The sequence below is a fragment of the Choloepus didactylus genome, chromosome 19 (assembly GCF_015220235.1).
Source record: "Choloepus didactylus isolate mChoDid1 chromosome 19, mChoDid1.pri, whole genome shotgun sequence".
Lineage (NCBI taxonomy): Eukaryota > Metazoa > Chordata > Mammalia > Pilosa > Megalonychidae > Choloepus > Choloepus didactylus.
In genome coordinates this window covers 57,254,811-57,543,168 of record NC_051325.1, presented here as the reverse complement: position 1 = coordinate 57,543,168, position 288,358 = coordinate 57,254,811, and the positions used below count along the sequence as shown (strand labels likewise).

Here is a 288,358-nt window from a genome sequence, read left to right as displayed (position 1 = left end):
GCTGGTTCAACACAAGAAAATCAATTAAGGTAATACACCACATCAATAAATCAAAGCAGAAGAACCACATGATCATCTCGATTGATGCAGAAAAGGCATTTCACAAAATTCAACATCTTTTCCTGATGAAAACATTTCAAAGGATTGGAATAGAAGGGAACTTTTTCAATATGATAAAGGCAATATATGAAAAACCCACAGCTAACATCACACTCAATGGGGAGAGACTGAAAGCTTTTCCTCTAAGATCAGGAACAAGACAGGGATGCCCACTATCACCATTGTTATTCAACATTGTGCTGGAAGTTCTAGCTAGAGAAATTAGGCAAGAAAAAGAAATAAAAGGCATCCAAATTGGAGAGGAAGAAGTAAAACCTTCACTATTTGCAGATGACATGATTCTATATGTAGGAAATCCAGAAAAATCTACAGCAAAGCTACTACAACTAGTCAATGAATACAACAAAGTGTCAGGCTACAAGATCAACACACAAAAATCTGTAGTGTTCCTATACACAAGTAATGTGCAAGAAGAGGTGGAAATCAAGAAAAAATCTCATTTACAATAGCAACCAAAAGAATCAAGTATTTAGGAATAAACTTAACCAAGGACACAAAAGACCTTTACATAGAAAACTGTAAGAAACTGCTAAAAGAAATTGAATAAGACCTAAAAAAATGGAAGAACATACCATGTTCATGGATTGGAAGACTAAATATAGTTAAGATGGCAATTTTACCTAAACTGATTTACAGATTCAATGCAATACCAATTCAAATCCCAAAAACTTACTTTACAGAAATAGAAAAACCAATAACTAAATTTATTTGAAAGGGTAAGGTGCCCTGAATAACCAAAAATATCTTGAGAAAGAGGAATGAAATGGGAGGTCTCAAACTACCTGACTTTGAAGCATATTACAAAGCTACAGTGCTCAAAACAGCATGGTACTGGCATAAGGACAGATATACTGATCAATGGAATGGAATTGAGTGTTCAGAAGTAGACCCTTGCATCTACGGACAACTGATCTTCGATAAGGCAGTGAAGCCAAAGCAACTGGGAAAGAGCAGCCTGTTCAATAAATGGTGTTTGGAGAACTGAATATCCATTTCCAAAAGAATTAAAGAGGATGTCGATCTCACACCTTATACCAAAATTAACTCAAAGTGGATCAAAGACCTAAACATTAGCAACAAGACCATAAAACTCTTAGAAGAAAATGTAGGGCAGTATCTTAAAGATCTTGTGATAGGAGGTGGTTTCTTAGACCTCACACCCAAGGTGCAAGTAACCAAAGAACAAATAGACAAATGGGATCTCCTCAAAATTAAACACTTTTGTACATCAAAGGACTTTGTCAGAAAAGTAAAAAGGCAACCTACACAATGGGAGATGATATTTGGAAACCACGTATCAGATAAGGGTTTAATATCCTGAATATATAAAGGAATCCTGCATCTCAATAACAGAAAGACAAACAATCCAACTAAAAAATGGGCAAAAGACATGAACAGACATTTTTCTGAAGAGGAAATACAAATGGCTCCAAAACATATGAAAAAATGCTCAACTTCACTGGCTATTAAGGAAATGCAAATCAAAACCACAATGAGATATCATCTCACCTACCAGAATGGCCATTATCCAAAAAACAGAAAATGACAAGTGCTGGAGAGGATGTGGAGAAAGAGGCACACTTATTCATTGTTGGTGGGAATGTAGAATGGTGCAACCACTCTGAAAGACAGTGTGGAGTTTCCTCAGGAAGCTAAATATAGATTTGCCATATGACCCAGCTATTCCATTGCTAGGTATATACTCAGAGGAACTGAAACTTAAGACACAAACAAACATTTGTAAACTGATATTTATTGCAGAATTATTCACAATTGCCAAGAGATGGAAACAGCCCAAATGTCCATCAAAGGACGAGTGGATAAACAAACTGTGGTACATACACATGATGGAATATTATGCAGCTGTAAGACAGAACAAAGACATGGACCATGTAATAATGTGGATGAACCTTGAGGACATTATGTTGAGTGAAGTTAGCCAGAAACAAAAGGACAGATTCTGTATGGTCTCACTAATATGAACAGACATTAATGAACAAACTTTGGGAGTTAAAAGCTGACAACACAGGCGACCAGGAGATAGAAAGAGGGCAGAGACCAGCCATTTGATGCTGAAGGACTACAGAACGTTTAGGATTCATTGCATAGATCCAGAAATAGATAGCATAATACTGTGTGATGGTAGCATGGTATTGTAAGTACACTGAACAAACATGTCTGTGAGTAAAGCTGAAAGAGGTGGGACAGGAGAATGTATGACACCAGAGGTAAAGATAGATGATAAAGACTGGGACTGTACAACGTGGCAAAAACTGGAGTGGCCAATGACTGTTACTAAATATACAAATATAAAAATGTTTTTGCATGTGGGAAAGCAAATGAATGTCAACCATGTAGAGAGTTGAAAAGGGGATGGTATTCAGGAAAAAACATAATCAAAGCAAACTGGAGTCTATGGTCAACAGTAACATTGTAATATACCTCCATTAAATGTAACAAAGGCAATACGCCAATGCTGAATGTATATGAGGGGGATATAGGGGAAGAATATGGGATTCTTGGTAGTGGTGTTATTTGCTGTCCTTACTAGTATATTGTATTGTATGACATGTTATTTTTCTTTTTATCATTTTTTTCTTATTGCTAAAAAAAAAAAATTTTTCTTGCAGTAATCAATATGTTCAAGTGCTGATTGTGGTCATAAATGTACAACTTTATTATGATACCATGAACAACTGACTGTACACTGTGGATAAATGTATGGTATGTGAATATAACTCTATAAAATTGTAGGAAAATATATATATAGGAGTAAAAGTGTTGGAGAAAACATGGTGAGAGGGATGATGCCTCACCAATATGGACTAACTACAATGTGTAAACTCAGAATTGAATCTTAGAACATAGCCTAATGTGGACACAATAATTGTAATAGTCCCTAGATTGTAAGCTCTTACAGCAGTTAACTCTATCCTTGAATTGTAATGCTTGTCTCTAAATTTTGAGATGCTGATCCCCTAGCGAATAACCTGATTGGTCTCTGGAACAATGCATATCTCTGAGACACATGAAACTCAGAGCTAGAGCTCGGCAGATATGAATGTCAGTATTAGTGCATACAGCCACTGTCAAAAAAAAAAAAAAAAAAACAGCTGAAAAAGAGCCCAGACTTCAATTAGTGATATGAATGAAGCAGGTCTAGTTAAGACCAGGGCAAGCCAGGCCAAAGGGTAAAGGTTGAAACTGATTGTGTTTTAAAACTTCAACTTCCATATGAGACCAAGGGAAGAGATATCTATTTGGTACAGGATCTAAATTTTCTAAACGGTACAACTCTGCAGTTGCTTTGTTCAAACACCACAATTGCATGGAACTTTGAATAGGAAGTGAGATACGGTAGGTTAGTATAGGCTGAAGTGAAATAGTGACACATCCCAGAGTAATTTGGGCAGATAATAAAAAATATATTTACAGCCTCCCCTCCCCAGCCCCGAGGTTCTGGGGGAAGGTGCAGATGTGATGGACATCCTCACCTGGACTGGTGTTGATGTTGTCACAAACATTGGGACTGGTGGTTTGATGTGCTGAGCCCTCGATCATGGGACTTGCCCTTATGAAGCTCGTTACTGCCAAGGGGAATCTAAACTTGCATGTAATTGTGCCTAAGAGTCTCCCCCTGAGTACCTCTTTGTTGCTCAGATGTGGCCCAATCTCTCTCTAACTGAGCCATCTCGACAGGTGAACTCGCTGCCCTCCCCTCTACGTGGGACCCGACTCCCAGGGTTGTAAATCTCCCTGGCAATGCAGAATATGACTCCCGGGGATGAATGTGGACCCAGTATTGTGGGACTGAGAGTATCTTCTTGACCAAAAGGGGGATGCAAAATGAGACGAAATAGTTTCAGTGGCTGAGAGATTTCAAATGGAGTCGAGAGGTCACTCTGGTGGACATTCTTAAGCACTATATAGATAACACGTCTTAGGTTTTAATGTATTGGAATAGCTAGAAGTAAATACCTGAAACTACCAAACTCCAACCCAGCACTCTGGACTCCTGAAGACAATTATATAATAATGTAGATTACAAGGGGTGACAGTGTGATTGTGAAGACCTTGTGGATCACACCCCCTTTATCTAGTGTATGGATGATTAGAAAAATGGGGATAAAAACTAAAGGACAAATGGGATGGGATGGGGGGATGATTTGGGTGTTCTTTTTTCACTTTTATTTTTTATTCTTGTTCTGGTTCTTTCTGATGTAAGGAAAATGTTCAGAGATAGATTGTGGTGATGAACACATAACTATGTTATCATACGGTGGACAGTGGATTGTATACCATGGATGATTGTATGGTGGGTGAATGTATTTCAATAAAACTGAATTTAATTAAAAAAAAAAAAAAAGAGGCATCTAGAAAATCCAGAGAACTCACCACTACGTTTTTCCTTGGTCTGGAGTTCCCCAGCATATCTGCTGTCTTCCCTCCACCTTTCAAAGTCAAAGTATGCAGTGTTAAACTAGTTACTGAACACATATTTTGTGTCACCTACTTTGGTAAGGATTACAGAGATGAAGTAAACACAACACTGTTACAAGGAAAGCAGCCATAAATAGTAACTATATCAAAGTATCCACTCCCTGTCTCATTATAGAATATGTAGTATTTATGTACACGTATTCCTGACTGAGTTAAAATGATTGCCCTACCAGTTAAAACCAGTTAAAATGTCAGCCTAAGTTGACCATAAGGAATATCATTAACAATAACTACTTGGGGTACTATTAAGCTAGTAGAGTGAAGACAGGTGTTTTCACTATAAGAGAATCCTGTGCTTCATTACACCAGAAGTCATTTTACTCTCTTATTATCTGCTTTTGAAAGTTTTTATAGCATGAAAAACATATTTCTCTCATCAAGATATTTAAATTAATTCCCCCAACATTTTTAGCTGTTGTTCCTCTGGATTATTTGTAAGCTTATCCTGAAAAAGAACAACTATCAGGAATGAATATCTGACCAATAAAAGTAAAAGTATATTTCAAGTCCAATTTATATATGTCTCTAGGGAGACAATTTTATTTAGTTTTTTAAAATGAATAACAAACTGAAGTTTCAAATACTTATTTTCAGAAAAGAATATGTATTTAAGGATTTGAACATTGAAATAATGGAAGGTAGGTGTTTTAAAAACATATTTAGAAAATTAGCCTTTAAAAATGTTCTTGCTTAAGGAGAATTGTCTTGAATTATCAATAAAGAAACAATACTGCAGCCTCTTTTTCTCTGTACTTGGGATTTCTAGGACTAAGCCAGTGTTATATCTATGTAAGGGTCATGAAAAGACAATAGTTAAGGAAGAAATTGGCTACCTGGAGGTGGTTTTAGCTTGAAAACATACCATGACCTAAAAATAACAATCAGTCTAGAATTCCACAGGGAAGCTGTTAAAATGAGCCCATCAATAATTCATACACTAAAATGTTCAGTGAAATATGTTATTTTAACAAAGAACATTTGGTGTGCATTGTTTTATTAGGAACAAGCACATTTGGATACATTATAAAATGTTCTTCTCCATTGCCCTGATTTTTCCCTCTTCAAATAGTTAATAAATTTTTGTACTCAGTTAAGCTGAACATTGGTACTTTATAAAGTACCAGTTATCAGGATAATAATTCTGGGATAATCCCTGAGCATTTTCTGATCTAGAGATTCAATATTTCTTCGGAAAGGCAAAGTTGGGTCCCCCACCCCTACCCCAGGATATGTCTTTTGAGCATCTAGATTTGAGGATGAATTATTGGAGCTCTTCCTCTGTCAATCATTTTTGGTGAATCTTTAACATTTCTTGTGAAGGATTAGTCCCGCTTGTCCCTTCTCACTCATGTACTCAAGAAATGCCTAAGCCACTGACTGTGAGCCTGGAGCTGTGCACACTGCTGGCCTGGTGGAGGACTGTGAGTGTATCGTGCCAAGCAGTATGTGTGCAGTCACACAGGAATGCCTTGTCTGTGTGCACAACAGCAACACCACAGTTAGGCCCTGTCCTTGACCTCATTTTACAGAGGAGGAAGCGGAAGCACAATGAGGATCAGTAGCCTCAAGGTCATAGGTGGTAAACAGTAGAGCTGGATACAAATAGAGACATTCTGTCTTTACAGCCCAACTCTTAACATCCCTGCTTTAGTCTGTTAAAATTTTAAGTGTCTTCAAAGCAAATGCAAGTCTACAATTCTTTATCTGAAATTGAGAGACAAAATTTGAGTCTGAATTGAGAACTTTTCAATTCTATAAAGTAATACAGTTGCCCCAGTAACCAAAAGCTTACAATTTCTGCAGCCAGATGTGTGAACAGGAGCTACTCCTTGTTTTGATTCAGTTTAGTTCATGTTTTACCATCACATTGATTTTGGTAACAATTTTTAAAGCATTTAATGTTTAGAATTTTTTGTATTTGAGAATTACAATTAAGCTATTTGTGGACCTTTCTTTCCCAAGGTAGAGCTAGTCTGAATTTAGAGTTGTATAGAGTGAATCTAGAAGCACAAGACACATTGTCTTGTCCCTTTCAACAGCCAGAGTTGACTCTTCTGAAAACCACAGGAGATTGCTGAAATATATATAAACCCAGGATCCAGGTTTCAGCAGCCTCTTGGAGAAGATGCCCTTGGTCTGTTATCCTCAGATTTGAAGCAGCTGCAGCAACATTAATTACGTGAAAGGAAATTTGATTTTAAAGTCAAGGCTTCACAATTTGTTAAAATTAGCCAAAACTTTGATTAGAAGTGAGGAAAGCAGTTTATGCTTTTATATATAAAGAATTGATCATTTCTATGTCTAAAAGTGTACTTAGTAAAACGAATGGCAGGAAATATATTAAATTGTTAGCAGAATGCTAATACAAATGATTTCCTTATTTCACATTACCACATACATTTTATTATTTTCCAACTTTCTACATAACATTTTCACTCATTTATTCAATAAACATTTTGTAAGCACCAATTCTGTGATGCTTTTTGCACAATGAATGAACAGAAGAATTGAATGTTGGGCACTTGGGATACAAGAAAAAATTTGATTTCCTAATGTCCACAGTCTCGTAGAAAACCAAGAGTGACATTTATTAAGATATATTAAAAAAAATGTAAACCATGTAAAATTGGATATATTAAAATCTCACAAAATTACTTAAGTTAGGAGGGAAGGAAAGTCAAATGGGAATTCATTTAAATTTATATATTTCTTAGAACTTGTAAGTTTTTATAATTTCATAGCTTAAGTGTCTCCTGTAATACTACCAAGGAAATAGGATAAAACAATAAAACATTTTAAGAAAACATTGTGAAAGTTTTATTATATTCCAGGAATATAAGGGTATTGATAGAAAATTTTATTAAAATTTCCTTTTAATTATTTTATGCATTTATCCCATTTCATTCTTAATTTCTTTAAAAAAAATTCCCCTTTTTAAGATTGCACAATGATATTTCACCACAAGAGGCCTGAAACATGGCAGTTTTCAAAAGAATGACATCGAAGTTAAGGTGGAACCCAATAACAATGACGCGTCTAACACCTAGTAAGCGATCGATACACTGAATAAATCATAATATAGCTATATTATACCATCTATACTCTATATAGTATTGCTACAGCATATATAGTATAGGATATATCCAACAGCAAGTGTACTATAATGTAACTACAAAACGGCATCTTGAACAAATTAATTCTCCTAACAGTCCTTTTGACCTAACTTAAATGCACTTTTCCTGATTAAAGTTTTATAATACCTGAAGGATAAATTCTGTCTAGTCAACATCTTTCCCATGATGGAAAAAAGAAAGTGCAACTAAAGAGACAACAATTAAATGCATTACATATCCTGGAAGGGGTCTAACAAAGGAGGAGAAAAGGCTCAAAAGGACATTATTGGGACATATGAAAAAATTAGAATATAGACTCTAAACTTTTTATTGATGTTAAATTTCTTAAACTTGATAGCTAGCTGCACTTAAAGTTGTTATATAAATGAACATTCTTGGACTTAGGAAATGTACATGGCAGTATTAATGTTCAAGGAGCATAATGTATACAACCTATACTCAATTATTCAGAAAATAGATTAATAAATAGGTAGACAGACAGATAGATGGGTAGACAGAATTGTAAGGCAAATGTGGCCAAATGTAAAAGTTGGTGGATCTGGGTATCTGGGGGCAGAGATATGTTGGAGTTCTGTGTATGGGAACTCTATATTATTTTTGCAACTGTCTGTAAGTTTGAAAGTATTTCAAAATAAAAAGTGAAAAATTATACCATCTTTGATCCCAAATTTAAAATCTTTAGAAATATTGGTAACTTTTCACTGAATTGATCATTTGCTTATCATTGTGGGAAATTCTACAATACACACCATTATCTCAAAAGAATGAACTGAAAAATGTGGTCACCATTTCTTTTTTTACAGGCATTTCTTAGATGGCAGGCATTTTTCTAACATTACATAGGATTATCTCAATTAACCTTCAGGGGCAGACACTATTATAAACCCTATTTATAACAAAGACAGAGAGAACTTAAGTAACTTGTCAAATTCTATGACTAATAAATTGTAGAGCTGGGATTAGACTCTAGACAGCCTTATTCCAAGTAAATTATTTGCTTCATTTGTAAATCATCCCCAGGATTCTCCTTCCTTGTGTCCAGAGATGGTCGGGCCTTGAGATACAGACTCAACTTAACTAAAATTCCCAAAAGGTTGTGGTAGATATCAAAAAGGCAATTTATTAACTTCAGAGGAAAAACCCAACTGTCAAACCATAATTACTTTGGTCAATACAACAAGAACATTTTCCCTTTGTTGTGCAAAAAGCAAAAGCTTCATGCAAAATCAAGTTGTAATCTGAAGATACTTTATGAATATACCATGAAAAAGGGCTCCTGTGTAGACTGGAGCCCATTTAATGAGTCTTTAAACAGACTACATAGGAATCATAAAATTGTTGATAAACAGGAAACACACAAGTAGATCTAGATGACCAAAAATGCCCTAGCATCAGCTAAGATTCATTTATTAAGTCAATAACATTGATTGAGCTCCAAAGAATACGCCAGAGACTGGTGATACAACAGTGAATAAGACATACTAAATCTGATAAAGATATAATCTGATGCCTGACAAAGACAAGGCTTGATGAGTTCTTTCACAATAGGGATTTTTAACTTGTTTAGTAAACACTGATGTAAATGATACTGTATTCAATGCTTTAAAAATGTTAACTTGCTTAATGCTCACACAACCCCATGAGGTAGGGATTACAATTATTCCCATTTTATAGATAGGAAAACCACCACAAAATTGTGCTTAAGTAACTCGCTTCACATCATGCCATGAGCACATAGTGAAGCCAGGAAAACAACACTGTATCTGCTACTCTAAGAATCAAATGTAAAGCCTCAGTTCCACCTGCCACCACACACACATGCCATCATCATCTTTATATAGACACATAAAGCACTCTGACTTAGATTTCCTCTCTCCAAAATAGTTCTCAGGTTGAGAACTGCCAACATTTGTCTCAAAGTTGTTTTTACCATGCTTCTTCTGTCCATTGGCATATTCTTTATTAAATAAAATTAATCAGGGATCTGCCATGAAATGACTAGGCTTTTTCTTCTGTCCTGACAAATGACATATCAATGTTATACGTTGAGTAGGCACTATTAGTTGTGCGTAAGTGTCCTTTCTCCACTTTTGTTCTAAGTAGCAGTATTCTCAGTTAAAAGGCTCACCTCCCCCCAGACTCCCTTGCAGTAAGGGGGTGGTGACCTTGATCTGGACTATAAGTGGAACTCTACTATGTGAGGCTTCAGGGAAAGCTATTACCTTCTGGATAAAAGCCAATAAACGATGCTGGCACTTGCCTTGGGCCTCTGCCCTTCCCCTTCTTCCTGGATCGCACGTAACAACCATGCTGACTCCTGACACCACTGGTACAAGCCACAGGCCTGAGGGTTGCAAAGCTGAAATATAGATGAACCTGGATCTAAGCCGGCATCACGGAGCTCTTGGATTTCATCTCCAGCCCACTTACTCTCCAAGAAAAATAAATGTCCATTTGGTTAATCCACGTCAGAAGAGTTTATGTCTTATGCGCCTGAAAACACACATAAGTGATAAACATACTTCCAACTGGGAATGATTGATGGTATGTCCTAATTCACTATGAACAGCTCATTGTAACTATTATGCATTTAAAGCAAATGGTATCACTGACAAAACTTTATTGAATAAAGCATCAAGTCCATATTTTAAACAATTACGTGCCATAAAAAGATTACTCAGACAATGCTTCCCCTATTATTTCTACTTTTCTTTCTTCTAGTTATTTTTCTACTTATTACATTTCACCAAATGACTGATAGAGAAATAAGAGTTTCATTTTGAGTTCAGGCAATTTTGCTATTAATCAGTCTCTGGGACAATGGTGAACCTAGAAATAAAAATGGAAGGTGTGGAAATTAGTATTTTGAAATATCCATGGAATAGTATGCAAATGGTGTAAACCAAAATCTCAGAAATAATCTGATTTGTATTCAAAGCGCTTGACATTGTACTCAAACACATTCTTTATAGAAGGAACATGAGGTTTTCAAAGGATAACACATTCAGTACATTCAGTTTTCTGAAAACCTGCTTATTTACTTTTCAAACATCTCTGGAACAAAAACAGCCATTTCCAAAAATTCCATCTCCATTTATACGTGGTTTTACAGCGATGCTCAAGAAAAGAAAAATCCAGATTATGAGGAGGGGAGGATGGGCATGAAAACTGGTCACTGGCATATAATTTCCTTTTGAGAAAAGGAAAACCTAGAGGGGAAAATACAGAAGCCAAGATTTCTAAACTGCCTCAGCAAGAGGAAAACAGTTGAGCTTGTTCTGCGGTGGTAACAAGCAGAAGAGTTTATTGTTTTGTTTGCAGGCTGAGGTCTGAAGAAAATAAATATCTGCAGCTGAGGGCATCTAGAGATAATGAACATCCAGAAGTACAACTACACCCCCAAGGTATTTTGGGAATCATCTTACTGAAAGTAAAGAAAGGAGAAAAAGTAACAAAAAATTTTAGCAAAGATAAGACAAAGAAGTAGAGGCTGCAAGAGCAAGCCTTTGAGTGGTAACGGGCAGAATTCCATCCCCAGTCAGCAGCTACACACTCTCTTATAAAAGGCTGAGATTCCCTTAAATTCTGCAGTATGGCTTTTAGCACCTGGAATGCTAATCAAAAAAAGAAACAATTACAATTTCACAAAGTTGAGCTGCATCCTCTTGCATTTTCTTCCACCAACTACATCTCATTGCAGAAAGCACAGCTGAGACAAACCCAGGAAGGTTTGGTTCACATTAACTTTAAGAAAACACTTCTAGTGATTGGCAGGGACAACCTGGTATCCCAAAACTCAGGACAGTTAACTAAGTTGCAGTTTTCTTTCTATAAATCATATATGTATCACTACCACAAAGTAAAAACTGATTTGTTCATTTCAGGTCTCAGATTTTCTCCAGTGCCTTGGAGGTTCACATGGAAAGAGCTGGCTTATTTGGTGTCCTAGAGAGCAAAATCTGAATGTTCCTGAAGGACACAGAGGCACTGCAAGATGGTGAAGTGCCAGCTGAATTAAGGAGTTAATCGATTGCATTTGTTCAACCATATGTACATTTATGAACTCCTCAAATATCTATTAAGTATCTCCTATACCTAAAGCCCCATGCCAGATGCTGGGCTATACACACAGTATACAAGACACAGGCACTGTCCTCGAGATGTGTAAGGTATAATCAGAGGGATACACACATATATTTATAAGGAAATATGAAAAATACGGGATGGCATAAATGTAGAAAATTCTCTGGGAAAATAGGGTAAGACTGTTTTCACCTCTGGAATAAGGAAAACTATGCAGTGGACAGTGTCATTTGATCTTTATGGCTGTTTAGGATTTAGTTATAATGACATAGAGATGTGGGTGAAGACAGTTAGACAAGGCATTGCATTTGGAAAGTATGTTGTCCCTCCAGAGGGCAGCATTCATCGAGTGGGAAGTGAAATCATGGCCCACGATTGGCTATGCCATGACCCCACCATCTGGGCACTGCTGTCCTGATGATTGCATATCAACCCACTTTCATCAGTTTAATATTTTTCTGTAAATTGACTCACTTTTGTTCTTAACAACTCATTACATTTTACCTAAAAAGTAATTCAAACAAACCTATCAAGTCAATATCAATTAGCATACACAGAAACTAGACATAAAATTAAACTGAAAACAAAACAATGCAGGTAAATTCTTCCTAGAATGTGTTGGCTGCATGAGGTTTGCCATCTCTGATAAAAATGGAGTTTAATGGGAGTTAGAGATGGATCAGCACTGACTGGATTCAAACTAGGAGTTTCTTTTTGACACAATCTAGGAAAATAAATAAGAAAAGAAATTTCTCATCATTTCTCATCATTGAATGTTGTTTAAAGTTATGTCTGAGTTCCATAAAAAGTGCATTTCATATTTACCAAAGTGACACAATTTGGGAATTCCCTACAGAGGCAGACAGACTTGGATTCAAATCCCAGCTCCATAATACAATAACTAAGCAACTATATGAGAAAGCTGTTAACTTCCCCATAAAAGAACTCTAGATAGTGTCTGTGCACATTTAGATACGTAGATGTCCCTCTCTGTATTTTTTACTTTCTTATATTAAATTTTTTACTTTATTTATACTTTAATATTATTCCACTCTCTGATCCTCTCTCTTGCATATGTGTGCTCACTCTGTCCCTCCCCCCCTTCATATATATATAAAATTTTGAAGTATTGTTATAGGTCATATAGTTTTCTTATCAAGTATGTGTTTAGAAATGTTAAGTAAAGCACTAAGATTTTCCCCCAGATGAAAAGATTTCACCTAAATAACCAACGTCCATATATGTACCTCATCAAGCAATAGTTTTGTCCTTTGGGGGCGGGAAGGGTTTCCCCAGAGACTTTTATTGATCTGTTTTGTTTGGTAAAAGTGGCTAAATATTGGGATATTCTGGCAAAAGAACATAAATGATACTTGCTTACAGTCAAGTCTCAGTTATCCATATGCAAATTATTTTCAATTTGTTACCCAACCTGCCATTATCCTTCTACCAAGCAGAGATTTCCAGGCCAATTTATCCCAGTCATGATTGGATACACTGGAAATTCAAACTTGTTTCTCTGTAAACCTCAGCAAACCATAATTCCTTGAATCTGCTGAAACAAAACAGTCAAATTTTATAATGCGTATAAATTAAAGTAGATGATTAAGACTCTAGGGTGCTGTCCCTTCACATCAATAAATGAAAAGTAGATTTTATCTTTATTTTATACTTGAATCTACAGGAAAATAGGCAAGTGAATAAAGCACCTGATTCTAATATCTGACATTCCCACTCTAAGTGTTCATGTTTAAAAAAAAAAAAAAGAGTAAAGCATTTGTATATCAAGAGAAGATGGAGATGATTCTGTCCATGGTGCTAATAAAACATTTGCATTCTTATCTGTATTTATCTTCTGATTATGGGAATCATGCCATTCCTGACTTCCATTCTCTTTTACCTCTTTCCAATGGGAAAGGAAAGCAAGAGAGAATGGCTGCACCCTACTGTCGTGTCATGAGTTTCTGGCTCACAGGATGATCAGTAGTTGGCTCACCCATCTAAAGATTTGAATTGGAGAGAGGTGATGATGCCCTTAATTGGAGGCAGCCCATAGTAATTTAATTACAACAAACTTGTTTTCTGAGCATTACTAACACCCACTTTGTTAAGCACTGGCAGAATGTATTATCTTATATGATACTTACAAAATCACTGTAAAGGAGAAACTATAGATAACCCCATTTTACAAATGAGAGTCTGTTGCCTAAAGACATAGTGAAAAAGTGGCAGAGACCTTATTTGAACCTTGGCATGCCTGACTCCAATGGCTATTCTCTTACCTACCTTGCTCCCTACATCATTTCCCATTTGCAGATCCATGGAAACACTAAACTACTCTTTAGTAACACTAAACTACTCTTGTTATCATAGGCCAGAAACATTCACTAAGACCAAAAATGGTTAATCTGAGAGGCTCATATCCACAAATGTAATTTAAACTTGGATCCCTCAAAAAGCAGAGAAACAGAAGCAGAAAATTATCTGGTGGCTGGAGGACAATGAGAAAAAAGCCAGAATCCTGAAGGTCATATAATCCTCCATGCAGATTTGTGTGCTGGCTGTCTCAAGGTTGCTGCTTAATTTTGCTGTCTTTTCTAATGGGTTTACTCAAAAAAAGGTCACTTCAAACTCTATGTCTGCTTGGTGGAGAGATACTAATTTTTATCAAAAATTTCCAACTGAAATGACTGAAGCTTGAGAAGGCCAATGACAATGATTCAAAGGCTCTGGTCTCACTGAACTCGAGAGTGCATTTGGCTATCACTGCTTTTTGAACTTTCATTAATCACTCCCACTATTTATTTAGCTTAATATTGTGGTTCATCAGACAAAATTCCTTATGTTAGCCAATGGACTACAAAAATCAACACCACTTTCTATCCAATTTCGGCTATGATCAAGTTTCAATTAAATAGAATTCCTTGGGAAGGCAGGAAATTGTGTTTTATTTAAGAGTAATTCCATGCATTAAATTCATTTTAAAATAATGTCATAGTATTTGTCAGGTAACATACAATAATGAACCAGAGAGACAAGTTTCCTGCTCACAGAGAGTTTGTGTTCTATAAGGCCTCTCTCCTTTTGTCTACCCAGCCCCACTTACTCTTTCTTTTGGTTACCGAAAAGTGATTTTCCTCTGAAGAACCACTACTCTGCCTCTCTGAGTCCATGTAGTCTACTTAGATCTGGCCCCAATATCGGATGCCAAAGTGGAAGACGTGACCCAGGCCTGGCCAATCAATGTATTTCATCCTATTAGTCCTACTGACTGGTTCAACATTGGGCATATGACCCAAGTGAGGCAAATGAGACTCAATTTTAGGACTTTTGACGGAAATTTAGGGAGAGTGACTGCTTGACTGGATGGTAGGATGCAATTCTGGAGCATCTGGTAACCATCTTGCCACCACTTGGATGGGACTCTTGAGAAAGAGTCTTAACAAATATACACAGCAAAGGAAAAAGCACTGGAGAAATTCCCTTGATATTTTTTGTGTCCACACACTCAGCTAAAGTTGTTTCTACACTTGACCTCAGGTTATGAGACAATGAATTTTACTTTTTTTTTCCTTATTCTTCTAAGGCTAAGTTAAAGAGGGATGCTGATTATTTTGAGAAGAATTAATAACTCCAAAAGTAAACTTAGCTTTTCTCTGTTTTGAAAGTATTTCTAGATGAACCATAATAAATACAGGTATTGTAAGCTTTCTTTACCAATATAGGGTCTTATGTAGGATATAAACTCTCAATCTTATCGATATAGGAGGAGTATGGCTTTAGTATTTGGAGCTGTGATGGAGCCCTGAATGTAAGGGATTTTGAAATAAATAGCTGATATCAATTTATTTCTAGTCATTTCCATTTTCTCTAAAAACCAAGGAAAGTCCAGAAATGTTTATATACATACATATAATTAATTGATGAATGTATTTTCTGGTTGTACATATATTAGGCAGAGGAGAAAAAGAACCAATAGAATATTAACCATCACAATAGAGATAGAGGTTATTTTGTCAATTGTTCTTAAAGCTTATCTTTCAGTCTGGAAAAGCTAGCCCATATCTAGCTTGATTGGTCCTCTGAGCCACACACCTCCTTCCATTCCTAAACTTCCTCAATCTAAGGAAGCCTGCACCCTGTCTTATTAGATCAAAAAGAAATCAGAAAGATACATAGCAAGAGCCAATACCCTGGGATTGAGGGGATTTTATACATGGGTCTGTATCTGCTTTCCTCTAGTCAGGCAAGCCAAAACTGCAAGTCAGATGGTCAAGGTGAAAAGAAGAAACCAGTGATCTGAGGCGATCACATAGAAGTGTGATCACATAAAGGTTACAGAATCAGACTCTCCAGGCATCACTGGTCTTGGAGACCAACTGGGCTCAATCCCTTCATTCTACTCTCCCTACAGTCCATTCTTTACTCAGTAGAAAAAATAATAAATTAAAGCACAAAGTAAAATAGAATACAAAACAAAACAAAGCATAAAATGAAACCAAGCCATCACCTATTCAGAAGCCTCCAATACTTTACCTCTACACATAGGATAAAATTTTAAAATCCTTAAATGGGCCTATTACATAATACATGCTCTGACTCATGCCAATCTCTCCTTCCCCTCTCTCCACCATCCCTACCGCCTTAAGCTATGGCCTTTCTCATTTCTGTTGACATCCGGAGTCTCTTCCAGCCTCAGGCCTTTGTCGCCCAGTTTCCTTTGTCTGCAGTCTCTTTCCTCCTCACCTGGGTAATTTCAACTCCTCTCACAAATTTCACCTTACCCTTCATTTACTTAAATATTTTCTTTGACCATGCTAACACAATTTAGTTCCCTCTCATATTTTAACGCTCCCTACATTTCTTCATAACATTTCACATTCTCTTTAATTACATATTTTAAAAAGTATATATTCTTTAAATATCCTTTTCCCACCAGTCTTTCAATCAGGGGGTCACAGGCTGTGTTTGTTTTACAACAAGCTGACAGTACAGACACTTTGTAGTTGTTCAACTAATTTGTTCTAAAGAATCAATAATTAATAAATAAATGAGAATGATTAGAAAAATGAAATAAACTGCCCTCAGAACTAAAAAAGTTTAGATATTTCCATATTTTTCTTCCATAGAATTCCAATAACACTTTAGCATTTGTTTACAACTGTAATGAGCTATGGGTATACATGTGTAAATCATGGTATTTATATTTACAGTAATTTGGTTTCATTTTGGGGCTACACTTAGTTTTCAACTGCAAGTTATAACATGCGCTGTGAAATGAAATACAAAAAAACAGAATTGAAAATATCAAAGTTTACACTATGTAGTAAGTTGGATGTGATTTCATGTCACTTTGTTCTCATTTTATATAGTCATACATATGCACATATTTACATACACACACATATATATACTCATATATACATCTTTACACATATGTATGGGTATGATGGGTGGCAGTGTAAAATGTATCTCTTGTGGAATACAATTGAAAATCACTGCATCAGGTAAGTCTTTCAATGACATGGCCTCATCAACTTCTAATTCTTCATTAGATCTATTTCGTTTCTCTACCCTACCATCTCACTTACCAAATATCACTGTTTGGCATCTTACCTTGTATTTTCTGTTGTTTATTGACCAAGATGTTAGAATGAACTTAGAACTCAAAGCTTCTAATTTTGGATTCAAAGCCCAACTCCACCACTTCACCAGCACTGGGACTGTAAATAATTAAAACTCTATGAACCTTAATTTCTTCATAGATTAAATAAGGATCATCATAGATTCCATAAAAGACTTTGTAAAACAAGATGATACGCTTTTTGAAGGCAAGGACCATATCTATTTTGTACTCTGTATTTTCAGCACCAAAGACTATGCCACTCACAAAACAAGCACTCGGTAAATACTGGGTGACTCAATGAACAGATAACGATAATACACACATGATCTGGCACAGTGCCTGACACACATTACTACCAAAAATATAAAGAATAGATTGCTAAACATTAACAGCAAGGGGAGTTAGTTTAAGAAAAGAATTGAACATAATACTGTGAAACGGGAATACTTATTTGAAAAAGAAGCCTCGCTTACATTCCATGTAAAATGTAATAACAGAAGGTATATGGTTTCAGGGAATAAACAGAGCACTCAAATCAGGACTTGGACTCTAGATACGGAAATTGTTTAAATAGATATATAGACAAATATAGAGTTATAGATATGAGAAATCTCTAGAAGGAATACCTAATTGTCTAAAAGCAAGATCCAAAACTCAAATCCCATATTCTGTATGTAGTCCAAAGGCTTAAAATTTATAACTTTTATAGTTACTTTCTAAAATATGTACGTGTGTCTCCCCTTCTCCTTCCATTCCCCCACCACCTCTCTCTCTCTCTCTCTCTCTCTCTCTCTCTCTCTCTCTCACACACACACACACACACACACACACACACACACACAATTTTTTTTATTTATTTCTCTCAAGCCCTCGGGGAAAGGCTTCCCATACAGAAGCTATTTCATTGCTTTGCAAAGATGTACATGAACACATAAATTCAAGAAACAAGTGCTTCTTCAGTGAGGTTTGGGGTAACTACCAAAGGAATTATAAATAAAAGAAGAACAAAACCCTATCCTTGAAAACCCTTTAGGCACCTGACTCCTGTTTCTGATCAGTTTTTAGTTTCTATGGTGTTCAAAAACCATGACTCCAGAATCTGTCAGCTCTTAGTTAATAAGTTTTAACAGGGCCCTTAGTAGAGGCAAATGTGTGATGGGAATGAAAGAAAATTAGCAAGTGGTGAAGATGGCACATTCTAAAACCAAGCTGTCTGGATTTAAATTCCTATTCTGTAACATCATAAATTAGATCTTGGGTTAAGTCCGTAAGCTCACCTGTTCTCAGCCATATTATCTGTAAGTGGAACAGTGCCAGTGCATTGCAATAAGGATGAGATGGGGGAATCCAAAGACTTATCAGCTTAGTGGCTGGCAGACAGGAAGACATAATTTGCATTTGCTACTGTTCTTACTGTTATAGTTATGGTTATCATTATGGACCATTCCCCCCATTATGGTTCATCTGAAATATTACAGTATTGGTTCAATATTTTCTAATGAGTAATGACATAAAAGGAGATTAACCCTTTAGTAATGTTGGCTGGGTCTGGCTCACATGTGTGAATGACCAAAAAAAATGATTATATAGAGAATAATTTTATCGTAGCAAACTGATGAAAATCATTCAAGGCTTTCTCTACATATAGTTTCTCTAAATTATATGGGCACTGCAGAATTTTCACCTTATTTTTTTCTTTTGGTCATACAGACCTGGATTTGAGTCTTGGTTCCACTAATCTCTGTGTATGTCAACTTCTCTAAGCTTCAAGGTCCTCAGCAGCAAAATTGGGATAATAGGAATGCTTTTCCTTTTACTATTAATCTCATCGACACACACTTCCTATCTACCAAACATACACTGTAATGTTTTCCTTTACATTCTCCCAGCAGCAGACCTTGAGACCCGGCTTTGAAGGTAGTTTATATGGAAGAGCCATGAACACATGTAGGGAAGTGGAAAGATAGTCCAGGGATGGAAGGTGGAGGGTAGATGACATGCTGTTAAACCTGCTACCACTCAATCCCACAGAGCTCAATCCCACAGAGGAGAAATGATGAAGGTGCAAAACATATACATCAGAATCACCCCACTCAAGGGGTGAGGGAGCTGGGACGTTTATAATAATAACTCATAAGAGTCATTGGCTAAGGGCTGCTATCACAGTGCTTTTAATTCCCAGCCACTCATGCTGTGTGCTCATGTGGGCAGCAAGGCTTTCTGCAACTGGGTATGTGAGGCAGAGAGGTTGGTGAAGAACTCTCAGGTATAGGAATGCAGATAATGACAATTTTAAATCTGCTGGAATGGAACAAAAGGCCCAAGAGATAAGGATGTGGAACCGAGAGCATGTACTACAAGGGGGACCACCTAAGAAGGCTGCAGGGAAAAATAAGTGAGATGATGCATATAAAATGTTTAAGATTGTAGGTAAGTGACGTGCCTGGGACACAGTAAGCACTCAACAAATGTCAGCTCCGTGAAGGTGGCGAAAAGAGGAATTTTTTGGTCTGATTTTGTACCCTTTTAACATGAGCCACATTGTTTCTCTTCCACATGCCCAGTGTGAAGTCATTCTCTTCTGGAAATCATGCCCAATGAAATCACTGAGAAAGTCTAAAGAATGCTCTAAACTTCGTCAATGATGATATCAATTTGGTCTCCCAATCCACCAAAGCATTTATGTTTTACATGGTACACAGTTTTTCCTGACTAAAATACTGCGCTCTAATTTTTCACTTTAAAAATTTAATTTTTCAGTTTCAGTGTATTAGAAGACGTATGTTCCAATTCCATTCAGTTCAACACTGTACATATTAGTTGAACACCTACTATGTGCCAGGCATCGTGCCAGGGATTAGGGATATAAACACGAAGAAGACAAGTTTCAGTGGCTGAGAGATTCCAAACAGAGTTGAGAAGTCACTCTGGTGGGCACTCTTACGCACTATATAGATAACTCTTTTTAGGTTTTAATGAATTGGAATAACCAGTAGTAAAACCTGAAACTATCAAACTACAACCCAGTAGCCTTGAAGCTTGAAGATGATTGTATAACAATGTAGCTTACAAGGGGTGACAATGTAACTGTGAAAACCTTGTGGATCATACTTCCCTTTATCCAGTGTATGGATGGATGAGGAGGAAAAATGGGAGCAAAAAACTAAAAGAAAAATAGGACGGGGGGAGGGACGATTTGGGTGTTCTTTTTTCACTCTTATTTTTTTATTCTTATTTTCACTTTTTCTGGTACAAGGAAAATGTTCAAAAAATAGATTGGGGTGATGAATGAACAACTATATGATGGTAATGTGAACAACTGATTGTATCCTTTGAATGACTGTATAGTGTGTGAATAAATCTTAAAAAAAAATATCTAAATTATATTAAAAAAAAGATGACACCATGCCTGTTTTCTTAAAAAGCATTATTTATATTTTTGGGGGTGAGAGGAATCAAAGATGGGAAGGCAGTCAATAGTTGCTCGCCCTTCCCATTTGAAATTAAGAGTTTTAAGAAAGCAAAACTAGTTTTCAAAACTGTGGACTTAAATATTTTATAGAATTAAATCTAGTAGAGATGTTGACCAGTTTCCAACTACTCATTCTTTTCCTGATTTTATAAAATATAGAGATAAAGATACATAGATATATATACACACACACTGTAGAAATTTTGCAAAACAGGAAACTATAATAAAGGTTAAAATCACCTGTTGTTAAATCATCCAGAGGTCAATGCTACTAACACTTTGATGTGCTTCCCTCCAAGCTTTCTATATATAAACACACTATATATTTCCTCCCCCTACCTGAAATTTTTCTATATATTTGTATCTTGGAATATTTTTAATGAAACCTTCATCACAAGCATGATCCCACAACATCAAACACTCATCACACAGTTTTTACAGCTGTTAAATATTTTCTTAGCTTTCTAAATAGCACTGATAAAAGTAGTGTTGTGATGTTCAACTTTACACATGAGTCTGTATTCCTTCTTTGGTATGAATCACCAATTGTAGAATTATTCACCAGACTAAAACATTCTGAAGGATCTTACACGTATTGATAAACACTCATCTTAATGTATCTGCCTTTTTTGCTTTCCAGAGAGGCTGAAAATTTTACTCTCCTCCCTTCACCATATGTGGTCCTCCACATCACACTGTTACTAGCCCTGTCAATTTCCAATCATTAAAAAAAAAAAAAAGTCCACTTTTCATTGGATGTAGACTGAAGTTTATTATTCATTGAAAAAGCATGATAAGGAAATTTAGATTCTGGTAATTATTTTTTGAGCACCTACATGTGCTGGGCACTGTACCAGATGCTTCTTTATTGATTGCTATTGACTACCCACCCTTAGAAGGTAGGTGACATCCTTTCCTTGTTCAAGTCCACGAGGCTATGTGTCAAGGCCTGCTGTGCGGCCAGACTGGTACCCAGTCTCTCGGCTCCAAACTGGGTACTTGTTTATTTGCTAATAGTAATATACTGTGCCTGCCTCAGATGGCCTAGACTAGGTTGATATACTCTGCACACACACACACAGAGGTTATGAGAGACTCTAAATATATTCACAGCTGTTCCATTTTTAAAGTTTGCAAGTAGAATAAAAAAAGCTAAACTATCAAGTCAATGAACACTCTGAAATTCTGCTATACCAGATGACATTTGTGGCCCTTGCTTTTTAAATTTTTCTTTAGTTTTATTTACCATCATTCTACACACACCAAGCAAAAACTTAAAGAGCATCTTTAACATGATAATTTTTTTTAAAGCATCCGGTACGCTGGGTGAGGATACATGCTATGTCCACACTTTCTTCTCCTTCAGAAGTACTGACTCTTGGTAAATACAGTGTAACATTTTAGCCCTATAACAACAGCATAACAATATTGAATAATTCAAGAGACCAAATGATTGCTTAGTTGCATTGTAAGCAAAGCTTTACCAAGCACAAAATTAAACATATTCTGTTATCAAAGATCATTTTCTCAACATCATTAAAGCCAAATGAGCAAAAACATTACTTACAGTGCTCATGTGTTTTGTTTATAACCAGATTTTTTAAAAGAATAAAACATGATACTTGAATCAAATTCTAATATTATAGAGGACATCTGTAGGTGATTTTGCCCATTTTTCTATTTCTCAGAAATACTTCAAAATTAATTCTTGCTCTGAGTTAAAAATGGAAAAAACAAACAAACAAAAAAGACATAAAAACAAAACCTACCCAAAGCTTTTTTTTTTTTGAAGTGAGTCATTTAGACTGACTGGGGGTTTTGATATCACAGTGGTGGACTCACAGCATTAAAAGAATAAAAATAACTAAGAAAGGCAAAAAGCATAGGTTAGATACCACACTTGCTGCCAGTAAGGACTGACAATCAGAACAGTTATCATTCAGAAATTCTGTTAAACCAGAGGGAGAAACACAGGATGGTATAGTCACATTCAGAACAGAGATGCTCTTATTTCAAACATCTCGCTTTTCTCCCAAGAGTGCATGTGGCTTAATGGGCCCCACGCTTTAAAGACACCTGCCGTGGACCAGGCTAGACAGCTATTATCTCACCTTATCAAAGGAACTGCTTGAAAGATAAATTGTGGCCACCTCTTTGTTTATAAAATGCCCAACACGTTTCACCTTCATTTTTATCTAAAGTGAACCATTGATATTACAGTAACCACAATTCAATTTTCCATACTCTCCTTGGCAGGATTGGCCCTCCCCAGGAGCTGACAAGAACAGGGAGAGTAAACTAAAGTAGATGTGGCAACAGTGCCAAGGGCTCAGGCCAACTTACAAAGCCACTAAGAGACCGAGGTAAGCCACCTTCCATTCCTGGATTTTTCTCCTAAGGCATGAAGTGCCCTGCCAGAACAAGTGAAAACAACACATCTCAAGAAACCCCCATATTTACAACTAAACCCATTCCCTCCCCATCTCATCCTGCATCCTTTACCCAATCTTCTTTCAAGCTTGCCCAACCTTCCCCAAGGCAGTGATAGCTAGAATTCCAGTTGCTTGGTCAAATTACAATTTACTTAAATTGCACATGGCTTTTCAAATGATCATATTAACATGAGGCATAGGGGAAGTCCATCCCATAACAGGGGCAAACATGGGGTGGGCTCACAGTTTACGCTTAACTGGACCCTTTGTTCCACTTGGTGGGATCACACTCATCATCGTGAGACTGTAGTCATTTTGAACCTCTTCTTCTTAATCATGTAGATCTATTCTACCTTCTTTCTAAATCACACATTCTCCTTAATCCCCTGAAATTTGACAGTTAATACACAAAAATCCCTAAACATATTTAACCTCATAATAATAAAGTCTCCTAATTTTCAAGATCTCTTATCAAACTACTCTAATATTTATTAAGAACCCTACATGATGGAAAGTGTTCTTTGAGCTCACATATATTCAAACAACTACTTCTCAAAAAATCCCATGAGGTAGCTATTATTCTTGTTTTATGGACTAAAACACAGAAGCACAAAGAAGTTGAGGTCTCACAGTTAGAAAGTTTGATGCTAGGATACAAACATAAGCATTCTGACTGTAGAAACCATGCCCTTAATTACTGATGTTTGCATCCCATATATTAAATTCTAACACTAAAGAAAACACTTTTGATTCCTACCAAACAGCATTATCCATCAACAGAGAGGTGTTTGGGAATGATGTGGAAGTACAGTTAGATGGCCCAAAACACAGTGCATGCCAGGTAGTGACTGGACAGGTAAGCCAGAGGCTGCCAGAGCCGCCGATTCTAATCACTGCCTCCCATACCCGCCCCGCTTTACTCCTGCCACGTAGAGAGGCTTTCCTATGCAACCCTCTCAAAGGTTTATTTCTGGCAGCCTCTATGAGGGGGCAGAAGCCGATCTAGCTTCACTTACCCAGGATCACCAAGGTTCTGAGTCAGGTTCATCAGATCCTCTATCCCAGAGATTCTGAAACTGGGTTTAAAAGACTCACATAGGCTCTGAACTTGAGAAGGCAGGTAGGGGCAGCCATTTTCTGCCACGTGCATAGAGAAACAGAAAAAGCCTAGCTGCAGAGACAGAAGAATAAATTAGATATTCAGAGGCAAAGCAGAAATGAGATCATATTAAGCCCTCGAGTGATGAAGAGCATAACTTTAGTTTTTAACTTTATAGTTTCTAGTTTCAGTTTCCAGACCTCTGTATTTTCCGCCCAAGTCCTTGAGACAATCTGGTCCTTCTAATATAGCAACCCCCCCCACCACCACCACGATGTGCACACTTTATTTAAGTCAAATTCCACTAAGTTTCTATTACTTGGAACCAAAAAAATACTGAAAACAAGAGTGGAAATTATTAAAACAAAAATAACAAAGCCAGTTTCTCAGTTGTGTCTACTTGTAACAAAATGCTAACATTCCTATGCTATTAATTCAGTCAACAAAGATGACATACAAAAATTCAGATACCTGTAATTTACTTTGGTACCCAGTTTGACCACACATCCTGTTGACCCTCATTTCATAAAATAGGTAAACGCTTGTCTTTTGCTTGCACTGGTGTCGTGGGGCAGAGGTCTTTTGAGTGGCTTCAGAATCACAGGATAGAACTAAGAGATGCTACCAGATCTAACAGAATACATAAGATTCATATATCAGTAGGAGCAATAGCCAATATGTCAGAAATCTGAAGTCAGGGGTCCAAGTCCGCCACAAAAGTCCTATGACCCAAAGCCTTATGAGACCCTGTAAATGTCTAGTTTATAAAAATGTTACATGCAGGTCAGCAAGAGATGTCTCAGGAGAGAGGCATGCTTTTCCTAGCTAAATCTGTAAACTTCTCTTAAGAAGTGTGTGTGCTTATTTCAGTCATTAAAATGTTCACATCAATGACTAAATAGTAATTTCCTCTCAGGTCAATGTGTTAATAAATCCAATGACTACGGTGTTGTAGAAACTTGTAGTTCTCTGGAATCAATGGACCAGTTAGTGAACTTGAAGTCTCTTAGCTGCGTGAACCTCAGCAAATTGCTTAAATCCTATGAGCCTCCTTCCCCTACCGGTCCAATGATTACCATTACAGCACCCCCTTTCAAAAGGCTGCTGTAAAGATCAAATGAGATGCCTTCAAATTTCCCAGAAAAGCTCCTAGCACAGAGTAAGCCCTCAATAAATGCAGGGCATCATCACCATTTGTCTAGTTTAGATGTCTCCACCACTTTTCATTGTACTTTGCTACATTTATGGAATTACAGGTGCCCTTCCAGCTGTTAATCAATTTATATCCACTTATCCATGCTGTTTGGTTTATTTATTGTCTTCTCTCAATCTAGTCATTTTAAGACCAAAGGCTTTTTTTTTTTTTAAAGTTCCCTTTTCACATTGATTCCATTCCTTATCCTCTCAAATCTTAAATTACCAGCAATATAGATCTGGCAAAATCAGGAAATCCTGGAGAACGGATGTGGAAGTAAGTGAGCTTTCTTGTTCTGTCTCCTTTTATCCCTCGTCAGTAGACTAATGGGACACAGCTCCTCTCATAAGCAAATGTTTGTTGTCTGATTAGATGAACACATTGACCTTATAAGGCAGGAGATTTGAGAACTGAAAACCATTTTGCTCCCTAAAAAGGCAATGTTGACCCTCAGTTCGTGTTGCCCTTAGGGCCTACAATTCTGATTCTGGGCAGGAAACTCTCAGAGGGGAGAAAATAAATAACTTTATAAAATGCAACTTCCGATGTTGATGATGACGTTCAAACTTAATGTTACAAAATAGCTCCTCTGCATTCCCCTATGTGATTCATTCATGTCCTGTGGTTAGGAATTCCATAGTTTCAATTGTTATTCTGAAAACCAGGTATGAGGTCGTGTGACAATTATACTGTGACCTTCTGATGCTTTAATATCCAGCATATTCTATAATTAATGTGAAATGTTTGTACATGAGAGGATATTTTCTAAACCAAACCAGTGATAGTCATTTCAGAGATCTGTTCTGAAACACGTTTGCCTCATCTCATTCAAATTAACTGTTTGCTTTTTCTTCCTACATTGTTTCAAAACAAAATCTATTTCTTGGGTTTGGCACAATTGAATACGTATTTTCAATGTGCGAGTCCTGTTTATAAGCCCCATAAATATTAATATCTCTTTGTAACCAGTTTCTGCCATTCAGCATTCATCTACCCACAATTGTTTAATCACAGGTGTCTTCTGAAAATGGGAAATTGTACAGGGGAACAAATGGACCAAACCAACAATAGTATAGAGTTCCAGTGGAAGTATTCCATTTCTGAAAAACAAATGACCAAACTATAACTTATCACATCCCTCACTTCTACTTCCATCTGGACATAAATAGAGAAGCTAAGTTTCTACCAGGTTCAGAAAAAATAAACAAATGGCAGAATCACATCCGGGAACCAGAATAGACAGCACTATTATCCTTGCTAAGGTACAGCTTTGAAAAATATTGGTAGGTTTGGTGTTTCGTCAGTTTAAATAGAACAAGTCCAATATTCTACTCAGAGGATTCACTGAAGGGCAGAATGAAAGGTTGCAGACAAGCTCCATGAAGAATGAAAGCTAGAAGCTGGGACTCACTCTTGCCTGGCAATGTAAAGTAGAATAGAAACTTTATCTCAGACATGAATAAAATGAAAGTATATAATAGAGGCACACCATTAGTTCTACAGCTGCTGATGTTGAACCCAATGGGCCAAGATTTTAACGTGACTTTAGCCATGGACCTTTGGTTATTTTACGGTTATTTTCAATTCCAAAGTGTCCCTTCATGGTTCTTGGAAGAAAAGAATTTGCAGCAGACCTGCAATTCTTTCTCCCTTTTATTGGAGACACCTCTAGAAAACAAAGAAAATGTGACCTGGTCAAATCTTTTAATAAGTTTAATAATTAGTGATTGGCAAAGTCACTAATGGCATTCTCTAGTGGGAGAAGCTTATCTATGGCATACTTTTTGTAGGACATACTGGGTCTGTCTAGGCTTACATGCAGTAAACAAACCTGGAATCCGTGAATTTATGAGATATGGCTCCCTGGAAAATGGAGATGTTTGTATGAGTGGTAGATCTGCATTTCTTAGATGTCCCACATGTTGAATTTGGTCAGAGCATGTCCAAATACGGCAAGAAAGGACAGAGAGAGCTGTACTGACAGTCTGGGACGTCTCCCTGCCTCACTTGTAGCTCACAATCACATGTATCCTTGAATTAATTAGGATAGTCTGGTACAGGGTAAAATCTTTGTTTCTTGTGAGTCTTCCTTCATAAGACAAAACAACCATGTAGAATTTTATTAGTGTAAATACAATTAATACACTTAAATTAGTTATGTGTTATTTTATATAAACTCAAAGTCAAACCCAGGATACAATTATCAATTTGCAGAATGGCCTATGTCCTAAAATGTTATTTGTTAAGAAGTACTCATACATGCTCACACATGCACACACACATGTAAATGCACAGGGAATAATCTGGATGATTACCTATAGCAAATTGTTAACAGTGGTTGTCTTTGTATATTAAAATTAACTGGAGAAGATTTAAGAGTCTTTCTCTTCTTCCTTTATACATTTTTAGAATGTAATCATGTACTATCAAATAAAAGTCTACTACAGACAATTTTAAAGTAAAAAAGTTAAGTGTGTTAACATGCAATGCAGGGGCTTTGAAGAGGACAGCATATTCACACTGGGGGTTTGAAATGGTGGCTGCAGAATCCTGTCACCCTCATTATCCAATTTATTTCTGTTTTTCGCTTTTCCTCCTTGCAGTAGTAAATCCTTGGTCACACTAATAAACAAATCCAAATGCTAGCTGTTTGTCAATTTTCCTTGCAACTCTAAATGGTTTCAATCAAACTCATCTAAAAACTTCAGTGAAGTCATTATAGTTATATCAAAATCAAAATGTTTAAAAATATATATAAATGCTTGATGTCGTTAAAATAAATATAGAAATAAGACTAGAAATTACAGCCTGCCAATTCAATTCTCTTATGTATGCCTTGGAGAAGTTCTCACGTATTTGCATGAGGAAACATGCACATGGATATACACTACACCATTCTTTATATAAATGAAAATCATAAACAACTTCCATATACATCAATTGAGAGATGGACAAATTCATTGTGGTATATCCCTAAAGTAGTATTACTACATGGCAATTAAACTTTTCAGCATGAATAGATCAAAAAATAGAGTGAATAGAGGAAGTTGCAAAAAGATTTTGTATAATGTTTATATTGATTTAACAAAAATAATTGGTTTGTGGAACATGCATTAAGATAATAAAATGTGTACGATACAGAGCAGCTTTAGAATAGCATTAACTGGAGATGGAGGAGGAGAGGCAGATAGGGAAGGTGTATTAGTTAGGGTTCTCTTGGGAAACAGAATCAATGAGAGATGTCTCTGATTATCAAACTGTAAAAATGACTCACGCAACTGTGGGTATGCACGAGTCCAAATTCTGCAGAGCCGTCAACAAACTGTCAACTCCAAGGAAGATGTCCGATGAACTCCTCGGGAAACGAACTGACAACTTCGACGAACTCTTCAGGAAAGGAACCGACAACTTCGACGAGCTCCCCAGGAAATGCTTCACTGAGCAGCCGAAGAAGAAGTGAAGGTTCTCTAACCTTCTGGCTTATAAGCCTCCAACTGATCACCCGGACCAAATCCAGCCAATTGCATTCTCTCATTGTGGAAGGCAAGCCCCTTGATGAGTCATCAGTCAGCTGCAGTCAATTGACTGATGATCCAACAAACCAGCCTGTTGGTTTATTAACCAGCCTCAAATATCCTCACAGCAATCGTCAGGCCAGTGCCCGCTTGACCAGACAGCTGGGCCACCTAGCCAAGTTGACACATGAACCCAACCATCACAGAAGGAAATGGAATAGAGAGAGGTAACTTTTGTTTTTCTTTTAAAAAGTAAGCAAAATTTAAAGGCTTATATCTATTATATCTGGATAACAGATACCTAACTGTTGATTATACTAATCTTTACATTTCTCTATCTTTGAAATATACATACAATATATGCATATAAAATATATTATATGATATATATGTATATAAAATACATACATATAGAGATATTTTATATATTTACATGAAAATACAAATATAAAATACATGTTTGTGTATAAACACATGTAAGATATATATACTATGGTATATGTTAATAAAAGGTATATATTTATAAAAGGGTATTCTATACAAAATATTTCAAAATATGGCATCTAACATCAAATATTAGATAATATCAAAATATTACATATATAAAAATTCAAAAATAGAAAAACTTACAGAATATAGTACATATATTCTTTATAAAAAGATGAGATACAAGAAGCACCCAGAATCGATAATAGCATCTCAGTGTAATGTTATGCATTTCCTTGTTATTGCTTGTCCTTACATCCAGCTAATCATTGGTGGCACACTAGAATTATCCTAGAGTTAGAATACATAAAACAGTTTATGTAATTGGGCATGCATAGCTTTATAAATACATGGGCCAGGGCAGAGCTGTAACCTTCCAAATCAGCAATGCCTTCCCAAGAAGTTCAAAGATGAATGAAATGACAGGAAAGGTTAATTCTGAGCTCCACACAACAGCACTAATGATAATAAATAAGAGCAGGCATTTATTTTGCATGTACTGTATGTCAAGTACTGTTCTGAATGCTTTATCTATTTTAAGTTCATTCACTTCTTACATAACTGTACACTTTAGGTATTATTGTTGCACCCATTTCACAAACGAGGAAGTGCATCACAGAGAATGTAAGCAACTTGCCAAGTCATACATCTTGGAAGTGCTGGAACTAGCATTTGAGCCAAAATATACATTCTTACCTGAAGAGTTACTTTGGCAGAAGCTAATATCTTGGTATTCTGCAATGGGTTTGATTTTGTCTAAAACACACTTGAGTATATTTGTTTTTATTGGTGTTTACAAAGTAGCTCATACACATTTTATAAATGAAATATAGTAAGTTTTCACAGTATACCTAAAGCAACTCTGAAGAACTCTAGGGTTCCACAGAAATATATCGCAACCCACTGCGGGACCCCTTTGATATCTGGGAGGTATAAATCCTGAGACCTTCATGAATCATATTTTCAAGCAAACCAATTCACTTATAACTACCCCCCCATAAAGCAAAAACAGTTGGAGCATTTGAGCAGCCCCTCGGTTTGAGCACTGGTTGGCCATTTTCCAGAAAGGAAAAGCTGTGGCGCAATCAGGCTGCTTTATGTAGGGTCGTACAAAGAGACCAACAAAGCCTTGTTAATACACAGATGCTCAGCAGGCAGCCGGGTTTGTTCACTTCCTTCTGCACTCCAAGCTCCCTGCCTCTCAAATTTCAAATTCCAGCTTCAGCAAAATAGCCGAGGGCTGCACATCAAGTCTCTCTGGGGGCAATTTTCTGCACCCATTACACTCTTTCAAGTCATAAGGGGAAGGGATGTGCTCAAGTAGTTCAGATACACTGGAGGGTGGAGGAGAGCAGCAAACTCTTTTAGCAGATAAGCAAAGCCCACGGACACCCAAACCACTGCGATTCAAAAGCCCTAAGAAGTTCTAGTGGCCCTAAAGCCACTCTCCCATCTTTGTGACTCAGTCCCCCTGGATGATTGGGTCAGCTTTTATGAGTACCCACTGCTGACACTCTGATCTTCTCCCAATCCCATGTCCCCTGCCTTCTTGCCATGTGCCTCGAGTTTTCTACCCCACTTTTATTCTATGTCCCTCTCAGTCATGCTAAACCTTCTGGGAGGTTGATAGGGCTGGACACTCACTCCCCAACACAGCCAGGCATCTCCATCCAAGCCATCCCAAAGGACACTGGCCTCTCTGACTCAGTCACTCCCTGAGTTTGTGAACTAAGAAGTTACTTGACTTCTTTTTGCCTCGATTCTCCTATATGTAAAAGGGGAGTCATCAGCATATTATTAAATGTAATGATGTGTGGGGAAGCCCTTAGAAGATTGTCCAGATGGCATTTACTGCTATTGTTCTATGGCCTGAACCCAGGATTGCCCCAGCTCATTCCTGCTATTATATCCCAGCACAATGATAATAGAATCCTTTTCCTTCTCAATAATGTCCTGGTTTTGACAATTTGTTATATGGACATCCTACCTACGTGGATATTAGAGGTGTTTGCTTCCAGATGAGACAACCTCTAATAACAAGTGAGGTCACTGGCTATCATGGCCCCATGGCTTGGAGTCTAGCTAGCTATGTCCAAGGAACCCTTCTGGCTGCCCTGGGATAAGAACTACACAGGTGTAACAGATGCTCAACACTTGAGACTCCTCTCCATGACAGCGTGAGACAAGCCACTAATGTCAGCCCTCAAAGGATAAGCAGTTACCGCATCCATTCAGTAGGATAAGGTAACTTGGGATCTTTTATTTTTCAATCCCTAAATTTTTTTTGTTTACACAAAACAATAGATTGCTTCCATTTCTCTCAGTTGGTCTGGACAAGGATTAACTGTGACTGGATTCTCAACCCTTTCTGATAGATTAGCTCCAGCTCTTCCCAAGGCAGAACTATGATCCAAATAGCCTTTCTCCTACCCCTGAGCCCTACATGTCAAGCATGTAAGAAATCAAAAGCAAAGAAGAAAATGTAACTAGACAGTTTTTATACACAGAATGCCAAGAGGTGACTGGGTCATTTTTCTATTCTTAAGGATTCCGGGATTCCAAATGGCCAGACTGCAAGGGAGTCTCACTCCTCACAGAGTTTGCCATAGTCCTCTGGGCCAAAGGAAGTTTCCAAAGAAAGATCACCAAAGTCAGCGCCTTCATGCCAAGATTCAAGATACCAGGGTAGAAAGTACCATCTGCAGTTCTTTATCGAACTGGGGAAAAGTGGCAGAAGGAAGTACTGGCAGCTACATCTGTTCTCTAGAATGTATTAAGCCGGCATACATATAGAGAGATCCTTGGGGTTTATTTTTCTCTTATGACTGACACATGCTATAATAATATCCTACATTTAACAGGACACAATAGCAGTGTTCACATACACCAGGAATGAATTTCATGTATCAGACAAATTTCCAAAAGCGGGATAAGAAGACAAGACCTAGAAGCAAGCTGTAACAGCTAAAAGAGCTGCTAAAATAATTGAAACAGGATAGTTTTATGTGTCTTGAAAGAAGTACTGAAAATACTACGCATTATTTATTTTTTAAATGCTGTGTTTTTATTGTGTCAGCTAAAAACGTTTTCTTTATACCACTGATAAAACAAGCACCACAACTAAAGCAATCCTTCACAGAATCAGAGACAGGAGGAATAAAGAAGCCTGATGATGGTGTCTAGCTTTCAACTTCTCGTCAAAAGACTGCACTCTGAGGTGCACTTGCATTATCTAAGTTCAAATGAACAGAAACTAAATATGAGGAACTGGAAAAACTGACTCTCAACCATTTGTTTTGTAACTTGGAGATTCCTTCCTTTTCAAAACTCCTTTCCTTTAAGCTGTCCCCCAAATGTTACAAGTATCACTTTTCTCTCAGGCCCCTGACTAGGGCTTCATCACATGGCTCTCCAAAGCTCCAAGGCAGGCCAAAAAAAGAAGTCTTAAACTGGTGGTCATAAGCCCAGCGAAAAATTGTATTAATACATACAAAATGGAAGAATGAATAGCAGAAAGCAATCAAAACTTTCCATCTCAATCATTCCAGTCATAATTGACAAGCCCTTGTCAGCCAAACAGCTTTGGTACCCACTGCTCATTCTGGCAGGAATGCTCTTTCCTTTTGTTCTTCTCACAACAAAACAGTCATTCCTTCTCCGGACAGCCTTCCAGACTAGGTGCCCCCTTCCTAACATGTGTCTGGGATGTACAAGCTATAAATTGGTTGCAAATCCTTCTCTCGCAGACCAAAACTCCATGAATGCAGGCACTACATCTTCTTTGTATTCACAGTACTTACTGTTCCACTCTGAAGGCATTTCATTAATGTTTGCTGCATACAAGAGCCACTTGCAACACTCTCTGGGATTCAGCTAATAAAAGGCATTGCTTCTTTTTTATTCATCATGTGCTTACCAAGCATAAGGCTAACCAAGCAACAGAAAGTTCCGGGCCCTGTCTTCCTCCAGCTCTCTTCCTCTGTTGGCTGCTATGTTGGCTGCTTTATGAAACAATTTGAAATGGTACTTTCACCTTGGTGCTAAATAACATTAAATCACATGGGAGAAAGATAATTGCTTTTTGTCTTAGTCTGTCTGAGCTGCTGTAACAAATACCACACAATGGGTTTGCAGAAAGAGCAGGAATGTATTGACTCACTGTTTGGAGGCTAGAAGGCTTACTTCCTCCCACAGCTGGTAGCATTCCGGCTGGCTGGCAATCCTTGGGATCCTTGACTTTCCTGTCACATGGAGATACATGTGGTGATGTCCTCTCCTTTCTCTCCTGGTTCTGTTGACTTCTGGCTCCTCCCCTGGCTTTCTCTCATCCTGGCTTCTGTTTTCTTCCTCTTTACATGGCCTCTTGGCTTTCTCTCACTGTTTTCTCTCTTTACATGGCCTCTGTCATTCCAGATTAAGACCCAACTTCATTCAGTTGGGCCATACCTTAACTTAGAAGCATCAAGAGATCCTATTTACAATGGGTTTACACCCACCGGGATGCAGATTAAGATGAAAACCTTGTCTAAACTGGGGTATAACACTCACACTTTTCAATTATCTTTTAATCTTTCTAATGATTCCAAGTAGAAAGTCTCAATGTGGTGCTGATAGGTCATTAACACATCTCTAACAGCTACAGTTACACTTTTTTCAACAAAGAATGGGCGCTGAGACTAAAGTCTTCTTTCAAAGCAACAGAATCTTGTAAGAATATGATACAATTATTTTGTTTTCATTGTAGTTAATTATGATAGTTGCCTTCTTTCAATGATGGCAGGATTGACACTTTCTTCCGTTTATAGTGTTGGTATAGTTTCCCTTTTGAATAAGTTTAAATTCTAGATTTAAATAAACATAGGAAACTTATTAGCAGAAATGGTGTGAGAATATGTCAAACACTGAAAAGATGTTGTATAAATGAAAGGAGTTATGGAAATGCAGGCTTACAGGGGTTGACTAAAAACACAACAGGGACATGGTCATCAGGAGTGTCCTCTTGAACGTGGTCTTTCTTCCAAACCAGCTCACCACTTACTTCGTGTGTCCTTGGGTGAAAAAAACAAGATTCCACCCAAGTACCTACATAGTTTGTTGGATATTTAAACAAGAAAATACAGATGAACCATTTAGCTGTTATTTAATATTTGTCAGGATAAGGGAAAATGGAAGTATAAATGCTTACATTTTTCTAGGGCATTTTGGCAGTTTCCAAATCTGTAAGCACAAATCTTTTTACACAGTCATTCCAGGAAATTGTCTTATAAAAATATTGACACAAGTAGAAAAAGTGTGAACAGGGATAGTCATTATGGTATTGTGGATAATGTATTAAGAATAAAATCATCCTAATTTTTTTTATTAATAAGGTATTGGTTAAATAAGTTTTGTCATAGCCATATAATGGTTTCCTATGTAGGTATTAAGAAGACTGAGCTCTAATTGTATTATAGACATGAAAAATTGTCCAGAAAGCATTGAGAAAGTAAGTTGTGATATTTTTAAGTTTTATATTGTCTTAGTTTGCTAGGGCAGCCGTAGTAAAGTGCCACCAACTGGGTGGCTGAAAACAGAAATTTATCAGCTCACAGTCTTGGAAGCCAGAAGTCTGAAATCAAGGCTTTGGCAGGGTCATGCTTCCTCGGAGGTCTAGAAGGGAGAAGCTGCTCCCCTCCTCTCTTCTGTCTTTTGGCATGGCTTGCCAACAATCCATGGCGTTCTCCTTTCTGTCTATGTCCAAATCTCCTCTTCTTAAAAGGACACCAGTTATATTGGATTCAGGGTCCACCTTACTTCAGTACTGACCTCATTTTAACTTGCCTAATTCCACCTGTAAAGATCCTATTTTGGAGATTAACATTTTGGGGATGCAAATCAATCCATAATGCATTGGTATATTGATAAAAATATGTATATATATACTTACATGAAATACAGAAAATAGAATATGGTTTTATAATACATGTACACAGTTTGAATGTAACTAGGAGTAATCCATAAAAATATTTTGGCCAACTATCTAAATACTGTTATTTTAGACCTCAGAGACAATTCCTACCATGGAAATGAAATGGGAAAACTGAAATAGATTAAGAGCTAGTTTCCAATTTTTTCTCCAAAACCATTTTGTGGATTATATTTTATTTGAGATCTGGCTGAATATTGAGTTAAGTTTAACTTGGTGAATCTCATTTTTCGGATGATATTTCCAAAGATGTTTTGCTTTTTTGGTTCTACTCTTTCTGATGAAAACATATTTCCTGAAATCAAGATCATGTGACTAGCTCCCAAAGAATTGCTGAACTGAAACAGGATGGTATTCTTTGAATCTCTTCATTGACACATACAAAAATCAACTACTGAATTTCAATGCAAAAGTTAAATAGCAATTCTTCTTCTGGCTTTCAGTTTGACTTTAGAAAAAAAATGCAAATCAACCACAATTTTGGCAATTGACATCCCTGGAAATCAAGATGGAAAACAAGATTGTCTAAAGTCATCACAGAAAACAAATGCACATATATTTAAGACACTCACCCCCAAACTATTAGAAGCAACTGCACACAGAAGAGGAGATGCGTTGTGTTGTAAAAGCACTAAACCTTACATTCTTCAGCAAGAGAATGGATTCTTGCCTGGAGTCTACTATTCACCACTCTAGGTCTGCATAGATGGAAGAAATGTCCAGCCCTAGCTTCAATGTGTCACGTTCTTCAGGCCACAGTAATGAGCTCAGTAATGAGGAATGAGCGTGAACTCCAAACCAGTCCAATCATTGCAGGCCTCAGGAATTCTGCAGCAATACATGGAAAGGGGCCTCTCTGTTGCAGGCTAAACCTTAACTGGTGAGGTTGTGAAAAGTTGCTGCACCCAACTTGCCATCACCAGGGGAGAGCCTGGGACGGGTTGGAGGGAGGATGGTACAACTACAAATACCTCACACACGGTGCAAATCCCACTGAAGGGAGCTACAAGGGTTGGAGAGAAAGCGTGTCCTACTGACATTATGTGAATCCCCATCCAGTCATATACCTGAAATCATGAGGAGCCTCAGAATTCTCAGCTATGTTTCTAAAGTGGATTAGCATTGGTTTCTTTCTTTTGTAGCTAACACGTCCTTACCAAGCTGAAGGACACCTGGCATTATGAAGAAGTTAAAACTTCTTGAATTGTCACACTGACATTTCCTTCCTTGAAAACAAGAGGAAAAAAAATAATGAACTGTCCGTGTCACAGAACAAGTCTAGGCATTAGAAATTCTGCTAAAAGGTCACTGTAAAAGTCACCTTGACCAACTTGAAATCACAGAGAACTAGATCGCCATCTTTCTAGTACGCACCCCAGTCACCCAATTTTAACACCTCCTTGTTATATGGACTGAAAACATTCTGAGGCCATTTGGCCTCCCCTAAAGTGTCAGCACTTCTGTAATCCTCCCCGAAGATTTCATGAGAAGCCACACAGCAGAGCATCATGGTATTCTCCCCATCACAGTCAAAGTTTGGGGCAAGGGGATTCACACACACTGAAGCTGCCATCCCAGAAACCTCTGAATCAATGATGCCCTCCTTAAAAAATGAATATTCAAGATTGTGCAGACATTCCTACCCTGTTGCCTTGGAAGCCTCAAGAAGATAAATGCCATTGGCCTGTCAGCGTTACACATAACCAGCAGGACAAGCCACTTTTTGTAAGCCAAGCTGCAAATATAGATTACGGGAGGATGTTTATTTATGATGTACTTCAACCAAGTCAGAAGCTAACCACGGCATTGCCAGAGTCTCTAGAGGGAGGAGATACCAAGGCTGTTGGACAGTATAGCCTTAAAAAAAAAATAAAATAATGAAATCCTAGAGTCTCTGCATAATGCATGTGTGTTAGAGAGAAAACACACCCATTAAACTGCAGCCTTTCAGAACATGATGTCACAAGTCAGACGCTATTAAAGGAAGCAAAAGATGAATGTTTGCTTCAGGCAGCTGGAAGGAGTCAAAAAGAAAATACATTGTAAATCTTTCCACTGCGTGCCTAAATTGTAAAGGATGACTTTCAGCATCACCCAGGCTTCTTCCAACAAATAACTTCTTCCCAACAAAGAAATTCCAAGCAGTTGTTTACCATAAAATTTGGGTAGTCTGACTAGCAGAGTAAGACGTGCATGTGATACAGTTTGTTCCCCTAAATTGAAGCCTGGCTGTATTTTAAGGAAGATCGCTGGGGATTGACCAGGGTGGCATCAGAATCCTCCCAGGCAAAGGGCAAGGGTGGGGAATTGGGAAATTGAGGAGAATAACTTGATTCACATGAGTATTCCAAGTGAGAATGTACTTGTGATACCCCCCCTCACCCCCCACCCACCAACTCAATTAGACTATTTGAATGATGGCTGCAGCTCTCTAATTCAAGGTTCTAAGTTCTAAGACTTAGAACCTTGGTTTCACTATCTCTAAGTGATGTTAATGGCCTTTTACCTTGATAAAATCTTAGAGTAAAACTGAGAACGACATTGGCCCTGCCTTCTAGCACAGAAAGAGAGGCCTGTGGGGGAGCAAGGAAGAGCCTCTGGTAGATATGTGGAGGAGGGAGACTCTTTTTGGAAAAGAGCCACCGACCAAAATTCAACACTAATTTAAAAATGCTGCTGTGTCTCCCATATTATCCACACAGACTTCTGCTTCCATCTGGGCAGAGAGCCACAGCATATGTCGTTACTTCCATGAGTGTGTCACAAAGACGTGCCTCAAAGCGGCTTAGGCTGATTGACCTAAACATCTTTTGGGAGGAGGAAATCTACATTATAGATTTTCATGTATCATTAATTATAACTTTCTAGAAACAAGTACTCAAATTTTGAGACTGAGAAGCTGAAGGTTCTGAAGGACTAGTTTTTACAAAACTCCCAAAATTTATCCTAGCAAGTCCAGGAGTACTTTTAAATAATAATGATAAACTAAGGATTTTCTATATAATATTTGACAAAAGAATAGCATACATAGGGAGATGTTTTCAGAAATGAAACTAGCAATGCTAAAATATTCAAACCCTAAAATTTGGAAATCAGTACTCTTATTTGGGGAAGAACTCTACAGATCCTGTCACCCAGGCATGACAAATGTTCTTCAAATCCCATGTCAAGGACACCTAATTCCTAGTCATCATCTGTGTTGAGAAGGATTCTGAGGCTGCCTGGGTTCAGGGGGAACAAGTCATGAATAGAGGTAAGGTTGACAACCCTGCCTCATGCCCAGTTACACACACACTTCTGTTAAAGAAACTGAAGCCCCCATCTTCAGGATGGTTAAGTAGTTTGCACAACATTACAAAGTAAATTACTAGAAACTTAACTCAAGATCCTAAGCCTCCTGATATTCTTACCATCCTCAAGAAAGTATTTGCTGCCAGGTTTTACTGCCTTCTACACTGTTCTGGTAGGTTTGATATATAGCTGGATCAAAAGTGAAGTCTACTAACCACTTGGACTGCAGAAGACCTGTTATGAGCACCCCATTAATTCATGAAAATTTGACCCAACCAAGCCATCTGAAAGACACCTCACAGGGCAGAATGGTAACCAAGAATATTTCCAAGTCATCATTGTGATAAGTAAAAGCCCCAAACCACAAATGACCCCAATTCTTCCTTTACTTCAAAATTTCCTAAATTGAAACACAAGGAGCTGGAAGGAGGAAAGTTAAAACCAAAAATATTTTTAAAGAAATGGGAAATCATTGGCTAATTGTGAGTCTGTGATTAACCAAAACCAATTTTTCGGGAGGGGGGGGTGGCGGAGGGGTGGACAACAACACAGAAGCAGTTATGCAAAACACTTTGAAGCTATACTTAATAAAGTGGTTTGTTTTAATCTAATTGAACTTTTGCCATTATATATTTTGTCTTTTTTGATTGGATCCATTATTTTGTAACCCGACTATTTTTCAGCTTGATTCCTTTGGAAGTCCTTGCTAAACTCGGTCATCTGAAGTTTGAGGGGCACAGCTTTAGTATTCAAGTTGACATTTAGGCAAAAAGCAATTTGGAAAGCTGAACTGGCATTTAGGCTTCCAATTTAGCATTTAGGATTATAAGAGAACAGGTTTATTTTAAACAGTCAGCCCATTGTGGACCCATTAATTAAAATACACATTGACCTCTTTGTTGCTCAGATGTGGCCCTCTCTCTCTAGCTAAGCCAACTTGAAAGGTGAAATCACTGCCCTCCCCTCTACGTGGGATCAGATACCCAGGGGAGTGAATCTCCCTGGCAACGTGGAATATGACTCCGGGGGAGGAATGTAGACCTGGCATCGTGGGATGGAGAACATCTTCTTGACCAAAAGGGGGATGTGAAAGGAAATGAAATAAGCTTCAGTGGCAGAGAGATTCCAAAAGGAGCCGAGAAGTCACTCTGGTGGGCACTCTTACGCACAATTTAGACAACCCTTTTTAGGTTCTAAAGAATTGGGGTAGCTGGTGGTGGATACCTGAAACTATCAAACTACAACCCGGAACCCATGAATCTCGAAGACAATTGTATAAAAATGTAGCTTATGAGGGGTGACAATGGGATTGGGAAAGCCATAATGACCACACTCCACTTTGTCTAGTTTATGGATGGATGAGTAGAAAAATAGGGGAAGGAAACAAACAAACAGACAAAGGTACCCAGTGTTCTTTTTTACTTCAATTGCTCTTTTTCACTTTAATTATTATTCTTGTTATTTTTGGGTGTGTGCTAATGAAGGTGTCAGGGATTGATTTAGGTGATGAAAGTACAACTATGTAATGGTACTGTGAACAATTGAATGTATGATTTGTTTTGTATGACTGCGTGGTATGTGAATATATCTCAATAAAATGAAGATTAAAAATAAAATAAAATAAAATAAAATACACATTGACCATTAAATAATTTCAACCTTATGTAACCATGTTATTAGTCAATTTCTTTCTTTATCCAGTAGTACATGTTGAAAAGATTTTTGCCAAACATTTTCCTGCAATCTCAGTATGCCCTGTGTCAATCATCTTTTTTAATAATCTTATCTGCCAATTTTTAAGGTTTGATATTTATTTTTGTTAACTTAAACCAGGAAGTAATCAATTCTTAGCACTCGTGGTTAATAATGTGTTCCAATATAGTCCCAGCGATTGATCTCAAACATTCTGGTCTGTAATTCCAAGAAGTGACACTTCACCACTTTTTGGAAAATGAGTGTATGTCCATCTCCAAATTTGTCCCTTCATTCAGCCAACACCATCTGTTACAGATTTCTGACAGTGGTTCCTCAGTCATGTCTGCAAGTTTTTTAGTATACCAGTGTACTGCATTTAAAAGTAGAAAATGTCATCACAGTTTTGGTAATTAAATGATCTCTTATGTCAGGGTTGGCAAACTATGGTCTACAGGCCAAACATGGTCCATCACACGCTTTTATAGAGATCAAGAACTAAAATTTTTTTTCACATTTTTAATCATTGAAAAATAAAAAGCGAACATTGTATAAAAAAAGTTGCATTAAATTCAAGATTAACTATTCAGAAGTTAAGTTTTATTTCGGCGAGCCAAACCCATTCATTTGTGTACCACCTATGGCTGCTTTCACAACAGCAGAGCTGGTAGTTGTGACAGAAATGGTAAAGCCCACAAAATCAAAGATGTAGCTATCTGGCCCTTAACAGACAACATTTGCCGACCCCTGGATTAGTGGGTTTTATATAAATCTTTAATTCCCTTTAATGATGCAATACAATACTTTCTAGCTTGAAGATCAGATTTCTTGTAGACTGAAACTAAAAATTGGGTGGCGGATCCATCTTTTAACTTCTTAATATGTTCCAAGTAGACGTGCCATTTCTTTCCAGTTTACCCTGTCTTGTCTATAACTATAAAGCATTTTGTCCTGTTTAGATATATCTGTGAACTTTAACACATCATGAACCTCTGACTTCCTAGAAGCCTTCTCAAAGGTCTGTGACACTTTCTTTTGTATTTGTCCTTTCTTATGCTCTTCTACATCCCACTTTGTTTCATGTTCTTGAATATATCAGAAATCTAAAGGCTCAAATACATTGGTTTCTTCAACTATTTCCTTTTCCACATGACTAGATAATCAGAGAGTTTAAATAACTGACCACCTTCTTTTAACCCAAGTATGGTTTAGAATTGCTTTAAGAGTTTTTCTATCTCTGCTATATATTTTTTTCTTAACCTGATTTTGTAAAAGCTAGTGTGGGGATCAAACCTGTGTGGTACCAGCCCTCTACTCTGCAAAGCCTCAGACACGGCAGACATTGCTAATAGATTACTGTGCTATTCACCCAGCCCCCAAACCAAATGCAATCAGTGACCTCTTGTGGAGTAGGATATTAAAAGACCAATCAGTTTGGAACCACTCTTGGGTTAGTCTTAGTCTGAGAAGCAGAAATCCCTCATTCAAAATGGAAATACATCCCCTTTTTTTCTGAGAAGGGAACAATATTATTAGAAGTTGCAAGATTTCTGAGTTATATTTCTGGTCTTTTCCCACAGGAGATGAGAATAAGGAAAATGCCGGCTCAGGGTTTGATATATAGTCAGTAAAAATTTCTAATTAAAAAAAAAAAAGTATTTTGTGAGAAATCTTTCCCAGTGTAAGAATATGAGAAAATGCATTCTGATGAGAGACTCCTCCCAGATGGCATACATCTCTTTTTACTGAAGAATACTGGAAACATACGAGGAGAAACTGATGCAGGTTCCCAAGTGTATTAGTCAGGGTTCTGTAGGGAAACAGAATCAACAAGAGATAACTATAAATATAAGTTCTATAAAAGTGTCTCATGCAACTGTGGGTATGCACAAGTCCAAATTCCGTAGGGCAGGCAGCAAACTGGCAACTCCAATGAAGATGTTTGATGAACTCCTCAGGAAACGAACTGGCAACTTCAACGAACTCCCCAGGAAATGCTTCAATGGTCAGCCAAAGAAGTGAAGGTCCTCTATCTCTCTGGCTTAAAAGTCTTCAACTGACTGGATTAAATCCAGCTGACTACATTCTCTCATTGTGGAAGACATGCCCTTCATTGACATCATCAGTCACAGCTGCAGCCAATTGACTAATGATTTAATAAACCAGCCTGTTGATTTATTAAGCAGCCACAAACATCCTTGCAGCAACAGTTAGGCCAGTGCTTGCTTGACCAAACACCTGGGTACCATCACCTGGACAAGTTGACACATGAACCTAACCATCACACCAAGTCATTCCAGAGAAGAGAAGTCATTAGCTGCCCATCTGGAAAGTGTAACCTCTGCCTTGTAAAACATTCCAGAAAGACTAAATGGTAGAACTGCCAATCATCTTTCCTGTTTTCTAAGATGCCTACTTTAAGTATATGTGTAATATAGCCACTAAAAGGTACAGGCATACCTCAAAGATATTGTAGGTTCTGTTTTAGACCACGGCAATAAAGTAAATATCGCAATAAAATGAGTCACATGAATTTTTTGGTTTCCCAGTACATATAAAAGTTATGTTTATACTATACGATAGTTTAAGTGTGCAATAACATTATGTCAAAAAAATGTACATACCTTAATTTAAAGAGACTATATTGCTAAAAAATACTAACCATCATCTGAGTCTTCAGAAAGTCATTATCTCTTTGCTGGTGGAGGGTCTTCTGACCATCCTGATCAATTTGTAAAAAACAAACAACAACAACAAAAAAAAACAAAAAACAGTATCTGCAAAGTGCCATAAAGTGAAGCACAATAAAACTAGGTATGCTTGTACTGTGTTAGGGTTCTCCAGAGCAATGGAATTAACAGTGTATGAGTGTGAGTATATGTGTGTATGTATGTACAAAAATTAAAAGACATTATAGGAATTGGCTCATGTGACAGTGGGATTTGCAAGTCCAAATTCTGCAGGGCAGGCCACAAGTTGGAAACTCCAAAGAAGGGGATGCTAAATTTCCCAGGAGAAGCTGGTTGGCTGAAACTGAGTTAGAAATGTCTTCTGACTTCTGAAATTTTCAGTTCTAGCTTTAAGACCTCCAACTGACTGAATGAGGAAACTCCCCTCATTGCTGAGGGCAATTTCCTTTGTTGATTGTAGATGCAATCAGCCATAGATGTAATCAACTGACTATATGTGAAAATCCATGTATGAAATACTCTCATAGTAACAACCAGGCCAGAGCTTGCTTGAGCAAACAACTGGACACTAGAACCTATCCCTGGTAAAACATGAACTTAGCCATGACAGGTATTCAAGCAAAAGTTAACCACATAATGAACGCATAACTATGTTATCATACTGTGGACAGTGGATTGTATATCATGGATGATTGTATGGTGTGTGAATGTATCTCAATAAAACTGAATTTAATAAAAAAAAAAAGTTAACCACATAAAATTGCCAATATTTAACTATTTTGACCATCACAGACTATAATTTCATGTTTCAACCTAATATTTTTGAATGATCCATGTTCAAAATAAAATCAAACCTAAAGTTATTATGAACTGAGCTCATGGTGAGAAATCCTGATGACAGCAATATTGAAATTGATTTTCTTAAACAAAAGAATAACTTTAGAAGCCCTGCTGACTGCCCATGAATTTTCAAGAAGCAGTTTTCATTAGTATTAAACAGTCCCCTTGACTCCGTCAGCTCAGTTATTCCATATGAGAGTTTAAAAATTACAAAGATTTCAGTTTATTTAGGGGTCTCTGTTTAGGTTCTTTGGAAGATATCCTAAAAAATAACAGGCCTTCAGATGAAAGCAGCAGCCTACCTTCTCTCAGAGCTCCACTGAAAAAATTTTAACCACAGTTTTGTTGAATTTAGAAGCAGATGGAGGCATGGAACAAAATATTGGCTACTGTAGAAAAATGAATTTGTGTGGTATGAGACAAACTCAAAGGCTTTACCCATAGGATTAAAAAAATGCATTAAAGGAAACAAGAGCATGAGATAAAGAAACTGAAAAACAGATTCATGAAATCAAACCCAAATATAATAGGAAATGCAGACATTAGAGCTGAATCAATAGCAATTGAATGGCTAAAATAGCCTTTTCTAACTGGATAACAGAACCGTAGCTGATCAAATGTCTTCCCAATTATCAAGTAACTTATTTAAAAGATTCTAAAATTCTAATAACTAGACACATACTTGTGACTTTAGTGATGAAGAAAAAAAGTACACAGAAGTGTGGATAAAATATAAGTAACCTAAGAGTTCCATTTCTAATACTAAGAGATACTCTTGTTGGGCCAAACTTCCTGTACATAACTACAACCCCTGGACAAAATATAAAACCAACTGTCCATCAAGCAGGCAGAAACTAGAAGGGAACTCATGCTTGCAGAGGAGAGGAATGGCGCTGGATAAATTTCTTTTTCTGTTCACCTGAGAGAAGACTCCAATTACTACCACAAAGGACAGAATGCTGGGAGAAACTTAGAGTTTCATTGGCTTGAAGAGTTCTAGGACCTAGTTTGGAGAGTCCACAGGAGGTGTAAAGTGAGGGGAGAAACCCTGAAGGGGAGACAGCCCAAAATGAGAGGGATGTGAACTCGGCCTGAATTTCTAAGTGACCCTGAGAGCACAGATGCACGTGGTAAACACAAAGGAACCCATGTAAGGCTACTAAGGCTAAAAAATCACTGAACAGAGATTTCAGCTTCCGCTCACAGCAGGAGAGAGAAAGTTTGGACTTTGAAGTTAGCCAAGTCCAGAGCCTGCTAAAACAAGTGAAAAAAAAAAAAAAGGTTGTTTTCCAAAGAAGAAAATTGATAAATTCTTCCCCAGACTTGTCAAGAAAGTGAGGGACATTCAAACTTACATATCAGAGATGAAATGAAAGAGGGGATATTAAAACAGATCCTACATACATTTTTAAAATAAGGAAACATTAGGAACATCATTATTACAATAAATTCAACAATTGAAATGAAACCTAAGCATTGTGTGACAAATGAAAGTTAAAAAAGATAAAAAGAGAAAATCTGAATAGTTCTGTGTCTACTAAAGACATAGTTATCAAAAACCTACACACACACACACACTCACTCAACTTCAGGACCAGTTGGTTTCCCTGGTGAATTTTAATCAAACTTTAGGGAAGAAATAGCACCAACCTTACACAAACTCTTTCAGAAAACAGAGGATGTGGGAAGTTCCCAACTGATTTTATGAGGCCAGCAAAACCCTTTACCAAGACTTAGCAAACACTTTACAAAAGAAAAGTATAGGCCAATAATCCCAATGAAGACAGACATGAAACTTCCAAAACACATTAGCAAAGCAAACCCAGGAGTAAATAAAAATGGCAATATACAAGACCAAACAGGGTTTCTCTCAGGAATGCAAGAGTGGTTTAAAATGTGAAAATCAATGTAATTCATCACGTAACAGAATAAAGGAGAAAAACCATATATCCATTTCAATAGATAAAGAAAAACATTGATAAAATTTAACATAATTCATGAAAAATTCTCAGCAATAATAAAAAACACACTACTGCTAACATTGTACTTAATGGTCAAATATAAAAGACTTTTCCCACATGATAAGTGTACTAGATGTTCTATTTAGTAAGTACAATGTAGTAAGTCGAAATAAGTAAATGAAAGGTATAAAAATAGGAAAAAGTAACCTACTCACAGATTATGATGGTTTATGTGGAATATTCAAAAAAAAAAAAAAAAGAAAACACCATTAAAGCTAATAAGTTAAACAAGATCTCAGGATAAATGATAAATATAGAATATTCAGTTGTATTTTTATATCTAGTAGCAAACAATGAGAAAAAGTTGGAATAAGATTAACCAAAGATGTACAGTGAAAAGTACAAAAAAGTGCTGAAAGAAATCAAAGAACGTCCAAATAAATGGAAAGATATACTATAAATATGGCTTGACTGACTCAATATTGTTACAACAATTCCTATCATAATCCTAACAGCCTTTTTAGTAAAAATTCAGAAGTGTGCCAGTTTGAGTGTATTGTGCCCCCCAAATGCCATTATCTTTGTGGTCTTGTGTGGGGCAAATGTTTTTGGTGCTGGTTGGATTTGCTTGGAATGTGCCCCACCCATCTGCGGGGGATGATTCTGATGAGATGTTCCCATGGAGGCGTGGCCCCGCCCATTCAGGGTGGGCCCTGATTGGTGGAGCTATATAAATGAGCTGACTCAAAGAGAGGAAACTGAGTGCAGCTGGGAGTGATGTTTTGAAGAGGAGCAAGCTTGCTGGAGAGGAACGTCCTGGGAGAAAGCTGTTTTGAGGCCAGAGCTTTGGAGCGGACGCAGGCTGCCTTCCTAGCTAGCAGAGGTTTTCGGGACGCCATTGGCCATCCTCCGGTGAAGGTACCCGATTGCTGGTGTGTTACCTTGGACGTTTTGTGGCCTTAAGACTGTAACTGTGTAGCAAAATAAACCCCCATTTTATAAAAGCCTATCCATCTCTGGTGTTTTGCATTCTGCAGCATTAGCAAACTAGAACACAAGATCTCAGGATAAATGATAAATATAGAATATTCAGTTGTATTTTTTTATCTAGTAGCAAACAATGAGAAAAAGTTGGAATAAGATTAGCCAAAGATGTACAGTGAAAAGTACAAAAAAGTGCTGAAAGAAATCAAAGAACGTCCAAATAAATGGAAAGATACACTATAAATATGGCTTGACTGACTCAATATTGTTACAACAATTCCTGTTATAATCCTAACAGCCTTTTTAGTAAAAATTCAGAAGTGGATTCTAAAATTTATTTGGAAATTTAAAGAACTTAGTATGCAAAGAAATCTTAAAAAATAAAGCTAGAGAACTTACATTACCTGATTAAGACTTACTGTAAAGTTAAAGTAATCAGGACAGTGTGGTACTGGCAAAAGGATAAACAAATAGATTAATGAAAAATAGTAAATAGCGTAAAAGTAAATTCACACTTATACAGTCATTTGATATTTGACCAAAAACACCAAAGGAAGTCAATGGGGAAAAGAAAGGCTTCAGCAGGTGCTGCTATAACAATTGTATATGAAGATGGGGGGAAATAATCTTGGTCCCCATTTCATACCATAAAAAATTCAAGGTGTGTTTTAGATCTAAATGTAAGAGCTAAAACAAAGTTTCTAGGAAAAAAAGACTTTCTTTGTGACTTAGTGGTAGGCAAAGTTCTTAGGACACAAATAATTATAAGAGAAAAAAGGATATCAGACTTAATATTAAAGCATCTTCTCAAATACACCCTTAAACAGAAGAATAGCTAAGTCAAATTCAGGGAAAAAATATTGGCAATACATATTTCTGGCATATGACTTATGACCAAAATAGATAAATATAAAAACTCAAGAGACACAACCTAATGACAAAAAGGGTTAAAATGTGAATGTTTTACAAAGGAAAATAAACTACCAACAAGCATGTGAAAAAGTGTTCAATATCATTGGTCAACAGGGAAATACAAAGTAAAACAAAGTGATGCCACTATACACCTGCCAGAATGGATAAAATTAAAATAAGATGGACAATTCCAATTCAATGATGAGGATGTGGAGCAATCAAAAGTGTTGTACATTCTTGTTGGGGGTACAAAATGGTGCAACTACTTTGTAAAATATTGCAAAATTTTTCTCCAAATATAAACATACATCTACTCTAATGCCCACTGATTCCACTTTCAGTAATTTATTCAGTTACTGAAAGTATCTCTCACCAGAAAGTTGCAAAATAATGTTCATAACAGCTCTATTCATAACAGCCAAAAACTGGCAACATCCTCGCATCCAACAGGGGACTAGTTTAACAAGCAGTGGCATACTCACGCAACGGAATAATACTCAGCAATAAACAGGAGTGAATTACTGATCTGTGCAACATGGATGAATCTCCAAAGAGCATTTGAGTGAAATACACCTTACACAAAAGAGTACACACTGTATGATTTCTTTTATATGAAGTTCTAGAATAAGCAAACTAATATATAACAAAAAAAGTCAGAAAATAGGTTGCCTTTGGGAGTAAAATGGAGCAGGCATTTACTGGAAAGGAACACAAGAAAACATTCTGTGGTGGCGGCAACGTGCTACATCTTAAAAGGGTGTTGGTTATTACTGCAATGTGTGCATTTGTCAGATCTCAGTGACTGATACAGTTAAGATTTGTGTACTTAATTGTATATAAATTTAACTAAAAAGTAAGACCGTGAACAAATATTGAATTTTGGTTAGATATACTTGGTGTAGCGTTTAGGAGGAAGTATAATGGTGTCTACATCTTATCTTTTTGAATTACATAAAAAGTAAGACATATTGTCTTAATTTTAGACAGACTGTCTAAGTTGGATGGATAGTTAGAAAAATATGACAAATCAAAGAAAAATGCTAATCATATAAACTAGTTGGTGGCTACATGGGTGTTCATAGTGCAATTCTTTTTTTTTTTATCTTCATTTTATTGAGATATATTCACATACCACGCAGTCATACAAAACAAATCGTACATTTGATTGTTCACAGTACCATTACATAGTTGTACTTTCATCACCTAAATCAATCCCTGACACCTTCATTAGCACAAACACAAAAATAACAAGAATAATAATTAAAGTGAAAAAGAGCAATTGAAGTAAAAAAGAACACTGGGTAACTTTGTCTGTTTGTTTGTTTCCTTCCCCTATTTTTCTACTCATCCATCCATAAACTAGACAAAGTGGAGTGTGGTCCTTATGGCTTTCCCAATCCCATTGTCACCCCTCATAAGCTACATTTTTATACAATTGTCTTCGAGATTCATGGGTTCCGGGTTGTAGTTTGATAGTTTCAGGTATCCACCACCAGCTACCCCAATTCTTTGGAATCTAAAAAGGGTTGTCTAAAGTGTGCGTAAGAGTGCCCACCAGAGTGACCTCTCGGCTCCTGTTGGAATCTCTCTGCCACTGAAGCTTATTTCATTTCCTTTCACATCCCCCTTTTGGTCAAGAAGATGTTCTCCGTCCCACGATGCCAGGTCTACATTCCTTCCCGGGAGTCATATTCCACGTTGCCAGGGAGATTCACTCCCCTGGGTGTCTGATCCCACGTAGGGGGGAGGGCAGTGATTTCACCTTTCAAGTTGGCTTAGCTAGAGAGAGAGGGCCACATCTGAGCAACAAAGAGGCATTCAGGGGGAGGCTCTTAGGCACAATTATAGGGAGGCCTAGCCTCTCCTATGCAGCAACTGTCTTCCCAAGGGTAAATCCTATGGTAGAGGGCTCAACCCATCAAACCACCAGTCCCCTATGTCTGTGGTCATGTTAGCAACCATCGAGGTGGGGTAGGCCAATACCCCTGCATTCCCCACAGGCTCCTCAAGGGGGCACTACATTTTTTTTTCTTGTTTTTTTTTTTTTAAACTTTTTTTTCTTTTTTAAATCAATTGTATGAAAAAAAAACATTAAAAAAAAAAAAAATACCATACAATAAAAGAACATTTCAAAGAGACCATAACAAGGGATTAAGAAAAAGACAACTAACCTAAGATAACTGCTTTAAATTTCTCTCTAGGTTTTAAAATTTAATAAAATACCTAGAAAAAATAAGTAATCTTAAAACAAAATGGCAGATTAGATTCTATTTTTGAAGATAATGAATTACAAGGCTCCTTTATTTAAAGGCAGATTCTTTATTTAAAGAGGAAGATTCCTCTTTAGCTACTCTGAATGTCATTTCCTATTGCACAAAGATATCCCTAACTATTTTCAAGTTTAAGAAACATTGCTGTCCTTCTGAATAATCCCAACACTGTAAACAGAGGGGAAACTCAGGACTGGTCTAGTAGAACAATCTTTCTGATAATATGAAGATGTCAGTACAATGTGGACTTTGGAGGCAAAAATACCTCAAGTTTAATCTTGATTCCCATTCCAATTGGCTCTGAGACAGTGGGAGAGCAGAGGAGTCTATGATTAGATGGAGAATGGATAAGCCTCCTGTTCTAGTTTGCTAATGCTGCCAGAATGCAAAACACCAGAAATGGATTGTTTTTTATAAAAGGGGGGTTTATTTGGTTACACAGTTACAGTCTTAAGCACATAAACGGTCCAACAACAGAGTACCTTCACTGGAGGATGGCCAATGGCATCCAGAAAACCTCTGTTAGCTGGGAAGGCATGTGGCTGGCGTCTTCTCTGGAGTTCTGCTTTCAAAATGGCTTTTTCCCAGGACGTTCCTCCCTAAGCTTCAGATTCTCAAAAATGTCACTCTTAGTTTCTCTTGGGGCATTTGTCCTCTCTTAGCTTCTCTGGAGCAAAAGTCTGCTTTCAAAGGCCATCTCCAAAACGTCTCTGTAAGCTGAAGCTCCTCTCTCAGTTCCTGTGCATTCTTCAAAGTGTCCCTCTTAGCTGTAGCAAGCTCGCTCCTTCTGTCTGAGCTTACACAGAGCTCTAGCAAACTAATCAAGGCCCATGCTGAATGGTTGAGGCCACATCTCCAAGGCAAGTATCCAATCAGAGTCATCACCCACAGTTGGGTGGGGTGCATCTCCATGGAAACAATCTAATCCAAATGTTCCAACTTAATCAACATTAATATGTCTGCCCTCAGAAGACTGCATCAAAGAACATAGCTTTTTCTGGGGGACATAATATATACAAACCAGTACATCTCCTAAAGATATACATATTGGGTGAACAAGGAAGATTGAAAACCTAAAATCCCTCCTGGCCAGCCTGGAGGTTCCAAGCCCACTGGGTTGCTGGCTGACTTACGCTTCCTTATTAAGCCTCCTACCACCTTGCAAACTCCCTGCTCCTGCTTCTTTTGCCTGGTTTCTCATTCTGCATGTCACAGTCCAGAAAGGGTCTGACCGAGAGATTCTCTTCTACATAAAAGGGGAAATATTGAAGGGGAAAAATTGAAGAGGAAAATGGTATTGTCTTTATTGAGCAGGGCATAGGGAAAGGCTAGGCACACATACTTTTTTAAACACTGTAACCTTCTCTTGATTATTCACTCATTTAATCTTCTTTCCTTCTTTGCTTCCTTCCATCCCTCTATTATTGTTTATTATAATCTATGCACAAGTGCACTGTTGGATATACAAAGATTAGGATGATGGTGTTTTGAACATGGTCAAATAATATACAAAGCTATATATTTATATATTCTATGCTGTTGGAATATAAAGGAAAGAAGAGAGGCATTTCAATAAAAGAATATCTCAAAAAAATGAGTAAAAATACAGGATAGGAGCAATAGAGAACAGGTACTGCTGAAAAAGGAATCAGCATGAGCAAAGCAACAGATATGAGACAGCCTGTATTCAGGGAACAATGACGAGTTTGAAAAACCAAAAGTGGGCCAAAAAGAGATCAAGTTGGTGGGTAAGATGGGGCTGGGATATCAAAGGTTGTGTAGACCCTTGAAGAAACTTCATGCCACAGTGATCCAATGACTTGCCTTGGATTGTTTCTCTAAGCAAGTGACATAATACAGTTGGCTTTGTACAAAGCTAACTTGGCTAGAAATAGGGAAGATGAATACACAAACTTGCATGCAATGGTTAAGAGAAGAAAATTAGTTAAGAAACCACTACCTGTTTCCATCTCATATATAAAAATATTCCCCAGATATTGGGGGGGATAACCAGTTAGAACTTGGGAAGGATTTTAATTTCCCTAAAATGTGCCTTTCCATCAGTAAATAGAATACTGAATGATTGATTATATATAGTCTGTCATTGTGTAGCTATCAGAAGACACTTTTGAAACATATTCCTGTTTGGTGGCTCATTGCAAGTTATTAATGTATCACCATGCCATGGTAACCACTTCGTCCCCAAACTCCAGCAAAATTCATCTGAGTAACATGTGCTTACTCTACCGTTCATGCCTGGAGACCAATACCAGGAAAGAAATACAGCACATAAATGTAAAACTCTTCAGAATTTCAAAGTAATTCAATTAACATTTCCTATTTGCCTTCTGTAACAAGATTAGTTTTTGATATGAAAGCTTGCTTATTTATATAAGCAATGAAAATATAAAATATGACTGGGAGCCATCAGTTCCCAAGGGCCACCCCAGTACTGCTGGCCTGCACCACCGCAGGCTGTGATATGGAAACAGAATACATGCTATGTCATGCAGTCAATCTTCAATTATCTGCTCTAGTGGAAGGAATAATCACCTTTCATATAAATTTATAAAGATAAGTTAGACTCTGTCCCAACTTGACTGTGGACAGCTCAGGATGGGGGAATAAAATCCTCATGAAGGAGAAAGAATATGGATTTTGAAGACAATATTTGAAGCCTTCCTTTATCATTATAAAGGGCATCTGTTGTTTGCATCTGCTAACCCCCATCACCCTTCTTCTGGTTATATCTCTCTGATTTTTCTTACTAAAGAAAAATCTCAGTCCCTACAAATGGCTCAAATCCATTCTCACGTTACACATCCCAACTCCAGTTCCATGGATAGTCACATGACTCAGTTATAATCAATGTTCCAGTTACTGTAGCTGCAATACAAATCTCCCCAAATCTTAGTGACTTAAAACAACAATTACATCCATTTTTGCTCACAAATACGTAACTTGGGAAGGGTTCACCTTTGGGTTCACCAGAGGTGACAGCTCACCTCTGCTCCACTCAACCTCAGCTGGGGTGGCTCAGAGTTGGGGAACTGGAATCATCCAATATCTCACTCATTCATGTCTAGTAGTTGACACTAGTTGTCAGCTGAAACCTTAGCTAAGATTTTTACCAGGGAAACCTATGTGTAGCCTTTCCAAACAGCCTAGACTTTCTCACAAGATGGTGGGAACTCCCAAGGTAAGTGTCTCAAGAGACAGAGAGCTCGGTGAAAGCAGAATTGCTTTTTCTGGTCAAGCCCCAGAAGTCAGAAGCATTACTTCCACCATATTTTATTCATTGAGGCAATCAGAAAATCCTATCTCATTTCAAGGAGAAGATACCTGGGCTCTACCTTTCAAAGGGGAGTAGCAAGGTTTTAGAAGAGCATGTTGGAGCAGAAATACTGCTGTGGCCATTTTTTGAAAATACTGCCTGGTATAATCAACATACTATATCCTCTGACCACATACTTTGAAATGCCACTCCAGCAAAACTGAATCTTTTCAAAGCAACATTGGAAAAGAGAAGGTCTTCCCCTTCTCTATATAGGCAGAAAGGCTGGGAGGACTACTGGAGCTCCTGAAGAAATGTGCATGCTGGATCACGCTAATCCAGAGGGACTGAGATTGGGACTGAGATCAGAGTTGGGGAACTGGAATCTATAAAGCTCTATAACAAGGTGACTGCGTCTATTCCTGAGCTTCTTGGGTTCACAACCCAACAAGTTCCCTTTTTTCCTCAAGTTATTTTTGTTCCCTCTTGTGACTAAAGCATCTTGATTAATAAAAACCATTTACTAGGTGAGTAACTCTGAATGAGATATTGAACTTGAGTTTTCATTAGCTTTTCTGTAAATTAGGGGTACAAATCCATAACTTACTGTGTTCTAATGAGGATATGGTAGGAAAACAAACAAAGCTTATGTGAAATAGTCATAGAAAATCATCCTTACAGGCAGATGCATCCACAATAACTGCCTTACCCCAGCTGGATACAGGGATATACATAGAAATCCTGAAGATATGACATTTAAGATGAGAACTTCCCCACACAACCATAAAACCACAAAGTCAAACCCAGGTGTAAGTTCCATTGTGATTTTGTAACTAGGTATGTTTCCTTCCCCTGCTAGACAGCCAACTCCCTGGACACTGGATTTGTCTTGTTCCTGCCTCTATCCACAGTGCTCACTGCATTACAGGCACTCACACGTCAATGGATGAACCAATGATGGAATAAACCCTCACTAAACTTAATTTTTGAAAAAATAATGTATTTTAGACAAATTAAGATAAACAAGAAAAATCAGGCTGGAGTTGGTGGTTTATTCAAAATGTAGCTTCCAAGGGAGCTACTGATGTCTGTACATCTTCAAAGTGTTTTCTGTCCTTTCCACCTATAATTCTGTTCAATGAAAGTTGCTCTCATTCACTTATTGGGATAAATATTATCGGATTTTTGCTATGAGTCAGACACTGAAAAGGACCCTGCCAAAGTAGCTTTCTTAAAAAGGCAGGTCAGCTGAAGTTTCACAAACTCATTGTTTGGCTGAATGGACCGAATCCATTATTTGGGTGTATCTTAAACTCAGTGACTACCCTGGCTACACTGGATCTTGGATCAAGAAAGATAAGTGTGCCAGAGGTTACAAACCAGTTGCCCTCAAGCCAGTGCCAACTCGAGTACATGTTTGTTTAACCTGCACTGTGATAGTTAATGGGTACCTCTACCGGGCTTTGACTGTAATCAGTAGCTTTTGATATTAGAAAATTCCACATGAAAATTCAGATTATCAGCTTCTCCTGGAAAATTAAAAGATAGGGAAACCTTGTTCCCAATCCTTGTTCGCATATTTGCAAGCAGAAATAACCAGCTGGATCTGATTGGGATGGGAACTCCCGTTTGTCGCCAGCTTGCTTCACTCATTTAGCTTAGCTGCCTAGCCCCTGTAGGTTTTTCAGTTCTCATCCTGTCCAAACAGGCATTAAATGTGGAGCAGTTAAGCTCCAGGCCCTATGGCTTCTGGGTTCACAGGGACCCACGTTTGCTTCCCGGCTCTGCATTGCACTAGCTAGCTATTGTTTTACCTCTTTTAGCCTCAGCTAACTGGTCTCCAAAATGGAAACAATAGTTTCCATTTCCTCCCAGTTGTTGTGGAGCTAATACATGGAATGTGCTTAAGGCAAAGTAACGGACACTACAAAGCTTAACCAAATTAACAACCTGAGAGGGTTTTGCTATCTGTTTTATACAAAAAGAAACCGAGGTAAGAGCAATTGTGTCGTTTGCAGCCAGTAAGTGGTGGAAATAGTAGCGTTCCAAACGCTGCTCTCCTTCCCCTCCGTGGAGCTGTCCAACTAGCTCTCTTCTCTGTATGTTCTATTTCTATTATCTCCATTTTTCTCTTCCTGCATTTACAGGGATCCTCAAACTTGGCTATAGCTACTATATGGAAAACAGAACAAAAAAGTTACTTTTAAAAAAAGAAAAAAGGACAAGGAAAAAAAAAAAAAGCAGCTCAGGCTAACCAAGATAAAGACCAGCATGGCCACTCTTAGACTGCGTTTTTCAGGCACCACTGGTTTAATTAAGCATGTAAGTAATTCCAGGTGGGAATGAGACTGTTGAAAGATGGAAGGAAACGTGTAAATATTCGAATCACCAAACAAGCCTGAAAGTGAAAGCAAGGGCCTCACTGCAGGCACATTTGGGGTAATTTTCCCTTTACATATAATATACAGAGCGAGTTGCTACAGCATGTATCTTGTTAACGCATGCTCAGGGACAACAGAAACTTTCAGCATATGGCCACTTTGTTACTTACACAACAACAAACATCCAAAAGAGCAAGACGAGAGCCCATCATAGCCGGTCCACCAGGGTCAGGGTTGGCAGCTCCAGACGCTCCACTTCCTGTCAGAGATGAGGAACACTTGTGTGGCCTGAGTGGTTGGGTTTTTATACACTACTGGGTGAGGCAGCCAGGCCGATGAGCAAAAAGCAGTCATCAAGCAATGCTTGCTCCCTGGCAAGGAGCAGGGGCTGGTTAAGATTTAACATCTCCCCCAGGTTGCCTGCTGGTGTCTTGCAAAATAGAAACGCACCAAACACCTGAATGAAAACTAGCAAAAATAGATACATAATGAACACCTGCATACAAACAAGCAAGCGAGGACAAGGAAATGGAAGTGGGTAGCAAGGGCTGATGGTGGCCATGTGGGCACCAGGAGTGTCTAAGACTTCCCCAGCAAGATACCCATGCTAATACCCATACCCTGTATTAGTTCCCCTATTGCCACCATAAAATATTAGCAAAAACTTGGAAGCTTAAAACAGCACCCCTTTACAATTTCATTGCTTTCTAGGTCAGAAATCCAGGTGGGCTCCATTGCATTCTCTGCTTAAGGTCTCAGAAGCTGAAGTCAAAGTGTCAGCCAGACTGTGCTCTTACCTGTAGGCTCTGGGGAGAATCCACACCCAAGCTGATTCACGTTGTTGACAAGATTCAGTTCCATGTGGTTTTAAGACTGATAGCCTCATTTCCTCACCAGCTGTGGGTAAAGAATCATTCTCTGCTTCTAGAGTCTACCAGCATTCCTTGATTCCTGGCCCTCTCCATCTTCAAAGCTAGCAAAAGTGCATCTAATCCTTCTCTTGCTTCCAACCTCTTTGATTTCTTCTTCTGCCCTCAGGCAGGAGAATGCTCTGCTTTTAAGGGCCCATTTGATTACATTGGGCTCCCCAAATGATCCAGGATGATCTCCCTATCTTAAGTGAACTGATTAGCAAACTTAATTACATCTGTGAAGTCCCTTTTATCATGCAATGAAACATATTCATGTGTATGAAACCAGCGGGTGGAGATTATCGGGGCTAAAATTCTGCCCACCACACCATCCCAACACCGAAACATACGTGAATATGTGTTTTCATTGGTCATCCAGGTTCTCAGCTCATTAAATTGATGCCAAACTTCTAAATGCATATAAAACTAGAGGGAATGCAGCACTTCCACTTCTCCTCTTTATGTTTAAAACAGGTATATGGGATCCGTTTTCTGGTATGAAGGGAAATGCAGGGGGAATGGGGAGGTATTGGGAAGACATACAGGGCAGGTGATCGGTAATCACCCACTCCACTAGGGAGGTAGGTGGACTTTGCAGGGACTGAAACCATCCACCAGAACCAAAGAGACTGCTGGGAGATTCAGAACAAGGTGAGAAGGATTTCCAAAAACCTCATGATTGTAAAAGATAGCTTTAAGAAGTCAGGAGAAAGGAATGATTTTTTTTTTTACTTTCTAGAGTGAGGTAAAAAAGAGAAATAAAAGAAAGAAGAGGTCACTGAAAGAGCTTTCTCTTTTCTATGGGGTCTCCACTGAATACTGATATGGTTTACCAGTGATACTAATAAGAGTTAGCATTTAACAAGCATCCGCTGCGTGGCAGAGCCATCTCATTCATTCCCTACAACTAACAGCTATAATTCTGTGGAGTCAGCTTTACCATCATCATTTAAAAGTAAAAAAGGAAGCATATGTATAGTTAAGACACTTGCCCAAAGTTGAACAGCTAAGTAAGGCCAGGACTAACATCCCAGTAGTCTAACTCCAGAACGTACCTTCTTAAGCATCTCCGTACTTTGGAGGAAAAATTCTCAGGATTCAGCATGGCCCTTCCTGCAGATGGAAACATTGTAGTAACAAGAGGCTGCAGATACATCAAAGTCAGTCATGGTCTCCTGAGCCAGAGATAGCCAGAAAATGGAGCAAAGAACTCGCAAAAGACAGCAGATTTATTTCTGCATTTAAGGCAAAAGAAAAGAAATGGAACAGTGAAGTGCCTATGGCAAAGCTGAATCTATACAAACCTAAGGTTTAGATGATGTATTTAATGCTAGGGATACCTGTTTATAATTTAAATCAGCTTTTTAAAAGGTGAGGTAGGAAAAAGGCTTAGAATCTGGACACATGAAAACTTTATACATTATGCAATAGAGAAAAATAAATCTTGTGACACAGACTTATTCTTGGTTTTAGAATCATCCTGCAAAGTTCTAGACATTTCACAGAATTTGTGGACCAATGACCCTTCTGCCTGGAGACACCCAGAAGGATAACGTGGGGTTTTTGTCTCATAACACTAAAAGCTGGGGCCCTGGTATGGTCAGCTGAATAATGTCCCCCAAATATGCCCAGGTCTCAGTCCTGGGAACCTGTAAATATGTTACCTCACATGGCAAGAGGAACTTTGTAGATGTGATTAAGGATGTTGAGATTATCCTGAATTATGTGTGGCCCAATGTAATCTCAAGAGGCCTTATAAGAGCAAGACAGGAAGGTCAGAATCAGAGAAGGAGATGTGACAAAGGAAGCAGAGATCAGAGAAAGAGAGATTTGAGGATGCTACCCTGCTGGCTCTGAAGATGGAGGAAGAGATCATTAGCCAATGAATGCAGGTGACCTCTAGAAGCTGGAAAAGTCAAGAAAACAGATTATTCCCTGGAGCCCCCTGAAGGCACATAAACATACCAAGACCTTGATTTTTTTTAGCCCAGTAAGACTCTTTTAGGACTCCTGGCCTCCATAATAAATGTGTGTGTTGTTTTAAGACGTTTGTGCTAATTTGTTGCAACAGCAAAAAGAAACTAATACACCTGATCACAACCAGATTCCTTCTGGTATGCCAGGTGTTGGCTGAGCAAGCTTCTCCCAGCCTCAGTTTCTTCCTGTGTTAAAATGGGGAAAATATCCTTAGCTGACAGGACAGTCATGAAGATTAAATATTATGGGTAAGCATGGGACACAGTTACTTCTCCTTCCTCGCTGTGACAGTCAGCACTCAATTAAAATGAGGCCTCCTGTTTCCCCAGCCAGCGAGCGTTTCTTTCTTTATACAACTGTGTTTCTCCTGAGGGTGTGAGGAATGAGAAGGGAGAGTACAGAGCTCTTCAATTGTCTCTTTCATTGCCACTGCTTTGATGGATTCTGCCCTTGTATTTCTTTGAGCAGCTCTAGATGGGGCATCAATATGAATAAAATGGAGGATAGGTTTCTGCAAATAAGACAGTGAGACTGTAAGATTTTAATACATATAAAAGCACACCAATGCTGCCTAAAAATGCCATCTGAGCATTAAATATCTGTACAAAGTCACATGACATAATTCAACAAGTGTACCCCACCCAGGCAACTTGCTTGGGAAGATAATTGCCAAGAATGCAAGCTGGAACTAGAGAAAAAAACTTTTGTCAACAGTTCTCCTATGCTTAAACATCTTCCCGAGCCCTCTGGCTTTAAAAAGTCTCTCCTCAATCTTGGGGATTCATTTAGATTTCATTGCTTTTTGTCCCTGCCTCCGATTTATGGTTTCCTCCTTAGGGGGGCGTTTACGTGACCAGCTCACCTTGAGCCAGAGCACTCTGGCATCTGATGACAGCAGACAAACAGCAGCTGAAACTTTCTTACCATGTAGTTTATCCTCCCTTGATGGCTCAGTTGTGTTTTAATGCATACCGAGCTAAAATTACGAATAGAAATGCAGCCCAGGTTCTGCAAAATGACATTTTATTCTTTGGCTCTTCTCTTTGATAACTGTTTTTGTTATCCTATTAGCCAGATGCAGACAGACTCCGAAGCCATTTACACAATGCTTATATTCTTGTATCTTCTTTTTATGAAAACTGTTTTACTCCCTTTCTTTGTGTAAGGAAAAATATATACTAACAATTTCAGACACCTCTGAAACAAAAATGCAAAGAAGCCACGATTAACTTCAGATGAGGATAATATTATAATCTGGATGTTGCAAATCAAAAGTAAAACACAACATCATGGATAAAGAACTGGGGTTGCAAATAATCTTCTGAAAGTTGCATTCTCAGTACTTGGACCAGGCCAAAGCTAATACTCAGTCCTCCTCATCTGGTGGCATTTCTTTTTGCTTTGATCTGGCTGTCTGGTTCACAGTTGTAGTGATAACAAAAGCCTTGCAATTTAAAAGCAATGAAATTCTCAGTTGATAGGGGCTGGGAAGCTATAGCCAGTGTATCTGATTCTGTTACAAACAGATTCGCTCTCAAAAGGCAGCAGGAAACCCACATGCTGCAGCTGCCCACCGACCAAGCAAATCACCACCGAGCTCCACATCTGCAAACATAATTAAACTGTAATTAAATGCCCTGTCCCACTCTAAGCAATGGATCACGCAATTTAAGCACTTTTCTGATGGGGTTGGACAGTCATGTGTCCTGAGGGGAGAAAAACATCTTTGGATTGATTTTGCTTCCCTGTGTAAACAAGTAAATGAAATAATCCATTTGAGAAGGAAAGGGCGTAAGTAACAGTTCTGCTCCGCCCCAAACAAGGTCTAAATGAAATTTGCATTGCATATGGATGCTTAGGATCTCTTGTAAAAATAAAGAATAGAGTATAGCGGATTAAAATGCCCACATCCAGTGCAGGGTTGAGCGGGCTGACCCTGAGAAAGGACTCTCAGTTTCTCAAGAAATTGATGGTGAAGGAAAGACTAGTGTAAATGTAAAGACAGGGCCATATCACCTTTCCCCTTTGCCAAAACACATATGGGTATACACGTGTTGACACACACACACATACACACACACACACACACACACACACACGACCATATGCCCAGTTATAGAAACAAGGACTATAATGGTTATAAATATTTCTTTGTTTTGTTATGAGTATGTTTGCTTATGTACATAAAACAAATATCTTTGTTTTCTTCCCTATCTTAATGCCTTATCCTATGACATAAGTTGTATTATTTTCATGTTGTAGTATTGAAGTCAGAGGATATCAAGTTTATGAGTGAATATTACTTAAGGATTTGCACCCTATTCTAGGGAGATTTAGTGTGTTTCCACTTGTACATAAGACAACTGAGTATAGTTAGGGGAAAATATGAATTATTGTTTTTTACTTAGGAATTAAGTATGGTTTGAAGTGATATGTATGGCTGCAAAGTTGACAAGGCGTGGACTGTCAATCCTTGGAAGCACTGGCCTGTTTGTTACTGAGAGGATATTTCATGGACTTAAATCATCAGTAAGTTGATTGCATCTATGACTGATTATATTTACAATCAACTGTGGAGATTGCCTTTGACAATGAGAGATGTCTCATCCAATCAGTTGAAGGCTTTAAAAGGAGAAGTGATGATTTCAGCAATCAGAAGAAGAATTTCCATCTCTACTTCAGCAAGCCAACTTCTCCAGTGTAATTCACCGAAAATCTTCATAGGAGTTCCCAGCTTGCAGTCTGCCCTATGGAATTTGGATTTCTGCATCCCCACAGTCAGATGAGACAATTTTTATAAAACCTCATAATCTTTGCAGATATCTATTGTCTGTTCTGTTTCCCTAAAGAACCATGATTAATACACCACACACAGAGACACACACACATCCTTTCCCTTTGATCCAAACGAGGATTGAAAGTTGCTGTGGCTTTGCCTACACTCTGCCCACTTACAGAATTCTAGGTTCCCATCCCCGATCTTTACATTTTGGCTCACACATTCATATTTCATTGTTCTTAAACCTCCTTCTTCTATCCCCCCAAATTCAATTATTTATTGAATGACTATATGAATGAATTTGTACCATTAATTATTAAAGATCACAAAATATCGGTGCTTATTCCTTAAGCATATATGTCTGGCTTTCTGCTAAAAGGTCTGTATGCTCAATTTATCCTTATAACAACCTTACAAAGCAGGTTCTGTGTCTGAGTTTTGTCTAAATGTAACTTCCTCAAAAGGCCTCCTCTAACCGTCCTCTCTAAAAGAGTCTACTCTTCTTCATGCTTTTCCTTCCCCCCACTGACCACTAATTGGCGCCATGTGACGTACGTGTTGACTATTTCTCCGTTGTCTCTCTCTGCCAGTGGCATGTAAGTTCCTTGAAGTCAAGGAATTACACTATTCTCTGAGTATTCCCAAATTTGGAAAAACACCTGGCACAGGGTGGGCGCTCGCTCAATCAATACTTGTTGCTTTTTCTAATGAATTATTACCCTGTGACCCAAAACTCAGGAGTCACTTACCAAAGGTAGCAGAGCTCACAGCAGACTTAGGTTCTAAATTTTGGTCTGAGTCAGGGCCTAAGTCTCTAAACAATGTTTTAAATGATAAACCAGACACAGACTTTCTCTCCTTAAATGGGCCTTCTAATGCTCCCCATAGATTTGCCTTTGAGAAATGGGATTTTTAAAACAAACAAGAAGAAAGATGGTGAAAGGCCAGAGACCCACATTCTCTTTCCAACTTGTGATTCTCTCTTTCACCTTCTCCTGTTCTATCTATCTATCTATCTATCTATCTATCTATCTATCTACCTACCTACCTACATATTTGGGGGATCTTCACCTGTCCATAAAAAAAAAAAAAAATCAGTGAATCATAAATTGCAGTAAACTGAAAAAGACCTCTCCAACTAAAATGGGTCTCTCTCTCTCTCCTTAGATTCAGTCTAGGACATTTATTCCAGATGATTAATAAGAAAGATGACTTCACAAAGTCACTGAATAATCCCTTCTGCTATTCTGCAAGAGTTTTCTGATAGAGGGGGAGAGTTGAGTGAAACAAAAGGGAGGGGATGAAAAATATTGCCTAATGTGAGCTGAGAAACTCAAAACCCTTTGAGGGAGAGATGAGCTTTTCCGTATCACTGAATACAAAAGCGTTTCAAAACCAGGCTTGCAAAGAGCACATAAGTCTTTCTCTGTACAGCTTATTTGTCAGGGAGATAAAATCACATAGATAGTGGTGTCTATTAGTGCACAGAATCCATGCTTAGATATGTGACACATAACGTTGATCAAGTAGGGCCCACACAAGTTTGTAATGAAGCTGAAGATACTGCTGCTGATGATGAGAAGGATGGGTGATGATCATAATAACACGCAGTTAATATAGAGGTATTTACCAGGCACTAGGCTAAACACTTTATATGCATTATTCCACTAAATACTCACAAGTCTGCAAAACAGGGGTTGTATTTTTATCCCCTTTTACAGAGAAGGAAACTCAGTCTTAGGGGGGTTGAGAAATTTCCCAAGTTCACATAACCAATAAGTTGTAGAGCTTCAAATCAAGCCAAGTCCACTCTTGATTTTCCAAGCACTCGCATATGCTATAAACCATTCACTTGTGACTTTTAAACACAGACATGATTCTGTATAAAACACGTAACATCCAACAATTAAAACCCTTCCTTTTCTCTAAACTATTGAGATAAATAAATTAGACAACAAGGAACCAGGGAAGTTGGGGAGCAGGTAGTCTCACACGCTGCTGGTAGGAATAGTTCACCCATAGCCTTATGTTATATAATTTGGCAACATCTAGTAATATTTAATTAGACTTATATTAGGCTCTCTGTGCCTCATTTCACCTAGCAACCCTGTGGCTGGTAAACTCTAAGGTGACCCCCAATGGGCCATGCCCTTGTATAATCCTCTCCTCTGGAGTTCAGGGAGGTATGTGACTTGCTTCTAATTACTAGAATATGGCAAAAGTGATGGGCTGTCACTCCCTTGATAAGGTTATTTTGTATAGCAGTATATATATAGAAGTATATGAGGACCTGTGCTCAAGGATATTTGTGGCTGCACAGTTGTAACGGAACAAAATAGAAATAATCTGAATACACATTGGGAGGGAAATGGTTGAATAACTTGTGGTTTATTACTCTTATAAATTATTATATAGGTTAAAATTAATAGGTTATCAATAGCTATTGACCAGGAGGAATGACTGATAAATTTCAAAAGGAAATTCAGAATAACATTTTGATAATATATCATACTGTTAAGAAAAAGTAAATGCATTTGTTTGCTATATCAAACAAAGGGAACTATTTGAAGAGGGTGATATAGTAAAACGGGATCAGGCAGTACTTTAGACTTGGTGTTCTCACTCATCCTACTGAATTCCCATTATTCCAGGACAACTTCAAAGCATCTTCTGGTGCTCAGCTTCCAATAGGGCTGCCATTGAGTTTTGTGCTTTCGAGTTCATTAGTTGTCCCCCTTGGAACAACGTACACAATTTAAGGAAGCCAGATTTGTAAACACGCCCCAGAGAATTGAAGACATAATTTCACGCTAGTCAAATGCTACCTGTGTATTTCCTGGCAGACACAAGGGATCCTTCAAATTTGAGTGGCAGTCATCTGCAGGAGTTCTGTGTCACCGGTTGTGATAAACGTGTTATTTGTATAATTTAAGGTAATGTCTTTAAATTAAAATTACGCACAGAAAAGTCAAGAAATAGCAACCTCCGGGAATGTCTAATGGGGCCTTTTCCTCACCCTCGGAGCTGGCCTGGCTGAGGGTGTAGCAGGTTCAGCAAGTGACGCGGGTGCTGCTCCAGCCTGCTGGTCATGTAGATGGTAAACTGTCCTTAATTAACCTCTCCATTTTTACTGGAAAGGACTCACAGAGCCCACCAGTGATGTTTCCTCACAAACACCTCTCTTTGACCCACATCTGTGAGTTATTCCTTCCTAAAGTTACCTATCCTTGGCTCACTGGTGAAATGCAGGCCTAGTATTCATGACACTGGGCTGTGGCATAGTTTCTGTCTAGAGATTTAAAGCCAGAAAGGACCTCAGAGATCATCACATACAAAGGTCTCATTCTGCAGGAGAAGAAAACAAGAGCTCAATAAGCAGGATCAATCAAAAACGAAATTCACATCCGAGTTGATCACCTGCTGCCTGTATGCCCTTGGGCATGTGATTCGGCACAGCTCTGTGACTCAGTTTCCTCATAAATACCATAAAGAGTCTTAGATCAACTCAAATCAACAAATATTTATTAAACACTTTGCTGGGATGGGGGTTGCACTAAAGATAAGACAAATGCACTCCTGCCCTTCATGGAGATTACAGTCTAGGGGGTGTAGTAGTACTTATATTGCAGGAAATTAAATGGGGAATATTAGTGCATACAGCAGCATATCACAGGTAATAACTGTGAGAATGAAATTAAGTTTAGCTTTCACACAGAATAGGTGTGCCTTGCAGGGTGGGGCAGTTAAGAAATTGGCAGAAGGTTAAAAAGACAAACTGTAATCCACAGTCAGTCCCCCTGCTTATCCGCCCATTATCTACTATCCTTGCAAGGTGGAGACTCAGGGTAGAGGTTCCCAAAATAGCCTCATAACTTGTTACCAAACTAGCCCAGACTGGCTCTAAAGAGGCCTGGGCATACCCATTATAGTCAGGGGTGGAGATTTGTTCCAAGGGTTCCTAATGTTGCAAATTTGCAGGGGAAACGTATTTTAAAGTGTTTCCAATTGGGCGGGCTGCATGTTTCATATTTGGGCGGGCTAGTTAGGCTTGTCGAATAGAATGTAACCTCTGGAGTATCCAGCCAATGGAGAAACAGGGGAGGGACTTGCGGTTAGGTTTAGGGGATAAATACTGCTGAACCTATTGTTCTGCGCGCCAACCCCCACATTTGGTTGGGAGCCCGTTCTTGCAAGACCGTGAATAAATTCTTTTCTTCTCCACAATCGTGTGAGCGTTTGTTCCTTTTTAGGAACTGTGCTTGTTTCTCACAATAACAGTGATAATAGTGACTTTGATTATGCAACAACAATGACAAAATGTTATTATAAGAATTACCTTTGTTTATTGTTATTACTATTATATAATAAAAAATATACAACTGCCATTCATGGAATTAGCTTGAAGATCAAAAGAATAAGTTATGTAAAATACTTAGTAAAAGACATATAGAAATTGTCCAATACATTCTATTACTACTACTACTACTGGATTAAATGATTTTACCAAAGCCACAGAGTAAGTTATTGGCAGATCTGAGTTGAGACTTTCTACCACATGCCTACAGCATTTTGCTCACCCAACAGGATATACCCCATTATCTGATTTCCTGACTGTCTCCCCTATTTGTCCATGAACCAAGCAGTCACACTCTCTCTGGCTCAGACTCAGCATGCCAGGCCCCAGCAAGGGACCTCTGCTTATCACTCATCATGGGAACCAACATGATAAGTTTATATACCATACAACACCTTTTGGGACACCTTATATCATCATTTATCAACATTCATTGAAAAAATATATTGCACCCTTAACAGGCAAAGCCTCCCCAGCTAAAGTAAACCCCTATCTACTATTCTTCACTTTCCCCCTTACTTGTTTCCGTTATGACGCTTACCACTCTGACCACCACTTACCACAATGCTTACCAAAACTTGCAATTAAGTGACTGTTTACTTGTCTGTTGTTGTCTTCCCAGTAGGAACATCTGACTCACGGCAGGGAAGGGTATTGCTTATTCGTGGCTGCAGCCCAGCCTCTGGCACGTACACTATAAATATTCATTAATCGGGTGAAAATGCCAGGTCCCTGCCCTCAATGAGGTTATATTCTAGTGAAGGACAAACTGCTGGTGCCTGCTACACCATGGGTGACCCTCAAAAGCATTACACTAAGTGAAAGAAACTAGAGGCAAGAGAAGGCACATTGTACGATTCCACTTACGTGAAATTCTCAGAAGGGGCAAACCCACAGTGACTGAAAATAGAATAGTGGTTGCCAGTGGCTAGGGGTGGGAAGAGGGATGCACGGCCAAGGGGCACAAGGGCTCTTTTAGGGATGATGGAGCTGTTCTAAAAATGGATTGTGGTGACGGCTCTACAACTCTATAAATTTACTAAAAATGGTTGAATTTTATACAAGTTATACCACAATAAGGCTATATTAAACAAAAATATTCTAGTGGAAGAAACAGACCTTAAATAATTAATCCCTCATTTGATTCCGGTTGTGCTAAGTTCCATGAAGGGAAAGACCAGGACACCAGCTATAAAGAAAGCGTCTCTAAGAATGGGAAGTATAACTGAGTTCAAACAAGGGCATTATTAGGATGAAAGACATCTCTGGAGGGGGCTCGGGGGTGAGAACAAGCATGGTGGGGGGACTGAGAGAGGATGAGGTCCCTCCATGTAGCTGGAACAGACACCACGGGGTGGGGGCTTGGGAGGAGGAAGGAGGGGTGGGGTGACAACCACACAGGGCCTTGTAAGGACTTCGTCATTTTAGACCTTCAGGAACACCGAATGGCATGGAATGGTGGACGGGAGAGGGAAGCTGGGCAAGAATCATCGAAGACCCATGAGGACATTGTCTTGAAGCCAACTTGAAGGTTGCCTTGCTTTTGGCCTTGTGGGCCAAAGGGATGGGTTTTTGCATAGTATCTCAACAGAGACTTTGCTTGATGGATTTCCTGATTCAAATCACATTAGGGAGAAATAAAAAATATGTTCTGCCATGGAAATTTGACATATAAAATGTTTGAATTCAGGTGAACTTGATGGGAGAATCCTTGGGTTCATTAAATGATAGAAAGATTTCAAAGAAAGGCTTCTAAAATTCTCACCACACCTATAAAAATACATTCGGGTGAATCCATATCACCTGTGAATTCTGATCAACTTTTAGCAGGCAGTCCATTAAAAGATAACAAAAGTAAGGTTTGCAGTCAAGCCTTGGAACTTTTGACCAAAGATATCTGGGCAGAGCCTTAACTTAAATAAAATTTGTTCCACGAACTCTCACTCAGAGTCAAAACCAGATTACTTCAGTCGTAGAAGAATCTGAAAATCTATTTTCAATGAGTTATTTTTTAACCATGCACACACACACACACACACACACACACACAAACTTTCTTACATCCTGCCGACTCATTGAAAATCACCTCTTTTATCTTTCTGCATTCTTCTAAAAATATACACAGTGCTTCATTAACACCAGAAGGTTCTCTCTTGATTCATTTTACATTTGTGAAGAAACGAACATTTTCTGTAATGATGAACACCAGTTTTCCACAATGCACTCTTGCAGAGTGACCTAGTTATCAAGGACACCTTATAAATCCCCTTGCTTGGCTCTCAGATTCCTTCTCCATCCTTTCCCCCACCTGCTCAAACATTTCTGCTTCTACCTACTATTTAGGAAAGCGGAGGAGGAGGGCACTTCTCTCCACTAACACCTGCCCTGCAAGCATATGGATTGTTTGAAACCCCAAGGGGCTTCTGAGCCCCCGTTCCTCCCCCTCCACTGTGAGTTCTCTATTTTCAGAAATAAATGAATTTAGGAACAGGGACCTATGTGATAGCATAGCTTCAGTGGAAAAGGGGTTCTTAGACATAGACCCCAATGATTTTCAGATTATAAACATGTACATAATATAGACATACAACTTTACACACACACATACACACTAACCTATTCATCTTTTGGAAAATGAGGGAAATGCTAAAGTAAGATTAGATAATTCCTCTTCTCTAAACCCTCCAGAAACCTTATATTTCACTCAGAATGGATTGAAAAGCCTCCCTGGGGTCTGCAAGGACCTTTATGAGCCTTGTGATCCTGACCCTTATCCCACCAACCTCCTTTTCCACCAGTTTCCTCCCTGCTCACTTCGCTAGAGCCACACTGGATTCCTGGCTGTGCTCCGCCTTCTCCTGCCTCAGGGCCTTAGCACTTGCTGTTTCTTCTGCCTGGAAGGCTCTTCCGCAGAGGACTGCTTAGCTGATCCCTAAGCTCTCTGTGCCTCACGCACTCCCTTCATTTTCCCTCATAGCTTACTGCTGCCCGACGGGTTGCTTATGAATCATTTATTGCCTGTGTCCACCCAACTCTAATGAACTTCCTCTGACAACAGGGACTTTGTCTTTCTCATCCTAGACCCCCAGTGCCCAGAACAGTATCCAGTGGGGGAGGCCCTCAAATACTTGTTGAATGAGGGACGCTTGGTCTGATCTCATTGGACTAGGTTGCTGCCAATCACAAAAGTTAGAGCTGGGAGGGATTTAGAAATGGCATCGCATCCATCCCTGTACCAAGAGGGCAAGATCACCCCAACACACCGCATGCAGGTGGACCCCTGCCCTGAGACCGAAGTCAAGAGAAACATCACACTCCAGCATAGGCAGCTCAGACAGCCAACCACTGGCAGAGTGCCCTTTGAGCACAGCCCATGGGGGAAGGTTCTAGATACCAGATTCTTGTCAGACAGGCTGGTCTTCGGGTTCTCAGCCCTGTGGGTGGGCTACGGTTCTTGCAGGGACCAGAAAGCAGGGCACCCTCACTCTGTGGTTGAGGGTTCCTTTGCAATGGTGCACTTCACCCTAGTTTTCAAGCTTGGTGTCCCTCCCTGGGCTGGTCGGCTAAAACCTCTAGAAGCTGGACCCACCAATAAAAACACTGAGAGCCAGAGGTGGAACGTCTCACTTCCTGGGCTGCCTGCAGACCCCTGGGGCTCTTTGGGTGGGTGGGTAGATGAGTGGGGGCAGGCAGGCCATGTGGGCTGCTTCCACTGAGCCAGAAGCTGAAGGCTGGTCTCCCAGTTTGTTTCTCCGTCTCTATCCCCCCATTCTTCTAACCTGCCCACCCTTAGCCATGGTCCAGCTGCCCTCAAAGAAATTTTATTTTGTGTAGAAAAGGTGCAGGCTTTAATCCCCAGTTTTCATAGTGGCTTGCAGGCAGAAAATGCACGCAGTATCTCCTTTCCAGGGGGTGGGGTGGGTGGGGACAGCATGGCAGAGAGACCCCAGACAGCAGGAGACCAGCGAGAAAGGGCAAGAGCTACTCCAAAAAAGAATGGAATGTTTAGTCTCACTGGTGGAAGAAGGGCAGATTCTGAATGTACAAGTATAAGAAACAGAATTGGGCAAAGGTGAGAAAAACTAGGAAGAAAGAAAGCAGAATTGGAGAAGAAGGAAGATCTCAGTAACCCCAGCTCCTAGCTCAATGCCTGGAAGCACGAGGTTAAGTGAGTAAACAATATGCTAATTAAATCAAATTCACGCCCATTCTACACATCAAAGGAGAAATCATGGCCGTTGTGCCTTGAGCATTTAGTACTGGCAGGTCTCAGGCGATGCGGTTCACAGGCCTCCCTTCTTCACTGCACTCGGGAACCTGAACCGGAACCAGAACAGGAACCGGCTGCTGTCATTGTTCCCATGTTAAGGGCGAGGACACAGAGTCAGAACCAGCCAGGCCAGAGCTGGTGGGCACCGATTTTATCCAAACCCCACTGTGTGGGGGCCTGGCTGCTATGACAACACGCCACACATAGATTGGCTTAAGCAACAGGAATGTATTGGCTCACATTTGTGGAGACTGGAAGGCTGACTCCCCCGAGGATGGGTAGCGTTCTGGCTGCTAGCAACCCTTCGGTTCCTTGGCTTCCGGGAAGCACATGGCGCTCCTCTCCTTTCTCTTCCGGTTCTTGCTGACTTCCGACTTCCGGCTCTAGGCTCCTCCCTGTGGCCTTTTCTATGTCTGAATTTCTTCTGCTCGTAAAAGACTCCAGTCATCAGGGTTAAGGCCCAACCTCATTCTGTTGGGCCACACCTTAACTAAAATAACATCCTCAAAAGGTCGTATTTACAATGTGCACGAAGACCAAGACTCTGTCTAAACTGGGGTCCATAGTTCAATCCACCACACCCACCCCAGGAGCTTAGGCCTGCTCCACCTCACTAGTCTGCCTCCAGTTACTGAGCTGAAGAAGCAAAGGAAAGATCTGCTTTTACCCCAGAAAAGCAAAATCTACACTCCACTGGGCAGGATGAAGGGGGAGAAGAAAGAAATTAGGCACAAAAAAGCACAGTCCTATTTCTCCTGAGGGGGAATATAAGGGACAGGATTAACTTTCCTTCAAGAGGGGACCAGACAGTGCCTGTGTGGGCAGAAGAATAAAAGGGAGAAAGAAAGAAAATGGTAATTTTTTGAAAACAGGAATATGGACCCTTCTCACTGGAACTTGCTTCTCGGGCTGACAAGACCCTCCTAATCAGCTGAAGCCATCTGTCCTGGTTTGACACTATCATTTGGAGTTGGGAAAATCTACATGGGAGAACCATATGTGGGGTCAAACAAATAAATGCAAATGAGAAATCCTGCCTTTTGGCTGCCTCTCTCCCTCACCGGGCACCTTCCCCAATCTCTTTGCAACTCTGGTCTTTGGTCCTTGCTTACTGTCAGATGAAGCAAACAGCCATTCACCTTTGGTTGGGTTCTTTTGCACTGAGTTCTGCAGATGGACAGGCTGAAAAAGAGATATTTTTAAAATGGCTTCATATTCTGTTTCTTATAAGCAGGACTTTCTGAAGCAGATATTCTGTCTAAATCCAAATATCCTGAGAAGCTAGAATGAAACATGCACCTTACTCTCTTCTCCCCTAGCCCTCCAGACAGTTCTTCAACCTCACATGAACATTTGCTTCTTTCCTGCTCCTTCTGGTATGCAGCTGTGCTTCTAAAGAGGAAGCCTAGAATAATACAGATGTTCTCTGTGTATACAGTTTGCATAGCAATTGCAGCCGAAATAGATATAACAGGCTTGGTGTGGCAGGAACTGTGGAAAGGGCCATGAGATAGATAAAGAAGGAGAAGTGTGTAAGCTATTTTTCTTTATTAGCTGTAAACCCAGGCTTAGGCTGAGATCAGAAAATCCAGCAGACATCATTAAACAAAGTTGCTCATTCCTTTGCACAGCTCATTTTTCTGAATGAGAACAGTGCCACCTGCTGGGAAGTGTCCTTAATAGCAATTTCTGGGACATGCCGGAGACAGAATTTAAACCAAAACCTGACCACAGGGGTCAGCACCCTGGCAGAGAGAAAGTACTACAGATAATAGAAGCAGCCCAGATTTCAAATTACTTGCTGACCTTTTAGAGTTCCTTATATATGGTTTGCTCCCAGGAGACCAAATCTCTTACAAATCCTCCTTGCTCATCTACAACTCTTGTCTTCTCCCTGGATATAGCTTTCCAGGAACAATTGCCCTCCTTGCTGCTACCTATTCAGAATATACCCATAATTTAATGTCTGCAGCAATGCCCACCTCCTCAGTGAGTTCACTGAGAACACTCCAACCATCTTGGATTTCTCTTCCCCCTCTCTGACCTTCCAAAGCATGGTATGTGCACAAGATATACAACTTGATAATATAATCTGCTAATTTCTCCTGAGGTCTGTGAACTTTCTCCCCAGCTAATGTATGAGTTCCTGGATCATCTGAAAGTCTCTGCCATGGTCTTGAACTGTGGGGGCTACAGGAGTGATCCAGCCTGCAGATAGGTTTGGTTTGGGCATGTACCTTGTAAAAACAAAACAGAACAAAAATATTCAGTGTTTGAAAATTGGGAGATTTACATTAAAAATTCAGATTTCCAGAAATTCTAAATAATCTTACTATCTGCCAAAGCTGAGTCCACATTCCTACAAGGTAACTCTCAATGACTGAACACTTTACATGAAACACACATGCTCCATTTTTCTATAGTCTTCACTGCTCCCTTTTGCATCATCAGTACTGGGAATGAATTTCAGTTGCCATTTATTGCTATGCTTACTCTGAATTGTTCTTATAGTTTAAAGCTTTTTTTTTTTGTACCCATGTCTCTGTTGAAAGTGCAGAAATAAATAATAGCCCAAGAGGAGCACATATTCAAAAAGAAATGGGAGGAAGCATATTTTTGGGGGATCTTACCCATATAATACACAAACTCCAGTTTACTTCATTTATTAGTATATGGCCTCTGTGAGCATTTGAGTTGCATCCCTGGTCTGCTGTAAACCTAAGATCTAGACATCCCACATGGTTTTTACTCAATCCAAAATACTTTTCCTGCCAAGCCCTACTAGGGCCCTCTCTCTCCATTTGCCTATAGAGTGAGGGCTGGTAAATCTTCTCTAAAGGACAAGATAGCAAATATTTTCAGCTTTGCATTCCATACAGTCTCTGTCTACTCTGTCTACGACTTAACTCTGCCATTATAGAACCCATGGAGCCATAAACAATATGCAAACAAGGAGGTGTGGCTGAGTTTCAATAAAACTTTATTTATAGCAGGCTGCCAATCCCTACAATAGAAAAACCAACCAGCATTTGACCCTCCCTTTTGACATCACTTCCTGCAACCTATGTCAGGCCCCTGTTCTTCTTCTTGATTGCACTTAACCCACATGTTAATGAAATAATAATTTGCTTCAAATATTTTCTTCCCTACTAGGCTGAAAGCACCAAACTCCAAAGGGAGGCGTCTGCTCTGTCCTTTTCACTCCTGTACCTCCAGCGCCTAACACAGCGTCATCTGCCAAGTCCCACAGTACAGCACAGTGGGTTAACAGAACAACGGGGCAGGAGAGCAGGTCACTGCAGTAACAAAGTTCCAAAGAGCATTGGCTTCAGTGAGGCTGACGTTTGCTTCTCCTTCTCATGGTGGGTCTGAGCAGAAGCATTCACCAGCTGATACATAGTCCACTGTGTCAGGGACCCAGGCAACTTCCAACTTGTCACTCTGTCATCCCTAATAAACAGCTCCCACACTATGGTCTGGGTGGCTGCACCAGTCCCACCACCGTATTTGCATGGATGAGCTTAAATTCTGGAGCAGTGTTTTTCAAAACATGAGTGAATGTCAAGGAAGTATCTGGAACAGATCATATCATGGGACTGCCATTTTAATTTTATTTGCCCATTTATTTATAAAGGAATTAATTCATATAAAGCACAGAAAATGGTCACACAGCAAGTACTCAAAAAGGATTAGCTATTGTCAAAATTCCAAGCATGCTCCCACTTTAGGGTCCCTGTGTTGTTTCTGCCTGGAATGTTCCTCTAGACTTCATATGACCCCCAAGAAAAGAAAGAGACTCCTCCTTCCTTCTCTATCAGCTTACTGTGCTATTTTTCATAGAACTTATTACAGTCTGATATTTCTCTTTGTTTACTTGCTTATTGTCTGTCTCCCTCACTAGAGTATAAGCTTCATGGGGACAGGAAAGGCACGGCATGTATAAGCCTTCAATAAATATTGGTGATTAAATGGATAAAAGGATCACTTTTTTTTTTTTCTATTCTTTCACAATAGGGAAGATAAGGAAAAAAGAAGTCTCATTTCTGAATAATTCACACAGAGAAGTTAATATCCCAAGCCCAAGTTCACACTGACAAGGCCGATTTGCTATGATTCTAGAAATAAGAGAAATATCCTTGTTCAAACCCATTGGCTGCCCACCTGTTACTGCCCACTGATCCTGCATTATAGCCCTGCTCATTATGACTGTCTCCTCTACGAAGGTGTGTGCAGCTGGAGGATAGATTGGACTTGGCATATGCTAGAGAACAAGAGCTCGACATTTAATGAAGATGAATGTATTCATTTATTTATATGCTGCCTTTCCAAAGAGGATATAAGCAGAATGTTTACTGAATGAAAGTATAAGTCAACAAAATTCTACAGTTAGAGATTAATTCCTTTGACTTAAAAGTATACCCCCTTCATAATGAATGCCACTTCCATGTCATCTGTCTCAAACAGGGAGTCCCAGCCTTGCCAAAATTTTCTATGCCCTAAATGTTGCTCAGAATCAGCAAAGCCTTTGGGCCTCAGAGGACAAAGAGGAGCAAGGCAGTAGGAAGCCCAGCAGTAACCAACAGTTCACTCTTACGCTTCAGCAAAAGATCACAGGAACTTTGCACAACCCAAGTGAAGCAGGAGTCCTGATATTACTGAGATAGATTTACCCACTAATCCAGGTGGATGGGGGCCCAGCAGGGGTTTTAGTTTCACTGGAAGGAAATCAAGAAATCTAACACTTCTGGCCTGCCTGAGTTTGTGCAAGATTCATTCTCGCTATACAACCTGACCAGGGAAGGAGCTGCATGGAAACCTATCCGAACCTAGTGCCAGGCAGATTTCTCTCTCATGCCAGAACAGGGCAAGGTGCCAACACCGGGAATACCTCCATCTCCCTTTGGGAGATATGACTTTCCCATGGAAACTGTATCCCATTCGGCAGGAGCCCAGCTGTGATGCTCGGCTGATTGGAAGACAGTGCCCAAGCAGCCACTGTCTCTCACCTGGAAGCCAGGGTCTCCTCATGGCTCTCCACGCGCCCAACCTTGCTCCCTAGAGGCTCTTCTCCACAAAAAAGCCATGGAACCACATTAAGATCATGCCACTTCATTCACTTGCTTAACCCTCCAATGGTTTCCCATCAAACTTGGGGGGAAAAATTAAATCCTTATGGTGACCTTCAAGGCCTTATGTCCGCTGACCTCTAGCTCCCTCCCCACCACCCACTCCTCTCCCACCACCCTGGCCTGCCTGCCTCAGGGTCTTTGTTCATGCTGTTCCTTCTACCTGGAGTGGCTGCTCCACCACAGGTTTCCATGGGTTTTCCCTTCACTCCAGTCACACTCTGTCACCGCCTCAGGAAGTCATCCTTGCCCAGCCTCTTTCAAGTAGCTTTCCCTCCCACCCCCCGCATTCTCTGCCTTTACTTTGCCTTGCTTCCTCCATTGAAAAAAATTACACGTGGCAGTAGATTAAATGTTTGTTTCTTTGAACATTGTCTGTTTTCTCCCTTAAAACATAAGCTCTAGGAGAGCAGGGACTTAGCTTTTCCCACCTTGTATCCCTGGAAAAGGACTTGACACAGAGACAGCTCCCCAAAATATCTACTCAATAAGTAAGTGCATCCATCCATCCATCCATCCCATCCAGCCATCCATCTATCTTCCAATGCTCTAAGTTGCTTCAACAGGGTATCCAATGAGACAGTGAGCCCACTGCCTCTGGAGGCAACCATATGGGGTCTCAATTTCCCTTGACAGAGTTTTGTAAGGGACAGTAAGGCGTTTGATATATTAGCAAGCCAAGAGGAGGTTTTTCTGCTGAGATCTGTGGACAACTTGCATGCTTGACCTTAGGAGATCTGTGATCTTTTAGACTATCTCAAAGTTTGTGTGGATGATTTCCAGAAAGAAAGTTCTAGAAATTTTATTGACTATTCATCAGACATGGTCAGAGATGCAGAGAATTCAGGAATGAACAAGGCAAAAAGGGCCCCTGTTCTTAGGAAGCTTCAGATCTAGTGGGGGCTAAAGGGAGTGACAGGTGTTGCTACCTGAGGAGCACAGGGGCCCTGGCAGAGACTCCAAACCCAGTCCTGGGAGGTGAGGAAGTGACTTGGGCTCAGCCACGTGATGTCGGGGACCAAAGAGTTTCAGCACCAATGACCTAGAAGGTAAGCAGAGGAGCGCACAAGGCATGGTGCATGCCCAGGCATAGCCCAGCTCAGCAGCCAACGCCCAAACCCTCAAGAGCCTTTTTCTTTGCCCTGAGAGACATGAACAATCGTTTTCCATAAGCCGGAGCTTGGCAACAGTCAGAACACCTTGTAGGGCTACAAGAGCACATCATTAGCATTAAGTGCTCCAAAGATCAGCCTGTCCTTGTGAGAGTTAATGAGGACATGGAAATATCTCAAAGAGACCCGAGCTCTTAGTGCCTGAAGCAGTCGCATTACTATGCACTGCTCAGAGCCTCAGAGAAACAAAGCTGAGACCCTTCTTTGCCATTCTGTGTGAGTACAGTGCTTCTCAAATTTTTATAAAGTCCCTAGATCGCTGGATTTGGAGAGATTCCTGTTTGCTTTCATGGACTCTCCAGCCCATAGGAAAGGCTTTTCACAGGAGGACCCCGTTCCACTGGGTTCCAGCGGAAAGGATCCCCTGGGGCGGAGTAGCTAATGCAGACCTGCCAAAAGCCACAGCCACTAAGAGTCTTCCATGAAGCACACCTAGAGTGCAGTCTAAGGTGGTGCCCAGTTCTCCCATTCACCAACTCAGTGATTCTGGAAAATTCAAATTGTCTCAAGGTTAGTATCACTAAAATGGATACGAGAGTGGTGCCTCTCCCACTGGCTTGTGGTGAGGAATAAATGAGGGTACATGTGAACTATTGGCAATTCTTCTTCCTCCTCCTCTTCCTCTAGTTCCCCCTTGCTCTCTTCCTTCCCCGCCCCCCATCCTCCTCCTCCTCCTCCTCAGCTTCAGAATGAGCTCCCACAGCATATCTGAGCTCTGCCTAAAATATGTTTAAGATATTAGGCACACCTTATACTGGAATCAGGGCCAGATACATAATTTGCAGGGCTGCGTGCAAAATGAAAATGCAGGATCCCTTGTTCAAGAATTATTGAGAACTCAAAACAGTGACAGCAGAGCTTTAAAGCAAGCGCGGGGCCCCAGATGAATGCCCAGATCACGTGCCCATGAAGCCAACCCTGACTGGAAGACCAGGTTAATAATATCAATGCAAATTTTTATAAAATAGACACAACTGCTGCTATCACTATTTATTCTCTTCTTAAATTGGGGTCAGACACTATGTCTTTGTGTCTGTTATCTCATTCTGTCCTAGTAATACCTAGGGGGTGGGCACTATTATCCTCTACTTTAAACATAAGGAAACCAGGTTTGGTGGAGTTGAGTTCAGTTGAGTGAGTTGCTTGAGATAACGATGAGGGATTGGGATCCAGTTATAAGGTTGGTGTCTAAGGCTGCAAGGCTACCAGGGATCATCTAACTAAATATTCAGATTCAACAGAATATCCTACGCAACACTTGGCACTCAGAAGGATACATACAGGCCTGGAAACGTAGAAGCCGGGGGGTCAGCACAAGGCATTTGTCTTCAGTGGAAGTAGAGGTCCCACACAAGGAACCTGCCTGGTGACAAGTCATCCCACGCAGGGAAGCCCACAGTTGTCTCCCATCATATCATATGGTTCTCTGTGACTGCTCCCAGGCCCGTGTAGTGTTCTGCTCAGTGGCCATTTTCAACCTGAGCCAAGTTTAGCAATGTTTCCTGGCTAGCATGCCCCTGTGTCAGGTTCCAGGCGAATAGAGGTAGAAAGTAAACCCCAGGCCAAACGTGTCCCTTAAAGAAGAAAGGGCTTCATTAACCCTTTGCCCACCAATGTTCTTTACCACTACAAAGCAATTCTTTAATATTAGAAAGTTATTCCAACTCCAGGACAGCAATAGAGTAAGTTCCGGGAGGGATACTGTATGGTATTTTCTGTTCTGTCCTTGTATCTCCAAGGAGGTGAGCCACCATTAAGCTCTTCAGCCAAAATGTTTAATTTTCTTAATGGTGATATTTATTCATAGCAAGGATATAGACAAAGCGGCATCACCAAAAACAGCTGAAAAGGATGTAAATTTGTTCAACCGTTTTTGTAAATGACCCGGGCAACCAGCCTTCTTTAACTTGGTGGAACCACAGCTCGGGTTCACAGCTGATGCTGCACATACATTCACGCCAACTGCAACATCATTTAGAAGATGAACATTTCTGGAAAAAGCCTAAATGTCCAGGTGTAGGCAATAATTATGGGAAATGCATATATTGGAATATTAAAAACATGTATTTTAAGAGTCTTTAAAATCTAAAAATTCTCACAATATAATTTTAAGTGAAAAAATAAATTATTTTATGCTATAGTTATAATTTTGTCAGTAAAAATGGGCTTTGCATATATGCATAGAAATGACAAAAGAAAGACATCAAAATGTTAAAAACAGTCGTGGCCAATAGGAAGGGTTACTGGTAATTTCATTTTCTTGTTTTCTTTTAAACATTTCTATATTTCAGCAGTGTGTATGTTTGAATTTTTAAATAAGAAAAAAAGAGAAGTCCATATGAGCAAAAAAATAAAGAAGAAGAAGAAAGAAAAAATATAAAGTCTAATAATTCCAGAAAAATTGAATTGTGGGGTTTTCAGCTGGAAAAAAAGTTAGGAACAAACTATAATCTAGTGTGGAGTTCACAGAGGTTCCACATGGGAAGGAGCTGCTGAATTCACCAATGTTGGTTAAAGGTGCAGATGTATCCTCCATGAGCAGAAGTACTTGGAACTGGAGGCTCTGATCTTGTGGACACCCAACAAAATACCAATTAACTGTCTCCAGAAAGCCAATTATATTTTCAGTTTCAACCACCCTGTTTGATAAAATCCAGTCAGAGTAAACACCCCAGAATACACCAAAAAAAAATATCCTGTTTTATGGATTTTATACTTTTCCTCCAGATTAGAAGTGTTATTTATTCCCTGAATAAATCATACAATATAGGCTAACATTCATAAAACATAAATTGAAATTTACTCCAAATCCCTCAAACCAGATAACAACACTGTTAAAAATAAGCTGTCTGCTAATGCTTACACAGTCTTTGAGATGTCTGTGTGTGTATGTGTACATACACTCATTACTCTCATACACACTACTCACACTCATATACACAGACATATATATGCAATTGTATGCACATATTTACATGTATTTAAGCACACAGTTTATTAAAAAAACGGTATTAACGTATATGATTCTCTATCTTGCACACAATAATACATCATTCATTCAGTAACTATTTATTGAGCACCTATAGGAGCCAGACACTCTCTGGGAGCTGAGATTAGATCCACGAACAAAACAAAGATCTTTGCTTTCATGGAACTTACATTCTACAGAGGGGAAACACAATAAACAAACAAACAGAGAAAAACATGAAAAGGAAGTTAATTTAATTTTACAGCAGGTTAGGAGGTGATAAGTGCTATAGGACAAAAGGCAGACAGAGCAGGGGAACAGGAGTCAGAAGTGAGGTGAGGGAGGGGGTATCATTTTCAATTCAAGAGGTCAGGTTTAACCTCAATGGAAATAATTTCATTTGAGCAAAGACGTTGAAAGAGGTGAGCAAAGCAGGGGTGCAAATTGCCGGTGGAAAAACAGAAAAGCAGGGAACACAGTGCAGAGGCCCTGGGGGTCACCTGGAATATTGAGGAAGAGCAGAGGGATGAAGGGAGAAGAAGGGGTGAGGACTTGAGAAATACAGTGTGGGGGGGGGGTGGCAGGTCACGCTGGATCCGTGAAGGCCACTGTCGGCGCTGGCAAGAAGGCTGGGGTTGATCGGCAACAGCTGCCACAGATACAGAAGTGAAGGCAGCCCCTGTGTATCAGTCTTTCCAACATGATCATGGCATCCTTGGGTATATCATCGAGTGACCACTGTTAGTGACTAATTTACAGAAAGAAAAACATGCTGGATGAGTTATGCAATATGCCCTTTATATTTCAAATCTGTAATGGGAATAGTGGGCAATCCAACACTTTATCCAAACATACCAATGAAAAACAGGTTGAACTATTTTCCTCCAGTGATGGAGTCACATACTTAAGCACACACACACACACACACACACACACACACACACACACACACATGCAAGGATGAGTGTGAGAAGGTTTCTCTGAATAGAGGCAAATGTTTGAGATGAGCTCATTGGTACAAATATTTTCACTGATGGGCATAAATTCTTCAGTAATTAGGGCACGGGAAATGGAGACCTTTCACTCATATAACTTCCACATCTGCCACCTGCTCTGCCATTCCAGATGTGGTCAAGGATGAGAAAGATGCTGTCTTGTACACTCCCTCCTCTAAATCCTTGCCTGTGCTATTCCCCAACCTGGATGGTCCTTTGCACCCTGATCTCATCTTCAGCAATTCCCTCCCAATTCACTCCTTCCAGCTCTACTGCCGGCTCCCTTTTTGCTCCTCAGATGCCCCAGCCTGGTGGCCTTTTCCCTCGTGGCTCCCCTTCCTGGCATGCTCTTTCTCCAGAAGTCTCCCAGACAGACCCACTTGAGGCCTGTGCCCAGCATCACCTTCTCACTGAGACCTTCCCTGACCACCATATCTGAAAGTACAGCCACCACCCAGGCCTCCATCACCTGGTCCTGCTTCGTTTTCTTGATAACACTTACCAAAATCAGGCATAACACACACATCGCTTCTTCCTTACTTCCCTCAACTAGAAAATAAGCACTGTGAGGGCAGGGAATTTGGTGAATTTATTCATTGCTGTATCTCTAGTAGCTAAAGTGCATAAACAGGTGCTCAATAAACATTTGCTGAATGAATGAATGGTTGTGTCATCTCCCTAAGGTCGCAGAAGGAAAGAGCCATGCCTTTACAACTTTGCATCTTCCCTGTCATGGTGCCCGCCTTCCAAGAGGAAATCTTGGAAACCTGTTGAACGGTTACTTAACGTGGGAGGGGAGTAAGAGAAGAGGCTGGCAGACTTCCGGAAGATCACTTCAGAGAAAGGGCATTTGGCACCAGGCACCAATTGCCTCTTCCATGCTAGGCTCTATGGGCCTCTGGCAAGTTGGCCAAATCTACCAAACTGTCTTTATTACCTCCCCTTACTCCCCTCCACCATTTTCCTTCCCTTCCACAGCGCCAAAATGCAAGCTCTCCCATGTAGTAAAGCTGCTTGAGAAAAGTGACTTAAATATATAGTTTTTAATACTCCTTGAACCTAATATAATGCTTTGGCATATAGCAAGGTTGTTAGTCAACATTTGAGAAATGAATGAAGGAATGGCTATTACTGTGGACACTTGTTTTGAGAGCACACCCTCACTCAATAGTGTTCCCTGATCCCCTGAGAAGTTTCAGCTTTGAACAGAAAAGTAAAAGGAGAAAAGGTAAGACAGAAGATACAGCTTGAGCATATTTGGGGGAATTAGGCCTTGTTAGCTCCCTGAATTGCTTGTATATGTAGTTAAATACTTTGTGGATCTTCAAACTATCAGATTTTTAAGAGCAAGTGCCCTGTCCACTGCTAGGCACATGGAAAGCATCCACTCACATGTTGAATAAGGACAGGAGAAGAGTATCCAGTCTCCAAAACAGTCTGATGACAATTAGTCCCAGAGTCACTGCCTCTCCAGCCACTCCTTGTCCCAACAGCAAGAGAGAAGAGATTTGGCAACTACTGAGTTAATTTGCTCCAGGTCAACAAAGTGTGGATAGCATTACTCTGGCCCCAGGCTGGAATACATTGGCCCACACCTTCTCCTGGGCTTCTCTTTGGAATTCCTGAACCCTGCAGGGGGCAAACAAGTTAAAAATAGCAGACTTGATGTCAAGGGAATGAGATGCGGAGTCCCTGTCTCCTTGAGAAAAGAGGCATGTTTCTTATGTAGAATTTGAATAAGCTGATACAAGGAAGATTCTGTTTCTTCTTCCCTACTGGCAACTTTGCATTAAGCTGTTTTCTTATCTCAGCAGGATCTATCATTGCGTTTGTCTCAAATTCACTTGGTATGTTTTTCTGCATTCGATAGAAAACAAAAGTAAAAGTAACCCTTGGACAGGATAGTTTCAAACAAATTATATTTGGCACTTTCATAACATACTACATTTTTTCCAATAACCAATTGCTTTTTATCACAGATGGATCTGTAAGGAAGGTATAATGAGGCAAATAAAATAACATAAAGCCCACAATGACAAAATAAACTAAGTCTGAAATTCTGACAGTTTCTTCCAATGGAAGTGGGTTAAATGGGTCTTTGAATTATCCGATCCTATGCCACTATCTTTTCTGATTGTTGTGCTAGGAGGATGAGTTTTACAGTTATACCGAACAAAATCATTAGAGAAGAGATGCAGGGACATCACGGTAATGATTGTGGAAAGGAACACCAGGCCTTAATTAAATGCAAGTGAAAAAGATTGCTCCTTTGCAAAAGGTAGAAGGTTCCATCCTGAGAAGAAACTACTACTGTAGTCCCAACTTTGCACATGACGAGATGGGAAAGACAAGCCTTCTGTCGCCTGTCATTGCTCAAAGCTAGGTCCAGTAGAGATCCCAGAGAATCCTCAAAGGTAAGAACTGCCAAGCAGAATCACTGCTTCCCAACAGAGCCGGGGTTGTTAGTAAGGAAAAAGGGTTTGTAAGGAAAACAAGGACATTGAGTAGGCATCGGCAGTGTCTGCTCCAACAGACACACTTTCAGGGAAACGATGCGTGACCCAATGCATGACAAAGGCTGTGGAAATACTACTCAGTTCAGACAAGTTTCAGCACAGCAGATAACTGGGAAAGTACTTAAGTTTCCACCAGCATGAGGTAATCCAGGCAACTCTGCCCTCCGTTAGCACCTGTGCAAACTGAGAAGCAGATGTAATTTCAGGCTCTTTCTCTCTTTGCTAACATGTTTGCAGTCTCTACTTTCCCAGGCTGTATTTATTTTTATAAATCACTTACCTCCTAGAACAAGACACTGGAGTTGTCTTTCTAGGTCAATAAATATAGCTGTGCCATTAGCATCTACTTTTCCCCGGTGAAATCTTATTTGCCGTCTACCTTTTACCGCAAGTGCCATTCTCTCCATAAAAGCTTTGCTGTCTACACTGCAGAGAGCCGAGTCCACCTCCCTGTGCTTGCCTGGCCTGACGATCTAAAACTTGGCTTCTTGGGGCCTTTCCCATAAATGGGGCGCTTCTTTGAGCCCACACTACTGAGCACGGTTCTTGGAAATGAAAGCACACAGTCAGCATTTGTGGTCTGAACTATGAACGTGACTTAACAAAATATTCAGCATGCTCTGCTGGGGTTTGATTAGGATGATCAACTGTCCTGGTTTGTATGGAACTTGGGCCTTGCAGGGCTAAAACTGGGAAAGTCCCGGGTAAGCTGGGATGGGTTGGTCATAATAGATATGATGCTCATACAGCCTTGGTGAGAGCCCATGATGAGCTATTAGCATTATTGACAACCAGCATTTATCTAGTGATGACTTCCTGCCAGGCACCATGTCATGCTCTTTTACATGCATTAGACTGTTTAGTCCTCCCAAGAACTCCACGAGAAAGGAAACATACTTATTCCACATGAGGAAACTCATGTGCAAGATGTTTAAGTTACCCAAGAATATACAGTTAGAAGAAGCAGAGTCTGGATTCCAACTCAGGGGGTCTGTCTTTAAAACCCAAACTCTTAACTATACTCAACACTGCCTCACTCAGGACCCCACTGAAGTCATTGGGGTGACTGAGCTGAGGCCCCCTCTCCTTGGGAAGATGGACCACTATCCCTTCTGTGACAGTTTGAATATATTGTGTCCCCCAAACGCCATTATCTTTGATGTAATCTTGTGTGGGCAGATGTTATCAGCATTGATTAGATTGAGATGTCATCAGTGTTGATTAGATTGAGTATTTCTGTGGAGATGCACCCTACCCAACTGTGGGTGATGACTCTAATTGGAAAATTTCCATGGAGTGTTGGCCCACCCATTGGGTGGGCCTTGATCAGTGGAGCCATATAAATGAGCTGACAAACAGAAGGAAGTCAGTGTAGCTGTGAGTGACGTTTTGAAGAGGAGCTACAGCCAAGAGGGAGACTTTGAAGAAAGCACAGGAACTGCAGATGAGAGACAGTTTGAAGATGGCCATTGAAAGCAGACTCTTGCTCTGGAGAAGCTGAGAGAGGACAAATACCCCAAGTGCAACTAAGAGTGACATTTTTGAGGAACTGCAGCCTAGGGAGGAACATCCTGGGAGAAAGCCATTTTGAAGCCAGAACTTTGGAGCAGACACCAGCCACATGCCTTCCCAGCTAACAGAGGTTTTCCAGACACCATTGGCCATCCTCCAGTGAAGGTACCCGGTTGCTGATGTGTTACTTGGACACTTTATGGCCTTAAGACTGTAACTGTGTAACCAAATAAACCTCTTTTTATAAATGCCAATCCATCTCTGGTGTTTTGCATTCTGGCAGCATTAGCAAACTAGAACACCCTCCAACTCTGGCGTCCACTGATCTGCATGGGGACTTGGGTATTATGACTCAGTGGAGAAGGGAATGTGTGGGCAGGGGCATTTTACCCACACTTTCTTTTATTGGTTCTCAGCCAGGCAAGATCTTAGTCAGGGTCATCTGGCAAGGACTAGAGATGTGTCTTACTGTCACAGCTAGAGGAGAAGGGGTGCTTGCTAGTGGCATCTGGTGGGTAGAGGTCAGAGATGCTGCTAAACATCCTACAAAGTGCAGCACAGCTCTCCACGACTGAGTATCAACCAGCCCCAAAGGTCAACAGTGCCAAGGGCAAGAATCCCTGCCTTATTTGCATCCTCACAAAATCCTGTGAAGTAGGAATTCTGATCAAAGGAGAAACCTGAACCCCAGAGAGTGTCTAGATAAGGGTCGAGGAGCCTTTAGTGGAGGAGCAGGACTGGAATCCAGGTCTGACCAAAGCCAGGTGCTCAGCTGCCCTATTTTGGACACCTTCTGTGTGGGCAGAAAATGCACATGCTTCCACCTGCTCTGACTTACAGCACCCTGCTAGGCACTTAGGAGGGTCCTAAGAAGTATCTGTCCATCATAAATTTGATAATCCAGTAACAGCCTGAAATGGGATTTGGGGGTATTATATTTTTTAGTCCTATTCTTCCCCTTCTCCAGTCCTGCCAGTGGTCTAATCACATGTCCAGACAGGTTCTAGCATTAATCTCCCATGGTTTGAATTTTAACTCTACCTCTCCCTAGCTGTGTGAACTTGAATTTAGCTTCTCTAAGCCTCAGCATCCTCATCTGTAAAAGGCAGTTTACACCCCCTCACAGCCTGCGGTAAGGATTAAATGACACAACACCTAAGCTCTCATCACTCCAATCTCTAGTGCTCTGGCCAAGAAATTGACTCAGATAATAAGTGAAATGGAAGGTATTTTCCTATATCAGTGACAGTTTGGGAACTATTAGAGGAGTGGGTTTTTCTCTCTTAACTTTCTTTCCTGTGAGGTACAATAAGAAATGTAGTATACATTATGATCCAGGATGTGTACACACACACACACACACACACACACACAGAGACACACACAGAAACCTAAAACAAAAATTTCATAAAGCATACTCACCTATAGTATGATTTTCTCTGGTGTTCTCTGTTTTGTTTCATTTTTAAAATTCTGGTTGCAAACCGTTAAATTTAATTCACACATAGTTTAAAAAACACTGGTCAAGAGTACATGCAATGGGCAAAGTAAACTATGTATGATTCCACTTACATGGAATTATAGAGAAGACGATTATAGAGAGAGAGAACAGAGAAGTGGTGAGTGGTTTCCCAGGTTGTGTGGTGGGGGGAGGTAACTGCAGAAGCGGCAGGATGGAACTTTTCGGGGTGTTGGGAATGCTCCATGTCTTGATTGTGGTGGTGCTTGTAAGACTGTGTTCATTTGTCAAAATGCATTGAACTCTACACTTAAAAAAGGATGATCATTATGTTAATTATAGCTCTATGAAGCTGATTGTTTAAAAGAGGAGTATTGTAATGGATGGTAAAATACCAGTGTTTTATCTTATCCCATCTGTAGTTTCCTGGCATCCAAATTGCATAGTAGAGGAATTCTCTGATTAACCATATAAGAGGCCAAGAACCACATCCCTTTATTGGCCAATCCTCAAAACAGATGACAAAACTGATAATACTCCGGATACTATATGCCAGGCCCTGTCCCAAGGCCTTATGATGTCACGCAGTGATCACAACCACACTCCAAGTTAGGTATTGTTTGAACCATGTTACAGATAAGGAAACCGAGGCATGGATAATTAAAGTTACTTGTCCCATATTACACAGCTAAGAAATGGCAAAAGACGAGGGTCAAACCCAGGGCACTCTCGTTCCATGACCTGTAGATTTATCCCTCAGGAAACAACCCCCCATCCTGGGAGGGTCTTTATTTCCTATTTCCCTTTTGGTTCTCCCCAAGTCATTTGGCTGAGTGACTATTTGTCCTTGCTTAAATGCTGGATCCAATCCACTGTAGCTCTTTGAAGAAACATTTCTTACATGTTTTGTCGGATATTAGGTGTTACGTATCAAACAGTACTAGAGCATGAAAGCAATATTACATCCGCTTGACTTTCTATAAGAAGACTGATAAATAGATTAAAAACAAAACTGACTTAAGGGATCTTTATGCAAAGACCAAGTTCACAGCCTTCTCAGTCTTTCCAGATTACTGTGGAGAACAGGCCCAAGCCAGGTTTTATCACCTCTATCAGTCCATTGATAACATCTGGACAAAAGTATTCACTTTCGTCACGCTGTCAGTACTAAAGAACTTCCCACGCTGTCAGTACTAAAGAACTTCCCACGCTGTCAGTACTAAAGAAGACAAATGAAGGGATTAGGACTTTAAAGTCTCTGAGAGGCTCAGGAAAAAATATGAGCAAAAAATATTAAATGATCAGAAGAGGAAATTAATGTGACCCCATCACCCTACCTGGGAGTCAGGTGACCAAGAGGGGACACTTCATTCTCCCCCACCAGCTTTGAGATCCTTGAATTACACATTTCATCACTTAGTTTCTCTTTCCCCATTTGCAAAGTCATAATATCATAAATAGCTGACATATAATTGATCTCAATAACAACCCAATTTGAGTTTTGGTATAAAGAAGAGTTTAAATGGAAGACTAGTGCTGATTTTGGTCCAAATTTTTTTTTAATCCTTTGACCTACCAGGATTTAACCAGCACAAAAGTCTTTTTAAATTATTTTCCAATATGTAAAAATTTCAGAAATCCAGAGTTCCAGCTTCTCATTAACCAAAACAAACAAACAAAAAACTGAAGGTTTAGCAACTCTTAGTCCCACATGCCGCACAGTGACAGAATTGAGTAGAGTTTCCCCACTGAAGAGAAACTATGTATTCCACTGACCACTGTCCCCAAGACTCGCCAAACCCAGCCCAACCTCACACTCCCTTACATTGTGTCCAACTCCTACAGACAGTTGAAATATGAGCATGACTGATTTTCTTAGTAAAACAAAACAAAAAACTAGTGTTGCCTCTTATTATTGCTGACTGACTTGCCTTAATACAACAGATGGACCAGAGTTCAGTGAACGGAAAGTCCACTTTTTTTAATTCTCACTGAATGCTCTGGATGGACAGCTGGCATAGGCCCATTGTACAGCAAGGAAAGCCAAGACCAATGAAGCAATTTGATCGCTCAGTATAGTGGAAATGGTGCCTGTTTTGGAATTCTGACTTGTTCAATTCAAGGCCATTCCTTCTTATTAGCTATGCAGTTTTGAGCAATTATTTCCCTTCTCTGCATCTAAGTTTCCTCCTCTGAAAATAAAGATAATACCCACTCATTTGCATGTGAAACAGTAAGTATTAATCTGCTTCCTCTCTCCTGCTGTGACAATGTGAAATTTATGGGTGCTTTTATTTATAAGGCCACAAGTGTCTTTCATACACCCTCTGTCATTTTAGTCTTCATGCCACCTTGTGGGTGGAGGGCACATTAATTGGGGCAAAATCTAAAAGCATTTTATATATGAATTGTGCCAGTTTGAATGTATTGTGTCCCCCCAAATACCATTATCTTTGTGGTCTTGTGGGACAGATGTTTTGGTGATGGTTGGATTTGCTTGGAATGTGCCCCACCCAGCTGTGGGAGATGATTCTGATGAGATGTTCCCATGGAGGTGTGGCCCCGCCCATTCAGGGTGGGCCTTGATTGGTGGAGCCATATAAATGAGCTGAATTGGGGGGAGGAAACGGAGTGCAGCTGGGAGTGACATTTTGAAGAGGAGCAAGCTTGCTAGAGAGGAACTTCCTGGGAGAAAGCCATTTTGAAACCAGAACTTTAGAGCAGACACCAGCTACGTGCCTTCCCAGCTAACAGAGGTTTTCCGGACGCCACTGGCCATCCTCCAGTGAAGGTACCCGATTACTGATGTGTTACCTTGGACACTTTATGGCCTTAAGACTGTAACTGTGTAGCCAAATAAACCCCCTTTTTATAAAAGCCAATCCATCTCTGGTGTTTTGCATTCTGTAGCATTAGCAAACTAAAACAATGAATCATTTTTACAATTGTCAGGGTTTTCACACATAGGACTTCATTTGGTCTTAACCAATGTTCAGAGTTCCCAGACTCCAAGATTGAGGGCACCGTCTTCCAGACTGACAAGTCTGCCTGAGACTTCTGACCCCTGCGCGGCTAGAGGGCAGGGTCCACACAAGACCACTCTTAATTCTGGCATCAATGCAAGTTCAGGAATTTGCCAAAACTACCCTCAGGTTAAATAATCCACTTGGAAGACTCACAAAACTCATTTAAACCTATTATACTCACAATTATGGTTTATTACAGAAAGGGTATAAATCAGAACCAGCTGAAGTAAGAGACACATAAGGTGAGATCTAGGAGGGTTCCAAATGTGACGCCGCTGCTGTTCTCAGGACAGGCCCCCCGACATGGATGTGTGGCAACATGCACAGAGTATTGCCAACCCAGCAGTTCTCTTGAGCTAACCCTCAGGGGTTATATGGAACCCTCAGGGAATATATGGAATGTCACTGGGACTGCATTACATAGGCATGCGATTGCCCACATGGTTGAATTCTGCCTCCACCATGCTCTTCTCACCCCAGAGGTCAGGCTGGTATCACAGGGTCGAGAGGCTCACTACCAATCACCACATGAAACTATCAGGTGTGGCCAAAGGGGCCCACAGTGAATAACAAAGACACTCATCATCAGGAAATTCCAAGGGGGTAGAGGTTGCCTCCCAGGATCTGGGGACAAAGACCTGACAAAGGCCAGGTCTTTACTCACAACCAGCCTCTGGGATATAAGAATCATTAGTGCTATTTTAGAGTTGGGGATACTGAATTAAGCACTCTGCATTCCAGCTGCCTCTGGAACTTTTCCTGTCCTTGCTCTTTCTTTTTTTAGTTCCTTGTGAGGTACTTTTTTCTTTTTTTTTTTAAATCTCTTCTCCATAAAGAGAATAACCAGGGCATAGAGAGGATACATCACTTGTCCAGGGTAATGCAGCTATATACCGGCCAGGAGCAGCTCCCAGGTCAAAATTTTTTCCTCCCACAACTTGGTTCCCAAAGTTAGGTCCTTGGAACCCCAGACATCAAATATGCTCCTGGAGAAAGTTTCATAAACTACTACAGTGTCTATAATTTACTTTTAAATAGCTCATCAAATAAGTGATTGTGTTAGTTTTGATCCACACATTTAATACTCACAACAGCCTAACTGGAAATATATATTCCAGAGGTTGTGAGTTGGCATCTGAAAAATAAAAATAAAGCCACTAATCAAAACCCTTCACCCTAGAAGAGGCTTCTGCTACCTTTACCTTTGATCAACCCCAGAAGCTTTGTTAATTTGCATAATGTGTTAAAAGTGAATATTTTTTGGTAAAAAGGCAGCATCAGGGAATATATGGAATGTCCAGAAACGTTATAGACATTTGCATCTTTGCAGGATCAGGCTGTAAGATGCCTGCAGGCCCAAGAGCCTCACCGCCCCCCGCAAAATGCCACTTGGCGGGAGCGCTGTTCCCAGCCAATTGCCGTGAGATTCCTCCACCTCCCACTAGAAAATCAGCTTTACTTTGCTGCTAGAACATGTTCCATATGCCTCCAGGAAATCTCTCCCACATAGGACAGTCAGAAACCTCAAAGTATAGAGGGCCCACCACTCAGGCCGTATCCCTGTTTTTGTGCCGGCTAATAATTAACAATGGTGTGGGAATCTGATGCAACTTACATTAAAAATGGCTCCGGGGATCCATGTTTGAGAATGAGACCTACATTCCCCAACCGGTAGTTATTAGAAGCTACTGATATCGACAACAACAATGATGACCAGCCCAATCGGCTCGGGTCAGGTTGCAACAGAAACTCTGCATCCCCTGTTGGGTTCTTGGCTTTGCCCTGAATTCCTGAAATGTGAGGCTCCCAGAAGTCGGCAGAGTAAAGAAACCAGTTTGACTCCACCTTTACGAAAAATTCATTTTAGGACAAAACTCTTTTTTTTTTTTCCACCAGGAACCTGAATTGGAATCTCCTGCAACACAGGTGGGGACATCCTGGTCCTGCCCTGTCTGACCCCTTTGCTATTAACAGACTTTTCCTCCAGGCAACCAGAGGACAAGAATTAGACTCTGGGCTTTTATGCCTTCAGAGCTGAGTTCTTCCTATTGTTCTCTGCTCTTTTCTTCCTTCTCCAAGTAAATCACAGGATCCTCAGAAGCCCCATTGAAGCCTCCCTCGGCCTGCATTGTGATTTTTATCTTCAAAACTGTCCCCTAGCTTGAAATTTGCATGACAGCTAGAAAAAAGTTAATTTGGGGGCTGGCTTCTTTTGATAACCAAATGCTTTTCCTTTCTTTCTTTGTTCTGAAGGTACAACCTTAAAAAGAATTCAGTGATGAGGAAAATAATTCTACAGTATTTAGCTCTGTGCAATCACTGTGACTGCTTGAGGGCACTTACTTAAAATAGGAAGACTGCGGCTTCTGTCTTCTGTGGAGGTCAATTATTAAATTACCGGACTGCAAGTTTTAAAAAGCATCATTTGTGGTGGAGAATCACAGGTAGAAGCAAGAAAGAGGCAGAAAGTCAACTAAAACCTAGTCCTCAGCCACGTTCAGCCTGCTCTCTGTGCAGGGATGGCAACATAATTTGTGGGACCCAGTCCAAAACAAAACTATGGGGCTCTTTGTTCAAAAAGCCGAAAAAGCATCATTAAAAGTACTACAGTATAAAGTGTTTTCATCCACACCGTCTCTCAAGTCAGTGTTTATTATTTGATATTTAATGACAGTAAAATTACAATTTTAATTTATTAGCATGAGTTTTACCATTCTTCCTTATATTGTGCAACATCAGTTTTAAATGTAAATATACGTGCATTTACTGTGCATGCCGAATCATCAAAATAACTCAGCTAGTGTCTTACACCTTGTACTTGCATATGTACTTCGCTTCTACCACAACTGTGGAAACAGTGAGGAAAAGCTAACACAACTGTTTTTATTTCACTTCTTGATATTTACACATTCTACTAACACTGAAGCTTCAGCTTCCTGATGAAAAAGAAAAGAATAAAAGGAAAAGGGACTATGGCTCCCTGCTTTTCCCTTTCATTCCAAGTCATCGTTTTTAGCACGAGTGGTTGGCTAATAGGGGAAAGTAATGAATAAGAAAGGATGTGCGAAGGAGAGTCCTTGGTTGTTCATGTTCCTTAGACGATCATTGCTTTCTCTCTGCATTTGAAGCAAGCTCTGGTTCCAAGGGAAAGCCTTTGGGTGCTGTCAGTGCCCTGCTTACTCAGTTGAAGACCTAATCCACTTCCCTTGTTCTTGCTTTGAGTCTCACTGTACTCGGGCATGTCTCGGGTACTCTGGAATTCTGTGCTCGTGGGACATCCCAAACACTTATATGCAAATGGAGAGTGGAGGAATGGCAGATATATGTATAATATATATGCATATGTTGCATATATCTTGTATACATATATATATAGTGCATGTTTCTCCCCTGCTCACATTCATGCTCCATTGTCCCATCAGACTTCACTTACAAGACACGCATGTGAAGATAAAATTATTAAGAATTTCAATATAGCGAAATCAGCATGTTAAACCAAGTGCAGGTTCCTTCTCAGCCTGGGGCCCGGGGGAATGCCCAGGTTGCCTGTCCATGAAGGTGACCCATGTACAAGACACAGTGCTAGGAGCTCACACCGTAAAACCTACATGTGAAGGTTGTTGCAAGGCAGGAGAACAGAGCCTGGGATAGAGCTTCCCAAACCTTCCTAATTCATGGTGCTCTTAGTGGCTCAGGGATTTTTTCATGGCACCCTTGGGCCAAAAGAAATATCCATCAGTTCCTTTTACTAAGTTACTAGGTCCAAACAATCTGTTAAGTATTTATGACCTAACTATTAGTACCCACTTGAAAAAATAATCCACCTAATTTAAAAGAAAAAAATGTTTCATCTTAAAGAACCACAATTTCTAGCTGGTGGGATGTGTGTGTCAGTTACACACTGAAGCTTCTCAACCTTGGGAATCAGATGGGACACTCCCACGCTCAATTCCTGTCCCACATTGATTTTTATGCGGAACTTGCTCATTCTCATAGCAGCTGCCAAAAACCCCAGCTTTGCAAAAGCGTGATATCATCAAAGTGAGCGCAGTGTGAGCTAATGTTGAAACTGAGCTGCCTCAGGCCAGTAGTTCCCAGGAGTTCAACAGATGTTGAGTATCAGTTTCCTGAGAAAAAAAAATTTAATATATGCCACTGCACCCCCTTGTGAGTTCACGTTGGCTCCCCAGGGCAATTTGGCATGGTTTGGGCACACGGCAGCTGTTCTGGAAATGTTAGGGCCCCCAGCACTTATCTCTTTATACCACTCATCTGAAGTAGAACCTGCACTGCCTTATTCATGATTTAATAATTCACTAGTTACTGTCTCTCTTTCCATTTGTTGACTTATGAAATGATTATTTATCAAGCATTGCTAACTTAAGCTTAACTTAATTCAACTAAATAGACATAGTACCTTTCATCAGAGAAGCATGGAGAAGCCAGACAATCCAATATCCATCCTCCCCCCCACCAAAAGTAATTATAAACAGTGAGTGTTATGCAGAAGCTGTCTGGGGTGCTTTAAAGCTTATAACTGGGGGCTTTGTCTGATCTGGTTCTACAGGAGGACCTCTGAGAGAACCTGATGTTTAAGGTGAAGCCTGAACGATGTGTCACTTTCAAAAGAGTGGAAGATTTTTCTAGGCAAAAGAACCCCAGCAACAAGGACCCCTGCAGTGTTAGCAGCCTTGCCGAAAGAAGAGCCAAACATTACAGGCCACAGAGAACATTAATTTCACAGGCAATGATGATGATTTACCTGCAGTAGTAGGGAGCCTAGATGATCTGTTGTTTCTTGAGGGCAAGGATCATACAGAGCAGGGTGGGTAAACCTTTCCTGTAGAGGGCTGATGCCTTCTCTTGCAACCACTCACATCTGCCATTGTAGCACTAAAGCAGCCTTAGATAATATGGAAATGACTGGGTATGGCTGTGTTCCAATAAAACTTTGTTTGCAGAAGCAGGTGCCCCCCTGGTCTTGGCCTGAGGGCTAGAGTTTGCTGAACTTTGGTGTCAAGGACTTCCTTTTGTCTACCATCCCTCTTGCTCTAGGACAAGGGGGTAACTATCTAATGAAAGAACTCACAAAACTAGAAAACTGGTCCTTGGTCTCTTAGGGTTTCCAATGTAAATAAGTAAATACAAACACAATACACAGAGACACAAAGAGGAGCAGTAGGGTCTGTCAAAATGCGGATGAAAAGCACTAATTCTCAGCCATCTCCAATACCTATAAATCCACCCAAGCAGCCCCTGCTTTTTGTTAGAGGGGAATGCAGTGTTACCAAACCAAAGAGAGCCAAGTTGCTATTATGATAAGGATGGCAGAATGGGGTGTGAGGGGAGGAAGGAGGTGGGAGATCCGCTGCCAAGTGGCTCAGCTTTGGTTCCTTAAGAACAGCAATTGGCCTCTCGCTTCCTTCCTCGCCCCGCACGTCTTCTGTGGACCGTGCTCCCCTTTCACAAGCAGCTCCTGGATGGCTTTTTCCTATTAAAAACAGTGTACGGAGCCCTGGCACTTGAGGCGTCTCAGAGAAACAAAGAAGGTCAACTGAGTCTCCTTATTAGTTGTTATAGCAACAAGAAAAGATTGCAGAGGCACTGGAAGTGCCACCAGAGAGCCCCTTCCCCAACCGCAGCGAAGCACACCTTCCTGCCCCGCGTGGAATCCACAGGCAGAATCCCACTTGCACCTGTGGGCCGGAATGCCCCCGTCTCCTGGCGATGGTGGCATCTCAGGCTTCCTGTGCGAATCCCGGCAGCCGGCCTTGCTGATGGCCTCCAGGTGCCAGGTCCCACCTGATGTGTCCTCTTGTCATGCCCATCTCCTTAGTGTTTTTTAAAATGGGATTTTACTCCACTTGAATTGGAATACCTAGAGAAGCTGATAGAAAATGTGGATTCATGGACTCCACCCCAGATCTTGAATCAGCATCTTTGCCAGCATTTGAGAACTAATAGCTTAGGGGGATAATGCAGGTGAGTGGTTATTACACTGACCTGCCTTGGTTGAATAAAATCGAGGTAGGTTAGATAGGGAAGAAAGGAGAGGGAAGTGACTCTAAAACCCATAACCCAAATTCCTTCTGGTGCATGCACACACCTGCTTCCTGTACACCCAGTCCTCACTCAGGTTGGCACCTGAAAAGAACCAATGAAAAGCGCAGCTTATCAATCCCTTATTAGCATAACCAGAGGGGAAAGGGCACTGCCAAGTCCTCATAATGCAATGATCCTGCCCTCAGAGGGCTTCTCCTCCTTTGGGGAATGCCCATGCTCACCCCCCACCCCCAAGCAGGAACTTTTGCATTAAACTTTTTGGCTGTACACACTAACTAGTCCTTGTTTGGCTGTACACACTGACTAGTCCCCAATTCTTTCCTGGGCCTGAGTCAGGAACCTTTACGGTATCAGCCCCAGGTCAAGTTCTCCGAGAATTCCCAGGGCTCTCAGGCTCGAGCTTATTAAATGATTCAGCTGTACACACTGACTAGTCCTTGAATTCTTTCCTGCGACTGAGCTAAGAACCCTGAAGCCCTTGGTTGAGGTCTTGACTTCTCTGAAAACTCGTGGGGCTGTCTGGCATCAAAATCACAGTAGCTTTATTAATGAATTCATAGTGAAATCAGCTAACTGTTGACCTTCATCAGAAGACTGAGCAGCCTTACCTACAAATTCCACATAAAGAACTTGCAGCCTCAATGTGAAGGAAATATAGAGTTTGTTATCTAAATGAAAATCTGAAAATAGATGTATTTTTTTCCTTCCATGAAAGGGAAGGGGATTTTCATTTTAATATTTTATATAGAATTTCCTCTCTCAAAAGTCAGTATTGTACCAAAAAGAAAGTGCTAAATATCTCTTTAAACAAATGATTGTCCTCTATTGTTTCTTTTGTTTCCTAAGCAATTGGCTTACATACTTTGCACCCTGGACCAGGCATCTTGAAGGCAGTGATGTTACTTGTTTTATGCATACTGTATTTCCAGCAACTGGCACAGAGCTCGGGACACCCATAAATGACATTGAACAGATACTTACTAAATGAATAGATGGATTTCAGAAACCAATGCAATTTCCTGTTTATAAAAGAGTAAAAGTGACAGTTTGAATTTATGTACCTGAAAAAAAACATGTTCTTAATCTTAATCCATGTGAACCTATTGTACATAGGTTCATCTCTTGAAGATGCTATTTTTAATTAAAGTGTGGCCAACTGAATGAAGGTAGATCTTAATCTGGATTACTGGAGACCGTATAAAGAAGACCCAGAAGTCACAGAAGCCAGAAAGGAGAGGACATTGCCATGTGATGGGAGGCAGAATTTCAAGCCAGGGAACCCCAAGGATTGCCGGCAGCCAGCCCAGAATGTTCATATTCCAGAAGAAAAGAAGCCTTGCCATTATCTTGATTTTGAACTTTTTAGTCTAAAAAATCTGAGTCAATACATTCCTGTTGGTTAAGCCAAAACCAGTTTGAGGTATTAGTAATAGCAGCTTTGGCAAACTAAGACAGTGGAAAATCAACTGATTGACCCCATATGCCATGTAATAATACAAAACCATTGCAGAAAAAAATGAGAGATGCTGATAGTCCTGAAGTCTGACAAATTACTGACAAATTACTATCATCTATCCCAACTAGCTCCATCAATGTACCATTACATAAAGGTGGGGGAAAACATATCTTGGGTTCTCTGCATTTGACCTAAAAAATTTGCTACTGGGCAAGAAATGTTTTGGTCACTGATTTCTCAATGACTACCACTAATACGTAGCTACAAACATACATAAGAGAGATTATTACCTGATGAGCACTTTATAAGGGGGCATTTATAGTCTCATAACATACATCGAGTTCAAATTTTCCAATCACTCTACGAGGTGGACAGTATAGCGAACCCATTCACAGATGAGAACAGAGGCTGCGAGGATTGCCAGGGTGGTAAGCGGAATTTGATCCAAGATCTGCTAGATTCTGCTTTCTACCTCGATGCTTCTCACTTCCTACCCAACCTCCTCCTGCCCCAAACCAGACAGGATGACCCTAATGATGGGGGTAACCTCAAGAATGCCACCATTTCACCATTCACAGGGAAGGAAATGGAGGCACCAAAACATATAATAACTTTCCCAAGGAGCTACTGCTTATTAATGCAGAACCTGGGATTTGAATCCACACCATCTTACCCCAGAGAGCACTGTACTGGATGACTGTATAATTCTGCCTCGAACTGGGCAAACAGTCATCTTAGCCCTGGGCTGCCCATACAAAGGAAAATCTGCAGTTCCCTCTCTCCACCAAAAATACATGACTTTTCCCAATGTATAATTTAAACAGAGAAATATCAACAATGCCTAATAAAAAATTCTCTAGTTTAACCTCTGGATTCCAGTTTATATGCAATGTTGGCTTAAGTACCTTAGAATTTAGTTTGAATTATGTGCAAATCCACCACAAATCCTTTTTGCACACTTGTATGTTTACCCTTTGGGTTAGGAATTCAGAAAAAAAAAAATCAAATGGTTGCAAATCACTTTTCCCCTTACTTAAGGGCAGAGCTTACATTGTTTAAATTTCTCTTGGTTTCTATAAAAAACCTGAAACCAATGTAATATTGAATTTGAGGTTCTTATTTAGAGCAGGGTTTGACAAACTACCACACGGAAACTTTAGAAATATTTATTGGAACACAGTCATGCCATTTGTTGGCATATTATTTCTGGCTGTTTTCCTGCTAAAACAGCAGAGTTGAGTAGTTGCCATATACCAGCAAATCCAAAAATATTTATACTCTGGCCCCTACAGAAAAACTTTGCTGAGACCTGAGGCAGCATGGCTGGGGGCTTCACAGAGCAGACTCCAGGATCAGAATGCCTGGGTTCAAGTGTGAATTTACCTTTATTAGCTAAGAAACCTCACATATTATTTAGATTAGACTGCTTGAGGCTCAGTTTACCTGTCTGTAAATGGAGATAATTATATTTATGTCATATAGCTATTTTAAGGATTTAATAAGATAACACATGTAAAGCACTTAGAATATTACTCAGGGTGATGGTTAAGTTCATGGGTTATGGTGTACAGCCGTTTGGTCAAGCAAGCACTGGCCTGAATTTACTGTGAGGATATTTCGTGGATTTAAAGCATCAGTCAGTTGGTTGCACTATTGCTGAATACTATCAACTAAAGAGATTCCCTTCAACAATGAGAGACATCTCATCTACCTGAAGGCCTTCAAGGATGAACTGATGATTTCAGCAGTCAGAAGGAAGAATTTCCATCTCCACTTCAGCCAGCCAGCTTCTCCCAGAGAATTCATCTAAAACCTTCATTGGAGTTTCCAGCCTGCAGCCTGCCCTATGGAATTCAGACCTGCCCATGCCCACAGTCACATGAGCCAATCCCTATAATAAATCTCATAATATTAATATATCTATATGACTCCTATCAGTTCTGTTTGTCTAAAGATCCCTGACTAATATACAAAGAAATACATAAAAGCTGTTAAGATAGCCTAATAGAACTACAACTTTTCTTTGTAAATATGTTTCTCTTCTTAAAAGTCCAAAAAAGAGAGTCCCACTTGTAGTTAAATACAGTCAGCCAAATTTCTTTGCCCACTCATTAGCTTTAGACTTGCTTCAGCAATTTTGACTTCATTAAAATTAAAATTATTTCTTTAATTCCATTTTCTTTATCTATTTCTTTAACTTAGTCCTCCATGTCAGCTACCACGGTCCTGGGAATGAGGAAGAACCTCTTATGAGACAGTTTTAGAAGTGAAAGAAAGAAAAAAAAAGAGTCAGGAAATGAACATTTTAAAATGTACATGGCAAACCAAATTTTAAAAGACAAATATGAATACATGGGGGAGAAGCAGGATGAGCTAAAATGATAGGAAAAGTAGCCGCAGGGAACCCAGAGAAAGCAAAAATGCATCCAATGAAGCTATTAGCACTAAGTTATTTACACATCCCTCATCCACCGATTAATTTTCTGTTGAATTCAATCCATCTTCCCTCAATATTTATTGACTCCTGAGAAAAAAAAAAAAAAAACACATTATAACCAGGAGTGTCCTTGGACTTCTCAACCAAAAGTCAGACCCAAGTGTGACTTTAGCCAGGCCTTCTAATTGGAGTCAGTCTCCATGTTGGTAAATCATGTACTTGGAAATGAAAATGAACCTTTTAATTTCCCTTTCTTAGAGTTAAATTGAGCAACAATTTTTTCCCAAAAAGATACAGGATATTTTCTGGTGAAAATAATGCTTTTGAAAGTGCCTAGCCCAACACCTGGCACAAAAAAATAACACAAGGAAAATTAATTTGTCTTCCTTGTAGAAAACAATTCCACCCCATGAATGCAAGTTTATTCATTCATTCATTCAACACATATTTATTAAGCACAAGCTATGTGCCAGGCCCAGTTCTGGGGCCTGGGAATTACAGTTGACCAGATTTAGCAAAGAAAAATACAGAATATCCAGTTACATTTGAATTTCAGATATACAAAGAGCAATCTTTTCAGTATGATCATGTTTTCTGCAATATTTGGGACACATTTATACCACAAAATCATTCATTGTTTATCTGAAATTCAAACTTAATGGGGTGTCCTGTATCTCATCTGGCAGCCCCACTGGAAAGAGCACAGTGAACCAGATAGACTTTCACTCCCCCAAGCATTTTTAGAGCAACTGCAACCTTCAGTGATCACAAGATTCAGTCCCCATCCGGCAGCCCCCCAGAGAAAAAGCCTGGGGAGCCCAGGGACCCTGTCTTTGGGAATGCATCCCACCTGGGGGTCCGTTCAGCAGGTGTCACTCTGTATGTGACCTTATCTCCTTGCCCCAATCTTCTGGACATGAGGTCCTTGGCAACAGAGGCTGTGGCCTTTTATCTCTAAATCCATGTCCTGTAGCTCAGTGCTCAGCACTAGTAGATGCTCAGTATAGACCAGTTTAACGAAAGAGCGGGAAATGCACAAATGGCTGAACTTATATCCAGCTTACATCAAAGGCAACACCAAACCATGCTATGGTTCACAAGCAAAATAGTCAAGACACTCTTCGGAAATCCAGAGGATATGGAGGACACCGTATTGCCAGAATCCAAAGACCACATGGGTGAAGAAAGATATTTTATTTCAAAATATTTCATGAAGGTACTCCCAACAGAATAAAAGCTTAAAAGAAAAAAAGGGGGGGGGGGCAGGGGGAATGTGTGTGAAAGAAACTGTAACCCTATGGACAAAACTAAAAGGTCCTTTGAAAAGTTATTTCTGAACTTACTGTAAGAGGGCAATCAAAGCACTGACTTAACGAATTGGTAACATAATAAAAATATGATTTCCATTAGTTCACTAGAACCACAGTACTAGTTACTGAGGAATATGGTATAAACAAATAAATAATTAAGAACCACTTTATTGTCAGTACTGACTGTCATACAACTGAAACACTCCGAAGGAAAATCACGAGAAGCCACACAAAAGGACAGATTCAGAGAAGTGCGAGGGATGTGGGATCTATGATAGAAAATCATTTTGTGGCATTGATTCCTTTCTGTTCAGCTGTAAAAGAGGGAACAAAAAGTCATTATCTACAGAACAGGTTTCAATTACACTAAGATTTTAAAAAATGAAAAGAAAGGAAAAAAAGAAAGAAAAATATTGTATTGCAGAGTTTCCCAAAGACCAATTAGCCAGGACTCGAAGCTTCCTTTTGTCGCCACTTCCCTCGCTGTCGTTCTGTGACCTCCTTGGACGGGTGGATCACACCACAAGTGTGTTAACAGTTCTTGGCAGTTACTGTCAGTGCTTCGGATCGGTAGGCGGGAAAAGTCTCTGTTCGATGAAGCTTCAGAGGGCTGGTGACATCTTTTCCAAAAAGAATTTTAAAATGGAGGTTATATATCAAGAAAGCCCACAATCAAATTAGCTGGTAACAAGTTTCTATACATTTAAAAAAAAAAAATTAGTAACAGAAGTATCATGACATAGGATTTTTTTCCAAGGGCCACCCACAGTGACATGCAAATAAGGGTCATATGGGAGCTTGTGTGATTAACATATCATTTGCATGTGACCTTTTGCATTGAGCTATGGTCAGACTATCATCAGTTATTTTCCTTAATTTTTCATCTGTATTGACCACTATTTCAGAGTAGTTAGGGAGATGAGATTAAAATACAGAACTATGGAAACTTTCGGTCCAGACACTTTTTTTTTTTTCAATTAAATTCTGTTTTATTGAAATACATTCACACACCATACAATCATCCATGGTATACAATCAAATGTCCACAGTATGATAATACAGTTATGCATTCATCACCACAATCTATCTCTGAACATTTTCCTTACATCAGAAAGAACCAGAACAAGAATAAAAAATAAAAGTGAAAAAAGAACACCCAAATCATCCCCCCCATCCCACCCCATTTGTCCTTTAGTTTTTATCCCCATTTTTCTACTCATCCATATACTAGATAAAGGGGGTGTGATCCACAAGGTCTTCACAATCACACTGTCACCCCTTGTAATCTACATCATTATGTAATCGTCTTCAGGAGTCCAGACTGCTGGGTTGGAGTTTGGTAGTTTCAGATATTTACTTCTAGCTATTCCAATACATTAAAACCTAAGACGTGTTATCTATATAGTGCATAAGAATGTCCACCAGAGTGACCTCTCGACTCCATTTGAAATCTCTCAGCCACTGAAACTATTTCGTCTCATTTTGCATCCCCCTTTTGGTCAAGAAGATACTCTCAGTCCCAGGATGCCGGGTCCACATTCATCCCCGGGAGTCATATTCCACATTGCCAGGGAGATTTACACCCCTGGGAGTCGGGTCCCACGTAGTGGGGAGGGCAGTGAGTTCACCTGTCGAGGTGGCTCAGTTAGAGAGAGAGAGGGCCACATCTGAGCAACAAAGAGGTACTCAGAGGGAGACTCTTAGGCACAACTACATGCAAGTTTAGACTCTCCTTTGCAGTAACGAGCTTCATAAGGGCAGGTCCCACGATCGAGGGCTCAGCACATCAAACCGCCAGTCCCAATGTTTGTGACAACATCAAGACCAGTCCAGGTGAGGATGTCCAACACATCCGCACCTTCCCCCAGATCCTCGGGGCTGGGAGGGGGAGGCTGTAAATATGTTTTTTATTATCTGCCCAAATTACTCTGGGATGTGTCACTATTTCACTCCAGCCTATACTAACCTACCGCATCTCACTTCCTATTCAAAGTTCCATGCAGTTGTGGTGTTTGAACAAATCGACTGTAGAGTTGTACCGTTTAGAAAATTTAGATCCTGTACCAAATAGATATCTCTTCCCTTGGGGTCCAGACACTCTTTTGAGATCTGACTGGAAACAAGACAAGCATTTATTTATACAAATGCATTTGTTTATACTTAAGTAATTTTGCTGTAAAGGACAACTTCTTCAAATCCACTGAACCTTTATAATTTCAGGTTTAGGACCCAAACCAAGCAAAGTCAGAGGATCTGGGGATTTGGGAAGGTCACACAAAAGGCCACTGTTAGCCCCCTTTGTGAAAATTATAAAGTTTTTCCTTGAAAATGCTTTATGTCCACTTGTTAGATTGTCACAACACAGGGGTTGGCTAACTCTATAAAAGGCCATATACTATTTTAAGCTTTGCAAACCATATAGTTTCTGTTCCTGCTACTCAACTCTGCTGCAGTTAAAGCACAAAAGCAGCCATAAATACTATGTTCATAAGTGGGTGTGGCTGGTCTAATAAAACTTTATTTACAAATACAGACATGGGCTGGGCTGCATCTGGCCCTCAAGCCATAGTTTGCCAAACCCTGTAGGTATCATGGCTTGATTTGTAAAAACAACACACTGCCATCTGCTGGATGAGTGTTACCATAAATAAAGAAATGTGTCTGCTGTGGGAAGAGCTCCCAGGACTCAGCGGAGGAAAACCCCACAACTGTATTCAGCAGCTTTGGAAACCAAATGCATGGCTCAAGCAGGCATAATACACAAAGAGGCTGCAGCCAAGTGCAGGTTGCACACTCCAGCCAAATGCACTTTTTAAAAAATGCACTGTCCTTTCTAAACACCGAACCACACAAAAAGGATAATGGTGGCATATGATCATTAACGTTAAATTTAAGCTTTATTGCATTATCACAAACAGCTCTGACTATAATCAGACCTGAGTCTGAGTTCCACTAGATCTCCTACCAGAAGGGAGAACATAACTTTCCCACTCTTACAAAATAGGAAGAGAACATTTATTTCCCCTCCTCACCTTACTGCTGAGGATTTTAAGACAAAGAGCTTCATGAACTGTAATGTCTTACATGAGTTACTGTTGTCACAATATCAAAAAAAAAAAAAAAAAAAAAAGCAAGCAAATAAACAAAAAAGAAACCATGGATTCAGATATTTGCAAGTTTCAAATCTGAATCATAAGACAATTATATATCCATTCATCAAGTTGCTGGTACACAATAGTGGTGATTAGAGAAGTCTTGGATGTTAAAATATCTCATAGCACTGGAAATCATTTCTTCTACCTCCCAGCCACACAAATTCTTTTTCCTGCACACACACACTTACACGATACCGAAGAGACATTGTATTAATGTGTGTGAGTTTCACAAGTAAAAATCCAAGTGTACCTTTTCTACAGCTTGATAAGATTTCCCTCCAGGAGCAGACAGCGCAAATGGTATTAAATCTGAATCTTGAGTCAAGTGCAAAGCCATTCTCTGCGGGACACTGTTATCGAGTTCCGACTTGGCGGGCCTGGGCCAGGGGAACTGATCAGCCCCTAGGAAAGGTAGTGGGGCACGGGTGGTTGCGCCCTCCACGGCCCCCCGGGCCTGAGAAAGTGGAGCCGAATGCAGGCCCCATTTCCTCACCCCAAAGTACAACCGTTGGGGAGGGCTTGCCGGAGAAAACCTCCCCCTGTGCCTTACCCGCACCCTCCACCCTCTTCGTTACCGGAGCAACTCCCGCCCCTTTTCAAACAACCTCCGCGCCCTCTCAGAACCAATCCAAGCCTTTAACCCCTACAGCTACCCCGCCCCCTAAACCGCCCGATATAAGCTTGTACTCTCCCCTAATAAAGCTCTCTTGGCTTCCTCACCCTAAAAGAAACGTGTCCCGCCTGTTCCTTCTCGCCGCCCTCCACACCTTGCACGCCACCGCCGGGGACCGGGCCCAGTCCCCCGCCTCGCCCTCGCCTCCGGGAAAGAGCCCCCGCCGCCGGTACCCTCCGAGCAACGCCGAGAGCCGAGGGTTCAGCAACCGGCCGCCCCCCCCCCCCCAGACGAGTCAACTGCGACCGCAATTCTCTGCTCCTTCACCTGTAGCTCCTTAGACTCTTGAGTTTGCCAGAAAAGGGACTGATAACATTCACTTGGGGTCAAGTCCAAATGAAAAAACGCTTACAGCTTCTATCTTGATGGTTAAATGAATCTTTCTGGCTTGATTTGAATGTCTCTTTTAGCTTAAAGCCAGGGAATGGATTAAAAGATTTTCCTACCCCTCCCATATTTTTGCAGTTCACACAAAGATCACAAGCTGATACTGGCCTGTAGACAACATCTGGGTCCAGACCTTTGTCGTAGCTGGCACAGGCTCATAAATAATTTTGAATAGTTTGCCAATGTTTAAATAACTGCAGACTTCCCATAAGGATGCAGAGTTCCCTGGTTTGGAAAACTGGGAGCCAGCCCCAGTCCTATGTTCTGCCACAGCATGATCCACTCAAAGTGGCTGAAGATCGCCCTGCTTAGAGGAACCCACACCATCCCTGCAACACACCAGGGACCCCCACCATTCCCACCTGCCCTATTTCACTCATGATTTCCTGCTGGGCCCCTGCAGACATGAGTATGCGGCCTGAGTGTATTGGTCATCCTTTCACATTTTCTCAGATCTTAATCCATTACTTCTCTCTTAACTGTTGCACACACAATATATGTGACTGTGCTAGAGCCAGTATTGAAAGAATCTATCCTTGGAGAATCCTTCTCCAAGAATCTATCCCCCTTAACATAAATATGTAAACTGCTGAGGCTGGAATGAGTCCTCAGCAGTTATTTCAATCAATGACCTATGTCTTTGAATCATCAATGGTGGCAGGTTTTCCTCCTCAGGTAAGGCCATGGGATAAAAGAAATAGCCCCGGACTAGGAGTCAGATCACCGGAGTTCTAACAGCAGTCACTCCGCCCACTGGCCGTGTGATCTTAGCAAGGACTTGGCCTCTTACAGGCTGAACTGTGCACCCCCAAAAGATATGTTGAAACCTGACTTCCAGTATTTAGGAATGTGAGTTATTTGGAAATAGGGTGCTTGCAGATGTAGTCAAGTTAATATGAGGCCATATGAATTAGGGTGGGCTGTAATCCAACGTGACTGGTGTCCTTATAAGAAGGAGAGACACACAGAGGGAACAGACGGCCAGGTGAGACAGAGGCAGAGGCCGAGGGAGGATTGCCAAGGAATGACAGGGGCCCCGGAAGCCGGAAGAGGCAAGAAAGAGTTCTCTTCCAGAATCTTCAGAGGCCTCCAGAACTGTGAGGGAATCAGGTTCTGTTGTTTTAAGCCACCCGATCTGACATAATTAGTCACAGCAGCCCCAGAAGACTAAGATAATCTCCAGATATCTCAATATCTTCATCCACTGAATCCTGTTCTTGCCGTTCAAACTTGCCAGGAGGACCAAATAAGGGAAGAAGGAAGGTGCCCAGAAGAGTGTTACACAAATATTGGGGCCCCTCTTTGATTTCCTAAAATTATCTAAAGTGATATAAGTGCCTATTATTTTTATTTTTTAAATTTTGAAATAAATGATGCTACCTTCCAAGGCAATTCCAATAATAAACGATTAGAACAACAGAGTATCTTTGCGGTGAGGGTAGAGATTTATTCCTCAGATCACACCTTCACGGAGGAGGTGAGGAAGGTGGACAAGGGTTGGCTGTGTGCAGCTGTTCACAGCGTGTTCATGTTCAGGCCTTGGGTGCTCTCCCAGGTTACTTTCTTGTCCCCTGCAGTCCCCTCCCCACGCAGCAGTCAGGATGATTGCCTCAGACCATAAATTAAACCTGACACCACCAAACGAAGGACCCAGCAAGTCTTTACTGCCTGCGACCACCCCTGCCTGTCTCCCCACACCCCTCATGCACCTGCCACAAGACTCCTTTCTGCCCCCTGAATGGCCCAGCTCCTTCCTGCCCCAGGGCCTTTGCACGTGCTGATCTCTCCATGGAGAATGCTTTTCCTGGCTCTCGGTACAGCAACCCCTTCTCAGATTCCAGGCCTCGGGATGAAGGCCATAGCCTCAGAGAGGCCGCCTGTGACCACCCCATCGAAAGCATGTCCTTTGTCATCGTCCTCCCCAACCCCAACCCCAATGACCCTACCTCATCTTTCTCTATTAAAAACCCCTTCCTTTCCATTGTTGCATGAAGCAAATTTGAAATGAAATGTTTGTTTAATTGTACACCATTACTCTTCATCAGACTACAAGCTCCCCGAGGGCAGGAACATGCCTGTCTAGCAGTCCCACAGTCTCCATCATCCAGCAAAGCGCTTGGCACTAGGTAGACACTCAATAAACCTTTACTGAGTAAATGAATGAGTGGATGAATGTGAGACAAAAACCTTAATGACCCAGAAGATAGAGAAGTGATTTGGGCACATTACTAATCCTTCAATTTCCCAACTTCTTAGCTGCAAATGAGAATAAAATACTCTCGCAGGGCTGTTTTTGAGGATTGAATGAACTCAGGTAAGCTAAGTGCCTTGTGGAAAGACTGACACCCAGTAGCTTCTCAGCAAAGTATAGGTTTTAAAAAGACATTTTTTGAATGCGTCCTGTCTCCCTCGTGAAGAACAAATCTGGCATTTCAGCACTTCACTAGGGAAATGTTTATACAAAAAGTGAGAAGAAGTTGCGTGTTCAAATAAATTTGCAAAGCTTAGGTTTAAACAAGATTAAACATACTTTATTGCAGGACTTTATCAGACCCTTGAAAAAATGATTAGCACTGTGAATTTCCAAGAGGAAAATTTAACATGCAGCTTTTGCCCCAAACTTATTTGGTCACTGTACTTTTGGGTGGATGGGTGGGTGGGGGGCAATATCTACCAAGATTAGCAGCCCACAAAACACAATTTGGGAAATGCTGTTCTGTTGTGCTTTTGCCCAATACATTCTTAAAAGAATCCTATGAATACTGAGTTCAGCATGCACTGGTTTTAGCCTTCTCTTTCATAAATTTCTTCCACAGTTTTCATAATAAACCTCTTTCACATATTGAATCTGTGTTTGCCTAACTGTAGAAGATGATTTCCATATGAAAACTGAAAAGTGGGGGAGACACGGTGAAGGAAGATTAAATATTTCTTATTGTATATGGCACATGTCTGAACCGACACCTCTCTCAATCGCATCCTGCCCAAATGTCACCATAAAATGGTAATTCCAAAGGAAACCAGCAGGTGGCGCTCTAGGACTAAATTTGAGGCGAAAAGGAAGAAAATATTTTCAAACCCGTTTGATTAATTCCCCTACAAGGGTCTGTTTGATTTCCAAGATTAACCTCCAGATCTGCCAGAAAAAGTCAGTCTGATATACATCAACCTTTGTGAACTGCCCGGAGCAATCACGACCCATAAACACCAGCCAAGAGAGAAGCCATATGCTGTGCGACATCACGGTGTGGCAACCATGGGACCATTAAATTTTCCCAATCTCATTTCTCCTTTTCTTTAGTTGGAGAGGGGACAGGGTGGGGGAGAGGTGGAGGGGTTGGAGAAACCGATGAACTTCTAGTCATGTAGATGACCACGCTGGGGAGCAAGATCATTTAGGTACGTCTGAACAATTTGTAGACCTTCAGTAGTTAGTATTTAGCTTATTGTATATTAGAAAAATATAGCCAGCTGTTATAATAGGATAAAGGTAGTGAAATGGGCTTTTCTTTTAAAACTATATTTATGTAAATAGAAGATATTGAAAGAAATTAAATAGTAGCCTTAGTGTATAATATGACAAATACTGTGACGCTGTAACTTAAACATTGCAAAAATTTCTGGATAGTCTGGGAACACATGGCATTTGAGACAACCGGATCTAACTCAGTTCTCTGTGTCCCTCCATCATGGAAAACTGTGCCTTGGAAGGTAAGCTCAGATACCCACTGGGTCGTGCAGTCGTTCTCTCCTCCCTGTCAGGCTCTCTGCTACTGACAGAGCGGAGAGTCATAAAGACGAGAATGTAAAGACCCTCAATGTCCTCTTGACATTATTTATTCCTGCGACAAATGTTTATGCATGGCTACTCCACGCATGGCACTGGGGATAAAGTGCTGGGAATAAGAAGCAACACAGCTCTCCTGCTTTCCCGGCCATCACTGCTGGGCAGAGTTGCTAATCCTGAGTCAGACGGCCACATGCATAAATATGAAATGAACACTGAGATGAAGGAAGGGGTCTTTGCCTTCATCTGATGAGAGCACGCAATCAGAGGTTTCCACTCTGGCGGTAAGTTGGGGAGGGGGCAGTGGAGGGGAGACCTGAGGGGGGAGGAAGCAGCATTGCGGGGAAAGGAACAGCTCGTGCAAAGCTCTCTGGGGAATGTCCAGCAGGAGCAGCTGAAACAGGCTGGGGTGGCTGGGGTGCAGAGAGCCAGCGTTTATCACGGAGGCCAAGAGAAGGTCACTGTTCTCTGTGGTCATTCACTCTTGTATTCATTTATTCAGCAAACTTATGCCTAAGAGCTAGGTGCCAGGGACTGACTTTGCTTCGAGGACCTCAGTCTAGTGCATCTCTTCAAAGTTCTGTGATCTTGCACCCCCAGCCGTGAAAAGTTCTTCGCACCTATTTGTTTATTTACAAGTTGCACATGCATAAGTTATTCTTACATGCAATAAAACATAAAGATGCACATTTAAAAGGATAAGATAAAAATGTTTACACAGAATTTCTAAGTGTACCTGCTGTCTCTCCCATGGGCCATTGTGTGCCCCGCATCAGAGACCTCTTTCCGGGGAGAGGAGCTTATCAGGACTTGCTTAGTCACACAACAGAACCAGAACCCAGGACTCCCTGCCTTAGTCCAGTGCTTTCCCCACTAGCCCAGTGGTTCCCAAATCACCTGGAGGGCCTGTTAAAAACACAGGTGGCTGGGCCCCACCCCAGAGTTCCTGATTTAGTAGATTTAGGGAAGGTCCTAAAAATTAGATTTCTATCAGGTTCCCAGGTAATGCTGAGGCTGTTAGTCCAAGAACCACTTTGAGAATTATGCCAAAAGACTGTTTCTCAAAGTATGGACCGTGGAACCCTTGCCCAAACCCTGTGCAGGGGTTTGTTAAAAATGGAGATTCCTAAGCCACATCCTGCATCTTAAGAACTAGAACCTCTGGGGTTGAGGGCCCAAGAATCTGCATTAAGAATTTGCTTTTTAAATAAACCCTCAGGTCATTGTGATGGATGCAAACATTTGACACCCAGGGATCTAGATGTGGGTGCTGGCCCTGGGAAGAGGGAACCAAATAGTGTGGCATGTGGCAGCAGTAAGTCGAGCTGACCCCCTCCTCGGGGCTGGGTGCTCTGCAGCTGCTGGGTGCTGGCCCACCCCCAGGGTACCGGATGGGCCCTGCACTTACCTTGCAGGCGGTAGAGCTGGCCGGTGCTGTGCTGCCGCGTGATGTGCTGCCAGTAGGCACTGCGAGGCAGGGGCACCATGTTGCTAAGTGAGGCAGCCCGCTCACTCACCTTCACCTGCAGCAATCAAAAGGGAGAGAGAGTGTGTGTCAGCAATGCCTGGGCACTGGGGACCCCGAGGGCAGGGATTCCTGGGATCATGGGGCAAGCCAACCAGCAAGCATGTCCCAGGAGTGGTGGGCAGCTCTTGTTTCTGCCCGCTTAGCAGCATCCGTTCTTCAACCTGCTGACAAAAATGCACTGATTTTCCTTTGAGGAAGCACATCTCCCCCCACCCCTCCTGCACCTGCCAATGGAGCTCACTCACTCCACGTGGTCCTCCAGGACTGGTTCAGGGGTGGGCAGGTGACCCAAGCCAGGCCAACAGTACTCAGCCCCGGACATTTATTATAACTTTGGGGAAGAGAGAATCAGCAGACGTAGCTAAGAATTTTTGTCAGTTTTGCTCATTGCTCTATCCCCAGGGCCTAGAATATTTCCTGGCATATAGCAGGCACGCCATAAATACTTGTTAAATTGAATGGATGAGGCTTCTTGCAGGTTTCTGAGAGGATAGGAAAGGACTGGAGCATATTGTGGAACAACGAAGGGAGAACCTGCCAGTGAATGGGAGAAGGGAAACAGGAGGAAAGGGTGAGATTCTTGATGAACTTGCAGGAGACCTCGGACCCAGCCTGAGCTAAGGCTAGCCCACACTTTTCAATTATATGAGCCAATTACTTCTTTTTCTGTTTAAGCTAGCTTGCGATGGGTTTTCTAATCACTAGTACCAGAGAAAACTCTGCCTGTTCCTACCAGTGCCTTTTCTGGGCTGATCACTGTTCCAGAAACCAGGGGGCGGGGCTGTGGGGAGACTTGGCTCCTGGCCACAGGCAGCTAACGGTCCACCTAAAGCAATGGGGTAAGTGCTCCAGATGCTGGGACAGTAGCTTCAGGGAACTGATCGTTCAGGTGAAGTTTCAGAGAGAAGACAGCTTTGGAGGACAGGTCGGATCTGGATAAAAGGTGAGGTAAATGGGGGCAACACATCCAGGAAGAGTGGCAGTGCAATGAGGCAGCCCCCAGCCACCATCTCACCTGAGCCCCTGGCTTAGACACAACCACAGTGTTTTACTGTGCCCTAACACAAGGCGTGACTATTTGCACTGTTTGCTTTCCTGGAGTTCCTCGGATTCAAGTAACACACCCCAGATTTATAAAAATGCACTCACACATACACAAAGATTTGTGCAAGGATGCTCAAGGGGACAATTTGCAATTGTGGAATACTGGAGGCAACTGAAATATCCTTCAACAAAAGACCCTATGAAATCATTGTCAACTGTCAATAAGAGGAAGGCAGGTTTCCATAAACTGAAAAGGAAATATTGACATCTTGTCTCATCAAGGAAAAGTGAGTTGCTCACCACCACACACAGTGGAATGACATGCTCATTTCTCATCTGAAAAATGGTGGCATTACATATCTCCCCATTTGAGTGGCATCAGTTCAGTAAAGCATTTAGCACTGGCCTAGCACAAAATAGGTATTAAAAAAAAAGGAGGATAATATCGTGTACCATTGCTATTATTATAAATTACAATGCCCATTTAAAGATTTGTTTAATAAAGAAAATTCCCCACTCTACACATTGAGACATCATGGTTGTTTCAGGTACAATATTTGTACATTCTTGCAACAAAACCAAAATGATACAAAGCTTCACACCCTGGAGACTAAAACTCATTACAGTTGATGCAACTCAACTTAAAAAATAAATTATAACCATTTGCTTAAAAGACATTTTAATTCACATGTGATACATTCACATTTGTTGGAGTAAATTCCTTGCCTTACCATAATAGCAAAATTACCAAAATAGCGATAACCTAAACATGTCCTCAGGTGGAATTATTCAACATTAGGTTTCATAGGGACGTTTTTTTCCTCTGAAAATGTCCTCTTAGAGCAAAAGGGCAAAAGCTGATAACAAAACTAGCTGAAAAGTTCTGCAGCTACTTCTGCATACAAGAAGTTTTCAAAGTTCAAGAGCAAAAAAAAAAAAAAGTCACTAGTGATTGCTGGTGACGTTCAACCTCATTTACTTGGCATGCAAGAAAATAGGGAGGACAAAAATTTTTGAGTTTACAAGGTTCCAATTATTTGATTTTTAATATAAAGAAAATATATTTAATATAATTAAAATAATTTCTAATATAAAGAAAACGCTTGGAGAATAGCAGCCACTTCAAATTTTTCACTACGTTACTGCAATTATACTTAAGCAGCTCAATACGAGTTGATCATATTTTTAGAAAGCTTATTTAGGAACAGGAATGAAATGACACCAATGTCATGTTCTGTACAGAACAGTACAGAGCCTGACCCTTTATTTCTTCCCCAACCTTTGAAAGAATACCTAATTTTATGAAAGAGCATTTTAATCGTCTTTGGAGAAAAATGATGAGGAGGGCCTTCTTATTTAAACAATGCAAAAATGTCTGAATTCTATAAGCAGGAAAGGACTTAGGAAGTTATTTGACAAAGAGTCTGGCAGGCAAGTTTCCACCCTCATTTTTCCTTATGCTGCAAGTAACTTTCATCCTTGGTTTCAATAACTAGTGAAGGGGGACGTGAACAACAACTCAAATGTACCACTGGTGGAAATATCAATTAGCACCACATTTTCTGCCAGGTAAAATTGGGTATCCAGAAATATGTGAAGAGGATTGTATTCTTCCTCATTTTAAAACAACCATATATACATTATTATATAGTTTGATCTTTCTTTTTACAGTAAATCTGCAACATAGTACTTCCACAGTAAGAAATAAAAATGAAGATAAAAATTACCCAACACCATAGAATTTTAAAGTATGGGTATTGCTGCTATAACATGACATAGCCATTCCTTCCTTAAAAACCTCCCATTCTGCAAAATTGATGCAAAAATTGGGTTATGGGAGGACAATTCAAAACATATGCAGATTTATAGCCAGAGCCTTAACAAAAACAGTCATTGTTACTTTTGGGGAGAGCTTGGACAGGCTGGCGAGGCTGGAGGTTGCCTCGAGTTTCCAAAAAAATGCACAAAATCACCTGGTTGGAAATGCTGGCTTGAGGAAGCCAAGATGGAAGGAGAGCTTCCTAAGAAGTGGGAAGTACAAACAACTGAGAAAAAGCTGTCTGAGGCTGGGGGGGTGGGGGGGGACTCTCTGGGGAGGGACCCTTCAAGCTTGTGTTCATTTATCTCCTTAAAGTATAGCTGGAAGGGGTCCCCCCGCCTTGCAGTAGCACATTGAAGGCTTTTTCCTTTCATGAAGTTTACATACAATTCCACTCCTGTTATTCTGGGTTTCTCCACCTAGGAAAATGGCTTCTGACGCAACACTTCAATATTGCATAATGAACCATGATACAAGTTGTCAAACACATGTGAACTCAAGGGGGATATAGAAATGGTGTTAAAGTGGAACCAACTGTGGACCATGCATGCCCCACACTCCTGCTTCCAATATGTCCTATCAAATCACATCCTTGAACTCCGTAACGCACAAAAAAGTCATCACAATCATCCACTTGTATCCTGCAAGTGCCAGGAAAATTTACTAGAATCATGAAATGTCAGATGTGGAAGAACTACAGGGAAAATGCAGCCCAGTTTCCTGAGTTAACAAGCCAAGAGTCTAAGATCCAAGTTCACAAAACAAGGAGGAAAGGAAAGCTAATGTCTCCTGGTTCCCAGGACCTTATTAAATCACCTGCTTCTCGGACCTTCTGCGGGACACCTTCTTCATTCTCCATGTTAAGCTTAGGGAAGTTCAATTTTGGCTCAATTCAAATTACAGGGGGCAGTGTTTACATGTGCTGTATATACGCTGCTCTCTCCAGGGATAATGAACTTGCAGGCACTGGGGCAGACACCTCAATAACAATAAATGCCCTTCCTGGTGCATTTATCCAGTTAGTCAGCAAATACTTCTGGCTTTGTTGCATGCTCTCTAAATTATTTTCTTCTAGATTTTTTCCTGGGAGAGAGACATAACGGAAGTCCGGGGTGCCTTGGGAGGACAGGAAAAGAGATCTAATCAGACCAGAAGAAGGCAGTCAGCGAGGACTCCCACAAAGAGCTGCTACCTCCACAGTCTGATCTTCATCGCTTCTGTCCACTTCAAGTCTTGTCTTTCTGCATGGCTAGTAGATCTCCCAGACTATTTCCATGCCCAGGGGTGCTGCAGTCAGACCATGTTCTATAGTTGCCACTTTTACATTTTGGACTCCCTAGATTACTGGATGTGTGTTGCAGTAACTGTGGTGGGAGTGTGATGGAGAACGTGATCTAGGCACCGGAGCAAACTGTGAGCGTGGTTGGCAGAGGGAGCTACTTTTAAGAACTGGATAAGGTGGGGGCAAATATGGAGGGTCCAGATTGGTTGTAATAATAGTGGCTAAAAGTCATAGAATTTTAGAAGTAGAAGAGAATTTAGGTTTTTGTTTTGTTCATTGCCATATTCTCAGCTCCTAGAACAGTGCCTGGTGAACAGGAGATGCCCAGTAAATATCTGCTGAAGGGAAGAATGAACCGAACCATTGGTGACTGGAGCCAACTGATACCAGCCTGCAAGAGCTGTTTGTTCATTTTCAGGAATTTGGTGAACTGGTCGTTAAATACAGCCATCGTTAAAAATCAAATTACATAAGCTTACAGTTAAATAAATTACATTCAAGATAAAAGCAATAAATACTGAAAATGTATCCCTCTCCAACCATTTCACTATAATCTATGCTCTTGCGGACATTTACATCTATTTTATCTGTTTGGTGGAAATACCATATAACAGTTTGCTTCTACGCATCTCTTCCCAACTCCGAATTCCATGAGGTCACACGGCTAGTTTGAAATCAGCCATGATGGGAAGATTTAACATTATAGAAATCAGCAAATGAAACAGATCAGAGCTTGGTTTACTGTTTCATTGATTGCCCAGACTTCTAGACTTGATAATGACGCAGATAAAACAAATGTGTGTCCTGCCCATAGCCATTACCATTGTATATGGCACAAAAACTTCAGGAAATGTTCTTTAAGCATTCAAAAACTATTATCCAACTCAGCAAAAGTCACTCATTGACAAATAGGGAAGTTCCAACATACAGACTTTTGCACATGTTTTCACTTTATTTATTAAACAAAAATATCAATGAATGTTTCTCATTTGTCAGTCACAACTATAGGTTGGTTAAGGGTATGAGCATTTGGCAAAAATCAACAAAAGTATTCCATAAGAAACAACTGATATTATAGAATTTACAATAAAGAGTATTGCATTTTATTGTTTGTAAATTATGTGCCACACAACCCTATATCAGTAAAATTAATAATAAATATACCTATGCATGCATTGTTTTCAGAGAGCCAGTTGCTAGACCATTGGTGAATCCAACCCATAAGTGCAAAAGGAGGGCCTGTCAGTCAAATATGCCACATCTATAGGTTGTCTCTTGTCAACATGCGCTCTCAAATTCACCACAGTCCCCACTGCTCCCTGCTGCTCACACCCTCACTTGCCCCCTCACTCAGTTATGCCTGGCCTCTGCAGGAATCTGAGTTAGTGAATCATGCTCTGCTCCAACTCTCCCATTTTACAGACAAGGAAAGCAAGGCCAAAAATTTGGGTCAACTGACAGAGTCAAAACAGGTCTACGCCTCCTAGTTTGAGACAGGCAACCAAAATAGAAAAGGAACGCAAGCTTTTGTCTGAAAATCCTCACTTGGCTCGGTTCCCTTGGCCCACAGATTCCTTCCTATCCAGCCTCTCTTCCTTAACATCCTCTGGTGGCTCCCCAGCACCCTCAGGCTGAAGGGAATCCTCAGCGCTCGCTACCTGCCTCCAGTCTCGTGCCTCACCATGGTGTAAACCACACTCCTCAGGCCAGGAATTTTGAACCATCTGCGGCTCCCCGTCTCACATCTCCAGGTCATTGCAAGTGCTGCTCCCTAATGCTCTCCCCACATTTTACCTGGTTAACACCTGACTAACACCTGCCTGGCTAAGACCCACCTTCCCTTCGGAAGTCAGCTCCAGAATTACTTCATCTGTACATCCTTTCCTGACACCTTTTCTCTCCTTTTTAGCAAGATCAAGTGCTCCTACCTCACATCTCCCAGCCTGCTTCTAACTCTGATCATTTCTTTGTTTTGTAATAGCCATTAAACTGGCCTGCTTTCCTGTGTAGACCATGAACTCTTGGAAAGCAGGGATTATATTTCTCATCTCTGAATCCCCAGCCCCACGCTCAGGCCTCCAGAGACTGGATAAATATATGATGGATGAACAAGCGAATGAAAGAATGAACCCAGCCTTTGCCAGAGCAGGGAGCAGTTTTCAGAAATAAATCCTCATCAACCCAGCAAATTAGAAGCACCGTTAGCCCGAGGCTGAATTCATGCCAACGCTTTAGGTCCAGGTTAAATTAAGGTGGCTGTCGCTGGCTGTGGGGGAACATGGTAATGAGACTCTGCTTCATTGTGCTTCGCCATTCCAGAGAGAGCAGAAGCAGGGCCTGGGGGAAAGATCTGTTTCTGTGCATATGCACAATCACTTAGGACGGTCCAACAGCAGGGGAGTTCTGCTCCACACATTTATTCATTCCATTAGTGGTGTTAGCTCAAGAGCCCACCAGGGAAGAGAGATGAGGCTTTGGTGAAAGTCAAACAAACGCCTCCTTGGACTTTGAGGCGAACTTTTCTCCTAAATGGCAGGGATGTAAGTAGATCTCTTCCTAACCCAGCCTAAGTGAGTCCTGCTGCTGACCAGTGACAAAAGACACACAAAGCAATCAATCAGCCTCTGTAATTGACTGGGCTTTGGAGACACAGACAGCATCACGCAACTGGGTAGGGCAGTTGGCTGTGAAGTGAGAGACCCCTGTTCCAGAACAGGTTCTGCTCCACGTGAGCTGTGTGATACAAGACACATTCCTCTTTCTGTTACGTCTCTTTTCTCACGGAATTACCTTCTAACAAGACCAACAATAAAAACGTAAACGGATAAACAAGAGTTATCACCTTGCCATAAGAATGAATGGAGTCCTGATAAACGCTACACCATGAAACCTGGGACCCTGATGCTAAATGAAAGAAGCCGGTCACCAAAAGCACATATTGTAGGATCCCATTTACACGAAATGTCCAGAAGAGGCAAATCCATTTAAACAGAAAGTGGATGAGTAGATTGCCTAGACTGGGCGAGGAAGAATGCGGGATGGGGGTGGGGAGGGATGATGGCTAAAGGGTCTGAAGGAGTTCTTTTAGGGGTGATTAAAATGTTCTGGAGTTGTTTGTAGTGATGGTTTTACAACTCTGAAATATTTCCAAATCACTGAATTGTACAGTTTAAATAGCTATATTGTATAGTACATGAATTATTTTATCTCAATAAAGCTGTCACAAAAAAACACTAGACAGTAGTGTGTGTTAGGTAGATTATTTAAAAAGCATATAATGAGAGTTAGTCAAGGGGTCCCTGGGGGATCAACATTTAAACGAAAAGCTGAGTGACAACGAGATGAACGTGATCCTCTCCATCCCCACCACCACCACCACACAGGTTCTTTTTAAAACCTCCAAAGTTTTAAAAACCTCCATACTCAGTGATGGAAGTGCTGACTGCCAAGGTCATGCCCTAAAAACGATGGGGAAATAAAGCAACCCTCTAGGGAGAGAAAATCATCTAATGGCCGGCAGGCATAGCATGTCAATGAGAAGAGAAAAAAAAACAGTCCTCCTCACCTGCCAATGTTTTTGGGTTCTGTTGTCTTCGTTTTGGGTGGGCAGACGCTGCCTTGTTGCTGGGGCACTTTGATGACTCTGAGACGAGGGGTGCAGAGCAGTGGCGAGCCATAGCTGCTCTGCGATAATGTACCATATTGTCCTTCTCCGGAATCCTACTGTTTTTACGGCAGAGCACTGTGTTTTGTGAAATGGAACAGCACGGCAGGATGTAATTGTTTGCTGCAACAGTCAATCATGAGCACTGTATGCCGTGTTTGTGACTCAGTCTGGACCCATTCAGCAACAGTACAAATCAACACAATGGCAAACAGATCGGTACTTCATGACTTAATTCCATACTCATCAGACTCTAAAACTTCCACCAGGTTGCTCCTTGAAGTAATTCAAGTGTGGGGGTGGAGGGGGGGGTCTAGGCCAATAATGACTTTTGCATATGCAAATCTATCATAATTTCCCATTCATTCAACCTGGCCCTGAACCAACTGAACAGAAACATTCAGCTGTGAATCAGAAGCCACACTGAAGTCTGTTTTCTCAACTGGAGTAACTTCCAAAGCTCATCCAATTCTGTTAATATTCTCAGTTTAAGCAACTACATATAAACCAACTTATTTTCTCAGGCTATCTGAAGCACAAAATGTGGGCAAAGTTGAGTCTGGAAGCACAAATTCGACCAAGAGAGAAAAAGTAAAACTGGGCTCCAAAGAAACCAGCATCTGAGTGTCTCTTCTCATTCTTCTCAAAACCGAGCTGCCACGCTCATACCACCTTCCACATTTATTGCTGATTTTCCAGTCAGCTTTCTGAACCATGACTTCATGTACTTCCTACTTATTCTCTTGCGAAAGTAATATTTGAAAATATACTGTACCTTTGCTTTCTTGACCCTGGGTCAGCGGTTTCCCAACTTCAGTGAGCATCAGAATCAGCTGGAGGGCTCATTAAAACTCAGATTCCCAGAGTTTCTAGAGCTGGGTGCAGAATTTGCATTTCTAACAAGTTCCCAAATGGGCCAGGAACCACACACTGAGAACCACTTTCCCATATTGTCAATCATCAATCATTGGGGGGGGGGGGGTTGCACTATAGTACACCCCCAGAATTGAGAGTCAGAAAATCTGGGATAAAATCTGGAATTTGGCACTAAAAAATGCATGACCCTAGGCCAGTTAGCTAACCTCTCTTAGCCCTAATATCACCCCAGTAAAAAAGAGGAAAAAAGTCCCTATTTTGCAGCTAATGCCCAGAACATGCTGGACTAACTCTGAAGCTCCATAAATGTTAGCAATATTTATAATTAGTCCATGTATCGGAATACCATCTCTAGCAAGTGTTTCTGAACAAGGTCCTAAAGTCTTGAAATGATTTTGAAACATAATTTTAATTTGCATGTTAAAATGGACTTTTGACTGACTCAAAAATTATTTTTAAATTTTGTTTCAACATCAGGAAGGTAGATGAGTCGGTCATTTCCTTTTTATTCTTAAACAAAGAGGTCTTACCATTACAGCATTGCGCATCTATTCAAACTGATCTGTAGTCATTAAAAAGAAGTGTGACAACTTCTTAACTACACATGCTCACAAGGAGAGTTTGTCCACTGGGAAGGCTTTAAAGACCACCTATTCACAAGCTGATGATTCCCAGAGGTATTTCCGTAATCCTAATCTCCCAAAATCTCAGACTTGTGTATCTAACAGCTCACTGCCCACCTCCACCTAGAGGAAAAAAGGCATCTTCTATTTAATGTGCACATACCTGAACTATTACTTCCCCTCCTCCCCTCCCTCCATTCTCTACCCCTTCTATTACTCTGGAGGAGGAGGGAAGGGAAGGGAAGGAGGGGGAATAAAGGCAAAGAAAGAAAAAGGAAAAAACTTTGAGGCTCCCTTGTTTCCTCTCTTTCTCCCCACCTGACCTCTCACCCATCAGCATGTACTGCTGTTCCAATCTTCAAAAGATATCCTAAATCCACCATTTTTCATCACGTTCATCACCAACACCCTGGTCCATGCTGGTGATCCTTCACCTAAATATCTAAATTTCTGCAATAGCCCCCTAATTCATCATCCAGCTTTTACTCTAACCAAACCCAATCTTTTCCAAACAGCTTCCAGAGCGACCCTTTTAAAAACAAAGCCAGCATATCTCACCCTTTCTCAAAACCCTCCAGTGACTTCCCAACTCATCCTGAGAACAATCCAAAGCCCTTACCATGGCTACAAGGTCATGTTGGCCCCAGCTCATTGTTACTTTTAGGCCTGCCTCCTATGCTCTTCCTCTCCTTCATTCTGCTCCATAAGCACCTACCTCCTTGCACTTAACTGTGCAAAGCACAGAGCTGCCTCAGGGCCTTTGCACTTGAGGTTCCTTCTGCTGGAACAACTGGCTCTTAGAAATTTCCACAGCTCACTCCTCACTTCCCTCGGCTCTTTGCCTGAATATCAACTTCTCAGAGAGGCAAGACCCATCAGTCTATCTTCTCCTGTGCTGTTAGATTATTTTCATAGATCTCTCAATATGATATATTTATTTATTCACTGTTGATTATGGATTGTCTGTCTCACCCAATAACAAGGTAATAAGCTACTTGAGGACAGGGACTAGAGTTCTCCTTTGTATTTCTGCTTCCTAGAACAGGGGCTGGCACACAGTGAGTGCTTTTATTTGTGAATGCATGACTTTATTAATAAATATGTATATTTCTATCTGTTACGTTTATGTGTATATATAGAACAATTAAGCATGGGAGAGAGATTTATTTTACATTGTATATCCTTTTGTACAATTTGCATTTTATATTATATGCAAATAAATCTTTTCAACCCAAAGCCTTATTTTGAAATTAATGCAGTTCTAAATAAATCACAACTTTATCTTTTCCTGGCACATCATTCCATTCACAAGTCTAAAGAACTTCATAACTCGGAGTAAAGCCTGACTGATATGGATAAGTACCCCATTCCTTCAAGAATAGGCTTGTAAAGGGGAAATATCTTCCCGCTCCGTTTACTGTTGTCGGACAGGTCTCTCTAGCCCCAACCATTTTGGCCTTCTCCACATGACAATTACTAGAAAATGAAAACCAGGAGAAGCTAAAAGAATACTAGAAAAGAGTCTTCAAAGCAGCCAAACCATAATTTCAAGACTAACCAGAAAGAAGTACTCCCAACATCTGATGAACAGTAAATATGTTTTGAAGCAGATCTTAAAATGTTAGGTTTATTCCTAACAAAATACAGACCAAATGCCACACCTAAAAGAGAATAGGCTGAGGCTATGCATTTTTAAAAAAGCCTTTAAAAATAAAGCATGTCTTTACGTAGCGTGCAATCTATTTACCACATCTGACAGATCTATACTTCTGAGGTTTGTCAAACACTCTCGGAAAGTTCTCACAAAAGCATCTTGTGTTGTCCGGTGTTGGGTGGAACGTATTGTGATGGCTACATTTGCTGCCTTCTTTCGGGCACGTTCTGCTTGAGGCAGCAGGTTTATTTAATCAATACAAACTGCTTAAAATGCTGATTGTAGTTCCTGGGGAACAGAGATGCAAATGCTGTTGAACACTATTGTAATCATTGTGGGGCAACCAAGTGGTCAGTGAGATGTGAGATGTCCTGGAAGTGGGCAGAGATTTGCACCTCAACTCTTGTGCCCACCCTTTCCTACACCTGCTGGATAGGTCTGCTCCCCTTTGTGTTACACGAAGACAGCTTTCTTGAAAACTTCTGGCTTTCTCCAATGAGAGAGCTAAACCGCTCATTCTCGTTTTCCTAAATGCATGAAAGCCTGTGAACACCTATGTCAAAACTGTTTAATGTCCACCGATGATTGGACAATTAGGAAACTGTGCCTGAACTGAGACTTCTGCCTGCAACACAATGGTACATTTGCTGAAGGTTAGGCGAGTCTCACCTACAAAGTGCTTCAACCCTCGCCTTCCCTGCTGTGATCACTCCAGCTCCCATTCTATTCCTTGTGGCCTTTTTCAGTCACACTTCTTGAAAGCAGGCATCCTTCTTCCCAGAGGCCCAAGAGCCAGATCCTGAGATTCACTAGAAAGCAGTTCCTGGACTGGCCACATCAGCATCACCTGAGAATCTACTAGAAATGTAAATTCTCATGTCCCACCCAGACCTGCTGAAACGCTCCAGGCATGGAGCCCCTGACTGGTGGTTTCACAAGCCCTTCTCATGCCCTCCAGGTGATTTCCATGCACACCAACCTGAGAGCCACAGTCCTTGAGCCTTCCTTTCCTTCCCTTTCTTTCTGCTAATCACATTTGCCCAGCTACAAACACACTTACAACCAGGCCCTAGAGGCTCTGTTTTCTACCTCCACAACGTCTCCCAAATTTGTTCCTACCTTTTAGTTGTACTCTAGACTTTAGTACAAGTCCAGAGTTTTATATTAAGACAAATCAGCAGTTCCATCCTCACTCTTCACTTACTAATCATGAGCCATTGAGCCCCCACTTTCCTCCATGAAATGAACCCAATGATAGTACCAATACTATGCAAAGTATTCCCACATTTTGGAAGGAAATAAAGCACCACCTATTTACATTAAAGATACTTATACCCTTTGTCAGTAGGATTGATCAGCAGTCCTACTCTTGAGTTTACTGTTATTAAAGTTAACAGTACATAAGAACATGCATACAAGATGTTTATTGCAGTACTGTTTATTAATGGAAAAAATACTTGATAATCTCTTAAATGAGCTGCATACATTAATGGCACATGGCTACCCTGTAGTATCATGCATCCAATAAAAAGAATGAGTTAAACCAGGGGTCAGCAAACTTTTCTATATAGGGTTAAAAAGTCAATATTTTAGGCTTTGTCAGCCATGTGTTCTCTATAGCACCTACTCTGCCATTGTAAGGTAAAAACAGTCATATATCATATATAAATAAATGGGTGTGGCTATATGCCAATAAAAACTTATTTAAAAAAAAAAAAACAAGAGCAGTCCAGATTTGGCCTATGAACCACAGTTCCCCAACCCCTGAGTTAGACCTGTACCACACAAATTAAAACTGCTTCCATTAGGCATTTATTATTGAGGGAGAAAAGCAGGATATACTTTTTAAAATGTATAAAATGATCACAATTTTGCCAAATAAGCAATGACAAAAAAACCCTCCCAAATATAGATATAAATCTGTATTAGATTATCGCTTCAGAGGAAAAATTACATATGAACTTCTTAAAGAACTTTGGGAGTTGCTGATTGGGGAGAGAAGGAGAAAAGAGAGGAACACAAATGAGTAACAGAAAGAAAAAAATGCACTAATCATTGTATATATGTTCATATTATTGCATTTATTTAAATTTTATAGATGTGTGTTTATGTAACAATAAATTAAACAGGTTTCAATAATGAGTTCCTACCTCCAAGAATAGTTGCGAAAATTAAAGGCTATAAAGCATGCCGACTCTCAGCACAGAGCCAGCCGGAGCCGCTCACGTCAATTCCGATTAGCCCTCAGTGATACCAAGCCTCCTAACTCGGTTTTCTGCTTACACTCTCCCTACCAACTCCTGCCCTTTCCCTTAGCCTTTTCCATGAATTCTACACTCATTCTTTCATTCATACACTCGTTCCATCCATTTAGAAACTCTGAGCACCAATTATAAGCCACGCTCTGTGCTAGGTGATGGGAATTTAAACAGTGAATAAAACATAGTTCATCTGCTTTCCAGGATTTTATAGTCTGTGGTTAGAGAGCTAATTTAAAGCCCTGCTTTGTTGTATAACTCTCTCTGGCTCCACAAGGAGGCACCATCATTTACAAAAGAGAGCAGGCCCTCCTCAAAGCAGAACTCTGCTTCCTGAGGGTTGGAAAGATTCCTTTATATGCTCAGATACCCAGGGCCTAGCACAATTCCTGGCAATATAGTAGGCACTTAAGAAAATGTGCTTAAATGACTGAATCACCAATGGACAGACAACTGACTGGCTGATTGACTGAATGACTGAATAGATGACTGAATCATCAATGTGAATGGAAAATCTCTATAATACTGCTTTCACCTGGCCATTTTATCCTCTCTCACTACAGGTCAATCAAAACAATAGCTCAGGTTGCTTCTGTATTCAGTATGTACCAGGCACTGTGCTAAGAAATCACTTGCATTATCTCACCTGGCAAGGTGTGTACCGCTATAACCCCACTTGACACATGGGGAAGCAGATACTCAGGGTGCGAAGTAACTTAACCAAGGATGCCAAGCTGGTAAAGTTTCCCAGCCAGGATTCAAGAACTGGCTGCTTAATCTAAAGGTCAAGTTTGTAACACAATTCTGCATATTTCTCATAGAAAATATTGAGAATGGTTTTGAAGAGCTTAAAGGATGAGTTCCTGTCTCTTCTGTTCATAATGATACAAGGCACCTGAACTTTATGTCCAAAGCTTAGAGAAATGGCAATTAGCCAAAGTCAAGGCTGCCAGGAGATGGGAATCCTTCGCCACCTTGAAGAACAGGGAATTACAAATATTACCCAGCCCTTGGACCCCACAGTCCCAGGGGCTATTTTTTTTCAAGAGGAATTGAAATTTCTGCCAAACATGTGGGCTTTTTTGGCTTTCTAATGATACATGTTCCCATGGGCTGCCCCACCTGATCCCCAGTTCTGACAGATGTTTGGCATGAACCACCAGAGAGCTGTCTTTTCTTTCTGTAACTCCTCTTTCTTGTTCTGACATTTGGAAGAAAAGTGATGGGTATTCCTATTAACAAAATGTTATCGAGATAACACAGAATATTATTGAACTGTCAAGGAAATACAGCAAGCAGCGATTTACTTCTTGAATGTTACAAAAAAAAAAAAAAAAGCAGGGAGGAAAGATTGCTTTCCCTCTAAGGCAAAAATACAGCAGAGGGACACTCTATTTGGTGAACAGAACTCTGTCTGAAACAATGCCTCCATTGTCACTTGCAGCTTTGACAAATCAGACTGTTAGTGAAAGGAACCATTTGGGGTCAAATGTCTGTGTGTGAATTTTTGCTGAGCACTAGATGAACTCACATGGTTATTTCCATGGGGAATGACAGCAATCTGCATTGGTTTATTCAGAGCCATATGAATTTTCAGCCACATGCAGGAAACAAAATCAATGCTCCCTCCCCTGTAAGTTGTAATCAATTTCCTTCAGGAACAGAGTTTTCCATAGCCTCTTACTGCTGTCTTGCTTGGGGCCTGGGCCTCATTGGGGACTGGGAGAGAATTGGACTTGGTGTTCTGGTTTTATTTTACTTTTTCTCTATGCTCATAAAATAATTTATTCAGTCCCTATTTTATTTGTCTAACAAATAATTCTTAAGCCCTTATGCCATGCACAGAGCTTATTATAAACAAATGGGGTCTAATCCCTGCCCCATGGAGGCTTACCACTTAGAGTGGAATGAACTTTTACTTGGTGGTTGGCTTTTAAAGCTAACACTCAACGCAACAAATCCAAATGTCCAGACTGACCCTTTAGACACTAGGCTCACTCTCAGTGGAGGCAGATGCTTTTGGGGCAAGATGCATGTACAGCTGGAACCAAGAGAAGGTAAGAAAAAGGGCAGAATGGAGGCCAGCTGAGAGACAGGGCAATTCAGGTTTCCTGTCTAAAGCTAACTCTGGGCTTAAGTTCACGGACTGCCCAACCTTCTTTAGAGGAAGGTTTCTTAACATTGGCACTACTGATATTTGGGACCGGCTTATTCTCTGTTGCACATTGCATGATGTTTTGCAGCATACATGGTATCTACCTGCTAAATGCAAGTAGCAAATCTCCAGTTTTGACAAGCAAAAATTACTGAAGATATTGCCAAATGTTCCCTAGGATGCAAAACTGCCCCTAGTGAGCACCACTGGTTTAGGCTGACTGCAATTCCAGTTTTCCTGTTTGCATCCTATTTGCATACATTACCCAGGAATAACTCTTAACTGAGGCCTTCTTCAAAGGCATTGATGTAAGCAGTTGCACAAGGCTCCAAGATTAGACAGCCTACACATTTGATTTGATTTGATGCTCTTCTGTCATCATCTTGAAATTCTTAATAATTTTTTTAACAAGGAGACCTGCATTTTCACTTTGTACCTGGTCCCACAAATTACCTAGCCAATCTTGCTCTTAAGAGAGCCAACTTTCACTCTCAAAAGTGTCTCAGTGTGGAAAAAATTCATGCGGTCACCCTTATGATCATACCTAGCAGAGCCTTTAAAAGCTCACCACATAGGTTTTGCTTAATTGACTGAAAAATGCAGAAGCTTAGCTTACCCTTCCGTAGCAGACTATCCAGCCTGTTTCAGTCACCAAGCACATTCATACACACACATATTTGGCATTTTCCATCATAACTTCACAGAGGCCTATCCATCCCAATATTTTCTCCAGTAAGAGCCAGCCTTTGCTACCAGGGAAATGGCCATGATCTTCCACAAAAAGAGATAGCACAGAAACATGTAAAGGACAAGAAAGTATGTGTTGATCCCTAAACCAGCGGTTGCCAATTTGAATACCTCCATGGGTCATGCAGGTAACTTAAACAAGTAATGTCTTCTGGTCATTGTGACAAGATATGCTAAGAACTGTGAAAAACAGAAGGGCACTTACCCTCTTGAAATGGCAGTTGCTATTCAATTTTAACTTAGGTCCAATGTTATTCAGTATTTAATTTTTCAAAAAGATGGAAATCTGTAAATTATGTGAAATCTCCCAATTTAAACATTGGAAACTAATTTAATTTAAAAAATATCATCCGAGCCAATACCCTTTAGACCAACAAAAAGTGGCCATGGTCCACATATACCTGCCCTAGTATCTTTAGTTATCTGAACTCCTTTTCCCTTATCTGGACATCTAAGACATGGACCAATGTTTCCTTGCTTTCTGAATATGAACTAACAGATCACTTGGGCCCTTCTCCTTGTTAGTTACATATTGGAGGAGGATTTGTATTTCATGCTTGGACAGGCCAATGAAAACTTGGACCAGAACCTATAAAGTGGCAAATATCCAGTTCTGCAGAAATTATTGACTGGATCCCCCCCAAAAATGTTGAAATCCTTATGATTAGTGACAATCATCCCAGATGTCCTCTCTATGCCACATTCTGGTTGTTAGATGCTGGCTGTGCCCCACAGTGTAACACCACAAAGAAAAGAGGCCTACAAGGAAAATTATTTGTCTGCTGGGGCAACCACAAGCTGGGACCCCTTTGAATGGTGTCTATGATATTTTCAAAATGACTAATTCTGGTTAAAATCATAAATGGTCTCTGATTGTATAGATAGATATTTGGGAATCATTGCTTTTGTCTTTTGCAAACCTCTAGAAGAAAAAGTGAATCCACATGACTTGAAGGGGGGGCAGTTAAATGTGTAAATTTATATCTAATTCTTAAGAATCAGAATGTAGAGAAGGTACCAGTGAACTATAGCCTGTGGGCCAAATTCTGCTGCCCTGGTTTTGTATGGTCCTGAACTAAGAATGTTTTTTACATTTTTTAAGTACAAAAGAAAAAAAAAGGAAGAAGTAGAAGAGGAGGAGTAAGGAAGGGGAAAGGGGGTGGAAAGGAGGGGGAGAGGAGGAAAAGAAGGCCCATGAGGGCTAAAACATTTACCATCTAGCCCTTTACAGAACATGTTTGCTGAGCCCTGGTATGGACAAGCCACTTGTTCCCTAACTTCTCACATAGATTAAAAATCACAATGAACTGATATCCCCCATCACTCAAAACTCATCACCAGCCCTATCTCTGTCCTCTTTCCTGTGATTGACATTGGGAAAACCGTATTACTGACCATGGCCCATGGTCAACAGGATGCACCCATGATCCTTTGTTGTCATGTGAATGTCTTCGATTGAGGAAATGCTCACTGTCATGACTTGCTGTCTTGCCATCAACAGGCTTTCAATTTACTGCCTACTTATGGAGCCACAGTCTTGAACATTAATATTAGAGTTTATAAATAAAGTTGTAACCTGTTGGCAACTTCCATTTTGTTTCCTTTTGCTGAAGAGGCACAGACATGAGCTAAACAATCAAGACTGGATTACAAGAGTTTACAGCTCTGGGGAGGAATTTTATAGGGTAAAGCAACATTTAATAATGAGGTGAAAGGACTAATAAGACACACACATTGCACATTGCAAGTTATTATGTTGCTTTAAGACACTGAAAATGAAGTGTTGGGAAAGTGACAGTTTTTTCCTAATTTTTAAGGAAGAAACCAAGTTTCATTTGCATCTAATCTGTCTGAATGTACAGTTTATTCTGTCTTAAACATCTATTACTAAATTAAGGTTAATCCCATTTAGCTTCTTTTAATTTCTAAAGAACTAGTGATGAACATTTTGAAACTTAATTTTGATACTTTTAACTTTAGCTGAATATAGCATGATGGTTAAAGTCTGGGCCCCAGAGCCAGCAACCACCTGGGTTTAAATCTTGGCTACATCACTTCCTAAGTTCAAGCTCCTTACTTATAAAAATGGGAAAACAGTACCCACATCAACAGAGTCATGTTGAAGGTTAAATGTTAACACAGGTCTAATCCTTGTAATGGTGCCTGACACATAGTAAGTTCTCAATAAAAGTTAGATATTATATCATCATCACTATCATCAGCGGCAGCGTGTAACTAACTTAGCACATCCTAAGACTCTACTCAGGCATAACCTTCTCTACAAAGATGTTCTTGCCCCTTGATAAAGACCCTATTTCTAGCACTGAAAATTTCTCTATCACACTTTTAAGCCCAGTTACATATATACATATTTTTAAATTGGTAACTTTTATCATGCATTTTTACATATTCATAGTGTAGAAACCCTCACTCTCTCCCACCAGTTGCATCATTTCAATTTATCATATGCCAGAAGATCCACTACTGTTTCCATTCCTATAAAAATAATGATATAGCCATGATAAAAACAAAATTTAAATGGAAGAGAAACACAGAGTAAAACATAAAAGTCTCCTTCCCAGACCCTCAAACCAGTCTTGCTCCCCAATGGTTACCAACATTAACACATTCATTTGTATCCAGCTAGAAGTTAAGGGATTGAACTTGCAAAGGCATATCTAAGTTTATCATATTCTGCCTACTTTTCTGCTGCACGCTTAATTCGCTTACTTTGCAGACCTTTAAAACCCCTACATATGACTGTCTTCATGCTCTTTAACAGCATCATATAATTCCTGTTATGTGATAAGTTATAATTCGTCTCATCTATTCCTTTTTGGTACACACATAAGCTGTTTCCAGTTATTTCTGTTATTCCAAATGAACTTCACAAGAGTGGGACTTTGTCTTCTTTGTGGTCATTTCCCCAGCACCACCTGGCTGGTGGCTAGCAGGGTCCAGCAAATATTTGTTAAAAAGAGGAATGTAAGAACAAAGGAATGACTTCTTCCATGAACATTTGTGAACCTACCATCTTTGCTTCTGCTAGTGGATCTTTCGAGGATATTCCTAGAATGAATATTAGTAGGTGAAGAGGTATGTGAATTTAATTTTGATAAGTAAAGATAAATTGCCTTCCCAAGAGACTGTAAAAATTAAACTCACAGATCTATATTGTTTGAATATTTTGAGGGCCATAAATCATAACTACTTATCTAAACATTAAGTTCCTTGAAGGATGCAAAATATGTTTTCAATGCATTATTTTATGTTTTCCAGAAGATCTACACATTGTTTTGTGAATATTAAATAGGTGTTCAATAAAGGTTTTTTGAATGATAATTAATATGCAGGATATATAAAGGGCTTAATTCTGCAGAGGAAAGAAGCTACGTGCTTTAAGCAGTACCATTAAAGAAAGTCATCAGTAAACTGATTAACTAGGGCCTATAGATAAATAGTAGATAGTAGAAGAGATGAAAACTGATTTTTTGAGTGTGGTGGTGGGGAGTGGGAGCAGTTAAAGAGTGTTCATCGAAATAAACCCCAGCATTCAAAAGCAATGAAATGGATTCTATGATTTCTTTGATGCCGTCTATATTTTTAAAACAGTAGAGCACACTGCTTTTAAAATCAGATTGAAATTAAATTAATTTTGGTCTTAAGAATTGTGGAAGAATGTCCCTTCAATTAAACCATCTTTGGAAATAATAAAACAAAAATAAGAGGGACACAGAGATGTGCAGATTTAATTCTCAAGCCCGTGTGCGGTCAGGGCTGCAGAGCCTGGGGGAGAAGTCAGCCTGGCACGGGAGACCCCTTTGATGGAGACCCCCTTAATGGAGACCCCCTCGATGGAGCCCCCTCTGCCTCCGCCACCCCCACCCCTACCCCCACCCCGAGAGAGCCGGAGGCTCTGGGCTGGAAGGAAATTCTAAAACTGGCAGGCCCAGTGATGGAATGAGGAACATCCCCCACGCTGCCACTCCTTATTCCAAAATTAGACTTTGTCATAGACACTGATCTCGAAGGGGCAAAAATAGCTGGCTGCCTAAGGGAGTGCCCAGTCGTCCCAGCCGCCAGCCTGCCGGTTCCCCAGCAAGGCAGCTGGCAGCTGGCGGGCAAACAAGCTCTTACCTTCCCCTAATGCTCCAGCTCCACCCCCAGCCTCTTCCAGCATCCCTGACAGAATGAATAATAGCACAGGGAATTTAAAAAGTGGAGAGATGGGGAGGAAATATAAGAACGGTGAGAAATAAGATTGCTGTCTATGCCAAAACTGCATAAAAGAACCGGGATTTCTTTAACAGTGATTCTTTCTAGATATACAGTCCATTATAGACGTTTCTGAAAGATACTGTGACATTCTGGGCACTTTGAAAACACCGCGACTCCTCAGTGGCGACATCAGAAGGAATTGTAGCCTCTAAACCCGTCAAGGGAGTGAGGTATGGTGGCCAGAGGTAGGGGTTTCAGAACCAGCCTATGATTTTGGCTCCAACGTAATAAGAGCAGCTATTTTCTTATCTGCAAATAGGGACAGTAATTCCTTCCAGGTCAAGGGTCACTCTAAGGGTCTCCCATTCTAAGTCCCACATGAGGATGGACCTCGCCCAGCCACCACTGTAACCCATAGCACATAACAGAACAAAAATAAGCCCTCAGCACAATTTTGAATGCACAAATGAATGAAAATGAATGACTCCACCTACCTCACAGAATTATTGTGGTGATTAGAGAAAAAGCAAGTAAAGTGCCTAGCATATATGCGATCTCCAATAAATCAATGGTACTATTAGCAAAACACCATATTTTTGGAAAAACTATGAAAAAGTTAAAATCAATAAATAAATCTTATTCCAGAAGCTCATGTGGTGTGGTGGACAGACACTAAGTTGGCCCCCAAGATCCATCTCTCCTCCTGGTGTTCACAGCCTAGTGTGATCCCCTCTCCGTGTGCGTGACCTGGCCACTCACTTCCGCGATTATAATGCACAATACTGTGTCCTTCACCTCCTGAGGAGTCTCTCTTGCCAGCGGATGAAGCAAGGATGAAGCCAGCTAGGATGCAGCTGTCTTGGGGAAGTCCGTGTGACAAGGAACTGAGGCAGCCTCTAGGAGCTCTTGTCCCACTGACAAGAAACGGAGACCCTCACTCCTACAATACAAGGAACTAAATTCTACCGACAGCCACATGAGCTCAGAAGTGCATCCTTCCCCAGTGTAACCTAGAGGTGAGACTGCAGCCTGGATGACACTTGTATCGCACTCTTTTGAGAAACTGAAGCAGGGCACCATGTCAATTAAACCATGCTAAGACCCCGGCCCACAGAAACTATGAGATACTAAATGTGTGTTGCTTTATTGTGCATAGCTTGTGGCAATTTGTTTCACAGCAATAGGAAATTAATATGCATAGGTATCAACTGGCCACAGCCCAGGCAGCAAATACCCAGAGAAGGTCACACCTGCTGAGTGTAACAATAGGGAGTGGTGGAGACTGTGGACAACAGGAGATCCCATCCTAAACAGGCGAGACACCACTGGGCATATTTGATTATTGCCATGTTGAGCTGTGAGATCAGAGTTGGCTGATCTTTTCACTTTTCAAGGTAGTCTGGACTCTCAGTTTTATGTGAAAGCTCTTCATTTTTAAATGCTGGCCACTAATTTGTGATTTTTAGAACCACAGTGAGACAATCTCATGCATGCCAAAGAAAACATGTCCGGGGGCTTACTCCAGGGATATGGTGTAAGGCGGTGTTTATACTGGCACACCTGCTTCAAATTTGGGTCCCACTAATTCTGAGCTGGGTGGCCTCAGGTCTTAGCTCAGAGGGTGGTTAGGGTTAGAGGGTTAGAAGTGCGTACACAGAATATCTTTCAAAGATTGTCTGATATAATTGATATTATTATTGTATTAGTTTCCTATGGCTGCTGCAACAAATTACCACCACTTGGTGGCTTACAGCAACACACATTTATTCCCTTACAGTTCTGGAGGCCAGAAGTCCAAAATGGGTCTCACTGTACTAAAATCAAGGTGAAGGCAGGGCTGCTTCCTTCTGGAGGTTCTAGGGGAAAAGCTGTTTCCTTGCCTTTTCCAGCTTCTAGAGGTCACCTACAGCCTTTGACTCATGGCCCCTTCCTCCATCTTTAAAGACAGCAGCATAGCACCTTCAAATCTCCTTCTGTTCCCATTATCATATCACTTGCTGTCTAATTCTGGCTCCTCCTATGTGCTTCTTATAAGGACCTTGTGATTATATCATTGGGCTCACCTGGATTATCCAGGAGCATCTCTCCTGGAGATAATCTTGACCACATCTGCAAAGTCCTCTTTACCATATAAGGTAACATTAACAGATTCCAGGGATTAGGCCATGAATATCTTTTGGGGGAGAAGGGGAGTGCATTATTTAGCTGACCGTAATGATGATGGTGATGGTGAAGGTGATGATGGTGATGGTGATGGTGATGATGGTGATGATGATGATGATGATGATGATGATGATGATGATGGTGATGACGATGTTGATGATGAGACGACAACAATGGCAACGACAATGGTGGTGGTGATTATCATAAACTGACCCACAAGCCTCCTCATTATGAGCTTTAGGATTCAGGGTCACATAGCTGATCCAAATCCACTCACTTGAGGCTGTAACTTCAGCCTTCTGTCTGCAGATGCACTCTTGGGAGTTTTATATCAGCTGCATCTAACAGTGGGTTGGGGCTTCCTAATGATGAGGCTAAGATCAGAGGGGTGTCACCATCTTCCTCCAAACGTGATCTCAGCCATCTTAGAGAAGCTAGACAAACTAAAGGCAATTCCAGGTTGAGAATATAGCCAGATCTGAATGACTTTATTATTAACAACCTGGGGATGCTAGGCAAGCAGTAGTGTCTTCATTTCTTTCATTTTAACATGGCATCTCTTTTATCCCCTAATTTGGAATCAATTAAAGTAGATTGATTTTAGCCTTCTCCTAGTCCCCAGTTTAACTTCCTTCAGATTCAGATCCCATTTTGAAGTTTACTCATTTCCATCCAGGATGTTGCTGCTTGAAAAAACACATTCCTTTTCTAAAACTTGTTAAACATACAGCAAATCAAGAGCAAATGTCATTATTTTCTAGTTAAATTTGCAAAGGGATGATCTGAACAAATCACTCATATTCCTAATTAATTTTTAGCAGAAATAATGAGGAGGTTGTAAATGGAAAACCACGTGCTTACAGGACTGGCCTTTCAAGCACAAAACAATTTCTGCCTATTGATGGCTTCACAAACAGGTAATGCCAGAAAATCTTCAGCTGCATAAAGGACTCTAATGGGAAAACTACACAACTCTAACACAATATGATGTCCTATAAATTTTAAGTGACTTGAATTCTACTTCAAAACTATCTATCTATTTATCTATCTATCTATCTATCTATCTATATTTGTAGATAGATCTATCTCTTGCAATATCCAGAATTGGTGACTATATGGGAAAATGAATACCAAGACTATACCAGTTCAAAAAGAAAGTTTTTCTGGAAGTCTGTTTGGAAAGAAAATCAAAACCATAAAAGTATTCATAATCTTTGATTCAGCTATCAATTTGTAAAGAATTTATCCTAAGTAAACAATCATCAGTGAGGACAGATTGAGCTGAAGAATAGCTTTAAAAATCCATGGAATATCTACACAATGTAATATCACACAACCATGAAATATGATGCTGCAAATGACTACTTAATGAGGTGGAAATATGGTGACGTTATGTTAAATTTTCTAAAACGTTTTGTCACAAGCAATGTGTTCAATATAATTCAATTTACTATACATATAGTTTAAATACTGGGAAGATACGATGCACTCAGAAGTTAGCAGTGGGCACATTTCCTCAGTGGTAAGTCTAAGGATGACTAACTGATTTTTCTGTTTTTCTATACTCTCTGCACTTTTTCCAATGACATGGATTTTTTTTTGAAATAAGGAAATAATAAACATTATTGTTACCATTAGTTGCAGATTTATTTCTTATTCCCTACAGATTTTCAAATTATGTCATTCCCTATTTGTTCCTTCTCAAGCTTTTCTTTAGATTTGCTCCACTTAGATACTCAGAGAGAAAAAGGATGAGGTACAGAGGAAAACTGGTGTAGTTGTTGCTGAATAATCACCTGTTCCAGTCATTTTCAACAGCCATTGTTAAGATCAGTCTGGATCAACTAGATGCTGAGCTATTAATAGCAATGCTAATGATGTTTCAGCTATCAATAATAGTAGTAAGAATAGCTACCTTTGACTGATATTTACTATATGATAGCTTCTGTGCTGAATGCCTTACATGCGTTTCTCACTTAAACCTCACAAGAAGCATTTAAAATAAATATTTTGACCATTCCCATTTTTCAAAAGAGGAAACCATAGCTTAGAGATATCAAGAACTTTCCTTTTCTAGATAAAGCTGAAAAGTTTCAAAATTGTTACTCAATCTAGGTCTGGCTCCATGAGCACAATTTGATGGCACTGAACTTAGCTCTGCAGGGCTCCAGAGCATGCCCATTATCACCACCTCCAAAATTGCACCTACATTTACCAGACAGTCTTACTTTCTCACAAATGCTCAGATCAGCACTGGCTCGCTGTGAGCACTTGCTCCTTTCAGACAGGGATTGGCAAGCTATGGACTGTGGGCCGAATCCAGCCTACTACCTGTTTTTGTGTGACCTGAGAGCTGAAATGGTTTGCACATGTTTAAATGGTTAAGGAAAAAAATCAAAAGAATAATAGTTTAATTTCAGTGCCCATCAATAAAATTTTATTGGAACACAGTCACAACCATTTGATTACATATTGTCTCTGGTTGTATGCTGGTCTGAATGTATTATGTCCCCCCAAACGCCACTATTTTTGATGTAATCTTGTGTGGGCAGATGTATTAGTGTTGATTAGATTGTAATTCTTTGACTGAGTCTTTCGATGGAGATGTGACCCACTCAATTGTAGGTGATAACTCTGATTAGATAATTCCCATGGAAGTGTGGCTCCGCCCATTCAGCATAGGCCTTGATTAGTTTACTGGGGCACTATATATGCTCAGACAGGAGCAAACCTGCTACAGCCAAGGAGGGATGCTTTGAAGAACACACAGAAGCTGAGAGACTAGCTGCAGCTGAGAGACAGTTTGAAGACAGCCGTTGAAAGCAGGCTTTTGCTCTGGAGAAGTCAAGAGAGGAAAAATCCCCAAGAGCAACTAACAGTGACATTTTTGAGGAACTGCAGCCTAGAGAAGAACGTCCTGGGAGAAAACCATTTTGAAACCAGAACTCAGGAGCAGATGCCAGCCATGTGCCTTCCCAGCTAACAGAGGTTTTCCGGACACCATTGGCCATCCTCCAGTGAAGGTACCCGATTGTTGATGCATTACCTTGGACAGTTTATGGCCTTAAGACTGTAATCTTGTAACCAAATAAACCCCCTTTATAAAAGCCAATCCATTGCTGATGTTTTGTATCCCAGCAGCATTAGCGAACTAGAACAGGTTGCTTTTCATGCACAATTGAATACTTTATGACAAAGATCATATCAGCCTGCAAAGCCTAAAATATTTACTCTTTGGCCCTTTACAGAAAAAGGTTTGCTGGCCCTTCTCTAAAACCCCCAAGAATACCAATCTGGTACTGCTTTGGAACTAGGTTACATTATTGGCATGCTTTCTCCCCTTCTTAAAAATCCAACCACCCACATGTTTAAATGATGAATTTTCCAACTACACTAATCTTACCATGCTGACCAGCTCCTTTTGATTTTGCATACTTCCTTCCAGATATAAAGTTATATGCATGCATTTGCAGTTACAGCTCATGATTTGTGTTAACTGTGGTGCACTCATTTAAGATTTCATGAATTTACTCTCCTTGAAGAAGAAACTCAAGAATCACGCAACTCACAATCCTGAGCACAATGCAATGAACAGAGAGTAGTTCAGAGAGAGTGTTTATGTACACTCATGTGTATTTGAATTTGTGGCATCTTTATCCATCAATGACTATTAAGGTTTATCAATCAGAGATTGCAAATGCACAGCTATGGGCTGCATGTTATCTGCAGACATGTTTCCTTTGGCCCACAGAGTTATTTTTTGTCGTTGTTGTTTTGACTAGCATTAATTTCCAACAGTTACAAACTGAAAGATATTATATACAGATCCAAATCCTTAGCTTCTCTTCAAAAACCAAGAGATTTACCTACAAGTAGCCTCTACTGTCATGTCAACGGTTGCCTGGTCATGAGCTTTTCATATTTCACTCGTTTCCCTTGAGCTCTCTTCTCTTATTTTTGTTTCCTCTCTGGCTCATGTTGGCATTCAAGGTTATCATTTCTGTTCTAGCTGTAAATACACATCCATTCGTAGATAATCCACATAGCCATGTCTATAGATATCTATACACATCCAGATTGATTTTAATGTAGATATGCACATAAAATAATTGAATCGCAAAGTAGATAAATGATGAGGGAAGATGGTTATGATGTTAGCAAATGGCCACTTAGGGCTTTTGAAGGATGACATTTAATCCTAGTCATACACTGTTGAGTGTAGGAGTAAACCCTATACTCAAAAAATGCTGACCATATTGTTCGACACAAAGATTCCCAAATTACATTCTACATATACGCTGAGTCATAAGGAAGAAATTCCAAACTTACCATTGAATTTTTCACGCTCTGTAGCAAGTGCTCATGCTGCTCGGCTATTGCCAAGGCAGCAGAGTGGACTTTCTGATAGATGGCCTCCCCATCTCGCGTCTGAAAGATAAACAGCCCTTCACCAGTCTCACACCTCCTGTAAAAACGAAAACAAAAAGCTTCTGAAAATCCAGTTCCTAGAAAATTGATGCCCTAAGATCCTAGAAGATTCTTCATGAGGTTACACCTGTCTTTTTTTAAAAATAACATTAGAATTCTTCTTCACGTTAGAGAAACAAAGTTAACTAGATTCAAAAGTTCACAGTGTGCAATTAATTGTTATTAATATGAGCAGGGAACCAATCACTCCAGGCTAACACAGTGCAGAATGTTTTTTGAGTCACAAAGCGAGGGAGAAACTTTCTTGAGGTTGCATATAATTCTAATACCTCACCTTACTCCTCCTTAAAGAGGTACAGCTGCACAACTGCATTTCCCGTCATAGTCCATGAAAACATTCTCATCAGAATCTATGCTATTCAGCTCAGAAGGGAAAGGAGGATCCTATGTCTTGCTCAGGTTGTGTCCTAACTTTCTTTAGACAATGACTTGAATGTGTCTTTCATTTCTAAATCCTCCTTCAAAATTTACTTGAGCTTCTATTCAGTCAAATGAATCAAATGCAGCTAAGACTTTTTTTTAATGAGCATAACTGTACTGAAATTCATGTAAGGAGCATAAGAGAAGTTCTGCAAGGACAGCTGCATGCATTTGGTAATTAATCTCAAGTGTGCAAAGAAGATCATCTCCACCTCAGACCACTAAAAACAGAATTCAATTCCATTTAGAAAAGGGAGATTGACACACAATTAGGCAAGAACCTCATAAATGCTTTTTAATTATGAAACATATTTTAGACTTTAAAAGAACTTGGACAAAATCATGTGCAGGGGCATTTGAAAAAGCTTTGATTTTGACACCCACATTTGTCAATGATAAACTAAGAGGATGTTTTTGTTTGTTTTTTTTTTTCTTTAAGAATCTAATTATTCTGACATAATACCACTCCTTCTATGTCAGACTCTCTTGCTGAAAAATTGAATACTGATTTCAATGCCTGATTTTTGCTCACATCTACAGAATTCTTTAACACAACATGAAAACCAAGAAAAGCTTCCAACCCAAACCACTGTTGATTATTTTATCTCTTCTGGTCTGTGCAATTATTTCAACAACACAGGGAGATTTATCCCTATCTAATTTTTTGCACTTGGCCTACACAGTGGTGATATGGCAGTTTTCTGCCAATATGGCATGGCCTACATAATTAGGCAAACCTCTCTAACTTGAATTTCACTGATACAGGCTATGCAAGAAGAAGAAATACAAAGAATCATGGCTCTTTCAATAGGCTAGAAACTAGCTCATGAGGTTGATGATATGATTTCATTTATTAAGTAATTCTACTCCAAAAAAACAAAAACTAAAATGAAAAGCATTTTTACTCAAGCCTCATTTCCTTCCTAAAGACTTCCTAAAATGCCTCAACCCTCACTGCTATATCCTCCTTATTCGTATACACTTGAATATACTACTTGGCATCTAGTTCTGCAAGGTCTTATGTTTTTTGCATGTCTTTCCCTATCAAATAGATAATCAATGCTTTAAGAGGAAGAAGTAGCCTTTTGCTTCCCCTAAGACTGAGGTATGTATATATGTATATATAAATGTCTTTATAGACCGTCCTTGGTTCCAGAAAGGATGAAGGTACCTGTTACTGAGAAACACCACAGGATGATTGATTAATATCACACCCTGCAACTGTGTTTCTCAAACTTGACAATCAAGTCCTTTTAAAGGTTTTGTAACTGCAACCCACAGTAAGAAATGATATTCACACTGTAACCCAGTATATCTTTCAGACAGCATGAACCAGGAACTTGCTAATGAACAAACACTGACCTGCAGATGTCTACACACACCTTCTAGCTCATTCACAAACCCTCCCAACAGATATGTTTGGTGCTGTTTCATAAGCAGTTTACAACCCATTAAAATGTTACTACAGGTCTCCACCAAAATAATATAATGGGCTGACTCCCCAAGGCAAGTAAGAAGACAAAAAAAAAAAAAAATGAAAAACAGGAAAAGCACATCAAACAAGCTAATGGTCTTATATAACCTAATACACTACTCTCCTTCTCATCTGGGGAAAAAGCACAATAAAGGCCAAAGATTTTCTAATGGGTTAGCAAATCCACATGTTTTGACTTTTTAAGATCCTAATTACCTTCTTTCTCTTTACCAATTGATTTTTACCTTGGATGTTCTATAAGCATCCAAAGCAGTTCCAAATGTCCCCTAATGCTCTTTCCTTATGGCCTTACACTAACAGAAACCACAGAAACGCCGAGAAGCCAAAATAAGGAGCTTACGTTTGGCCTTTCCTATGTCCTCTGTGAAGTGTGGTAGATTGAATTATGGATCCCCATGTAGACAAGTTCTTAATCTTGACCTGCATTCCTGGGGTGGAATGTGAACCCATTGTAAATAGGATCTCTTTAAGATGTTATTTTAGGTAAGACACAGCCCACCTGAATGAGGGTGGGCCTTAATCTGGCTTATTGGAATCCTCTAGAGGCAGAAGAAAATCATACAGAGACAGAGAAAACATGAGGAGGAGCTGGAAGCCGAAATTCAGCAGGAACCCAGAAGAGAAAGGAGAAGACAGCACTATGTGCTGGGAAAGCCAGCGAACCCCAGGCTTGCTGGCCAGGCAGCATGCTACAGACCCCAGGAGGAAGCCAGCCTTCCAGCTAAGGCCTTGATTTGGACTTCTGGCCTCTGAAACCATGAGCCAATAAATTCCTGTTGTTTAAGCCAACCCAGTACGTGCTATCTGCCATAGCAGCCTGGCAAACTAAGAAAATAAAGCATTTCGATATAAGAAAATTGTTGCCATATAGATGCACTTACAGTTTTCAGTGTCCCAATAATCACTTTCCCTAAATGATATACCTATCACTCCAAACCATGGATTATGCAATTGGCCAAGAGTCCAGAAGAATCCAAGAGTTTGGAAAGTGTTGAGAAATTCATTCATTCATCCATACAACACATACACATCGAGGCAGTGTGGAATTTGAGGTAGGATCTCGGGCTCAGGATTTCCTGGCTGGATTTGCCCCTACCACCTTTGAGACCTTGTACAAGCCATTTAACTCCTGTAAACCTGTTTTCCCATTTATAAAATATGTAATGACAGCTATGATCAGCGAGATTTACTGCACATTCAAATAAGATATGTAAAATACACGAGGTCAGCCTTCAATTAACGTGAGCTTCCATTCTTCCCTGGAATATAAGCTCTGTGAAGGTATGGAATTTTTTCTCATTTATCCAGTTTTCCCACCAGTGCTATTATGGATTAAGATGTGTTTCCCACCCCCACCCCCAAAAGAGACTGAGGTACTAATCCCCAGTACCTCAGAATGTGACCTTATTTGGAAATAATCCTCACAGATGGAATTAGGCAAATTAAAATGAGATTAAACTGGAGTCGGGTGGGCACTTCATCAAATATGACTGGTGTCCTTACAAATAGAGGAAATTTGGACACAAGCATGGAAACAGAGGTAGGGCACCGTGTATTGTCAGCACACCACCACCAGAAACTGAAGTGAGGCAGATCCTGTCCTACAGACATCAGCAGGAGCATGGCTCTGTCGAAACCTTATTTCAGATTTCTAGCCTCCAGACTATGAGACAGCAAATTTCTGTTTCAAGCCACCTAGCCCGTGGTGCTTTGCTGCAACAGCCCTAGGAAACTAAGACAAGTACTTAGAACGGGATTTGGCCTAAATTAGGTGCTCAGTAAATAGCTGCTGAAGAACAGGGAACCTCACCCAAGCTGCCCTGAGCAAGTAAAGTGAGAATTCATTGAGCCACCCTGGGGAGATGAGGAGTTTGGAAGAGAAAGCAGGAAGAATCATCCAAATAGAAAGAAGTGCAGACATAAAGCCTTGAGGTGGGATGAAGTTCAGTGACTCCAACATGCTGGGTAGGCATGGGACAAGGGGCAGCTGAACCACCTCAAACACTCGCCACCCAGACTCTAATTTTTTCATAGGCACTGGATGCCCAGCTTGTAGGAACTTTGCTTCTTCCCTTTGCCAATGACATTTCACATCAACATATTTTATTGGAAAAATACTAACTGAATTTATGAAAACTAAAATGATCTCATGTTGGATAGTATTAATAAGTAAACTTATGAAATAAGAATAAGCCAGTAAATGAATAAGTTCCATATTTCCTCAATTCCATAACACATTTTGTGCATATGTGTGTGTTTAGAATATTGGGACATTGCTGAAAGCACGATACATCTGGTACTCAACATGAATATTTAAGGAACTTTCTTCTCTCAGCTCCTAAACTGCAAAGGCTGTTATTAAATCAATGATGCATTTTATATTTGACGACATATTATAATTGAAGGACTTAAGGTATTTGTCACACCTACCATGAGGCAAAGCATAACCATAACAGCTGCTGTGAAGGAAAAGACATGGGTTTTTTTCTTTGAAGAGCATGCAATGTATTTGACAAGAAAAGAGCTGCACATGTGAAAAGATTCAAGAATAAGGTAAGGTTAAATGAGCCATATTGGTCAGAGGCACAATTAAGAAAAAAATGTATATTTGGGAAGAGGGGGTGGGTATCAGAGTTAGATAATAAAAAGAGGATTAGGAGGCCAGAAAACTGAAAGAAACTGATCTGAAACAGCTCATGGAGAGAGATGCAGAATTAGAAGGAAGAAAACTGCAGCTCTTTCCTGCACTAAAGTGAGGTGGGCTACAAAGTTTGAACAAATGGAGATGAGGCTGAAATGTACCTGCCACTCCACTCCACTCCAACCTCCATGGCTATGGCAGTGGGGTTCCCTGTCTCTGCTGATGACACTATGACAAGTAAACACACACACACAAAATGAAGCAAACAATAAGAGGCTTAACAATATGACATCTGGTTGCTCCATCATAAAGCAAAAATCTGGAGAGGAGTTTGTTAGGCGCTTGTAATATAGACCATCAACACTATTAACCTTTGGGGCTGCGCAGATGTCTGTTGGGGCAGCCATCCTGTGCAGTACAGGGTTTTTTCGCAGGATTCCTAGCCTCTACCCACTAAACATCAGTAGCACCCCCAACCAGTCATGACAACTACACTTTTCTCTCCAGGCACTGCCCCATGTTCCCTTGGGGCACATGCCCCTTTGATAACCACTGAAAGATGCTGAACACAAGGGGAGGAGAGAGAACTGAGTTACACTTAAATGGAAAGAGGTTGCATGCACTAGAGAACTCTGAGCTCAGGAGAACTGTTGCTTTGCCACAGACTGGATTGGACTCAGAGTGAGGAGTCGAAGCTGCAGTTTTATGGCTGTGTGTTCTTGCCACTTCCAGGCACTGACATTTCTGCCTGCTTGAATGAACCCCACTCGAGAAGCAGCAGTTTACTCTCCTAGTGCCTCGCATGCATGTTGGCCAGCTCAGGGCAGTCGAGGCAGCCTGCAACTGCGACTGTTTTTCTGGCCCTGGCTGTGACCAGAAGGATGGGATATGGGAATGTAAGACACTGTGTGGCATTATGCTCAGGCTTCAGAGTACGGTATAATTTTTGCCAGACATCAGTCATTCACATATGACTTTCGTTGTGTTTGTCAAATCTTGGTGCCATCTATGTAATGATTTTTTAATCAACCCACTTTTTTTTTCTTAAGCAAATATATTGCAAGTGGAATCATCAAATCTGTATCATAAATCAGTATGCACTGCTATAAATTGAAGGCAGACAAAGAAAATACCATGAAAACAAAACAACAAGTGGAACTCTGTCTAGGGCCTTTTGCTGTCCAGGTTCTGAGCTGGACTTTTTCCCACTTGTCAGGAACCCAGGAAAGCATTAGAGATGCGTTGAAGACACACCAGCACCAAAATGAAAGTTTTCCCCATGATTTAATCAAAGGATCAAAAAAGGAAATTGAAAAGAAAATAACTATCACTGTGAGACTCACATTTATTTAATCTTATGTCTTGGATGCCTAAAATCGTCCCATCTTTTGGGAAATATCGGTGTGGGAGACAGAAGTCTCAGCGGAATCCCAGCTCCCTCACATGCTGGAGTCATGACCTTGGGCAAGTTCCTTGACCTTGCAATAAGTTTCCGTGTCCTCATATCTTAAAACATGAGGGATAAGAACACAAAACCTCATGAGGCCGTGGGAGATTGCGTTTTGTATTTAGCAAAGGGTCTAACATACAGTAAGTATTTAATTAAGACATTATTATTATTATTATTATTATAGTCCTTTAAAATGCCAAAGCCAATGAGGGCAAGGCCCTTAGGGAAAACCTCCTGAGGGAGCCACAACTGTACCTTTCCCTTCAAGTAAACGTGGGTTTGCTCCTGCTCAGGACATAGCGGGGAAGCGGGGAAGCGAGAAGGACAGATGGGTGGGAGGGAATGTGTGGGGCTGGGGGAAGGTTTCCGTTTGGGTCATGGGTGTGTGAAAACAGATTAAGAAAATTCCATGAGAATGAAAATATGAACTCAGAAAAAAAGTGAATCTCCCTTTAAGAAAAGAATCAGCTTTAAAGAAAGTTGATGATGCAAAAATCTGAGCGTTTGGCTTCTCCAGTTACTGTATACGTTTTATTGTATTTGTTCTACAATATTAACACCTTACAGGACACAAAGCTTATTAGCTGGGTGGGCAGGATAAAGATAAACACCCCAATTCAAATTGCCCCTTGACATGCTGTTTTTATCCTGAATTTTCAAGACCACTGTCATTCAAGTTTCCTAACCACCAAGGCCCAAGAAAGTAAGCTTTCCTTTAAATGTGCACAGGGACCATCCTTATCTCTTTCAGACACAAGTTCTAACCCTTGTGTTTTGTGGACTTTAAGATTTGTTAAAAAAAAAAAAATTACATGAAGTCATAAAATATGGCCAATAAAAGAGACAGTGGTAGTTTTTTAATTGTTTCTGTTCTTTTTTGCTTTCACATTTTATGCCATGACCTAGATCTAACTTCTAATGTTGAGGAAGCATTTTCACATGTTCTTTGTGCTGTGGTATAAGAAGTGTTTTTAAGTTTCTAAACCCAAACACAATGTGAAGCCTTTTATTAATCCCCGACAGGATAACAAACCCGGTTAGTAGGGACTTTGATGTTACCATGTCCAACGCTGACCTCCGGCTCAGCCTCACCCCCACCCCAGCCCTGCCCCCGGGGACCCCAATCCTGAGGCTTTAGCTGCTCTCGACCACCTCTCTTTCTTTCCTGATCTACATCCCATCTGTGAGTAAATCCTTGTCACCTTCACTTCAGAACAAGTCAGCTAGACCATGTGCACTGTAACCATCTGCTGGAGCTGCCCCAGCCCTGAGGGTGGCAATGCCCTTCCACTGGTTTTAGCCAGGGGAGTCGAGTAAGAAGAAAAGTCACATCACGTCACCCCTTTGCTAACCAGTCCCTGAAGGCTCTCCATCTAAGATTAAGAGTCTTTCAAGGCCCATGTGGCCGCAGCTGGCTGCACCTCCTCCTTTGCCCTGCCCCACTTCTCCCTCCGTCTGCCCCAATCACACCCGACTCCCAGCTCTTCTCTGAATGCGCCAGGTCTGCGTCCCCCAGGACCTTTGTGCGTCCCCTTCCCCCAGCTGCAGTGCTCTTCCTGGGTTCCAGTGTGGCTCACTCTCACCTCAAAAGCCATTTGAGTCGTTTACTTAAAAGGTACTGACTCAGCGTTGCTGGCCCTGCTCACTCGACTTAAACTTGCACCCCTCTTCTGGCATTTTGCATTGCCCTTCCCAACTTTGTTTTTCATCATGGAACGTACCACAATCTCACGTACCATATTTGACTTCTGAAAATGTTTCTTATGCATGTATCCCCTCTCTTCTAGAGAATAAGTTTCATGAGGACAACAATACTTGCATGTTTTATTCACAGCTACACCCACAGTTTGGAAAAGCCTTGGGATGAACTCTGAATAATTGCTGAAAGAAGGAATGATTTATTTCTAGTCCTTCTAGTCCCTTCTAGAATTCTGAGGTACTCTCACACGTAAAGCGATCACACACCTCAGGGGGCCATCACCTATGTGAAGATGGCCACAAGATGGGGGTGCACTGATGGGTGCCTAATTTTGCCCTAGGGATTTCAGATGCTAAAATCACAGAAGCTCAGCGTTTGAGGCGATCTAGTTGAGCCTCTCGCCATGGTGGCTTTGCCTGGCAGTGTTTGCCTCCTTAGCACCCAACACAGTCCCTGGGGAAGAGTAGACATGCAATAATAAAACATCTATTCAAGATGAGTATTAAAGAGATTACTCTATGAAGTACAGAAAAAAACTCCCCCTTCTGATTTCATACATGTCTCTATTACTTGAATATTTATAATAAGTATGCATTACTTTTTTAATGAAAATAAGTTTTAGATGAATGCTAATGAAGAACGAGTGGCCAAATAAATGGCATGACTGCAGTTCTTTTTTTTTGTTTTGTTTTGTTTTGCATAAGAACAGAATATCACTTCTGAGCAAACGTAAAGAGATCCAGCACATTTATATTCAATTCTCTCACCTCGACATAGCAGGCAGAACTTACCGCATTGTATTTGCTCATTTGCTTTCAATTCTTTAATAAGAATGATGATATGCTCTATAGAACATTCGAAAATTAGAGTGTAAGTAGCTGAAAATCAGGAAAACAAATAGAGAAATATTCAAAGATTTAAATCCGAATAATGGTCATTTTATCTGTAAACACCACCAATTAGGGGAGGAAAAAATTCTCTTCTCCATGAATATTTATTTCACCAGCTATGCTTGTTTGTAGGGCGAAATACACATGAAATGAATAATTTCTTTTCCAAGTTCAGATGCCTTTATATCCAAAAAAAAAAAAACCTGTTTCACAGGCCTGGGCATTCCATTTAAGAAGAAAGTATTTCTGTATGTAATTTCACAAATTCTTGGCATCCCTATAATTTCTCTTAAAAGGATGTCAAAAGCACGAGAGAGGCTCTCCCTGGCTGGCAAAGAGGTGCTCCTGTGAGGTAATTATTTAGTACCTTTTGCCAAATGTCACCTGTGCTTCTCTCACTCCTGCAGGTGTGAAACCCAGAATATTAATTTAAATCATTCAGGAAGTGAGGCGAGGCCTGTCACTGAGGCATGCTAACTCAGCAGCTAGCTGTAAAATTAACAGAGATATATACTGGGCACCTGGCACCCTTTTTTAAACAATAGCATTTCAAAAAGTGTTCCTTGGGGTATGTTGCCACAGTTAGAGGCTCGTATCAGTTGCAATCTTCCTGTAAAAAATCCAAACCCTGTAAGTCTTATGCACTTTGCTGAGGTCCAAAGGCTTTGAAGCAGAAAGAAACACATGAGGCTAGAAAAACCTCCAACAACAAACAAACAAAAAAAACAATATATCTCTTGGCCTCCTAAATAAATTGTCTTTTTATCTCCAGGAACAATTGATGGCAATTAATTGTGCAATTCATTTTATTAAAAATTTTATATTTCAATCCTTAATTTCCTCAAGGAGAAAAACATAGAGATGAGGTCAAATTTGATTATACTAATGGTGGTGGGGGGTATGGAGGGGCAATGTCTAGAAGCCCCTAATGACCTTACACTGTCCAGGATAGATGAACCCATCCTTGGTTGTCTGTGCCTACACTCCAAAGTCAAAGAACCAATAGAAGGTTCCAGAAGGAAAGAAGATATACATTAAAACACATCTCAGAAGGCAGATTTCAATTACCGGTATCTGTGGCTTATTGATGGATACCCTTCCTCACATTGAGGCAGCTTAAATGGCAAGGGTGATATTCTGGCAGGATCATTCAGAATTATTCTAGCGAGCTTTGGTTACGCAATTGTGCTTCCTCTTCCTTAGTGCAGTGGAAGTTAATCAAGAACTAGACTAGCCCCAGTAGAATGACTGTAGTAAGACATCGAAATCTGGAGAGTTGGGTAGTAAGAAAAGCTGAGTGTGAGTCCAGAGGGGGCTATGAACTAGCATCTGCCTTTGAACCAGTCACACAGATGCCCAAGCATCCTTTCAAGATGGGACTAATAATATCACCTGATTTACCGGATCAGCGAGTAGAATAAATGCGACTGTGCATGGAAATACTTAGTGCAAGGACTTCCATTTAGTAAGTGCTCAATTAATATCAGTGATGACGTTCAATGTCTGATATACATCCTAGAGAAGGGTTTCTCAACCAGATAACTGGACCTGATAATTTTTTGTTGGGGTAGGGGAGGCTGTCCTGGGGGCCGTAGGAGGTTTAGCAGCATCCCTGGCCTCTAGGCACCAGATTCCAGTTGCACCACCATCCCCCTTCCCAGTTGTGTCAGACAGCCAAAATTGTCTCCAGACACTGCTTCATGTCCCGGAACTGCTTTCACTTGACAGCCACTGTCCTGGAGCTCAGCACCATTTTGAGTGATATTGATTGTTACAGTTAAATAGCTGCTTTGCCATATTGACTTTAAGCAATTATTAAATGCTGCATTGGGCACTTTTTGTTAGTTATTTTTAAAACCTCACATTCATTTCCCTTTCTGACGGTACTAGTACCCCCTTGTCTTGGGAGAACCATCCCCATTCCATTGGTACTCTGTGTTCTTTGCATAAAGTACTCAGCATAGCTCCTGGCCCTTTGTGGATGCAATGTGTCCAACGTGAGTAATTTCGCTCTCTTCTACTGGCTGGAGGTGTGGGAATATGAGCCCTAAGCTCCCAGCAGCCACCACGTGAAGCCAGAGTGAAGCCATCATAGAGGAAACAGAACAGTGAGATGAAAACTAGAGTCATTATTGGTCTCTGAGTCAAGCCAAGTTTGCAGTCATCCCTGCTTTTTGGACTGTGAGTTTCATAAGTCAATGAATTCCTTTTCTGTTTGGGTTGAGACAAATGCCCACTATGGGTCAGACCCTATGCCAAGTGTTTTTGGATGTGCCCTTGTTTAATCTTCATGGCAATCTTGAGAGACAAGAAATAGATCATCCCATTTTATAGGTGGAGGAAACAGAAGCTCAGAGCATCAGGAGACTCACTGAAGGGCCCACAGCCAGGATGTGGCAGAGCCATAATTTTATTTCATTTCCTCCAAGTCCTCATCCAGTTTAACTCCCATTCCCCATATGTCAGCTTTGTTTGGGTAAAATGGGGCCACTAAACAGGAATAGAACTCAGTTCCAACTCTCACGGAGGCTACAGGTGAACAGAACTTGGCCCAAAGTCTTTGGAAAGTCGAGTCCTGGGTCTAGAGGGGAATATTGTGATATCTTTTCAGACTCACATTGGATATGTAAAAACTTTTTGCCTAGAGAAACTCACCTCCTGCCCATATATTGCTGTGAGAGTGGAAGAAAATTATATTAGTTAATATGAAACTGCCTTGTTTTGAACACATCCAAAAATAGCCAAGGAAAAAATTATCTTCACTAATAAAGCAAAGCAGATATGAAATCTTCACGCTTGAGGGAACACAAATGATCTTATTATCCTGAGCATCTTGATGGCAACTATAAAAAGTCATCTTTATTTGAGTTTCAGGCAAAATATAAAATAGTAAGACTGCCTTGGGTTTAACACTGTCTGTGTCCTACAATCCCAAGTACTGGTCCAAAAGTAATCATAATAGACTACAAGAGATACTATTTAAGTGTAGCCATTGGATGCCCAGACTACTACAGGTGCTTTTACCTAAAACAATCCTGAAAGAAAGATAGTAATAGGCTTGCCTTAAAAATGATGTTTGGTGAAGTTAAGCGCTTCGTACAAGGTCAACAGCTAGTGAAGAGTACAGCTTGGAACCTGGAGTCTCCCTGACTCCCAAACCATTGCTCATTACACTACAGTGTGCTCCTTGAGAAATGAGTAAGATCCTAGGAATACAATACGGATACTTTCCTTCCTGATCATTCAATCTCAAGTTTGCACCAGCCCCACAAAGCACAACCACTGAATAAGAATTTATTCAAAATTAATAAATATTCTCTGAGTTCCTACAATATTAAGGCGCAACACTGTGCGCCATGGTTATCGTTACTGTAATAATCAAATTGCTTGAGTTTCCAGATAAAATACCCAAAAGGTCAGACCATTAAGAGCTATAAAAGTCATGCAATAAAACACTTTCATTTCAGCACTTTGTTGCTTTTGGCCAAAGACTGTTGAATGAAATTGTGGAATTTATGTCTCCGTTATATCCATACTTTCATTCCACCATTTCTTTCATTCACCTGAGCTACTTCAGTATCTCCCCACATCCACACCTGCCCCCTCTGTCCTACTGCCCAAATGCAATCAGCGCCCTTTACAAGGCCAGGTGTGATCACGTAACACACACAAATGTGTGTGCACTTACATTTAAATCTCTTGGGTTTCCTATAGCACTTAGGAGGAGTATCAAAGTTCTTAAAGTAATCTCCTAGATCCTTAGCAGTTCTACATTTCAATATGAAAAAAACAGAAACTTTTGCATGATATAAGTAGATTCATTTTATACCTGAAAGATGTAGATAATGTCAAAAAAAGTTTCAAATAATCATGAGAGGCTACAAAAGTTTACAAAGGCTTTAGCCCTCAGACATCATCAGAAAATGCCATACTGTTTTCTTATTACTGTCTGTTATAAATAGCAAATCAGAGAACAACTGAAAAATATTAATTTTTGAATAAGTCCTGTCTAAAATAGGTACCCAAATGTCTTGATCAATGCAGAATTCAATAGGAAATATTAGTGGGAAATGATATGACGTCTATAGTAGACAGAAAAGTCTATCTACTGCTAGATTCCATTGGTTGAAATTAATCCATAAATAATTTTTGAGGTCCAAAGGGGGAAAATTAACCAGGCAGCAAACAATGCTTAATTTTCCCATGAGGATAATAAATCAGTTTTTCTGACAAAATAGTAACATTGCTTTGAACATTAAAGTTTTATTTTTTTAATGTGATGACCTTAATATTCTCTGGGAGATCCACCACCTCATTTATAATATTTCAATTTCCAGGTTCTTGAACACTGTTCAGAGAAGAGCTGTACTGGAAAAAAGAATTTAAAAACTTTCTAGGAGAATAGTAGAAAAACGAATTGATCAAGTTTTGAAAAACGATATGTAAATAACTGGGCTTTGTTTAAAATGGAATGAACAGATTAATTTGAGGGGCGTTAGTGTCACATGCTCGCATGATTCAGGTTCTTGACTATTTAGAACTTTGGTTTTTATTCTCCTTCTGTCAAGTATTGTTTTCCTGTCAGGAAGAACTGTCCACTCCTATAATCAAAATTAGGGAGAAAAAAGTCACAAGTTGATCGTTTTCAACTTGAATGTAACATCAGGCCGTATACAGAACGGGTAGTATTTCTTAGTTATTTAAAACGCTAAAATATAAAATTTATCTGTGGTGTTCAAAAAAAAAGAGCTTAAATTCTGAGAAAGGGGGGTTGGGGAGCAAGGGAAATAAAATGTTCATTAGATGAATCTCTTTGTAGCTAATGATCAACTGGAATCTTATTGGCACTCTCCTCTCTAACAGATTAACCTCTAAATGGAAAAAGGGAAGCCCTTAAAATTGCTTTCTGGGTATCACAATTAGCAAGTTTTAGAGATAAGCTCTTCCAGTAGTTGCATCATTCATTATACTGTGAACAAAATACATGGAAGTCAATAATCTGTGACTTCAAAAAATGTCAGTGGCCCCTCATATTGGTAATCTGCTGTAGTTAGTTCAGAGGAGGAAACATAAAGTGATAATAATATGGACATTTCCAAAAACCAGTATTTCTGTTCAGTTTGACCCAGTAAATGGTACATTTTTACCCAATTCCACTTCAGTTTGTTGTATGGAGTCAAACTGTGTAATGAAAGGTCATACCATATGCATGAAACATTAGAATCCTGCACTGGAAAAACAAGACATGTTGAATACATGATATTTTACAAATACACCTAGCGTGACACAATCATACCTCTGAATCTCCCAAAGTGTGCCTCACTGTGGATATCCTATATAAACCCAGATCCCAAATGATGTGAGTCTGAAGCAAAAAAACAAAAAACAAAATCTGGAAAAATAATTATTAAACTCACCTCCCTGCCTCAAACGTGAACCATGTGGCATCATGTCCGTACCGCCGCAGGGCACTTAGCGGCCAAGAGATGAGTTTGACTCTGGGATTCTGGACGTCCCAAAGACAGATATGCTCATATGTAATCTGCAAGGCACATTCGCCATGTACATCTAAGTTAGGAGATGGCATCAAATACACATTGAATCTCTCTGGGAGAAAAACAAAAGGTTAGTCTAAAATCCCCAGGAATAAAGCATCAGAGACATTGTAGGAACATAGAGGCATTTAAATATCATTCAGGTGCACATTCTTCTCTAGATTTTGGCTGAATACTCAGGCAGATAAATTAACAGTCCCAGAAAATGATTTTTTAAATGCAGACCCTATTAAATAACATAATAACGATACTGACTCTGGTTGCCAATAGACATTAAACATTATTTACACGACCAAAGACCATTTTTAGAATTTTTTAATTTGCATAATAAAAATTGTATGCCAATAAGAGACTAGGTAATAAAACCATTAAAAGCTTTTTTTCCTTCGCCAAGCATAAGTTAATTACACCCACACTTTTGTGTTCACAAAAGATGCAAGTGCAAAATAATTGATTCACGGTTTAATAATATTAAAGTTATACTGATCAACTTATAATTTTCATAACTAAATGAATAAAACTGCATCCCAAATTATTTAAATGGGACTTCACAATTATGCACAAATTAATTACACAATTCTATGCACTTAACCAACCAAGAGATTGGGAAAAGGCCAATGGATATATTTGAACTATTTTTAACAAAGAGCTTTCTTTAGCCAAATACTGGGAAGAATTATTCATTTGTTTATATGGATGATTTGTTAAAATTTAACCAAGATTACTCAATATAAAATTCTTGGCTGATTACTGCAACCAAATTTTCATCCCAACAAATACAGTCACAGTATTTCTGTTACATTTCTAGAAAATTCATTAATTAAAGAAGTTACAGAGTTAAACTCTTTAAATGATATATGAACAAAAAAATTACTATAACGAATATATTTATACCTATAGATCATCATGGTAGATTGACTATATCAAACAAAACAGTGTTGCACTAATAATTTTAAATTAGTGGTGTTCTAATTGTTTTAATAACAAGATAATTATATTAGAATTTTCAAAATATTTTAGAATAAGAATGTCAAAATTGTGTTTGTGCACCTACTATTCAAAATTTCTGTTATTTCAAACCCAATAACCAAATATTTTCTGTTTTCTAGTAACTATTATTTTAAGAGTATATTCAATGGAGCAAATTTCCCCTCAAGAGTTCTGGACCAAGTATGGAAGACTATCTTCATTACATGAAATTTAAGAAAGACTATTACCAACGTGCTTATAAATTCTTCTATAACCCCACCTTGCTCAAAAATGACAACGGCAACAGCAGTGGTGGTAGTGACCATTTTAATTACAATGACTTGAAGTTATACAAATCAATATTTTTAAAGTGCCTTAAAAGACATAGTTGAGTTTCACAATAACCCCCAGTAGTCATATATCAGCGATATTCTTATTCCCATTTAATGGAAGATGATACTGAGGCACAGAAAATGGACAAAGCAAAGGTAACTCCTCATAGGGCTATTTCCTGAATTCAGTTTTGAACCCTAGCAACATACTACTTTGCTAGTATGATCTGGGAAAACAAGTCCTGATCTAAGCACTCTAGGCTGAAAAAAAAAAAAAAATCAAAACCCACCACATTTTCGTCTTTATGTTTGGCTTCATAGGCATCAGCCTGTGAGGCACTATGGGGCTGTCCCTCTGTCCCTGGGGCACTGTGATTTGGTGTCCCAGGAGGAGCACTGAAGGAAGAGGAGCCTGGGGCTTGGTTGTGGGACCCTCGGTAAATGACTTAACCTCTCTGTAGCTCAATTTCACAGTCCGCTAAGAGGGCCCTCAGAATCAGCCAGCACTTCTAGGTTTCAGTTACTAACACTTCCAGGGAGATGCATTATGGCAGATACAGTGCATCCAAAATACTCACAGACTGTGAACGAGCCAGGACGACATCGTTCCAGCTGGGAGGGAAAGTATTTTCTTTATCAGCAGTTGGAGAATGCTCCCATGAAAGGGTCAGTACAGTTCTACCCCTGCAGGGTGTGTAATCAAGCCAGATGATCCCAGATCCTTTGGCTATGATACGTTCTCATAGATCAAGTCAATCGACAAACTCAGTGATCCAATCCTCATTCGTCAAGGTTGTTTGGAGACAGAATTGATTCCTCGCCTCTGGGCTCACTATATAAGCCAGCACTGGGTTTGCAGAATTGCTCATGAATATTTTGGTCATTATTATTTTAAATGATCTATTCCTTTATTCCCAGGTTGAGTGTTTAGTGCAAATGGTTGGCTTTAGTAGTTCAGTTAAAAAAAAAAATCATATATTTATGTGGACTTAAATCTGTTTCAATATTCATGAAGTTGGGATTCTATTAAAAGCTTTGGGAAAGCCTTCAAAAAAATTTTAGGTGAAAAAGAAAAAATCCATATACTGTAAATACAGGCCCAAGGGTATAATATGGAATCGAACACTAATCAGCTATTTCTCTCCTTGAAGTTTCAGTTTCCTTATCTGTAAAATGGGAGATGTAATAGTGCCTATGCCCTCGGGCTGTTATGAAATTAAATTAATGTTTAATTTTAAAAACTAATCTAATGCAGGTAAAGCGTCTACCACCAGAACTGCCAGGCTGTAGGTTCCCCTAAATCTCTAACTCATATTGACACAGATACATCCATATTTTGCATTGAAAAAAATCTTAAGAAAAGAAATACAATGAAATGTTAAAACAGAATGAGGTGAGATTAAATGTTATTATTACTTCTTTATATATTTTCATAACTTCTACATTTTAACATGAAGACACCTTCTGTTTTATGATATAAAAGCAAAGCCAGTTTAAAAAGAGAGATGGAGAGAGAATTTTCTGTACGTACCATTCTGTTCTCTCTCAACACCAGTAGCCAGTAAGTCGGGTTCTCCGAGGCTGATGTCACTGATCCGTGTCCCAACACACTCCATCTGGAGTACTTTGCACCATTCATCAGCCTCAAGATCTGCGGAAAAGTCCAAAACGTTAACTGTATGCACAGCACAAGCTAAAGGCTAAAAGCTCAGGCTCCCACGGCCTCGGACAAACCTGATTCACATGCGAAGGTCTTAGAGGTGTCATCATTGAAATAAATCCCTATGGCGTGTTTCTTGGTGCTCTTTGGCAGTCTTGCTACATTCTTCACATTGTTGAGTTCCGTGACCTGAAAAATGAGCGATTAGAAGTTTTGATCCCACTCCCTGAATGGACTACAACTGGAAATGGCACCACACAAAGGCGAGACACAGAAAGCGGGAGGGTGCATCACACATGGACACAACTTGATGGAAAAGTGTCTGTGATTTCGAAATCTGTTTAGCTGAATTTTGTGTTGATCTTAATACACAGCAAGGAAGGTTAACAAATTGCCATTCCTTATTAAATTTCCTGAAACATATTAAGTGGCACAGAGGCAAAACTTCATAGAGGTACAAAACTTGTTTTAGTTTTTCTTGTTTGTTTTAGTTTTCTACCCCCCACAAAAAGACTCTAGCTTTTACACTGTTCTCAGCTCTGTGTCCACCCCCAATGTCCCCATCTTTCTCAGCTTCTGGAAAAGCCTCCAAATAACCCACCCCTTCAGAGGACTCCCAGCGTGAGGGTCTTAAATGCAACCCCGAGGAAGAAAAGGAAAGAGTGATCCAATTCATAAACAGTTTCTCTCACTCTTGGCCAGTCAGAGACAGAATGCAGAAGTTACCAAAATGGCCCTTCCCTTTGGGTTCAAACCAGATATTTCAACAGATAGTTGGTAGGGAATTTGATTTGTGAACTATTTCCTCCCCTCTCTCTGACTGACTCCTAGCTTCTCGTTTGTTGTGGGGTTTCTGCTTTGGAGTCTGAGGACTCTGCACCTTCTTCAGAGCAGATTAGTAGGGAAAACTATCCCAGTTCAACCATCTTATCTCCCTCTCCCTTAATCCCTGTCGCCCTGCTGTGAACTGCTCCCCACCCCCCCACAGAGGGTATTAGCTCATTGGGTGTTTCTGAAATGACCATCCTTCAGGTGTGGTACTGGGGGCCTGCAAGAGAGAAGCTTAGCTGGATTCAGGGTAGAGTATTTACAAGATAAATAGGTATTTCACATTGGCAAGTTTAACCTCCCCGTAGTATATCTCCTCTGTGCTAATATCCAAAAAAAGAAAGGAAAAAAAAAGGGCACCTCCCATCAATCTTTGCCTTCAGTTATGTTGTAAGAGTTCTCCCATCTATATTAAATTCAGTAAATGCTTGGTTCAAGAAGGAGGTGGGAGAGAAATAAATACCTTTTGTGCATACTTCTGATTATTTCATTTCCCTGCTTCTGAACTTCCACAGGCTCCTTTTATAGTATAAATGCACATTTCTTGGCATGAAATATCATACATGCTCCTCAGAAGCTGGCTAAAGCCAGTGAATCCACATCCCATATCTTATACTCCACCTTCACCAAGTCTCTCAGATTCACCATAAACAACAGTTGATTTTCTTTTGCTTATTTATTTTTGTGCCACCACCCTAACAGCCAGTATCATCTCACCACAATGACTTACTGATTTCTCCACTTCCAACTTAATTCTCTAATTCCCTTTAATTCACTGTCCACACAGCAGCCAGAATGACCTTTTCCAATCACAGATCTGATTCTGGCATTTCTATGAATAGAACAGAAGACTTCGGCGATTTCCTATTGCACTTGTGTTCCTCCCCGTAGCCATTTCCTGAGCCACCCCACTGCAGCTCTTCGTCAGGCTGCCCACGTCCCAGCCACACTCGATTCAGGTTCCAGAAGGTACCATAATTCTCCTGGCACAGAGCCTTCCCCGCCCTCTCCTGACATCACTCTCATTCACCTCCTTCCGGTCCTAGTTTAAACCTTACCTGCAGAGGCCCTGAGGGCCTCCCTCCCTGCCAAATCTAACAGGGGTCTCAGGGCTACACAATCTGATGGTATCCCATACCTTTCCCCTACAGCCCTCCTCTGGCTCTGTGGGGTTTTGTTCATGCTCAGTTCCTGTTTGCCTCTAGAGGGAAAGTTCCACAGAGCAGAGACATGGGTTTTTTGCTCACCGTTGCATCTTCACACTTTAGGAACTCAATACATATATGTGGATTTAATGAACAAAAGAGGAAACTCACCCAAAAATTTACCTCCAGGGTGCTTCCCCAAGGTGAATGCCTCTCTTTCCTGCCTCTTTTTTCTCTGGGGAAATCCCACTTATCCTTTAAAACCCTCTTCCTCCAGAAATACTGCTCTGACTTCAATCTGAATTACTTGCCCCTTTTCTATGCTCCCATATACATTCCATGAAGCTCTAAACTACTACCTGTTGTTGTAATTAACCTGTTTATTTGTCTAACTCCAAGTTAGTCTCGAGTCTCCTAGCAATAGTTTACTGATGCACTGAATAAATGAAAAACAATCATACTGAAAGCCAACATTTATTGAACCCCCACCATAATATAATACACCACACACCATGCTTAGTGTATTTATATAGAATGAATCATTTATCTGCACACACACACACACACACACACACAAAACAAAACCCTGAGATAGATACTATTATTATCACCTTTCTCCAGATGAGAAAACTGAGGCTAAGGAAGGTTGTCACATGCTCAAGTTGACAGCTAAAAGCTCTGAACAAGGCAACCTAACGCTAAAGCCTCTACCCTCTAGAAACACTAATGACTTAAAAATTTGAGTCCAGAGTCTTTGATCCTTGACCTCATCTCCCATTTGAGGAACTCTTTCTTTCAGTGTGGTTTCTCTTAGGGGCAGAAGTCAGGTGCATGTACCCCAGGCTTTATTCTGACCCTTCTGCTAAGGCATTATCTAAGAGTCATGCACCCCAGGCTGAAACTCAGCTGATGACTTTGAACTATGTCCCTTCATTCCATACCCATTAAGGACAAGAAGGAGTAAGTCACCAGATGCAGTCAGAAAATGGTGGGGGAACTGTCTGAGTCAGAACACAACTGCCCATTTCGAAAACTGGTTTAGGTAATAAGTAACCCGACACCCTTGCTCAGGGCTCAGTGGGGAGGGAGTATTCCCAGAGCAAGGCAGGTGATGGTTTTCCACGCCAAAGGACAAACAGGTCCTAAAGCCAGTCTCTGTCTCTGCCTCAGAATTACATCTCAGTGAGGACACCTGTGAACGTGAACATGCACACACACACTCGTACATGCATGCACATAAGCTCACATGCACACACACACACTTGCATGCACATAAGCTCACATGCACACACACACTCGCACATGCATGCACATAAGCTCACACGCACACACACATACACAGGCCCATGCACACACAACCCTTACTTTCAAGAGTTAAGATGTACACTAATCCACACCAGAGCCTTCATCAACATACATGCTAACGTGATAATTATGACAACTCACATTTGCAGAGATCTTACCAAGCCACATAAAACTGAGGGAAAAGCATTGCCTCCTTGCATGGACTACCTATTCTGTTTCTAGTCCTAATAACCTAGCCAGAAATGTGGCTGTTTTACCAGCCTTACTTTCTGAACAATCGCCCCTACTCTGAAGCCATAATGCTTTTCCTGACAACGATTCCTAACATAACACCTCCTTAAATCTGATTAACACTGTCCAATTTATCAAGGATTTCATGTACACACATTATATGATTTGCTCCTCATTATAAACTAGTGAGGTATGATTATTCCCCTTAGATATGGAACAATGTTTCAAGATGCAAAGTGACCCAAAACAATGCAGGGAATATATATATATTTGGTGCAGAACCCACTCCAGTCCTCTTTTTTCCAAAATGGTTTTCCCACATTTCAGTGAATCACAAAGTTGGGGATGGTGTGTGAGATGGATTTTCCATGTACATGAGATGATTTTAGCTGGTTCACATACACAATATTTCACTTAGTTAAAAAGCTATTCCCTTTTTCAATCTAAGGAATTCTGCTTATATCAAAGAGTAAGTCTTTAACACTTACAAAACTGCTTTTAAAAAGATGGAGCTGGTTCGCAAGATTGCTGGCAGGCAACAAAGGTAGCCAGAATTTAAAAACATTATTTTCTTCCCATTGTGTTTCTTTCTTAATGTTAATTTCTGTTCACGGCAATTGATTCTGGCTTTCTAGTGATGGTAGTTATAAAGCCTTCTTCTATAATGAAGTTATTTAAACCAGAAAGTGAGTTGATTTAAAGCAAAATATTAAATAAATAATAGTAGTATACTGAGTATAGCAGAAAACATTAATGACTAAAGGAAAAACGACTAAAAATTAGGAAATAAATCTGTCCTGCTGAAAATATTATTATTATGAAACTGACATAACATTTCTTGTCATTTCTTACTGAGTTAACAGCCCAAGGGATAACCAATTGATCTAAAGGTCACACAGCCCCCAGGAACGACTCTCATTTGCTTGACAGAGACATGACAGTAGATTTCAATAGAAATGTGGTAAAGATTTGGTTCCCACTTAAAATCCCAAAGGTCACCCATCTGAATAGGACCATTTGTTTTCCTTTTGCCTATTTCATCCATTTCACAATTGCATTTCCCTGGTAAGAAAACAATAATGCATTTCAATTCTCATGACCAAAATCTGAAACATGTCAGAGAATTACGATTTAAGGGACAAAAATACAGTTCCAAAGAGAGTTACAAATTTCCATTATTAACAAGGGTTTTGATATTTAGCCAAAAAATATGTAAGAAGTCAAATTTTATCATTCAAAATGGTATAAAAATATAATTTAAATAATTTTACCTACCCTTTTATATGATTTCCACGCTAAAACAACAGCAGACCACAGAGGAAAAATCGAAATGACTTCTGTGTACTTTCTGGGATGCTCCCATCTAGGTTACTCTTAAATCAGTCCTGTGAGCCTGCCATCTCTTGCCCTTCCTTTTCTTTCCCAGGATTATATTTAAGCTTGTAGACTTCAGAGATCTTTCTCTTGAAATAAAGAGCTAAAATCTGTAGCTGTCAAAGAAGACCAGAATCATTTGTACAGTCTACTGAAAATGACAATATTACAACCTTTGGAAAGCTTGGTTTTCTCCAGAAACTGGGTATTTACTTTCTAAAACCCAGCTAGCTTCAGGTTTAACCTGATTGCACACGTCTTGGGGTCATTCCTTTGTTACAGAAATCATCCTGAGTTAACGCAAATTTCACAGAAGGTATCGGCTTCTGGAAAATTCAGCTGGTATGATAATGAAGACTAAATAGGAAATTCTCTTATATATAAAGTATGCAACTAAGCATGGAGTTTGTAAAGGATTCAGTAAGGACGACTTTGCAAAAATGATTTTCTCTCTCTCTCTGTAGGACTTAGAGGTTTTTAAGATCAGACCAAAGGCAAAATCTGCAGCTCACAGTGTCCTTTGCTCTCTATCATAGATTGAATTATTTTTCGCCACCATTCATTCCCTCCCCACCCTTGTTACTCTTTCCTGTACGTGGAGCATACTTCAGTCCTTTTGACTTTGGGCTTGGCCATGTGACTTGCTTTGGCCAATAGAACATGGGCTGTTATGCCACCTCCAAGTAAAAGATGCAAATGAACCTTTAGTTAGATAGTTCCTCACTCCTTGAGCTCCTCCTTCCCAAAGTAACAGTCATAAATCCACATCTCTAGAAGGAATCACAGACTATCAAATGGTTGCAATGCGATACTAAATTCTCTGGCTGATATAACATCATTGGTACTATTACTGAAGCCACTATAAGGATGAATACAATGAGAATCAAATAAATTAATTATGATTTCATAGTTAGAAAGGAGGGGTGGAGGCACAACTCATGCCTTCTATATGTGTAGGTTTTCCTAATATACACTCTATAGTATGTGGTCCTGAAAAAAAAACAAAGAATGAATGAATGAATGCATGAAGAAATGAATAAAACTAAAAATACAAATTGATTGGGGGCCAAATATATTAAAGGATTTTCCTGCATGTTGTAAACTACATGTTTAAAGCAAATTTACAAATTTTGGAGAAAGAGAAAAAGGAATAGACATCTTAATTCCTAAGTAAAAATAAACATATGTCAATTCATAAAGTTTAGTCTGTACTAAACACATCTTTCCTAGTTGGACCTTAAAATCTTGAAGAAAACTCAGCTTTTCAAAACCACCTGCTATGTGGTATCTGGACTACTGGCTAAGTGAAATTTTTCCTGAGATAACCAACACACAGATTTGAATATCAGGTTCTGTGGATCGAGCACATAGAGTAAAAAACAGAAACCTTCATCTACAGTCCATTGGAGGCTGATATGTACAGCGACCACCCAGATGGAAATGTAACAAAATTTAAGCCAATACCACTCCTTTCTGGTCAACATTGCCCACATATGAAACCACTAATCAGATCTCCGTCACCATCGATTAGTTCTCCCTTTTTTAAAAACTTTTTATATAAATGGAACGGTATTGTATGTACCTTTTTCTGTCTTTCACTTAATATCACTTCTGTGAGATTCATGCATGCCGTTGCATAGGAAGTTTTGTTTTCTGTGTAGTCTTCCATTGTATGAATGCCCATTTTATTTTATTTTTGCTTTCCCTTCATTTTTGGTATATCTTTTGTAGGGATCTTTTAACTGATTTTAAGAAGCATAAAGTCAGATTATTTTATTATATTTTTATCCAATCTAAGCCATTATCTTCTAATATAGATGTTAGGTTAATTTAAATTAATTATTTTAACTGACATCTTAATGCATCCATAAAATATATTTTCTGCTTTCTGCCCTCTGCTTTTCTGAATTTTGTGTTCATGATTTTACTGTCTCCGCCTCCAAACTGCTTTATACTAAAGTAATCTGGAAGTATGGCTCCAGATTATTACTAAAATCACTATTATTGTTCATTTTCTGTTTTAGAAACGTGTAGCTATTGCATTTAATCAGGCAAGCAAATTCAGTGATTTAGAAGTACCCACCGCATATTCCTTATCTGCTTGGACATCTCTCACCTTTTTTAGCCCAGGCTTGTTGACTGGTCAGCTGTTGTACAGCCTCAGGAAACGTACTTGGAAAGAGAATCACGCCACTATGACTTGATATCATCATCCATCCCTTTGTGGGCGTTTCAGCAGAGACAATCAGTTAACTGTTAACATAACTGGAAGTTCTAACCGTCCTTATTTAGCAGGTGAATCCTTCACAGGTGGACATTTGGACCATTTAGATTACACCTCTAGAGCCTGTTGGGAAGAGATATTGGCAATTCTTTGCTTCTCAAGCCTCTGGTGGCACTTGCACATCACCTTTAGCAGGGCCTTCCAAACTTCCCACGCATCGCAGCATCCTTCCCTCAACAGAGACTCACGGCAGATGGCGAAGGCGGGCTGGCTTGCCCTTCCTGGATCAACGCAGGAAAGGACAGAAGGCTACGTTGTTGGTGGTGTGCTTTTTGGCACCGGCACGTGATCATGTTGGATGGTGCTGCCTGAAAGTCAGTCTGAACAAACTTTGATTCACTTTTCTCCAATATATTCCAACTGTGTGTTTTCCTACCATATCCTAAGAGTTCCTCTAAAAGAAATGGCTCTCTTTCTTAAGCTAGAAGAAATAAAGCTGCCCTGTGACATCTCTACCTATGTCCTGCTTCTCTAGGGGACAGGTTTTGTTTTTTGGAATTTTCAGAGTGCTACTACATTCCTCTTTGTAATACAGCCATATTGTGATGCACAGGGCATGATATTGAAGAGTCCCGACTCAACTGAAATAAAGTCAAACGCACAATGTTTTGTTTTCCTTATTTTGAAAGTCTCACTGAAGCCCATTTCAGCCACATATTCTTGTTATACCCACCAAGCAAACACATGCTCCACTTGGAGACTGAACTTGTTCATCCTTTGCTTGAAAACATTCTTTGTCTAGATATTCCCATGACTCACTCCCATTCAACCTTCAGGATTTTCCTCAAATAATATCTTCTCAATGACACCATCTCCCACTACTCTATTTAAGTCTGCAGCATTCTGATTCCATACTTTGATCACTTTTTCCTGCTTTAATTTTATCCCTAGCATTTATCAGTCACCAGCACACTATATTTTACTTAGACATTTCCTTTACGTCTGTTTCTTCTGCACTAGGGTAGGGTCAGGAGGTTGTGGGCTTTGTTTACTGCCGGATCTCCAGTGCCAAGAGCTTTGCCTCACATGGGGTAGAACTTCAATAAGAGCTTGCTGAGTGAATGTACTACCTCCTGGGATGGACCTTGCCATCATCTCCATATTAAAGACAAGGAGACTGAGGCAGAGTGAAGGTCACCGACATGCCCAGGGTGACACAATCATGACCAGGATTTGACTCCAGGAGGGTTGACTCCAGAGAATGATTGATGAGACCAAGTCTACACAAGTACGGCAGAACCTCACAAAGGGAAGAAGCAAGTAATGTCATTCATCAAGCTCGTGAAGGCTTCTGGACCTACAAAAAGAGCTGACAGCCTTGAGTGTGGGCCATTTGTAGACCCTTATACAATGGACACTGTGATTGGATAGTGTTTTAGTTTCCTGGGCTGCTCAAAGCAGATACCATGAAATGGTTTTGCTTAAACAATGGGAATTTATTAGCTTATAGTTTGAGGCCAGGAAAATGTCCAAATCAAGACAACAACAAGGTGATGCTTTCTTCCCAAAGACTGGCTGCTGGTGATCCTTGGCTCTTCTACCACATGGCAAGGCACATGGCGGCATCTGCTGGTCCCTCCCTTCTCTTCCAGGTTTCCTTGCTTTCAGTTTCTTGTTTCTGTGGCTTTCTCTGCTCTCTGTGTGTGTGTGTGTTCATTACTTTTATAAAGGACTCCAGTAAGAGGATTATGACCCATCCTGAATGAGGTGGGTCACATGTTAACTGAAGTAGCCTCATCAAAAGGCCCTACTTACAATGGCTCCACACCCATTGGATTGGATTAACTTTAAGAACATGTTTTTCTGGGGTACATACAGTTTCAAACCACCACAGGCAGTAACAACAACAGTAACTACAGTAGCTAATGTTATTCTGTTCTTAATTATGTGCCAGGCATTGAGTTCTGAGCATTTTTATATAGATTATGTTATTCAGTTTCTCCACAACCTTCATAACTACATGGCACTATTATAGTCCCATTTTACATGTAAGAATGTTGGCCTAAAGAGGTTGACTTGTTCACACAGCAAGCAAGTAGCAGCACTAGAAATCAAATGTGGGTAGTCTTGAGTCCTGTTTATTATGCCACCAAATACCACCAAATGAATACACAGAATAGGCTCAGAGAGGCCATCACTTACTATTTGGCCTTGTTACTCCTAAGTTAGGTCTTAAAGGATGAGCAAGCATTTATGAGACAAACAAAGCAGAGGTGAATTTCTAGGCAAAAGAAACTAATTTTGCAAAGTCATGAAATGACCGAGTTTGGCATGATAGAAACAGGGAAGGGTGATGGTTGAGGAAGGGGCAACTACAAACAGCCACAGTGTAAGGTTGGAGCAGTTAGGTCAGGGCTAGATGCTCAAGGGCCTTGTGTGTGACCATCAGGAAAAGCACACCTTTGCATTAGTCTGTAGGCCAGTGGCTCCAAGCGAGGGAGATTTTGCCCTCAGCGGACATTAGGCAAAGTCTGGAGATATTTTTGGTTGACATGACTAGCATGATCGCTACTGCCATTTGGCAGATGGAAGCCAGGGATGCAGCTGAACATCCTACAATACACAGGACAGCCCCACAGCCGAGAATTAACTGGTCCAAAATATCCATAGTGCTGAGGTTGAGAAACCCTGCTGTAATAAAAGTACACAACGAATAAGGCCCAAGCCTCATACAACTCTAAAAAGTGCTATTCACATGGAACGTATGAGAATATCCTCCCTGGAGCCGAGCAGTTCATGGCCAGCATGACTATACACAGCAGCCTTCACCACAGGAAGGATGGGAGCATGACTTGAGACAAGGCGGTGATGTTTAGGAGAACCCTACAGAGAGAGGACAATAAATGACCCAGACACAACTTAGGCTGCAACAGGGGACAATGAAGAGCTGGGGAGGGATTTAGAGCTACTTAATTGCTATGCAGTTCCTAGTTTCTAGTTTGCTGAGTATCAATAAACAAATTACTATGACCTGAGCAAAGGAAAGAAATACTCAATACTCTTTTAAGTTTCTGACAAATCTTTAAGTGTGTCATCCGATTAGGAATTCCCCAAAAAAGGACTGCCAAATTAATTTGGCTGTTTAAAGCCATACTCCAGATGTCTTATTCATCATAAATGACAGTATTCATTGAAATAAATGTTTAACAGCCAGTGATTAGCAAAGTGGTCATACATTAAAAGTTTAATTTGCTACCAATATAGCTTTGCAGGAAGAATTTGGAAAACAATTACAAATTACATAATTCAATTTTCCAAATGGATTATTTTGGAACTAGACAGAGAAATTGTTGAAATTTCTTCTGATGTTTTAAGGGAAGAGTAATAAAATCAGATTTAAAAAAAGCACATTCCCTTGAGGAATTGGTATATTCCTATCAGAAGTATGCAATTTGTTGGCATTGTATAGGGATATTAAATATGTTTCTGGTGTGCTGCAATGCCGAAACCCATTTAGGAAAACAAGAATTTGATTTCCAATTTTCCCCCTCTTATGCTGATGGTAATTTACAGGTGATGAGTTATTTATGTTTACTGAGTGAAAACCAGACCACTACCTAAAAGGCAATTTTCTGCCTTGCTTTTGTAGGCTGTATCCTAATTATTTTTCCCCTTGTGGGACTGAATGAATTAAGTGAGCAATTCACTTTGCATATGCAAATTGAAAAGCTCTGAGGAAGCATCAAATTACTTCATTCTTAAAAAAAAAAAATTAAAGTCATCATCCTACTGAACATAGCAGAGGCATAAACCCCTTAATTTTTGTAGGTTATCTTTAACAATAAAAGTAAAATGAAAGCAATCTGTTTCTGGGTCCACATTGTTTTCTCAAGTACTAATAAAGTAATCAAATACCTCATCATTGCCATCATTATTATTATCACACTGTTATCACCTGTGGGAATTTCCAGATTACTCTAAAATTGAACTCTTAATAAACATTTATGTTAACACATTTAATAAACATTTATATTAAAAATTTCCAAAAGACTTTGTATAATGTGGTCCAAAACTTTTAGCTTTTTCATATTGTCTTTCCTGAAAAAGTACTGCTGATTAATGGGGATGGGTAATCAGAGAGAGACATGCTCAAGTTCTAGAGGGGAGGTAGCCAGCAGAAGACATTTCTGTCCACAAGGACCCTCTCTGGACCCCTGAACACAGAAGTTTAAGCAAACATTTTACAAAAGATTCTTTAAGCAAGACCCAGTCTAGACAGTTACATCCCAATGGCTGCAGAGATGGCTTAATTCTCTCCAAAAATAACTACATACCCTTGGTCACTTAAAATAAATTGGACTACCGCCTGTCTGAGTTATAAATTTGGACTGTCTCCCTGAAGAGTGGACCTTTATTTGTAACATTTGAAATAACTGAAATAATCCATTCATTATGTCTTCCTTTAAAACAAGCTCCCACTCCCCTACCCCTGCCTCCTCCAAAATAAGAAAAAGACACTTAAACTGAAAAATTTATTCCTGAAATTTTAATGAAGACTGGAATTTGGAGTTAGGGGCACTTTCATAAGCTGTCACTGGGTGTGAAATTTTGTATACCCTTTCTAGAGACAATTTGGCAGTCACTACAAAAATTTTAAAGATGCAGGATATTACCGGACAATCTCATTCCTAAGACCTTTTCATCTAAAGATATCATCATGAATGCATAAAGATGGATGCACAAGTTTGTTCATTGTAACAGAATTTGTATTAGCAAAAAACTAGATGCCTTTTTGTCCATCAGCTGGGGAATGGTTAAACAGATTGTGAAGTATCCATCTTTAAGATTACTGCAGAGCTGTTAAATTACTGAGGCATAGCCATTAATTATTGACTTAGAATTATAGTCAAAACGTGAGGGAAAGGAAACTAGTATAATTAGTGTGGCCATATAATTTATCTCCTAAACCAGAATATTTTAAGTGTGAAAGGACTTGCTACTAAAAATTATGCAAGGACTCACTAAGAGTCTCCTGGGGACATGAGGATTTATGGCCTCCTTAAATATAATATGTATAATAGGTATTGAATTAATCTATTTTTTTCTCTAGAAAATACAATCTGCATATGTGTGAGAATGTATTTGTACTTGTATAGGCATAGAAGAAACTCTAAAAAGTACACATTGAACAATTAGTATCTTTTGTGAGAGATGGGACAAAAAGCCAAGGTGGGTTTGTTTTTCATTTTATTCCATACAACTTAAGAATTGTTTAAATTTGTTACAAGGAAAAATATGAATTTTATAATTAAAGAATAAAAAGAATGAAGAGGGAAAAAAAGAGAAAGAAATGTTCAGAAATTAAAAAAAAGAGGTAAGTGGATTTCCATTGTCTGTAAACACAATTACTTGTGGAAAGAATTGCTCAGCTGACAGTGTCCTGTGATTTCTCCCATATCTCAAAAGCATAACTAATTTTTCACCAATTTGATTAAAAAAAAAAAACCTTTTCTTTTGGCATCATTTGCAGAGAGCTTCCATGTAATTGAAGTATTTCCGCATGCACATGTGTGATCAAGTCCTACTGTTTTTGCTTTAAGAAATTCATGTAAAATGTTAAGTAAGAAAGTTAAAAAAAAAAAAAGCATCTACAATCAGTGAACTTTGCGGGTAAAGTTTATGTTCGCTTTGTTCTCCTTATTTTGCTATGTACATGTATGTGTTTCATAAGAATATTACTAAGTCAAACAAAACTAATAGACCAATGAAAGACCAGATTAAACCTTCCTAAACTTCAAAAATCCTGAGGTTCTTTCCAAACAGCAAGAACAACCAATCATTTCAAATGATTAGTCAAATTATTGTCGGTTGGAAAAGAAAATTATATAAACCAGATGAGTGTTTTATAACAGATTATAGGCCTAGAATGACTGGTTTACACATGTAAATAATTCAAAAGGACTTTACCTTTAATCTAAAGTAAATTAAATACATAAAAACTGAATGGATGTTCTTCAACAGGTGACTGGTTAAACAACAGGTATCGAACTAGTCCATCCACACCGTGAACACTACTCAGCAACACAAAGGGGTGCACGATTCACCACACAGAAACCCGGATGAACCCCACAGGGATTAGGCTGAGCAAAATAAAGCCAATCCCAAAACGATGCCCACTGTATATTTCCATTTATATAATATTCTCAAAAAGACAAAATTATAGAAATGGAGAAAAGATTAGTGCTTTTGGGGTAGGAAGTGTGGGTGTGGTTATAAAAGAGGGATTCTTGTGGAGACAGACCACTCCTGTATCTTAACTGAGGGTGACACGGGAACCTACAGGTAATAAAATTGAACACAACTAAGTCCACACACACACAAGTAAAAATAAAAATGGGAAAGACTGAATAAGATCAGTGGGTTGTACTGATGCTAATAACCTGGTTGTGATATTGTTTTAGTTTTTTGCAAGATGATGCCACTAGGGAAGATGCATAAAGGAACCACGTTACCTTTCTGTGTTATTTGTTACAACTGCATATGAATCTACAATGATCTCAAAATAAAAGTTTTAATTAAAAAGAATTAAACGAGTGGTTTTCAAAATGTGTTCCTTGCAAAATCCTCTGGGTGTGTAAGTAAGGGCAAGGTAAGGATGAAAGTTCTGGCTCTCTCTTCCCCTTTTCTACCCTCCCTTTCTGCTTCAGTGAGGGCAGCTACTTTTAATTTTCGATTTAAATATTGGCCCATCTGTATATATCATGTAAAGTAAAGATTCCACTCCAGGGGGGCAGTGTACCACAGGCTGGCTACGTGAGCTGTGGAGCCAGGGTGTCTGGATTCAAACTCAGCCCTTCGCAAACTGTGTCATCTTGGGCATGTTACTCAATTTCACTCACTCCAAGTTCCCTCATCTCTAAAACGTGGCTTATCATAGTACCCATCTCACAGGAGTATTGTGGGAGTTGAGTTAATGTTTATCTAAATTAGTTTGTTCAGTGCCTAGAACAGAGTAATTCCTCAATATCAACTATTATGCAAACCAAAAGGAAAATCATCAGCCTAAATAATATTGTCCAAAAGCATGGTATGCTTCAAAAGGAATTGTATTAATTATTTATTACTAAGGGCTTAGAATGGGTCAAGCACAGTGTTAAATTCTTGCTTTTTAAAACAATCTTTGCATCAAAGTGTGAGGCTAATCCTATTATCATTGCCTCCATTTTATAGATTAGGAATTTAAGGCACAGTGAATTTAAAGGTCAAGCCCAAGGCCATTGGGTAGCGAATATTCTGTCTGACCCAGGACCCATGGTGTACTCTTTTCCCTTCCACCATGTATTCAAACAATATTTAATAAATGCTGACTATGTTCCATAAACTGGGAAAGGTGTTGAGGATACAGAGCCAAAAACACAAAACAGGATTCCTGTCTTCCTGGAGCTTACTGTCTAGTAGAATTCAATAACAGTACAAATAAATGAGTGACAAGTGATAAGTGCTATGAATTTAATACATAAAGAAATGTGATTCAGTGTTCAAGGGGATAGTCTGATAGAGCCTTTTTGAGGTGACGACATTTGAGCTGAGATCCGAAAGAGAAGAAGCCATGCAGAAGCCACGGGGAAAAGGATTACAGACCAAAGGAACAGCAGGTGCAAAGGCCCTGAGGTGGGATAAGAATGAAAGGAAGCTGATATAAGTGGATACTAGTGGCACAGGGCAGTCTGAGATGTTGCCAGAGCCATTTCACACAAGGCTCTGTAGTTTGCACTAATGATAATCAGTTTTGACAAAATTCTAAGGGTAATGGGGAGTCTCAGAAAACAATCCTCCAGATGTTTAGCTTTTGAAACAATTGTGTACACTGCAACTCACTGGTGACATATGATAAAATGTTTGTGACTTATGCCACAGTAGATCTTACATCATGGGGTTGACACTACCACCAACCCTGACTCAACCACGACCATTTTACATGGTATATTCATGCTCTCTCTCTTATTTTGTTCTTTGCCTTATTTTGTTTCTTGAAACTTGTCATTCTATGCATATAAAAGCACTCAGCTTCCAATCACAATTAGGGTAACCTTGCAGAGGGCAGGTCAAGAATGGATTTATCCTTGGCATCTTTTTATTAAAATAATATTTCATTTAAAAATGTGTGCCACTGATAGAAAAACCACTTATTGTAGCTGAAGTGTTCGTAATGTGTTTCATCAAAATTCATGTATAAACATAAACTAATATAAATAACTGAAAGAAAATAAGAGGCTTAGTAAATCAAAAATAAAGAAAGGATGACAGATTAACTTGTAATTTACACATTTTTAAATAGCAGACCTATTAAATCTAGTGTCACGTGTTGATTTCTGGCAAGACGCTCACATTCTCTTTCTACTATTTGTTCAAGACATAAATCAGAGATTTAAAAAATATATAAAACGGCATTTCGCAGGGCAGTGCTATTCAGAGAAATGCGTAGTATTTAAAAAAAATTACACTTAAATATTAGAGGTTTTCAACTAAAAAAATCTCGAGTTCCAGTTTCTCTTGAAGTATGGAATGTGTGACAACAGTGGGTCCACACTGCTATAAGACAACAATCGTCTGGAGTTGGATAATGTAAAAGTTAAGAAGAGCCAGCAAAGTTGGAGAAGAGAAGCAAAGAGTAGAGGCACCTATACTTTCATCTTATGAGGTTGTATGTCAAGAAATACTTTCTAATATTAATGGGAAAGGCACAGAGGTTTAACTATATTATGGGATGTTACAAAGATGATAATAAGCAGTTTATTTTTAAGGATCGTATTTGTCTCAAATGAAAGAAAAGCAAAGGTAGGTATGGAGGGCTGACCTAATGTTCTTTGGTGTCAGGGAGCAAGGACTAGCCTTGAACAGAGACCTCCAGACTTCTTTTATTGTGACATTGTTGCTGCTATGCCATCCAACTCATGGTCTTACCAAAGATGGCAGATTCCACTTTCTAATCAGCAGGAGAGAGAAAGAGATGAAGAAGGCATGACATCTCCCTTGCTCACACCTTTTTTTGGCCAGGATTTAGTCACCTGGCCACCCCTCAATATGCAGGGTCTGGAGACCGTGGTCTTTACTTTGCGTAGCCTTGTGTCCACTAAAATTCAAGGATCTGTTACTGAGGAAGAAAGGCTATGATTGATGGGTCTGCACCAGAGAGAATCTGCTGCAAACCTAAAAACAAATCAATGCTTTCCATGTGACCAGCCCCTTAGTTCAGAGGATCCCCGCAGACAGAACTAACTCCGGGTGGGTCGAATAGAGTCACAGGGAGATGAAGACATAGCCGAGATTTCAGGGATTGATAAATGTTTGCCACGTGGCCAAGCAAAGGGCAGGTCTGCTGATGCAGGGGGAGGAGCATGTGCAAACCTCGGGATGGACTGGGAGAGGGAGGGCGGGAGGGAGAGAGTGGAGTCAAGCAGGACTCCCAGCATCCGACTGGAATGACAGAGGGCAGTTTGCTGCTGTAGGCTGAAACAGGGAACCCCAGAGAGGAAACAAGTTTGGGTAGCAATGATAGTTAATTGCGTTTTGAATAAGTTTCAGGTGCCTTTGGCACACGGGCATATACGTGTACCTCTGTGACTAATAAAAGTGCTTATATCAAAAAGTATGTATTTGGTAGTACAGTAAATCTTCTCTATCCACTCTACCTATACCTTAGAAATGTGCCTATAGGGCCATTTCCATGTGGGAAGAGTGTCAGAGAAATTAGCTATAATTTAATGAAGATCTCCTTGGCGTAAGTGAAGGCGACTTGGAGAATAGGGCCTCTTGGTGGTTTCCTGTGCAAGGAGATGACTCCAAAGTGGGTATTTGGGTATTGAAAGAAGGGGCCATGACATATTTTAAGATTCTGAAAAGACATGCTGTAGACAGTCACATCTGAAGAAGAAATATTTTACAGGAGGGAGAAGCTGAGTAAAAAAGAGTAAGTCATTAAGTCTGAAAAAGTTATGATATGTACACACACACAGATAAAAGTTAGCAGAAATTCCAGAGAGGTGATTTTTAGCACACTAGCTGACTGTGAGGAACCTGGAATCTTCTTTATGCAGAAATCAAGAACATTGTCTGCAACTGGACTTGGGAGATCAAAGTGAACCAAGGTAAGGAAGGACCAAATTGCAAAATCAATAAACATACAGAGGTTTGGCAGAATGGCAAATGTAACAAGGGCAGTTAGTCACTGCAGTGAAAGAATCTTTCACTGTTTATCGACATTCACAAACACTCATTTGATTCACAGATTAACCCTAAGGTGAACTCTACTTGGTGAAGCAGGAACAATCATGCCTTGATTTTCACTGTTGAAACAACAGACCGAGTGAGCATTTAGTAACCACTAAAGCAGCATATCCAAAGATATGTTTCTTAGAATTTAAATCATGGAACTCATGATTTAAAAGAAAGAAACAAAAAGATAATATCATGGTCTAATTCATTTTGGAAGTGGTGGCTCAAAGTTACTCAAGTTTCCTAACTTTAGGGCTTCCTGAAGCCTGCGATGAGAGACTGTGGATTATGAATCTCAAGGAAGGGAATGTAACAGGGTGCCCTTTCCAAAGTTCTTTGAGCACAAACTCTGCTACTTGCAGAAACCTCTTTTGCTACATTCTCTATCGTAGAGTTTGGGAAATGCTGTTCTAGAAAAATCACTGGGCTTGCCCTTCTGGTCCAAAGTGAACTGAATCCAGCAGGCTCATCAGTGTGTGATGATGGAGAAGGAGAGATGGAACTTTCCCTGGAAACCACCTTTATACAGAATTTAAGCAACTTGCCGGAGACACAGAGTGGCAAGGTCAGGATTCGGATCCAGGTTTCCCAAATCCGGGGCTGGCACACTTTCACCACACCATCGGCCTTGGTCTCAGATGCAACAGAGGGTCTTCCTTTGACTTAGATTTCCTCCCAAACATTATTCATCTCGAAAGTAAAACTATGCATAGAAACTCAACTCCTTTGATTTCCTGAATGGACTGCATTTAACAAGGAGGTCAGGAACTACATTTAAAGTCACTGGAGTCATAATATTGTTGCAAGTACAGTTCATCAAATTCACAGCCATCTCTGACAACTGAAAAGCATTTCATGGAAGAGGTACTTCAAGAAATGAAAAATGAATTGTTTGGTATGTGCATTATTCATATATCTATTTTCCAATTTTGCATGAGAGAATTTTTAACTACAGTTTCAATGAGGAAGGTACTAAGTTTAAAAATTCTACAGTCAATTTTTGTGTTAAAACTTCTAAAAAAAAGAGTCAGCAGATATGAAAAATTGACTTTTTTTCTTAATAATATCTTTCAAAATGAAATGAAAGAGGAACTGTCCTCTTAAAAAATATACACATTGATATAGGGGTATAGCTACATAATGCCACACCATCTCTGTATTGATCAAGCAGCATAATTTATAATTCCTCATTTCTTTTGGAAATTGCTTTATTTATACTAAAATAAACTCTGAAATCTGGTCATGGTCTGCTACTTAGAACGCCAGTATTTTATTATCAAGATTCATAAATTACACAGCATTTAGATAAAAAATGCATATCTCAGAGTCACTCTAGCTTTTTATACGTGCTCCAGAGATTAGTCCTAAATGTATCAGATCTAAAAGACTAAGGAGGATGAATTGGCTACAGGAACTCATCAAGGCCTTGGAGGCTTAATGTAGATAATTCTTCCATTCTAATGCTTTGAACTTTGGTTAATGATTATTATAGATGAAAGAAAATGTGACTTACCACATTCCCTAAAGATCTGAATATTAAATTTCAAAAGCCAGCAGGTAAAGTCTGAAATAGGGTAACTTTGTCCCCCGTCTCCCCTTTCCTTGACTCACATTCTTGGGGGAACTTTTCAGTCTGCTTTGCTTTACATTTGAGGGGGTCCTTCTTAAATCTCCCTGCCCTGCTGGCCTTTCGTGCTGCCATCACTACCCACCCCTCCCCCTCAAATCAAAATTCCTTTCCCTGGGTTCAGTGCTGCTTTCTTCTGGGATGCTAAATAAAATATGACACGTAGACATCCATATTTCCTCTATTGATTATATGCATTGCTTTTTCAATTGATATTTTAAAAAGTGCAAAACTATGTGTCAGGCACAGGTAACTAGTAGTGAACCATGCTAAAAAAAAAAAAAAAAAAAAAAAATCCCTGCCCTTTTGGACATTATTCCAGTTTCATATACTTTTTTTTTTTTTAATTTTTATTGGGATTGTTCAGATACCATACAATTATCCAAAGATCCAAAGTGTACAATCACTTGCCCCTGGTACCCTCATACAGCTGTGCATCCATCACTGCACTTAATTTCTGTTCAATTTTTAAAACCTTTTCATTACTCCAGACAAGAAATAAAGTGAAAGATGTAAAAAGAAAAAAAAAAAAAGAAAAGAAAAGGAAACTCGAATCCTCCCATATCCCTAACCAACCCCCCTCAATTGTTGACTCATAGTGTTGGTATAGTACGTTTGTTACTGTTTATGAAAGAATGTTGAAATACTACTTACTGTAGTATATAGTTTGCAATAGGTATATATTTCTTCACTATATGCCCATCTATTATTAACTTCTAGTTGTATTGTCATACATTTGTTCTGGATCATGGAAGAGTTTTCTAATATTTGTACAGTTAATCATGGACATTGCCCACCATAGAATTCAGTTTTATGCATTCCCATCTTTTGACCTCCAACTTTCCTTCTGGTGACATATATGACTCTGAGCTTCCCATTTCCACCTCATTCACACCCCATTCGGCACTGTTAGTTATTCTCACATCTTGCTACCAACACCTCTGTTCATTTCCAAACATATAAGTTCATCCTAGTTGAACATTCTGCTCATACTAAGCAACCACTCCTCATTCTTAAGCCTCGTCCTATATCTTGGTACCATATATTTCATGTCTATGAGTTTACATATTATAATTAGTTCTTATCAGTAAGACCCTGCAATATTTGTCCTTATGTGTCTGGCTTATTTCACTCAGTATATTGCCCTTGAGGTTTTATCATCAACCCATTTTTTTTTTAAGATGGTTTTGTTCACACACCATACATTCCATCCTAAGCAAACAATCAATGGTTCTCTGTATGGTCACATATTTATGTGTTCACCACCTTCACCACTATCTGTATAAGGGCATCTGCATTTCTTCCACAAGGCAGGAGGGAGAGTCAAAGACGGTAGAGAGGCAAAAGAAAGAGGAAAAAAAATGACTGCTAGGAAGTAGCAAAAGGAAAAGTAACCTTAAATCAAAGTAAAGAGTCAGACAACACCACCAATGTCAAGTGTCTAACATGCCTCCCCTATCCCCCCCTCTTATCTGCATTTACCTTGGTATATCGCCTTTGTTACATTAAAGGCAGCATAATACAATGATTCTGTTAGTTACAGTCTCTAGTTTACATTGATTGCATCCCTCCCCCAATGCCTCCCCATTTTTAACACCTTGCAAGGTTGACATTTGCTTGTTTCCCCTCGGAAAAGAACATCTTTGTACATTTTATCACAATTGTTGAACACTAGATTTCACCAAGTTACACAGTCCCAGTCTTTATCTTTTCTCCTTTCTTCTGGTGTCTCACATGCTCCCAACCTTCCTCTCTCAACTGTATTCATAGTTATCTTTGTTCAGTTTACTTACATTGCTGTGCTACCATTTCCCAAAATTGTGTTCCAAACCACGCACTCCTGTCTTCTCCTATTACTCTGTAGTGCTCCCTTTAGTATTTCCTGTAGAGCAGGTGTCTTATTCAACAAGTGTCTCATTGTCTGTTTGCTGGAAAGTATTTTGAGCTCTCCCTCATATTTGAAGGACAGCTTTGCTGGATATAGGATTCTTGGTTGGCAGTTTTTCTCTTTCAGTATCTTAAACATATCACACCACTTCCTTCTTTCCTCCATGGTTTCTGCTGAGAGATCCGCACATAGTCTTATTAAGCTTCCTTTGTATGTGATGGATTGCTTTTCTCTTGCTGCTTTCAGGATTCTCTCTTTGTCTTTGACATTTGATAACCTGATAATTAAGTGTCTTGGCGTAGGCCTATTCAGATCTATTCTGTTTGGAGTACGCTGCGCTGCTTGGATCTGTAATTTTATGTCTTTCATAAGAGATGGGAAATTTTCATTGATTATTTCCTCTATTATTGCTTCTGCCCTTTTCCCTTCTCTTCTCCTTCTGGGACACCAATGATACGTACATTCGTGCACTTTGTTTCATCTTTAAGTTCCCAGAGACGCTGCTCATATTTTTTCATTCTTTTCTCCATCTGCTGCTTTGCATGTAGGCTTTCAGGTGTTTTGTTCTCCAGTTTTGAGTGTTTTCTTCTGCCTCTTGAGATCTGCTGTTGTATGTTTCCATTGTGCCTTTCATCTCTTGTGTTGTGAATTTCATTTCCATAGTTTCTTCTAGTTGTTTTTTTGAACTTTCGATTTCTGCCTTATGTATGCCCAGTGTTTTCTTTACAGCCTCTATCTCTTTTGTGAAATATTCTCTAAACTTTTTGAATTGATTTAGCATTAGTTGTTTAAATTCCTGTATCTCAGTTGAAGTGTACGTTTGTTCCTTTGACTGGGCCATAGCTTCGTTTTTCTTAGTGTAGGTTGTAGTTTTCTGTTGTCTAGGCATCTGACCTCCCAGGCCACCCCAATCAGGTTCTCCCAGACGAGAACAGGCTCAAGTCACAGAAGGAGGAAATATTCAGTATCTGGTTTCCCTGATGGTTTTTCTTAGAGGATTGATATACCTTGCTTTTCTGCCCAGCAGGTGCACCTGTCAGCCTGTCACCGCCTGTGTAAGAGGGTGTGGCCTGTGGCTCTCCTCCCCCAGGCTTTGGGGTCTGGTTCCAGGAAGGTGGGCAGTAGAGCTGGGCCCCTCCCTTTCCTCTTGGGAAGCTATGACCCCTCCAGAGAGGTCATCTGAATATCAATAAGTTCTTTGTTTCTCTGACTCTGTTGATCAAAGTGTTTTGATTTTAAAATGGCTGAGGCTGTCTTTACTGCAAAGTGCTGTGGGCTGAAAACAGCTGAGGTTTTCTCCACAGAGTGAGAGAGGGACAGAAAAGCTCCCAGGTTCACCCGTCAGCCAGAGAAAGCACCCGATTCTCTGGGCTCCCCATCCTGAGACAGCTATGTCCCCTGACTCTCCCAAGGTCAGTTGTCACCAAAAGCCTCTGTGTGCTTGTTGAGGATTCGCTGTCTGTATTGAGCAGTTAACATTAAAACCCCAGATGGAGCTGGGCTGAGAGAGCGCTGCTCTCTAGCTCCATGAGGCTTCTGTGAGGGAGGGGCTCTCGGCTCTCGGCTCTCAGCGCGGGTCTGCAGTTTTACTTATAGATTTTATGCTGCGATCTTGGGCATTCCTCCAAATTCAGGTTGGTGGATGATGAGTTGACAGTCACGTTTGCCTCCCCACAGTTATTCCAGGTTATTTACTAGTTTTTTTGTCATTTATGAATTGTTCCGGGGGGTACTAACAGTCTTCCACTCCTCTCTATGCCGCCATCTTAGCTCCTCTGGGCTCATATACATTTTTAAAATGGTAAATAGGCCCAGCCCTGGCAAATTCTCACCGAATGAGGATAAAGAATTTTTGAGATGGAAAAATAAAAAAAAATTAAAATATCCTATCAAAAATTAAGCATGTGTGAGTCGTGACACACACTGAGTTAAGAGTTAAAGAAATATGTCACCATATTGTCTCATGAACTTTAGAAATTCCTGAACACTCAATATTCTTCTCTCACTCAATTTTTTTGGAATGTTTCCTTTGCAAACTGAAGTGTCTGGAACTAACTCTATTATGAATCAACCCTATTACTCCCCCAAAATAAATAAAAGCCAAACCAGTTTCTAAAAAAGTCAAAAAAAAAAAAAAAAAAAATTAAGCACGGCCCCTATAGAAACAAAATATTATTTTCCCCAATATAAGAAAAACCAGAGCCTTGAGGGAAAAGGCATTTTAACCTTTGGTTTCCACACATTTTCATATAATCAGAAAATACATAGGCGGCCTATTAACTAGGACCATAAACACACACACACACACACACACACACACACACACACATTTTCCTACAATGGGAAAGACTGTGTAATTCGTGAATCTAAGTTTATGCCTGAAATGTAAATTCAAAGTTTACCACATATTTGCTGTAATTTTTGACCCCTGAATGAAAATTTTACAATTACTATTTTTAGTGAGGAAATCTCACTGCTACCAAGAAAACCGCAATTTGTTCATCTAGCTTAGAGAAATAAACTAATTGTTGGAACATTCTCTTCTTCCTCTAATCACTCTCTTTCCATCTTCTCCCCCTCCCTTCTCTCCTCAAGCACTGCATGCAGGTCGAGTCTGCATCAGGCACTCATTTGTGATAGACACAGAGAAGATCCAATCCTTGGCATTAAGGGGCTTCAGTGTCGGGGGTAGGGTCCACTACGTAAGCAGAAAATTTATGATACTACATAAGTTCTATAGTAGAGATTTGAAAAGCAACAACAAATAGTAGGAGACAAGAAGAGTGACTTTACTTTAGACAATTACTTTAAATTAGCAAGTAGATATTATTTTGGGAGGCTTCTGTCTTGTTAAAAGTTTTATCTATGGCTTTGCTAAATAATTTATGCAAGTTTTCAGTCTCAATGAACTCGAGTAACCTGCTTGGGAATAGATCGATGCCAGAGTTGAAGTTTGCAGGCAAGGGCATATGACTGAGGATTTCCGAAAAGATACAGCAATTAGGTCTTACCTTATGATAACATCTAAAATATGCAGCACGTTCATCAGAAAATTTTTCCAGTCTTTTTGGACCTTTACTTGAAGCTTTCTTGAAGACTAACCAACATCGTTGATAAATCTGGAAGGAAATACAAAGACTGAGCTTGGCATCTCCACTGACTCAGATATTACTGACATTTGCATTTAAATGTTTTCCTTTAGATGTTTGAATTATTTTAAAATATTCACAAGCCATAAATGCGATGTTGCTTCGGGAAAATACATTTTCAAAAACCAGAATTGTTTCTACAATGGGAGCCTTATGTTGTTCAGACAATTACTGATATGCAAAGGAAATATGTATTCAAAGGCAAATTTCTTTTGATAATATCTCCAGACATACTTAAAAAAGGCCAGAAATAAAAATCCCAAATCAGTATAAATATATAGGCATTAATGGCACATGTTCTAATTTAAATGAAAACTGTGGGCTTGATATATGCAAAGGAGCTCATCGTCAGTCCTTGAAAAGGACAGCCCGTGTGTGCTGAGTGACATTCCTCATAACCGATGGCCAAGAGTCTGACCAGACACTAGACTAGCTAATATTGGCTGATCAACACCAACCAGATTCTCTCTCAGGAAATTCAACCTGAGACAATTCTTGCCAGACAGAGGGGTATTTTGAGTTGAGAGGTCAAAGCCAGAAGGTTGTGAACTGAGGTTGGTGGACATGTGGAAACATGCATAGCAGTTAAGCAGTGGAAACTGGGAGAAGAAAACTAGATAATTTCTACGAAAGGCAGAGAGAGGGCACCTTAGCTCTTTATGACCTTTTAGTTCCTGGCTCCCAGACCCTGTCCTTCCTCTGGGTTTTTTAGAATACATCTACATCCTTAAGAGCCACCACCATTAACATCATCACAACCTTTAACTGAGCTAGCCTGAATGTGGGTCTGATGCTAACAACCAAAATGACACTGATTAGAATATACAATATAATCTAAATTCGTGAATTAAAATATTAATAATACCGAAAAGAGAAAATGCAAAGACATAATAACCATATTGAAACAAATGTTCCCCAAATGCAAAATAAAATGAGTTCCTTGCTTAACATAAAAAATAATAAGGGCTTACATTAATGATAATATTAACCTGTGGCAAAGATTTGAATGGCACTCTCATACATCACTGGTGATCTATCTAAAAGCCATTTGATAACAAATACGAAGAACGTTAAAAAAAAATAGGAATCTATCCTAAGGGAAAAGCCCAAAGTACAGGCACCCATGAAAGAATTCCAGATTCAAGTGCATATGAGTGATCCTACCAGTCATGATTATCCTTGATCCTTAAATAATCTTTGAAGTAGCGTATATATGAAGTTTTGTATATTTAATCCATAAACACATCTAATGTACTATAAAGTTTAAGAACCCATAAAAAGGGGAAAACAAAGTCCATACAAAAATGTCTGGTCATTCAAACCATACTCAGTTTAAAATAATTCTTATATCTCTTAGTAACTGGAAGTTGGTTGAAGAATTCAGATTTGCTATTACTTCTCTACAGAGTTTACTATATTCTGTTTTACCCTCTGTCTCTGTAACTTGGGGTGGTGAGAATATAATGAGATCCCTCCATCTCTGAAGTTTAGCTCTGACTATAGGTGGTAAGATAAGTATCTGATCCCACTGAAGGCATAATAAAATTTTGGCAGTTATTCATAATAACGAAAATTAGAAAGCACAATCTTCAACAAAAAGAGTGGCAAAGTAAACTGTAGTACTTCCATAATATATAATGTAAAATATGTTACTTATCTATGGAATGGCATAGGTAGTCATTAGATATGTATATTAAATACGATACATATAAATATAGTAAATATAAAATAGAATAACATTTAGTGCACATCTACAACACATAATATATGTTATCCATCTAAAAGTAACATAGGCAGTCATTATATATAGTAATATAGAGTATGCATAATGTATATAAGAAGTTATAGTATATTGCAATATATGTTTATCTATAGGATAACAGTTAATTTAAAACAAGTTTTAGGAGGAATTTTCAGTGATATGGGAAAGTGCTCATAATATGTTATGTGGAGGCAGAAAGCAAAATACAAAGCCACTTAGTGGCACAATCTCTGCTACATTAAAAACAAATGGAAGAAGACAAAGAAAATATACCAAAATGTTAACAATGTTTATTCTGGGTCATGGGAACAAGGGTTTTTGTTTTTGTTTTATTAAAAGTTAAGGCTATAAATGAAATGAAAGAGAATTCTGTCATTTCTGAAATACCCAGAGGTATTAGTATAATTAAAATCAAGCCTATTGGTTTTCATTTTGCACAGTTATTGAATCTGCCAACAGATTCATGGAGACAAAGGTGGAAAAGCAAACCAGTGGGGGGAGGCTAGTCTTTCAACAAAATGGTGCTGGGGCAAATGGACAGCCATAGGCAAAAAACAAACAAACAAAAAAACCCCAAAAAACTAGAACCTCAACCTGAACTACACACCTCATACAAAAATTAAGTCAAAATGGACTTAAATGTAGAATATGAAACTATAAAACTTTCAGGGAAAGAAAGGAGAAAATCTTCAGGATCATGCTTCACAAAGAAATCTTAGAGTTGACAATAAAGGCATGACCCTAAAAGGAAAAATGGATGCATTGGATTTCATCAAAATTTAAAACTTTTGCTCTGCAAAAGAACTTGTGCAGAAAAGACAAACTATGGACTTAGAGAAAATATTTGCAAACGACACATCTAACAAAGGACTAGTACCAGAATAGATACAGAACTCTTGAGATTCAACATATAAAAAGGTAAACAATCCAATTAGAAAATGGACAAAAGGCATGAAGAGATATTTCACCAAAGAGGATATACAGATGGCAAATGAGCGTATGAAAAGGTAGTCAACATCATTAGGGAAATCCAAATTCAACCCACAGTGAGATCTCACCCCACACCTATCAGATAGGCTAAAATAAAAATTAAAAAATAACACCACCACCAAATACTGGTGGGAATGCATTGAAACCGAATCACTCATACAATGCAGGCGGGAATGTAAAATAGTACAGGCATTCTGCAACACAATTTGACAGTTTCTTTAAATACTAAACATGCACTGTGACCAGCAGTTGTACTCTTAGGAATTTATCCCAGAAAAATGAAAACTTAAAGTTCATGCAAAAAGCTGTACACAAATATTCATAGCAGTTTTGCTCATAATAGTCCAAAAGTGGAAGCAATCCAGAGGCCCTCCACTGGGAGAATAGTTAAACAAAGTGTGGTCCATCCACACTGTGGAATACTTTTCAGCAAGAAAAAGGAAGGAATTATCGATACACCCAACAACCTGGATGGATTTCTAGAGAATTATGCTGAATGAGAAAAGCCAATCTCAAAAGGTTACATACTGCATGATTCCATTTAAAGAACATTTTCTCTTTTTCTCCCCTTCAGAGAAGCCTACTCTTGCACCCCTTTTTAAATTGATATTTCACCCCCAGAACTACCTTATCCCTCTTCCTTGCTTTATTTTGCTCAGTAGCACTATATAGCATCTGTCCTTCCCACATTTTTATTTACTTTGCATATGGTTTTTCTCCCCATCTAGAGTGCAAGTCCAGGAGGTCAGAGATTTTTGTTTTGTGATCACCCAGTGCCTAGAACAGTGTCTGGCATAAATAAAATAGATGAAATAAACATTTGCTGAATGAATAAATGAAAGAGGCATAATGTGGAGAAAAATTCTTCACCAGACAAATTTCAACTGCAAATGAATTTGTCAGCAGCAGGCTGCAAGCCTCCCTTTTGCACCCCCATTTTGCACAGTCTGTGGCCTGCTCTACCTTTGCACGATCACAGATCATTTAAGTACTGTTCCCACACATGACACGTGTTAACACGTATAAACTTATGTTAACCCTGAAAGGCAGGCAGGTCTCTCCACCTTCTGTACGTGAACCATGTGAAGCGATGGAGCCCAAGGCTCCTTCCGGGCCATGCACCTGGCCGGGGGCGAGATGGAGTTCAAACCCAGGCAGGCTGGCTGCAGAGCTCTTCCTCTCAGCCATGAGACCATACTGCTTCGGGGAGATGTTTTCTAGATTATCCCACGTGGGGTACAATTGTCTTGCTTTTCTCCAATATTCATCCTCCCTCTTTCCCACAAACAATACAATTTTATCCAGGCACATGGCTGTCGCTAAAAAGCACTTTTCTGAGCCTCCCTGGTCTCAAGGAGTGGCCAATGACATTTGAGCCAAAGTGACCCAACCCACTCTCCAGCTCTTCTCTTAAAGCATTAGGGGGCAGGTCCACTGTCCCTATCCCGGTAGGCTGGTGCTAGTGAAAACTGAGCAGCCACCCAGGACCCAGGGATGGACACCAAGACTGTGCAGGACAAATGTGCCCCAGGTCTGGACCTGCCACCAGTGAGTCCTTCCGTGTATGAGAAATAAACTCCTATCATGTTCGATTTGGGAGTGAAGGGGATGCTCAACTTATGTCCCTGTCCCAGTAGTCCATTTATGTAATTGTAATGAGAGAGTGTGAGGATGGAGCTGTTCTTTATCTTTACAACATCAGCGTCAATGTTCTGGTTATGACATTGTACTATGGTTTTAGAAGATGTTGCCACCAGAGAAACAGGGTAAAGGGCACAGAGGATCTCTCTGAAACATTTCTTACAACTGAATGCGAATGTACAACTATTTGAAAGTAAAATGTTTAATTAAATAGTTTTTAAATGGAAAGACGTAGAGATATTTAATCAAGATTTTATGAATTATAGCCTCATCTAACAGCCATCTATATTCTTCTCCAGTCCTGGGGTTTTTTTGTTTGGTTTTTATTATTTATTTATTTATGTATTTATTTTTTGCCATCAGGCCACAGTCTAATTAACCACTAGACTAAGTAACTTTAAGACTACAAAAGCCATTGGAAGAGTTCAAGCACAAAATTCTCTTCAGGGTGGAGATTCAGCCATGAAAATTAACATTCACAGTACTATAGAAGCAACTAGAAGTCTTACCAACGTCTCACTGTCTGAATAACAGAGGAAGTGATTGGGTCCCTTAAAACTTTACCACCACCAGAGTACTGTAATTATGGTGGAAATGACTGGCACCCTGCTTGCTTAAATAAAGGGTGCTGGAAAATGGATTTCTCACTGTCATTCTATTATTGGCAACCCCTTGCTTTTTTGCTTGCTCCTGAGAATGTGTCCAGAAATCGAACATGCTAAAATTTTACAAGAAATCTGCTGACTATGGGAAAGATTATTTTCAGAGAGTTAGATATTTTACATTTCCTAATTATGCCTCAACATTGAGACCCAATCTTCACTGACAGACATTTTTAAAATTTTTTCATTTTCTTTACAAATGAACTGGCATTTGCCTGACTTACATCAAAAGGCTGTTGAACACAAGCTAAAGATTCCTCAGTTTCAGCATGCCTAATGAGTTCCATCTTTGGCCCATGTGTATTAAGTTTATGGGATTTTGTTCATCTTTTTTTTGTTGTTTTCCTCTTGTTTTTATCAACTAGTAAGGGCAAAAATGCAATATTGCAATATTCAAATACTGGAAAAATACTGTCATATAAATATACATGTATTGACTTATTGCTTATGACTATTGTCTGGAATAGGTATCATTTTTATCTATTAGTTCATCAGGACATATTATTTCATCAGGAGATAAGGAAAACCCAAATATGGTGTATGAAAGGCAGTTTAGGATATCAAACTACAACATACAGACACATGGCAAGAAAATAGATTGTATAAAAAGTTGAGCGTGGTCTTTGCAATTCAGGCCATTCCTTTTTTCTGTCCACAGATCATACATCAGTGATCCCCAGGGTATGATCCAGCATCACCTGAGATACTAGTTAAATATGCAGATTTGTAGGGATTATCCAAGATCTACTGAATCAGAACCTCTCGGCATGGGGGCAGACAGATTTGCTCTTTAACACATCCCCTAGGTATTTTATTTGCATTTAGCAAATCAATGCCATAAATATTCATAAAGTACTTTCAGACAGCACAGAACCTTCCACTTGAGGCTGCCAACATAGAGACCTCTAACAAGTCAGCCTCAGTGAGGGCCTCTGAGGTTGGGTGGAGTCCAAGAAGGAATACACAGGACCTTTAAAAGAGCAGCATGACAAGCCGTCTTGAGATCGAGAGACACACTGAAGGTGGGAAGTTAAATCTGCCAACCTTGAATAAACTCTCAATTCAACTGCCAGCACCTCTCTATCCTAAGAACACTAGAAGAGCATTGAGCATCCAGAGGACTAAAAGCTTATCCTAAATATCTTAGTATTGTTAAGAGGAAAATGAAACAGTAGGGCTCACTGAACCCAGTAAGATTAACACTGACATTGCTTCAAAGGATGACAATTCCAGAATAGTCCCATTCACTTGAAACTTTAGAATTTTCTTCTTAAAATTGATTCATTCAATTACCTCCTTCATATTATTTATAACATATCTATTTAGCATCTATAGTATTATTTAGTTAACATTTTCTTTAAATTGATTTTTTAAGATAAACATTTTATATTGAAAGAGAAACCTTTTATCCCAACCATAATAGAAAAGAGTGGTCTCATTGGCCAGAAATAGGAGGTTAACCTGAAGGCAAATATAATGCTAGAGAATTTGGCTACAGAACAATTTCATGTTGGGACAGCCTGCTTCCTATAGATCAGTTTCTCAACCTCAACCTGGATTATCATTTGCTGTGGGGGTGGTTTAGCAGCTTCGCTGGGCCCTACACACCAGATATCAGTAGCAATTCCTCCCCCAGTGGTGACAACCAACAATGTCTCCAGCTTTTGACAAATGTGTCCCCAGGGCAGAGAGGCAAACCCAGAACCACTGCTATGGGTGAAGGCCTGCTAACTTGGGATTGCACATTTGAAGTATATGAAGCTTTGTTATACCTCCAAAGTCCTGGTTTTGGATAATTCAACCACACACGCCCCTGCCAAAGCAAAAACAGGTGAACAGGTCACCTGGTTCCTACAACCTGGATGGATGAACACCAGATTTAGTACTTACTTGAAAACAGCCTTCAGTGTGCATTTTGTTGTTGGGGGTGGCAGTTTTATTACAACTCATTTTTAGTCTTAAATTGTCACCAACCCATATATAATTTGTTCTATTTTCCATTGTTTTTTTCTATTTTAAAAAACATGATAGCCTCAATAATTGCTTATATTTGGTTTCAAATCCTTGTCGATTTTACTGGCTTCTTTTCATAATAATAATAATGATAATAATAATAATAATAATAATAGCTTGTAGTTTCCTAATTAGTAGCCCATCACAATGTTTCAAACAAGAGTCACAAATTACACTTTTAAAGAATTCATGGACAGTTGTGAAGATAATAGAAAAAAACTTGGGTCACAAAGTTTCCTTTATATGCTACCTCCATGTGAGCTCTAAAGAAGAGGAAAACCTAAGTTGAATGTAAATTAGGTCTTTGTGGTCTAGCTCAGTGGTCAGCAAATTTTCTCTATAAAAGTTCAGATAGCAAATATTTTAGGCTTGAAGAGCCATATGGTCTCTGTCTCAATAACTCAACTCTGCCTTTATAGTGGGAAAGCAGCCAGAGACAATATGTAAATGGACGGGCATGACTGTTCTAATAAAACTTTATTTACAAAACTATGGTCCATGAGCCATAGTTTGCCAACCTCTGGTCTCCACTGTTTGCACTCAGATCACCTTTTGATGAGCATAAAAAGGTGGTTTCCCTGTCCCTCCCAGGGAAAAGAGGGGAATGAATACACCCCAGGTAAGAATCCCTACATTTTCTACATCTCCCAACAAACCAAGTTTTTACTTCAATAAAAGTATATTGAAGTAAAATTCTCTATCTGGATGGTGCCCTAGAGAGAACCTTCTCATGCAGAGATATGAAGCATCCCCATCTCTAGTCTTGGATTTAGTTAGAGTTTTACGGTTAGCTTTTTCTATTAAATCAAGATGCACTTTGGAAAAAAGGTAGATTATGACTGATTTCCATTTAGCCAGCCTCCCCTTTCTACAATCATATCCATTTTCTATCCTTCCTAGTTATAGACTCCTCCACCTCTAAAATTACGTTTTCAGTCATACAATCCTGAATTAGCATTGTTCCTCATATCCTACCTTATTTTCACCTCCTTTCCAAAACAAATCAAATATTTTTCTCCTCTAGAATGTTAATACCAAAGCCAAGCACAGACAAGTCTTCCTCTGTGCACAGCAGAATGGCAGAAGGGGTGGTCCTTTCTCAGGCATTAACTCAACCCTCCCAACAATCCCCTGAAGCAGGTGATATTATTATCCCCGTTTTACTGCTGAGGAAATAGGGAGATTTAGTGAAATTAAGCATTGTCCTCAAGGTCACGAGGCTAGTATAAACAAGCCAGGATTCCAGCCTTGGTTTGTTGACTCTGGGGAACATCCTCATAAGCATTACCCCAGGATTTTTCTGGAAGTTAGACTCCTAGGGATGCTAAGGGTCTGTCTGGTCATGTGTAAGAAGTTTATTTTCATGCTTATCATAATCTAAAAAGGAGGCATTTAGTTGTCACCATATACTCTTTTATCCGGATGACTACTTTATAGCCAGGCTACTTCAGTGCAACATTTGCATTTTTGTCTATAAGTTCACCGTAACCAAGAGTTGGCCTACAGTGACAATTTTAATGGAGCATTAAAAACTGGGCGCTTAAAAGACTAATCCAGGACCCCAGGGTATTTTAGTAAAGGCTGCAAGAAGTGCTTACTTTTAAAAGAATTTCATACCATCTATCCTTAAGTGGCAAGTACTCAGCATCCCATCCCTGACAGAAGCTCAGAAAAACAAACGTGGGAAATATTTCTAAATACATTGGAAGTATCTCATGCAACTTCTTGGTTTTTCTCTGTCTTCCCTGCCTCTAAGGCTCTTGCTCTAGCTCTTCCTCAGTCACTGCTGCAGCAAACGAATTTTCTGGGTACTGATGCCTCTTGATCTGTGTGGTCCCCTCCTGGGGGATTTACACTCACCTGTCCCTGAGTGCCCAGCCCTCCCCTTAGGTGGAAGCTTCATGGCCAGAGTAACCAGCAGCTCTCCCAGGGTCTCTGCCTCCTCCATCCCTTGGAGCCAGATGAAATGCCAACCCAGGGCCTCCCCAGCAGCCACAATGGAGCTGGAAGATGCAGTCTGGAATAGTGGGGAGAGGAGACTTTAACCAAGGACAAAGGAGATAGGAGTGAATCGAGCAGAGAAATTCCTTTGCCATTCTATCTGCTAGTATCTAAAAATTTCCCCATCTATGATATAAACACATTGTCCTGGATGGCTTCTGAGACCATGTAGGTTATAGCTTGCCAATCCTATGAAGGACTATAATTATGGAATTTCAGAAGATGGTAGAAAAAGGGTACAAAAGAAGGAGTTCATTAAATCATAATCTGTAGGCTGTTAACCAACTCCACTTGCCAAAATAATGAGTTGGTTCAGACTCGGGTATTTTACAAAGGAAAACTCTTTAATGAGTAAACATGATTCTATGCCTATCATTTTTATAGACCTTTCATTTGTAAGGAAGGAAATGCTAATTTGGAGAAGGTTGCACAGTGGGTAGCAAGGTACATTTTAAATTCTCTTGCAAAGTAAAGTATCAGCAAAAACTGAGTAATTAATCATAAAATAAAATATGTGTAAAGATGATTAAAAATACTTAAAAAGCAACCACAGGCAATAAATTAGCCATGTCAGTACTCTGCTGATATTAAACTTTAGCAGGACATTTCTAGAGACAGAAATTCTCCTGCTCTTTGATCCAGAAATACTATTCATAGGAATTTCCCTTGAGGAAATAATTAAGGAACTATGCAAACATATGGGAATAGCTTCTTCAGAGTAAAAACTGGAAACACTCTAAATGTTTCAGGCTAGTTTAATTAATTATGGCGTATCTGTGAACTAGAATGTGCCATCATTTAAAAATGAAGTTGTAAAACAATATCAGTACCATAGAAGAAATGTTGTTAGTAAATTATTAAGTATAAAATGTAGGTTATCCTCACTTTTTAATCTGTTTCTCCTCCAGTAAGTATCCTCATTTAGTAAACAGTGAATGCAAAAAAAAGTGCAAGTTATATTTGATCCCGTCTCCCTCTCTCACACACACACACCGACATGCACACATAATCAATCAACTGGAGGGAAATATTCTGCTTGCATGGAAAAAAATGCATTCCCTAGCACACACCCATCCTGGGTTATCTGCTCCCGATTCTGTGGGAGCGATTCTCCAACTCTTTGAATTATAGAAAACTGATAGCGATGCAAGATAGTTCTAAAGACTTGCAAATTCTGCCCTGTGCAGCAGAAATTCAACTGGCTCTCCTTCCCCACTGTTGATGAAGCTAGGTTTGCCCCTTTACATTAATTTCATTATTCCTAACATATGAATCTGTCTGTTTTTTTGGATTCTCCTTTGAACTAGTTATAACATCTGCCTGATTCCCTCATTTAATTAATGTTAAACATAATCTTTAACACATGTTTATACCTGTATGAGGGTGAATTAATCAACAAGTACTGTGCATTTTGCCCTCTAACTAAAGCTGGGATATCTTTATTTCTCTGCAGGGGAATCCAGCCTAATCCAAGCCACCATCATCTGAGTCCAAGGTTTGACAGCTTTCATTCTTGCCACTCCTCAGTCCATTTCCCATATATAATCTGGTTGATTTTTAAACACTAAACCGACCACATCAATCCTCTGCTTAAAGCATCTCTGGGGCTGCCTTTAGGGTAAAGACCAAAGACTTAACCAGACATACCAGAGCCTGCAAGAATTAGTCCCTCATTAGCTTTTTAGCTTTATTTTGCTGTTTTCTTCATTTGTATATTCTTTACTTATAAATATGCATTTTTAGCAATAATAAAACAAGTAATGTATTATTTTGAAAAAGTCCTCATGGAAACAATATCTGCCATGAAATATTCAGATCATTCTTACTACATATAGGAAACCCTTCTGTTTATGACCGGTGTCTGTACATAACAGGGACAGTACAAAACAGGGACAGTTATGTATCCTTTACCTTCTCCCTCCCCAATTCCTTTTTGTTCTCCAGATCTGCAAAATGTGGGGGAAGGGGTGGGGGGTGGGGGGGAGAAGAAGGGTGAGGAATGGAAAACAGCTGAACGAAACCACAGCAGTTATATTTACTTATTTTGCTTCTATTTCCTACTATCCTTATAGAAAAAAACAAACTGCTTCTATAGAAATGCTAGGGAATCTTAACTATTGGATGAGCAGTCCACTCAACCCAAATTTGGCACCCATTGTTTGTTGTTCATTAATTCATTCAACAAATATTTATTCGATGCCTACTGTTTGGGTACTGGGGATGACAACCATAAACCAAATGGATAAAATCCCTTATCTTCATTGGGCTTACAGACAATGAATCGGCTATATATGCATATGTATGTGTGTGAGTATGCGTGTGTATGTGTATTCTCTAGTATAAAGATAGTATAGCACATGGCATTAATTACCATGAAAGAAAATAAACCAAGGAAAGTCAAGAGAAATTTCTAGCAATTTCCAGCAGGGTAATTAGGGCACTTCTCACAGAGAACGTGACATCTGAGCAAAGACCTGAAAGAGATGAAGGAGTAAATAAAGATGCCATATGGGGGATGAGGGCTCTGGGCACAAGGAACAAAAAATGGGGCTTGAGACAGACATAAGCTGCATGTTGAAGAATAAGGGGGTTGTCAGAAGGTGAGGTCAAAGAAGTTAGTGATGGCGGGGGTGGTGAGGAGGGGTCAGATTGGGTAAGCTTTACAGGCCTTATTGTAAAGAGTCTGGCTTTTGTCTTGAGTGAGATGGGAAGTGAAATGAAGAGTTCTCAGTGGGGGAGTGATCTAACTCATCTTATGTTATGTGGACTGGAAGATGATAAGGCAGAAGCAGGGAAATTAGTAGGGAGGCTATTTCCACAAATCATGTGAAAGGTGATGGAAACTTGGTCCAGGATGGAAGTGAAGAGGGAGCAAGAAGCAGTCAGAATCTGGATATATTTTTAAAGTAGAATCAACAGGATTCACTGATGGGATTGGATGTAGAGGGTGAGAAGAATGGAAGATGTCTCCAAGAATTTTGGCTCAAACAATTGGAAGGATGGAAATTCCATTAACTGAGAAAGTCTAGAAGACGACTAGGTTTAGTAGGGAGGATGTGGAATTTGCTAATATACATATGGAGTCTGAGATGCCTATTAAACATCTAAGTGGACATAATGAATAGGCAGTCATATATTTATGAGTCCATATATAAAACTTTATTGTGCTTTTAAATGAATTAATGTTGTGAGAATTGAATGTAGTGCATTTAAAGTGCTTCCCATATCTCCTGGTTTATAGTCAGTGCTCCACAGTGGTTTGCAGGACTTACAGACAACTAGGTGGTGACTGCATGCAAGTGAAGGCAACATACATTTCGTCTCCTTCATTTATTCATTAATTCTGCCAATATTTATGGAGAATCTTCTATGTGCTAAGGCACGTGGGGAAGATTGCACTTGTACACAAGCAGTTGACATAAAGCTGATAAGGGCAGATTAATCTATTCCCCCCAGCCCTTTGCACATTGTTAGCATGTTTCCTACAAAATATTTAGTGAAGGAAACAAGAAATGATCTCATTAGAGCTCCCAAAGGGAATTCCAAAAAATGTGCATGATCATCAGACAAAAATCACTAAGATTAAAATTCCAATTTCTTAGTCTGGCCTTTATAATCTGACTCCTGATTACTTATGAAGTATCCTACCACTTCATTCTCCACTCATGACATGCCAGCCTCCCTCATTCTCCAAAATGTTATGCTCTCCTTTGACTGTCGATGAGAGAATTTGCTAGAATTCCCCCTTCTCTATCAGTTAGCTATTGCTGAATAACAAATCAGCCCAAAGCTTAGTAGTTTAAAAAAAAAAACACCATTTATTACTTCTCATGAATATAATGGCTGAATGGGTAGTTCTGCTGTCTGACCTGGCTTCATTGATTGTGGCTGGGCTTATTAACACATGAACAGTTAGCTCCACTAATGGGTTGTCTTGAGGTTGGCTGGGATGACCCAGCTCTGCTGCATATGGTCTTTCATCCTCCAGCAGGCTAGCTGGGGCATATTCTCAAGGAGCAAGCAGGGATCCAAGAAAGCAAGTGGAAAAACATAATTTTTTCATCTTAATTAAACTTTTTTGGGGTGATAACTGTAGATTCACATGAGTTATAGGAAATACCATAAAGATCCTGTATACCTGTCACCAATTCCCCCAAATGAAATATTTTACAAAACTATAGTACAATCTCACAACCAGGATATTGATATTGATATTGATACAGATATAGGGCATTTCCATTACCACAAGGATCCCCCATGTTGCGTTTTTATAGTCACAAAAACTTCGCTCCTGCTCCACCCCCTCATTAAACTCTGGCAACCACTAATCTGTTCATCTCCATAGTTTTGTTATTTCAAGAATGCTGCATAAATGGAATCATATAGTGTATACTCTTTTGGGATAGACATTTTTCACTCTGCATAATTCCCTGAATATTCATCCAGGTTGCTGACTATACTGGTATGTTATTCCTTTTCATTGCAGAGCAGTATTCCACAGTATACATGTACCACAGCTGGTTTAACCATTCACCCATCGACTGGAAACAGCTGACTTGTTTCCAGTTTTGGGTTATTATGAGTAAAGCTGTTATAAAACATTTCATATAATAGATTTTGTGGAATTATAAGTCATCATTTCTCTGGGGCAAGCTTTACCTCCTTTATGTTATTTTACCCTCTTGTTTATAATATTATGGTCTTAAATATTTCCTCTACATACACTTAAAAGTACATTAGACATCATAATTTTTGCTTAAATGGTTAAACATAATTTAGAAAACTTGAGAGGTCTATTGTACATACCCATAGTTTTGCTTACTGTGTTTTCTTTCTTCTTAATGTTCCAAGGTTCCTTCTTTAATCCTTTCTTTTTGGAAATCTTCCTTTAGCTATTTTTTTTAGGGTAGGTCTGCTGGTGACAAAGTTTCTCAGTTTTTTAAGAATGCCTTGAAGGATATTTTTGCTAGGTATAGGATTCTGAGTTGGCAGATCTTTTCTTTTAGTGCTTGAAAAATGAACTTCCCTCTGCTACTTCCTTTTGGCCTTCATGGTTTCTGATGAGAAATCTACTATTACTCAAGTTGTTTATCCCCAATAAGTATAATATCATTTATCTCTGACTGCTTTCAAGACTTTTTCTTTATCTATAGTTTTTAGAAGTTGAATTATGATGTCTTTTGGCATGATTTTCTTTGGGTCTATCCTGTTTGAGGCTCATTTAGCTCCTTGAATCCGCGAAGTTTTGGAAGAATTCAGCCATGATTTCTTGAATTCTTTTTCAGCCCTGTCCTCTTTCTCCTTTCCTTCTGGGACTCTGAGAGTATGAATATTAGCTCTTTTGAAATAGTCCCACAAGTCTCTGAGGTTCTGCTCATTTTTTTTTTCCCATTTTTTTTTTTCCAATCTGTTGTTCAGATTAGGTAATTTCTATTGCTCTGTGTTACCTCTATTCCTGTCATTCTGTTATTGAACTCATCCACAAAGTTTTTCATTTTGTTATTGTATTTTTGTTCTAAAATTTCCATTCAGTTATACTTTATACCATATATATATATACATATATATATATATATATATATATATATATATATATATATATATTTTTTTTTTTTTTTTTTTTTTTGGAAACTTTCTATTTCTTTGTTGAGGCTTCTTATTCTTTTTTTTTTTTTTTTCTTTTGGTTTCTTTTGTTTCCAGCATGTTCATAATTGCTCACTGAAGGATCTTATCATGGCTCTAATATTTTTGTCAGATAATTCTAACATCTCTGTCATCTCAGTGTGGGTGTCCATTGACTATCTTTTTCGTTCAGTTTAAAGTCTTCCTGATTCTTAGTATGATAAAGAATTTCTATTGAAATCTAGACACTCTGGGCATTATCTTATGAGATTCTGAATCTTATTTAAACCTTCTGTTTTAGTTGGCTTTCCCAAACACTGCTCCAATGTGGGAGGTGAGGGTTCCTCTTTGTTAAGTCCAGATATGAAGCCAAGTTCTCCACTCAGATTCCACTGAAACCTGAGTGGGGCCCTTATGATTGCTGAGTGAGGTCCCAGCTCTCCACGGTGGGGTCCACTGACCTGCAGTGTGGGTGTCCTCCTTACGGCTGAGCAACAGTGAATGTTCAACTTTCCACTAGGCCTCCGCTGATGCACACTGGTATGGAGGCGGCGCAGCACATCGTTACTGCTGGGTGGAGGTGGAAGTCCATGTGGTCTCCACTGACACTGTGGGATAGAAGGAACCTCTCACCAGTGCCCTAACTGGTCTTCACTGATACTGCCTGGGCAGGTAGTAATGGGGCACTTTGTTACAGTTTCACAAGAAGGTTGGCTCCCTGTCCAGCCTTTGCTGGCATGGGTGAGGGTGGAGTCACAGATATTTCTGTTGGTGTTGGCTAGTGTAGAGCAGCTATTTTCCAAAAGTTTTTGTGTCTTGCTAGGCTGCCCTTTTCCTGGTATATTGGCTAAAGATAGCTGGCTTTCATTGGGACTTTTTTTTGTCTGTGCCCATTGGCATTTCTGGGTTGCCAGTGACTTCAGTTCCATATCTGGAACACAAGATGCAAAAAAAAAAAACCTAGGGAATTCACCACTATGAATTCCTCACATCCTAAGGTCCCTGGCCAGTCTGCCATCTTCTTCCCATCTTTCAGAGTCTTCTCACATTTGTTTTATACCTGATATTCAGGACTTTTCCTTGCACAAAGCAGGAGGAAAAGGGAAAGATCTGCCTTTTCAAGTAAATGCTTTTTTAAGCATCTGCTTCTGTAAAGTTTGCTAACAGTTCCTCTCACATGGTCAATCTCAGAGTTGGAGTGGGGAGAATAAAGTTTCAGAGCAAAGGTATGAAAGTAATTGAGGTCATTAATTCATTCACAATCTACTATGATGTCACCCTCTTAGAGAAACCTTTCCATTTCCCAGATCTAAAGTATTCTTTCCAAATCCCCACACATTAACTTCAAACCAATATCAAAATTGTCTTCCTTATTGATTTGTCTGTATATTTATTTTTTGCCTCCTTCCCTAGAATATAAAAAACATTACATTTATCTTAATCACCCTTAATCTTAAGGGCCTGAGAAAGCATTATCTATTTTTGAATGGAACAATGAATGAACGAACAAATGGGAAAATCCATACTCAGAACTCACTGGATTTCCAGAATTTCAGAAATGATTCCATTGGAAATCAATGTGTCTAAGAATGCTCCTGACATTCCAAAGAAGCTTTAACATCTTCATAAAAGGGATCTTTAAAAAAGAATAAGTGCAGGAAATGTAAAATACAAACATATTTGCCTTTCATATTTAGAGGCCTTTTTAAAAAGAAAGATAAATATATCTGTTTATAAGGAACCCAATACTTGGTAAGTATGCCATACACGTTAGTTATTTTTTTTCTCTTTATATACTCTTTTCCTATTTGTATGTTTCATAAATTTATTAACATTCATTTAATATACTATATATATATATATATATATATATATATATAAAAACATATTTTTCCTTTAAAAAAGTGCATTCCTAAAAATGTTCTTTTCTTTACCAAGGAGAAAGGTCTAGCAGCCATTCGTCACAGCAATGTTTTCAAACATAAGCGGTTTTGTTCTAAAACTACAGACCTCAACTTGAAAACATTTCCGTATAGACTAAAATAAATATATTCTTGTAATTAGAAACAGGCGCTAACAAAAATGGAAGAAAACATCTATCTGCCATGGCAAAAAATTATCCCAAATCAGGGAGTTTTCATTAAAATTGCCTGTTCTGATATTGAACCACTGCAATGATTTCAGAAGGAAACATTTCAGCAAGGCTGAGCCCTTCACAACTCCACACTATTGGGGCAACACTGAGGAAAAATCATTCAGTGAGAAGGCTCAGTATAGAAAATTAGAATGTCACTCTCAAGGAAAGGAAGAGAAATGAATTCCATGGTTGAGAAAACACTCTGTAAAAAACCCACAAGGAACAGATGTTGCCGGAAAAGGGCAGAAGGGTGAAGAATAATAGTCATGTTGTAAAAAATCCTAAGCTAAGAATCCAAGAGAAGGAAATCTGAGTGGCATCGAAGAAACACATGCACATCTTCATGGACATTTTGGAAGAAAGAAACATGTTCAAAGAGAATTCTTGTTATGAAGAGATGAGAAATTGACAGCACATGCAAGAGTTTTGCTTTGTTTTTAAGAAGTATTAAATAATGTCAACATATTAACTCTTTATAATTCATTATCATTTTCATTGCCAGCTTCCACTGAGTGCTTTCTGTGTGAAAGTCACTCTACTAAGTATTTACATGCACATTCCCATTTTAAGTGTCACCAGAGCTGTCTAAGATGGGACCTATTAATGTTTCCTTTATACAGATGAAAAGAACTGAGGCTCAGTGACGCAAGCAATGTGTTCAAGATCACACAACTAATGTATGAAAGAGTCACGACTTGAAATCAGGTCTGTCTGCCTCCCAGCCCATGCTCTAAACCTTGATTTGAACACCCCAAAGTTTGGTCAAAACAAACCTTCAGGAACATCTGTTTTTATAATTGGTGATTTAGCCCCACTGGCTGTTTTGTTTTCAAATCCATTCTTCAGGCATTGAATTTACTCCTGACAATAAAAATGAGACTTTATAAGGTCATTTGCAGAACAGCCCACAATGAGACAATTATTGAAGAGGTTTTAATGTGGTGGCTAACTATAGATTTGCTATTTGAAAACAGGGACCAGCTTTTGGCATATTTTCTCTAAAATGACAAATGAAACCAAAATGATATCATTTTCATCTTTTATAATTTCAACCATTCATTCTGTTTATTTAGAAAAAGCAGTAATTTATCTTGGAAAATAAATTAAGTGACAAATAGTGATAAAAACAAAAATATTGCTTGTTATATCACATATTTAGTATCAAGAGAGGTACAAACCAAATTCTAAAAAGGGGAAGCTTGATGATAAAATCAAGTTGAAAAAAACTTTAATCAGGCTGACCTTGAGCAAATAATTTACTTTCTTGTGCTGCAGAATTTCCTTGCATCTGTAACTTGGTGACAATGGCAATACATACCGCACCAGGCTGTATATAAGGAACCCAATACTTAGTAAGTGTGCAATAAATGCTATTTTTTTCTCCTTATATATTCTTTTCCTATTTGCATGTTTCATAAATTTATTATTAACATTTATTTATTTATAACAGGTAGAAAAGATGTCTAAATCACAAGTTATCAAAAAGGAAAATGCTATCAAATGGCCTTTTGCTAAATATCATCCAGTTCATAAAAACAGTCTATAAATAATGAACAGCACTCCAGCATGGTCTTGTCCAGTGTTTCTTAACCAGAGGTGATTTTGCACCCTAGGGGGCATCTGGCAATGTCCCACTGGCCTCTAGTGGGTAGAACGCTGGCACTTCTATACATCTGACACACAGGACAGACCCAACTATAAAGACTTACCCAGCCAAGGTTGAAAAACTCTGGGTTAGTCAAAGAAGCATTTCAAAATTAAAGCCTTTATTCCTAGATTTAAAAGGACTAATTGATCAGAGTTAGGTCTACCTCATGAAAACATGTACCACTTAAATATTTCAAAATGCAGTAAAATCTAGTGTCTGCTCTGTTGGAAACCAAACATCAAGATGACTGAGTATTTTTGTAAAGTGGTAGAAGGCTTTGGGGTCCTGTAGACACAAATACCCACTTGTTTCTCAAGCAGAGGCACACTTGTAGTTCCAGGAAGAGATATTCAAAACTTCAAAGAATGTTTGAAGTCTGGTGGCAGCAATTAGTTCTGGGCGAGGAGGCCTGGATAAGGCCTATGGAAATGCCACTCAGACCCCAGGTCTCCAAGCCTTCTGCACCTTGCCCAAATTTGAGCCTGGCTAGAAAATTCAACCAGCAAGACATGGAAAAGAAGAGAAAAAGTGACATGGTATGGATCAGTAGGTAGGAAAAGGAAAACAACAGGCTGTCAACAGCAGCAGTCCCTTCACATAAAGCCTCACGTCTGCATGTGACTTACAAGGCCTCACGTGAGCCGGCTTCTGCCAAGCTGTCGATACATCCCACTTCCAGCCTCCCACGCCACCAGGCTCCTGTCTTTCCTGAAACCACCCCCACTTCTTTCTTGTATCTGGGTGCAGTGCATCCATGGGAACATCTTCCCACTCCACACCCTTCTACCTCTTAACTTATCTTCAAGTCTCATGTTACTTCCTCTAGGAAACCTTCCTTAACGTCTGTTTCTCTTGCCCTCACCCCCAATATACACACAGACTATACAGAGAAGGATGTACCGCGGAGGTCAAGAGCACATGGAAGCAACCTGCCTGGGTTCCAATGTCAATTCCAAAATGTACACACTGTGTGGCTTTGGGTAAGTTCTTTACCCTCTCTCTACTGCAGTTCTCTCTCTCTGACATGGGATGATGTTCACAGTACCTACCTTATAGGGCTGTTGAAAGGAGCAATTGAGTTAATCCACATAAAAACAACTTAGAAAGACGCTTGTCAAATAAGCATTTAATAAATGATACTCTTTCTAGAATGTAACTTCCATGAGTGGAGGGGTATTTTCATTCTGCATTGCTTCATCCTCAACTCTAGCTCAGCACTTGCCATGCTATAGGGTCTCCGTTAGCACTTGCTGAATAAATGAACCATCAGAGGTCCCAGAGCACCTTGACCTTCCCATCATAAACAAACTGTGCTTTATGGTAGTTGTTTAATTCTCTCTCTCTAGATGATAAAGAGAGAGAGTATTGCCTGTTTCATATACTTTATATACTACTCAGTATAGTAATGGGATCGAGGAGGGCATGCAACAAATAATTGTGCAATGGAATGAAGAAGTCGATGAATGACTAACTTAAAGAATAAATTCCTGTAAAAATTTCTTTCTACTTTCTTGGAAACTTGATTCTGCAAGGTTTCACTGGAAATGCCTTTGTTTTTACAAAGGATATGAGGAAAGTGGTAGCTCTGCCAAACTTTGTCTCCAATACTAATACGTGGAGGCAAGAAGGCTCAACTTCCATTTTCCTTGTATTCTAGGCCAAAAAGAGAAGCTGTGTATTTTGTAAGGCCTGCCCCAGAATGACATTCTCACTGTGGTTCATTATGTAATGAAACGAAGCTGGCAATTTCTTTCCCCTATAATATCAATTTATCCTTAGTTCTCCTACCTATACTGGATTTTAGTAAATCCTACCCAAGATTTAAAAGCTTCTCTAGCTGTAAGTCTGACTCTATTACAATTTCATTCTTTTGGAGCTCTGAAGTCCTTCAACTAGAAATTAAGTTGGCTCAACATTCATTTGAATATGAATTTCAAAATCCAACCATTTTTCCAGTACTATAAGACAAGGAAAAGTGGAGAGATGCTAGCAGAAAAATCAGTAATTCAATTCCATATACTTATTAATGATAGACAACAAATTTGGCTCTAAATGCATAATATAAACCTAATGAGTTATGAGTCACATTCTCCATGAGACAAAACAAACCAATTATTAAGGAATGTCACAACTGCTATTTATACTAGGTCTAGACAGAAATGTTTCCTCTGGGTCTCTCTAACAGATGGGAGTGTGGTTCATGCAACTTCCACGGGAGGCAACTGGGAAAGACCTTTCCCCAGAATGAACATACTCTTTGACCCAGCAATTCTATCACAGGAAATTAACTTGCAGTCATACTCTTACAAGTGTGAAATGGGTGTATAAGGGTATTCACTATAACACTATTTGTAACAGCAAAAGATTTGAAACAACTGGAATATCCATCATTAGAGGAATGGCTAAATAAAATAAAGACTACCTTGGAAAAATATGCAGTTGTTAAGAAGACTGAGGCAGCCCTACATCTATTAATGTGGATTGGTCTCCTCCAAGGAAGAGTGTTAAGTGAAAAAGCAAAATGAATACCCAAGAGAAATGAAAGCATGAGCAAGTATTCAGAGCAGCATTATTCACAGAGGCTGAAAAGTAGAAACAACCCAAATGGATGAATGGATAAATAAAACGTGGCTTTCTATATAATGGAAGATTACTTGGCTATATAAAGGGATGAAGTACTGAAAGACGCTGCAGCATGGATGAATCTGGAAAGTATTATGCTAAGAAGCCAGACACAAAGACCACTCTTACGGATGCCATTCATATGTAATGTGAGGGAAATCCATAAATCAAAGTATATTAGTATTTCCCTAGGATTGGGGGGTGGAGTGGGATGGAGGAGAATGGGGAGTGATTGCTGATAGGTACAGGGCTTTCTTTTGGGGATTACAAAAATCTTCTAAGCTTAGATTTTGGTGATGGTTACACAACTTTGAATACACTAAAAACATGTGAACTATATATACTGTAAAAGAATGAATGTTATGGTATGTTAATTATATCTCAATAATGCCATTAAAAAAACAAAATGGAAAAAGTGAAAAAGTATCCTTCTACTTGTGTAAAATAAGAAGAAATGATATACGTGCTCACTCCCATATGTAAATAGATATGTATGCAAAGAACACTTCTGGAGGCTGCACCTCCCATCTAAAAGGCCTATGTTTTCTGGCTCCAGGGCCCCACTGACCAGTCTCTACTCTTACTCTGCTTCCGCCATATTGGTCTCTTGGCTTTTTCCCCAAACACAGGCAGGCAACTGTTCTAGGGTCTCTGTACTGACTGTTTCCTCTACCTGGATTGCTTTTCCTCCAGGATTGCTCTTATCTCAGAAACCCACATGAATTATTCCCTGGCCAACACCTCCTTCACATCTTCAAATATCTCAAGGAGGTATTCGCTGGCCACCCTGCCTAACATTTCATCACCTCCTCCCCACCCCAGAACTCCCTCTCCCCTTCATCCTCTCCCTTCTGTCCTTCACCTCTCCTTTCTCTGCTATTTCTTTTCTCCAAGGACTTTACACCCATGTGCTATATTGTATATTCTACTTCCTAGAATTTATGCTCCATGAGGGTGGGGACTTTTTCTCTGTTCTGTTTACTGCTGCTTCCCTGAGGTCTACTGCTTGGCTCAAGGGTTATAGGTGCTCAATCAATAGCTGTTGAATGAATAGCTGAATCCATGAACAACATTCCCAATGACAACTTTACTAAAAGAACCAGTTTATTAGTCTGCTGCTAATAATCTTATAAACCTCACTGATGCTCATTGTGACTGCTGGTTGTACAAGTTATTTAATACCATGTTACAGCAACCATCATCCCCAAAGCCCTCTATGGAGAACAAGTCAGAAAAAATGCCCCTGGCTGTACTCTTGGAAGCACCCAGAATTTCTCCTGCCATCACTTTAGCCACCCGATGTCACCTATTTAAATGTTTCCTTGAAAAGTTTGCTCCAGCTATGGCTGGACATGCAGTTTGCATCTTAAGTCATTCAAGTTTCCCAGAGTTGCTTCCATGGAGGTGTGCCATTGGTCAAAAACGGCAAACTTTGTCTTTCTCTAATAGAGTTACAATATCGTTACAGAAATGAGTAACTATTTGAAAGGGAGTTTTTTTTTGGGGGGGGGGGAGGGTACAAGTTAACTTAGCTAATACTAGTAGCTGGTAGCACCTGGAGACCATAGGGCAAGATAACCCAGGTTTAAATCAGCAGATGAATGGATCGCCAAAATGTGGTATGTCTGCACCACGGAATATTATTCAGCCACGTAAAGGAATGACGCTTCAATCCATGTTACCACATGGATAAGCCTTGAAAAAACTATGCTAAGTGAACTAAGCCAGATGCAAAAAGACAAATACTGTATGATTCCACTTATATGAAATGTCTAGAATAAACAAATTCATGGAAAAAGGAAGTAGATTAGAGGCATCAAGGCCTCAGGGGGTGAAGGTTGGGTGGGAGGGAAGGAAGAGTTATTGCTTAATGGATAAAGTTTCTATTTTGGGTGATGAAAAAGTTTTGGTAATGGATGGTATTGATAAGAGTAGTATATAGTAGTTGACAATATAAATAAGGCCACTGAATTATATGCTTAGAAATAGGTAAAATCACAAATTTTATACGTTACCACAATAAAAAAATAATAAAATATCACCTTTATTGTGTTGTAGGTGTTGAAATTCAAAATGCTTGAAGAATGCTTGGCACATGGCAGCCACCAACAATGTCATCTCACATTTATTGAGCACTTACTAATACAGTCATGATCTGCATCATCTTCTTTAATTCTTAAAATAACTCCATGATATAGATAGGAACTGCTATTATTCCCATTTTAGATGTGAGAAATTAAAGTTCTGAATGTTAAAATATTAACCTCTTGAATTAAAGAGCCATCCTGACTTAAGAACCCACATTCTGATCCACTACACTATGCTACCTCAATAAAGCATCCAATATATTTTAGTCTTATTATTATAATTACATCTGTCTTCTACCTGTCTTTAGCCAATCTTTAACATGCAAAGGCTTTCTGCATTTAGCCATTAGGAGAGTAAAATGACAGCTAAGAATTAATATTTCTTGTTAGAACTATAATTCTGCAAACCATTTTAATCCAGATAAGAAGCCCATCCTTAGCACCTGTTGTCTGGCCTGTGCCTCTCTTACTGACACTGATAGAACTGTTCAGGGCCCACTGCTGGGTCATGAGAGGGGATCAGTTCAAAGATGCAAAGATGATTTTCGATATAAAGGTCAAGTCCAAACAAGACTGAGAACTATCAGTTCTATTATGTTGCTACTGCTGGACTTATGGGTTCCAAGCCTCCCTTGTATTTTTATTACTTCTTTAAAATATGAATTCCTTAATTTTTTACTGTTAAAGTAAAAAAAAATACTCATTTAAAATTATCAATAATACAGAGATGTATGAATAAAATGTAAGGCTTCCTGCTCCTTGTCTCCAATACCAGTCCCCAGAGGCTGCCACTTGGGTCAGCGGCTATAAGTTGCCTCTCAATAGCCATTCTCTTTTTATTTGATAGTAACAAAGCCCTAGGCAATGTGCTAGCTGAGAGACTGTATTTTCTAGGCATCATAGCAGCTAGTAAAGCCAGATAACTAAGTACTGGACAAGGAGATGTATGAGGAAACTTTGCATGGGCCTTCCAGGAAGGCTTCTTAAAACACAAGGGTACAAAATTATTTTGCCCTTTTGTCTTGATGTGCGGAGCTCCAGCAGCCATCATGGACCATGAGGTAACCTTTAGATGGGAAGCCAAGTGGTAGAATTGTGGAACAGAAACGAAGAAGAAACCTGATTTCCTGATGACTATGGAACTACAATACTAACTCTGACTTCCTTTCCATGAAATAAAAATAAACGTCCACCTTAATAAGCCACTATTATTCTGATTTGGGGGGGGGGGTATATGTGGCCAAACCCAATTGAAATAGTAACGTCATGCTACCTTTCTATTTATATATAAACATAAGTGTGTTAAAACGATCATATCAAGCATTATGTTCTGTAACTTTCCCCTTTTCTTTTTACTTAATCAAAAGCAACTTCCCACTTCAATATGCATAGCCCTAACTTTCTTTTTAATGGATACATAGCTTTCCATTGTAGGAACATACCATTGTTTATATCTTTTAAAGCCTATTGATGGACATAAATTATTCCCCATATTCATCTGCCATTTTGTTAAGTTGTTTTTATGTAAATGCTCTCTCTTTCTCAAAAACTCCATTTCTACTTACTTTAGCCTTCCCATGATATTGAGTTACACTTAGTTCTTAGAGAAACAATTTCATTTCCCAGCTTCTGGTTTGGGGAAGCGAAAAAAGAGCCCTTTGGCTTTAGCATCGCCCATAGCAGGTACTGGAGCATATACTATCTAATGGCATGCCAACCTGAGAGGTCCACTCTTGGATTTGAATTCAGCCACGGGTGCCATGACAACAGATGGTTCTGTGAAAGGAAGAGAGCTGAGGGCTGTTTCTTGGGAACAACCAGGGAATTGCAAGTGTGAAGAAGCTTCACAGAATTCTAAGCACAGGAATATGCACTTAAAATGTTCCTTCATTTGTCAACCCCCAAAGTAACTATTGTGTGTCAGCAAACAAAAATAAAAATAAAAACACCTTTAAAGCAGCCAACACCAGAAAGAAGGAAATTTCTGAACCACAGATTCTGAAGTGTGCTATTGAAATTAGAATTGCAGTCAAATAGGTAAAACAGACCTCATATATTATTCAAACACCAAATTCCCATTTTCCAGACAAGTTGTTCCAACTTTCAGTTTTAGAGAAAAATATTAAAAGAAATTTTCCACATTACCTTTTCTGTTGAAAGTACAATTATTTCAGCACCTTTATCAGACCTATACAGATACCTCAACTATTTTGAACCATTTTCCAGTGACATAAAAAAAAAACACAAGCAAACTCTACCTTAATGAACATTGTCTATGATAAATAAAATCACATATTTCATAGACAGTTCCTATTTATTGTAAACAACTGATCTTGAAGCATCTCTACCTCTTAATAAGAAATTGCACTTGCCTTTCACATTGGTGTTCAGAAAGGAAAACAAAAAAGGCTGCTTTCTGATAACAGAAAACACTCCTGCTTTCTCTGTTTGGGAGTTCAGGCATAGCCAGGTGTATGAAGAGATATCTATTATTGGAAGACGGAATTGCTCCAGGAATTTTAGAAAAACAGTTTAATTTAATTACATGGCTCTAGGAGACATCCAGCAATGGGACATCTTTTTTGTGTTTTCAAGTGGTTTTAACCAAGTAGATTTGCTTTCTGCCAAGTACTCACTTGGGTTCTCAATCAAACCAGGAGACCCCAACAAGAAAGCTCTAACCTTAATGAGATACCCTTTAACCCTAATGTTCTTAACACTTAACCTGTCAGCCACTGGCTTTCCTGTCACTTTCCAGGGGGACCCCAGGGACAGCCTGGCTCTGGATCAAAGGGAACAAATCCATTTCTTCCTGACTATTCATAAGATAGAACCCCAGGAATCCTGGCGCCACACTGTCGCTTTCCCAGCCCCGGGGCCTGGCCCTTCAGAGGCAGAGAAAAGTCATCCCCTCGGATGGTAAGTTCTCTTTAAAGGCCTGGCTTTATTCAATACCATCAGTTGAGGAAGTTTTCAGGTTGACAATTCTGCAATCTGACCTCACCAAACCTAAAAGAGAGAAATGCAGGAAATGGTTTAAAATCTCTCAGTTTGCTTTAAAGCAGGCTTCTAGGCCCAAGATCAGAGACTTAGCTGGGAGAAGCAGCCAAATTGAAAGAGTAAAACTCAGTAAGGGAGAGTGGCTTCAACAGAAAGGCAACAATGCAGCTTGGAGCTGGGACCTGGTGTGGAAAACATCATACACTATGTCCACACATTTTAAACAAAAGGGAGATTCATATCGTAATGTTTGTCCCCAAATTTGCAAGTAAATCCTCAAAACAAATTGAATCAGCAAATCGAAAGTGTTAAAAGACTTGAATACAACTAACAAATCCCTCTATAATTTGGATAAAGGTGAAAGAACCTTCTAAATTACCTTTTTTAAAAAATAAATAAAATAAAAATCTTTAAATTTCCAAAAAAGGCACTATAATTTTTTTAAGTGGTTTACTTCCACTTGGATAATAATGGCCAATATTAAGTAAGAGCCTCCTGTTTGTAAGACACTGGAGCTCAGCATGAATATAGTTTATTTCATCCTCTTAACAAAGTATTACCGTCTCCATTTTAGAGATGAGACTTCCAAGAGGTTAAGTAGCAAGCATTGACCTTGTGACACCAGATCTGTATCTAGATTTTTTCATGTTCATTCTCACCTTTAGCCAAAAGTGCCCCACAATTATTAATAGCCCTGAAGAAATAAAGAAATAAATGCCAACAAAGGTTACAATGTGTTACCTGCTCTTTGGAGAACTTCGATGAATGTTTTCTCTGACACTACTTATGTTTGGGTAGATAAGTTCAACGAATACACATGTGAAAATGAAATAAGCATTGAAATGCTTAAGAACCAAAGATAATTCATTTCAACCCATTTCGTGAAATTCCATTTGTCTTTGTATCCTGTAGTCACCCAGATGACTAACTGTGGAGTTTTCCAACCAAATAAGAGAGCAAGATTCTGCCTTCTCCTGCCTGAGTTCAATAGTTCATTAGCCCACCTCCCATCCTTGGGGAAAATTATTCCTTTCAGGGACAAAGACATTCATAATTAGACTCACTATAAATAACTGGGGTGTGCAAAGCAATGCCACTTGGAAAATTAAACACATGAGAAGAGCAAAACTTCTGTCTGCTGTCCCACTGAAAAGTGAGTATCATTCAATTGGGAACATCCTCAAATAATTTTCTCCTCCAAAGAGCTGTGCTTCTGGCCAGAAGAAAAAAAAGAAAAAAACACTAAAGATATCAAGCACCACACTTAAAAGCTATAAGAAGTGACAAAAACCCAATCTTTTCCATTCTCTTTCTAAGGCCTAATTTTGATCAAGGACCATCAAGGAAGACTGGTTTAGATTGGCTTCAGCTACAAGCTCAAAAGCATGCTAATTACCTTAGTAAAAATTTGTTGTTAACAAAGACAGAATAAGATAGCAGAGGAAGAATATAAAACTTCCAAGAAATTATGTGAGTTTAAAAAATTGTTTTCTTTTAAGAGATGGAAGGAGCTGACTTTGAAATCTAGCCTTCCTTTTATTGTGTGAGCTCAGGCAAATTCCCTACCATCTCTGAATCTCAGCTCTGCACCAAATAATGAGGAAAATACAACCAAGTCCTCCATGCCTACTCCAGACAGGTCAAGTGCTTATCCGATGGGCATACAATGGGCTCAGTTTATATGTAAGACATGGTGACAGATATTCCTAAAATCAGATCTCTCAAGGGTTTGGTCAGAAAAGCAGACTTTGTGGTTTCTAGGAGTTGTAGGGGATTCAAAGGGTAAATCCTACCAATTTCTGCTGATAATTGCAAGTTTCACTGTATCCTGATGAGGACAATTATCAACAAATATTGGCTTGTATTATTAAGTTGAGCAGACTGATCTTATTGAGAAGACAGTGAGAAAGTGAGTCAAGTCCAAATTGAACTCTTACCTGCAGCAAGGCTTCCTCTGGCTTTGGCATAATAATGCCCCTTCTCCAACCCTGGATTTCTCTTTCCCGACCTTACCCCTTAACACCGCCACACTACTTTCCTCCCCTCAGCCCTCCACCTCTTAAGGTTGATGCTGGGCTAGACGTGGGAGGCAGAGGGGGCCGAGTTGAGGGGTAAGTGGGGATCAACCATTGCCCACCCCCATTTCACAAGACTCTAATCCAACACAATTATTCAAGCCTTGTATGCAGGAGGTTAGTGGTATGGGATCCAAAGGCTTCCATTTTGGATCCAGAAGGAACTCAGTCAGTGAGGCTCATCTTACATACAGTGATTTAAATAATAGTCTCAATATTTCTCTTGGGATTTTGAAGTCAGGCACTCTGAAAGAGACCACAGTTGGTGGCTCACCTTGGAGTAGTTACTAGGTTTCCAATTTCAGCACCCCAACAGCTGTCAAACAAATGCGGGAGCTTTCTCCCTTTAGTCAACAGGGAATATAAGCCTTTCTCCTTTTAGCAAACGTTCATTTATTCAACAAATATTTAGCAAGCACCCACTTCATGCCAGGTACACTTCTTCTACTCTTCTCGGCTTAGAAGGGTTGCGTTAGCCCAGGTAGTTGTGTTTACAAGGAATGGAAAACCTACCAACCTTGCTTAAGAAATGGGGTTGCTATGTACAGGAGAGAAGTGAAGCTCAGGAAACTTTCTAAGAGCAAGAAGAAAAGGAATATTGTGAGGGATCAAACTAAAACCAGAAGCTCCTCATTAAACATGCCTGGTTCTCTCTATGGCCTCCTTCCATTAACCATGTAATAAATTAGCATTCAACTTAACTCAATTAAGTAATACAGTTAATAAATACTGATTGTCTATGGTGTAACATGCATAGTTTCAGTGCTGAGTAAGAGCTGTGACAAAACTGACAAAAGTAACCTGCTTCTGTAGAGCTTGAATTGACACATAAGTACAATATGAAGTAGGTTGACTGGTGCTAAGGGACATGGAGCCAAATTATGGAGGGCAAGGGTGATGGGGAGGACACACGCTGTTTTAGAGAGGTTGCTCACAGGAGGTCTCTCTGACACGTGTCATTCACCCAGACAGCAAGTCGATGTAAGGGAGTAAGTCGAGCAAGATCTGGGGAAAGAGCGTTCCAAGCAGAGGGTAAGTGCAAAGGCCTTGGGGAGAGTGTGTTCATCACAATAAGGGAAGAACAAAGCAGGGAAGAGTGGTGGGAGACAAGAGCAGAAGGAGCCAGAGACATGACCATATAAACATCATAGAATCTGGATTTTATTCTGAGTAACATATGAGACTTGTTGTTTTTGAACAGAGGCGTGACACTATCTAACTTGCAGTTTCAAAAGATCATCTAGACTTAAGGTGGGCAAAGGTGGAAGCAAGGAAGTAAGTCAGGAGGCTGTTGCATTAGTCAAATGGTAAGGGGCCCTGAATAGCCAAAACTATCTTTAAAAAGAACAAAGTTGGAAGGCTCACACTTCCCAAATTTAAAACTTATTACAAAGCTACAGTGGTCAATAGTACTGGCACAAGGTCAGACTTAAGAGTCCAATGGAATGGAACTGAAAGTTCAAAAATAGACTCCCACATTTATGGCCAACTCCACTCAATGGGGAAAGAATACTTTCTTCAACAAATGGTGCTGGGAAAACTGGGTATCTATATTGAAAAGAATGAAGGGTGACCCCTATCCCACACCATATGCAAAACTTAATTTGAAATAGATCAAAGACCTAAATATAAGAAACAGGACTATAAAACTTCTAGAAGAAAACATAAAGAAGTATGCTCAGGGCCTTGTGTTTAGCAAGAAATTCATAGACTACAGCAAAAGCACAAGCAACAAAAGAAACAACATATAAATGGAACTTTATCAAAATTAAAAATTTTTGTGCACAAAAACACATCATCATGAAAGTAAAAAGTTAAACTACAGAATGTGAGAAAATATTTGGAAACCATATATCTGATAATGGTTTCATGTCCAGAATTTATAAGGAAATTCTACAACTCAACAACAAAAAGACAAACAACTCAATTTAAAAATGGCAAAAGACTTGCATAGACATTTCTCCAAAGATATACAAATGGCCAGAAAGCACATGAAAAGATGCTCAACATCCTTGGCCATCAGGGAAACGCAAATCAAAATCACAATGAGATACCACTTCAGACCCACTAGAATGGCTTTTATTAAAAAAATGAAAAACTAAAAGTGTTAGAGAGGATGTGGACAATAGGAAACTCATTCTTTATTGGTGGGAATGTAAAATGATGCAGCTGCTGTGGAAAGCAGTTTGGTGTTTCCTCAAAGTTAAGCACAGAATTGCCATATGAGCTGGCAATCCACCTTCTAGGCATTTACCTCAAAGAACTGAAAGCAGGGACTTGAATAGGTATATTTATACCAGCATTATTTACAATTGCCAAAAGATGGAAGCAACCTAAGTGTCCATCAACAGATGAATAAACAAAATATGGTATATAAAGATGGAATATTATTAAGCAGTGAAAAGGAATGACATTCTGATACATGTGACAACATAGATGAACCTTGAAGACACCATGTTGAGTGAAATTAGCCAGACACCATAGGGAAGATAGTGCCTGATCTCAGTGATACGAAGTAATTAGAACAAGCAAATTCATAGAGTCAGAAACTAGAATACAGGTTATCAGCAGCTGGGGTGGGTGTACAGAATAGAAATTTAATGCTTAATTGGTACAGATTTTCTGTTTGGGGTGATGGAAAAGTTTTGGTAATCGATGATGGTGATGGTAGCACAATATTTTGAATGTAATTAACAACACTGACTTACATATCTGAACATGGTTAAAAAGGGGAAATTTTAGGTGGTATATATGCTAGTAGAATAAAAGTTAAAAAATCAAAAACATAGGACTGATACAACAAAAGCAAACCCTAATGTAAACTATGGACTGTAGTTAATAGTAAGGTTATAATAATATTTTCTCTTATCAGTTGTAACAATGGTACCACACCAAGGCAAAATGTGAATAATGGGGGCAGCTATATGAGGACTCTGCATTTTCTGTATTATTTTTCTGTAAATATACAATTTCTCTAATTAGAAAAATAATAATTTGAAATGTGGTGTTACGAAAATGCCACAAGTCAGACTTGCTAGAGATGATGTGCAATTTCTAATACATCACATCTCCATGAAGCCAAAACAAGTGTTAATTCAAAGATGAAATCAAAAATTCATTATTCCATTGAATATAGCCACATTCACAAATTCAGTTATTAAATGCATCATTCACTCTCAAATGAGCTGGTATAGTATCATGTTTAAACACTTCTCTTCAAGTAAATCACAGAAAGTGGTATTATAGTTTAATACTATTCGTTTAAAGTACAAGCTAGTTATCTGAAGAAATGAGTACAGATCATATTCAAGCTTGAAACCTTGACCTAGATGAAGAACTTATTTCTGCCTTTCTGAAGATATTATGGAAATTTTGCCATTCCCTCATCTTCATTTGTATGGACACCAATAACTTTTGCATTCCAATGGAGAAGAGATTATTTAATCATTTAAGGATGGTTTTAAATTTTAAAGGCAATAATAGGAATGGAACAAAAATTATAATTTATAAGATCTAATATTAATGAAATACGTAAATACAGAGAGAGCACTTTCTGTGGGATGGATGCCAAACATTTAACAAACATTTCTTTAAATCTTTATAACACCTGACCTCTTGATAAGAGAGACTGAAGTTCAAATTATCTGAGTGCAATAAAAACATTAATTAAAACTGTACATTTAATTGTCAGTCAAAGCAAGGTTGGAGTCCTGGAGTCCTAGGTGGCTAATTCCTACCCAGGTGAACCTGGACATGTTACTTACCTCTACTGAACCTCAAAGTTCTCATTATAAAATGGTATTCCAACAGTACCTACCATACAGGGTACTCAGCACAGTGCCTGGCAAAAAGTAAGGGCTTAATAACCATGAGGCAACATCATCATCATCATCATCATCATCACCATCATCACCATCATCATCACTTCATCCCAGCAGCACCTTTGGATCAACATCATTATCAATTACATAAGGGAAAAACTCTTATTATTTCTGTTTAACCAATAAGGGAACTAAAGCTCAGAGATGTTAAATTGACCAAAGCTACACAGCTTGTGAAGACATTTAAATTAGGTGTCTGTAACCTCAAAGACCAAACGTCTCAAATTCAAGTTATGTGGTGACTCCAGCATACACAGGCATTAGGCTATTTGGGTATCTCATGTTGCCGAGTTCACAATGCTTCACATTATTTCAGAACTTGAACCTGTTGATGGCATTACTGTGTCTGACAGAACACATACAAAATAGCAGTAGATCTTTGTGAGAATCCTCCCCTGTACACATTTTTCAAGTGAAGAAACTAAGGCCAAGTTAGCCCAAGTGAGTTAACCAAATGCTAATAAACCTTGCAAGAGACACCAAAGGTGTTAAAGTCTATTAAACTTAATGATTTTACATTACACATAGGGCTGGCAAGTTATATTTGAGTCAAATAAGCTCTGCTAATTCTTTAGGGATTTTCTACACAGCAACATATGTTTTCAAATTCTCAGCTAAATTTTTAAAAATATTGAAAGACAAATATAGCAAAAAACACAAATCCTGGGATATGCTCATATTTAAAAGCAAGTGCAATTTCAATAAAACTGAATGTAATTAAAAAAAAAAAAAAAGCAAGTGCACAGTTTTCAAAAACTTGATAATATGAGGGATTTTGAACCCAGGAGATGGTTTGAATAAAGAGAATTGTCTCTGGGAATAAACTTTTAAATTCACAATGGTATGGAATAAATGGAAGGACATTAAGGAGTTAATTGCTAGTTTAGGAGAGGGTCTCCCCACTAACCTGTAAATTCATTAAGGGCAGGAAATTAAATCTAATTTTTGTATTTCCCAGTCTAGCAAAAATCTTGATCCTTAGTACCCATTTAGTAATTAAATGAGTGAATGTGTGGATGCCTGCGGTAATATTGTCATCATTTATTGTAGGCTTGATCTTTGGTCAGTGTGGAGCACACATCCAAAGTCAAACTTCTGCATTGGATTCCACCTTATCACTTGGAGAGATCTGAGGTTTTGTGAGGATACAGCCCTTAGCATAGGCCTTGGGGTGCAATAAACTTGGGGAAGACATGGTTCCAACACCACAACTCACTCTACCCAAGACCTAAGAAAGACAATAAAGTGTTACATTTAAATTATTTTCATTTCTCACATATGTTTTTCCATCTGCTGTGAAAGTCTCTTTAAATAAGGCAGAACTGTAAAATACATACACACATACCGTCTCTTAAAATGCACTCATTTAAACAGCATTGCTCAGTTCTTTTTCAGACTGAGGTAGATCCCCAATTTGAATAAAATCAACCTCCACATCATATTCAAATTCTTGGATTTAAAAAAAAAAAAATTAAACATGTACCTAGCTGACAATGGGTTCTCCATATGCATACTTAAATATATCTCCCACTGTAACAGGATTATATAACCAGACACACTTCTGCCCACTTAGGAATTACAAACAGGGAAATGAGAATATGGGAGCTGGATCCAGAGATGCTGTCTATCTTTAGCCTAAGGGTGCATGACACACTGCAAGTGAACATTTTACTACTATATACACCTCTCTTTTTGCTTCCTCTGTCCACTTTAAGAGTCAGAAGTAACTAGAGCTAGAAAGAGATGGATTTTGGACATGACTGCTGTCAGCTAACGCATTCCCCAGTTACTGCAGCATCACAGAACTGCATTAAAGCACACTATGGACATTTATACCATCCTGAAAAATCTATATGATCGCCAACAATCTGACTCCTACTAGAAGAGGTTTCTGGGTAGATAACCCCTCAGGAGGTATAAAACTCATCTTTACCAGCCCTTTTTAGTTGAACCCTCCTTCTTTTCATTGGCAACAAATAAAAGAAAGTATTTATCTTCTTGGTAGATAAATGGACTTTCTGAATTGGATTAAGGAAAAGAGAACACAAGCTCAAAACTCTACCAATATGCATCTGAACTGGCACTGGTAGGATGTTACCAGCTGTAAAATCGTAATAGTAGGATTCAGTAATCAATAGCAACTAGATGTACTGTGGTAGACAGAATAATGGCCTCCCAAATATCCACAGAGTCTGTGAACGTTACCTTGCACGGTAAAGAGACTTCGCAGATGTGACTAAATTAAGGACCTTGAGATGGGGAGATCATCCTGGATAAACTGGATGCGCTCAAAGTAATCACAGGGTCTTTATAAGTGAGGAGCGAGTGAGTCAACATCAGAAAAAAGAGATGTGACTACGGAAGCAGAGGTTGGAGTGATGGGATCTGAAGACAGAAGAAGGGGCCATGAGCCAGGAATGCAAATGACCTCTAGCATCTGGAAAGGGTAAGGAAACAGATTTTCCCCTGAAGCCTCCAGAAGTAACATTATCCTGCTGACACCTTGATTTTAGCCCCTTACAACATATTTCATACTTCTGACCTCCAGAATTGTGTTCTTTGAGACACTGAGTTTGTAGTAATTTGTTACAATGGCAATAGGAAACTAATCAATGTATCATTTAATAAAAAATAAGGGAACATTATTGGACAAATATTTTGGAAATATATTTTAATGTTTGAAAATTGAATCCATCTATAACTCTTCATTATTTTGAAGACTGAAACTGAATTACTGTGACTTCATGGAAGTTTTTCCAATTCTTAAAAATGTATTTATCCATTTTTCATTTATTTATTCAAGTATAATGCACTCATTTATTCATTGATTTAGTAATTTTTTTCACTCAGTTGACAGCCCTATTTGAAGGCTGAGCTGAGGTGGGCTAGAAATACAAAGATGAATATTTCAACCTCTACCTCCCATAAGCTCCCAGCGTAATGTAGGAGGCAAATGTGTAACCAATCTCAGTCTCATGGCATAAATAGTTTGATGGAAACATGGGTAAGATACAAAGAATATAGAGAGGCTCTCTCCATGTTAATATAAGCAAATTTCCATCTATAGCTCCTTCATTCTTTTTAACCACTGCCAAGAACGCCAGTTTGCATAATTAATAGTCATTTGGCCACTCCTCTATTAATGGACATATATGTTGCTTTTAATTGTTCACCACTCCAAACAATGATGCATTAGTTATTCTTCTGCATCTCTGCTTATGCACATCTGTTTCCCTCTAGTTAAGTAAATAAAACACCTTGCAGATCTACAGAACACTGTGTATAGAACAAAGCCTCTCACATAAAAGAACACACCTACCAAATAACACTGTATTTGTAGGGCTACCTAAATGTATTTATGTAAATGCCTAGAAACCATCTGTAATTGTATTAGGAAAATAGATAACAATAGTTACCCTGGAAAGGAATTGAAGGTGGAGGACATTGCCAAGGGACATTAGCCTTACCATTTATTCATAATGTTTTAACTTCCTACAATGAGACCGTGCCATGCATTATTCATGCAATTAAAGTTAATAATAAAATATTAGAGAGGTGATGTCCCCAGTCCGGAGTAAGGGACTCAGAGGAGGTATAAACTGGGTAGAACCTGAGGAAGAGTCAGCTAGAAAAGAGAAGAGAAGGTGTTCAAAAGAGAGGGCTATAATGGTGTGGGCGTACAAAGGAACATGGAGAAAAAAAGAGAAGGGGAAGAGATGGAAAAGCCTGGAAGAACAATTCATCTCCTCCAGAGTTATGTCCCCAAAAGAGAGTCTAAGGAACACTGAGTAGAAAGAAAGAGGCCATCGTCTCTCAGAAAGGTTAGACGGGAGCTGGTTTTCCCTAAATCATACAGTGACCAAATTATGCCCAACACCATCCTGAACCAACCAGCCCTCTGGAAGACTATTAACTCACTTTACTTTGTCTAAAAACAAACCACTTCTTTGAAGGTTCATTGCCCTCCTCCTTCCAGAAGATAGAGATTTAATAAACTTAGAAGGAAAGTTCAGGGTCAGGGACCTTGCTTGTCTTTATATACCCCATGTGCACCTGCCTGGATCAGAGATGGCGACTAGTAAATATCTTTAAAATGATTAAAGTAAAACAAATAAAGTACTCCTGTATCACAGAGTACTAATGGTTTCATTAACCTCAATCACATTTTACCTCAGTTTTCTTCTTTACGGGTCAAAGAGCGTAAGAAAAAAAGAAAGAAATGAACACTATCTGTCCTTGAGTGTGGGAAAGCGTGCTGAGGGCCCCCGTAAGTTCATCCACCCTGTGACCCCTCTAGAACTCCAGAAAGTTCTGCTTTCGGGTCTTACACAAGTTACATGCAAACCTAGACTGTCTCAGTAAAAATCGCTGTGGTACTGTCTAGATTTTCATCGTGATTAGTAATTACTTGTCTCTCACTAGGTTAAAAGCAGCAGAATGAAGAAGGAGTAAAACCAGCTCTGAAATCAGTTCTAGCTAACCCTTATGTCAGAGACACAAGTTGGGCCCACAGAGGGAGAGGAAGATTCTCCACAGCTCAACTCCCTGCGATACACTTGAACTATCCAGCGCAAGCAGAGATAAAGTGGAAGTGACTTCCTTGAATCTGTTCCTCCTTGTCTCAGCCACTGACCCAGTATTACATATCCCTCCCAATATCAGTTTTATGTGACTTGAAGCCCTGAAGAGAAATCTTACTTCTCTTTCATTTCTCGATGAACCCCATCTCCCATAGCTCTTATCTGACTGCCCTTTTGAAGGAAAAGGAAAAAAAAAAAAAGCAAGACTTGTCTCCAAAAGCCAGTAAAGCTGCAGTTACTAGGCAACCTTCCATACGTTTAAAAATAACTTGAAGTTCTTCAGCAGAAGGCAAGAGAATATTCAAAAACCCCATTAAGCTTCGAATTCTTAAAGCAAACCTGAACCAAAGCTGGCAAGAAAAGAGATTTACTGCCATTTCTGGAATCCTTGGAATTCCTTTTCCATCTTGCTACTGAAGCACGACCAAGGACTCCTAGAAACTCTTGACGTCTTTTGATAAGTGAAAAAGGCAAATTCTCACGCTCAGTACAGTGCTAGGATGATGAGGGCTTTGCAGAATTATTCAGAATGATGAAAGAGGAAAAAAGTGTCAAGTTGGCATCTGTCAAGCCAGAAGATGTGACTTCCCTAGGGGAATCTTCTTTTCTCTAACTCCAAAAGCAGCCCTGTGTTCAAAGCATGTGTCCGTCAACTGGAGCAATGACGGCAGGAGGGGCAAAAGTCTCAGGTAATCAAGATCCAAAATCACTCGTCTTCTCGGTTATTCCCTTGAATTGCTCCCTGCAGTGAACAGTGAGGGCAAAAAGCTGGGCGCAACTATTGAATCCCTTCAGAATAAAAAATCACAGCCTCAGAATTCCAGGTAGAAAGCTCATTCCAAGGTCACCTAAACCATGCAAACAAATCCCTCTCTGACACCCTATCCTAATTTAAAAACTCCTTTACAAACTAGGAGTTCACAAACTTTTCCCCTCTTCCATCCAAAACATAATACTTTTCACTATCCAGAAAATTGTTCTCTTGTTTATTAAAAATTCTCCTTAAAAATGGCTCCATTTTCTTTTTGTGCAATTCTACAGAAAACAGTCAACATCAGCTATTTAAAATGCCTTCATGCAGTTGAAAACTATTAGTTAGTCAACTCACAGCCCACTCCTCTCCAACTTTAATAATCTTAGTTTCCTTTATCTTCCTTTTGAAAGTCGTATCCTCCAACCCTTTTGTGACTCATTTCTGAATTCCTTTCAACTTCATAAATAAATGAAATGATTGATTGATCAGTGGTCACAAAGTGGTCGACTGCAAATGGGTGTGTGTTTTTTTAATGTTTTTTGGGTTTTTCCCCCCGCACAGCATTAACACAAAACACTTTTAAAATTAAATTTCACATAAAAAAATTGGATTTCCAATTTTCGTTTAAAAACTTGTAAGAACTGACCTAACTGGCTCCCTAAACTGGACTGAGAAGTGACTGCTTCACAAAGACGGAGTATGTGCTCTCTATTTTACCACAACCCGTGTCCAGCTTCTTCACTTCTTTATGTCAGCAACTTGCTCCAAAGATGTTTGAATTTTTCACTCTGTGACACAACATCTTCAATGATCACAGCACATCTTTATTTTGCACCCACATGGGCCAGTCGCTAAGGATTAATATTCACTGATCAGCTACCATGTGTCGATTGCCTATTAATTCACATAATCTGCACAACAGTTTTAAGATTGGGGACAAAGGAATTTAACTGCTCTGTTCACTAGAACTTTGTCAAATGGAATGTATAACTATCATATTTCTCCTGAATTTGTGTATAGTTGTGAATATTTTCTCAGAGGCAGAGCTTTTGCTTATTTGTTGTTTCTTTAGCTTATAACTTCACTATAATTCATCTATCAAAGTAACACAAGTAAAAATTCAAACTTACATCTTGCTTAAGAGCATAGGCTTTGCTATGGGACAGACCATTTTCACATGCTGACTTAACCACTTTTTGTTAATTATAATCTCTAGGCCTCATCTGTAAAATAGAGGTATTGTTTCAAGTATCAATAAAGATATGGTTGTGGTAAAGACTGAATTGAATAATGAATGCAAATAATTTGTCACAGTGCCTAACAGATAACAAGCACTCTGTAAAGCTCAGGAAACTACTATTATTTCATTTGTTAGAAACTGTATTCAGCAGAATGTAACAGAAAACCAATCACTGTAATTTGTTAACTCCTAGTCCCAAGATGGCTGCTCAACCTCCAGCAGTGTATCCTTGGTACACTCTGAGAAAGAGGCAAAAGACAAGCTGCTAACTGAGGCTGCCCCATATTAAGGAGTTTGCCCAGAAGCGCCATCTGGTGACTGAGCCCAAGCGCAGGAGCTGGGAAATGTAGGTATTTTAGCTGGGTATATCACGACCCCAAATAACCCAGCTATCTGCTGGTATATAAGAAGGAGAACAGACACATGGACTGGATGCCCAGAAGGATCTACCAACCAAACCTACGTGACAGGTTTGTTTTGAAGAAGAAATAGTCCATGCAAAACATCCCTTTACATCCTTGTTATTCCACTCCCAGCTGCTAGGTACCCTTAAACCAAGTACCTTCTCCAGAACCATGTCACGGTAACTGCTTGTGACTTGGGCTGAAATCTAGTATAGATCACTGAAAGGGAGTTTCTCCTTAGCAATAAATTTCTTCACACACACAAAAGAGTTTTTTAAAACAGTAAAGCAAAGTACAGAATTTCAACATGAAAGAACACTGTTCAAAATGCCACACTTTTTCATCAAACCCACTTTTTATCACCCTCATTCTAGAAGTGAAGTTAGTGGGCCTGTGTTTATACAGGTGACTGCTGTTACAATTACTAAATAAATTTTTACAAATGGCAGATTCAACCTCCCAAATTAGCCAAAGAAAAGAAGAAATTTTCACAATTCACTTTTTTAACAAACCAATTGTCCAGGTCAGTTTGTTCTATCTGAGTTTCTGTTAATCACCATTAAATACCATGGTACGCCGGGGTATCAGTGACGCACTAAAATATTCAGAGGACTGGCAGATACTATTATAAAATGCTGCATCACTGTTGGCTGCTTTTCCTTAAGGGGGAAAAGTCTTATTTTTTCGTTGCATTCTCGGAATGAGTTTATTTTGGTAGAGAGAAAAGATTAAGGGAGCAGAGAGGAAAAATAAAAGAATGGAGTTTTATGACGTTTCATAGGTGATTCTACTCATTGGTTACTCTGTGTTCTAGTAGATTTCTATTGTTTGGGTCACTTGGCATTTATACACCCCTTCTGGTAATCAGCATCCACATCCCTTTATGAAACCTTCCCTGCCCTGTCAGCATGAGGCAGAGCCTGTCCTCAGCTCCCAAAGTGCATCCTGATTGCTCTTACCCCACCACCTAAGCCACGTGATTGGTTCAGTGATGGGCATATGACCTAATTCTTGCCAATGAAAGCCAGGCTCAGAATGTGTCTCCAACTGTTCAGAAAGAGAAAGACACTCTCATTCCCAACGGTGATGAATCTGCAAGAACACGGGTTTGGGAATTGCTGCAGTCATCTTGCAACTCCAAGAGGAAGAGCCTGTCAGAGAATGAAGGAAAGCAAACCAAGAGACTAACAGGTTCTGAGTATGTCGTTTGACCTCTTGCATCAAGCCATTCCGGAAGCCAAATGCCCTCCTGGGCCTTTCAGTCTTATGAACCAATACCTTCCCTTTTGCTTAATCACTTTAGATTGAATTCTCTGCCACTTGCACCATAACTGATAAACTCCAGCTAAGGACCTTACCACGTATTGGTCCTCAGTGGACCAAGACCAAGCCAACAGCTGTTAAATTCCCTGCAGTCTAGTATAGATAACCCACTAGCAGATTGGCAAAACAATTTTTTAAGTTATTAACTACGTGTCACCTTTTTTTCTGCCTTACCATTATCTCTGGTTTCCCCTTTTGGTAAGACCAGAGGAAATATTTCTTGTGTGAACATAAGCAAATTAAGGCAGTTTACTTCATCTCCTTGTACCTAAGTATCCACATCAGCAAAGCAATAGTGACAGCTACTAATCTTCATTGAGCACCTACTATGTGACATCACTGCACTATGCTGCTTCATAATCACAACAATCCCAGATAGTAGCCACTTCTGTTATTCCCATTTTAAAGATGGGGAATGTTAGCCTCCAGGAGTCAGGCCATTTGCCCAAGGTTACATAGCTAGGAAGTGGCCAAGACAGCATTCATAATCAGGAAGTATGTGGCTTCAGAGCAAGCAACCTCAACCCCCAAAGTGATGCTACTTAAATCACAAGGTCATGGCAAGGCTTAATTAAAAAGTATAGAAAACTATTTAGCTCAGCACCGAACACCTAGAAAATCCTCAATAGATGTTAGCTATCCTTGTTGTTGTGGAAGTCCAGTGGCTTTGACTGGCCTCTGACACCAAAGCTATTTATTCTGTATCATTATGCTGAGCAGGATGGACACACAGTGTTGATCAAGCCAGTCTTGCTGAGCTGTCAGGTTCACTCCCATTCTAACGAGTTGCTCCTTCCGCACCAGAGGCCCGGAAGTGCAATCAGGTGGATGAATTTGTAGACTGGGTGTGCTCCCAATGGTGGAGCAGAGAGCTTCTTTCTGACCCAGCCAGCACGCACAGCCAGGCAGCCATCCAATTCCACCTGACCTGGGGCAATGTAAATGGGCGCAGACAAAGCAGAAGGGGGATGGGCTAACTGGATTCCAGCAGATCAGCAAGGAGAAATGTTCTCTCCCAAACAGGCCATGAGATCCTACAATGAATCAGTTTTTAAAGCCTGAATGATATTTCTCTTAATTTTCCAACAATACTGTCAAATTATTATAAAGTGACTTTCTAAGTATATACCTCTGGCTGAGGTTTAAGAGATTAGTATACTTCTCTTAACCATGACCAGAAATTTAACATGAAAAAGTTTATTCTCTAATTCTAATAAGAAGCTAAAAATTATATAAATGCAAAGTTTACAGTTGGCTGTTTTTGAAATGTTATACTATTTAGCATACATATATTTTAGGAAGAAGTATAAAGAATAACTGTTAACTACTGAGCATTTGTGGAGAAAGAAACTGCTCCTTCTGTGGCTAGCCTGTCTAATCAAGGAAGGGAGAAAAGAGATCTACAAAAAAGAAAAATACGAAGCTTCATTTTTCATAGCGGCATCTTTCCCAGGAAATTTTTGGGTCAACGAAGAAAGAATACAAACAAAAGAAAATGGAAAAATCAGTTTAAAAAGTGTCTGCAGGCTTCCAATGGACATTTCCAGATCTCATTATAACTGGACAGTTTTAGTGCACAGCCCCCAGGCAGCGCTCATCTTCTGGAGACGGGGAGGTAGAGGCCAGGGTGAGCTGCCCTGCAATCTATCCTGGAATGAAATTTTTCTCTGTGATTAAAGCTATGAGTTTTCATGAGTTTTCAACTTACGGAATTTAATTAGAGAAAATGGAGAAGAAGAAAAAGAGAATAGCTCTGGTCAAAAATAAATGGTCTCGAGAGGTCACTGTGGTGGACATTCTTATGTACTATATAGATAACATCTCTTAGGTTTTAACGTATTGGAATAGCTAGAAGTAAATACCTGAAACTACCAAACTCCAGCCCAGCAGTCTGGACTCCTGAAGACGATTATATAATAATGTAGATTACAAGGGGTGACAGTGTGATTGTGAAAACCTTGTGGATCACACCCCCTTTATCTAGTGTATGGATGGATGAGTAGAAAAATGGGGATAAAAACTAAATGACAAATAGGGTGGGACGGGGGGGATGGTTTGGGTGTTCTTTTTTCACTTTTATTTTTTATTCTTATTCTGATTCTTTCTGATGTAAGGAAGATGTTCAGAAATAGGTTTGATGATGAATGCATAACTATATGATTGTACTGTGAACAGTTGATTGTATACCATGGATGATTGTATGGTATGTGAATATATTTCAATAAAACTGAATGAAAAAAAAATAAATTGTCTTAGATAAGTAGAAAAATGGGACCAAAAGGAAATGAATAATAGGGGGATGGGGGGGTGATGGGATGTTTTGTGTGTCTTTTTTACTTTTATTTTAATTTTTATTCTTATTTTTACTTTTTTTTGGTGTAATGAAAATTTCAAAAATTGAATGTGGTGATGACTGCACAACTATATGATGATATTGTGAACAACTGATTGCACACTTTGGATGATTGTATGGTATGTGAATATATCTCAATAAACTTGCATTAAAATAAATAAATAAATAAACAAATAAATAAATCATGCTAAAAAATAAGAATAAATAAATGGTCTTATCACAACCTCCTTAAACCCTTTCATGATTCTTGCTTTGCTGGTTTCTCTCCACCAGCATCATGAGGACATGTTAAAGACAAATAAAACGAGAAATGAAATGTAAAGTGCTTACCAAAACACTAGACACCCTCTCTACCTTAAAACCCACCAGTGGCCTCCTGTCATATACAGAAGCACATCCAATTTCCTTTCCCTGCCTGCGAGCCCTTCATGAGCTGTCCCCTGTGTCGCTCTCCAGAAATAAATCAGAAAACTCCCTCACCATCCTCCCAGCCACCTCCCTGTTTGCACTCTCCCTTCTAACCATGCTGAGCTGCTGCAGTTCCCAAAGTGTGTCATGCTCCCTTATATCTCCAGGACTGTGTGTAGTTCCCTCTGCCTAGAACAGTCATTTCCAAAACAGGATGCAGTGAAGGGAGAAAATATTAATACTTGTGTGTGTGTGTGTTCATAAACGTCTAGAATAAAAAAGAAAAAAATGTAATATATGGATTGATAGTAGAGCACATGTATAACGATTAAGGAACATAAAGATATTGGAGTTGCTTTCTTAATTGAATGAATTAATCAAAAAGGATTGAAGAAAAGTTAAACATAAAATTACCATAATTTTTGCTAAATCATAATAAATTGCTGAGTGGACCCAGCAATTTCTCGTTTACATATCTACCAAAAAAATTGAAAAAGGCACTCAGATTCTTGTACATTAGTGTACAGAGCATCATTATCCACAATGGCCAAAAGGTGGAAACAATCCAAATGCCCATCAACAGATGAATGGATAAACAAAATGTGGCATATACACATACAGAGGAAAATCACTCAGCTATAAAAAGGAGTGAAGCTCTGATACACATGGGATAAGACTTGAAAACATTTTATGAGTGAAATAAGCCAGACACCAAAGGACAATTATTACACGTTTCCATTTATATGAAATATCTAGCATAAGCAAATCCATAGACAGAAAGTAGATCAGAGGTTAGCAGGTGCTGGGGGGAAGGAGAATGAGGAGTTATTGCTTAATGGATGTACAGTTTCTGTTTAAGGTTATGAAAAAGTTTTGGTAATGGATGGTGGTGATGGTAGCACAACACTGTGAATATAATTGAAACCACTGACTTGTACATGCTATACATATTGTGAATGTAATTACTGAATTGTCCACTTAAAAATAATTAAAAGAGGGATTAAAAAGGTTTGAAAACCATGGGTCTAGAACACTTTCTGCCTCTTACAACCCCATCTCAACTCAACTTTGTCTGCACAGGCCTTTTCATGGCACAGCTCCACCAAGCCTTCCTTGACGTTCCAAAGCTGGGCTCCATCTCTCTCTAATCACTTCCTGCTTCCTTTATTGCCACTTTACATTCCACTCTCCTCACGGCAGACAGAGTGATAGCCTGATCATAACGATTCCCTACTTACAACCTTCCACTGGTTTACACCACACTTAAAATTTTTCCATACTCCTCACCACACCCAGGATCTGGCTCCCGCTAGCTCATGAACCTTATATGACTACTCTTTTTGTCCTCTATGCTCTAGCCTCCAGGACCTTGTTTATCTGTTCTCATTACCTTAGGAAGCCTGTTTTTGTCCTGGCTCTTTGACAAGTGCTATTTTATACACAGAAGGGTTTCCTCCAAATCCTTGCATGGCTGAGTCCTTCTTGTCATTATGGTCCCAACTTTCTCCGACCATTCCATTTAAAGCAGACATCCAGTCACACTCTAAACCTGTGCCATCCAATATGGCAGCCACAGGCCACATGTGGCTTTCAAGCATTTAAAATGTGGCTAGACCAAAATTAAACATGCTATAAGTATAAAATATGAAATTCCAAAGACATATGAAAAAAGATATGTAAATATCTCAATCATTTTTATTGTAATTACATGTTTAGATGATAACATTTTGGAGATATTGGATTAAATAAAACGTGATTGATTTCACCTGCTTCATTTTATCTTTTAAATGTGGCTTCTAGATAGTTTTAAATTGCATATGTAGCTCACATATGTGGCTTGCATTATATTTCTATTGGCTAAAACTGCTCTGGAACACATTTATTTTTATTTCCACGTAATTCTTACTTCTACCTATCATTTTCATTTATTTGCCAATTGTCTGTCCCCACCCCCCTACCCCCAATATGATCTCCTTGAAGGCAGGGTCTTCAGGGGTCTTGTTCACATTGTATTATAACCAGTGCCATGCAAGCTCCCAGCACAAGGTATGTATGCCATAAATATTTGTGATGAATGATTTTATAGCATCTTTTATATTAAGAGCTAGTGTTTATTGAGCATTCAATGCATCATCCAAATAGAGTTAATGTCCCTATTTTACAGATGAGGACAAGGACATAAAGAGATTAAGTAAGCTGCAAATGGATAATTTCATCGAAGTCATGAGTTACCCAGGCAGAGTCTTTGAGAATTCCACAAAGTCCTAAGGACCCATAGCAGAGCTCTCACACCTGCTTGCTGGTAATTTATCCGTTTCCCCACCAGCACCATGAGGACAGGGATCGGAACTCCTCCAAAGCTGTTTCTCCAGTGCTGACACAGGAAGCTTCCTGCTGGGGATCTGGGGCCCCGGAGACCCCCACATACCTCCATACCTCATTCAAACATTCAAAAATTGTTTATAGAATGAGTGCTCAGTAATCACATCAATAATGAGTAACAGTAACAGCCAACATGTATTGATTATTTACTATGGAGCAGGTATTGTTCTAAGCATTCCCATCCCCACTTGGATGTCTAACAAGCCTCTCAGATTTATCACGCTCAATTCTCATCTCTGCTCCCAAGCCTGCCCTACCTCCGTTCTTCCACGTCATGGTTGATGGCTATCCCATTATTCCCGCTGACCAAGTCAGAAAACCTGAAGTCATCCTTGACTTTGTTCTTACTTTCCTAATGCACTTTTAATCTGTCAGGAAATCGTCACATTTTTATTTTTATAATATATCCAGAACCCGACCGCTTGTCACAATCTCCACAGCTGTAACCTCGTTCCAAGCTGCCATGATCACATCAATATGAACTCCAGTACCTGCTTGTGGGCTCTGCAGGCAGCCAGAGTAACGCTTCCAAAATGCAACCCAAATCGTGCCATTCCCAGCTTGCAACCCTCCAGGGTCTTTTCTCCCAGAACGAAATGCAAAGTCCTTGCAGTGGCCAAGGAAGTCCTGCCCCACTGACTGCATCCTCTGTTCCCCTCCTGCTGCTCCCTCTGCTTCCAGCACATTGGCCTCCACATGGGTCCTCAAACACTCCAGACACACTCCCACCTTGGAGCTTCTGTATCTGCTGATTCTTCTGTGAGGGACACTCCTCCCTCCTACGCACTCGGCTCCAGGCTCCACCTCCTTCAGGTCATTGCATAAGTATCACCCTTTCAGTGAGGGGCTCCCTGACCACCCTGGTAAAAGCGCTCCTTTACATACATACATACATGCACTTTCTATCCCTTTCCTGCTTTCTTTTATCCTCCAAAGCAATTATCACCATGTGACAAACTATATATTACCTTTTTATTTTATTTTTGCTTTGCCTGGCATCCCCCTTTGAGTATAAGCTCCATGAGAGCAGAAATTTGTCTTCACTGTTGCATGCCCAATGCCTAAACATAGTAGACCATAAACATTTGTGAATTGAATTTATAGGTATTAACATATTTAATCCTGAGGCCAGCAAACTGTCAGTAAATATTTTAGGCTTCGTGAGCAATAAGTTCGTTGTCACGACTCAAGTCTGCTGCTATGGTGCAAAAGCAGCCACGGACACCAGGTTAATGAATGGGCATGACTGTGTTCGAATAGAACATTGTTGGCAAATGCAGGCTGGGAAGAAACCTCTGATTCAATCCTCACAACTACCAATGAGTTGGAAAGTATAACATCCTTATTTTTCAGAGGTTTTAAGTGACTTTTCCAAGATCACACAGCTGGTAAATTACAGAACCTGAGATTCAAACCTGTGCTGTCAGGTGTCTGCAGGAGGAAGGGGTGGGGGCATCTCGGTGAGAAGCCAGCTTCCGGCTGCTTCCATCCACAATTACTAAGTAGGTTACTCAGAGACTCAAAGTTGTGAATTTTCTTCAGCCACCCAAAGTTTTCCAGTGGGTACAGAAATGGCCACCAAACCCTCAGAGATCAGAGACAGACTATTCTTGTTTCTAGCCTAAGACCTTAAAAGTCCAGCAAGGCTTTGACGCAGACAGTCTTTCTCCTTGATGTGCAGCTATGACAGGTCTTCAGTGAGATGGGTCTACAAAAGAGTATCATCCTATCCCAGGGCTTTCCCTCCCATCTACCATATTGTCCTCCCTTTCACCATTTCCTTCACTTAAGACGTAGAAATGCAGACAGGAGCCTGCACAGTATGGCATCATCTCAGCTCATCATCACATATTCCTAAAAGTGTGGGAGAAATCTCAACAGGGGGAAAGATACTCATTTTGTCATTTCAATCCTCCTGAATGAGTCAAGGAGTGAGTTTCAATTCGTTGGTAGCAATGATTTTTAAACCTCTCTCAAACCTGCTAATCTTTCTGTTCACCAAAAAAAAATGCCTCTGGCTCAGTGTCTTCAGTGAGTGACGTGTCTAGTTAGAATTTAATAATACTGTTTAGTTTTCATTGGATTTATTTTTACAGTTACCTTCTGTGCTGGATTTGTTTTACGTCAGCTCAGCTAAGCTAGAACTACCTTTCAAAGAATTGCCTTCCCTGCATAGTTCAGAGTTAGTGCAGACCACAAGATTTGGAAGGTGTAAGTGCAGCAGTCAGACTGTTTTCATGCTTTGGAAGGTCAGTGCAGGGCACGTTGTTGCCGCTCACACATTTCTGATCTACTGCTTCACCTGCTTGCATGGCCAACAGCTGGAGTGCAATGTCTTCAGCTCCTTCCAGATCCTCCTTCAGCTGCTATGAAACCTGGGCCAGGTACCTGTTCAGCTCCTTAATGAAGGGTGCCGTCTTCTCCTTACAGAATACCCCCAACATTGAAGTTGGGAATGAGATGCAAGTTCCAAGCCCTCCTCAGGGGCTTAGTTTCTCTTTTTTACCCCCAATTCATATCTGTCTTCCCTTCCGACTTCAGGCTCCAGCCCAGGCACACCTAGACTCTGTAAATGAGCTTCCACAACAATTGTGAAAGACCAATTTCCAGAAACAAATCCCTTATTAAATATCTCCCAGTGGTCCTGATTCTCTGATAGAACCCCAACTAATATAACTTCTACTGAAGGAAAATGATGCTGTTTTTCAAAGGGGGATGACAGGCAAAAAATCTCAATATAAAGAAAAATAAATCACTTTAAAGGAAGAAAATTAACTGAATAAGAATAAAAGCTGTTTTCAGATAACAAAGATTTTGGAAGAGTTGTTGAATGACTAAAGCTTGGGAAACACTCTGTGATGGTTAGGTTCATGTGTCAACTTGGCCAGGTGATGGTGCCCAGGTGTCTGGCCAAGCAAACACTGGCCTAACCCTTACTGCAAGGAACTTTGTGGCTGGTTAATAAACCAGAAGGCTGGTTTATTAAATCATCAGTCAGTTGACTGCAGTTGTGACTGATTACATCAACGAAGGGTGTGTCTTCCACAATGAGAGAATTCAGTCAGCTGGATTTAATCCAATCAGTCGAAGACTTTTAAGGGAGACAGATAGAGGACCTTCACTTCTTCAGCTAGCCAGCGAAGCATTTCCTGAAGAGTTCATCAAACACCTCACTGGAGTTGCCAGTTTGCTGCCTGCCCTACAGAATCTGGACTCGTGCATCCCCACAGTTGCGTGAGGTACTTTTATAAAATCTTATCTTTAGATATCTCTTACTGACTCTGTTTCCCTTGAGAACTCTAACTAATACACACTCCATTATTTTTCCATTCTTCATAAAAGCCAGGAATAAAAGTAGCAAAACTCTGAATTAGATCCTTCCCATCCATGAAGAGATCTACTTTGCAACTTTCACATTTCACTAGATGGTACATACTTCAATATCCCAATCTTTAAAAACAAATAAACAAAAACAACATTGTCATCTGAACCCAGATTTTGAAAATGGCAGTATAATATAGCATTACACTTTAATTTTTTTATATCAAAATTTCTAAAATGTACACTCTATACCTACCAGGCAACAACTCCTTCTTCCCCCTATGAAAGCCTTCTATCTACTTCCTATCTCTACAAATTTCCTATTTCCAGATATTTGATATAAGTAGAATCATGCAGTATTTGCCCTTATGTGTTGGCTTCTTTCACTCAGCATAATATTCTCAAGGTCCACCATGTTGTAGCATGGATCAGAAACTTATTCTTTTTTATAACTGAATAGTATTGCATTGTGTGTATGTACTAAATTTTAATTTTTAACTTTATGCTCCATACTTTTAAAATTTATTTTGTTTGAAAAAGTAATACATTCACATTGTTCAAAATTCAAAATGATTTTGGAGGTACACATTGAATAACCTGAACTTTCTGTTTTGTACCCCCTGTCCCAGTCCCTGTCACCTACCTGTAACTAAATTTATTAGTTGCTTATGCAAATAAAAAAATATACTTAGAAATATAAAGATACAGTCTGATTCCCCTTCCCCTTCTTATGCAAAATATAGCATTCCATATACACTGTAGATCAATAATTCCAGATTATAATTTGAAAACTGATCTTTCAATAATCATAAAATTGCTCCACTTTAAACTCACAACTCTATTTATTAAAAAAAAAAAAAACTAAAGGAAAGAAATCTATGGACAAAGATTACAGTGCTATTTATAACAATTTTTTTTTTAAAAAGGAAGGAAGAAGTAAACCTAAGAATTCAAATATGATAGAATGTTAAGCAAAATGGAATACCACATGGCTAGAACAAGAACTAGTCTTTAAGATATTTCCAAAATTTCTCACAAGGTAGGGACAGAATGAGTACCATTTCTCTGAAAAAAAAAAAAAAAGGAGGTACACACATCTATAACATATATGTAAATTCTTATTTATGCATATGCTTATTTATGCCTTGACTATAAAAATACATAAGAAACTACAACATTGATTCCTGTTTGGAGAGTACTGGGTGGCTGTGGGGAGAGGAAGAAGAGGAAGAAGAAGTTTTGCTGTGTACCCTTTTAAAATTTTAATTCTTGAACTTTGAGCCATGTGAATATCTGTAACTACTTTTAATTAAATAGTGTTAATAATTACAGCAATAGTAAAATGGCTGGTTAAATGAGTGTATATCAAAGGAATACTATTTGCCATTAATATATTTTCCAAACTACTCTGATTCACCAATTATCAGTTGGTATGGAGAACTGAGCCTTGCAAATAGTAGGTGCTCAATTAAAGAGTCTTGAATAAATGAGTGAATGTGTGGAATGCATGGATCCACAAAGAAATGTAAGTGCACTAAATGTCTTAAACTTCAAGAACAATCAGGTCACTGTTGTAATGATTGTTTATGCAGTTTCTGAGAATGCCATACATACCCCACAAATAGCCAGCAGTAAAGTACAAGACTTACTAAAAAGAGCAGCCTCTCTCTTATCTATCAAACTTCACAACATCACATAGCTTTGTTAATGGCATGTAACTGATAAAGGGCATAAAACACAAAACTAAATTAAGTGGAAATGAATAGCTTCCCACTTGTAGCAAATGTAACAAGTGCATTGCATTCAATGTATTAACTGAGGAATTAAGAGTCACTCAAAATTCAGAAACAGATTATCAGGTAAGCTCTTTCCAGTTTTGGAAAAAATGAAACCAAAATGCTCACTGAAATCATTTGGCAGCAATTATTAACAGGCTGAAAAAGCACAGCTTTCTGTTGCAAAGAGTGTATTCAATTTTTCTCTGGTTATAACGAAATTCCTAAATGAGCTGAAGAATTCACAGAGACTCTACACTACAGAAGTCACAAAACACTGGATATATCTTCTTATTTGGGGGAGGCAAAACATGCACTGAGGACTGTAGGCATGCCTTTGCATAATTGTTTCATTTGGGATCCTGCACCAAGACCTGTCACCAGAGCTTGGAGGTCTGCAAAACAAATAGAATGTCAGCCGTGTCTGTGGCATGCTGCCATATTTCTAGACTTAAAAACTGGCCTTTGTCGCCTCAGACATTGCCGGCAGTGCTGTAAATAGCTGTGGCCCTCAGGGAAATTAATTTGTGATGTGTATCAAAAGCCATAAAATTTTTCAAACTCTATAGTCTCATGATCATATCCGTTGTAGGGAAACAATCCAAAATGTGGACAAAGATACAAGCCTAAGTGTTATTTGTAATTAGAAACAATTGAACTGTCTTAACTATCAAGTAAATTATGTATCTACTCAATGAAGTGTCATAGCGACATTCAAAATTATGATTTTAAAGATCATTTAATCATCTGGGGAAAAGTTCACAATATAGAGCAATACATTCAAAAATGCAAACAGGATATGACATTGTAGCTAAGTCATAATTGCAACCCTGTGAAAGTTGAGATGCTTAGGAGAAAACATAGAGAAGACATACACTAAAATAATAATTTTGTAATTGGGTGGTAGGTTAATATAATTTTATTATGGGGGGAATACTAGAAAACCCAGCAAAACGAGAAAAACATTTACTGGCATCAATGTGGCTTTTTCTACTCTCTTTGCAGCCAGTGTCAACATTTAGTTTACTGTATTAATGAGATTATCTTGGTTATAAAAATTTTTCTAAAGATTCCTTTTACGAAATTTAGCTTTAGTGTATTTTTTTTAATCATCATTTTATTGAGATATATTCACATACCACGCAGTCATACAAAACAAATCGTACTTTCGATTGTTTACAGTACCATTACATAGTTGTACATTCATCACCTAAATCAATCCCTGACACCTTCATTAGCACACACACAAAAATAACAAGAATAATAATTAGAGTGAAAAAGAGCAATTGAAGTAAAAAAGAACACTGGGTACCTTTGTCTGTTTGTTTCCTTCCCCTACTTTTCTACACATCCATCCATAAACTAGACAAAGTGGAGTTTGGTCCTTATGGCTTTCCCAATCCCATTGTCACCCCTCATAAGCTACATTTTTATACAACTGTCTTCGAGATTCATGGGTTCTGGGTTGTAGTTTGATAGTTTCAGGTATCCACCACCAGCTACCCCAATTCTTTAGAACCTAAAAAGGGTTGTCTAAAGTGTGCGTAAGAGTGCCCACCAGAGTGATCTCTCGGCTCGTTTAGGAATCTCTCTGCCACTGAAGCTTATTTCATTTCCTTTCACATCCCCCTTTTGGTCAAGAAGATGTTCTCCGTTCCACGATGCCGGGTCTACATTCCTCCCTGGGAGTCATATTTCACGTTGCCAGGGAGATTCACTCCCCTGGGTGTCTGATCCCACGTAGGGGGGAGGGCAGTGATTTCACCTTTCAAGTTGGCTTAGCCAGAGAGAGAGGGCCACATCTGAGCAACAAAGAGGCATTCAGGAGGAGACTCTTAGGCACAAATATAGGGAGGCCTAGCCTCTCCTTTGCAGCAACCGTCTTCCCAAGGGTAAAACTTATGGTAGAGGGCTCAACCCATCAAACCACCAGTCCCCTATGTCTGTGGTCATATTAGCAACCATGGAGGTGGGGTAGGCGAATACCCCTGCATTCTCCACAGGCTCCTCAAGGGGGCACTACATCTTTTTTTTTTCCTTGATTTTCTTTCTTTTTTTTTTTTTTTTTTTAACTTTCCCTTCTTTTTTAAATCAACTGTATGAAAAAAAAAGTTAAAAAGAAAACAAACATACAATAAAAGAACATTTCAAAGAGACCATAGCAAGGGAGTAAGAAAAAGACAACTAACCTAAGATAACTGCTTAACTTCCAACATGTTCCTACTTTACCCCAAGAAAGTTACATAATATAGCAACATTTCTGTGAACTTGTTCCTACTATATCCATCAGAAATTAACAGACCATAGTCATTTCTGGGCATCCCCAGAACGTTAGCTTATCTGTTCTTCTTGGATTATTGTTCCTCCTTCCTTAATTGCTCTCTACTGCTAGTTCCCCTACATTCTACATTATAAACCATTTGTTTTACATTTTTCAAAGTTCACATTGGTGGTAGCATATAATATTTCTCTTTTTGTGCCTGGCTTATTTCGCTCAGCATTATGTCTTCAAGGTTCATCCATGTTGTCATATGTTTCACCAGATCGTTCCTTCTTACTGCCGCGTAGTATTCCATCGTGTGTATATACCACATTTTATTTATCCACTCATCTGTTGAAGGACATTTGGGTTGTTTCCATCTCTTGGCAACTGTGAATAATGCTGCTATGAACATTGGCGTGCAGATATCTGTTCGTGTCACTGCTTTCCGATCTTCCGGGTATATACCGAGAAGTGCAATCGCTGGATCGAATGGTAGCTCTATATCTAGTTTTCTAAGGAACTGCCAGACTGACTTCCAGAGTGGCTGAACCATTATACAGCCCCACCAACAATGAATAAGAGTTCCAATTTCTCCACATCCCCTCCAGCATTTGTAGTTTCCTGTTTGTTTAATGGCAGCCATTCTAACCGGTGTTAGATGGTATCTGATTGTGGTCTTAATTTGCATCTCTCTAATAGCTAGTGAAGCTGAACATTTTTTCATGTGTTTCTTGGCCATTTGTATTTCCTCTTCAGAGAACTGTCTTTTCATATCTTTTGCCCATTTTATAATTGGGCTGTCTGTACTACTGTCATTGAGTTGTAGGATTTCTTTGTATATGCAAGATATCAGTCTTTTGTCAGATACATGGTTTCCAAAAATTTTTTCCCATTGAGTTGGCTGCCTCTTTACCTTTTTGAGAAATTCCTTTGAGGTGCAGAAACTTCTAAGCTTGAAGAGTTCCCATTTATCTATTTTCTCTTTTGTTGCTTGTGCTTTGGGTGTAAAGTCTAGGAAGTGGCCGCCTAATACAAGGTCTTGAAGATGTTTTCCTACATTATCTTCTAGGAGTTTTATGGTACTTTCTTTTATATTGAGATCTTTGGTCCATTTTGAGTTAATTTTTGTGTAGGGGGTGAGGTAGGGGTCCTCTTTCATTCTTTTGGATATGGATATCCAACTCTCCCAGCCCCATTTGTTGAAAAGACCATTATGGCTCAGTTCAGTGACTTTGGGGGCATTATCAAAGATCAGTCGGCCATAGATCTGAGGGTCTATCTCTGAATTCTCAATTCGATTCCATTGATCTATATGTCTATCTTTGTGCCAGTACCATGCTGTTTTGGCAACTGTGGCTTTATAATAAGCTTCAAAGTCAGGGAGTGTAAGTCCTCCCACTTCGTTTTTCTTTTTTAGAGTGTCTTTAGCAATTCGAGGCATCTTCCCTTTCCAAAAAATTTGATAACTAGCTTTTCCAAGTCTGCAAAGTAGGTTGTTGGAATTTTGATTGGGATTGCATTGAATCTGTAGATGAGTTTGGGTAGAATTGACATCTTAATGACATTTAGCCTTCCTATCCATGAACATGGAATATTTTTCCATCTTTTAAGGTCCCCTTCTATTTCTTTTAGTAGAGTTATGTAGTTTTCTTTGTATAGGTCTTTTACATCTTTGGTTAAGTTTATTTCTAGGTACTTGATTTTTTTAGTTGCTATTGAAAATGGTATCTTTTTCTTGAGTGTCTCTTCAGTTTGTTCATTTCTAGCATACAGAAACATTACTGACTTATGTGCATTAATCTTGTATCCCGCTACTTTGCTAAATTTGTTTATTAGCTCTAGTAGGTGTATCGTTGATTTCTCAGGGTTTTCTAGATATAAGATCATATCATCTGCAAACAATGACAGTTTTACTTCTTCTTTTCCAATTTGGATGCCTTTTATTTCTTTGTCTTGCCGGATTGCCCTGGCTAGCACTTCCAGCACAATGTTGAATAACAGTGGTGACAGCGGGCATCCTTGTCTTGTTCCTGATCTTAGAGGGAAGGCTTTCAGTCTCTCACCATTGAGTACTATGCTGGCTGTGGGTTTTTCATATATGCTCTTTATCATGTTGAGGAAGTTTCCTTCAATTCCTACCTTTTGAAGTGTTTTTATCAAAAACGGATGTTGGATTTTGTCAAATGCTTTTTCAGCATCTATTGAGATGATCAATTGATTTTTCCCTTTTGACTTGTTAATGTGTTGTAATACATTGATTGTTTTTCTTATGTTGAACCATCCTTGCATGCCTGGAATGAACCCCACTTGGTCATGGTGTATGATTTTTTTAATGTGTCTTTGGATTCGATTTGCAAGTATTTTGTTGAGGATTTTTGCATCTATATTCATTAGGGAGATTGGCCGGTAGTTTTCCTTATTTGTAGCATCTTTGCCTGGTTTTGGTATTAGATTGATGTTAGCTTCATAAAATGAGTTAAGTAGTGTTCCATTTTTTTCAATGTTTTGAAAGAGTTTGAGTAAGATTGGTGTCAGTTCTTTCTGGAAAGTTTGGTAGAATTTCCCTGTGAAGCCATCTGGCCCTGGGCATTTATTTGTGGGAAGATTTTTGATGACTGATTGGATCTCTTTGCTTGTGATGGGTTGGTTCAGGTCTTCTATTTCTTCTCTGGTCAGTCTAGGTTGTTCATATGTTTCCAGGAAATTGTCCATTTCTTCTACATTATCCAGTTTGTTGCCATACAGTTGTTCATAATATCCTCTTATAATTTTTTTAATTTCTTCAGGATCTGCAGTTATGTCACGTTTTTCATTCATTATTTTGTTTATATGGGTCTTCTCTCTTTTTGATTTTGTCAGTCTAGCTAGGGGCTTGTCAATCTTGTTGATCTTCTCAAAGAACCAACTTTTGGTGATATTTATCCTCTCTATTGTTTTTTGTTCTCTATGTCATTTATTTCTGCTTTAATCCTTGTTATTTCTTTTCTTCTACTTGGTTTAGGATTGGTTTGCTGTTCATTTTCTAGCTTCTTCAGTTGATCCATTAGTTCTTTGATTTTGGCTCTTTCTTCCTTTTTAATATATGCGTTTAGTGCTATAAATTTCCCCCTTAGCACTGCTTTTGCTGCATCCCATAGGTTTTGGTATGTTGTGTTCTCATTTTCATTCGTCTCTATATATTTAGCAATTTCTCTTGCTATTTCTTCGTTAACCCACTGATTGTTTAGGAGTGTGTTGTTTAACCTCCAGGTATTTGTGAATTTTCTAAGTCTCTGATGGTTATTGACTTCTAATTGTATTCCATTGTGGTCAGAGAATGTGCTTTGAATAATTTCAATCTTTTTAAATTTACTGAGGCTTGTTTTATGTCCCAGCATATGATCTATTCTGGAGAAAGTTCCATGAGCACTAGAAAAGTATGTGTATCCTGGTGATTTGGAATGTAATGTCCTGTATATGTCTGTTAAATCTAATTCATTTATCAGATTGTTTAGGTTTTCAATTTCCTTATTGGTCTTCTGTCTGGTTGATCTATCTATAGGAGAGAGTGATGTGTTGAAGTCTCCCACAATTACTGTGGAAACATCAATTGCTTCCTTTAGTTTTGCCAGTGTTTCTCTCATGTATTTTGTGGCACCTTGATTGGGTGCATAGACATTTACGATTGTTATTTCTTCTTGCTGAATTGCCCCTTTTATTAGTACGTAGTGGCCTTCTTTGTCTCTCAAAACATCCCTGCATTTGAAGTCTATTTTATCTGAGATTAATATTGCTACACCTGCTTTCTTTTGGCTGTAGCTTGCATGAAATATTTTTTTCCATCCTTTCACTTTCAGTTTCTTTGTGTCCCTGTGTCTAAGATGAGTCTCTTGTATGCAACATATTGATGGTTCATTTTTTTTGATCCATTCTGTGAATCTATATCTTTTAATTGGGGAGTTTAATCCATTTACATTCAACGTTAAAACCGTGAAGGCATTTCGTGAATCGGCCATCTTATCCCTTGGTTTATGTTTGCCATATTTTTCCCTCTCTCTATTAATATCCTTTATTGTACCCATACCGAATCTCTTTAGTACTGAACCTTTCTCCAAGTCTCTCTGTCCTGTCTTTGTTTCTCTGTCTGTAGGGCTCCCTTTAGTATCTCCAGTAGTGCAGGTCTCTTGTTAGCAAATTCTCTCAGCATTTGTTTGTCTGTGAAAAATTTAAGCTCTCCCTCAAATTTGAAGGAGAGCTTTGCTGAATAAAGTATTCTTGGCTGGAAATTTTTCTCACTCAGAATTTTAAATATATCGTGCCACTGCCTTCTCGCCTCCATGGTGGCTGCTGAGTAGTCACTACTTAGTCTTATGCTGTTTCCTTTGTATGTGGTGAATTGCTTTTCTCTTGCTGCTTTCAGAACTTGCTCCTTCTCTTCTGTGTTTGACAGTGTGATCAGAATATGTCTCGGAGTGGGTTTATTTGGATTTATTCTATTTGGAGTTCGCTGAGCATTTATGATTTGTGTATTTATGTTGTTTTGAAGATTTGGGAAGTTTTCCCCAACAATTTCTTTGAATACTCTTCTAGACCTTTACCCTTTTCTTCCCCTTCTGGGACACCAATGAGTCTTATATTTGGACGTTTCATATTATCTATCATATCCCTGACGTCCATTTCGATTTTTTCAATTTTTTTCCCCATTCTTTCTTTTATGCTTTCATTTTCCATTCTGTCATCTTCCAGGTCACTGATTCGTTGTTCAACTTCCTCTAGTCTTGTACTATGAGTGTCCAGAATCTTTTTAATTTGGTCAACAGTTTCTTTAATTTCCATAAGATCATCCATTTTTTTATTTAGTCTTGCAATGTCTTCTTTATGCCCTTCTAGAGTCTTCTTGATTTCCTTCATATCCCGTACTATGGTCTCATTGTTCATCTTTAGTTCTTTGAGTAGCTGCTCTAGGTGCTGTGTCTCTTCTGGTCTTTTGATTTGGGTGCTTGGGCTTGGGTTATCCATATCGTCTGGTTTTTTCATATGCTTTATAATTTTCTGTTGTTTTTGGCCTCGTGGCATTTGCTGAACTTGATAGGGTTCTTTTAGGGTTTGTAGACCTATTGAAGTCCTTATCTCTAATTTATCAGATCTACAGCTTCGTGGAGTACACTTTCTCTAACTAACCAGCAGGTGGCGTCCACGAGCCACCTGTTCTCCACAAGCTAGTTCTCCCCTGCTTAGCCTTTTTTTTGGTGAGTGGGGGAGTGAGTCTTGTGGGGCCCAATTGGTGTACCAAGCTTGCGTGTGTAGTTGGTGTTGCCTGCCCTGTATGTGGGGCGTGTTTCTGGGCAGTCGGGGAGGGGGGGTGGCCCTAACAATCAAATCTCCCTGATGAACCTAGAGTTTTAAAGCTGCTGCAATAGTCTAATCCTTCAGTTCAGTCCTGCCACAGTTTGTCTCTGCCACTGACCCACAAGTCTTTGGTATTGGCGTATGGCTCCTGAGACTTGCACGTGGGCCCCTCTTCCAGGCCGTGCACCCCGGGTCCTCTGTTGAGGGATGACTGTGCTATGTCACAGGTGAGTGCCGTCCGCCCAGGGCAGTTCTGGGCTGCTGGGCTGTGTAGGGAGGCTCCCAGTCTGCTGAAATGATGGCTGAATGGGGCTTTGTTAATTCACACTGCTCCACCTTCCCAGCTCCGGGACAATCAGCTGAGGTTGCAGGGAAGGCTAATGTCCACGCCCAGTTTTTTGGTGTGTGCCTGTTATTTGAAGCACTTCCGTCACACTGGGTTGTCTGGGGCAGCTCTGGGCTATGGGGCTGGCGATGGGCAGGAGTGTTTCCTGTCCACCAGGATGGTGGCTGTGAGCGGACACCCCCCTTTTCTTGGGAAGTTGTGTTGTTTAGTGAATTTTCTCAGCCACTGGATTATTGCCTTTTGTCTCAGAGCTCTCTTAGTTCTGCTCTTGACTTGACGTGCCCAAATTGCAATTCTTTGAAGCTTTCTGTATTGGGCTTCTTAGAGTAATTGTTTTAGAAAAAGAAAAAGGATTAAAAAAAAAAAAAAGGGCCCTCCTCAGAGATCTAATGGGTTATTGAAATGCTAATAGACAAAGCAACCAGGGCCATTAAGGAAAGGTCCACAGGGCAGAGAGATCAGCTTTTCTTCGGGATTTGCATATGCGCCTCAAGGCCTGAGCTCCGCCCTTCCCCTTTCTGTGTTCACCAGAACTCCAAAAATCCTCTGCTTTTATTTTGGAGTTTTTCGTGTTATTTTTTTTTTTTCTATGCCTGTCTCCTCTCTGCTGGGCTGGCAGCTCTCAGATTCTCTGGTGTCTGGTCTCAGTCTATCTATGGTTGGAGTTTGAATCAGTAGAATGAGTTTCCGAGAAGGGCTACCACTGCAGTTCTCCCTTCTCCTTCCCGGAGCTGGCAGCCCCTCCTCCCACGGGACTGAGCCTGGCAGGGAGGGGCGCGGGTCCCCTGGCCACAAAAACTTACAGATTTCGCTGATCTCAGCAGTTCGACATTTTCCTGAGTGTTGTATGAAGTATGCCCAAAGACAGATTGCTCTGTGGTGTCCAGTCCACGCAGTTCCTGGCTTTTTACCTACTTCCTGGAGGAGTAACTAAAACTTACAGCTCACCAGTCTGCCATCTTGCCCCGCCTCTCCCACTTTAGTGTATTTTAATAAAGGAATAAACAAACTCTCAAAGAAAATACCCCAGCTGCATTGTTTTTCAAGTCAATTGTATTCACTCATGTTTTTCTACAATCCATTTTTTAGTTCTTTTCATCAACAACTACTTTTTGAAGTTTTTTCTCATTTTCAGAGAATTAAATACAGTAGTTCAAGAAAATATCAAACATAAGCAATCTTAGAGTAGTAATCCAAAGTATTCAGCTGGTCCTGTTACTAATATTAAAATTATGATAGGAACCTGCCTCAGCCCAACAGAGATTAGTTAAGCACAGAAAGGCTCAATCCAAATCCCCAGGTCCCCCAGTTCCTAGCTGGTCATCCCCTCCACCCCAATTTTGTCCTCTGTAAAATGACGACAGTGATAGCACATTGTAAGGTTGAGACTGAATTCAAATCCAGATTGAATCACTATGCTATATTTCTGCTTCTATCAAGTAATGTGGTAAACGATAGAAGGTAATATGGGTGTCTTCTGCGTGACCTTGGAAAATTACTCAATCTCCCTTCACCTTAATTTTAAAGAATGTTCATAGAGGTCCTTCTGAAATGACCAAGGAGCTAATGCAAGAGAAGCAGAGTGCCTCCCACTTAGTAACCATTCCACTGATATTGTTCTAAAGTCTGTATTACAGTAACTGCAGAAGCACAAAATACCCTTGGAAGCCGTCTTTGTGGGTAATGACCTACTCGTATGCACTTTTTCGTCCATACCCCTTTCTGATGAAAATTCTGGGTCTGTCACTATCAGTGATGGAATAATTAGTATGACTAGCACCTCAGATATGAGTTCAAATTCTGCTCAGTATTTGCCACTTCTGTGATTCAAAGAGGTTAGGACAAATTGCCTGACTTCTTTGAGCCTGGGTTTCCTGCAACTTTAAATGGAGCCAGTAATCCCTGCCTTAAAGGATTAATGAATAGAAAGCTCAATGAGGGGATGAATGAAGAGAATCTAGGATGGCATGCATGAATCTTCACTCTCTCCCTAAAAGAGCAATACTCATGAATAAGTGTTGTCCAAAAAATCTTGGTGCCCAAGTTCAAATTTCAGCTTCACCTGTCTTGGCCATATGATCTTGGACAACTCACATCACTTTTTGGACCCTCACCTTCTTTCACCCATAAAGTGAGGGTTACTAGTAGTAACTCACCACTCTGAATGTATGTAATGCTTTTCTACTATTATTTCTACTATTATTAAGTCCAAACTTAGATTAAGTCCAAGCTGTTCAGGTAGCTCATAAAATTTCTGTCAATGTTTTCTATATCTGCATTGTAGTCAATTATGTCAGTGTGGTCTGGTAATTAGATAACTTTATTCTTCCACAGAAGAAAATCCTTTTTTGGCTAAAGAGCTAAAATCTATAAAATATACTGGCTTTGGGAAAAAACCTTTCTAAAGCCAGGTCAGAGAAGTATCATCCTTTCCTTCTCCACTCTCTACCACTGCCCTAATCAAAATATGTTGGTTATACAGCTCACCAGGACCATGGCTGTTAATTTAATGTCATTTTGCTACATAAGGACATGCATCAACACTTACAGAGTGACATAGAAAACTCGAAATGAACAAACTAACAGGGAAAGTTGTAATTCCAAATCTGCTCCATTTACTCTGAAAATCAGTGCCAACTTCCTTCTCCCATTTGCTCAGTCTGATGGCAGCCTCTTCACTATCCCAAGCTGCAATATTTTAATATATAAGCATATGAATCCAAACTCCATCTTTCTCTCTTGATAAACTAGCTTCTATTGTTCCCTTGATAAGCATAATATGATATGTAAAGAGACAATTTAATCCTCTAATTTTTGACATTGAGATGTCGCCAAAACTCTGAGTTATCAAGGCTCTTAATTAAAACAATGCTGATAATTGTCACAAAAGGAAAATATATTTCATTCTAATCATCAAGATGTCTTATAATGTTTCTGACAAAGCCACAGTAATTATGCTAAAGTACAGAAAGTAATATGGCCGATCCCGCAAAGGAAAACATAGTGAAAGTGACAAAACGGACTTATTTACATACGGATACTGATCTGTGTCTCTCCAAGTTTACAATAGATACTTAGGAGAAAAATTCAATGACATTATTAGACAATGTCTTTCAGGACAATACATGAGCATGAGACTCCATTATACAGAGAATAGAATTTCAGTATATTTAAAAAAAATTGGTTTGCTAAAAAGTCTCATTTCCTGCCTCTGTCCAATTGAGGTCATAATGTTTATTTTTATTGTATTACAAAAGGTATGCATGAACATTTTAAAAATAAATTTATAAAATAAGTAAAAGCAATACAATACAGAAGCATATAAATTGCAAAAGGAAATGACTCCCCCCAACCTACCTTACCTCTACCCAGTCCCACTTCTTACTACCAGAAATTATGTCTTTCTTCATTTTTCTGTGCCCATACAAAAATATATATTTGCACATATTTGTGCAAAAAATGCCTCTTTTCCCCCAGTTGCTTTTTTCCATCTTCACAGCATATCAGGACAACTTTCTGGAAGATACAGCAATGGAGTCAAGTAGAATAGACGAGCAAAACTTAAGATTTCAAACTCATGAAGTGTAACTTTTCACCTTATAACAGACTGGGCAACTTTTCAACCTTCTGCTCATCCATTTAGAAGATACCCTTTACCAAGAACTTAATTACACATACAAGTTTGGACATAGATATTCGAAGAGTGAAGTATCTGTATCTTCTTCAAATACAAGACAGAATTCATTTTAAAGTGACAAAATAGTAGCCTAGGTAGTGCATTACCTAGGAGTTTTTCCACATTCCAGTTTGTGGGATTCATTTCTTTATTCATTAAGGTCCCCTGATGTTCCTGGCGGCTGGCTTGGCTCAGGAATCCAGGTGAACGAGCCACTGTCTCCAACTTCACAATCTGCTTTCCAAAGTAACCTACAGGCTGCCACAGGCTTCACATCAATTATTTTAATTAATTTTCACAACATCACTATGAGACAGCCATTATTATTGACACAATTTAATCGAGGAAACAGATTGGGAGAGGATATGTAACTCGTCCAAAATCACAGTGAGTAACTGGCAGGGAAAGATCTGCCACTTCTCACCAAGGTTCACACTCTTGGCCATCAAGTTAAAGACTTTACAGCTTAAAAATATATGCCTTCTGAGAAGTGACAATGTTAAATTTTACCTGACCCCTGTGTTTCTGGGAAATAATGAAGTTTAAGAAATTCCCCATCCCTTAGGTTTCAGAAAATGGCTTACTACAAAGAACCTGCCCTCCCCACATGACTTAGATCAGACTCAGGGATGCCCCCCATTTATCTATTACAAGGCTGGACACTGACACTCCACGTTCCCATTCTTTGCCTCATAAATGATTAGTTGAACTGGTTGTCCCCAGTGATCAATCAGAGCAAAATGCTTGTCAACCAAAAGTGGCTTAAACTTCTTTCCTTCCTCCAGGTTCCTGAACTTTAAGGGCACCTCTCCCATAATAGGCTGCTCCAGCTTAAAACATTCTCTGACCTACCATCTGATCACACTCTCCTTTCATCCCACTTCCCTACACCCAGTTCTTTCCTCTCTATGAAAGAAAAGCCCTTTGTGCCTATCTCTTGAGATGCTTTCTGATCTTATGGTCAGAGCATTCTCCATATTGCAATAGTCTCCTGTCTCTATTACAATAGCCCCTTTCCCACTTTGCAACTGTCCTTTTGAATAAAATCTCTCTTTTCAAGTCTAGACTTGTTTTTTATTTGGCAGAGACTAGAGCCTTGGAGAAGTCATGAAATAGCTCTTGGCCTCAGTGTCCCTGTCACCGAAATACAGGTAGCAACAAGTTAATATCAAGTGTCTGAACTTTGGATGTTTATTGATGCTGGCACTAACTCTCTTCTCAGGTATCAAAATTTGGACTGAATTTATTATTTTAATATGTTTCCTTTAAATTTAATATAATCTTCACCTGCATACTCTCTAAGTTCAGAAAATAGTAAGAAACACTTTTTTAAAATAACCCTAATGTTTTCATTCTTAGTTACATCTCCAACTAATGTCATTTTCTTTCTGAGTTTGAACATTTGGAAGATAAAATGAAAAACTGCTCTTTCTAATTCCGTGTGCCGGAAGCCCATCTAAAGTCAAGATTACAGATTCCACGAAATGCATGACCTTAACTTGAGAGAAGCTGACCCATTATTTAAGCTGATATTAGAGTAATTAGTCTAACAAAAGGATTTTTTCATCTTTGAAATCTTCAACTTCACCTCTCTCTGAAAACTAAACTTCAAAGTTAAACCCTAATAAAATGTCCAATCTCCTTCATGCAGACTTGATCCTCTATTTTTCTAAAGTGAATTTAACTTTAGAAATTTATTTCAGTATGATAAAGAACTTTTTCAGTTCCTTTGTGTAAAATTGTCAACCTCATTAAGAGGTGGTTCAGCAGCCTGGGGAACTGTATATCTGCCAGTCAGCATATCTCCTGTAACTCCATTTATTATAAAAAAATGTTCCCCAGAAATTCACAGTTGCCAAAAGAAACTGACAGTTATGAAGAAAACTCAAATTGTCTCTTCTGGGTGAATGGGCTATTTGATGGCCAAACGACCTGCTCAGGATTAAAGCAGAATCAAATCCACAGAAAAAGACATTTTCTTTCCCTCTGGCTAAAACAAGCTATAACCAGAAATCCCCCTTTTATGATGGTATAAACAGGTACTCAGGAAAAAGAGCTGTAATCAAGCCTTTCAAGCAAGAAAAGCCAAAAGTAATATGCATATAAATCTTGCCTGCTATTTATTGGGAGCTTCTTTCACCCAGAGAAATACATGTTTGATACTGGTAATTTATCCAGTTCAAATTTAATGTAATGAACCAGTTAAGATCCTGTCTGTGGCATTTTAACAACAGAAATGAATTTCATTTTATGAAAACTAAACTAAAGAACTACTTTAGTTTTGACACCATCAGGTAAAATACAGGCAGAAAACATGGGCCAATAAATCAAATAAAGCATATTCTTGCAAAAGATCTTGGGTCCCTCTTTAGTAGATTAGGCTCAAGCTGCAAATTTTCAATTACAAATCAAGTTGTCCCAGGTTGAGTTTCCCAGGAAGCAGATTCTGAGAAGATCTGTGTACAGGAAATTTTTTGAGGAGTGCTCTCTGGAACAACATCTTGCAGGGAGAGAAAGATGAAGACTTGGGAAGAGGAAGACTTTGGCCGTGAAACAGTCTCAACAGTGGTCTCTCAACATCACACCCCACCCCCACCCACACCCACACTCCAAAGCTTGGGTGCTTGCAGATTTGTCCAAATTGGAGCAATTCATCATTCATTGAATGTAATGGGTTGCCTCCCACGAAAGGAGCACGACTTTTGGCAAGGTAGCGCTCCTTAGCACCAGCAGGGGGCTGAGCTGCAAGCTGGCAGTCAACTCAGCTCCCAGCCCCTGGGGGAAGGAATGCTTCAGTCGTGAAAGGGGGCATTGGCCCTGGGAGGCACACTCTGATACTCACTGACTGCTCGGGTCTAGTCCCACCACAGTCAACCTTTCACGGTTAAGTAATGGGTTCTGAAACATCCAGGTCAGTGGGAAAGGTTAAATACTCCTACATGCTAATGCTGAAAGAATTGGGGTCCTGCCAACATATCCAACTGGAATGTTGAAAGGGACCTGGGTAAAGACATGAAGTCTTCCAGAAGGTCTACAAGGTACCACAGCAAAGCTATAGCTGGGAGGAATTCTTTAATTCATTCATTCATTCACCAGATAGTTACTGAACTCATGCTATGCAGGAAAAGGCAAGGCAAAAAAACAGTAACCTTATAGGCTAGTGAGGGTAAAATACTCAAAACAATAATCTCAAAACATATATTTTAAAATAGCCACGAGTGTTGCAAAGAAATATTATAAGGCCATGATGTACAACAGAACTATCTAGGATGATAGACATTTTCTATACCTGTGCTGTCCAATAGAGCAGCCACCAGCTATATGTGGCTATTGAGCAATTGAAATGTGTCTGATGTATAGGAAATTGAATTTTTAATTTTATTCATTTGATAAATTTAAATTTAAGTATATCCATCTATGGTGAGTGGCTACTGGACTGAGTGATGCAGGTATAGGGAATGAAGCAAAAGAATCAGAGGGGAACTTATTTTAGATGGGGACAGTGTCTGGTGATGCCTTTCCAAGTCAATGATATCCCGGCTGGGACTTTTAGGATGAGAAGGAATTAGAGAAAAAGAGAGTAAGGGGAAGAACTTTCTGGTCAATGGAAAAAGCACATGTAAGGGCAGTAACAACGGGAAGAGAGCTTGGCCACTGGAAGAACTAAAGGAAGTGTATCTGGCTTGAGCACTGATTTGGGAGCATGTGGTATGAGAAGTGGCAGTTGAGGTAGGCAGGGGATAGATCACAGTGTCTTCAGTATATTGCAAGGATGTTCACATATCAGGAGGAGATATTACAGAGTTTTAAGAAGAGGTATAATAGGGTTCCATTTGACTTTTTAGGTGCTCATTTTGCTGTAAGAAGAATAGGTTTGGGAGTTGGGGGATTGGGCCAAAGAACAGAGGCAAGAAACCATCCTTTAGAAATTAAATAAATGCACACAGTTGAACACGCCCTTGAGTAGGATGTGAGGAAACAGATATTCTTGAGCACGCTCAGTGGGAGTGTACCAGGCACAAATCCTTGAAGAAAATCTGGCTCTATTTATCAAACTTGTAAATGTACACAAAGAGCAATGTTCATTTTAGGAATTACCTTAGAAATATAGTATCACATAAGCATAAGTATGTGCATAAGGATGCTGTGTTAGGGTTCTCCAGAGAAACAGAACTGACAGGAAATTAAGATATTTATTTTAGGAATTGGTGCATATGATCATGGGGATTGGCAAGGTCAAATTCTGTAGGGCTGGCTGCAAGTTGGAAACTTGGATGAAGAGAAAGATGAATGCTGCAGGAGAAGCTGGCTGGCTGAAGTGGAGGCAGGAATTCTTCCTGACTTCTGAAATTCTCAGTTCTGCTTTAAGCCCTCCAACTGATTGGATGAGGAGAATCTCTCATTGCTGAGGACAATCTCCTTGGTTGATTGTAGATGCAATCATTCATAGATTCAATCAACTGACTATAGATGCAAATCCATCTCACAGGAACAATCAGGCCAGTACTTGCTTGACCAAACAACTGGATACCATAACCTAGCTAAATGGATACAGATACTCAATGCTTCTGGTTTAAATAGCAAAAACTGAAAATCACGTAAACATGGTCATTATTAGTGGACTGATTAAAGAAATAGTGGCATACCCAAATAAATGAACAGTAGGTAGTCATAGGAATTTTTGAACAGTGCTCTAACATAAAGGGAAAGAGACAAGGCCTGTAATACTATTATATAATATGAACCCATGGGTGTAAAACAAATCATGCATGCACACATACACAAAACCCATTCATATGTGTTTTTGTGCATTACACTTATGCATAAAAATCGTTTGATAAATACATATATACACAAGAATCTGCTAAGAATAGCTGAGAAGTGAAACTGTGGGGTAAAAGGAAAATTTCTTCTCCATTCTATTTTTTTACATTGTTTATTTCTTTACCATATACATGTAATATAAAACATTAGTTAATTAAAAAGAATTGGTATACATGAAAGCTATCCTTTGCTGTAGATAGAGTGGGTCTTTTTTTGGCCAGAAATTCAACTCTGCCTTTTCTGAGATAAAGTCACTTTTGGATTCTAAAGCAAATAACACATTTAAAAAGTTATCACTTCTCGTTTTCCATCTGATACAGCCATAGCAGCAGCATGGTGGAATACAAAGTTTTTTCTGCTATTTTCTGCTCACGAGGCCAATGACGGGGCACCAGGAAACCAACTCGGGACTAAATAGAATGTTCTGTGTACTTGGCTCGGCTTTTCACGTCCACACTGCTGGCCCCGAGACGGACAGGGGGTGAGAGAGAGGGCAAACATTTCCACCTCCATCTCGCTGCGAAGGAAGCTGAGGTGTGAGAAGGTCAGTGACTTGCAGCAGTCACAGCAGATGGCCAGCAGCGGGACAGGGGTGAAAATCAGGCCCTTCTTATTCCAGCCAGGTTTCTTTCCTCCACGAGTGTGTCCTGCCCTGTGGACTGCAGTTTAGATACTGCTAAAGGACTCTGAACAACAGTCACAAGAAAGGATTCAAGGAAACTCCTGGAATTTCTTGAAATGGGCACACGTGATATGCTAGAGCTGTCTGTTTCATAATTTAATTGGCACAATGTTGTTTCAGGATTTCATTCATTTGCCCCATAAATATTTATTGAGCAACTACGATGTGCCCAGACCACCATACTAGCTACCAAGAATTCAGTCATGAGCAAAACAGAAAAAGTTCACACCTTCTCAGTGCTTAAAGGTAAGGAGAAAAAACAAGCAATAAAGCCGTGGAAAATTTAAAACTCATTACAGTGGTGAGTGATCCTGAAGGAAATAAAAAGGGAATGAGAGAGAGAATACCCAGAGGAGCCCAACTTAGACTGGGGAGCCCAGCAGTTCCCTAGGGGGAGTGACTTTGGAGCCTGTCCGTGAAGGATGAGTCAGCCATGGGAAGAGAATCACGGAGAAAGGGAAGCATCAAGACAAAGGATGAGAACGGGAAAGAGTCTGTACATTAAATAGAAAGGAGCTAGTGTGGTGGAGCTTTGAGAGAAGGGAAAAGAGAGGTCCAAGACACAGGATCAGGCAAGGCCTCATAGTTCTTAATATCTAGGAACAACAAAATGCAGTATTTGGAAATTATATCTAGTTACCTGTAAAAAGATTCATATTCCCTCCCCCCCACTTGAAACATCTTACAAGATTGAATAAGCTAATAAAAATACAGGTTGGGCTACATTTGTCAATATATATTTATTAAATTCAACAAACACATCTTTTTGCCCTATGTAGTCAACAAAATTTGAATTTCATAATTTTATTTTTAAAATAAAAAATAACAAATATAGTCACTGTTAACATACGATTTGTCATGACTTATATATGAAATACTTCCATATAGCATTTCCCAGGAAGGTGTTTTTCAAGAAAGTAAATCATCATTTATGTGTTTCTAAATCCTTAATAACAAACTATCTTTTAAGTTGAGTAAATCTCAGTCATAAAAGAAAAATGACCATAAAACTGAAAAGGTTCCAATTATAAAACGGTCAAGTGCTCAGTCTCATGCCTGAGAAAATCTACATTCAAATGAGTCATTTTTTGCTTTTAGATTAGCAAAACCTTGAAAAAGTTCTCAAAGCACAGAGGAAACAGAAATTGTCATACATTGAAGGGGGTACATCCCCCAAGGAGAGCTTCAATAAAATTCCAAAAGCATCAATAAAAGTTTACATGTGAATATCCTTTAGACCATAAGTCCCACTTCAAAGAATTTATTCACCAACATGCTTACCACTGGGGGTGTTGAAGGGTGGTCCACTGTAACAGGGAGGAAAAAAAAAAAAGCAACCAAAAAAACTGTCATTCCAAATACTCAATAAGAACAATGCCACAAATGAGCTGTGTGACTTGGTACAATAACTTAACCTCTTGGTACCTTCATTTGGTGTTCTGCAAAATGGGCATAAAAACAGCACCCACTTCATGTACTTATTTAATTACAAATAGAACAAGGCAGAATGAATAAATGAGCAAATAAACATATATGGCTATACAGTGGAAACCTATCCAACTATTGAGGTGCGTAAGGAACTCAGCCAAGTATATTATTAAATAAGAAAACCACAGTGCAGAAGAACATGTAATTATATGGTGCAGGCATGCACATCACATAGCTATTTATACACAGATTGTTCTGGAAGAAACTATGAACAATGGTTGCCTCTGGGAAAGAGAACCAGAGTCTGGTAGATGGGGAGGAAAACTTAGTGTTCACCATATACACTTTGTACCTTCAAATTTTGTACCAAGTATGCAAATTATGTATTCCAAAAAAATCAAATAAAATTTAATTTTAAGCAGGTCAAACCAAACCTTCAGCTTTAATTGCTCTGTCCCTTGATGCAAAATTTACAGATTACATACCAGCAGCAACTATGAGAAATTCTAGAGCATTCTACCACTCAGAATAGGCATGTATGCCCAGTTTTCTTTATCTCCTTACATCTGAATATTCCATTCCATTATTCTGACTGCAGCAACCCCATTTATTCATTCAATCAACAAACACTGAGCATTTACTATGTGCCCGTGATAAAACGGTTAAGATTGCCAAGGTCCCTGCTTCACCAATTCACATTCCAAGGGGAGAAGACATAACCAACAAAAAGACAACTTAAGAAGAAAAATACCTCACAGAAAAATAAGAAAATAATTTTTAAAATCCTATGCATATCATGCTCTTAAATGGCTTGGCATGGCACCATTACCAATGTTATCTGTATTTGAAATTTTGATATTTTGTTCACCATGGACTTTTTTGCATTACTTTTGATTTTTTAAAACCTTGCATTCAAATACTATTTCCTGAGTTTTTTGGTGCCCCTTAAATTTGGGGCCCAAGGTAAATGCCTCACTATCCTTCCCTGCTTTAAAACCTGAAGCACACTTTTTCACTTTAATTATTATTCTGGTTATTTTTGTGCGTGTGGTAATGAGGGTGTTGGGGATTGATTTTGGTGATGAATGTACAACTATGTAACAGTACTGTGAACAATCGAATGTATGATTTGTTTTATATGACTGTGTGGTATGTGAATATATCTCAATAAAATGAATATTAAAAAAAAAGTCCTATGCATAGAATTAAATTGGGCAATGTTCTATAAGGACATGAGGGGGCTACTTTAGATGTGGTCATGGGCAGGTCATTCGGGGCAGGAAGCTGAGAACTGAATAACAAGAAGGAGCCAGCCAGAAGAAAATCAGAGGGCAGATCTGTCTGTAAAAGGAGAAGGACGTCTCCAGCCCTAAAAAGGAGAAGGTTAGAACGCCCATGGAAAGGCTCCTTTCAAATCCCATTTCATGGCACACTTTACATCTAAATTAAGGGATGTTGAAGACCAGACCAGTTCCATGATAACATCTCCATTTGAGATCTATTTTTGGTAGAATACAATCCAGGCTCAAAAAGTGGCTCATTTGCAAATTAGCCAAAAATCTGCACATTGTTAGCTAGATGAAATCAGAGTCAAACTTTCTGGGGATTCAAAGAAGTGTATTTTCTTAAAGCATTGGGCTTTTTTGTTTGTTTGTTTGCTTCCATTTATTGAGTTGAAATTCACATAACATAAAATTAATCATTTTACAGTGAACAATTCAGTGGCATTTAGCAGATTCACAATGTCTACCTCGATCTAGATCTAAAACATTTGCATCACTTCCAAATAAAACCCTATACCCATTAAGCAGTGTGTCCCCATCACCTCTTCCCTCAGACCCTGGCAACCAGCCATCTGTGCTCTGTCTCTAGGGATTTACCCGTTTTGGATATTTCATATAAATGTAATCATGTAATATGTGACCTTCTGTATCTGGATATCTTAAGAGATTTTAAAAATGAATTCCTTTTATTGAATTGACATATGATGTTAAAATTTAAAAAAACATTTTAGTTGCACTCCTAAACAATAAAAACTTTATTTAGTAAATGCTTTGAACTCAGTGCTAATGTTTTAATTAAATTTAAGCTAGTTCACTTATAAGACATGCTAATTTTTCTATCTATCAACTCATTGCACATTTGGGTAAAGAACCCAACTTTTAAGGCATCTGTAGAAAATAAAACATTTCAGCAGCTATACGTAGAGAAAATTTAGGATGCTTCCTGTCGTCTTCTTCTAGGGCAAACGTAACAAAGTACCACAAATTGTGTGGCTTAAAACAAAAGAAACATATTGTCCCACAATCCTGGAGACCAGAAGTCTGAAATAATGAAGCTGGCTGGGCCATGCTTACTGACACCTGTGGGGAAGCCGTCCCCGCCGCCTCCTGTCTTGTGGTGGTCACTGGTCATCCTTGGTTTCCTTGGCTTACAGCTGCTGCCCTTCAACTTCTGCCTCAGTCATCACATGACCGTCTTTTCTCCTGTATCCGTGTATCCAAATTTCCTTCTTTCTACAAGGACACCAGCCATATTGGATCAGGGGCCTGCCCTAGTCCAGTATGACTTCATTTTAACTAATTCCATGTGCAACAACCCTATTTCCATATGAAGTCATATTCTGAGATACCAGGGGTTAGGGCTTCAGCTATGGGGTGGGGGCAATTCAACCCATAATACCTACTTAAAAAGATAAAAGTACAATTGTTCAGAGTTTCCCAAATTTCAGTCTTCCATAGGCCCACCACTTGGATTTGCACTATATCTGCATTCCACTGCCTACCACCGCCACAGTTTTTGCTACTTCTTTGTAACACCTATAACACTATGAGTTGTTTAGTTTTGCACTTTTCGAATTAAATAAGCTTATTTAAAGAGGAAGACATGCATTCTATTCTTAAATGGAAAACCAGTATTACTTGAAGGTAAATGTAAAATTTAATACAATACAAAATCCATACAATAAAATATGATATGGCTATATGAAAAATTCAGCATCTAAGTATAGTTCTTTCTATACTTTAAATAAAGAGATCAGTGAGTGCTGGGGCAGTGTTGAAGACCTGCTAGCTTTCAGCTCTTTGAGATAGGTTGAATAAGTAACCCCTTTTGTTCATTTCATGATTCAATGTTGTTTACTGCCCTAATATTATTTCTCAAGACATGTAATTCTCACATTTGGGCAAAACTCCTAGAGTTAATTGGCAAAAAGCAATGTGGTCAGTCTTTTAATCAACCCTATAGCTTACAAAGATACGTAGCTCTATATTTTCTTAGATAGTGTTTCATTAGTGGCTCCTAAATAAACCCAATGTTGTAAAAATTTATTGCTAAAGTTAACAGGAGAGAAAAGTAAAACGCTACCTGGTTTTCATTCCCAAAGCCATGATTCATGTGCTGAGATGTGGCTGAATAAATTTCTACTGGTTTATAGTTCTTGTAGACAATGAACAACAAATATCTTAGTCTTTTAACAATAAAGATCAACTTCACAACCATTCATTGAGTTCCTGTGAGTCAGGCACTAGATTAAAAGAATAATATACTCATCACTTGCAACAAGTGTATTATTATCTTCATTTTAGTATATGTGGCAGCTAAAGATTAAAAAAAAATTGAATAATTTCTCCAAGGCCATACAGCCAATACATGGCCAAGTTGATATCCAAACTAAAGTGTGAGTCTCAAGCCAATATTTTCTAAATGGGAAAAATAACGCATGAAATCATTTTTTTAAAAAAGAGGCAGTATCCCAGCAAGATTTGTTTGCAGATATAGACAATGTTATTCTAAAATTTATGTGGAAAGGAAAATGAACTAGAATAGCTAAAAGCAATTATGAAAAAAAGAATAAAATGGGAGGAAATCAATCTACCCAAATTTCAAGATTAATTATATAGCAAGACATATAGACACACAGCTGCACATATATAGACATACAGATCAATGGAAAAGACTAGAGAGCCCAAGAATACACATAAGTTTGCTCAATGAAGAAAAGATAGCCTTTTCAAAAATGGTGCTAGAGCACTAGAGATGTTCACCAACTTAAACCACACAACTTATACAAAAACTAACTCAAAATGGATCACGGACTTAAATATAAAATGTAAAACTATAAAACTTTTAGGAAAAAAAAAAACAGAGGATCTTGGGATAGGCAAAGTTCTTAGACTTGACGCCAAGAGCACTATCCATGAAAAGAAAAACTGAACAATTGAACCGCAACAAAATTTAAAACTTCTGCTCTGTGAAGGGTCATGTTAAGGGGATGAAAAAGACAAGCTACAGACTGGAGAAAAATATTTGCAAATCACAACAAGGGACTAATATCTAGAACACATAAACAACTCTCAAAACTCAATGGTACAAAGCAAACAATCCAATTAGAAAATAGGCAAACGACCTTGAAAAAGCATTTTACTGAAAAGTAGATTCAAATGGTATTGTAGGCTGAATAATGGTCACCCAGAGATTCTAATTTAGGATCCAAATTTAGGAATTAGGTCCCAAACCAGTCAATATTAACATACTTGGAAAAAGTAACACCTTCCTTATTTGCAGAAGTAATGGAGTTAAGGATTTTTTTTTTTGAGTTAAGGATCTTGAGATGCCTTGATAATCCTAAATTATCCAAGTGAGCCCTAAATAACATCAAAGTATCCTTATAAAAGAAAAGTGGAGGGAGACACCAGAAACACAAGAGAAGGCAGAGACAGGAGTGATGCGGCCACAAGCAAAGGAATGTCAGCAGCCAGCAGAAGCTGAAAGAGGCAAGGAGCAGATGCTTCCCAAGAGCCTCTAGACGTAGTGTGGCCCTGCCAACACCTTGATTTTACCCCAGTGAAACTGATTTTGGACTTCTGGCATCTAGAACTGTCAGTGAATAGATTTCCATTGCTTTAATCCATCAAGTTTGTGATAATTTATTGCAGTGGCCAAAGAAAACCAACATGAATGGCAAATGAGAACATGAAAAGATGTTCACCATCACTAGCCACGAGGGCAATACAAAACAAAACAAAACAAAACAAAAAACAAAGTCTCACTACATACTAGCAGAATGGCTAAAATAAAAAATGGTGATATCACCAAAAATAGTGAAAACAACAAATGCTGGCAAGGATTCAGAGGAAACTGGATCACTCATGCATTGCTGATGGGAATGTAAAAGACACTCAGGAACATAATTTGGCAGTTTCTTAAAAACCAAACCATACAAGCCAAAAATTGCACTTCTGGGCATTTATCCCAGAGAAATGGAAACTTATGTTCACAAAAAAACTCGTACATGAATGTTTATAGCAGCTTTATTCATAACAGCCCCAAACTGGCCACAACCCAATATTATGGAATACTACTCGGTAATAAAAAGGAATGAACAGCACAACAACCCAGACCAATCTCCAGAGAATTACACTGAGTGAAAAAAGCCAATCCCAAAAGTTTACATACTGTATGATTCCATTTATATAACCTTCTTGAAATGACAAAACTATAGAAATGGAGAATAAAACAGATTAGTGGTTGCCAGGGGTTATGGAGGGGCTGGAAACAAGGGGCAAGAGTGTGTGGCTATAAAAGACAACATGAGGGATGCTTGTGGTGATGCAGAGGTTCTGCATCTTCCCTGCATCAGTCAATATCCAGGCTGTGATGCTGTTCCTTAGATTTGAACACTGTTACCATGGGGAGAATCTGGATAAATGGCACAGACTATTTTCCTCGATTATTTCTTACAACCGCATGTAATCTACAACTATCTCAAATAAAAAATTTAATTTAAAATAGTAAGATTCTGGTTCTTAAACCTTTTGGAAGGTATAGGATTGGGAGTTGGGAAGACTTGGGGCAGGAGGTCCAGACTTGTATAAGAATCTGATGAAAGCCATGAAGCATCAGCTCAGTAAAATCACCTACATCCTATCCCTGGATTCCACTAGGAAACTAATACATACAGTTAACATTTATGTCCTCTGGAATCCCTGGCATAAACAGAGGTTTGGAACACTAGTTAAATAAAGCAGCCTCCCTACCCCATTCTTTGCAAAAAGTCAGCTTCAAATTACTTATCCAAAATGTGGCAATCTGAATGGTAGAAGGAAGCTATTTTAATTTCAACATACATGTATATCTTACAGCTTTTCTAAGCTCACAATTTTATTTTGAATTTCACAAGAACAGGAGGTTGCAGGGGGGAGGCATCATAATCTCTTCCTGGCTTAAAATCTCCAAAGATTTTTTTTTTCTCAAAAATCAAATTCTTAGAATAAGAGGAAAATCAAATGTGTCCTTCCTCATTTCACAAAATGGAGCAGTCAGATACCTGCAGATAGCTTTTCACCTTGGTTTTTGACCTGATACTTATACCAATTCATATTGAATCTAGCCCATATATATTAATCTAACCAACAGAAGTCCAAAGTTAGACTGTGAATTCCCTGAGGGTGGTGACTGGACATGTCTTATTCATGGTGGTTTCCAATAAGCTTAACACTAGAAGACACTAAATTAATATGTGACTAATGATAAAATAATGAAAGCAAATACCTCCCAATTGAAAACTAAGTTCTTAAAATACTAAAGATAATGATTCCCTGCAAAATTACAGGAGCTTAAAATATAAATATTTCTAGTCATCTAATGAATATGATAAAAGACACATTGTGAAATGTGGGGGAAATCATCATATCAATATTTTGTTTTATGCTCACACACAAAGTCCCTAAATTGGCCATTCTTTGCTTAAATCCATTTTGGGGACAACGATTAAAGACTGACTTTATACATAAATTAATTATATCAGCCACACAGACAATGGGATGAAGATGACTCAAATACCAGCTTGAGTGCAATTCTCACATAGAAATCACATCAGGGAAGGTGATTCAGATGGGGCTGAAATACTGAGTAGTTCTGATTTCCACATGCGGGTTCTGTCTATCTGGCCATAAATTTCACTACCGGCAAGGTACTCCCTAATGTCTCTTTCTCTTGAGGACAAAGCAATACTTCAAATATCTGACTGAATGGTTGAATATTTGGGGGGGGGGGTGTCTGCATGTGTGTACTTATATTCCCATGGTACATGATGAGTTTACTCTATTTCTTAGATTTTTATACTGTGGTTATGACTTTATCATTGTGCCAAGAAAAATGCATAGATTCCTGGACACCGATAAATCTAAAAATCCTATGAAATATTAAACTCTCTTTGACATCCTTAGTCAGGTGAAACATGGAAAAGAAGTACATTTCTTCCCCAAATCTAGCTGTTAACTGACAAATTTTTCAAATTTGTTCTCTGCCATCCAAGAGAAAGGCCCCCAAATTCACAGAAATACATCCTAGTGATTAATTCATTCAGACTGAAGTTACTCCACGTAATTCCTTACTTGATTTTCTTGCCATCAATCTAAGGATCATGAAAAATCTTACACTGGTAAACATTCTTTCTATACTGAGCATCAATGCCAAGCAATATTTATGTTTGTTCATTCATTATTTCATGGATATTAAGTTTGTTTTCCTAACTACATAGTAAGTTCTTTGAAGATAAATTATTGTAGTAGAAGCAGTGAAAATAATAACCAGCTAAGCATCACAGGAGTAGGAGTGAAAGCACTTCTAAACATTAATTGGGTTTTTACCATGGCAGGCACTGTGTTAAGTCCTTTATGAAGATCATCTTTTAGGTGGATATTATCAGTCTCCCTATTTTACAGAAGAAACTGAGGCCTATAGATGCTAAATAACCCACCAGAAAACACTGAGTTGGGATTTTAATGCAGTCTCATGTCAGAACCTGTGCTCCTAAACCATGATGCAGTGATGGATTCATTCATTGACCTGTCCATTAAACAAATCTTCAAGTGCCCACTCTGTGCCAGCTCTGTTCTAGGCACTGGGGCATGCCTACAATGACAACTGAAAGAACTCCCAGCCCTTGGGAAGCTCACATACCACCAGGGCGACACAAACCATAAACCAATAAGTAAAATGTGCCTTCTAAAAGGCAAAGTGGAGATAAGTCTACGGAGAATGAAGGGAAGGGAAATAGGGGGAGAGGAAAGGAAGAAATAAAAGAGTGCAGTATGTAAGACCCCACTGTGAAGGTGATACTTGAGGAAAGGCTGAAGGAGGTGAGGAGGGAGAGAGGAGAAGGGTGTTTCAAGCAGAGGGAACAGCAAGGGAAAAGGCTCCGAGTCAGAAGCTGGGGCGGCAGGTACGAGGCACCTGGTTAGAGAAAAAGAACTGGGGGAAAATGGTAGAAGACGAGGCCAGAGAAACAAGAGGTAAGGGCAGAGCACAGGGGACTTCCTAGTGGTTGTACGGCTTTACTCTGGATTGTATGGAAAGTCATTGTTGGGGTTTGAGCAGCCAGGTGACATGATCTATCTTACATTTCCGAAGGACCACTCTGGCTAATTGAGAACAGATTAAAGGAGGCAGGGCTGTAGGCAGAAGACAGATTCGGATGTAGACAGTCGGATTCCAGATATATTTCAAAGATACAGTCCATGAGATTTCCTGATGGATTGGCTGTAGAGATAAAAGGAGGGGGATGACACCAAGGTTTGACTGATTGATTGACTGGTGGACTGACTGAGTTTTTCCTAGGCAACAGAATGATAGAACCTCTAGTTTCTGAAAGGCCATCATCTCTAGGAGAAGCAGGGTTGGATAAAATAAGGATTTGGACATGTTTAGTTAGAGATGCCAGACATCTAAATGGAGATGTGAGGGAGAAAATAGGCCAAGCCAGAGTGCAGTTCAGGAAAGAGGTCCAAGTTGATAAATTCTTGGTAGATATTGGAGAGAAGTGTTGTTTAAAGACAAATAACTGAGTGATTGCATGTAGTTAAAGAGAACAGGTCTGAGCTGAAGCCCTAGGGCTTGCCCTTGGGACATGGCATGGCAATTATTGATTGGGAAATTCTCTGCTTTGCAAGGGAAGAAGCAAGGTGAGGACAGTTATATGATGTCATCTAAGTCACACGGTGAGTCAGGTTAATGACTGCAGATTGCCTGATTCACTGCTTGTCTAAGAAGAAATTTTTAGTGCCCATTGTGGATTAGTCAGATAATTGTAGACAACTGCTCCCCTTCTTCCTCCATAGCCCCCCAAATAGTAAGATGGCATTCTTGAACAAATACTGTACCCAGAATAAAGTTTGAGAACTCCATGAACCAATGGAGATTTAACTGAAAATGCAGATTTGAAGATATTGAGACTTTTGAGTTATGTGAGCCTAATTTCATTAGGCTTTTTGAGTTTAAAGAAAAAGTAAATCCATATATATGGGATGATTTAGCCATTTAAACTTACCATGGAGATGCTCTTAGAATGTCCCTTGTCCCATTAAAATAAGACATATATATATGTAACAGTCATTTGTAAAAACTTCAAACAACGAAAACATGTAGAGCTAGATAAGCATTTATGTATTCAGACACTTCTACATTGAGATACAGTCCCTGTATCCTTTCACCAATCTTAATTCTTCTTCAGTTATAAAAAATAAAATATTACAATTAGAATCAATGCTGTATACTTCCATTGCATTTTTACAGATATTTTCTTAACAGCATTACAGGGTACTTATTGTACAGATTAGAAACTGAGGCTGAGACAAGTCAAGGGCCATAGAGCTAATGAGTAATAGAAGCTGAATTTGTCCCTTTCTCCCCTTTTTTCAAATCTGAGAAGGCATTCCTTGGCAGAACAGCTGTTTGCCATGAACTGCTGTTTTATTGTTTAATTATAAACTCCTCCAGACATGGTTCTAGTCCACAGACACTTGTCTGGATTCCATTAATAAACCAATATGTCATATTAGTTCCTAAAGAGGCTAACCAATTGCAAGGTCACACGTTCACTATGTAGCTGAACGCCTGCTTCAACGTGCATTTTCTGTGTGCCTACTCTGTGCCAGACATTATGCTCTACCTCCCTTTGAGGCTTACACATGTTCTCAGAATATACATGCTGCAGGCTGTCCTGGGCTATATGCAGCCTAGAGGAACACCACTCACATTCCTTCTTCTGGACACAGGGTCCCTATACCCTTTCCCCTGAGACTTCCTCCACCACTACCTGCAGCCTCCATTGAAACCTTAGTTTGCACTGTGTTCTGACTACCATGTAATCAGCCTCTTGCCTAAGCTGTATCATAAGAACATTTTTAAAAATTCAGTGGTAATAAAATCAATGTTAACAAATAAGACCAGATTTATTGGATTATGCTTTGGACCTTTTCTCTCTATGACCAAAAATCATCATTCAAGGGATATTCTGAAATCGATTTTGAGGGTTATCACAGACAAAATGAATAAATCCTGAAAAACTGTACTGTTCACTGGCATCAAAAATATTGTTAAAAAAATACAAACCAAAATATATTTGTTTTCCTTCTGCTTCAAATATGTGCCCATAAACATTGGCACAAACATTAGACTACAATGTCAATTATAATAATATAGACAAATATCATCATGAGTTGCCATAAACTAGAAAGTTAAAGTACCCAGTCTTTCAAATAAACCACCATGTGTCACAATTTGGCATAAACTCCAATCTCTGTGAATAAGTCACAATCTGTCATTAATAATGCATGTCCTCTTCCTATTGGAACGCTCCCTACCACAGAATAGTCGCCTCTTACCAATTTCCTCAATTAAGATGATGGAGTAAATCTAAATTTAGAATGGTGTTTGGTTTTGCTGTGTTTTAGTGCTCCCTTTTATAATCCTAACACTTGTCTCAGGAGGTTCTCACAAAGATAAAGTTTCTATTATGTCTAGCCCTTTAGGTGGGAGTCACTCGATTGAGTATCCCAACAACAGTCCCTCTTGCCCTCTGGGAATATTTGCATTGCAGAAAATAAAATCAAGGAAACTTAGGGCTCTCAGGGATTGGTTAGTTCTCTGATAGGGACTGGTTAGTTGTTATGTTTTCCCCTAATTATATACGTATAATCCACAGTAACATGGGTTGTAATTGCTAAAATGTGGTAAACACATAGGAAGTGGGGTGTTAGAAAAATTCCAGAACAAATCAGGTAAGAGTTTTATAATAATTGCAGATGTGTCCCCAATATCTACCCTATCAGGTTTTCCTCCCTAGCTCAATTTACCACTGTGAAATTTCCTTTCAATTTTCAGTAACATTATCCAGCACATACAAGAAGTCCAAAGACCAAATAAGAAAAAGATGCCAAACGGCATATATTTTTAGGGACATAAATTCGATTTATCATTCCTGCCTGGAAGGGTACATCCACATTCTCATTAGAATTATTTCCAACATTACTTTAGTAAACTTTCTTTTCCATGCCCCCAAACACATGCAATACCAAAAAAAAGGGGGGGGGCACAATACAATACTTGACACAAGGCAAAGACAATAAGAAAATGACATATACTGAAATTTTTAAAAGTAACAATATAAATAAATTCCAGGGTCTTCCCCCCTCTCCCAAGAATTCCTTCACCATCACTCCAGCCAAGAGTGAGGTAAAATGGGCTCTCTCCTGAACCCCACCAATAAAGAGCAAAAGGAGAAAAGAGCAAAAGAGGGGGAGCTTCAAGAAAAGTGTCATCCCAGTGCCAGCCGCCTCTATCCCAGCCGCGTGTCATCAGATTCATTCATTCTTTCTTACAGTGCGCATTTACGAAGCGCTTGCCACCGGCAGGCTTTATGCTCCACCCTAAATCATCTTCCACTGTGTTTCCAATGAGTATTCACCACCCAGGATAAGGGCACAGAAAAGTGACACTCCGGGTCTATTGCCGCTGAAGTTAGCTCTGGCCAGAGCCCAGCCTACCGCCTTTGTCAACACCTGGGGCAGAGCTGGGTTCACCGCCCAGGACAGGATGTCCGCAGAGACCTCCGGCCTGGCACAAACCTCTCCTGGGGTTGGAGAGTCACCGACCTTGTTCAAACTCAGCCAGCCAATTTACCCATCGCTTGGAAAAGTTAAGTTGGCGGCGAGTGGGAAGAGAGAGGGGCGCCGGGGGCATCCGGCAGGCTCAGCACCCCGCCCGCCTTCCTCGGCGCTAACTTCCATGGCTACCGAGAAATATTTATTTCGAGTCCGATGGGCTCCAGTGGCCACTGAAGCCGAACACGCGGGCACCATCAGAAAGCCAAGTCATCCGAGAGATAAAGATAGATCCATTACATACCTAGATGCTGGCCTTACAGTGACAGCCCCGGGAGATGTGGATTTCGGCTGAGAAAGCCACCGCGCAATCACCAGCGCGCTGCCGGGGAATCTCCTGCCACCTTCCAGAGATGCTGGCTGAGAAGAAAGACAATCGAACGAGCGTGCGGAAAAAAGAAAGGATCGCTACTCACCCCTAGGCGTCTGCTCCGGATCCTCACGTACCCTTGTTTCACTATGTCATTAAAATTAGAGGCCATCCCGTGCCGCCGGTGACCTTCCCTCGCCCAAGCGCGCACCCGATTTCCAAAGTGGCTCTGGGGAGGGGTGAGGGGCAGAGTCAAGAGGCGAAGGAGCGGGGGTGGAAAGCTGAAGAGGTGAGGCTTCTCCGCGAGCGGCTCGGCGTGGCTTTAGAAGGCGCACATCACTTTCTCTGTTTCCCACACCCTGAAAGTGGGTGGCCGGCTTGGAGCCACTTTGGGGGAGCGCAGAGAGCGCTGCGCGGGGAGGCGAGGCTGGCGCGCCGGCGTCAGCTGACTCGACCGCCAGCCTGCCAGGAGGAGGAGCGGCGGCTGCTAAGGGATTCAGCCCTGTCTCTTCCCTGGGCCGAGGAGGAGGTGGAGGAGGGAGGGGGAAGGAAGGGCAGGAGGGGGTGAGGAGAGGGAAGAGGAGGAGGAGGGAGGAGCAGAGGGGGCGGCGAGGAGGAGGAGCCGCGCGGGTGCTGGCCCCCGGCTGCGGCCACCCGCAGACAGACCCACTTGAATGCGTTCACACACACACACACACACACACACACACACACACACACTACACACTACACACACACACACACACACACACACACACACACTACACACTACTCTCCCGCCCACCTTTCCTTGCCCTCTTCCCCTTCCGATCCCTCCCTGCTCCTCTTGGACCCGGAGCTTGCCCCAGCCCGCCCCCGCCCCTAGCTGACAGCCTGCGGGGATAACCCTCTGGCTCTGCTAGCGCGGTTTATTTTGGCAGGAGAGGAAATTTCACTTTCTTCCAGTCACCACCTACCCCGCATCTCCCTTCAACGCGGATCCCTTACCGGAGAAGGAAGTGGTGTTGCCACGGCTTGCCTTGACCTTGGCATGTGAGGGGAGGGATATCTTGGCTTAAGCTGAGTGCACCCTCGGGTTTCCTAGGCGTTCTTGGCCTCAGCGCTCCGGGTGAGCCTCTTTCCCGCCCTGGTGTACATTTCCCAATGGCGGAGACTTGGCTTTATTAAGATGTTAATAGCAATCCCCAAAGTCTGGCCCAAAACGGGTGTTCAGTAAACACCCAGAGTTATTAAAATGATGACCTAGCTGCCAGGTAATGTTCTAAGCCCTTGCATGTATTAATTCATTTAAACTTCCTTGTACCTTATGAGGAAATTGCCCCCTTATGTAAATACCTTTATTTAAGCCCCCCTTCATCGGCAAAAGAACTCACCCTTGTAACCATTTTGTGATACTGCCTATAAAATAAAGTTAAATGGGGCTGGGATTTGACACCCACCTGCCCATCAAGTGTACTACCTTCCTGAGACATGCTTGAATTTACAACAAGCAGGCACATTTGTTGAGCACCAGCATGCTAGGCATGGCATTAATCCTTTTAAGAGAATAATGAGGTAGGTACTATCGTCCCCATTTTGCAGAGAAGGAAATAGAGGCTTAGAGCTAGGGTTGCAGGGAGGTGTGCTGGACCCACCTTTGTTGGTAAACACTGTCTTACATCTCTTCTGAAGAGCAAATGTGGGACGCAGGGGGTTACTAGTTAGTTTCCAAGGAAGATCTTTCCAATCATTTGTACTGTTCACAAAGGCACAGAAGATATCTGAAATTAGACATTTTTCGTTCCCCGGAGGTGACCAAAGACTGGGTGGCTTTGGTCAGAGCTATTGAGAAGGGGATTTATTTATCTAGTGGACTGCTTGATCTGATGACATCCAAAGGTCTTTCAACCCGAAGCTTATATGAATCTTTCCTTTCTCACTGGGAACACTACCTTTTAGTCACCTTGGCTTGATGGGTGCAAGTTAAAGAAGACTATCACCCCAGAATGTGTCATAGAATTGAGATTAAATTAGGACAATCCAAAGCAAATATTCTAGCAGGGAGAGCTCTTCTTGCTAAATAGTAACCCACCAGTTCAGTCTTCATGTTGCTATTTTATGGAAAATGATGTCTTAAGTTTAATTCTCTCACCAAAAAAGGACGAAATGGTAAAATCATTTGGAGAGCACTTTTAGAAGGCTAAGAATGTGTGTGTGTGTGTGTGTGTGTCTATACACACACTGTCTATGGTTGCCAGGGAATAGAGATGCTCATAAAAGGTATTTGTCCAATACATCATTTATAGACCCAATCCACAGTGTCATAGAAACAAAGAATGAAGGAATTAATGCGTAAGGAGCTGGAAGTGAATGGTCCCAGATAGCAGAAATAATTACTGACAAAAACTGAGAGTGAGAAAGCCATCCTTTGATAAAGTTGAGTAAAATCAACATCCATAAATAATTAAACTAGAAATAAGGAAACTAAAATCAAGCTAGAAAATATCAAACTAGATGTGAGGAAACAAGTTTTTGTTTTTTGTTTTATTACAAGACTAAATCCAGTGTATGATTTTTGTTTTGTAGAATCAAATTGATATGCATGTAAAATATACCAACAGTGCCATACCATACACAGGATAGGCACTTCCACTTGTCCAAGTTGTGCGATACACAACTATGGCAGAGTGGGGAAGAAGTAATTCACAGAGACATATGATATGCTTATAAAGTTGCACAGTGCACAACTTGCACAACTGTATATGGCCAAAAAGCCATACAACCGAGTTTCTTGGAGTTAATTCTGTCACACAAAAAATCATCACTTCAAAACCTGTGTTTTATCTCAATTTTCAACATTTAAAAACTATTTGTAATAAAAACTTCTGTTTGCTTCCTCAACATCCAAACTTTGTTCTTCCAACAGTGGTTGCTGAGCAGGTAGGACTACTTGTCCCATAAAGTCATCCACGACTCAAGCTAATGGGTCAGCTCTGGCACCTCAAGACATGGCTTCCAACTTCAGGTCTAGATACAGCCATTTCCCAAGAAGGAGGAACAGAACATGGAAGGAAAATAGCCTCCAAATAAAAATGTCTAAGGCACTGTGTTACTGTGATATGAACCCTCAAGAATCACAACTAGACTATATGCAGATGCACTTGTAAGAGCCCAGATAACGTGAGATCATTCCAAAGTTTTCTCCGGCATTTTCCCATACAACTATAGACTAATAGAGCTGAAAGGGCCTTCAAAGGCCATTTGATCCAGTCCCTGTCATTTGGGAATTGTTACTCTCCCAACTCTGAGTGATTCTGGTGGAGACGTTGCTAATGAGCCACTATGAACCCCACCAAAGGGCCGGGCACATGACTGAGGCTGACCAATCAGGTCCCGACACCCCTGGACACGGGGATACGCACAGGGTTGGGCATGTGACCTGGGAGAGCCAATCAAAGCCTTTGTGGAATGAATAGATGGAAACCCTGAGGGTTGAGCCCTATAAATGAAATGTGAGCCTGCAGCTGCCAGTGGTCCTCTTGTCCCCAAGATTAGAGCCTGGCTGAGAATAAAACCATGCCTGAAACTGGAACGAGCCCTCGGACTTCCCAGTACCATGAACCGCTTTTCTTACTTTATTTTGATTTATTTATCAGAAGCCATTTAATTTGGGTTGTAGAGGACACGCTCCCCAGGGCTGGAGCCAGGGGCAGGCAAGTGAGGCTCCTAGGGTGCAAAATTGAAGGAGGCGCTCCCTCTCAGTGCTGACCCTACACTGCATGACGTGACATGAAGTCTTCTTTAAATCTTGTTCTCAGGTGCTTCACCTGTCTCACCCTAGCCCTGGACTTGATACCGCCCTTCCTAAACAAGTATGAACTAAAATGAAATATGTGTGTTCAAAATGGAATACATATAACACTACTCTTCTATTGGGGCATACTGTTTCATTTGAAGCTAAACAATGTCATGTACTGAAATAGAAACTTATAACCAGAGAATTGCAGAGCCAGAAAATAATCCCAGGGTTACCTGGCCCAGCACATTCAAAGCAGAAACTGAAACATATGAGCGACTCTTACCCTCCCCTCTGCATTCCATTTAGCCGATAATAATAATTATTATTATTTAACTGAGCAGGTAGAAAATTATGTGCAGAAATCCAGAAACTACCTCATTTTTCCAGAACAGGCGATGAGTTCCCAAGCTTCACTGAAGGAGGTTGCATTTTCACCAAGTACCAAAATTACTAAGGCTGAGGCTGAAATGGCACTTATCCAATGCACTTACCAAAATAAGTTGAGCTTTGGCCTCGCCGCCTGCTGCTCTTGGTGGAGGTGTCACAGAAACATATGCAGCTTTACGTCCAGCAAGGTGAGAACATGCTGATGAAAACGACCTGGCTATCACTAGGGAGGGAGGTTGCTCTCTCTGTGCCTCGGTCTCCCCTCCACCAGGCCTTACCCAGCTAGAGAAGGAATATGACCCTAAAATCAGGGGGGAGAAAATCTGGGAAGAGATGTGCTGCATTTATTCATTACTCCATTCCTTCCTTTCTGCATTCAACAAATATTAATTGAGCACCTGATATGGGCAAGGATTGTGCAAAATAGGATTTCTCTCCCTTTCTCTCTCATACACAGACACACATACACTACATACAAAGATAAACAAGGACCCTGTTCCTGTGGTGCTTACATCTCAATAGGACAGCAAAAATAAATAAATAAATTAATTAATTAATTAATTAATTAACTACAGATGGCAGTACCAAGGAAATTACCAGGGTGCTACATAGGGAGTAACAAGTTGTCCTATTTTAGAGAAGACAGTCAGAGAAGTCTCCTTTGAGAAGACATTTAAGCCAAGAGAGGAAAGATGAGAAGATGCTGTGTGAAAAGTCAAAGGAAGCAACTTCCAGCTAGAAGAAAGAGGGCTTGATGCAGGAAAGAGCTCAGCAAGGTCAAGAAGGAGGAAGGAGTGATAAGAAATGTAGCCCTAGGGGTAGGAAGGGATGATGTAAACCACGTCCCTGGAGGCCGCAGCAAGATTACATTTTGTTCAAAATGAGGAAATCATGAAGGGATTATCTGATTTATAAATTTAAAATATTATTCTGTTGATGAATAAAAAACTGGATTGGAAGGGACTGGGCTGGAAGTGCAAAGACCATCTAAAATTCAACTTCTAAGAACTTTTACCCAAAAATCTTTAGAAAAAGAGAAATAAAGATGCTTATGGGAATGTAAATTTATATCAATTGATATAAGTTTTTTGGAATATAAGTGATGTTACCTATTACAAATAAAAAATAATGTTTGAAAATTGCTTACCCTTACAATTCTGGAAATGTATCCAAAGGCACAAATATTTATTTACAAGAGTATTCACCACAGTACTGTTTATTTTTAAAAATACTGAACACATTTTTTACATGTGATCAAATTTCCGCAGAAGCAATCAGGAATCAACCTTATTATTTTTTAATTTTTTCCTCCTCATTCACCATTAAACTTTGCTTTTTGAAAAGTTCTTTCCCTAAACCTGGATAAAATCTTCAGAAGATGCCTGGTCTTCTGGAGACAATTATAAATAGACCATTTCAGCTTAATAATCAAATAACTTCAAATATCACCAAATTTAGAATTTATTCCCTAACTAGTTGGGTCTGGGAGCAGGGTGAGGGGTTGGGATGGCTTTGTCACCCCTGTTCTGCTCTACCTGCTCTTCTGTGTTCTACTCCAAGTTTCTGGGCCCTCCAGGGTTGGAGCACAGAGGGGAAGGAGAGGCAAGAACGTAGGAAAATTTTACTTGCCTGGTACTATTGTGCTCTAGAGTTGCCTTCTGGGTAGCAGGTATGTACAAGTTTGCGCCTTCTCTCACAGAGCATTTGAGGGTTCCTTAGAGATCCACCTGGTGAGAGCTCTACCTTCAATTTCTATCTCAATCTGGCCACTCTTTATCTGTCCTCAACTGTCAGGATCCCAGTGGCCAGGGTTGGATTCCCAGGTTGGGTTGCCTTTGCCCTTCTAGGAATCCTCTTGGTGGCATCTATTCTAATACAACCTCCAGCCTGTTTCCCTGTGGAAAAACTCACTCAGGGTTGCCCCTTCAATGGATGGTCAGCTGACTCCCCTGGTGGCCAGGCTCTGCCCCACGTCAGGGCGATTAGCCAGTCCATGCCCCCACCTTTAGACTCTTAAATGATGGGTAGGCCACAGTCCCTGTGCATCCACATTTGGGGGGACCCATCTCCAGCCTTCCGAGTGATTCTCTTGAACCCCCTTCCTTCTTTAAGGCAAGAGATAAGCACCCCTTTCTTTTCCCCATGAGGAGGAGAAGTGCCACAAAACGCCACCAAATCTCTGCAAAGGAATCTTCCTTCTTTAATCTCTGACCACAATGTCTTATTTAGGCTGGAGGTGCATGATCAATTAGCACAGGCAATATGGTTTTGAAACACCCCTTTTACAAGTTCTTCACAGATGGTTCAACACCTTGCTTCAGAATGTTTTCTAAGTGTGTGGGGTTTTTTTGTTTTTCTTTTTTCTTTTTTTTTTTTTTTTTTTACTGTGTCTTTGACACTTCTGCTGAAATTGAGGCAACAGGAAGAGTCACATTTACCAATCTATTACAAATCCATAGCACAGTATTAAAGTGGATGTAAAAAAAAATCATTTATTTATTCATTCTGCAAAATTTATTCAAGTTCCTCCTATATGCCAAGCATTGGGAATTCAATGTAATGGATAAAGAAAGACCAGACTCTCTGCCCTCTTGGAGCTGTCAATACACTGGGAGTGGGAGATATTAATAAATTGTAAACTTAGGCACAAAGGAGTGTTGCACTGGGGTTCTGCAAGGTAGAATAAGGCCATAGGATCTGACTCCTTTGGAAGGTGTGGGGTAGAGAAATTAGGGAGGTGAGAAAGAGAAGTTACTGTTACTTTGGTGATGGTACAGGGAGGGTCTTGGGGAGAAGGACAGCATGAGCAGATACCCATGACAGGGGACTTATAGGCCCTTAGAACATAAAGAAGGTGAGCGTGAATGGAATTTTGGAGAACAGGATGAGGGGAGAGGGAGATGAGGCCAGAGAGGATAGTTCTTGACTTGGAAAAGGGGTTCTTATGTACGGATCAGTATGTTACAAGCCATCTGTACAGTGTGGTCTAGTTTCTTTAAATGTATATTTATGTAGGAAAAAAAAGTTGAATATAGCTACACTAAAATATTAATGGCCTGCTTGGAATATTGAAGATTTTCATTTTCTCCTGTCTGTGTGTTTTTAAGTTTCCACTGCAGTTAAAAAAAATAAAATGACAATTTCTCTATGCACAGGTGGGCATCATGTCTTGAGTTTTATAAGCAAGAACACGAAAGCGAACATCTGCCTTGAGTGAAATTCATTGGCATACAATAAAGGGCCTTGTCATCATTAAGCTCTCCCCAGCTATTTTCTGAGTTTCTTTTCTAATGAGAAGAGCCCATCCTCCCAAGGTCACTGAAAAGCCAGCCCAGGAAAATGTAAACCAACAAGTGAAAAGGAAAAAGAAAAGAAAGGAGAGGAGAGGAGAGGAGGGGAGGGGAGGGGAGGGGAGGAAGAAAGAAACCAGAGAGAAGTAACATGATAACAAAGGCATTTGGCATTTTTAGGGCCCTTTTTCAGAATGAAGTCTATGTCCAGTGGTTGTTGTGAGAAGGCTGGAAGTCAATATTCAAGAAGGCTCTCAGGGCTGTTCCCCTAGTTCACTGAGTGACTTTTGGCAAGCCATTAATTTCTCCCTGCCTCATACCCTGATCTGGAAAACAGAGATAAATGGCACCAGCCCTACTGTACAGTCTGCTGAGGTCCCTGGATAAAATGTGTGCAGAGGGCAAAGTTTTATGTTCGAAGAGCTTTGCCAATGTTAATTAATCTTCACAAACCCCCTCAAGCACTGTAATATTATCCACTTCCACAGCTGAAGGACCTGGAGCAGAAAGACTAAACGACTCGTCCAAAGACACAGAAGTCTGCTCCAGAGGGAGAATAAGGACTGGCAACATTTGCATACAAAGAACAAGCATTTCAATGCCATTTGTAAAGTGCATAAAGTGTGTCTGGAATGTTTTTATTTTGAAAATACAGATTCTGTGTCAATGAATTTATAAGGCAGGAAAAAAACGCAGACACGTTCAAAGTGTAATATGACAGACCCACCTGAAATGTTAGGGACTCCTATCTTAGATAGATGACTGTATTAGCTGCATACGTTAATTCCACTTTATCTCATTGGTCAGAACTTAGTCACATGACCTTGATGAAGCGATGGGGAAGTGGGAAAGTGTAGCCTTTATTCCAGGCAGCAATGAACCATGCTAAATTTGGGAGTATGTTACAAAGGAAGAAGAAGAGAAAATATCATGGGCTGCTATGTGGTGAATAGATTAGAGGGAACCTTAGAGGATATGAGAACATGATGACCATTTAGGAGGCTACTGGGGGACAGCTAGCAGCTTCTACCAAAATATCCCAATCTTAACAGGTTTAAAAGAAAATTCACAATCTTCCCAATATAGTGCCCCTCTATGATTTCCTACTAGTTAGCATGTTATTAGCTGAAAGTAACATAACACCCGCTACCAAAATCTCAGGGAATTCATTCTGTCTTTCACAAAATCTAAGCTGTCATACATTTTTAAGATGCACTACAATTTCATACACTATTAAGAAGAAAAAAATACTACTTAACCCTTCATGTCAATGATCAATCACAATAATTTTCATAGCTTTATTGTGGTATAATTGACATATGATAAACTGCACATATATAAAGTGTAAAATTTGGTTAAGTTTTGACTTATGTATACATCTCTGAAACCATTACCATAATCAAGATAATGAGCACATCCATCACCAACAGAAGTTTTCTTATGCTTCTTTTTAATCCTTCCCTCTGACTCACTCAACCCCTGTGCCCAAGCAACAGATGATCTGCTTTCTGTAAAATTACTTTTTCATTTTTTATATTTTATATAAAAGGAATCATGTATTTGTATTCTTATAGATATACCACAATTTCTTTATACTTTCACCTGTTCATGGACATTTAGGTTGTTTCCAGTTTGGGGATATTACAAATAAAGCTGTTAGAAACATTCATGTACAAGTGTTTGAATGGATGCATGCTTTCTTTTCTCATGGATAAACACCTAGATGTGGAATAACTGGATCATATGGCAGCTTTGTATTTAATTTTTCAAGAAACTCTTGAACTATTTTCCAAGCTAGAGTTACCCTTTAACATTCCCACCAGTTCTGTATGAAAGTTCTAGTTGATCCACATCCTTGCCAACACTTGGTAAGGTGTCATTTTTAATTTTACCCATCCTAATAGGTTTGCAGTTTTAATTTGGATTTTCCTAAAGAGTTATGCTGTGAGCATCTTTTTCTCTGCTTGTTGGTTATCTATATATCTTCTTGAAGAAGTATCTGCTCAAATGTTTTGTCAATTTCGTTATCGGGTTGTTTGTGTCCTCATTATTATGTGGTAAGAATTCTTTCTATATTCTGGATACAAGTCCTTTATCAGATTCATGATTTCCAAATATTTTCTCCCAATCTGTAGTTCTGACTTTTCATTCTCCTAACAGTGTCTTCTGAAGAAAAACGTTTAAAATTTTGAAGAAGTCCTAGTTGCCTACTTTTTCTTTTATGGATCATGTTTTTTATGTCATGTTTAAGAAATCTTTGCCTAATTCATGTTCACAAAGATTTTGTTCTATTTTCTTCTAGGAAGCTCAATAGTTTTACATTTTAAATTTAGATCTATCATCCAATTTGACATAATCTGGCATGCAGATTGAGGTATGGATTGAAGTTATTTTTTACAAATGGATATCCAATTGTTCTAACACATTTGTTGAAAAGACTATTCTTTGATAAATAGAAATGGTCCACATATGTGCACATCTATATTTTAACTGTTCTGTTCTAATTATCTATCTTTATACCAATACCTCACTGTCTTGATTAGCATAGCTTATAATAAGTCTTGAAATCAGGTAGTGACAGTCCTCCAACTTTGTTCTTGTTTTTTTTGAAGTGGCTATTCTAGTTTGAGTTTTTATAAGAATTTTAGAGTTGGCTCATCAATTTCTATAGATTTTGATAGGGATCATTTTGGATCAGTAGATTGAATTAGGGAGAACTGGCAAATTGAGTCTTCAGAACTATGAAAAAAGCATATTATTTTTTGATTCTGTGAGTTTCTAAAGAGATAATTAGGTTGGCTGCAAGTAAAAACAGTTTTACCTACTCCCTTCCTGTTGGGATACATTTTTTTTTCTTTTTCTTACTGTAATTCACTGGCTAGAACCTCCAATACAATGTTGAATAAAAGTGGAGAAAGCATACATCCTTTTCTTCTTCCTGATCTTAGAATAAAAGTATTTTGTCTTCTACCATTAACTATGATGTCGGTGTAGGTTGTGCTTGAAGTCGTAAATGAGGCTGAGGAAGTTCACTACCACTCTTACTTTGTTGAGAGTTTTAATCAAGAATGGATACTGGATTTGTCAAATGCTTTTTCTGTATGAATTGAGATGATCATTTGGTATTTCCTTTTTAGTTTGTCGATACAGTGAATTACACGGATCGATTTTCAAATGTTAAACCAACCCTGCATTGTTGGGATAAAATCTACTTGGTCATATGTATTACACTTTTTATATATTGTTAGATTCAATTTGCCAAGATTTTATTTAGAATTGTTGCAACTAAGTTCATGAGGGATATTGGTCTGTGGTTTGATTTTCTTATAGTGTCTTCATCAGGAATTGTTAACCGGATAATGCTGGTCTCCTGGAATGAGGTGTGAAGTAATCCTCCTCTTCATTTTCCTGTCAGTGTTCGTATTGCATTATTTACTATATAATATACCATATGAATTTATATACCAACTATACACGATATAAATACAGTATTATTTCTTTCTTAAATGTTTGTTAGAATTCAACCATGAAGCCGTCTGAGCCTGGTGTTTTTTTTGTGGTTAGGTTTTACATTACTAATTTAGTATCTTTGAAGATATATGGCTATTCGGGGTATCTCTTTCTTCTTCAGTAAGTTGTGGTAGTTTGTGTCTTTCAATGATTTATCCCTTTCATCTAGGTTGTCTGGTTTATTGGCATTATTTTTTCCATAAATATTTCCTTGTTATCCTTTTAATCTCCATAGATTCTGTAGTGACATCACCTCTCTCATTCCTGATATTGATAATTGTTTTTTTTTTTCTCTTTTTTTTCTGAGCAACCTGGTTTATCAATTTTATTGATCTTCTCAATGAACCAGCTTTTGGTTTCATTAATTTACTCTTTTATTTTTCTTTTTTCTATGTTATTGACTGCCACTCTGATTTCCATTACTTCCTTCCTTCTGTTTATTTTTTTGTTTAATTTATTCTCTTTTTTCTAAGGTTGAAGCCAAGGTCATTGATTGGAGATTTTCTTCTTTTCTAATATTGGCATATAGTGCTATAAATTTCTCTCTAATTACTGTGCTAGTAGTATCCAACAAATTCTGATATGTTGTCTTTCACTTTATTTCAATTAAAAATATCTTCTATTTTCCTTTTTGATTTTTTCTTTAACCCGTGGATTATTTAAAGTGTATTATTTGGTTTAAGAATTTTCTAGATATCTTTGTTACTGATTTCTAATTTAATTTCATTATGGTTTAAGTAGATTATTTTGTATGATTTGCATCCCTTCATATTTATTGAGACTTGTTCTATGGCTGAGAATATGGACTATCTTGGTAAATGTTCCATGTGATTTAAGAGGAATATCTATTTTGTTGTTATTAGTGGCAGAATTCTATAAATATCAGTTAGATCAAGTTGGTTAATAGTGTTTTTCAAGTCTTTCATATTCTTGATGATTGTCTACTCACTCTTTCATTATGGAAGTTACTGACTGTAATTGTGAATTTGTGTATTTTTCCTCTCTATTCTGTTTTTGCTTCATTGTGTTGAAGCTCTGTTATTAGGTGCGCAAATGTTTTGGATTGTTAAGTCTTCTGGATGAATTGGCACCTTTATCATTATCCCTGTTAATATTCCTTACTCTGAAATCTTTTGACTAGTATTAGCATGATATGTCTTGGTGCATTCTTTTTTAACCTGTGTCCTTTTTTAATTTAAAGTCTGTATGTTTTATAGGCAGCCTTGAGGTAGGTCTTCCTTTTTTATAAAATCTGACAATCTCTTCCTTTTCACTGGGGTATTTTATTATTTATATTTAATGTGATTATTGATATGGTTAGCTTGAAGTCTATCACCTAGCTATTCATTGACTATTTGTCCCATATGTTCTTCTTTCCCTCCCTTCTTTTGATAACTTGAATATTTTTATGATTCTATTTTATTTTCTTTGGTGGCTTATTAGCAATAACTATTTTATTAGTGATTATTTTAATGCTTTCCTTTCTCCTTTTATTTGAGAGTAAATATCTTCCTACAGGCCTCCAACAAATCCCCCTTACATATTACATAGCTGTATAGCTGTAAGAGAAACTGGGAAAATTACTATTCAGCTGTATATTAAGAATGGTTACAGCTGACAGTGCCAGCCTCATCTAAATCAATGACTGACACCACCCTCCATCCAGTTATATAAACCAGAAGCCTAGGAGGTAAGGAGGCATCTCAGATAGTTGTCTGCCCTTCAAACCCAACAATTACATCTATCAACTCTTTGTTAATTTTTATTCCTTGACTCCCTCTTGGATACTTCGATTTTCTCCCATTTCTATCTCCATTCCCTGAGACCACATTACCACCATCTTTTGACTGGACAATAATGTGCTCTTTACTTATCTGGCCTATCTCTAACCCATTCTCCACAGGGTAGCCAGTGCTCTTTCCAAACAATAGTCTGACGACTACACCACATTGTTTAAAGCATACGGATGCCTTAGATTTATAATCATAGCATGAAACACAAGGCCTTCCAGGAAGATCTGCATCACAGCTTCTCAGTCTTCACATTACAGCCACATTGGTGTTTTTCAATTCCTCATAGACACGATTAGCCTTTTCCTCAACAGGACTGTGATGGTCACACAGTTGCCCTTCAAGAGAATCAGCTGTGGGGAGCAGAGGTGACCGGCAGTCTCACCTGCCACAACTTTAGGTCCACTGTGCTGTTCATACCAAACCACACATTCCCCCTGGCTGTACTCACAATGACAGAGCACTTTAATATTACTACAACCTGATCTTTCCTGCTCAGTACTGTACTTCTCCTCTGGGCAACTTTGACTCAGATACTTTCCTTCTACCTGGCCAAGACTTTCTCAGATCTGTGCTGAGGGCTGAGGCTCCTCCTACTCAACCCTCCCTTCCTTCTCTCCTTCACAGATGTCAGATCAGCATTTTTATCTGAAGTGTCCAGTGCCTGGCATTTAAGTGCTCAAAAAATATTTAGTGAGTCAATGAATATTACTTTGTGCATGGGTCTATTTTATTATTAGAATAAATTCCCGGATTTGGAATTTGAGGCTCAAAAGGCAAGATGTCACCACACATTTAATATTTCCTTCTTGCCATGAGATTTCTTTCCCATTTTTTTCCTAAATTTTTTCAGATAAAATGTATATGCAGCAAAATACAAAGATTTTACATATGCAATGGATGAGTTTTGACAAATTTATATGTGAATAGCCAACATGCCAATCAAGGTATAGACCATTTCCATTAGCCCAGAAAGTTCCCCCAAGCCCCTCTCCAGTCATCTCTCTCTCCTCCCAGGAGCAACCACTGTTGTAACTTCTATTACTATATATTAATTTTGCCTATTCTAGAATTTCATATAAATGAAATCTAGCAGTAGGCACTCTTTTTTGTCTGGCTTCTTATTTTTATCAGCCTAATGCTTTTGAGAATCTTCCATGTTACTAGGAATATCAATATTTAATTCCTTTTAATTCTTGTACAGTATTCCATCATATGTGGAAATTACAGTTTGTTTATTCAGTCTCCCATTGATGGACATTTGGGTTGTTTCCAGTTTTTAGTTTATTAGGAATAAAACTACTACAAACACTTTGTATGAATCTTTGTATGGTCATTTATTTTCATTTCTCTTGTGTAAATGCCTAGGAGAAAAATTGCTAGGTCATAGGGGAGGTATCTTTGACTTATATGAAACTACCATACAGTTTCCCAAAGTAGTCAGCATCAGTAGAAGAGATCCACTTGCTCTACATCCTTACCTTGCAATCATTTTTAATTTGAGACATTCTAATTATAGTAAAGTGTATTTCATCTGCTTTTAACTTTTGTTTCCTTGATGTTTAAGGATTAGAGTATATTTTATGTTCGTTTGAGACATTCTTAAACTACAATCCCCCATGAAGATGCCTTTGCCTGCAGTATCTTTCACAAACCTATAAAAGTACCGAGTACAAATTCTGCACTCAATAATTGTGTTTATTGAATGATTTTGCAATTTACTTATCTTGGAGAATTAAAAATATACTGAATAGACATAAATATGTTGAAAGACAGAACAAGCATATAACAAGCCCTCAGAATTAAAAATATTAACATTTAGTTATATTGAGTTCAGATCATTTTTATTATATATAAAATGTTATCAACAAAGTTGAAGTCCCCGTTTTTTTATCTTCCCATTACATTTCCCTCCCTTCCAGACAGAAACTCTGTACCATTCATGTGTACCATTCCAATCCATGTTTCATAGGTTTATTTCATCCATAAATAAACTATCATATGTGATTAATTCTCTATTCATCTAAAATAATATTTTCCAATATATATTTTACTACAAACTACCTTCCCCTTCTTCATTATGTGGAGACCTATACAGGATGATACAGACAGATCCAGTCCATTAAACTGCTGAAACATATTCCATCATATGACAAGAGCACATTTTTTTTCTTCTTTCTCCATTGATGGACATTCAAATTATTTCCATTTTTTCTGATTACAAGCAATAGACATTAAATTGCTATGTCTGAAGTATGAAAGACCATCACTCTAATAATATCTTTCTAAAAAATATCTAAAACTACTGACAATCATTGACACTCAATATCACAATTCTCAAAGAATATATGTGTCTGTGTGCTCTTTTTAATGAAATCAAATGCTCAGTAGACCTTCTGAGGAAACAATGCAATAAAAGTGTATTTTGCAGAAACTCTGCAGGGAGAATAAAAACTAAACTAATATATTTTAAATATTTCTTTGATTTCCTTTGCAAGCCTCAAACTTTAACTCTCACATCAGTCTATTTAAATTACTGCAAACCCATAACTATGAATGATAAAAACAAGAACATGAAGCGCATTACTTTAGTATTTTCACTCATTAAGGATGACATTTGGCCTTCCCTTTGAAATGGCCTCAACAAGGTCATGTCCCTTTTGAACACAGAATAAAATCCATGTCTCTTCCCATGGCCTTCCTACTATTTCTTGACAAGCCAAGTAGAATCCTACCCCAGGGCCTTTGCACTTTCTCTGGCTGGAATGCACTTCTTTCCCAGTTATCAACATGGAATCTTAATTTTCATTATGAAATTTACTCACCAAATCTACCCAGCATGCTGTGTGGTAAGTACTGTTGTCAAGTACTGTAGTTGTCATCCACAGTCCCCAATGAGAAAGCTGTTGTGCAGGGAGGTTATGGTGCGTCACAGCCAGTAAGACAGGGAAGGAGGCTGTGGATGCCAGCAGACTGCCCAGAGCCCACACTTTAATCTAGCTGTCCTCGGACATGAAAAACTCAGTGGGTCCATTCTGAACTATTATTGATAGGAGTTTCTCAGTGCCATAAGATGGGTTGTGTGTGTACGTTATGGGTGTGCAAGTTCACAGGAAAAAAATTATTCAGAAGTTTGCTTGTCATTTTTCATTACTATTCAGTTTATGGGATTTACAAATTTAAAACCTGGTTGCTAGAAAACATTGGGGGAAACTGGGTGAAGGGTACAGGGAATCACTTGGTATTATCTTTGCCACTTGCTATAAATTTATAACTATTTCAGGATAAAAAGAGAAGAAAAGATCCTGGTTGTTCCATTTAACTTAAACTTTAAAAAGCAATGTTCTGTTTATGAGTTTTGCAGAATTTGACTATTACTTCTGAGGATCTTTTATGATTGGATCCATTTATAAACTTAATTAAATGCCTTTAAACATTTTAAGCTGTATTTGTAAGTTTAATATATTTGATTTCCTTCTTAAGTGAGTCAACTTTCTACCTTAATATATAGAATCTTCTCCAATACTTACACATTTTATGAATCTAAGAACAGGTAAATACTGTGGGCCTAAAAGTTTCTTAAATACCCCAGTGCTTAGTAAGATTTCAATTTAGTCATAAGCCTAAACCAATTCCCTATTTGCTTATTTTTTGTTATTGTTGGAGTTATAAAACTTTCACTTAAATAGGCCACAGTCTTTGAAATGTCACAAGTAGATAAAACAAAAAAAATGATAAATATGCACCAATATGTTAATACTGTAGTTTCGATTCTGTTAAGCCTATTATCTCTTCTCCATTCTAAATCTTCCTAGGCTCCAGGAGATATACCACTTAGGAAGGTGAGTACCAGCTCAATTAAATGAAGCATTTGGGAAGGAAGTTGCTGAGAGATTCCTGTCATCACCGACTAAAATAAAAACAACCATCATAATTCAAATTAACTTGGGGGATTGCCGGCTCTTCTTGCTTGAGGTTACTACTGATTCTTACCAGCAACTCTTTTGGCCATCACTGAACCCTTCTGCACAGTTGCTAGCTCATGGACCTCAGAAGGAAAGAAGAGGTGGCCTGATGGATCATGTACCCCAGGCCCCTGGATTCAAGAAATAGTCAAAGCCCTAACTTTTCTGCTTATTCTAGAAGGCTGTACCCTCCACTCCCCCAGCTTATACTTTTGATTAGAATTTTCATTCCTCTGGCCCTTGAGATATGTACAATTTTTCCTATCTAGGGTCTAAATACCATTGGATTTATCAGAAATCTCAAATTCTTGCATACACTTTCTCTCCTAGGACCACACAACTCTTACTGACAATCAAAATTCCACCACTTTGAACTTAAGTTATCTCACTTTTAACATAGGGGCCATTCTCCTGACACTCCCACTGTTCCCTTCCAAACTTACCTTTCCTTTCCAAACCTAAACAGCACTTCTTCACACTCCACACTGGTTCATTCACTCAATAAATGGTGTCACTTAGTGCCCTAGCCCCAAACCATGAACTCAACTCTAATTCCTCTTCTCCCACCCCCTACCTCCTTGACAGTTTTTGATTTATGCACTACGATGCTCACTTATTTAGTGCATAAAGATATATGACTGTATTTTTTCATGGAGTGGTATAATATAAAAACAAAATGAACTTCCTGTATAACATTAATATTTGCTTTAAATTCTACCTTTTTATATTAATATAATCCTCCCTCTTTATTTTTTCAGGATAGCCTAACACATCACTGCCCATCCTTTATCTTAAATCTTTATGTCTAAATTTTTCAGCTATATTTGCTTTATATTGTTATATAATTTTATACATCTTTTCACTGGTGGCTTGATCCATTTTCATTTTTAATATTTATTGATGTGTTGAGTCTTCTTATTGCTTCCAAAGTTTTGCTTTCTGATTTTATGGTTTTGCATGTGTATGTATGTTTCTCCTTTCCTTTTTTGACTATGCAAGCTGTGTTTAAAAAAAAAAAAAAATTTAAATACTGATGTAAAAAGAAATGTTGTTGACAACTGAAATCATCTACATCCAAACAACTTATTAGCCTCATTAAGGTGACTTTAGTATTTTGGGAAATTCTTGCCCAGAAAAATGAATTCATAAATAGCTTATCATTTGTTTCAGGAACTTCCTGAAAATTCATTTGTGTGAACAATAAACTACACATCTTACTCTGATCAGGGTAAATAGCCCCACCCCCTATTAAACAATACATTGTTCAAGTAGATTCATCAAATCATTGTTTATTCTTTGAAGACTCGCTTCAGAATCACCACCTCTCCGTATCCATCAATCCTCAACTCTTACATCACACAATCTGACAAATACAGATCAAGTTCCTCACTGAAAGACCCACCTTAAATCAGTCCACAAAAACCTTACAGATAACCCACCTTTGATTTTCCCTTTTGAGATGTTATCAGAATTCTCCCCTACTATAGTAAACAATAAATGGCTTTGCTTGATCTGTAGGTTATTTTGATGATCTGTTTGTTTAGTCAGCAGACAAAACCATTCTATTTTTGTTCCTCCAGAAGTTAATTTTATAATTTTTGGAGATAATTGAATTTATTTTTCCTGGTTATGTCAAAATTTTTTTAATCTAACTTTTTTTGAAGAAGATGAAAAATTAAGCACTTTTTATATCACCTTGACCCTACCCTTTCCTAACTTTTTTTGATATGACATGATACAGAATTATGATGATGATGATGATTTTACACCATATCTGCTCTTTTAGTAATTATTTTGACATCTGTATTAAGTTTCATAGGCATAAAAACATCTAGATGAAAAATTTAGCAGACTTTGCTTCATCTCAGCTCCATCCTTCCTCTTTTAATATCTATTGATACAATCTGAGATTTAGACACACAGATAAATTATTCCTTTCTTTTTTGTACGTTTCCATTTGAAAATTATTTTTGAAACTTTTGTTCAACATTATCACTTTTTAACTCAACCCTACTGTTAATTGCATCTGTCTTTACAATTGCCATTTTTTATGCTGTGATTTTCCTACCCTGAAATTTTTTACTTTGATGCACCCTTATGGATAGAAACAGGGTATCTTTGATTTTATTTTCAGGATACTTACCTACATTTTCCTGTCAGTAGAATGTTTTCCTAGGTTTAAAGACAAATCAGACAAAGGCCATGTGAAGTCCATAAAATTCATCATTATACACATCTCCATGAATTGTATGACAGAGAATATGTTAAAAAACAAAACAAACAAACAAAAAAACTCTCATCAAACTGTCAAGTCTTTATCCTTGGGTAGAAATTCTAATTATGACTTTAGAATTCTATCAAATTCATAAGACTGAGTTAACAAGGATCAATGTAATGTGCCTTAAGAAGAAAAATAGTAATAAAAGCAAATCAAATAAAGTGACCAACCTGGGAAAGAATTACATACAGAGTCTGTGAGTAGACAGATGAATTAGGGAATGTGTATAATTTGAATTGTGAGAAATATGCCAATTTTTTACATTATGGACTTATGGCAACATGAAAGGAAGCCATAAAATAGTGCTTGGAGATTCTCAGCAGGGTAGCTAGGAAGAAACCATGCAGGCTCCTGGGTGAAAGCTCTGGTCACTAACGAACTCAACTAACTGGAATGGTAACTAGATTTGTTAAGCGGATATGCATCTATTATACTGTAAAGTTAAACACAAAAAATTTAAGAGTAACAAAACCATAGCACTAATATTTTTGTAATCAATGAATTTGTACATGTTTCATATTTATGTATTTGAAACATTTTAAGAAAATAAAAAATTCTCAGGTTTTGTAAGTTTAAACACAAATTTATTAAATGAAAAAACCTTGTAAATAGAAAGGTTGTTTTTATTAATTCAGGTTCTATGTTTTTAAAAGGAGCAAAATATTAAATTTATAAAAGCTATTTAATTCTTGGGATTTTTTTTTAAAGAGGAAATATATTAAATTTATAAAAGCTATTTAAAATATCTGAGGTGTTAAAACTAAAAAGGAACCAAATATTAGTCAAAGTTCCCTTAAAAGTGATCACCAATATCTGCCTGGATTTAAAAATTAAAAAAAAAAAAAATTGTGAGCCACAGTTAAAGCCTAAGTAAAAGGTGGTTTTTGTTTTCTTGTTTTACATTTGTAACTTCAAAAATTGAATACTAACTGAAAAAAATAAATTTCTGTGTAGTATTTATATGTATACAAGCCATCCTTAAGGGCACCAAAAAATCTCACGTAAATATATTCTTTCTTTCATATTGCTTCATCAAGCATTTATTTAATCATTAAATATAGATTTCTTAAGCACCTACTATACTCCATGTAATGGGCAAGTGTCTGAAAATATAGCAAGAAACAAGAGGGGGTTGCTAGCAATGTGCTCACATAGTCACATATTTTTAAACTTTTGTCAATTTTGCAAAAATAGGACATTTTAACCACAATTAGCTAAAACTGCTGCCTCTTCCCCAACAACTCCCTTTTTGCTACAATACTCTTTTTAACAAGGTAATCTTGGAGTGGTCATGAATATTTTTTAGATCTAGCTAAGGGAAGGGTGAATTTAAGATGCATTGATTTTTGTTTCAGTGGAAGATATTTATGTAGGTCACAGTCATTGGTGTGTTCAGCTAGGTGGCTGCGAGCTGTCCTAGGAGGGGATTGCCTCCTGAAAGAGTTTCAGTGCCTCCTGGACTAGCTGACACAGCATCATGACACAAAGAGGCAGGGAAGGGAGAGTATCACAACAGGTACGTTCTCCTGGCCTCACAAGTATGTCGGTTGTGGAAGAGAAACAAGACTTCGCATGTTCATAGACAGAAGCTGGTCTATAGAAAATTCTGCTTGACACTAAATGTCTCTACCGTTGAGAATCTACTTGATGATGTATCATATATGGTAATAAATGCACCATACATTTTCATGTCTCTTTTGGTAGGAATTGTGAGAAACAGAATGTCAGAATCCTTGAGTTTGCAGTGCACGAGTCACAAACAGTGAGGACAGCTGTATGTGAGGACATCTGTTGTGCACATTTCAACCTATTATATCACATCTCAGCTTATCTGACATGTCTTGCTCTGATGGAGTCTGGTGTACCCAGATACAACACACAAAACTGCCCCCGAGAATGGCTATTATTTTTCCAAAAGGAAAACAAGTGATAGAGAGAATGAAGGGAAATTGGAACCCTTGTTTATTGCTTATTGTGGGAGTGTAAAATGGTGCAGCCACTGTGGGAAGCAGCACGGCTCAAAAAGTTAAATATAAAATTACTGCATGACCTGGAAGTTCCAATCCTAGGTTCACACCCAAAAGAACTGAAAACAGGGACTCAAAAAGATGTTTGTACCTCAGTGTTCATAGCAGCATTATTCAAAATAGCGAAAAAATGGAAACAAATCCAAGTGTCTATCAACAGAGGAATGGATAAATAAAATGTGGTACATATACATGGTGGGATATTATTCAGCCATAAAAGGGAATGAAGTTTTCATACAAGCTACAACACAGATGAACCTTGAAAATATTTACCAGGTGAAATAACCAAGGCACACAAGGACAAATACTTTACGATTAAAGTATTAATATGAATACTATTATATGAAATGTCTAGAAATAGTAAATTCATAGAAATAGTAAGTAGATTAGAGGTTACTAAAGGGTCAGAGGAGGGGGGAAGGGAAAGTTATTTGTTGGTGGGTACAGAGTGTTTGTAAATTTTAGACATCATATAAAAAAACCCTGCCATGAACCCTGAAATAATCGATCATGCTAGCAAAAAAGACTGGATTATGTTTCTCCTCTCCCTCTAGCAAAATGATAGTATAGAGTTATTGTCATATGAAGGAATGATCAAAAGTTATGCAATCAATAGTAATCAAAACTAGTACTGGCACAAGAACAGACATAGACCAACGGACTGAAACTGAGAATTCAGAAATAAACTCTTGCATCTATGGCCAATTGACTTTTGACTGGCTGTCAAGTCCAGTCAATGGGGGAAGAACAGAGTCTCTTCAACAAATGGTGCTAGGAAAACTGGATAACCACATGCAAAAGAATGAAGGAGAGCCCCTACCTCACATCAAATATTAAAATTAATGCAAAATCAAACAAATATTTAAATATAAGAACTAGGCATAAAAAACTCATAGAAGAAAACATAAGGAAGCATCTTCAGGGCCTAGTGTTAGGCAATGGTTTCTTTGACTTTACACCAAAAGCATGAGCAACAAAAGAAAAAACAGATAAATGGGACTTCATCAAAATTTAAAACTTTTGTATATCATATGATGTTATCATGAAAGTGAGAAGACAACAACCTACAGAATGGGTGGAAAAATTTGGAAACCATATATCTGAAAAGGGTTTAATATCCAGATACATAAAGAACTCCTATAACTCAACAACAAAAAAGACAAAATAGCCAATTTAAAAATGGGCAAAAGAATCGATTTTTTTCTCCAAAAACATAATACAAATGGCCAATAAGCATATGAAAAGATGCTCAACATCATTATCCGTTAGGGAAATGTAAATCAAAACCAATATGAGATACCTTTCCCACCCACCAGAAAGACTACTATTAAAACAATGGAAAATAACAAGTGTTAAAATGTGGAGAGTGGGAACCTTTGTGCATTGTTGGTGAGAATGTAAAACAGTGCAACTTCTGTGGAAAACAGTTTGGTGATGTTCCAGTTTGCTAATGCTGCCAGAATGCAAAACACCAGAAATGGATTGGCTTTTATGAAAGGGGGTTTATTTGGTTACAAAGTTACAGTCTTAAGGCCATAAAGTGTCTATCAACAAAGGGTACCTTCACTGAGGGATGGCCAATGGTGTCCAGAAAATCTCTGTTAGCTGGGAAGGCACGTGGCTGGCATCTGCTCCAAAGTTCTGGTTTCAAAATGGCTTTCTCCCAAGACATTCCTCTCTAGGCTGCAGTTCCTCCAAAATGTCACTCTTAGTTGCTCTTGGGGTGTTTGTCCTCTCCTAGCTTCTCCAGAGCAAGAGTCTGCTTTCAACAGCTGTTTTCAAACTGCCTCTCATCTGCAATTACTCTCTCAGCTTCTGTGCATTCTTCCAAGTGTCCCTCTTGGCTGTAGCAAGCCCACTCCTTCTGTCTGAGCTTATATAGTGCTCCAGGAAACCAATCAAGGCCCATGCTGAATGGGTGGGGCCACACCTCCATGGAAATTATCCAATCAGAGTTATCGCCCACAGTTGGATGGGGCACATTTCCATGGAAATGTTCCAACTTAATCCCCATTAATATGTTTGCCCCCACAAGACTGCATCAAAGAACATCCTTTTCCTGGGGGACATAATATATACAAACCGGTACAGGTGATTTCTCAGAAAGTTAAGTACAGAATTATCACATAGCCCAGCAATCCCACTTCTAGGCATATCCCCCAAAAAACTGAAAGCAGGGACTCTAATAGACATTCGCACACCTGTGTTCACTGTGGCATTATTCGCAGTTGCCAAGGAGCAACCCAGTGTCCACTGCCCTTGAACAGTAATAGTGCCATGTTTGGAACTAGATTCTTCCTTTATTATCTTTTCTTTCTCCAAAACGCATGAGCATTCATTTCATTTAATTCTGGGATTTCATCGTGCAGAAGAGTGGAATAATGCAAAAGAGAAGACGACAAGGCAACATAGTATAAGAAGTCATCATGATATTTAAAAAAAAATGTGTTTCCATGGAAAACTATTTATTTTCTATAGCACACCCTTCTGTGATATCAGACTCTAACCTTGTTCATTGACTTTGAAATACGTTACAACTCTTTGAAAATTGTAGATAACTGATAGAGATGCAAATCATGGTTTATCTTCTAGAGGTTCAAATTGTCTTCCCCACCTCACTCTGTGGGTAACACAGTTTTGACTTCATTTGCATTCCATCTTAATATTTCTTCAGTTTAGATACATTTGTTCTGATTATGACATCAGCCTGCTTCCCTCATGTATGAGTTAAATAACATATTTAACATGCTTATTTTGATATCGTGGGTCATGACTTTACTTCCTGAAAATTATCTTTTAACAATGGTCTAGGCTGTCTAATTCCTGTTCTCCCAAAAGGAAAGATTGAAACCAGTTCAATGTTTGTTTCCTTATAGTTAACTTGATTGTTTTCCTCTTTAGATACTTAACATATTTTTCTTTATCCTTGAAGATATAAAATGTCACCATTTAAGAATATTATTAGCTTTTTGGGACATGGTGAATTAAAAAATATAATTGTCAACCTCTAAGACAAAGGCAAAAAAAAAAACCCATTCCGATTATCATACTGGTTTTTAATTCTCTGATTTAGTAGAAATTGTTAATATTATTAAATATTATTGAAACCACATCAAACTACTGATTTTTCACATCAAAAAATTAGAATTAGACAAAGCCTGAGAGACTTTGCAAGCCTACCTTCTTTTGCTCAATTATTTTGATCCCTTCAGATGGTATCATTACTATTATTTTAAATTTGAAGGATAAATAAAAGAATCCAGTGTGTAATATGGTGTTATTTTGAACTAAAATTTCTTCTTCAGACAGATTATTTGAGATCGTTGTCATAATGTCAACAAAGCTGCGGTGTCTTGTAATGATGCAGTTTATAGCATCCTTAGGCATGTTCACACTTGAAGTTTAAATGAAGGGGATGCTTATTTTTAGAAAGTAGATGTAATGCTTCAAAACTGCTTCTTTTCCTTGTCTTCCCAAGACATTTTCTTTTTCAGTTATCTCTTAAAATTCCCCTTCATCTAAAAGGAACCATCTATTTTATTTCTGTGAATTACATGATAAGTTGAAATACGTCGAGACTGAACTGGTTCTACAGCTAGGAATGGTAGAAGCTCAAAATTGTTTGGCAAAATCTACCTTGATGTTCTCTAAGTCTCTAAAACTTCTCCTTGCTACCAGAGTTAATTTTCTTTTTAAACTGTAGTTATGTCACAACATTATATAAAAAATTTCTTTAGGACAAAGTTCACAGCATAATGTTGAGTGGAAAAAAATTATAGCATGATCTCAACATTGAAATAAATAAGCTAAACATTAAAATAAATAATACATTGTACTTAATTTATTTCAGTATAAAAAGACTGAAGAATATACATAACATCTAAAAAACTATCTCGGTGTTAAGATTGAAGGTTATTCTAATTTTGATTTTTATACTTTTTTATACTTTAACATTTATTTAACATGCTCGGATTAAAATATGAAAAGTCACTATTACGGAAATGAAAAGAATCATTATGAGTGATAAGGCCCGAATTCTTTGGCCTAACATACAAAGAAAATCTGGTCAACAGGGTGCCAACCCACCTCTCTGCCGTCTTCTCTCATCCCGCTTTCCTCACACACCTCACGCTTTACACTCCAATTAGAGAAAATTATAGGGAATCCTCTGGGCCTTTGCCCAATCATAGTCCCTGCTGTTAATCAGGCCAGTCCTTTCTGCACTCAGAAGGCCTTCCCTGATTTCTTTCATTGATATCAGCTGTACCTGCAGCATTTTGGAAACACTTATTCAATGGCACTTGACCATTTCGTTTTCTCTTTGTTTTTTGTTTCTTTCCTTCCTTTTTCCTCCCTCCCTCCCTCCCTTCCTTCCTTCCTTTTTAAAATTGAGGTAAAATTCATGTAACAAAATTAACCATTTTAAAGTAAACAATTCAATAGCATTCAGTACATTTACATTGCTTGTTGTCAATCCACCACCTCTATCTAGTTCCAGAACATTTTCATCACCCCAAAAGAAAACCCAGTACCCATTAAGTAGTTACTCACCATTCCCCCCTCTCCCCAGCTCCCAGCAACCACCAATCTTCCTGTCTCTAAGGATTTGCCTTTACTGGATATTTCAAATGAATGGAATCAGACAATATGTGACCTTTTATGTCCGACTTCTTTTACTTAGCATTGTATTTTCGAGGTTCATCTGTGTTTTAGCATGTATCAGTACTTCATAACTTTTTGTGGATGAGTAATTTTCCATCGTATGGATTTACTACATTTTGTTTAATCATTCATCTATTGGTAGACATTTGGGTGGACATTTCTACCTTTTGGCTATTGTGAATAGTGCTGCTCTGGTGGGTGCATATGATGGTTTGAAGCTCTGTGGACCCCAGAAGATCATGTTCTTAAAGCTAATCCATTCCTGTGGGTGTAGACCTATTGTAGGTGGGACCTTTTGATTAGGTTATTTCAATTGAGGCATGCCCCGGGGAGGGGGGGGTCTTAACCTTCTCACTGGAGTCCTTTTCAAGAGGATGAAATTCAGAGACATCCACAGAAGCTCAGAAAGAAAGCCACAGGTGGAGCAGCCAGAGCTGAAAACAATGCAACCCAGGAGAGAAGGACCAGCAGACGCCACCATGTGCCTTGCCATGTGACAGAGGAGTCCAGGATCACCGAATTGGCTGTGGATGCCTTGATTTAGACATTTTCATGGCCTCAGAACTGTAAATTTGTAAACTAATAAATCCCCAGTGTTAAAAGCCAGCCTATTTCTGGTATATTGCATTTTGGCAGCTTTAGCAAACTAAAACAGTGCACAAGTATTTGAGCATCTGCCATCAATTCTTCGGGGTATACACCTAGGAGTGGAACTGCTGTGCGTTCGATAATTCTATGTTTAACCTTTTAAGGAAACACCTATGACCATTTCATCTTTTCTGTTTTTTAATCTTAAAATTTACCAAATTTCCAAACACTCCGTACCCACTAATATGATTATTTCTTTATCAGTTGTCCCCACTTGCCTGTAGGTTCATTGAGGAAGGGAACATGTCTTATATAAGCTTGCAGCTTCAGTGTCTATGCCCAGCATGTAGGTGCTTTAGAACTATTTGCTGAATAGATGAGTGAATGAGCAACAAAACCCCGAAAAAGATTATAGGAACTTTATTTCTATTTAATGCAAACTTTACTTCCTGAGAGGCCTGCAAGTAGTTCCTTAATCCTCCACAAAATCATTGTCTGAATTGACATTCTTTTCTCCAAGTTCAGTTAAAAGGTCAAATGTGGATGATCTGTGCTGGCAAAACCTTCCTCTTCTCCCAGAACAAACAGAAGAAACACTCTTTTGCGTCTCGGGGGAGAAACTGGTTTTCTGCTAAGGAGTGTCCAGTCTATAAATAAAGGAATCAATTTTTAAAACTTGCTGCAGAATCACATCTAGGTCGGAAATTATCATCCTTTTGTGTATATCTCACTTATTTTGAAGTTACTTATTATTCTGGCAAAAATACGCCTTGGGGAGCTCAGCTACTGTAAAAAAAAAAAAAGATGAAGTCTGTAATAAAAGACTTCTAGACTTCATAAAGGCTGTCCCATGAATACATCCTCATCTTTTGAATTAATCTGGCAGTAATGTTTAATAATTATATGGTACATTTTCCTCAGAGGACTTGAATCTAATTATCCTCCTTTAGCACCCCTCTAAAGAAGGCAATCTCCTCGCCCCAAAGCAAATAAGAACATGGAATCCTGGATAAATTTAACCCATTTCCCAGGATTTTGTATCTAGCTATTGGTGAAAAAAAGAACCAATGCTCAAGTCTGCTGTACCCTGTGACAGTCTGAGGTCGAGCAGGAGATGACTGCTTCTCTCATTACATGTCTTCTAATTCTGCCAAAAATGTTGGCCATGACTTTTGAGTCCTGTAAGTTGCAGAAGATGGAACATGAATTTGCAGAGAGATAGACTTTGTCTTTTCTCTTAATTTTCCATTTAACCTTTTGCAAGGTTGGTCTAAGAGCCAAGAACAAAATCAGTAGGGTTAAAATAGGCTATAATTTTGCATTATCGTTCATGTAGTCATTTATCTGTCCTGATGCTCTGTGGAGTTCAAGATTTCTGCTTATTAACCTTTCAGCAAAAGCAAGCCTGACTTTTTGGTTAGAAGCTAAAATATTAGGAACAATTACTTTAAATGGCACTGCATTTCACATCAAGGAATTTAGCCTTGCGGATGTTCTAAGTGGCCATTTGTTATCTAAAAGAGAGAACTGAGATGAAAACAAATGATGGGCTAAAATGAATAAAATGTACAGATTCAGACTAGGAATTAATTTAAATGCCTGTAAGCAATCAACTTGGGATACTCACAGAAAGGAAACACTGGACATGGAGGGTCTGGAGGGTCATGGTTAAGAGCATGGCATCTGGAGCCAGACTTTGAGTTTTAAAATTATGTTTCTACCACTTACTACCCTCAAAATCCTGAGAAAATAATTTATCCTCTATGTGCCTTAGTTTTCTCATACATCAAATGTGGGTAATAAAAGTACCGCCCTGCTAGGATTGGGGTAAGAATAAAAGGTTCTTATAATCCCAATTCAACAGAGAAAAATTTTATTTTGACCCTAGTTCAAGCCAGGAACACATAATCACCAGAAATGGTTTTAAATCTATCCCAGAGAATCTATACACAAGCTTTGACAACTAGCCCTTCTGACAGTGGCAAGCACACAGCCGCCTGCCCAGCCAATCTGGCTTCCAGAGCTAATGGTCAAGTCATCCCTCAAGTCTCCACTTCTGAAAGTCTGCCAGTCCTCAAATTCTACCCTTGTCAAAACCTTAAAAAGATCAGCTCTCTACTTGTTCAGAGACCAAACCTTACCAGAACATTTCTCCCTTGCTCAGATAGCAACACATTTAGGTTTTTGTTTCAGATATTGAAGGCTGACTTCTTCCTTCAACAACTGTGAGGATTAAATCATTAAATATATACACACCCCTTAGACAGTCCTGGCATATATATTTATTATAGTTATTAAAAAGCATGGTGGCCCTGACCTAGGATGGGCCACTATGAAGGAAAGACAGTATGTAGGAGTAGAATTTAAGATGTTCAGTTCAGAGACCAGGATGACCTGAGTTCAAATTCTAGCTGCCACTTTACAGCTATTTAAACGTAGGCAAATTACATATCTTCTTTAACAGGCATTGGCAAACTATTGCCCCACAGCCCATAGGCTACATCCTGACTAATGCTTGTTTTGTTTCTCATCAATTTTACTGAGGATTAATTTATATGTATTTCAAAGAGATTTGCCAAATTTATACAGCTCAGTAACTACCACCAAAATTGAGATATGAAACATTTCTATCAGCTCAAAAAGTCCCACCTCCCTTTTGAGGATCCAT

The 288,358-nt window shown here is 39.3% G+C and overlaps 1 protein-coding gene across 1 annotated transcript; it reads right to left on the bottom strand.

The window, feature by feature from the left end:
* Window positions 1-100,122: 100,122 nt before the first annotated feature.
* Window positions 100,123-259,883, bottom strand: DOK5 (docking protein 5). Its single transcript, XM_037812148.1, has 8 exons — window positions 259,522-259,883; window positions 177,794-177,901; window positions 153,960-154,074; window positions 153,757-153,876; window positions 150,787-150,976; window positions 136,616-136,751; window positions 109,664-109,778; window positions 100,123-100,873 (listed from the first exon to the last, which is right to left on the bottom strand). Exons 1-8 carry the CDS (start codon window positions 259,585-259,587, stop codon window positions 100,785-100,787), a joined length of 939 nt encoding a protein of 312 aa, XP_037668076.1. The 5' UTR covers window positions 259,588-259,883; the 3' UTR covers window positions 100,123-100,784.
* Between the last annotated feature and the right edge of the window lie 28,475 nt (window positions 259,884-288,358).

Coding starts and splice junctions, on each gene's coding strand:
- DOK5 (XM_037812148.1), bottom strand. CDS start 259,587: ATGGCCTCTAATTTTAATGACATAGTGAAACAAGGGTACGTGAGGATC. Junction 154,075..177,793: donor ATTTTAGATGTTATCATAAG/GTAAGACCTAAT, acceptor CTCATTTTTCAG/GTCACGGAACTCAACAATGT. Junction 100,874..109,663: donor CCAGCTCTACCGCCTGCAAG/GTAAGTGCAGGG, acceptor TTTTTGGAAAAG/ATGTCACCAGCCCTCTGAAG.